This window comes from Eumetopias jubatus, unplaced genomic scaffold, assembly GCF_037043125.1.
Source record: "Eumetopias jubatus isolate StellerSeaLion01/CBP00866 unplaced genomic scaffold, mEumJub1_p1.0 scaffold_2, whole genome shotgun sequence".
NCBI lineage: Eukaryota > Metazoa > Chordata > Mammalia > Carnivora > Otariidae > Eumetopias > Eumetopias jubatus.
In genome coordinates, this window is record NW_028274808.1 from 173,638,879 (window position 1) to 173,927,236 (window position 288,358).

General features: G+C 34.3%; 1 pseudogene; it reads left to right on the plus strand.

The window, feature by feature from the left end:
• The first annotated feature begins 58,356 nt into the window (after nt 1-58,356).
• On the plus strand, nt 58,357-59,106 carry LOC114198230 (small ribosomal subunit protein uS3 pseudogene; annotated as a pseudogene).
• Nucleotides 59,107-288,358: the final 229,252 nt, after the last annotated feature.

Below are 288,358 nucleotides of genomic sequence, written 5' to 3' on the forward strand. Positions count from 1 at the left end.
TGTTTCCCAAATACCCTTCCCACTCAAGCACTCCTGCAAATAGCTGAAAAATACAGGCAGTTTTGAAGTTAAGATAAAAACTTAATAAAACACTATTCAAAATATGGAAATTATATATTACATTCCTAGATACACCACGAATAGAATCTTTTGTCTGTAACTCAAACACATGGCTGGAGGGACAGTACCAATTAGAGGCTGTCTTCCCAAGGCCTCACTGGTAAAATTCATATTTACTCTTGCTGCAGTCCATGAATGCCTCAATCATTTATGATATTGGTTCTCTTTTCTTCTCCAAATAAGGGTCAGAAAAACAGGTATATATCAGGGGATTCTTTGTTGTTGTTTTGCTTTTTTTGTCTGTTTGTTTTTGGAGGGGGGCAGAAGGAGAGAAAGAATTTTAAGGAAGCTCCACGCCCAGCATGGAGCCCAATGGGGCTCGATCTTACAACCTAAGATCAAGACCTGAGCTGAAATCAAGAGTCAGAAACTTAACCAAATAAGCTACCCAGGCGCTCCAATATATTATGTTTTTTTTTAAACCTAGAGAAGATCCATAAGGGAAGTCAGAATCAATTAGGCCAAATCAAAATTCAGATACTAGTGAGAACTACTGCAAGCAATTCCAAATCACTAAATGTGAGATTATTGTCAGAGTCATAGAGCCAAGCATTTGAAAATTAGCTCAAAAGAAAAAAAAAAAAAAAAAAGAAAGATGAAGGTAAAAAGTTGAAATAAGGGCAGGGGTGGGGCATCCTTGAAAAATTCAACATCAGTAGATCTTTATGGTTAAACTTCTAGGGTCAATTACTGTGTCAATATTAGAATTTGGCAGATTAAAACAGATCGCAGCACAGGCTCTAGGGGAGTTTAGAGCAGCATAGAATCAAGAAAGATGGAAAGGATTTGTATTTCAAGGCAATAGAAGTTAGGAGGCAGTGGATTTGATTAACTTAATGATTTTTGACCAGCCCTAGCAAACAATCTTTCAATTTTCATCAGAAGCTTGTAGTATGGGGGCGCCTGGGTGGCTCAGTCATTAAGCATCTGCCTTCAGCTCAGGTCATGGTCCCAGGGTTCTGGGATCAACCCCCGCATGGGGCTCCCTGCTCTGCGGGAAGCCTGCTTCTCCCTCTCCCACTTCCCCTGCTTGTGTTTCCTCTCTCGTTGTGTCTCTCTCTGTCAAATAAATAAAATCTTTAAAAAAAAAAAGAAGAAGCTTGTAGTATGAATGTGTCAGATGGAAGGCCAGGTGGCATTTAGAAATCACATTTTATCTCTGAGAATTCAATTTCTATCAACATATAATAGGTAACTTTCTTGACATATTGTAAGGTATCCTATTGCACTTTGTGTTTCCCATTCTCACTCAGTATCATCTGGGTACGGATTTAACATTGATGTTTTCTTGCAATCTTGTTGCAAAGTGGCAGGATAGAAGGTACATTTATTGCAGGGTGATGTTTTAAAAGTAAAAGTATATGCAGTGAAATGCTATAGAAAAAAATTGTCATGGCCAGGAAGGTATGGGGTTGGTAGTTTTCAGTTTCATTCTAATAGAGTTGTAATAGTGTAGACATTTTCCCAAGGTCCACTTGATATTTCTATATAGCAACTGGACTATGAGTAATGGTTAATGGATAGGCAGCTACAGAGAGGGAGAGTCTTGAATAATATTTTTCAATATCATAGGACAACCTACATTGAGTGTTGATAAAATAGTTTTTAGAAACAGAAAACTTCTTTGATAAAATGAGAAAAATTTGCTGAGGTGAACCAAAGAAATGATGGGGATACTTCTAAACAGGACACAACCTAATGGAAATTATGAGTGAGGTTAGGTTGATTATAAATTTCACTGTGAGAAGTCATAGAGCACTCAGGATGTCAGTGAATGGTAACTTTTGAAGCTATCTATGTCTAGGGCACATGTAAGTCATGACTTATATAAATAATTTCATATGCAGAGTCATTAGAGGCATTGTGAAGCACATTTAACATTTTTAATATATTATGATGACCTCAGAAATGCAGTCACGGAAAATGTATAGCTCTTGTAAATCAGTGTCATACCTATATGTAACAGGCTATGAATAAGCCCATTCTTAACCCAAGGGCTGATCTGTGTATTTTTTTTTTTATTTTGGCTACATCTTGTCTTCAGTTGTGACTAAAAACACCTATATGTTTTCAAGTGTGATGTACTCTCTATGTTCTTGAATTGACATTCTACTTGAATGAAAAGACATTTGTTCAATGGTCCTCATTTTGTGGTCCCTACATCATAAAAAGCATAAAAAACCTTACCAGTTGATAAGTCTGAGATTTCCCCTTTGCTTATGTTGTCTCCAGCTTGGGTATTCAGATTTTAAGGAAATGAGATACTGGGCTCTCATTAAGTAAAGTTACCCCGTATTAAATCAGACATTGATGTAAATTGGTCTGGTCCCACCATGTAACTGACTTCTGGTATGAACAACATGCTTAAGTAGTCATAGGGTCATTGGATATCATATGTGCTAGAGTCATCTTATGAGGACTGCTGATCTTTGTGTTTGAGCACGTATCAGGGAAAAGTGTAGTAGTATTATAACACACTAGAATTAAGACAGATAAACAGGTCATGAGTTCTGTGGGTTAGGCTCTTGAAAAGCAGCAAAGATTCATTCTTGATGTATGGTTTCACATGGGGGAAGTTTTTTGACTGATATTTGTTGTCTTGTCATTGAATATAAGCTCCTCTCACTGAGTCACCATCCAGATGGTTTAATCACAAATTGTTCATGAAACAATCATTGCCACATATTGCCAATGAAGATCCAGTGTATAGAGTGGCCGGACTTTGTTATTGTTTTTCTTTTTATTTCTTCAGGGGAGGGGGTTAGGCTGGTTTCAAAATAGGACCCAACTAGTTCTTTCTTAATTGGAAGTCTCAAGGTTCTCAATAATGGCTCTGATGATTTTGAAGCTGAATTCCCATGAGCGAAATTCTACTAGTCTAACAGTAATGAGGAACAGAAGCATGCAGTCACTACATCGTGGATTAATAAAAACACAAAACAAAACAAAACAAAAAACAGAGTATCTTAGCCAAAATCTCCATAAGCTAGGCTTCTCTGGAAAAACAGAAACAGAACTGACTGTGTGTGTGTGTGTGTGTGTGTGTGTGTGTGTGTGTGTGTGTGTATGTGCATGTGCGCACGCAAGCGAACATGTTTTGTGGAGGGAAAGAGAGAGAGATTTATTTTTAGGAATTGGCTTCAGGGGATTGTGGGGGCTGGCAAGTCCAAAATTCACAGAGCAGGCCAGCCAGCTTGAGATTACCGGGAGAGTTGATGTTAGAGCTGGAGTCCAACGTCCGTCTTCACTATATCCCTATAACCAGAACTATTTGTCATATCCGAACAAGTTCCAGGAATTCATTCATCCATTCTGTAAAAATTTTCTCAGTGCCAACTCTGTAGCAGAAACTGTTCTAGATGCTAAGGAGACTGCAGTGAATAAAATAGACAAGATTCTGCCTCCATGAGAGTGTATTCAAGTGTGATGGTGCTGGGAGCAGGAATGAAATTTATGTAGATATTGTATGGAGTATGGAGTGTTCATATATGCTATAGGGAAAAATAAAGCAGGGGATGGAGAAAGGGGTAATCTGTTATAATCTATTATAATCTCCCCTGAAGAATCCTGCTATTTTCTCAGTAGGGCTTTTAAACTTGCTGGCAGCCTAGTCAAACAAAATTCTAGAAATATAATTTCTGATGTTTTTCCACAAAATAACAGCTTATAACACCTGGAAAAGACTAAATATTTTAGAGGGTTATCTTTTTTTATTTTCTTTCCTAGAGAATAGAGAAAGGTTGTATATAGAGATGACAAGAAGTTCAATTTAACCTCAATTTTGATCATGGCTTCCAAAAGTAGAGACCAATCTTCAGAAACCTGTATTTCCATTTCACTTGTCACATTTCTAGTCCAGTGGATAAAGAGTTGTTACCACTTTCCTCTTGTCAGGTAGGGCAAAATAATAGATTGGCTGCAGGTTATTTAAATATGCCCCTCATCTGGAAGATTGAGGGTAACTCAGAAGGGCTGTGGAACAAAAGGTTGAAGGGTTGGGTTTGAGTTCCATAATGCCCAGATGAGGGTCGAGTTTTCTTTAAACGAGGAAGTTGTACAGTGCAGATATGCAGCATTAGCAAGAATACATTAAAATATAATAGAAGACTAAAAGGAGGGGGTGAGAAGATGAATATAAATAGGAAATGCAAAAGACAAGATTTCTACTGTTAGTGAAAATTGAATTAAATGCAGAACGGATAAGGAATAGGTAGATTAGGCAGTTCCTGGGCATAGTGTCAGATTAATGTATAAAACCAGTGGGGCTCTTATGATATAAGGGTATCAATTTGTTTTAAAGAATAAAGGAATAGTGGGCAAAATCAGGTAATTTCCATTTTTAATCAAAAGGGGAAGAATCTCTCATCTTTCTCTCTATTGTAAACGTTCTTGAGTCTTTCTTATGATGCTCCTCTCAAAATCTTTTTTATCTTGTCATTCTCTCTGTTATGTCAAGTTTTCCTTAGTACCTTTTTTCCAAATCATTCACTTACCTGACTCTTTTTATAACATTTCTGTGACATCTAGCTAAACTGTCAACCTCAGTCTTACAGAACAGCTTAATTATAGAATATGACCCTTTAACGTTTACTTAGATATTGAAATGACTAATGATTTTCTTGGGTAAATAGGAAATTACAAATATTATTGCTAACCTTATTAAATGTATAAATAAAGCAAAATGAGAAACTATAGTATTTCAAGCTAAGAAAAAAATACACACTTTTCGGCTATGGAGAAATGGACAAGGCAAGGGGACTTTACATCATTATATAAGAAACAAAGCAGCTGTGAGTCTTAAAACTAAGGCATAAAGTAGGATACCAAGGATATACAAATTGTTTATAGAAAGCATGTAAACATTAGGACAAGTAATACAATTTGCCACATGGCCAACGCTCTGTTCTAAAGCAAGTTTAATTAATAGGACAGTGAAACACCCATGAAGAGGTTATTTTTCGTAGGAAAATTCCACACTTGCCTCACACAGAGGGTAAATCAACTCAATAAAAGGAATGAAGCAGTCTGTATATGCCACACGTTCTGACCCCATTAGATTGTGGTATAGGAAAAGTGGCTAAAGACATATTTCCAGATTTTTCATTAAACTCATTACAGTCATATGAGGACAATTGTTAAAGCAGAAAGTGAAGTTACCAATGAATTTAATGCTTATTTCAGTTAGAATTAACACTGTGTTGTTAAGTGTAGAGTCCTGATAATCATGACATTGGGCATTAACTTTCCAAATTTTTATCAGAAGAATATTTTTAAATTGGTTGAAATAAGGTCAGGAAATCACCAACCCTGACTGCTCAGCATTTTTCTCGTTCCCTCTGGTGATTCTTAAGTCACTTCTGTGGAGCCTAAAGTTGAGTGAGGCTCAGTTTGGAAACCACTTATCTGGAGGATCAAGATGATAGCATTTAATGAGTTATGATGATAATGGTCATTTGGGAACTGACAGCTTTAAGAAGAATATTATCATACAATGCTATTACAACACCATTAACTATATCCCCTATGCTAATGTAACACTGGGTGTCAGCCATACTCAAAAAAATAAAAAGGCCTCGATCCTTCATAATAAAATATTGGCCCCCATCACCCCTCCCAAAAGGAATAATATTATCAGCTTCTCATTTAAATTAGTGAGAAGGATATGGAATAATGTAACATTTAAACTGGCCACTTATAATCAGACTGCACCTTGTCAGAATATGCTACAACATTAACAAATGAAGATAGAATATTTAAAAATCTATAATCTGACTTAAAATGGAAAATCCTATAACTCTGTGCCTGCAGTACTTCCAGGCAACAATGAACTGAATTTAAGCATTGTTTGTCTTTATGGATCGAGCATGCACTCTTTATTTTTTCTTTTAAGTTTTTATTTAAATGCCAGTTAGTTAACGTACAGTGTAATATTTCAGGTGTACAATATAGTGATTCAGCATTTCCATACATGACCCAGTGCTCATCAGTACAAGTGCCCTCCTTAATCCCCTTCACCTATTTAAGCCATCCCCCATCCACCTCCCCTCTGGTAACCATCAGTTTATTCTCTGTAGTCAAGAGTCTGTTTCTTGGTTTGCCTCTCTCTTTTTTTCCCTTTGCTTTTTGGTTTGTTTCTTAAATGCCACTCTTGCCAACTTCTTCAACTTCCTGTTTTCATACACATCGATTTACTGTTACCTGACACCTGTAGGAGTTTGCAACATGTACAGAAGAAAGAGTAAAGGTATATAAGTCCGAACTTATGTGATTCATCATTCCTAACAGTAACTGTTAACGATACTCAGACTCTTGGAGCCCTATTCTGTGCAATGAGGATAAAACAAATAATGTGTCAAAGATTTGTATGAGAATTAAAAATTTACTACATTCTGAGGAAATCATACTTAGAAGATCAAAGTGGAGAGGACCACTTTATAACAAACCAAAACGACTAAACTAAACATGTATATTTGCTAATATAAATTAAGCATTAAAATTTGCCTATTCATCACTGTTTGATTCTTCATTTTCCAGTCACAACACCTTGGAAAGTGTTATAAACCTAACATAAAAATCATAAGGAAAAGTATATGTGGCACTCTCCAGTTTGGGTAAATGCAGCTGGATTTTCATGCAATTACATCACCATCAATAGTTTCATTGAGCTACTGACTGGGGAAGCATTGCTGTGCCCAGAAACATGTTCTTAATTTGAGGTTATGCTAATCCTGTAACCTTGACCAAAGAACTTTAAAATTGAAAATCAGATAACTTATAAGATGGAATTAGCTACTTTGAGTACTCAACAGCCAATTAACTTGGTGACCTTCTAGGCATGACATGGGGAGATTATGTAAAAGAATGTAGAGAGAAGAGAATATTGGGCTGGTGCCCTTTAGGATTAAAGAAAATTCTAATGATGAGCATAATGAAGAGAATTTCATTAGCAGATAATTCATGCATTTGATATATACCAATTAGTTGACTGGAATAATTACTTGGCTCTGACTTTTTCTTTTTAACTTGATTCTCTTCTTTTACATAGCTCTTAAGAGCACAATTATTACTAAGATCCCTGAACTCTAGTTTACATTATTTATATGGGTTTAATTAGACACTGTAGGCAATATATAAAAAGGGACAGCCTAAGGACCATTTATTGTATATTAAATTGTTTTAGTCTCATAATTAAAAATAATAATCACATTAATTAGATTTCTGTTTATTAATATATTCACAAGTATCAAATAAACTTCTATTAGGTGGTAGATACTACATATATACATATATGTATGTATGTTCTACATGCTGGGATACAGTAAACTAAAACACAGAAGAAATGCAGTCATCTTGACAAAGACATCCAGTAAGAAAGAGAGTAAATAAACAAATAAGTAAAACATGCAATATTTTAGATAGTTAAGTAGCAGGAAGAAGAAGTAAGTTGGAGAGAAATGGAATTACTAGCCAGGAGGCAGTTAAGTTTCAAATAGAGTATTAATCTGCAATTAAAGTGACATAAGCACAATGACTTGAATGTAGTGAGGGAGTAAATTGTGATATTTATGTTAGCAAGAACAATCAAGGTAGACAGAATATTTCTGAGCTATAAATCACTTGGGATATTTCAGAACCAGCAAAACGATTGAATAGCTGAAAAGGAATCATGGAAGGTGGGAAGAAGGCCAAGAGATAACAAAGGTACAGTTCACATAGGACATTTTAGACCACTGCAAGGACTTCGGACTTGATTGTGAGATGGGAAGCCATTGACATGGAGTGGAAAAATCATATGACTTTGCTCATATGTTAAAAGGATTACTTTGGCCGCCATGCTATGGATGGGTTGTGAATGACAAAGGTAGAAGCAGAAATACCATGTTGAAATCTATATGATGGTGGATGGTGGATGGTGGATGGTGGCAAGGTGATAGTGCTAAATGTGGAAACAAGTAATTACATCTTAGATAAATTTTGAGTAGCATTAAGAGGAGCTAAAGTTTGAACATGGGGATTGAAAACAAACAAAAAAAAACAAAAACAGAGAGATCAAAGATGATTCCCAGTGTTTTACCCTGAGCAACTAGGTCAGGAATGAAAGTATCAATTACTAATCAAATGAAATAACAATCTTAAAATAGAGTTTAAAATTTACATTATAACTATATCCAGTTGCTAAGCTCTACAGGAAAAAAGTCAAAGAATAAACTATGCCTTATAGAAGACAGATTTAGAAATTTGTTAAGAGTCAGAAGAAGAGAATATACTACAATGTTCTCTGTAATAATTCTTGATTGTATTAAATAAATTCTTAATTTAGTAATGTTGCTAAATCTTAGCTCTATATATCTAATTAATAGGATATTTTGACCTTATAATCTATTTTTAAAAATTCCCCTTGTATCTCATACTCAGTTGGATTGTGGGTTTATGGCAAATTAGCTTCTTGAGCTAAATAAAAGACACCAATCCTCTCACCTACCTGCTTCATTTAAGAACTTAATCTAATTTAAGGGCATAAAGGAATAATTAGGCAATGCCTCATTTGTTTTACTATACTTACCTCTACAGATGTGACAAAACTCTTTCCATACATTTTTGTAAATTTAAAATAACTCAGAGATCCGAAGATAGTTCAGAGAGAAGAAAAAGTAAAATATTTATATAATTTATCAGTGGAGAAAACACAAAGAAATTTCTGGTCCTTTTATTGGTCTAAAAACACTTGAAATGATATAGCTTCAAATCTACAATTTGTAGCATTTTCCTTCTTGCTTCTTCCTGATATTCAACTGATTAGATTAATGGAGAAAGCTGCCATTTTGAGAATAATCATTCATTGTAAAGAGCTTGTTTTAGATTCTGTATTCTAATATGGTATTCTCAGAGGAAATAAGCAACATATTTTATGACTGCAAATGAGTTTATGAATTTAAATTTCAGGAAACTACATCTATTACTTTGAATCACTTTAATAAACATTTACTTACACATCTAGAAAATGTCTTTAAAGGTTCAACATTTGTTATTGGTATATCAGTTAGATCTCTTTCACTGGGAAATGACTGAAAACATACTCATTCTGGTCTATACAATAATGGGAAATTATTGACTCAGATAGCTCAGCAGGCTTGGGTTCCAGAGACTTGTTAGACAAACTTCTCAGGCAACACTGTTTATTTAGTTAGCTCATGGGAGTAAATCTACCTATATATGTCAGTGGATCTGCATTTCTAATGAAAATTCCAGGAGTGGGGCGCCTGGGTAAGCACCTACCTTTAGCTCAGGTCTTGATCCCAGGTCCCAGGATTGAGACCTGCATTGGAGTCTGCTTCTCCCTCTACCCCTCACCCTGCTCATGCTCTCTCCCTCTCTCTCAAATAAATAAATAAAATCTTAAAAAAAAAAAGAAAAGAAAACTAGGAGAAAAATAGGGTATATTAACCTGTTTGTATTTTTAAGAGACTCTATTCTTTGAAAAAACTGGATATCCTTGAATGAGGGGCAGAGCAGATATTAAAAAAAAAAGTTAGAAAGAAGAAAAGTAAATCCATAAGGTTATCAATGTTAAATAGTTTCTTCATAATGGAAAGACATGGTAGTCTTTTTTTTTCCCATATTGTTACCATAACTACAGAATCATCTCACATCTACAGACATCAGTCTTATGAAAAGGGATAAAAAATGTTATCAGGGAGTAACTGTTCTATTTTGCATTCCCAGTGACAATATATGAGTTCTCTAGGTGCTTATCTGCACTTGATACTGTTACTGTTGTGATTTCAGCCATTTTAATAGGTATATAGTGGTATCATTATAGTTTTATTTGCATTTCACTAATGACTAATGTGTGTATCTTAACTGGTGAAATGTCTGCTTGAATCTTATGTCTATTTGATTATTGGGTTGTTTGTCTTCTTATGACTAGGTTGTAAGTGTGCTGGATAGCAGCCCTTTATCAGATATGCTTTTTGCAAATATTTCTCCCAGTCTGTGGCTTACCTTTTGGTTTTCTGAATAGTGTCTTTTGAAGAGCAGAAGTTTTTCATTTTGATGTTATTCAATTTATCAATTTATTCCTTAATGTTTTGTGCTTACTATTCTCTATCAAAAACCAAAAGAAACCCACACACTTCATGCTTCAATTTTAACTATATATATATATATTTTTTTTTAAAGATTTTATTTATTTATTTGATAGAGACACAGCGAGAGAGGGAACACAAGCAGGGGGAGTGGGAAAGGGAGAGGCAAGCTCCCCATGGAGCAGGGAGCCCAATGTGGGGCTGGATCCCAAGACCCTGGGATCATGACCCGAGCCGAAGGCAGACGCTTAATTGACTGAGCCACCCAGGGGCCCCTTTAACTATATTTTTGCAGAGCAGTTTCATTTTGTCAGGTCTTACTTTGAGGTCCAATCATCCACTTCAAATTAATTTTTATATAGGATAATGATTAATGTATTGTCTTTCTTCTATTGTCTCTCTTTCAATCTCTCCCCTTAGACCCACCTTTCTATTTCTTTGAATAAGGATATCAATGCTTATTTTCAACAATTACTTGAAAAACCTATGCATTTCCCACTGAATTACCTATACAGCTTTATCCAAAATCAAATTGCATATATGAGTGAACCTATTTCTGAACATTCTATTTTGATTCTTTTGTGTGTATTTATTCTTATACAAGTACTGAAGTGTCTTGATTATTGAAGTTTTAAATAAGTGTTGACATCTGATAGCATAAGTCCTACTACTTTATTCTTCCCTTTTGAATTGTTGGCTATTCCATGAGTTCTGTGTTTCCATATAATTTATTTAAACTCAAGAATTTTGGAAATAACCATAAATTCACATAGCATTATAAAAAATAACAGGAATATCTCATGTACACTTTACCAGCCTCTCTCCCAATGATTACATCTTGCATAATGCTAATACCTCACAACTGATAAGTTGACTTTGAAAAAAGACACCAGTATTATTCTGATGTTTGAATCAGTTTTGCATGCTAATGTATATGTGTGGGGGGATGGATGGGTGTGGTGTTTGTCTTTAGTACTATAAGATTTCATCACATACAGAAATTAGTGTAATCATCACTACAAATACAAAACAGGCTCATAACCCCCTAGAATTCCTTGTGCTGATCCTTCAAACTAATGTTATTTTCTTACAACAGTTTTGTACTTAAAGAAAAATTGTGAAGATTGTATAAAGAGTTTCTATATACCTTCCACTCAGTTTCCTCTATAATTAATATCTTACCTTAATATGGTAACTTTCTTATAGTTAATGAACCGTATTGTTATGTATTACTATTAATTAAAGTTTATACTTTATTCATATTACCTTAATTTTAACCTAGTAATTTTTTCCTGTCCCAGGATTCCATCTAGAATACCACGTTACATTTTTTTGGTCTATTCCTTATTTTTTTTTTTAGCTGTGGCCAGTTTGCTTTTGATCAAACACCTTGACAGTTTTGAGTTCTAGTCAGGTGTTTTGAGTATGCTCATCCATAGGACTTAGGCTGAAATTTTCTCATGATTTGATGGGAGTTAGAAGTTTTAGAGAGAAAGATGACAGATGTTAAATGTCATTTCCATCAGAATATATCAAGTGTACCTACAATCAACATAACTTATCATTGTTGATGTTGACCTTGATTACATTGCTAAAGTAGTGTTTGTCAGGTTTCTCAACTATAAAGTTATTCTTCCTCCCTTCAGGCTTCATACTGTATACTTTGGAAGTAAGTGACTATGGGCATCCTGCACTCAAGAAGTGGGAAGTTATACTCCAACTTTTTGAGGTCAGATAAACTACATATGAGTGTTTCTGATCCACTGGCCTCCAGTCAGTAACAGAAATTATCCCACCAAACTCATTAACTACATACAATTCTTAATACTATTAAGTTATTTTTTAGTCTCAATGTTCCCCTCTCCATTACTTAATAGTGTTACTTGGGTGGAAAAACCACAAGCTTAATTTGATTTTTGATGGCAAAGTGAGTCTTAATGGGCCTTTAGTCTCACAAACTTTTCAATATGATTTCCTATTATTTGGAATCTAGAAGCAGAAACTTTTCTAAATCTGTAAGCTTCCATCTTTAAGTGCTATAGTTTTTTTCTTCCATTTCTCTTTTCAAACCATCTATCCTTCATGAGCTCATCTCTTTCTTCTTATACCTTACTAAATATAGACAATAGTGATCAAACACATACTTCTCTGACTCTCTTTTCCAATCTCTTTTTCTATATAGTCATAGGCTCAATGGACATGGATTCTACCTTTCCGGATTTCAGGATTAAGTACCAGATTTCTAGCTTGAGGACCTGGGTATCCGACAGTGCCCTTTATTATGTGAAGGAGCAAGGGGGTGGGGGGTGGGGTGGGGGTGTGAATCAACTGTTAGGGGAGTGAACATGAATTAGATATGTTTTTATTGACTATAAAGTGTCACTGAGATGTTTAGGAAATCTGTGTAAAGGCAATGGTAAATATGACATTATATACAAAGAGATATCAGGGTTGAAGATGTGTAATGTGATGCAGCTATGTTTACTTGACCTAGCACAAAGCATTAAGTTAAGAAGGCAGATGTTTAGGTTCACTCAGATTTGTTCTTTTGCTAGGGAAGTAAAAAAAAAAAAATAGAAAGGACAGTGTGTCAAAGGAATATAAATTATATTTGTATATTTCTATATTATATATTATACACTATATTATTATATTTATTATACTTATATTTATTATATTATATAATATTATATAAATATAATATATATATATATAGTGGTAGGCAAGAATCTAAGATGGCCCCCAAGAGTCCCACCCCTGGTGTTGCTGTGATTAGTTTGCCGTTATGTGGCAAAGATTAAGATTAAGATTAAGGGGTTTTACAGCTATAATTAAGGCCCTAATCAGCTTGACTCTGAGTTAAAGGTAGATTAACCTGGATAGGATTTAAGCAAGTTCTACTTGCTTAATCTGTGGATCTCTGTAAAAAATAAATAAATAAATAAAAGGTTTAGGTTTCCTTAAATTCAAAGAATGCTTTGCTAATGGCATTGAAGAAGGAAGCTACTTGGTGACTTCTATTGGTGCAAAGAAATGAATTCTGCTGAGAGCTTGGAAGGGGACCAGGCTACAGATGAGGTCACAGAACTGGTGAAAACTTTGCAGCCTTGTGACAGTCTGGGCAGAGGAACCACATAACCCATGGCCATGGTGAGATGATCAATGTGTTTTGTGTTTAAGTTTCTAAGTTTGTGGTCATTTATTATACAACAATAGAAAATGAAAGTAGCTTTGTAGGTGTTATTAAATGATTAAACTTTGAGTGGAATAAGAAGAAAGGAAAGGCAGGAGCAGGCTGACAAGATGTAGCTGGAAGTCTCAAGGTACTGTTGGTTCTGATGAGGTTGAAGAAGCATTTACTTAAGTACACAAATTGAGGACATTTTGGTTAAAAACAGTGATTTTTTTTTGCAGCGAATTTCTGTAGTTAACATTGACCTGAATGAAAGTGTACAAGCAATTAAATTAGATTGAATATCCCAGCACTAAATAGCTGCGTTCTCCGCTTAGGATCTCAAAAAGCTGAAATTAAGGGAGTCCAGGGTCCTCATTTAAGCCCACATGGTGCTGTAACTATTTCGTTTCCTATAGGTGTGAGACTGAGGTCCCCATTCTCATGCTAGCTGTTGGTTGGGGACTGCTTTCATCTTCCAAAGGCTGCCCTCAGTTCTTCACCATGTAGCTCTCATAAGGAGTTCACAGCATGCCTTCTTGTTTTTTTCTGTGCCAGGGGATCCTTTCTCTCTGACTTCTCCCCCCACCCTGCAATCAGCTCCAACAGTCTTCTCCAGCATCATGTAATCAAAGGAATGACTATTCCATCACCATTCACCACATAACATAAACTAATCAAAATAACCACTATGCCGTCACAGTCAGGTTCCCTTGGCATTCAAGTGCTGGGGTTATACAAAAGGTACACGCCAGGGAGCAGGATTGTTCTGAGCCATTTTAGAATTTTGTCTATGATAGACAGTGATTACTAGAGATTAAAAACAAACTGGATTATAAATTGATAAAAAAAATTTTTCTAGAAATAAAATTTGCATCAAAATTCTTGCATTTTTGATATCATTTGGTTAGTAATTCTATATTTTAAGATTCATTCTGAAGAAACAATCTGCTATGGTACTTATTGAAGTGTTTTATGAAATATAAAATAAGATCAATAAATCACCTGTTCAAGGAAATATGAGTGATTATATAGATTTTAAGTACCACGCAGTAATGATAATCATGTGTTTAATATTTTAAGTAATAGGCACACACTAACTGACAAAAAATGAGAGTAAGTAATATACGTGTTATACAAGGGAAAATGTTAGTAAATGGTTGTTCTATGTGGTCGTATTAATGGACATTTGTTTAAATCTTCTGGTTATTTTCTAAATTTAATTTTTTTAAATACTATAGTATTATAACATTATTTGTTTAGGTTGTTTTAATAAAATAATTTGGGTATATTGCACAAAATACAATTAATACACACTATATTTCTAAGTGAATATAAAATATAATTTGTTTAAAGATTATTGATTGAAAGACACCTAGGTGGCTCAGTTAGTTACGCATCGCTTTTGGCTCAGGTCATGATCCTGGGGTCCTGTCCCACATCGGGTTCTTTGCTCAGCAGGGACCCTGCTTCTCTCTCTGCCCGCTTTGTCTGCTCTGCCTGACGCTCTCCCTGCTTGTGTTCTCTCTCTCTCTCTCTTTTTCTCTGGCAAATAAATAAAATCTTTAAAAAATTATTGATTGACAAACACAGGACATTGTCTTTTCACATTGTATAATATACAAACTCTAAAATACAAATTGCCACAAACTAAAATTTTAAGTTGTGGAGTAAAATAAGAGTAAATTCTTGGCAAATCATTATCAATCCCTTCCTAACACTTAGGGAAAGCTGTTAATATCACATCCTTCATGAATGTCTTTCTATTATCCAAGTTTTAAAGATTCATATTAACAAATAGGAGATTTTTGCATGAAATACATTTGTCTATATTTTACTATATTTGTCTATACTGTCTGTATTGTAAGAATTATCTTAGTACATAGATTTCTGTATCAGCGGACCATCCTGTTGACTTACACTCCATGTATAAACACTGTTTTGTAATTTTAAAATTATTTTGTCATTGGTATAAGAAATTAATTCATTCTAAATCAATGTCTCAATTAAGAACACTTAAATATGAAAAAGCAGCAACTCTTTTCAGTTTTTGGCTTTCTGAAATAATAACATAGAGTATTAATACAGACTTAAAATTCAGTTTATGACTTTGGTTATTAGGTATATTTTGGGTTTGTGTTGACCAGATGGATTATAATACTCATTAAACTGCTGAACAAAAAAAAATAAGAATGTGCCTTCATGATAATGCTTTGTATCATGCCCAACATCTGCATTTCTAATTTGTCTAAATTATGTACATATACAATTTGGTCAATGTTTTGCATTTAAAAAATCCTTTCTAATTTAAATGTATTTGATAGTTCATATGAGCAATTATGTAATTAAATGAGACAATCATTGTCTAATTGACACATTTCAGTTTCCACTGAGATGTGCCAATTAAATAGAATCCATTGTAGACCATAATATCTCCAACAGAGGATTTACAGACTATCAAGTAAACACAGTGGTTTTGAAGCCGCATATCCGAAGGTTCATTTGCTAAAATGACTTTCACCAAGTGGGGTGTGCTCAAATGCATAAATTGCACTTAAACTAACACATATATCATCAATGGCAGTACTTTGTTCACTTGTAGGTTCAATGTCTTCCTGTCTTATACAGGCAAATGTAATGGACTTAGGGTGTTGGAATGATATTCAATCCATCATATTTGTATTTAATGAATCAAGATCACTGCACTAACTTCTGAAGGTACCTGAGAAGCAATACAACATACTATCTTAACCTTCTATAAAATGTTCAAATTGGCGAACTGGTGATGAGTCTATCTATCATCTATCTATCTATCGTCTATCTATCTATCTATCTATCATCTATCTATCTATCTATCTATCTATCTATCATCTATCTATCTATCAATCATCTATCTATCTATTTATCATCTATCTATCTATCATCTATCTATCCATCTATCTACTATTTACCTACCTACCTGCCTACCTACATAGCTATCATCTATCTATGCTTTCTTCTATATATGGCAGTTTTGACAAACTGTAAGGATGCCTTAAAGAGGATATTCGTGATATTAGATTTTGGGTAAGGTTGTCATATGTTTTTCTCTCTTAAGATAGGGTCATTGAGATGTCCATTTAAACCAGTAAAAAATACCAAATTTACAAGTATAAAGTCAAGGGCATTTAGAATTTAATATAAAAGTAGAGTCTCGGGGCACCTGGTTGGTACAGTCGGTTGGGACTCTGACTCTTGGTTTTGGCTCAGGTTGTGATCTCAAGGTCATGAGATCAAGCCCTATGCACTCAGCGTGGAGTCCACTTCAGGTTCTCTCTCCCCTTCTGCCTCTCCCCCTTATGCACATGCTCTCTCTCTCTCTTTCCATCCAAAATGAATAAATAAATCTTTTTTAAAAAAGTAAAGTCTTACTACTTGCAGCATGAGACAGGATCTCCTTCCTTTTTAAGGTTGAATAATATTCTATCATATATGTATACTGTATTTTGTGCTAAGTGTAATAAGCCAGTCATAAAAAGACAAACACCATAGAATTTCATTTATATGTGGTATCCAAATTAATCAAATTCATAGAAACAGGGGGCACCTGGGTGGCTCAGTCGTTAAGCGTCTGCCTTCTGCTCAGGTCATGATCTCATGGTCCTGGGATTGAGCCCCGCATTGGGCTCCCTGCTCGGCGGGAAGCCTGCCTCTCCCTCTCTCACTCCCCCTGCTTGTGTTCCCTCTCTCACTATGTCTCTCTCTGTCAAATAAATAAATAAAATTTAAAAAAAAATTCATAGAAACAGAAAGAATGGTGGTCACCAGGGACTGGAGTGGAGGGGTGAGGAAGGGGTATTGTTTAAAAGGTGTAGTGTTTCAGTTTTTCAAAATGGAAAATTTCTGGAAATGTTTCACAACAATATGACTATATTAACACTACTGAACTCTATGCTTTAAAGTGGCTGGGTAGGTAAATTTTATGTTATGTGTTTTTTAACACAATAAATAAACACAAAAAAAGTAAAGGCTTACTAAATTTTCCTGGAAGTCTGGGGATTTTAATCTGCATTTCACCAAGGATAATCATGTTTGCTCATATAGATTCATAAAATGCATCCATTATCAGTGTTCACTGTCAGATTTTGGAAATTCTTAATCTGTTTTTTTTCCCCTACATGTTTCACTTTTTTTTCTTTTCAATGTATAATATTACCTTCATTTTTGTTTCATTTTGTAAGGGCAATTTGGACATTTTCTCATTTGAAATAGATGGATAGTTTCAAAAATCTTCTTGATAAATTGGCCCAAATTTAACTTTATACAAGAATATTATCTCATTGGGGACATACACCCATCTTTTATGTTATTGTGGTTGCTTCTCTTTCATTTTTAACACACTGAAATTTTTTTCCAAAAATATCTTACAAAATACTGATTTATATAAATGATGCTCTCATGCGTGGAAACTGAAATTCAATTTGGAATTCAATTTGGAATTTTGTTCCTTTAACCTTACATTTTAGATTATAATAATATGACTTTGTTCAATTTGATAGTGATGATTTATGTCTAGCATTATGACCTCATTCTAATGAATTGCAACTATTAGTATAAAAGCAAAACATGTTAATTTCTGAATTCCAGTACCAGCAAGGCTCAATCTGTACTCTTGGAGTGGATCCAAGTAATTTAGATATGAAAAACACTGGATGTCAATGATTTAAGAGCTATGCTCTGAGAAATTCTGACCTATTCATATATAGGTATCAAAGAACCATAAAACTATAATCAGCATTGACATATTTATGGATGCAGCATGATATAAATTAAGCATTCAATAAAAATGCATTATTCTCAGTTAATCTGGATCTTCTTCAAGTTGAGAATAAGAAAACATGCTTCCCTTAAATATATATCTCATCTGTAGTTTCCACTCCAACCCTTCCGTCTAGACCCTCTTCTGCGAATCTACAGGAAACTATGCAACCAGACACAAGGTGACTCTAAGAGCATTTCTAGGTACAGGCCATGTGACTTAGAAAACCATAAACACAGGATAAGAAAACAATTAAGAAAATTCATACCGCAGAAATCATACACTTAAAGTATAACTACAAAGCAGCTTCTTTCACAAAGAAAAAAAATAGTATAAACACCTTAAGAGTGTCCTGGAAGAAGGACCATCAAAAGATGAATTTGATATACTCTAAAATCTTTCTAATATTTTTGACTCTCTATATGTCTGGATTCTACATTTAATTTTTACTCCATAAATCCAAATCCTAGCTCAAATTTCTTACTTCCAAGATACTCTTAGGTGTTTATGCTATATTTTCCTTCTTCATTCATGCTTTCCCAGCAAGCAAATCCTGTAATTATATCTCTAAGTTGAAGGGTAGTATCTTTGTTTCTTTCTGCCTCTCCTTCTTTTTCTCCCTTCCTCTCCTTCCTTCCCTTCCTTCCTCTCACAATCAGTTCTCTCTCTCTCTCTCTCTATTTACATTATACTTGAAATTGAGAAACCTGAGGTCTACTATCAGCTTGGCAACCTTCTAGAATACTAGGCCTTGCTTTATTTATCCTCTCTCCTCTATTAGTTTTTTACAGCTGAGTTCATTGAACTGTGCAACCAATAGAGATGGTTTCATTTAACCAATAGTGTTGGTTCGGTTCTGACTGGAACTGTCTGGGTCTTCCCTAATGTCTTTGCTATTTAGAAATAAATTATTACTTATCTTAAACTTAGAATTTTCTAAGATCTATTATGTCTATTATGTAGTTACAATATTTTTGATGTATATGCACTGTAAAATTCAATACAATTTGCCTTTAACTGATAATTTTTTTATTTAATACTTTATAAAATTAGTTCATTGTGTCTCTAGGTGGTAAAACTAGTAATGGTATATAAATTTAAAGTTTTGTGAGCAACATCTTATTTAAATCTTGACATTCTGTAACCATATATGTAAAACTCATTTATATATAACTGATGAGTTTGAGACCTTTTCAGATGTGCAGCATTGGTCACATTACTCACCTGACCCCAAGCTCTGATTGGCCCAGAGTTAGGCTAATAATGTTGTGACTCATCTCTTCTCCCACTAATCAGCAGTGATGTCATCTTTATCTATTCTTCAGGATACAGTTTACATCTTGTGTGGGACAGTTCTTCCAAAAAAAGAGTGGTCCATCTCTGTTCTCAAAAATTAGTCTTTTGTGTGTGAAACAAAGTATCATAGATTTTACTTTGTCTATGGAAATCTTGTTCTATGGAAAATCTACTTGGTTCTTGGTTCAAATTCAGGGACATAGCCACTCAGATTCAACAGGTTTGAGGCACAGTCATAAGGTAGACCATGGGTATTTTGGGAAATAAGGCTTCTCCAAAACTACACAACTGGAAATAGTGATATTTTGTGGGCATGTGAGCAATGACTCTACTCTTTCTTCTAATGAACTCATAGCCTTGCTAGTGAAGATTATCTGAGGAATCAAGAGAGCCCAATATGTGGAAAAAAGTCCTTCATACTGAAGTAAATAAATTGTTAGTATATACTATATACATATAAAATAGTATACAAAATGCTGATATATGAAATGGTAAAATATTTTGTTCAGCAATTCTTGAGGGAAGACTGGATATATTTCTTTTAATATTGTTTGACAAATATTTCTTTATTGATAGCTTATTTCTTGAATCTTTTTAACTCACTATTGGAGATACCACAGCAAATTTTAGGAATACTTTGGGAAAACCCATAAAAATTTATCTTACCTTTTAATTATAAGAATGTTATGGTGCCTTCTGGATCTATTCTGTACATGCTTCATTCTATTCCATACCTACATATATTTGGTGCTGGTTGTCAAAGGATATGTTTTTATTGTGACACATCATGAACTGTCACGTAACAGTGAGGGGATACCAGTAGTTTTGGTGAGGAGTATTCCTGGAAGTCATTTCTACATCAGACACCTAGCAGTGATATAAATGGTGACAAAGGCGACTAAAGCCTCATAAATACATCCAAGATACAGACATATTGAATTCCCAACTCAACTTGCCATTAACTGGATCCCCCAAATGCCCTCAGCACTTCTGATGCAATTAGCACAATGGTAAATGAGGAAAACCAAAGGTTAATTTGGAGTGTTGTTTTAATCAACTGCAATACAAAAATCTTAATTTTGCCTATTTTACACAAAAGTGAGGCTATGTAAACACATTGCTAGGGTCCCTCCAAGGTGTTTGGAAGTCATCCAAAAAGTGAGAAACCCTGATACTTAAGCTTCTTAGGCTTTGTGGTGAATCTGTCTCTGGCTCTGTGTATAAAAGATCTGTGGTATATTAAGAATTTGTTGCTTTTCTCATTATAGCAGAACTCTGCTGGTACATATATACCCACCAGGGTATCTTTTTGGCCTTACTTTAATTTTTTTAAAAATTCATTTATTTAGGAACTGAAAACAAGTGTGTCTGTGTATATGTGTATGTGTATTCCTTCTAGTTTGTAGCCTACCTGAAATGCCATGGGCTTTAATTAGGGACTTCACTGAATGACCTGTCTGTTTTCTCAGTATTTTCTAAGAACTGTGATTCTGCCTTTGTTTCACCAATACTCATTGGGACACTAAGGCTCTGATTTAAAATGCATCCTACTTTCTTAAGAATTGAGAAAATACCTGCCATTCTGCCTATGATTTCATATTCTGCCTGGCTGTACCCAATGTTGAGACTCCCAAGTTCGGTTCCCCTAAATAGTATGATTTTGTATATCTGATTGAATAGTGTCTAAAAACTACCAAGTTTTATTCTTATATGGATTACCTTCCCAGAAGAACATCTAATAATTTTCTTAAAGATGGAATAACTCCTGAAATTTATAGTCCATATTTATTGGTAAATCAAGTTTCAGGTCTGTTGGCCTTATTTGACTCTAAGAAAGTTGTGTCAGTGTTAGCAAATTAGAAGACAAAATACAAAATGGCAGTATAATAGCTTTTGTTTGTAAATGCCAAGCATGTCCTAATCTTTCAAGTAACAGATCCAATGCATCTGTAATATAGATAGGCATGTCATTTAAGATGGGCCAGTCATTGTGTTACATATCTGTGGCTACAGTGATAAGACCAAATCTGTGAAGGTGATATTAACAGGACAAATTAATTTGTTCATCAACAATATTTATTGATGTCTACTATTTTGCAGATGCTGTGCTAGACACTGTAGTTAGAATGGTCCCTAAAACAGATATAGTGTTTGCTCTCATAAGACTTATGAAGATCAATAGTACATATTAAGGAGATTTCGCCAAATAAAGGAGGTCCGGAAAAGTTTCTATCAAAAGTATGAAAAGTAGTCAGCAGAGTAGACAGAATAATGCTCCCCCAAAGGTGGCCATTTCTTAATCCCTGGCGTCTATGAATATAGTAACTTACATGGCAAAAGAGACCTAGCAGATATCCTTAAGTTAAGGATTTTGAGATGGAGAGATTATTCTGGATCATTCTGGTATGCCTGATATAATTGCAAAAGTCCTCATAAGAATCAACAGGAGAATGAGTCAGAGAAGTCAATGTGATAACAGAAGCAGAGGGCCAGAGTCAGAGAGAAATATTTGAAGATGTAATCTTGCTGGCTTTGGAAATGGAGAAGGAGCCATGAGCCAAGGAATGGAGGCTTCCTCTAGAAATCAGAGAAGGCAATGAAACGGATTCTTCCCTAGAGCCTTCAGAAAGAACCAACTCTGCCAACATCTTGACATTAGCCCTGTGAGATTGATTTGGACTTCTTCCCTCCAAAACTGTAAGATAATTACTTTTGTTGTTTTAGGCCACTACATTTGTGGTAATGTTAAATAGCAATAGGAAACAAATACATTTAGCTAAGATCTAAAACCTAATCAGGATTGACTTGTCAAAGAGAAGAGTGAAGAAAAGTTTATGGGCCAGGGGGAAGATCCTTTAGCAAAGAGACAGTGTCCATTTAAGAGAAAGGAAAGTCACTGCTTTGTAAAGAAAGATAAAGGAAAAATGCTGAAAGAAGAAAGTAGGGGGAGGAAGTGGCCATATAGTAAAGGGCTCTGCAGGCCAAGTTCAGGATTCTGGGAAGCCATGGATGCATCTTAACAGGAGACTATGAAATGGGACATAATCAAATTTGTAATTTGAAAATACTTCTCTAACTTTATTGTGGAGAGTGATCTGTGTGTGTGTGTGTGTGTGTGTGTGTGTGTGTGTGTGTGTGTTTGGGGGGGGACTTAGGGGTTAATTCACGTCTAGTGAATCCTCCAGGAATGGAAGGTAGGTGGTAGGAGATGCTTTAGATCCACCACTTAGAAACTGTTGCCGAAATTCAGGCAAGGAATGACAGCAGCTGGAAGGGGTGAGGGGAGAGAAGGAGAAAGAGAGAGAAACTGAGATAGGTCATTCTAGACTCTGAATCCAGAGGTCCCTGAAACAGATTCCACCTAGGCACTTCTATTTGGGTGAACCAAAAAAGTTCCCTTTATAGGCACTTTCATTTTTTTGGCTTAGGTTTCTACAACTAGCTCTTGAAAACACTAAAGCAATATAGACTCAAAATTTCCAAATGTAAATGTCTTTAGAGGGAACACGCTTGATAGAAACTATTTTCTATTGGATGCTGGCATTATGTGTAAGCTCCTGGCTAAACTGTAATCTTGTAAAGAGAAGATTTGACATTCTGCTTAAAGAGTGAAGTGGAAACAGTATGGAGGTTCCTCAAAAAGTTGAAAATAGAGCTACCCTATGACCCAGCAATTTCACTACTGGATATTTACCCCAAAGATACAAATGTAGTGATCTGGAAGGGGTACGTGCACCCCAATGTTTATAGCAGCAATGTCCACAATAGCCAAACTATGGAAAGAGCCAAGATGTCCATCAACAGATGAATGGATAAAGAAGATGTGGTGTATATATATATATATATATACAATGGAATATTATGCAGCCATCAAAAAAACCCGAAATCTTACCATTTGCAATGATGTGGATGGAACTAGAGGGTATTATGCTAAGTCAAATAAGTCAATCAGAGCAAGACATGTATCATATGATCTCACTGATATGAGGAATTCTTAATCTCAGGAAACAAACTGAGGGTTCCTGGAGTGGTGGAGGGTGGGAGGGATGGGGTGGCTGGGTGATAGACATTGGGGAGGGTATGTGCTATGGTGAAAGCTGTGAATTGTATAAGACTGAGGAACCACAGACCTGTACCTCTGAAACAAATAATACATTATCTGTTAAAGTAAAAAGGAAAAGAAGATAGTGGGAAAGGAAAAAAATGAACGGGGGGAAATCACGTGGGGAGATGAACCATGAGAGACTATGGGCCCCGAGAAACAAACTGAGGGTTTTAGAGGGGAGGGGCATAGGGGGATGGGTTAGCCCAATGATGGGTATTAAGAAGGGCACTTATTTCATGGAGCACTGGGTGTTATACACAAACAATGAATCATGGAACACTACATCAAAAACTAATGATGTAATGTATGGTCATTAACATAACATAAAATAAAATTAAAAAAAAAAGAGTGAAGTGGAAGACAGTACTGCTTCTCTGGAGGGGCTGATGTGCCTGCACACTTTCTTAACTGTTGAACTCCTGCCACCAGACATGTTTTACAGGTTCAGTTGATTCACAATAAATGATAAATGATGTAATTCCATTAGATTTCCTTTAATGCAAGTATTTTTAGGTGTTACCTCCATTAATATATTCAGAACTACAGGCTGCCAGTTACCTAGAATTTTCCTGTCAGCAATTTGATAATTCTGTAGACATGAATAGCTTCCCTTAGGCTCTCATGGCTATAATATGAGGGTGGATGGTAAGAACAAAAAAGGAACATGCAATGGGCCTATTTTGTGACTCTAACAAAAACTCTTGGGAGCCATAGCACTTGGCAATCATAAAGTAATGCTTAATAATATGACTAAATTCTCAAATACACAGCATTTATCTTATTAGAAAAATAAATCCAGGGCTCCAATCCCAAAATGAGCCACAGATAACATTTGGTGTACATACTATAGTTTGGATCATAATGGATATTACATTACTTTTACTAAAGAAGGTTCATACATGTGTATTGGTATATAATCTGCCTTTCACTAAATTATGTATTTTCAATATTTTCTCCTTCATTAAAATTATCCTATCATATCCCTTTATATTTTGCACTTTTTGTACTAATTTTCAGATAACATGTTAAGTTTTGAAAAACTAGAAAACCATAGTGCCTTTTTAGCACAGGAGGTAAAGTGTTAGTCTCATAATATGAAAAGATAGAAAATCTTGATTATCAAAATTCCACTAGAGATAACAACTGCTTTTAACATTGGGTATATTTCTTTCTAGACACATCAATGCATGTGCACACATGTTATATTGCACACATGTATTGCAAAATTTGGATCATCTTGCACATAGTGTTTTGTACTTTTTTTCACTCAAAGATTATTATAGCCTAAATATATTTCTATTCCAACACATCTACATTAACAGCTTCATTTCTATGGGTAATATTCCATTTTCCAATGTGCTATAATTTATTCAATTAGCTGCCTGTTATTGATCATTTAAGTTTCTTTACATTTTTGCTACTATAAACAGTGCTATAGTGAACATCCAGATAACTCTTATCTTTGTGCTTATATTCACATAAGTGTAAATTTTAGATCAAAATTTGTAAAAAACTATGTTCGGCTTTGATCTCAAATTTTATTTTGAAATCAGTTATAGTCTCTTCCTTTCTTCTACTCTTATTAAAGTGTATTTTGTTTAGGGGCCCCTGGATGGCTCAGTTGGTTCAGTGGCTGTCTCTTGATTTCAGCTCAGGTCCTGATCTCAGGGTCCTAGGATGGAGCCCTTCTTCAGGGTCTGCCCTCAGCGGGGAGTCTGCTTGAGGCTTCTCTCTCTCTCTCCCTCCTCTTCTGCCCCTCCCCACACTTGCACACATGTTCACTCTCACTCAAATAAATAAATAAATCTTTAAAAATAAAGGTAAGTATTTTGCTTAGAGGATTTTATAGTTTTATGTGTTTTTTTCTCATTATAATATCTGAATGATTCTTAAAAGTTATATCTTCATCTGAAGCTGATGTCAACATTGAAAGCAACATTGAAAGAGTATTAGACCCCAGAATGTCACTTAAATGTCACGAGTTTGGGTTTTTTATTATTAGTTTTAAAGAAATAACATTGCTTTTTAAAAATTTCTTAGCATTACTTTTGCCCTAAATACACGCTTAGAAATACATTTCTATTAGAATCAATTGAGGCATCAGCCTTCCAATTCAGTAACTTCAACAACAGAACAATACGTATTTTTAACTTTGGTTGATATATATTATTTATGTATTTTTTCACATGCTCCTGGTACAATATAATACTAAATATGATAGTGTGATATTAAATAAATAAATATATATATATATATATTTAAATACACTTTCCAACATCACCACTATTGATAGTTGGTCGAAGCATAGACTGAAAACTGTTCCTTAGTCATCATAATCTCTTCTTTTATAGTATAACGTACTTACCTGTACCTATGGCCACTCAGAATAAGTACCGTAATTTCCAGCCTCTTTTTGGGGACATGATCAAGCACAAGTTTAAACTGTGACAAGAAAGATGTCAGTGGAAACTATAAATGAAAACTGTAGGATGTATCTTAGCAAGAATGCGCCTTTCTTTCTGTTTTGTCTTCTTGTCAACATCAACTGGAATTTTAGTAACTGTAAAAAAACATTTTGAGCCACTTGTGAAAGGAGGCTGCACACAAAGGCAAAATGACATAGAAAGAATGTGAGTCACTGACACCAGAGCCACACACAAGCTCTGGACTATTTATCCGGACTTTTACATGGAAGAGAGGTAAACATCTGTCTTGGGCTTCTGTCATTATTAAACATATCCATATGTAGGGAAAATACAAAATGTTTATTTTCAATATCTAAATTAGCCAAGAATTTTTATCATTTTCAAAAATGTATGCACATTTTTATAAAGTGAACATATACATATATGCATATATATGTGTACTTTTTGGAAGGTATACGTGTGTGTGTATATATATATATATACTATGTGTGTATATGATTTTATTACTTAAAATAAAAAAATATAGGGGTAAATAACTGTAAAATTCCCACATAATTTAATTCTAAATAAAAGATATAAAGACATGATATACATTTATATATAATGCAACTGTGAGATGCTAGCATAACTTTAAGGAAAGATATTTTTAATCTATATGGTTGCCATTTTAATATTATAAACTGGTGCATAAATGTGACTGATTGGCATGAATGATATAGTTTTCTGTAGACATTAGGTTTTATTTTTATTTTTAGACAATGAAAATGCTCTGGTGCTATCACATTCTTTATGCAGAGGTAATAGTCAAAAGATTAAAATAAAAATATAGATTCAAGTCTTTCAAACTTTAAAATTCTCCTTGAGTTTCTAAAAGGGGCTTTTAAGAACTGACTTGGGAGATGCTGTAGATGCCTTCTGAAACATAAACATTCCGTTTCATTTTATTTTCTGAGGCAGGAATCCTGCTATAAAAGAATTTCAAATTTACCCCAGTGGACATGTCAGTGAATGTAGAATAAAGCCTTTTCTTACCTGCTACTGTTTACTTAGTTATTGCCTATTTAAAATCATTCACTGCTATAATTCCCGTGAATGAGACACCATTTCTATGTTATTAGAAAACATTCAAGGGCAACTCAATATAGTTAAAATGGAACTCTGCTAAGAATTTGGCTTTCTGCAGAGTTAAACCTTCTAATTCACATATTCAGTTGAAGGAGAAATATAATGAAAATTATTTTTCAGGTAGAAAATTAGGATTCTATAAATTTGCAGAAAAATGGAGTTCTGCCCTTGATGATTAAACCTTGCTTATTTCCAAAGTAGTGTGTATCCACAACATGGCTATTCTTTCCTGTATTATGATTAGTGGCTGAGAACATCTCTGCCAGACTCCTTCTAGATCTAGCCTCCCCCACCTCCATTAAGATGAATGTACTTGTCAGAATTTGCACTTTCATGCTTAGAGATGAATCAAGTTCAGTAATAGTTAGTTCAGGGTAAAATTTTTTAAAATGTCATTTTTATTGTTATCCTGAACTTCAGATACCAAAATTCTGTTTTGGGGGCTAGGTTTTGTTTCTTAGTGTTCTTTTCTTAGTCCTTTCTATTTTTGCTTGTTTTTTTCAAGTAAATCTTTGCTTACTTACATGTGTTTTTCCTGACAACTTCTCCTTTCCTTAGCTGGATTCTGTGATTTTTCATTCTGATTTGCCTGAATTACTATGACTCATGGTTCTTTTGACAGCTGTTCCCTGATTTTGGTCTTTCCTTACTGGGCAATTACTACTCAGGTTCTGATATTAGACACAGGGATACGTTAGGCTTTCTTATTTTTCTTTTTAAGTGGGAAATATTTTAGACATATCAATTCTGACTCCTAGTTCTACACTTTTATTACTTTCCAAATTTCCTTAGAAAATGTTTTAGCGGGTGCCTGGGTGGCTCAGTTGGTTAAGCGACTGCCTTCAGCTCAAGTCATGATCCTGGAGTCCCAGGATCAAGTCCCACATTGGGCTCCCTGCTCGGCAGGGAGTCTGCTTCTCCCTCTGACCCTCTTCCCTTTCGTGCTCTCTACCTCTCATTCTCTCTCTCAAATAAATAAATAAATAAAATCTTTAAAAAACTGTTTTAGCATATTCTTAAAAATAACTAAGAAATGGTCTCTAATCTGAAAAACCACAAGAATGGATTAATCTGTATGAACAGAGATTCTCTTGTGCCTGAGGAAAGGCAAGAATGTGTAGATTATTTCAATAAAAAGATTAGCACTTATACAGAAAACAGAATGGCTAAAATTTTAAAAGATTAGTCATAGTCCATGTTAAAGTTATGCAGCAATTAGAATCTTCATACAGTTCTCTAGGTAGTATCAATTGACATCATTGCTTTGGAGCACTTTTGAGTAATGGATACTAAAGTTGACCCTATACATAGCATGTGTCCCAGAATATCCACTCTTAGTATATACCCAATAATATACCCAGATATAGTAACCAAAATACATATTTAAGAATGTTTATAGAAGAAATACCGGTAATGTCCAAAAACTGAGAAACAATCTAAATGTCCAACAACAGCTTAATTAAAAATAACTTCTGGTACATTTACACAATATAATAATATGCAACATGAAAATGAAGAAATACTATTAAACACAAAGAGATAATGAATGTCACAAATATAATATTGAGAGACAGAAGCCAGATATTGAAAATCAAAAACTAATATAGGCATTATAAAATCAGGATAATTTCTCTCTTTGGAGGAGACATTAGTGGTTGGGAAAATGACAAAGAGCAGCTTATAGGATATTGGTAGTACCTGATTTCCAGATCTTGGTAATGATTCCATGGTTGTGTTGACTCTGAAGCAATTGATGAACATGTACACCTATGATTATGAGTTTTTTTGTATTACATTTTACTTCTAAAATGTTTAATGAAAGCTCAAATCAATGTCAGATGATTTACTCATACTTAAAATGTCTCTTTGCCACAAATCTTCAGCTATAATGATCATTAATCACTGAATAAGGCATTGGGTTTTCCAGAAACATTTTCTTGAAAAGTTTTAGTACTTGGAGTACTGTTATGCTTGCTAAGCCAGAGAAGTTGGGCTATTTACATCTGCATAGTTTACAGCAATGAAGAGTTTATAGAAATTCACTCTCCTGAGCTGCAGAATTAAATTCATAGCCTCTACAAAGAAGTACAACTTCTCTCTTTATACCTCATAAACCATCAACTAGAGCAGCCAATACATTATTTCTGAAGTGCTGTTTATGCTCCTCTGGCTGTTGAAGCAATTCAGTGAATATTTATTGAGTACCTACCATATCTAAGTCACTCTACTCATCTTTCAGGAATTACATACACATAGTAAGGCACAATGACTCTTAACCAGTGTAGAGAAAATGAGAAACAAAATAATAACTTTGCTTTATACATATAGTTTGTAAATAAGTTCTTTCCTGTTTTGGGGGAGATTAATAACACTGATGAAAGGGAGGGTTCACTTACACAGCAAGAATAAAAGAAGACACAACAATCAGATACACATCAAAATTATGATGAATTAGTTCCAATTACAATTAATGAATAATTGGTACTATGAGACATCTAAAATAAATAATTCAATTTACTTAATGGACTTCTTTAATGATCATGAGACAACTGACAGCTGGCTACATATCTAAACTCTTATTGCGAGTGTTTAAAAAAGTATCTATGCACTTCTATCAGTGTGTATATTGAAATGATGTAACTAATGGCAATAAATGATTTAAATATTTTTAAATAGCTGTACTAATAATAGTACTTATACACTTTCATGGGTGTGTTCTTCTTTACACTGTATCCTGAGAGTTCTCACAAATCAATAAAACACTGTTATTTACACATAGCAAAGCATCAGAGAAACATCTGCTTAATTAAACATTTTCTTTCCTATAGAAACACTGTAGCCTTAAAACAGAAAGTTAAATCATAAAGGCCATATAGGAAAAACCCGCAGCTAATATCATCCTCAATGGGGAAAAACTGAGAGCTTTTCCTCTACAGTCAGGTAAAAGACAAGGATGTCCACTCTCACCAGTTATTTAACATCCTGGAAATCCTATTCTCAGCAATCAGACAACAAAAGGAAATAACAGGCATCCAAATCAACAAGGAAGAAGTAAAACTTGCACTATTTGCAGATGACATGATACTCTAATAGAAAACCAAAAAGACTCCACCAAAAAAATGCTAGAATATATAAATTCAGTAAAGCTGCATGCTACAAAACCAATATACAGAAATATGTTGCATTTCTATACACCAATAATGAAGCAGCAGAAAAAGAAATCAAGAAATCAATCCCATTTACAATAGCACCAAAAAATCGTAAGATACCTAGGAATAAACCTAACCACAGAAGTAAAAGATCTGTACTCTGAAAACTACAGAACACTGATGAAAGAAGTTAAAGATGACAAAGAAAAATGGGAAAATATTCCATTATCATGGATTAGAAGAACAAATACTGTTAAAGCACTACTTAAAGAATTTAATGTAATCCCTATCAAAATACCACCAGCATTTTTCACAGAACTAGAACAAACAATCCTAAAATTTGTATGGAACCACAAAAGACCCCAAACAGCAAAGCAATCTTGAAAAAGAAAAAGAAAGCTGGAGGCATCACAATTCTGGGCCTCAAGTTATGTTACGAGCCTGCAGTGATCAAGACAGTATGGTACTGGCACAAAAACAGACACATAGATAAATGGAACAGAATAGAAAACCCAGAAATGAACCCACAACTATATGGTCAATTAATCTTCCACAAAACAGGGAAGGATATCCAATGGGAAAAAGAAAGTCTTTTCAACAAATGGTGTTGGGAAAACTGGACAGCAACATGCAAAAGAATGAAACTGGGGCACTTTCTTACATCATACACAAAAATAATAAATTAAAGACCTGAATGTGAGACCTGAAAACATGAAAATCCTAGAGGAGTCACAGTCAATAACCTCGCTGACATCAGCCATAGCAACTTCTTCCTAGATATGTCTCCTAAGGCAAGAGAACAAAAGCAAAGATGAAATATTGAGACTTCATCAAGATAAAATCTTCTGCACAGCCAAGGAAACGATCAACAAAACTCAAAGCCGACCTTTGGAATGGCATAAAGGATTTGCAAATGGCGTATCTGATAAAACGTTAGTATCCAAAATCGAGAAAGAACTGATAAAACTCAACACCCAAATAATGAATAATCCAGTGAAAAATGGGCAGAACACATGAAAAGATGTTCAACATCACTGATCAGCAGGGAAATACAAATCAAAACTACAATGAGATATCACCTCACACCTGTAAGAATGGCTAAAATTAACGACACAAGAAACAACAGGTGTTGGCAAGGATGCAGAGAAAGGGGAACCCTTTGACAGTGTTGGTGGGAATGAAAACTGGTGCAGTGACTCTGGAAAACAGTCTGGAGTTTCCTCAAAAAGTTAAAGATAGAACTGCCCTATGATTAAGCAATTGCACTAAGTATTTACCCAAAGGTTATATAAATACTGATTCGAAGGGATACATGCACCCCGATGTTTATAGCAGCATTATCAACAATAGCTAGATTATGGAAAGAGCCCAAATGTCCATCAACTGACTAATGGATAAAGAAGAGGTGGTATATATGTACACACACACACACACACACACACACACACACACACACACAATGGAATGTTACTCTCCATAAAAAAGAATGAAGTCTTGCCATTTGCAAAGACATGGATGGAGCTAGAGAGTATTATGCTAAGCAAAATAAGTCAGTCAGACAAAAACAAGCACTATATGATTTCACTCATGTGTTGAATTTAAGAAACAAAATAAACAAACATGGGGGAAAAAGAGAGGCAAATCAAGAAACAGACTCATAACTATAGAAAACAAACTGATGGTTACCAGAGGGGAGGTAGGTGAGGAAGTGAGTTAAATAGGTGATGGGGATTAAGGAGGGCACTTGTGATGAGCAACAGGTGTTGAATGGAAGTGTTGAATCACTAAATTCTATACTGAACCTAGTATTACACTGTATGTTAACTAACTAGAATTTAAATAAAAACTCAGAAGAAAAAGAAGTGCAGAGTGCTGGGTTCTATATAGAACACAAGAAGTCTAAAGTGGGCAATTGCTTTTCTTCATTGTTTCCATAAAGGAATGCGAGACCTACATTGATAAGTGAACAAATTTTTAAGAGGAATCAGAAATCTGTAGTTGACATGCAGCGTTCTGACAAAAAGTAGGCTAATAATTAAAAGCAGCCAAAATAAGAAATGCCAACACAAACCCATTCTGAGTCAAACAAAATGTATCTGTGAAAAAAGTCATTATACTAGAATATGTAAACTTCCAAAATAACTCTGAGATTTCTCTAAAAATAATATAATCCAGACAATGAAATAATTGGCAGTGAACATTTCCTAAGATGGTTGGTAGTAGAGTTCAAACCTGAATAGAAAACCTACAGTATAGGGGCACCTGAGTGGCTCAGTTGTTAAGCGTCTGCCTTTGGCTCAGGTTATGATCCCCGCCCCCGCATTGGGGTCCCTGCTCCACAGGAAGCCTGCTTCTCCCCCTCCCACTCCCCCTGATTTTGTTTCCTCTCTCGCTGTGTCTCGGTCAAGTAAATAAAATCTTTAAAAAAGAAAGAAAGAAAGAAAGAAAGAAAGAAAGAAAGAAAGGAAAGGAAAGGAAAGGAAAGGAAAGGAAAGGAAAGGAAAGGAAAGGAAAGGAAAGGAAAGGAAAGGAAAGGAAAGGAAAGGAAAGGAAAGGAAAGGAAAGGAAAAGAAAACCTACAATATAGATAAAGTAGCATTTCCAGATAATATATATGGGAACAGCTTTTGGTAAAGTCTAACAGGAAAAATTTGGGGACCCTCATTGGAGTTAAGTCTAGTGTCTATGGTCAGAAACTGAATGAATGGTGGTAGATCAAACTGAGGGCCCTCTGGGCAGTGTGCTTACAATGAAGCAGATGACAAGTGTAAGAGCATGGATCAGAATCGGACGGCACAGAAAGGAGACTGCTGCTAGGAAGAGAGACCCACATATGGAAATGATCAGCAGAAAGAAAGTGGCAACTAGAAACTACAATTTCTTCTGTTTGCACAACTCAGTTTTCCCATCTCACTCATGATTAATACTCCAAACCCTGCATCCTCTTAGTGGAACAGTGTCATACCCTCAGTTCAACATTTTCCCGCTCTGCTCAGATTATGGCATGGGTATTCACATTACTATTTTAAAATCAGGAGTTCTGAGCTGATGGATGGTATGGTCTGAGCTTTGTGCTCTGCCAGTATGCATGGGAAGGTCGTGCCAGCAAGGGTCTGAGAAGAAACGAGCAGCACACTCTACAGTGTGATGAGTAATAACACTACATATGTAGTGGGTCAGAGGACAGTCCACAAAGTTGATTGGAAGCCAGAGATTTGTTCTCAGTGAACATGAGAGCTGGAGATGTTCAGAGAGAATCGAGGTCAGAAATCTATCAGCATGTTAGCAGAGGACCAAGAGGGGTAATCCAGTGTCGTAAGTATCCCTCAGTGATGGAAGGACAGGTGTTGCCTTCTCGGGCGGGAAGCAGTGTCATTCGATTTGATTCACCCAAAGAAAATCCGTATTTTTCTACCTGGGAAAACTACACATTTTGGGGAGTAGTTCATGTTTTATTTTGTTTTCTGGACATTTTCTTTTAACAAACGAGTCATTTTTCTTTTCAAATGTCTAATCAATTCTATTTTGAGCCTACAAAGAAGTTGTTTAAAACTGGTAGACATTACATATTGAAGTAGTTTCCTCAAAAATATGGCTGGATGATGAGGATCATATCAAATGAGTATATAAAGAGGTAAAATAAATATATTTTTTCAAAGCTAGCCCAATAAACCACACTGATAAATACTAAGCTTTAAAACATTAATAAATCAATGGCAAAAGTCTGTTGCATACTTATAAAGGGAAAGATTTCACAAGACAGGGAATATCTATACCCCCATGGAGGCAAAACATAGATCTGGAAATCAAGCATTACTAACACTACCCCCCTTCATTGTTTTGACGGAGTCTATCTACTCCTGCTATTTCCCCTTAAAAACCTAGTCTCTGTGGACTCTTCTAGAGTTTTGTCTTTTCTTCTTTGTTTCATTAATTCTATACTTTTTGTATCATTTCAATTTCTTCCTTTCACTTCCTTCTTCCTCTCAACCTGTAAACTTCATACCTTGTCCTTTAAAAACAAAGAAACAAACAAATCCCTGGCCCTTGTATCTTCCTTACTTACTATCAAATTTCTTTTCCTACTTCCAAGTAAAGAATAGTCTGTACCTAGTGTCAGCACACTTTTTTTCAGTAAAGAGCCAGAAAATAATTATTTTAGGCTTTGCAGTGCACACACCACCGTCACAACTATTCAAGCCTTGTGTTGTAACACAAAAGCAACCATAGACAATGTGTAAATGAACCAACCTGGCTTTGTTCCGTTAACACTTATTTAGAAAACTAGGTGGTAGGCTGGTTTGACATATAGGCTCTAGTTTGTCAATCCCTGGTCTACATACCCACTGAATTCACTTCCTTCCATCAGCATATGTATCCTCACACTTTACTGTGATTTCCCATTTAAAACTATTTCTGCTATGAAAACCAAATGCAGTATGTGTGATCCTTTGAAAAATCAGACACTCCACTTGATTGTAGATTCCTGTCTTTGACTTTCTCAAAGACATTCATCCAATAATTCTCACTGACTCGGTGAAACCAACCCCCATCGACATTCCAGATCACCTTTACCAAGTTTTACTTTTTTCTACTTTCAATGTCCTTGAATAGAATTGAAGTCTTCATGTAACATTAATTTTTCATCCCACTGCAGTCTGAATATAGTCTTCTGTCTCCTTGAAAATATAATCCCTGGGGTTGCTTTTCAGCTGCCATTTTTCAGATCTCAATTTAAATGCCATTTACTCAGAGAAGACTCTCTTAACTTTCAAATATAAATTAGGGAACTCCTGTTATTCTCTGTCTCCTCTCCTCATTTTCTACTTAGCACTCATCATGATTTAGGGTACTACTTTTTTCTTTTATGATTTTCTTCCCCACTAGACTATAATCTCCATGATGAAAAAGAGTATGTCTGTTTTGTTCACCTGTGTTCATTGTGCATAGCACATAGTAGATTTTCAGTATCTACTTACCAAAGGAGTAAATGTCAAATCCCAAGGATATTTTTAGGTCTTAATTTTCTGTTTCATTTGACACCTTTGGCTCACTCCTTCTTTTTGAGACCCACTACTTTCCTTGTTTATAATATATTCTAATTGTTTTTCTAACTAAATCTTCTTTGTTGGCTATATTTGCTATGTTTTGACCCACCTCTTGTGTTTCTGTTTTACAGAATGCCATTCAAAGCCAAATGATTATTTATTCTATCATTTCTCCAAGTAATGTCAACTAAATCCGTGCCATGGATTTAGATCTAATAACTATGTGCTAATATTTTGCAAATTTTATCCCCCCCCCCAGATCACCTCCATGGAACTTTCTCCATGAGAGGACAAGCTTTTACTTGTCCTCTAAGTTCAAGATTTTACTATATTTGTTTCCTTTCCACAAAGTTAAAATTATGAATCAGCACAATATTTAAACAACAATTTGCTTCAGGTACTGAATAGCAAAGACATTATTTCAGGGGCTCATTAGATATTGTTTTATATCAAATTTGGAATTGAAATACACAATTAACATGTGATGGAACTCTTTAAAAAAGAAGAAAAAGAAAAGCAGTTCTGTTCAAGATAAATATCCCAAGTGATTCAGAAGAGTTAACTTTGGCTAAAGTAATTTTCTGCAGCCATAGGGTGTAATAGACTTCTTCAAAGTGTGAATATATGTTGAGGTAATCCATTTAAAATCCCATATTTAAACATTTTAAGATCTTCAAAAATGACAATCACTTTTTCCGTGGAAGTAAACAACATCAGTCTTAAATTTTATACCTATCTGCTCCATTTATCAACTTTTTATGAAACAAGACACAGAGAAAAGCTAATCAGCATAATATACTATACTGCCAACAATGAGTGCTACTGGAAAGTATAATTTTAATAGTGTAAAAGCAAGAGTAAGTATTACTTTTGTTTCTCTTTCTCTATATAGACATACTAACACACACACACACACACACACACACACACACACACACACACACACACCGTGCATTGGAATTTAGATGGAAATGACTTTTTTTCTCACTATTTTCAGGGTTATATCTGAAGCAACTCTATAATAGTTCCCAGAACATTAATAAAGCAACTCTCAGAGTAGACTGAGGAATGGGTATCAGATTCAACTGGCATCACCTATGCAGTAATACCCAAATCCTGCTCGTGGGTCAGCCTGCCTAGGAGAGAACGTCTGAAGCAAGTCATATCATTGGCTAGCTTCCCTGGGATTTTCAGAATTGGAAATGAGAGGCTCTTTTTGGTGTCTGGAATGGAAGAACAAATGATTGAGAGTTACCTGCAACCAAGTGTCCTCAACACAGACCAGAAAAGCAAAGGAAGCTTGGATAGTGCAGTGATGCATAAAGTTCTTAACATGGGACCAGGGCCAAGCACAAATTAAGCACACCAGAGCTGATAACTATTATTTATTGTTTTTATTATTGTTTTCTGTGTAAAGGAGTGTTCTGCCTTCCTTCCATCCTTCTTTCCTTCCTTCCTTCCTTCCTCCCTTCCCTCCTTCTTCCTTCTTCCTTCCCTCCTTCCCTCCTTCCTTCCCTCCTTCCCTCCTTCCTTCCTTCCTTCCTTCTTCCTTCTTCCTTCCTTCCTTCCTTCTTTCCTTCGTTCCTTCCTTCCTTCCTTCCTTCTTCCTTCTTCCTTCCTTCCTTCTTTCCTTCGTTCCTTCGTTCCTTCGTTCCTTCCTTCCTTCCTTCCTTCCTTCTTCCTTCCTCCCTCCCTTACTCCTCTTCCTCCTTTTTCCTTTTCATCCCCCTCCTCCTTCTCCTTCTTCTTTTCATTTTAATTCTCCCAACTCTTCTCTGAATCTCCCCTCTGGGTCAGAATGCATGTGTTGTCAAATATTTCTGCAACTTTAATGCAGACTGATTCAGAAAATAAGTTAAAAATAAAGGTCAAAAACTTCTTAGACAACCTATTTTATTTAACTGATAGACTAATGACAAACACTCTTGTGATATAGAAATCTTTATAATGTGGTAAAAGAGGTGCAATTCAAACTAATTAAGGTGAAAACCTATGTCAATGAACAAACAAGATTTATAAATATTTCTAAAACCAATTAAACTGCATTTTTTCTACCTCATAAAATATTTGGCCAAAAACACTCCCTCTGACTTCTCAAGAAGGCACTTTTGGTGAACAGCATGACTCAAAAATATGGCCATGAAGATGCAAAGTGATTTGCTCTGGGCACAGCAAGCCTGAAACAATAGCCTGAGTCTCAGACATCTCTGTAGAGTTGGATTAAGTGCATAGGAACTAAGAAGCTGATCAAGATTTAAGGTTTTTAAAAAATAACCCAAGACATCTGAAAATTTTTAAGTGTTTATTTGAGCAAAAATCAATTGGAATCGGAAATAGGAGGACTAGACCAACAGGAATCAGGGAGAGACTATTATAGAGAAAAGGTGGAAGAAAAGTTAGGAAATTATTGCTTAAAGCCTAGCTGGGTATTTGTGATTACTTGTTCTTAGGTTTCAATTTCATAATCTTGAGGAATTTGCAGGCTGAGATTGTGGTTTACTTAGAAGGCTGCCAAGATCTTAGAGCCACTTCAGTCTAATGGCCCCCTTGTTTGACTAATTTAACTGAGTTTCTACTATTTTCATGCTTTGTTTGTAAGCATGCTATAAGTTGGTGAGAGGTTTTGACTTTGTTTTGTGAAAAATGGCCCATGGGAAAAATGATTAACATTGACAATGTAAAATTTTGTTAGACTGAGTTCTATACTCCTGGAAATAGCCAAAGTTAACAAAACGAACCAAAAACAAAAACAAAAAAAATCCTTTCCTTTGTTCCAGGAATTGGCTTACTGAAAAGAACTTAGGTAAGACTTATGGATATTCTCCTTGTTTATGTATGACGAGACCAGGCAGAGACCCTCCAAATTCCCATTCTTTGCCTCATAAAAAAGCTATCTTAATTGTTGATCCTTACTGATTAACTGGGGGGGAAAGTGTCATTAATGGACTTGAGCAAATGTTAATTAAACGCTTCTCTCCTTACTCCCAAGTCTTGAATTTTGACCCACCCTCATCATACAACTCCTCTTTAATGGCACCTCCAGAGAATCTGTGGACCACAAGGAAAAATTCCCTGAAGAACTATCTTCCAATCATGCTACCAATTCCCTAAAGCCCATTCTTTCTAGCCTTACTTGCCCTTCCCTGTAACAATCTTTTTTCTTCTGTCCTTTGAGATTCTTATCAATTTCCTTATTTCAGTAATTCCTCCACATTGCTATAGTCCCTTCCCTTACTGAAATAATCCTTTGAATAGTCTCTCTTCACCTAAATCCAGATTTAATTTTATTTAACAACATCTAAGTTTTAAATTATTGAATTTTGTTAATGTATACATTTTGCTTGAGAAAAGGGATGCTTCTATGTTCTATTTTCTCTAATGTAAGGGATATAATTTTCTGAGGTCTAACAAGGAACCCTGCTGTTTAAACACTAATTGATGCAATTACAATTGTTTTCTCTTTCTTTACATATGCCTTTAAAACACTATTTTTTTATTAAACTTTCAGAAAAATCTTAAAAATGAACATGAATTTCCTAAAGATCAATTAAGGATAAGCAATACACTTTTCTGTAACACTGAACTCCTTAACTTGAACATAACTCTTAATTATACTATAAAAAATATGCTACATGTATGAGTACATAATCTAGAAGGATGAATGCCCTATAGAATATTTTAATGTTCCACTTTCAATAACCATTTTCTTCCAAGTCAAATTTAAAATTGTCCTTTCCTTCAAGGTCATCCCATTATTCCACAGGAGGCTACATTATCAGAAAGTTCCTCCTGCTCTCCTTCTCCTACACTTGACACAATTAATTTCTACATATTATTTAGCTGCCTGTGTGGCAGAGCATAAAGAGTTTTTGATATGGGATCATGTAAGCTTGGGTTTGAGTACAGGCTCTGCCATTCACTTTTAGTTTGAACTTGGGCAAATAATATAGCCTGTCTATTTATAAAATGGAGATGATAAATTTTCCTTGAAAGATTGGTGAGAAGATTGCTAAAATAAAGATGCAGGACTTTGCAAAAACTGATTCATCCTTAATATACAATTATCCCTGTTTCTTCCCTGGAGTGATCAGCCAACAACTTTATAGAATCACTCAGGAAGTGCTTGGTTCATGAAGTCTGGATAGAAAGTCTTAGATATTGTTAAAATGTAGAATAGCAAATACAGTTCTTACTGCTTTCTGTGTGAGAGCACTTAGTTAATTCTCCATTTTCCTCTAGAAGAGGACATAGAACTTTTAGCCTAACTGTGGAAAAATATTCCAACTTACTTTCTTCCAACTTCTTACCACCATTATTTATTCCCTCTGCATTTTATAAATATTTAACATAAGGAGTTTATTTTTCACTGTCTACATCATGTACAGTTCCACTAATTATTGAACTCAGCAAAATTAATACTACTATGTAAAAAGAAAAAGAACGCAACAGGCATTGCAACTAGATAACATGCTTCCCAAGTATTACAAGTTCTCTGCATGATTCCTCACTCTTTGTTTGGTGTTGTAATTTGTTTTGTTTCTGTTTTTTCAGATTATGTGCATCTACAAGAATTAAAAGTACATGATCATTGTATGGTGACATGGTAACTATACATGTGGTGAACATAGAATAATGTATAAACTGGTTGAATTATGATGTTATACATCTTAAACTAATGTAACATTGTGTGGCAACTATATTTCAATAAAAAAATTAAAGAACTCTCAAAAAATAAACATCCCTATAGATAAAAATGAAGTACATGATTATTAAATGATATGGGATGATAATAAATGTCATGTATTAGGCATTTAAAACAAAGCTTGAAATGTGAAGTGACTTCTATTCATTCATTCATTCATTCATTCAACATCTACTGTTTTCCAGACTATCTATCTACTTATCTATCTGTCTATCTATCTATCATGTCCATTAATGGATGAATGGATACAGAAATATATATACATATATATTTACTTTTTTAACTAAAATTTTTAAATAAAAATTGTATATATGTAAGGTGTACAACATGATGATTTTATATAGTGAAATTATTACTACAGTCAAGCTAATCAACAACACATCTCTTCACACAGTTATCATTTTGTGTTATTGTATTATTATGTGTATAATGAGAGCACCTGAAGTTTACTCTCCTAGCAAATTTCCAATGTTCAATATAGTATTATTAACTATAGTCATTACCCTGTACATTAAAGCTCTAAAGCTATTCATCCTACGTAACTGCCATTTTCTACCGACTGACCAGTCTCTCCCCATTTCTCCCACCTCATTGCCCCTGATAACCACCATTCTATTCTCTGCTTTTATGTATATGACTTTTTATCATTCCATATATAAGTGAGATCATACAGTATTTTTCTTTCTGTATCTGGTTTATTTTACTCATCATAATATCCTCCAGGTTCATCAGATTGTTTCAAATGGCATGATCTTTTTATAAGGCTGAAAAATATTCCATAGATAGATAGATAGATATAGATATCTCTTTGAGGTACTGATTTTATTTCCTTTTGCTATGCAACTAGAAGAGTGATTTCTGAATCACATGGCAGTTCTATTTTTAATTTTTTGAGGAATTTACATATTATTTTCCATAATGGCTATACCAATTTACATTCCCACTAACAGTATACAAGAGTTCTCTTTTCTCCACATCCTCATCAACACTTACCTTTTATCTTTTTGATAATAGCCATCGTAACAAATTTGAAGTGATATCTCATTGTGGTTTTGATTTGCATCTCTCCAATGATGAAGAGCGTTGAGCACCTTTTCAGATACCTATTGGCTTTTTGCATGTCTTCTTTGTAAAAATATTTTAGTTCTCTGCCCATTTTTCAATTGAGTTGTTTGGTTGTCAAGATATATGCGTTTCTTATATATTTTGGATATTAATCCCTTATCAGATATACAGTTTGCAAATGTCTTACCTTTTCATTTTGTTGATGGTTTTCTTTGCTGTGCAGATGTTTTTCAGTTTGATGTAGTCCCACTTGTTTATTTTTGCTTTTGTTCCCTGAGCTATTAGAGGAATGCCTAACAGTGCTCCAAAGTCGTTGTTCCATTAAATACTTTCATCAGTAATGTGAAAGTTCCAGTACCTTCACAAACTCATAAGACTAGGAATTGTCAGTTTCTAATAAGAACCATTCTGGTGGGTGGATAGTAATATCATTGTATGTTTTAATATGAAATATGACTTTAATATGAACTGTGAAAATGTTTAACATCTTTTCAAATACTTAGAAGCCATTTGAATATCCTTTTTTTGTGAAATGTCTGTCATGTACTTTATATATGTTTTTATTCCTATTTCAGCCTTACTTTAAAATATTGATTAATAGGAGTCCTTTATATATTATGAATATGAGAACATTTTAGTTAATATGTGTTGGAATTATGTCCCCTTCTGGTGCTTGCTTTTCATTCTTCTGATTAAAGGAAATTTTTAATTCTAATGTAATCTAATTTATCAGTCTTTTCTTTTATAAATATTTGTATATGTATGTGTTTGTGTTTGTACTGTTCCAGAAATGTTTGCTTACACAAGTTTATGAAATATTTCCTCTGACACTTTCAGAAGCTTTATTGCACCATCTTTACAATGTTTGTAAACATTAAACCTGGAATTGATTTGTGTATGTTGTAGAATAAATGTCAAATATCATTTTTTCTACATGTAATATTTATTGATATGTATTATATGACCATTTCCTCACTATGGTACCATATCATTTTTTTTAAAGATTTTATTTATTTATTTGAGAGAGAGAGAGAGAATGAGAGAGAGAAAGCACATGAGAGGGGGGAGGGTCAGAGGGAGAAGCAGACTCCCTGCTGGGCAGGGACCCTGATGCGGGACTCGATCCAAGGACTCCAGGATCATAACCTGAGTCGAAGGCAGTCGCTTAACCAACTGAGCCACCCAGGCGCCCTGTACCATATCATTTTAATAAAAAATCATGTCTCTTCATATATATCAGTTTGTTTCTGAACACTCTGTTCTCTGCCATTAATCTATTTTTCTATTGGACTACCCATAAAACAGTATTTTAATTAGTATGGCTTTCTAATAAATACTTATATTTAAAAGAGTAAAATAATCTCACCCCCTTCTTATTTCTCTTTAAGACTGTCCTAACTATTCCTTGCTCTTTGAATCACCATACAAATTTCAGAATAAGCTTGCCAATATCATAACAGAAAAAAAAATCTTGAAATTTTTTTTGGCATTGTACTGAATCATTTATTTGGGGAGAGTGTTATCTCTCTAATATCGAGCCTATAAATCCATATAGTATATCTTTACATTTATTTAGGGTTTTTTTAATCATTTAATGGCACTTTTTATTTTTCTGAGTAGATTTATTTCTATTATCTGATGTTTTTAATGTTATTTTAAATGTTTTTGTTTTCCTATTTTATTTTCTAATTGTTTGTTAAGCGTCCATAGAATGGAAAGTTTTGTACATTGATCTTGTATCAGGCAATTGTCATAAATTCACTAACTTACAAAAGTTGTAATAATATATTTGTAGATTTTTCTAGATTTCCTGCTTTCATAATCATGTAACTTGAGAATATAGCTTTATCTTTTTTTCCATTTCTTATACACTCTTCTTCCTTTACCTGAGTCCAGAACTTCCAGCAAACTGTTGAATAGAAGCAGAAATAAATAAGCATTCTTATCTAATTTGTGATCTCCAAGAGTGAGTTCTAGCATATCACCATTAAGTATGTTGTTTTCTGGGTTTTTATCTTTTCTTTTTTTCCATAGATATCCTTTATTAAATCTGGCAAATTCTTTTCTCTTTCTAATTTGATGTGTTTTCATCAGGAACAGGAGTGGAATGTTTTGCTTCATACTATTTGTTTTGCTGTCTATGTCTTCTTCAGTTTTGGAAAGTGATTGTCAACTGTTATGGAGTATAAAATGTAAATATTTAACAACTTTCTTTAGGATTCTACTTTAATGCTGGCAAATGCCCATGTCCGTAATCCAGAGTAAATTTTTTAGGTTGCATGAATGGAATTGTGAAATTAAAAAAAAAATCAGTTTATGAATTAGTACATATGTAGTATTTTAATAATAGATTTCTCAAGAAAACTTTTGGTATTGTGGTGGAATGAAGTGATAATGTGAACTTTCCTGTGTATATCAGTTATTAAGATGGTTTTATGACTTTTCATGGTCCTTCTGCCGAAATACAACATTCAGCCATCTGACTTTATCCTCTGCAAAGCTGACACTCCTTCTTGCTTCCTCTGTTTTATATTTCTCCTTAACAATGTTTAACAGTGCTTTTTCCTAGCATATTATATTTTTCTTAATCATTTATTTCTTTTTTTTCTCTTTTTTCCACTAAAAGCTAAGAGCCAAGAGAATATGTTTGTCTATTTTATCAGTGTAGTACCCTGGCATTCAGAACAAGTGTTTATAATAGCAAGAGGGAAAACTAGAGCAGCGTCAAGATTTCTAGCTTAAGTAGCATAGAATTACTAGGATAACTAACTTTGGTCAAAAGATACAGGGGAATGTCGCTTCTTTTTTTTATCAGTGGTAATAATAAGAGAACTTGAATGTTGGGGTTAATGTGGTGCATGAAATCATCCATAATACCTGGCTTTCTAAAATCTAACACGGAGGATGCTGAGGGCAGGGAAGGTTTCTGAGAAGGGTGTAGGCCTTTGGGAATGCCGAGGCCTGCGTGACCACTCTGCAGTAAGAATGAGGCGGGGAGTTGCCTTCCCTGAAGCTCTCTTCGCCCAAACAGCCGCCCTGTGACCTAAGAGATGTGTGCATTGTCCCTTAGGCTATGTTTAGTAGAACATGCATATTAGCATATCTTATCTTTCCCATAATCAGACCCTCCTAGTTCCTGTAAGACCCCTTGTCACACATCATTTGCTTGAGAAACAAGAGTGATAAAGATTATCCTGCAGCAGGAATAAAGATGAGAGCAAAGAAGAGCAAAGAGTCTTCATCTCTGAGCGTTGACCCCCTTGCCTTCTCCTCTCTCATAGCAAAGTCTGGAGTAATCTCTCATCCGTTGGTACAGGGATTGCTGGCCATTCCAGGCACTTGGAGGGACTTAAGGTGTAGAGTGAACTGATCATACGGTGTTTTTTTTTTTTTTTAAAGATTTTATTTATTTATTTGACAGAGAGAGACAGTGAGTGAGAACTCAAGCAGGGGGAGTGGGAGAGGGAGAAGCAGGCTCCCCACTGTGCAGGAAACCCAATGTGGGGCTCGATCCCAGGACCCCAGGATCATGACCTGAGCCAAAGGCAGATGCCTAACGACTGAGCCACCCAGGCGCCCAGATCATATGGTGTTTTAGACTGACTCTGCTACTATGATTAATAATTTGTATTATTTTTCATAATCATTACCTTATTTTGTAATAACAATTGATCAGTTAGGCAAAGTAACTGTTACTCTATAATTTACACTGTTACTACTCTGTTGGGCAGTATTATTAATTCTATTTTAAAACCAGGAAACTATAGTTTAGAGAGATTACAAAACACACAAGTTATATGGTGGATGAACCGGGTTTCAAATAATAGTAACTGTTATTATTATTTAAGAACATAAATTTAATTACAGTTGAATGCTGATGTAACTTGTAACACAGCTGATATTTTAATCACAAATTTTTCCTTATACTTTTTATTTATAACATTTTTACAATAAGCATATATTATTTGTAAAGGGGAGAATCCACACTGTTTTCAAGGGAGGGAGAAAATAATCTGGATTACTAAAATACAAACTTTGCATTCCAACTCTATTCCAGATTTAGGTTGATTGACATCCTGAAAAATGAGTCTGTTACCTGTTTAATTGTGGGTTAGTTTGTTTTAAACTGATGGGATTTTTTATTTTATTATTTTATTATTTATTTATTTAATTTTTTAAATGAGTTTTTTAAAAAAAATCATTTCCCAGCATCTATATCATATGATTCTGATATTAAAAGTCTGGAATGGGGGATGGGGTGGCTGGGTGATAGACATTGAGGAGGGTATGTGCTATGGTGAGTGCTGTGAATTGTGTAAGACTGTTGAATCACAGACCTGTACCTCTGGAACAAATAATACATTATATGTTAAAATAAAAAAAAAAAGATAGCAGGAAGGGAAAAATGAAGGGGGGGAATCGGAGGGGGAGATGAACCATGAGAGACTATGGACTCTGAGAAACAAACTGGGAGGGTTCTAGAGGAGTAGGGGGTGGGGGGATGGGTTAGTCTGGTGATGGGTATTAAAGAGGGCACGTTCTGCGTGGAGCACTGGGTGTTATATGCAAACAATGAATCATGGAACACTACATCAAAAACTAAGGATGTATTACATTTATCTATATTTTTCTATATAGATTTTCCATTTATCTATATTTTTCAACAATTTGCCTAAGTGATCCTATGAAAAACCTTATTTGGAAGCAGGAACATATTTAGTGGTATATCTTTTCAACACTTGGTTTAGGCTAATTAGAGAGAAAATTATTTTAGTGGTGCAACTGAGTCAAAACAACAGAAAAAGGTGAAAAGGTAGCCATGACAGATCAAGAAGCTGTAGATGATAGAACTTAATAGAATGAGATGTTTACTTTTAGTGAGTTATTCTGGGTTCTTTAGCAAAGCGTGGACACTGTAGATAGAATGAATATACAATCGTGGAGGAGCCAGAAAATAAAGATCTGAAAAGGGAGTTAGAAAGATCCCAGGGAAGTCTGTAACAAGCCCTGGCATAGGTGATAAAGTAAGGGTTTCCAGGAAAATCTAAGAACTAGGTACACCTCCCAGTTAGAGAAGAACTGTGACAGTGACATGGGGTACACATCTGTGGCAGGACGTCACAGCTACTCCCTCCTAGAGTTTGATGAGGATCAGACTCTTATTTCACATAAAGTCCCTGCCCAAATGTGCTTGTTAATATACTTAAAAAAAAAATGAAGAAATAGTAATGCTAAGAAAGTAGGCAACATAATGGGGAAAAACAAAGTAAGATAAATGTACTCCCAGTGAAATAAATTTATATACAATCTGCTGGAGCATTATTAGTGAAAATTTCCCCTCAAGATTAATATTTCCAGCTTCTCCTGCCTGGTTTTGTGTGAGGAATCCAACATAATTGTGTCTTCATTCCTAACTAATGTAGTAGGTTTCTGTTGTTTCTAAAAATGGTTATTATTTTTAGGGCACTCTATTCTTTCAATTATCTCTGTTTTAATTTTATTGATCATGGGTTTGTGTTTGTCTCTTATGGTTAATGCCTCCCTGAGTTTGAAAAAAACAAAAACAAAACACTAGTTTTGAGCCAAGGGTGATATATCAGCAGGGCCAGCCATTAGAAAGGAGAGTTCTTCCCGATGCGCAAAAGAGCAAGATCTGGACCCACAAGCACAGCTGTACTTGTCTCTCATTTTCTCTGATCAACAACAACCTTCTGAGTAAAATGGCTGCTGCTTTATATTTATCTCCTAAATATTGAATATTTTCACTTTTGTCCAACTCTGTTTACAAATGAGAACCCGGGGAACATAAATGCCAATAACTTAATTGATGCTAGAACAGTACAGCACATATAGTAAGGAAAAGTCAGATTTAGATAATGACATATAGGGTAATGGGGCAAAATTTTAAGGAATAAGAACACTGCATTAAAGAAGTTGTTCCAATTTAGGGTATGGGTTGAGAATAAATTTAATGCATTTTCTTTTCGTAATCCTATCTCCAGTCTTATATCCTGTTTAATATTTATTCAGGACATTTAATAAGAATGGAAGTAACTGCAAAGCTAGAAAGTAATAGCAATATTTAAGCTTGCTATTATCTATACTGTCTTGTATTGTATCGGGATGACAAAATTTTCTTCCATGACCTGCTGGTGTTACGTAACTAAAAAATGCTTTCTTATTACTTTTCCAACTCTTCTATATTACATCTTCTCTCCTAATACACAATTGAGCAGTTCTCTGACTTTTACCATGAGACATGACCTAATTTCCACTTTTTGTGACATTCTCATTTATTTTCTTCTCTGTGGTACTGCGAATGTAGTCAATTTTATATCTCCCTAGTGCATCTATGCTTTTCATTCAGTTATCAAAAAACTTTTTTTTTAACATCAGTGGTTTTTAATTTAAAGAGTATAAATTGTCTTTCACACATTGTCTTTTACATTTCCTCCTTATTGAGCTAAGCTTTTGGATATCTATTTTGCTCATATGAATTTTAATTATAGTATTATATTTTTCAGAAACTTCTTTTTAAATATAATATTTCCAAGTTTCCATTCATTCTTACTTATTCAACTATTTGTTCTGACTTGCCTCAAGGATATTTTTTCTCTGTTTTCTGTAATCTAACAAAGGCATGAAAGTTGAAATGTAGGAGCTGACATTGAAATCAAGCAATGAAAATTAGGGTTGATAACAGATATAAGTTCAAAAAGAGATAGTTGCTATCAGAAATTAGGCAAAAACCAGGAATTAAAATCAGCCTATATTCCTTGAGTACTTTTAAAATATATAGGCCATAGGAATTAGGATAAAACTATTCAGAAACACTGACTTTTGAAATCAATTTGTTCTCTAGTAATAGAAAATGCTAAGTAATGATCAGAATTGATTAGTAAGATCAAGTTTGAAAGTGAATATGAATATGTGATTATCCAAGAATCTACATGCTGGTCTGTGGTATCATATGTGTCTGCTTTTCTCATTAGAACAAAAGTTCTTTTGCATGGAGAGCTTGTGTCATTTATTAACCTGTCACCTCTGCCAAGAAGCAATCACAAGGATTTGAAGCAATTATTATTATTTTTTTAAGATTTTATTTATTTATTTGACCTGAGCCGAAGGCAGACGCTTAACCGACTGAGCCACCCAGGCGCCCCAGATTTGAAGCAATTATTGTTTAATAACTCACAAATAAATACATAACTTTAAATAGTAGCTAAAATACTTCAAATGCCACAAAAAGAGCACAGCCAAGGTTAGAACATTTAAAAAAAAAACAAATAGAATCCAAAATGATGCCTTTCATAGTCAAAGGAGTTACTAATGCTTCAAAGTTTCTATGTTAATTTTCATCAAACTTTCAGTATGTTCCCATACACTTCTTTGATTTTATGGCAATACATCTATTTTCTCTCATGCTTTATGCTTCCAAATGAAGATGAAAAATCAATTACTTCTGAATTGAAAATACTGAATCCAGTTGAAATGTGATTCTCATATTAATGTAACCTTTAATGTAATTCTAAGAGGGGATCAAATTTAACATGTATGTATTTTATGGAAAATTAAGATGAGTCATGCTAACACTGAGTTATTGCTGTGATGTTTCATCTTAAGCACATTAAGCAGGAAATTCTCACCATAAGCCTGCCACTGTATATCTGTATTAATAAAACTTGTTGCTATTCTTTAAAACATGGATATATCCTAACACTATTAAAGATTAATATGGGTGGCAGTGACTAAAAGTGTTAGAACACTTCAGAGAAGAAAGAGGTAAGAGTCATTTGGACAAGACTTTCTTAAAGGGATAAAATGAGCTAGCCACAAAAATATTTGAATACAAAATTCCCACGGCAGGATCTTAATGGTTGCTAATACAGCTCTTTTACTTATTTACATTTTCTCATAAATATCATAAAGAATGCTCCTTCTGAAAACAATTATAAAACTAATTTCTTAAAATATCATTCTTGAAGAGTTTTTCTAGATATAATGTTACATTTTTTTTGTAAGTTTCCAGAACTATTACCTTGTGAGCGAAAGTTCAATTATCTAGAAATATCTATGTGTAAATTTTAAAAGTTCCCATTCATTAAATTCTTCATTTATTCTTTTAACTACTAGCTTTTGGCCCTCTATTTTGTGTCAGGCAGTGTTCTAGGAACCAAGGATAAAAGGGATATATTTTCCGATAAATCCTGGAGTCTATGAAAAAATAGAGCATATGCAAAATAAGTAAGTAAAATACAGACAGTTTCTTAACCTTGGTATTTTTGATATTGGGGCAGATAATTCTTTGTTGTGGGGGTCTATCCTGTGTGCTCTAGGATTTTTTAGCAGCAACATCCCTGGTTTTACATGCTTGATGCCAGCATGTCTCCTTCCCTTGTCATGGAAAACAAAAATGTTGCCAGATATTATCCAATGTCCCCTAAGGAACAGAATAGCTTCTGCCTGAAAACCACACATATAGAGTATATTAGAAGCAAAGTGCTTTGGAGAACAATAAAACTGCACAGATGGTTTTCCTTGACATAGTTATTAGGAATCACAGTCTTCTGGGGCGCCTGGGTGGCTCAGTTGGTTAAGCTTCTGCCTTTGACTCTGGTCGTGATCCCAGGGTCCTGGGATCGAGCCCTGCATTGGGCTCCCTGCTCAGCAGGGAGTCTGCTTCTCCCTCTCCCACTCCCCATGCTTGTACATGCTCTCTCTCTCTCTATGTCAAATAAATAAATAAAATCTTAAAAAAAAAAAGGAATCACAGTCTTCTTCTATTTGTGGCTCAACTCAGAGCTCACCTTCCACTTGAGAATCTAGAAGAAAAGCTGTTGGAAAACAGCTCCTAACTGAACAGCTGTTTCCAAAGAACTCCATGGAATGCAAGGATTAATTTTTTATGGTAAGTTAGTTGTCCCTCCCTTAACTGACAAGGGCAGGAACAGGTGGGAAGACTAATGTAATATCCAGAAAATATGTTAGAAGTTTTTAATGTTGGGTTATTCCATTGTCTCCCAGTTTTGCATTTCTCATATTCTGCAACACTTTCTATTAGGCTTCCTTCTTTTATTATTTTTTTCTCTCTTTCATTTACTAATAATGTCTAAAACAATGACATAGTCTGAATAATTTGTCTAGTTATCTATAATGATTAATCTTCTTTCTCTCTTGAGGCCTCTCAGAAATAAGAAATAGATTCATAAGGCATAGGGCCATGTTGAATGATAGAATACATGCTGAGACTAAAGTACACAAACATCAAATTCAAAGCCCTTTTCCATTAAACACATTGCTTCTTGAAATTAATTGGCTTTAAATCATCACCTCTGTAAGACAGAAGTCTTACTAAGATATCAATGTGTTTCACAGCTGAGCAAAAATGTAAAAATAAATAAATAAACAAAGCATACATATTTAAATACATACATATATTCATGAAAATTAAAATATAGGAAGGAATCTTCTATTGATAATTACAGCTTTTGCTTTTATTGTTTCTTTCCTAAAATAGGTAATATTTTGTTATCACTGTGGAAACATTTAAACAATTCTTTCTTTCATACTACATTGCAATCACCTGAATATGAAACGTCTAATGCAATATTGACTGATAACCACCATGATAGCATGGATTAAAATCCCTATCCCAACTAATAAGGATAGGTAAGTAATAAATTGGTTATTTTTTTTAATTGGTTATTTTCTAATAGATTTTCCTCACTCTGCTCTTCACAAATATGTCAAATTTTTATGTTTTATTAAGTCCACGAAGGTGTTTACGTCCATAGTTATTAAGCAATTCAGAATAGTTTCCATCTAGGTAAAATATTAAAAAAACTACCCACCTTCAAAAGTACATTTTAAGAAACAATAAATGAGAGAGGCCTATTGCACTCAATTCTCTAAAATTAATACTAAATCTATATAAGCAGGGAGGATGTATATGTGGACTTTTTACTATTCTAGTTATTCTCTGTCATCACAACCTACTCAACACACACAAAATGAAAATGAACTATTATTTAGTTGCACAACAGTGTGGGAATATGTCCCTCTCAAAGTGGTATAAGAAACAGACCTGAAAAATTGTTATTTGATCCACTAATAAGAAATATTATTGAGGCTGGTGTTAATTATACTATAGAGATTGAGTTTTATGGGTACTCACTGGTAAAAAATGTCTGATAGAAAGTCTCTAAAATAACTGTCCCATTGATATTATAAGGTTAAGATATTTTCAATTAACCTGAATTATTTTCACTGATGGATTTCATGGAATGATAAAAACAAAATTTGTGTCCTAAACATCACCCATACATAGATTTGTATTGTTTTGTATTATCTTCATTGCTAATGACATGATATGGCTCTACCCTAATATTATTCATCCTTGTTATTTCAATTTATGTTATGTTATATTCTATGTGTCTCTATATTCAGCCCTACATCTTTTTGAACCAACAATATATATAAATAATATAAATAAACTGTTCTAAAAACCTAAGACATAAACATGTATTAATTTATATAGATAACAAACTTTTTTTCCTCCACACATAAGGTTTAACTAAATATTCATCTATCACTTGAAATTTAAACTGTTTATATAAAAAATCATTGACTAAACAATACCAACAAAAGCAATAAAAACAATAAGTATTCTCTAAATTTCTACAGAATCATATGTCCCAACTTGGCAACTCACTACCAGCTCAACAGGACTCACAAATCTTCGCTATGGCCACAATCCTTCTTCACATTGCTCCAGTATGGGGTTCAATTTTCACCTTGTTAGATTCCACCCTGTGTGAGGCTGCCTGATACCTCCTTTTAAAATGACTCTTTAAAAAATTTACCATAAAAGCAAAGCATATTTGAACAAAAAAATCTAAAAAAAATATATAGATAAACGCAAAGAACTTCTTATATGTGTGTATTAACATTTCCAAACTCTTCTACAAACATCTCTGCTATGACTAGGTAGAAATACATATATTTCATAGAAATTATAAAATCATTGCAGCCATATTTTGTAATTCTCTCCTTTCATTCACTATCCTTTTTTCAACCTCATTAAGCACCCTCCCTCATATCTTTTTAATGACCACAAATCAATCTACCTAATGGACTTACCATAATACGTTTAGGAACTTTCATTATTAGGTGAGTTAAATGATTCAGCAATATAAGCAATGTTTTCACTACACTGAACAGTTTAAATTGCAAGCAGATGAATTCCAAAGAATAAGTCCTTTGAAGTAGAATTGCTGAGGCAAAAATCAAGCCAAATACCAAAATTTTGACTTAAAATGTTAAATTGTTTCAAAAGCTGCAAAAAATTTTTACTACATTTGCACCAGATTGTTCTTGTTACACTGACATATTTATCATATTGCCACCAGCTTAAGAATAATTACTGATTATATGAAGTCAAACCTAGACTCTTTAGCTTGCCATTCGAAAACATTTTGTACAGACTCATTTTGTACTGATTTCTCATTTTAAACTAAATGTTTAAAACAGGAAAGCTAATTTTTATGGATAGCTTCCTTTTTGTTTGTGTTCTGCCCATCATTCACTTTGTCACTCCACTTGTACCTCACAAATACTACCAAATAAAATTATGTATTCACTTGAAGCTTCATGTTGAATATAACACACAATCAATTTTAAATGGAAAATATATCAGGTCTTATAAAAGAAAGGGGTATGACCTCCAATTTTATAAAATAGACCTAGAAAACCTATGCTATTAATAATTACTATAGGAATTATAATACAAGTTATATTTAGTGGGTGCTTAGTATATGGTAGGCACTGTGCAAAGTGGTTAGTAAAGACCAACTCAAAACTTCTCTAGGTAAAGCATCCATTGATTGACTGATTGATTGATATCTATTTATTTATTCAATGATGTTTATTCAACACTTATATGCAAGGCTATGATTTAGGTCTGGACTGCAGTATTGAATAAAACAAAGTACCTCTCACTTAGATTTTGCATACTAGAGAAGATAATTTAGTTTATTATCCACACACTCTAGGCAAAGAAACAGAGGTTTAGGATGGTTTGATAACATTTAATGCTGAAGGTCTATTGCACTCTATCCATTTATTTGAAATGTTGCCCTCACTCATCTATTTTCAGCTGGTGCTCCAGGAGTTTGAACACGTGAATATCACTTTCATTCACATATCCACTTCAGAATTATTATGTTACAAAATTATTCTTATCTCTTTCTCTTTTTGAAGAATAGTAACTTATCAAAATGATATGAACATAACTGGCTAGTTGATGTATCTATATCTATCTATCTTCCTGCCATCTGTCTATATGCATCCATCTACAAATATACACCAATAGCCCTTCCTGTGTGTGTATAACATAGATGTGAACCATTTCATATAGCCATTCGATATATACTGTATGCATGCACATTTATTTTCCATGTATATGAGAATCAGTTTTCATCTCAGTATTACTTTAAAGGGATGTGAATAGAGGATTTTAGTATTCAAGCTATGAGTGATTTTTTTCTGAGTGCAAAAGAATTTGCACACTTGAGATAAACCACTTATCATTTGACTCAAGACTGCTGAAGGCTCTTCTCCCCCTCATTTTTATGCTCATTATCTTTTTTCTTTCTTTAAAAAACAACCCAAACCCTAAACTTCGTATGGTAAAAATGAAAACACTCAAATAAAAAATGCAATGTTTATTTTTGAGAAATAATTGATGTTGCTTTTAAAATACCATCTCTCATTTCAATTATCTCTATTAATCATTTATGTTGACTACCTTACAATTAAAATTTTGAACTACATTTCTACAAAGGAAATAAAAATTTTGTTTAAACATTTTTTTTACAGTATATTTAAAATCAGGGAGCATCAACTAGACTAATAGCATCACTAGAATCATAGGGCAGGAACAGTGTCTACAGACTCTTTTTTGACTAAACGGTTTCTAGCACAGCATTTGACTACATGAAACATTTTAAGGTTACTTTCCAGGAAATCAGGTCTTCTTTGTATTTTGCTTTGTGTTATTTGTATGCTTATCTAATATAAGAACTGGAAACCGGGGGCACCTGGGTGGATCAGTCGATTAAGTGTCTGCCTTCAGCTCAGGTCATGATACCAAGGTCCTGGGATGGAGCCCCGAATCAGGCTCCCTGCTCAGCAAGGAGCCTGCTTCTCCCTCTCCTTCTGCCATTCCCCCTGCTTGTACTCTCTCTCTCTGTCTCACTCTTTCTCTCTCTCTAAAAACAAACAAACAAAAAAAGAACTGGAAACCAGAATAAATAGTGAAAAACTAGGTTCAAATGACTAGTTGTCGCTTATACTAGACCAAAAATAAACATTTGGAAGGTGATTTAAGAAATAATTAGCTCCAGACAATAAGGAAAGGAAAACCAAAGAAACTTTCCTTTTAACACTAATGTAAGAAAATGATATAGATGTTAGTTACTTGGGCAGTTCCTTTAAATCCAATAGATCTTATTGAAATAAGATCATAGAGAAAAATACTATAATTAGAAAGGACATCTGTATGCAGTGTTGTCATTCAATGCAACTCGTTTCTGTGCAGAATTATTTCTTAAGCCCAAAATCTATTTAAATTAATTCAGAAATACTTTGGAAATAGATTTATTTTCAAAAATACTATAAAATGTGAAAATATATTCTGCTTTGATAAGAGATTTTATTAAAAGCTAGAGAAAAAAGACATGCCAAATAATTTAGGTTAGCAAATATTTTTTCATAGTCCTAGCCTAATAAAACACATTTACTTTATTATTCCTACAAACATGCCACTTTGATCTGCAAAAGAGTTTTGTAACTATATTCATAGTCACACAATAGCTAAAAGTATCTAATTTGCCAAAGATCTACCAAGCATTAAATTTTAATACTGGAATCAAAGTGTCATTATGTAAGGTATGTGTATAATTAGAAGAAAATATTGTATTTGGAAGGAAGTTGATTAATGATGTAATAACTAGAATGTGTCCTTGTATTTGGTCATCTTGGCTATCCACCATTTTTGTAAACAACTATTCAATAAATAAATCTGTTAAGTTGTAGGAAAAAAATCAAAAGACAGATTTATACCAACCCATTTCAATAGTTTCTTATATATAAAATACAGGTATAGTTCATGTGAGAGATATAACTTGAGCCTATATTAAAATACATAGAAAACAAATGATATTGGTATTATTTAGTGTAAAAACAGTATCAAACACCCATCTTTGGTGAGATAATTAATTTATATGCTATTTGTAAGATAATTACTTATTGTAAACAAAAAAGATAAAATATTATTTTAACATTATAAAATGGAGAAATGCATAAAATAAATTATATTTATTCATAATTTCTTCACCCAGAAATTTATAAAAATAATGTAAGTTTTGGGCTTTATCTTTCTAATTTTCTATTTCCATAATATAGGTTACATATAGGGTATATTTCATAAATTTAACTTAAATTTTGTTATATGTCATATATACAAAGATCATCTATATTGTTAAAATTTTCCATTTTTTCCTATGTGTTTTTAAAAAGATATGAAAGGATCCATACCAAAAAAAAAATCCCTTTTGTTCTGGCCAATAATCCATTTCCTCTCTGTCCAACCCAAAATTTTTTTTAAGATTTTATTTATTTATTTGACAGAGAGATTTAAGCGACAGCAGGAACACAAGCAGGGGGAGTGGGAAAGGGAGAAGCAGACTCCCTGCTGAGCAGGGAGCCAGATGAGGGGCTTGATCCCAGGACCCTGGGATCATGACCTGAGCCAGAGGCAGACACTTAACTGACTGAACCACCCAGGTGCCCCACCTCCCCCGTGCAACCCAACATTTAGCAGAATCCTTAATTTAATGATACATCTAATATTGTTACTGTATTTGCCACACATGTAAATTATAAAAATATACTGTATTGTCTTCTCAAAATTTCCCTTAATGCTATCATCTGAATGTATCTTTGTGTACATTGCCCTTTTTACTAAATTCATTTTTTAAGTATCAGTCCAAGTTTATATACATTTAGTCATTAATTTTTACTGCTACATAGTACAAATACACACATACACACACAACCTATTTCCATTGTTCTACCAGTGTAAAGGCAAGAGGTTCCAGTTCTCCTTATACCCATGCCATAGCAAAATTTTGCATGTTTCCTTGTGCAACTGTGAAGGTTTTCTTCATATTTCATGTCCACCATAGATTATGTGTGTCTTTCATTGTGTTAATTATTGCTGAAGACCTTTTCCAAAGTGTTCTATTTACATCTCACCAGCAAAAATGCAAGTATGCCATTTTCCATTTCCTCCTATTATGTCCATAGCATACACTACAAATAATGCTTAAAAGTGTTTTGTATAATTTCGTTAAACCTGAAAATGTTTTTCATTTTCTCTGAATTTGTATCCTCTAGGTTATTCGTAGGGCAAAAAGTCATTTAACATTTTTGTTGGCCATTTGAGTCACCCTCTTTGGAAATTGACTGCCCATCATTTCTCCCACTTTTTTCTGTTGAATTATCTTTTGTTAACAGATTTTAGACATTGTTTAAATATTATTGATGCCAGAATCTTTCAAATAATTTCTTTCATTTTGTTTTCTCAACTTTCTTTAAGTATCTTTGGTCATATGAAATGATAATATTAGCAATTTTATCAAGCTCCAGTTTATTTTTTGAATCGTCTTATTGAAGGATTTTTTTTGCATAACAAAAATATTTCTGTATTTTTTGACAATGTTAAAGTTGTATTTCATTTTTCTCTTTAATATATTAGAAAATATTGGTGTGAAGTATGAGGTCAAGAACTAATTTCATACTTTTCCTCCTGCATGTGATGAATTAATTATTTTTAAAAGAATTTATCATATAGTCAAGGTTTTCCTGATTTATAAAGCAAACTCTTGTCACAGATATATATGGTCTTTTTCTGCCAATTTGTCTATATGTATGCCAATTCCATACTGTTTTAATTAGTATTGCTGTATTTTCCAGGATTTGATCAGGACAACAGAAACCATGCCAGACAGTTCAATGCAGTGAATTTAATTGCAAATTATCTGTAAAGTTCACAGAGCTAAAAGAGCAAAAAGGACATGGTGAGACAATGCAAAGTTTAGCAACAGCCAAAAGGCATTACCATCTGTAGGGCTGGAGAGAGCCATGGGAGAGCTGGTGTTTGTGAGATCTTATGGTTATGACGGCAAGGGAGTGTTTGATCTGGGTAGGGGCAGAAACTTGGAGGAGATGCAACCACAGCCAGAGATGCTGCAGTGAAGAAGAGAGAAAGGAGCAGAAATACTCCATTTTTCCCCAACTTTCACTCTTTATTCTTCAGAATACCATCCATTAGCCTAAGGCCAGTAGGTATGGTGGCCTGGGAAATGTGGTTTTATTTATCAGTGTAGATAAATAATGGACAAATTAAGTGTATAATAAATCCCAATATTAGGTAAAGTTTTGCCAGCATCCATTCTTTTTTTTTAAAGATTTTATTTATTTATTCATGAGAGAGGGGGGCGAGAGAGAGAGAGAGAAGCAGAGGGAGAAGCAGGCTTCCCGCGGAGCAGGGAGCCCGATGCAGGACTCGATCCCAGGATACCGGGATCATGACCTGAGCCAAAGGCTGACGCTTAACCATCTGAGCCACCCAGGCACCCGCCAGCACCCATTTTAATCTTACATAAATTGCCTTTGCTTTTTAATTTATCTTGATTTCTTTATGTGAAATATCGAAGTCAATGGTCAAATTCACTAGATAAATGGGAAAAAAAGAAAAGGAAAAGATGAGTTTGTATTACAATTAATTAATATATAAGCTTCTTTGGGAAATTCTTGGCATATTTATATGGAGGTGGTATGGTGTGCTAATTAAGATCATGAGGACTAGTGAACATATCTGCAATTCTACTCCTTACTAGCTGTGTGAACAACAGATCTCTGCATCAGCTTTCTCATTTGTAAGAGGAGTATAATAACAGTATGTAAAGTAAATTTGTGATTTTTAAATCAAGACATAGAAAGCACTTAGAACAAGACCTGGTGCATAGCAGGCACTCAGTAACGTTGTCATTGTTTGTTTGTGTCATTACTGTTATCATTAAGGATTTTGTTGTTGTTTTTTTTTTTTTTTTAGTTTTCCCATCAATCATTATATTATTTCACTTCCTCAATTCTTTGTAATTAAATAACATTCAGCCTTTTCTTTCCGGGGCGCGGGGCAGCAAAATGGCAGTGCAAATTTCCAAGAAGAGGAAGTTTGTCGCTGATGGCATCTTCAAAGCTGAACTGAATGAGTTCCTCACTTGGGACCTGGCTGAAGATGGCTACTCCGGAGTTGAGGTCCGAGTTACACCAACCAGGACAGAAATCATTGTCTTGGACACCAGGACGCAGAATGTTCTTGGTGAGAAGGGCGGGCGGATCCGGGAATTGACTGCTGTGGTTCAGAAGAGGTTTTGTTTCCCTGAGGGCAGTGTAGAGCTTTATGCCGAAAAGGTGGCCACAAGAGGTCTGTGTGTTATTGCCCAGGCAGAATCTCTGCATTACAAACTCCTAGGAGGCCTTGCTGTGCGAAGGGCCTGCTATGGTGTGCTGCGGTTCATCATGGAGAGTGGGGCCAAAGGCTGTGAGGTCGTGGTATATGGGAAACTCCGGGGACAGAGGGCTAAATCCATGAAGTTTGTGGATGGCCTGATGATTCACAGTGGGGACCCTGTTAACTACTACATTGACACTGCTGCGCGCCATGTTCTGCTCAGACAGGGTGTGCTGGGCATCAAAGTGAAGATCATGCTTCCCTGGGACCCAAGTAGTAAGATTGGCTCTAAGAAGCCCCTGCCGGATCATGTGAGCATCGTGGAACCCAAAGATGAGATACTGCCCACCACCCCCCTCTCGGAACAGAAGGGTGGGAAGCCAGAGACACCTGCTATGCCGCAACCAGTACCCACAACATAACAGGGTCTTTTTGGCACCTGGATCTGGAGACTGGATTTTAATCTGTAAAGACCTTTAATAAAATCTTTGAGAAAGAAAAAAATAAATAAATAACATTTGCAGTTTTCTCTGTAGAAGTCTTGTATATCTTCTAAAATTTTTTTATCCTAACTTTATTGCCTTCTGGTTAAATACCATAGTATTCACTCCCAATTCACTAAGTCTCTTTTGAATACTGTCCAACCTATAATTTTTGCATACACTAAATTTTACAAATTTCAATATCTATGCTTTTTCATTTCATGATTAGCTGATTTTTTCCCCTTAATACATACTTTATATTTGTTTCTTATCCATGGTTCTTGTTTGGAAGGTTAGATATGAACAGGTATGTTGATGACATATTGCTGTAGTATTTATATTTCACTGAGAGTCAGTTTGCCTTTTATGTGTGTACACAAGTGTACATACTGTCTTTTTTAGTATCAATGTTCCTTTTCTATCTTTTTATGTTATAGGCTCATTTTGAGTGGGAGTGGTGTGTTCTCTAACTGTATCTTGTCATACTCTGGTTTCTCTTCAGATCGCATAAATCTTTCACCTTTTTTTAACTTTATCTTGTCTGTTGTTTCCCCTAATCCCTCCATACAGTGACTTATATTGGCAGTGGTCCTGTGCAGTAATACAGAGACATCAAAGACCCAGCCCTTGAGCCAGTAATTTCAGTTCAGTCATGGTACAAATTCTGATTGACATTCCGTATCTGTTTCTTTCTGCTTCTCTTAATAATCAGATTGTGGGGGGAAAAAGAGCACAGGAATAACTCACCTTTTCCCCCCCAGCCCCATTTTATGGTTGAAGAAGCTCTAGCCCATACCTTGATGTCATATAGTGGGATGAGATCCGGCTCCTAGTTGCACATAAATTCCCTGTATAGATATGCTTATAAATAAAATTCAAAAAAAACAGGAAAGAAAAACTATCTAAGAAAATAATCCATCATAATAACAAAGTGAGATAAATGTATTCCTTAAAATAAATTAATACTGTAACCCATTAGAGCATTGTTAGTCAAAATTTTCCCTCAAGATAAAAGCCTCTAAGTTATCTTGCCTGTTTTTGTATGAAGAGTTCATTATACCTGTAACTTCACTCCTGATTAACATTTTAGGTTTCTGTTGTATATCTAAAGATACTTATAATTGTTAGTGCACTGTGTTCTTTCAATTATCATCATTTTTAAATTTATTGATCATGGCCTTGTGTTTAAGATGGAGAGTTATCTTAAAATATGAAATTATAAATCTGGTCACAAAGCCTCTGCGTAAGTTACATATGACATTTCTAATCCTCCTAGGAAACATTACAAGGTAGGTATGAAATCATGGAGCAGGTGCCTAACATAGGATTTGAAGGTTATTTTGTTTGACTTCAAAACTCATTTCTCCTTCCATTAATCACCAGTTGTAGTGACAAGTAAATTTATTTTCATGACTTCTTTGATTTTGTGGAGCTGGTAAAGCACAGTGAATGTGGCACATAGAGGGAATGCAATCAAATGAATTTGTGGCCAAAATACAAAGAATCCAAGTAGAAAATGTGTGGAACCTAAGTGATGGCTTGTTGGCAGAGACTATCACCACTCTCAAGTCTTTAGATTGGGATGGGTTAACATCGGTGAATGAGGATCATGGATATACAGTGTTCATAGCTTTCTACTACCAATTGAAAGCATCACAGAGAGACTATCCCTGAGGCAAACCACATATGCCTAGCACCTGAAGGGTCTGTTTAATGTTTGGTAGAGATAATTGCAGGTTATTTTGAACATTAGTTCCAACAATATGAATAACACATGTTCACCGACATGGGAGTATGCAACATAGAAGTTGTATTCTCTAGCAAATTGATAAATAGTACAGAACTTGATCGTGGGGCTCTTCTAAGCAGTATCTATATTAAATAGCAACATTATTAATTGTATAGCCTCCTGATGTAACCATTTAAAAAAGGGGTACTAAAGTAATAGTCTAAATTCTATCACATTAGTTGAAAAATTAGTATTTGTTATAATTTGCATATGTTCACATTTTATAGAATTTTTAACTAAGTTATTATTTTTTTATAATGAGGTTAAGGTTCTGAGAGACAATAGCCAAGTATTGCAAAAGTGACTTACCTACATCTATGATGACCCATTATCCCAAAAGAAAAGCCACCATTAAAAATGTATATAGTTTCTGCTGTTTGCAATTTTTCTTTTTTTAAGATTTTATTTACCTATTTGAGAGAGAAAGAGAGAAGGCACAAAGAGGGGGAGGGGCAGAGGGACAAGCAGACTCCTCACTGAGTGGGGAGCCTGAGGTGGGGCTCCATCCCAGGATTCTGAGATCATGACCTGAGCAGAAGTCAGACGCTTAATCAAATGAGCCACCCAGCCCCCCTATTGTTTGCAATTTTTCATTGTGACTGCAAACTAAATGTCATTCTGTTTCTCTTTCAGTTTATTAAGACATATGGCATCAAGTATGAGATTGTAATTGAAAATAGAAAGCATATTATTTTTGGTTTGGGGAAAGAATAACCAATTCTTATGAAACGTGCTAGAGAACTATAGGAATTCCTTTTTATCCTTCTATAATGCCATGTTGCCCCGGACAAGGTTGAAATGCATCTACTATTATTTCAGGAATATGTACACACTAGTGTGCCAGTTATAGTTCGTCTTTCCTATTCAAATTTCCCTACTCTCTTCAAGATTAATTTTGCACACATCGGCATACTGCTCTTTTCATTATTACCGTGACATTCAGTTTTGCCAATGAGTTCTTAGATAGATGGAGTAAGTTATCTACGCTAATTAATGATAGTAAAATGCTCTTAAATGTTAAATCATGTTCTCGGTGTATTTAAGACAAAAGCCTTTCCAAGGTGCTCTTGAGTTTTTTTTCTCCCCCAATTATCACCTCAGCTCCCCTAAATTAATGTATCTGGCATTTCTGTATCAGAATGCTAATTTATTGAGTGAGAGAGAAGAAAATTATGGCAAATAAGCACTCTTCTGCTCATTCTTGGGAAAATGTCAAGATTCAGGATACAAATCCTCCTTCCTTCCCATTCATCTTTTCTCCCACCTTTTTTTTTCTTTCCTTTATTCCTTTTTCTCTTCCTTTCTCTTTCTTCTCCATATTTTGTCTTCAGCCAGTCAAGTTATACATTAAAAAAAATGTGTTGAGAGATATGCCATTTATCTGTTCCATAGCAACAAACCAGCAAAATTTAATGGCTAAAATATCAACCATTTATTTACCTCATAATTCTGCAGGTTGGCACTGGTCTGGACTCAGCTGAGTGGTTCTTCTAGTCTGGGTCAGACTCAACTGGTATCATTCATGTTTCTGTAGTCAGTTGACAGATTGGCAGGAGGCTATTTAGTCCCAGGTGACCTTGCACACATTTCTGGCTACTGTCTGGCTGTCAGTCTAAAAGATGGAAATTAGTGGGTGATTTCTTTCTCATCATTCAACTTGTGAGCCCAAGATAGTTTATGTGGAGGCTTCAGGATTCACAGAAAAGTAAGAGAAAACAAATTCCAATGGGCAAGCTGTTAAAATGTCTCCTCTTATTCATGTGTTATTATTTCCCATTGGCCAAAGCAAGTCACATGATAAAGTGTCTAATTAAAAGCATTCATGCAAAATCTTCCACAAGAGCCTATTTTGCTAGGTACCTCTGTTGTTACTGGAAACCAAATTCATACAATAATGGGGAGCAAATTAGGCAGACTGAGTGACTTAAGAGAATAGGGAATTTACCAGTTTTTTTTAAAGAGTTTATTTATTTATTTGAGAGAGAGAGAGAGCACAGAGGGAGAGTGAGGGGGAGAAGCAGACTCTCCGCTGAGCGGAGAGGCTGATGCAGGGCTCCATCCCAGGACCCTGAGATCATGACCTGAGCCAAAGGCAGACACTTAACCCACTGAGCCACCCAGGTGCCCCAGGGAAATTACGTTTTGAAATGCTTGTTATGTCTGTGGACTTTGCATACCTTATCTTATTTAATATAACAAATAAGGGTAAGATGTGTTATGTTGCTTATGATGCCAGTGAAGAAACAAGTTGAGATTCTCTTGCTCATTATTAGAGACAAGGTGTTCAGCAGAGCCAGGATCTTTACGGAAGTATGCCTGATGCCAAAAATTGTGTTTTTCCTTTGTCGCATGCTGCAATAAGTAATAAGACCCTTTCAATGACACGGAATAGTCAAACTTCATTGAAATTATAGAGGGATCATCCAACAAACCAAGTGCCAACTTCTGCCTAAAGGAAACAGCTTAACTCCTGCATTGTTCTCAATGGTTTAACAACTCTCAGGAGCCACCTCAGGGATAGGCTAAATTAAACAAAGTAAAAACTAAAAATAAAATCATTGTGCAAACTTTATAAGTACATAAGCTGAAGGCTATACTTATTGCTGTTCTAAGATCATTGACTTCAGGATTTTTCCTCTTCAAAATCTTGGTTGGATATTCAAGCCCTGAAGCTACCTGGTAAAGTGAGGTTGTTGTTGTTGTTGTTTTCGCTTCTTCTTGTATAAAAGTCTGTCTGTTATTATTTCTCAAATCTTGGTGCTTATTTGTCTAATGCTTTAGCTTTAGGCTTGCCAGCAGAGTTGCTCCTTTTAAATCTGCTGATCCATCTCCTTCTTTGCAGATGCCATGGTTCAAAGTGGACACCTCCAGCTGCCTCACCACTTTTCTAACCAACCACAGCCACAGGTGTTCCAAGCAAGGAGTAAGTGAACTCTGAAAGTTTTAACAGCTGTTTTGATTTTGTATTGTTTTGTTTTGTTTTCTGATTTTTGATCCAGACAGTTTTGAAATACTCATTCTGCTTCCACGGAGATACAAATAATATCATGGGGAAAAAATGTACTTTCTTTAGCTAGGAAAAAATGACTGGATTAAAAAAAAAAAAACAGAAAACAACAACAACAAAGAAAAAATCCTTCTACTTATTAGTCTTAATCTTTGGGAGATATTTATGGTAGCAATTGACTATGTATAATATGTGCTGGATAATGTGTTAATTATAGTAATATCTATAAGTAAAATCATACCTGCCCACAAAGAATTAATATTTCAGTGGGAACAAATATGTCAAACAAATGCAATATTGCATGGAAAGGAAAACATGAAAAATGTGTACAAGATGGACTTGGCATAAATAAGGAAGCAATTCACATTTTAGAGTCTATTTGAAGAATTAAATAATTTCTGAACTCACTCAAACAAGAATGAAACTCCATTGGAAGTAAAAAGAATGAAGAAGCATATTCAAGTATACGATATCAGAAAAAAAATGAGCATGATTTCAAGATATTATATATACCATTCCATATTTCATAAAGACAAAAGTTGAATAACTTTCAAGGTTCTATCCCTACTCCTTCCTGTCCCTGCATTCAATTTTAGCAATTGATGAGTTGATAAGTATTTTATTTTTTTTTTAAGATTTTATTTATTTGACAGATAGACACAGCGAGAGGGGGAACACAAGCAGGGGGAGTGGGAGAGGAAGAAGCAGGCTTCCCACCGAGCAGGGAGCCCAATGTGGGACTTAATCCCAGGAGCCTGGGATCATGACCTGAGCCGAAGGCAGACGCTTAATGACTGAGCCACCCAGGCGCCTCTTGATAAGTATTTTAAAACTCACTAAATTTGTCTTTGTTCAGAAGCTATTTTACATATACACATATTATGTGCGTATATATGTGTATATACATATATATTTATGTATATCATGCATGTATACACATATGTACATATATGCGTATACTTATATAATATACATGCACACTTTTATATATACACATACATACAGAAATATACATGCATACCTATTTAAATCCTGTGACTACAATTTTACTTTATTATTTAAAGAAATTTTAAGATTCTCAAATTTGATGAAAACTTTAATAGTCCCAATGATAGAAAAATAACCCTGGTAAAGTTCATTTTAGTTTCTTTGACTCATTCCTACTCATTTTCTGTCAGTAGGAGCAGAATTCATCAACTTATGTTGTCACAAGCATAATATGTAAACTGTTAAACTGTCCACTTTTAATGGCTATATATAGACTAAAAAATTTAAAGACCTGGAACTGAAAAAAGGTTCTAAGTGACAAAACAGACCAAAATGAAAATTTGTGTAGGTGTAAAGCTAAGTAGACTCATGTCATGTAATTAAAGATTGGGGTAATGGTTTCAAACTCTGGTTCTTTCCATGATAAATGGACAAATGGAAGCATCAATTAACTTGATCTTGGGTTACACTAGTTCCCAGAAAAAATAGTGGCATTTATTTTTCCTAATAATATTCTAATACTTTATATTGAAACAAAATTAAGGTATAATTAAAAGAAAAAAGGTAAAAGCATTCTTCTCATACAAATATAATAAAATACATATTAAAGATAATATTGAAATAATCAACTAACAAGGGCTCCAGTAAGATGATAAAACTAGTTTAAAAGACAATTCAATATGGCAGAAATCCCAAGAAGACATAGGTGGCACCATTCTCTCTCCAAAGTTTAACTTCCATTTCTACTGAGTTCTGAAATAGATCAAACCAATGAAATGCATAGATTCCTACAGAATAAGACAGCCCTTAAGGGTATACTAGACAATGTACACATTTCACAGATACACCTCCCATTGATTTTTTTTGCCTATTTTATTCTTTTATATTTTTAAAATATGCCTTCATATTTTTGAGAGAGTTGTATTTAAATCTTTACTGAAATGATAACAATTTTTTTTCTCCCATTAGGACAAAATAACTTGTATTACTCTTCCAGGTTTTTGTTGTTGCTGTTGTTTGTTCCACCAAAGGCAAAGGGACATCTCAGGATTTATTTATTTTCTTGATTAAAATAAATATCAGAAAATATCTAACAAGAAACACAATCTGTATATCACAAAAGATAGAATATATATTTTAAGTACAAGAGGCATGAATTTGGTGCATTTGCTGACAACTTAAGAAGGAGCCCTGCAAAAATCTCAAAAGTGATTAAATCTTTTTTTCTCCATTATTTTACATGAATAAGAATAATATGGAAAGGAAGTATTGTCTTAACAAAATCGCCTACATTTAACAATCCTCCCTCCTGATATAACTAAACACATCATTGATGGAGAAAAACTGATCTGCTACGTACAAGAAATTCAGTAACTTGAAATCTAAAACTTACTTTCTGATAGGGTAGTAAGAGTAAGAAATTTCTTTGGGTGGTAATCATTTTACAGATTAAATCATCACATTTTATACCTTAAATTTACACAATGTTATAGGTCATTTATATCTCAATAAAACTGGGAGAAAAAGGCCAATTTTTTAAAATTGTCCCAATTTGGGAATGGAAAAGAATAGAACTGCTCTAATTGGTACAACATATATATAAAATTTATGATTCTTATAGTTGATCACTCTTTGGCTTCTTATTACTGCTTAGCAAATATTACCTTCTTCCTTCCTTACATCCTTTCTTCCATCCTTCCTTCCTTCCTTCCTCCCTCCCTCTCTTCCTTCCTTCTGTTCTTCTCACTCATTAAAAAAGTTCTTAACTCTTTATGCTCCACCTACCATGATTTCATAACATTTATTTCCATTCTTATCCCCGGACCTTCTCATATTTCCCTCTATTTTTAGACATTTCTACCTTATGCACATGGCTAACACTGTTTACTATTCAATATTCAATTCAAATATGTTTTGCTCAGGGAGAATTTTCCTTGGATTCTTTCAGCAATGATGGGAACTTTTAAAGGGTCCTATACTACTTCAAGTTAATTCTTTGGAAATTTGTATCGTATCTGTAATTTTAAAAATTCAATATGCATGATATAAAAACAAGCATGTGGATTAAAATGACTAAGGCAAAGTAGCTTGCTTTTACCATTCACTTCTTCACCTCCATGCAAAATGAACACGTATGCTTTCTTTAACTCTATAACTTACAGAGTTCTGTATTTTGGTTTTTCCTGGGACACCATTCAGTGCTTACACACTGTACTTTATATTTATTTATTTATTTATTTATTTATTTATTTATTTATTTATCACACCATACTTTTAAAAACATTGCTTAGTTCATTGATGTAGCTTCCCCCCAACTACCAAAGCAACACTTCTGCCTACAGTCTTACACAATTCATAGCACTCACTATAGCACATACCCTCCCCAATGTCTATCACCCAGCCACCCCATCCCTCCCACCCCCCACCACTTCAGCAACCCTCAGTTTGTTTTCTGAGATTAAGAATTCCTCATATCAGTGAGAACATATGATACATGTCTTGCTCTGATTGACTTATTTCACTCAGCATAATACCCTCTAGTTCCATCCACATCATTGCAAATGGCAAGATTTCATTTTTTGATGGTTGCATAATATTCCATTGTGTGTGTCTGTGTATATATATATATATATATATACCACATCTTCTTTATCCATTCATCTGTTGTTGGACATCTTGGCTCTTTCCATAGTTTGGCTATTGTGGACATTGCTGATATAAACATCAGGGTGCACGTACCCCTTCAGATCCCTACATTTGTATCTTTGGGGTAAATACCCAGTAGTGCAATTGCTGGGTCATATGGTAGCTCTATTTTCAACTTTCTGAGGAACCTCCATACTGTCTTCCAGAGTGGCTGCACCACCTTGCATTCCCACCAACAGTGTAGGAGGGTTCCCCTTTCTCCGCATCCTCGCCAACATCTGTCGTTTCCTGACTTGTTAATTTTAGCCATTCTGACTGGTATGAGGTACCTCTGAAACAAATAATACATTACATGTTAGAAAAAAAAAAGAAGATAGTAGGAAGGGAAAAATGAAGGGGGGAATCAGAGGGGGAGATGAACCATGAGAGACTATGGACTCTGAGAAACAAACTGAGGGTTCTAGAGGGGAGGGGGGTGGGGGGATGGGTTAGCCCGGTGATGGGTATTAAGGAGGGCATGTATTGAATGGCGCACTGGGTGTTATACACAAACAACGAATCATGGAACACTACATCCAAAACTAATGATGTAGTGTATGGTAATTAACATAACATAGTAAAATAAAATAAAAATTAAAAAATGCTTTTTTATTCATTTGGGAAAGAGAGGGAGCGCGCACACACATGAGTAGGGGGAAGGATAGAGGCAGAGGGAGAGGGAGAAGCAGACTACGCTCTGAGCAGGGAGCTCTTGATGTTGGGCTCGATCCCAGGACCCTGGGATCATGACCTGAGCTGAAGCTTGATGCTTTACCAACTGAGCCACCCAGGCTCCCCTTCTTGGCCAAAATTTATTCAGAGGATACACTTGTCCATATGAGAACTTTGGAAAAGCTAGTCTTTAATTGCAGTGTCAATAAGAATTGAGTCTTTTTGCTCAGAAGGAAGAGTAGACAATTATATCTACTAAAGAACATGTTATTGTTCCCAAGATGTCTTTTGTTCATTGCATTTTGCTATTATCATGAAAATAATAGCTTCATTTAACTCCAAGGATTCTGAAGATATGCATGATATATCTGTTTTAAAACTTTTCTTTTCCCTAGAATGTCTCTTCAACAAATAGTTTTGGGAAAAGTGGACAGCAACATGCAAAAGAATGAAACTGGACCATTTTCTTGCAACATAAACAAAAACAAATTCAAAACGGATTAAAGACCTAAATGCGAGACCTGAAACCACAAAAATCTTAGAAGAGAGCACAGGCAGTAACTTCTTTAACATCAACCATAGCAACTTCTTTCTAGATATTTATATATATATTTTATAATTGAAACTAATATTACACTCTATATTAACTAACTGGAATTGAAATAAAAAGTTAAAAAATTATTTTTCCTGAATCATCATTTTTCCTATAAGTTTGTTTTATTGTTTTGGTCTGTTTTTTATGTTGGATATGTTCTTTATATATTAAGTGAACCTATGCTGTTACTCATAATTAAGTGTTGAACACACACACAAATGCTAATGAGAATCTATATAAGGTGGGGGAAACTTGTAAACCGGCTAACCTCAATATAGTGGCTCATTTGCTGTGTGAGTTTTGGGGGGAAAACTCCAACTATCAGAAAAACTAAATTTCTGTGCTCCTAAATTTCTCAAAAAAATAATCTGTTTTGTAATCTACTAGACATGAACATTGATCTCAGACTTCAGTGGGGAAAGAAAGGCAAGTGTTTACTGTATATGTATTACTTAAATTCATTATTCTGATTTGGGTAGCTCAGCCCTCCCCTAGATTATATGACTCAAGTTTCCAGAGTACCTTGGATGCTTCCTTTCTAATTAATCCTAACTACTTCCAGGGAGATTCTTTCTCCCTGACTATCTGCCATGGTAAAGAGGACCTCAGGAGCCAATTTCTAATTGATGCATTTTAATAACGAATGTCACATGAGCAAAGGTATATTTTACCTCTCTGGAGGTGGTGGGAAGTATAGACAGGATGGAGATAACCTCAAGAAAGGGAATGTTAGCAAGTGATTGCCATGGCCCAGTTAGCAAGTGATAATGGCCTGCAATTAAGGTAGAGACAGTGAGAAGGAAGATAATTTCTTTCCACTCTCCTTCAAATGGATATTGAAGTAATTGGGTCCCTGTAAAAGCAAATTGCTATTAGGTTTCTAATATATACAGTAAAATATCCCATTGTGAGGAGTGTAGGGACAACTGACAACCAAACTCTAAATTTCTTTCTGTTACATGAAACTTTCATTGTGTTTGTTCTCCACAACAATCATTCACCCTCTGGATTTATCCACTAAAATAGACAGTTTGACACCATGCACATTGTGGCTTTGACAATGTAGTCAACTGCAAAAGAGCATTCAATTCTAAATAAGCCCAGAGTACTTTGGAAAAAAAAGTCTCTCAAATTTATTCTGCACTTTATTTTATACATATTCATTAGGACAGATGACATTTTAGCAAAGCTTCAGCTAGGGGTTTCAAACAAATTTGTATTAATGAATACAAATTGAAACAATTAAACATGGCATCTAACAGTTAATTTTCTTTAGTAAAGAAGGAAAACTATATAGAGTGATAAGGATGAGATTTGAAAAATTCCTTTTTAATCATTTAATCTAAACTACAAATCTTAACTCTTTCCAGTTCAGTAAGATGAAAAAAAAATGTATTAAACACTGTAGGTAATTTTTAGTAGAAAATTGCTAAATTCATGGGCAATTATAACACTTGTAGGTAATGCTCTCTAATCTCAGTAGAATTACATTTCATGCTTCATAGGAAAATGTAGTCACTACAGATGTAAAGAAAAGACTATCTCCTTAGAAAGCAAGATGGGGTAAACTAGGTATCATAGTAGATGTGTTTATCTTTGTGCAAGACTTTCAAAGTTCAGACACTTCAGTGCTACGGTCAGAGGATCACTTATTTACTATATTATTGTGAAGAACAGATATCCCCAGTTAATAGCTGCTAAATATAATGCTTCATTAAAATCAAGTTTAAAAGCATTATTTCTGCCTCTGAACACCTCTGTCATCTTCTTCTTTCAATTTTTCTCCTGATTGCAGCTAGGTAGAATTCTGAATGCTCCTGTTCACTAAAATATATAAATCTGGCTAAAAGAAAGAAATGTTTACTTATTTTATTTTAACCTATATATCATTAGGGCAACAGACAAAAAAAAGAATATGATATATAGTACTTTTGTCACAAAACTGTGATTGTGTGATATTAGTTTAACTTTTGAAGGACAAGTTAGTAACTGAAACATGTAGTTAGGATTTAACTCATATTGTCCTGATTTCTGATCTTCTGAATTTCATAGTTTAGTAAAGCAGTGCATGGCAAAGTGCTATGATAACCTATACTGACAATGAATAGAATGGAAAGCTCAAGCACTTTGAAGGGAAAAAAATATATTCTGACTGAACTAAGAACTTTAGATAAATCTACTCTGAGATTTTAATTTAATAATGCTTTCTGGGAGAGAGTGCTGATATTTCCCTTTTTTGTGGGGAGTTAAATAATGACATAGATTATTAAATGTTATAATAATCTATTTTTAATTTATTAAATTTACTAATTAATGTATTGAAGAATTTAATTAAATTTATTAAAATTAATACTGTATAATATAATTATATATACTATACAAGCTATAAATATAAAATGCATTTAAATAAAATAATGACTTATTTAAAATAGATTAACATCTAATTAATTTATTAAAATAAACACCTTTTTATTTTAAAGATTTATTTATTTTAGAGATAGAGAGAGTGCATGAGTTGGGGAAAAGGGGCAGACAGAGGGAGAGAATCTCCATCAGACTCCCCACTGATCAAGGAGCCAGATACAGGGCTCGATCCCACAACCCTGAGATCATGACCTGAGCTGAAATCAAGAGTCATTAACTTAACCAACTGAGCCACCCAGGTGCCTTGATAAACACCTTTTTAATAACTCAGTGTCTGTGATGCTCCTGATCATATATAAACACCTGAGTTATAGTTTTTGTCTGTTTGTTTTAGTTTTTACTCATTTATTAGGTATATTTTTGAACTGTACCATATACCAGCAACATTTAGTATCAGTAAGTGTAAAAGCTTACTGTTGATCATTTATCATGAACATCTGAATATATACCAATCTCTAAATCATCCTTATAATTTTGCTTACTGTGACATTAAATAAAAGTTATAATGGCAGGAGAAGAGTAAAATGGAAGGGCAAAAAGAATTGTGCATCATATTCTCTTTTTTAAAAAAAAGATGTTATTTATGTATTTGAGAGATAAAGAGAGCAGAGAGAGAAAGCACAAGTAGGCAGAGAGGAAGGCAGAGGGAGAAGGAGAAGCAGACTCTCCGCTGAGCAGGGAGCCCTAACCGGGGCTAGAACCCAGGACCGCAGGATCATGACCTGAGCCAAAGGCAGATGTTTGACTGACTGAGCCATCTAGGTGCCCCTATGCACCATATTCTGTGTTAATCACCTCCTAGACGATTGCAAAGGAAATGATATCACAGTGACGTACCACCAACTGTATTCTATATATGCCTGATTATCTCAGAATCTGCAAAGAGCATTGGTTGAAAGCGGGTTTATGGGGTGCCTGGGTGGTTCAGTCACTTAGGCAGCTGCCTTCAGCTCAGATCATGATCCCAGAGTCCTGGGATCAAGCCGAGCATCAGGCTCCCTGCTCAATGGGCAGCTGCTTCTCCCTCTCCACCACTCGTGCTCTCTCATGCGTGTGCTCTTGCTCTCTCTCAAATAAATAAATAAATAAAAATAAATAAAATCTTAAAAAAAAAGAAAGTAAACAAGGGGCACCTGGGTGACTCAGTCAGTTAGTGTCCAACTCTTGATTTCGGCTCAGGTCATGATCTCGGGTCATGATCTCAGGGTCCTGAGATGGAGCTCTGTGTCAGGCTCTACATTCAGTGGGGATTCTGCTTCTCTTCCTTTCCCTCTGCCTTTCCCCCCGTCATGTGCGTGTGTGCTCTCTCTCTCTAAAATAAATAAACGTTAAAAAAAGAAAGAGTAAACAAGGCCATTTGAAGAATATTAGCTTAACACAAGAAATTAAAAAAAAAAAAAGTTTGCCATAGGAAGGTGAAAAAGGTAGGGGTCTAAATGCTAGGACCTGAGTATTGATTGTTCTTTAAAATATAGAAAATTCTGACCTAATTTTGGTTATCTGGAAGTTTTGCCAATAATTAATTTTTAAGAATGTAAATGGTTAAAAAGTAGTTGAGGAAATAGAAAAGCTAATCCTCAAATTCATAAGGAATTGCATGGAGCCTTAGATAGATAAAACAATCTTGAAAAAGAACAAAGTTGGAGGACCCATATTCTTGTTCTCAAAAGTAACCACAAAACTACTGTAATCAAAATAGTGTGGTATTGACATAAGAACAGATATATAAGACAGTGAAATTGAATTAGGATCCAGAAATAAATTCAGACATCTATGGCCAACTGATTGTTAATAGGGGTGCCACATCTATTTAATGGAGAAAGAAAAATCCCTGCAACACATGGATCGTCTCATGCAAAAAAATCAAGTTAAACCTCTAACTCACAACATGTACAAATTTAACTTAAAATACAGCATTGGCCTAGTTTAAATAGCTGAAATAATAAACTTTTAGAAGAAAACATAGGGGTAAATTTCATGACCTTGGAACTGGAGATTCTTAAACATGACCCCTAAAACATGAATAAAAACAAACCAAAACATTGGACTTTTAAACAACAAAAACTTTTGTGAATCAAAGAAAATTGAGAATGGAAAATAAATCTATAGAATGGAAGAAAATATTTGCAAAATGTACATTTGACAAGTGTTTAATATACCAAGTATATAAAGAACTTCTATGACTCAACAACAAAAAACAATCTAACTTTAAAACTGGGCAAAGAATTTGAACAGACATTTCTCCAGAGAAGAACAGACATTTGAACAGACATTTCTCCATATATATATATATATATATATATATATATATATATATATATATATATATGGTTAGTGAGAACAAGAAAAGATATATAATGTCACTAATCAGTAGGGAAATGCCAATCAAAACCACAGACACACTTCATATTCATCAGGATGGTTATAATATATAGTACATTTTTAGATTAAAAAAAAGGTGTTGGCAAGGACATGGGAAATGTGAAACTCTCATGTATTACTGGTGAGAATATAAAAACGACAGAGGTGCAGCCTCTGTGGAAAACAGTTTGATGGTCCTCAAAAAGTTAAACACAGAATTACCATATGACCCAACAATTCTACTCCTAAATATATACCCAAAAGAAATAGACAGAGGGACTAGTTGTATTCCAATTATTCATCAAAGTCAAAAGGTGGAAGCAACAAGGTGTCCACCAACAGATGAATAAACAAAACCTGTAGTATATATGTACAATGAAATAATACTCAGTTTTGAGAAGTAATGTAGTTTTGACACTTCCTGTGAAATGGATAACCCTTGAATGTTAAGTGACATAAGCCATACACTGAAAGAAAAATATTGTATGATTCTACTTACATGCAAAACCTATCATAAGCAAATTCATAGAGACAGACGGTTGGTTGAAGATTGCCAGAGCTGGGGTGAAGGGAGAATGGGGAATTATAATGGTTACAAAACCTCCCTTTAGGATGTTAGAAAAGTTTTAAATAGATTGTAGTGATGATTGCATGACATTGTGAATGTAATTAATGTGACTGAATTGTGTGTGTTGAAATATTTAAAATGGCACATCATTTATGATATATATATTTACCATAATAAAAATTTTAAAAATAAAAAGAACAGTTCAAATAAATACAGGAGAAAGATCTTTAGAGGTAAAAGAAATCACATAAACTCATTATTTCCTGTCGTTTTCTATAAAAAAATGCTATTGAAAAAGGGAGAACACATATTCTCAGTAGAAAAAATCAAGTGGCTCATTGTAGAGTTCACCCTGGTCAAGAGGCCCGTATCATTGAGGTATCTCAAAAGTGGTTCCACTCTATTTTTTTTTCCTGGCACTTTCCCTTAAAGAATAATATATTCCTGATAATCTGATTGTGTATTTCTCTGCTACCAAATGGCTTTTGACATCCTGCGACTTATTAATGAGTTTTGAGGCACCACAGTATAAGTTACTGGGAAATTACTAAAAGAGAAAATGACACATTCATTAGACTATAATGATTTCTAAAATTTCAATATTATTAACTGATCCATCATAAATCTCCAGAGTGTAATGCCATGGAATGTTGTTCTACCCATTTATTAAAATATTTATTTTAGCTTCTGCTCATAGTCAATGGTCAATAAATGTTTGTTGAAAAAAAAGTAATTTAAACATGAAATATCACCTATAAGAGGAGAAATTCTTGTCCAAAGGACATATCATAAGCAATGTGAATGTTAGTTCTGGAGTTTAAAAAGACCTTTAATGCTTTAATATTTTAGTTATTTCACTGATAGGCAGCTGAGAGACAGTAAACTAATAATTTTAGCTTAATATGGAAAGATTTCTATGGTGCATAAATGATATAATTCTAGCCAATTGTTTATTTCTTGAGACTACACTTCAATAGATACTTTTTTAAAATTTTGTAAATCATAATAAATGCTTAAGCTGATGGAATTTGTTAGATGAATCTTGTCAACAGTGATGAGCAGAACTATTTTAAGTTTCAAGACCATAAAGAAAATTATGCTTAGTTATATTTAATAGGAAAATTATTTCCAGTATTCTATCCCATATATTTAAAATTATAATTACAAATAAAGAAATAAATAATACAGATAGAAGAAAGAAGAAAGGGAAAGAAAGAAAGAAAGAAGAAAAAGAAAAGAAAGAAAGAAAGAAAGAAAGAAAGAAAGAAAGAAAGAAAGAAAGAAAGAAAGAAAGAAAGAAAGAAAGAAAGAAAGAGGAAGGAAGGAAGGAAGGAAGGAATTCCTTTGGCTCATCCCCTACTCTGATGGCAAAGAAGTGCTCATGTTGACATGGATAATCTCTAAGAGTAAAACAGGCTGGGTGGCTGAGCCATCCATGAAGGACTGCTGCTCTGGAAGGGCACCTTGAACGGCAGTGGCGTAATGACTATTGATTGGCTGTATACATACACACTTACATGCTGGCACATGAGTATGGCCGTGGGTATGAATTAAGGCATGGATTGAGTTGGGATTGTTTAGTCCTAGCTACACAGTCTAGCTGACACACATACAAAGAAATTTTTTTTCTATTTCTGATTGTTTTCAAATGATTTGTGTACTTACTAAATTATGATAAAAATATTATTTTATGTTCCAGTGTCCTAGACCTTGTTCCAAAAGTGCCAAATATGTGAATTTGGGAAATGAGAGCAGCTATGGATGGTCTTTATCATGTACATATGCATTTAATGGATAATTTAGAACAAATCCCCAATATGTTGGGTTATATTTACATGCTTTCATCTTGTGCAAGTAGATATTGAACAGTCTCTGACCTGCCTCTCTTGTAGGAGCTGATATGCAGACACAAGCCTTGGATTTACTTCCTCTCATGTTCCTTTCTGGACGTCATGCCCAGATCTGAGCATTAATTGCACTAATCCTCTGAACATACAGTTCCTCATTTTGAGGTTCCAACCTCTTCCCACATTTCATCATAACTTTTTTCCTATCCTTAATTTGTTGCTAATTTGCATATGCATATGAACAAGCATGTTTTACATGTGTTTGTGTCTGTTAAAAGGTTTGAATTTTATAAACCACCCTGATGACCTTGGAAAAAAAAACAAAATGTAACACATCATTTGTCAAAGCAAAGTTATTGTTTGAACTTTTATTTTGATGTAATGCCTATAAAATTTATAAAATTGATTGAGAAAATAGCTTTGAATGTCTCTGGATGACTGTTAAAGAGATAGAAAGAGCATGTTTAAGGGAATATGGAAATGATTACTCATTGGAAAATTCAAGAATTCAGTATTTACACACTGTATTACATTGAAAAAAACACATAGAAATTCCTAAATTAAGAATAGCATATCAAATATTTTAAATAGCAAACCATTTGCTTTATATACATTTGATTACCAGGAAAAAATGAATTCTGAGAGGATTCTGACAAATACTTAGATAGTTAATACTGTCAATATTTTAGAATATAGTGAAAACCATCTTTGTGTGAGAGTTACATTTCTTAAATTGTAGGAGTTTTAAAGTCTCTATTTTTTAAATAAGCAATCACAAAAACTGATACTTTCTAATTACATCTAACTAGTTACTGCTAGTTTCTAATTACAGCTAAATTTCCTTGGGGACGAGTAAAAACAGCTATGGAACAATAGAATCTGACTTTGGAAGCCTTTGTATACATTCTTGCTTCTTTGAAGCATTCTTGGCTATTTAGCAAAAGGTCTTGTGAATGAACCACAGAAAAAAGTGAATGAAAACAAAACAGAAAATCTATGTTTTTTTCAATGTCATCTAAATTTAGATTGAAGGCAGTCTCACAAATATTTTCACTACTGAACTATGAATAGCACAATTATGGCTGGAAAACCAGGAGTCTATGAAAAACATCCACCAACTATATGTTAACTAACTAGAATTTAAATAAAAATTAAAAAAAAAAAACCAAACAAACAGTAACATTCACCAGTTAAAATTAGGCACTCAGCCTTGACTCCTCTGCCCTCCTTTGTACCCATGTAGGAATACAGGCTCCCCAAAAAGGTTTAAAGATGGTGGAGGTGAATATCCATTGACTCAATGTATATAGCACTTTTTGCTAGTCATTACTGTCACCTCTGATTGGATTCCCTATTAATGTCCACTTCTAGTCTCCTCATTTATTATATCCTCTACATATGCTCTGCAGATGCTCTGGAGCAAGATGTATCTCCTTAGTAGATATCCTCATTGTACTGATTTTCAACTTGCCAAGTTGCGCAAAGTCCTAACAAGTTTCTTTGCCACCTGGATCTTAATAAGTGTAGACCAAGAATATAGTCTCAAAAGCATTGTTGACAGTATATGTGCTAACAAACTAATAGTGTATGGGTAAAGGGAAAACCATATCCCCATCCATTCCTCCACTGAATATTTTTGTCGTCTTTGTCTTTCTTTTCTCTCATGGAGTATTGTTTGTTCTTATTTTTATTGTATAAGAAAGGATCAGTGGTCTTAATATTTGGGTTCCAACTGTGGAGAAACAAGACCAAATGTCCATATCGATTCCCTTCTTTTTCTCATGGGTGTTATAAACCATGAATTTCAATTTTAATATCAACTGTATTTTTCTGAATTTAGATGAGAATATTCAATGTTCTTATATTTGAGGATTTCACTGTACCAACATAAAGACTAATCAAATAAAACTGGCTAATTTTGATGTTAACTTGGTAATTATTCAATTAAGTGTAGACAAAAAAATCAAAGTGAAAAAAGAATATATATACATTTACATGTATTACGTGTGGCTGTATATATCACTGGAATAGTATATATATTTATTTGAATAATAATATGTGGAAAAGAAAAATATTTAAACCTGGGTTTTATTCTTTACTTCAGTCTGCATTCTTGAATAAGAAGACTTAACCAACAATAAGATGAAATTTTAAAATCCACTATTTTTTTTAATTTCATTTAAGGAGGGCATGTGATGTGATGAGCATTGGGTATTACACGCAACTGATGAATTATTGAACACTACCTATGAAACTAATGATGTACTATATGTTGGCTAATTGAATTTAAATAAAAAAATATTTCACTTATTGGAAATAAATGTTTCACTCCAGAGATCATCATATAGGACTGTTTGAATGAACTTTAGTGCATGCACACAATGATAAGGCTGTAAAAAGGAATAAGGAACATTTATGTAGACTATTATGAGTTGAATGCCAGGATATATAATTTGGCAAAACAAACAAATAAATAAAATGCACTATTTTAAAATCAAATTCCTAGAGCTACAAAACACACCAGAGCTGTTGGGACTAGGTATGGTGTTTTGTTTGTGTTACAAAATTTGGTAAGAGATTGACTGTTTCTATTGACCTGGTTCACTAAACAATAATTAAATTTTCAACCTATTGAATCTGACTAGACAAGCAAGTAGTACTTGTTAAGGTATTCGATGAGCCTCTGACCTTATTGTTTATTTGGAAATTATAATGGAGAATTGAGTCATGCCTTAAGACAAAAAAAATCAGATCCCAAGCCCTCAAAAAAAGAAAAAAAAAAGGATTTAAAAATAAAGCAAAAGAAAGGTCAACAAATGAACTCTTTATTGCTGTTGTTATGGATGAGTAAAATGCATTGCCTGTGACATATATTGACAATATCAGATAAAGTAAAAGGCCAGATTTACAAGGGAATTGAGTGCATTTACAAAGGTACTTGTAACAGAAACCTCTGATTATAGTGAAATGCTTTAGCTTTTAAAGGACATTCCTCAAGCAGGGAAATCTGTAATTGCCTTGTAGAGCACTTCAAACCGCTGAGGCAGCATTGTGAATTCAGTATAAAATTGGACAATACTTTATGGAATCAAACAGTACAGAATTGATTGTTAACACAAACTGGCCTCAGAAATAACATAATACAAAAATTCTAAAAACTGTGATGCCCATAGCAAATGATAAGGGAAATAATTTTCAAATGTATTTATGTTCTCATATAAAAATCTGTTTAAAAAATTGGGAGATATCCATAAATATATGTTATTTCTAAATAGCAGCAATCTAATTCATTGGTTCTTACGTTCTAATGTGCATAAAGTCATTCTGGGGAGCCTGATAAAATTCAGATTTCACTCCCAGAAATGTGGATTAGCAGGTCTGGGATGGAACCAAATATCTGCATTTTTACCAAGCACACCATGTAAACTTTAGATGTCACTTTAAAATCTCTGCTAATCATTGTAACATGGAGCAGTGAAAGAGAAAACAAAATCAAAAATCAACAAAATAGTTTTTTTTCCCTAAAATGCATAGATATGAGTTGTTCTAAAGCTTACAGAAGAGGGAAAAAATGGACTCATCACAGAAATGGTCTTTGGAGAAATTAATGAAGTTTGATTCTTGAGTCAGGTATCTATTCTCTACCTAAATCATTATGAAGAATGTTCTAATGTTAAAATATCAAGAGATAATTCTAAAACTGAATTTCAATGGCCAATAATACAAATCACAAAATAATCTAATAGAAATAGCAATGGGAATGACATACCATCTTACCCATGTACTGTAATTGCAGGCATATGGTATTTTATTATAGGATTTTTATTTAAAGATTTTATTCATTTATTAGAGAGAGAGTGCAATAGGGGGAGGGGCAGAGGGAATAGGAGTAGCAGATTCTCTGCTGAGTAGGGAGGCTTGGGGGGGAGCTCTATCCCAGGACCCTGAGATCATGACCTGAGCTGAAGGCAGATGCTTAACTGAATCTGAATGAGCCACCAGAGCACCTCAAGGATTTTTTAATTAGTTTTATTTTACTTGATTTCTGGAAAGGGTCTATGATTTAACTAAGAATAAATAATAAGGGATATTGCTTTTTTCTAGGTTGTCTTGAAGAAAACACATTTTCACTTGACATTTTTGACACTCATGCTGTGTTGACAAATCTCAGAAAATTTTGCCAACATCTTCCCCCATGTCCACTTTGCAATTATGGTGATAGAGTCATAAATCACATATTTTTCTTCCTATCCTACATACAGAAATAAAAAATTACTATTTCTACCTTCACTTCTTTTTCATCCCAAATAATAATTCACCTTAAAATAATAGTGATAGTAGCAATCCATAAGCATGGCTGAGCACTTACTATGTGGACAATTACTGTGCTGCATGAATCAACTTGTTTAATCTTCATGACAGCTTTTGAAAATAGGGACACTCATTATGAGCATAATACAGATAAAGAAACTGAGTCTTAGATGAGATAAGAAATTTCCCTAAAGTCACAGAGTTCTTAACCATGTAGGAAGAGCAGCGGGTTGAACTTGAAGTAGAAAGAGCGTCAGAATATGAGATGTGAAGGCCCACCTTGTCTTCCTACCTCAATTTGGTTCAAGTAAGGAATAGTTTTCTTTAAAAGACCTAGTATTTTAAGGGAGGAGTTTTGATGGTATGGGCTGGAGGGGATAGAAACATTAAGAGGACATAGTCTCTTCCTTTCATGAACTCAGTGTCCAGCATGAGAAAAAAGACATATAAACAATTCTGAATTCTAAATACAAGTAAAATTAATATGATGTGTGGCTTCTGTAACAAAAATACATTGTGCTGGCTTGGGAGGAACAAGACATATTCTGTGTATTACAGGCATGTAATTTGGTTTTTATATAATGGAAAAATTGTTTTAGAAAATGGTAGAAGTGTTTTGGGCTGAAGGAAAAACAAAGGCAACTAAAAATGACAGGTACTTTTACCAATCACATAATGAGTGTCAAACACAGTGTTAAAAGCCATGTATTATCTCATTTAATTCTGTAAGGTTGATCTTATTTTCCTAGGAATTTGAAAGTTAAGAAGTTGAAATATGAAGAGATTAAATTATTTACCAAATGTCCCCACCAAAACAGTGATTAGCACTAGGGACTGAACCTAAGGAAATCTGATTTCAGTATTCAGGCTCTAAACAACAGCACAACAATTATTCCCACCTGAAAACTTGGTTGGCAATTTGGGGACCAGCAGAAAGTATAATTAGACTGCAGTAATTTTGAAGGACATAATGTGAAATGAGGCTGAAGAGTGAGATTAGGAACAGATTGTGGATGGCCTAGAATGTCTTACTGGAGAGTTTGAATTCACTCTATAAACAATACTCAGTGACTGTTAAATACGGATAGAGGATGTGTAATGATCAGACACACGTATTAAGAAATTAACCACAGAGGTATTATAGAATCAGAATAGGAAAATATTTTATGCAGGCTGAGAACTGTGAAAAGCATTAAAATAGTTTACATGTGAGTTGAAAGAAAGGAATCAAGGCAGTAGGGATAAACTTCAAGAAGCAAGAATGAATTTGAGTGGCATTATAATGACAGAATTGACAGAATTTCCTAGTCTATTTAATGTGTAGAAAATGGTCCAAGGATGGTTAATTACATTAACAAAAGCTTTTAAGAGTTTACTACATTGCAGGACTTGTCTTACAAACACTCAGCCAATTAATCCTCATAAAACTCCAAGAGGAATGTACCATTATTATCCATTATACAAGTGAAAAACTGAGGGAAAGAATAGCCAAATATTTTGCCCAAATCCTCCCTCTAGAGCAAGATTTGAACCCAATTAATATGTTTCATTAGAAGGGTTTATTAGAAGCGTTTTATTGAAGTAATGCAACAAATTCAACTGGTATTTGCAAAACAGGACAAGAGATATGTTATTATGTTTTGGAGAGTATAATTCAAAATGGAATATTCTGCAACATAATTATGAGACACACATTACCAGTGGGATACTGGCAGGTTGCCCAAAGTGATCCTCACCAGATGGCTTTAATCTGTATGATTTTGCCAAGTCTAGTTTTAACCTTCAATCTTTAAGGCACATAAATGTGATATTAGCTGTCTCTCCAAAATAATCAAATTTAAGAAATCTAATTCATAATAACGAATCTTATAAGGAAAGGATAAATAATGTCACAATGTCAATTCAATTTTTATAAGGAGAAAAATAGTTCTTAGAATCAGATCAATTTTACCATCACTTTCATTCTATCAACAGGCTTTATGGGAAGTCATATTATAATTGGAATTTTTCTTGGTGAAAATGGAAATGGTACAAATTGATTTAGCTATATCACACATGAGCAATATCATACTTTGGTAACCTAACATCTTAGTGTCCATAATTGAGATTTGCCTACCAGGGCAATCAGGTATCTAAATTAACCATGAGAGAAACTGCTTCCCAGTGGGAGTCTTTGGATAAGTGAGGTATGTCCATATGTGTATAGATGCCTCTCCTAGTCTTTATTTGTTGAGCAACACCATCCACAATGACTCATACATGCATATAATTGTATAACTGCATACTTAAATATTATTCTGTATAGTACATGAACTACCTATATGTACTACAATACATTCTAACACAGTCACTCACATTACAAAGTGGTATTTTCATCTATCTCCATTCTTTTCCATTATATGTAATAATTTAGAGTGTAGAGTCAAGTTCTCAGTCTTATTCCTTCATTTGCAAAAGCTTACTGGGTGAAGGCACATTTTCTCCTAGGAAGTACCACACGATTAAGTTCCCTTCAGAGATGTTGACACCAAATTACTAATGAGTTATCCATCTGGGAGGAGTCAAGCAGGAATTCTGGAATTTAAAAATGGAGCCCAAGACAAAAGATTGAAAAGAAAGGGTGCCTGGGTGGCTCGGTTGGTTAGTGTCCACTCTTGGTTTCGACTAGGTCTTGATTTCAGAGTCATGAGATCAAGTCCCATGTTGGGCTCTGTGCTCATTACGGAGTCTGCTTGAGATTCTCTCTCCCTCTCCCTCTGTCCCTCCTGTTCGAGCTCCCTCTTTCTCTCTCTCTCTCTCTCTCAAATAAATAAATATATCTTTTAAAAAATTGAAAGGAAAAACAAACAAACAAACAAAAAAGGCTTCCCAGGCAAGTTTTGCCTTATTGACAGAGAGGGAGAAATAAGAGTCTGTTAATTTGCTCTCACAGTCTCCTTGGGGAGATACAACCAAATGTGATGCCGGCAGTTGTCCTTTTAATGAAGATGGTGCTCTATAGAGAGGACATGGCAATGCCTCAGAATCAGGAGACTCATATGTTATCTACATTTTTAAATAAGTGAAAAATACATCTTATGATGGAATTAAAGCTTTATACTTGGCAAGGCCCAGGATTCTGGCTAATTCCTTATAGAGCATGGTAATATCTAATGCATTCTAATTTCAAAAGTTTACTTAGCAGTGCTATTTTACCGTAGCAAATGTATTGTATAACTTATAATGGAAGTCAGTTACCCAATTATGTGTGGTTTAAGATTAAACTCATCATTCCACTAAACACATGAGTAGGCAGATCATTTAGGCTGTTAGAAGGAAAGATGAAGCCAAGGCAAGATAACCATAGATAAATGTTTCTCTTTCAACAAATGTCAGTTTTATAATTTTCATCATCAGCCCACTTCTCTCCCATTTATGAATCATAATTTAGTTAGTGTTAAGAAAAGAATGAATAGCCAACACTTACATATTATAAAAGTGTCATGTACATACTCAGTGCCAGACTTCTTGAACCAGAAGCTTCCTAAAAAGATGAAAAACAGTTATAATTGACTGTTGAAGGTTGGAATGGTTTGATTCATTGAAAACAATTTCATAGGAATTATTACCATTTTATTTTGTATAGTATAACCAATTATTTGCATGATAAGTGGTCAGATCAATTCACACTCAAGATCTAGTCTCGAGATAATATCAGATGGTTCTTTTAAGTTGATTTATTGGCACATAATTTAGTATGTGATCATTTGTATCATGTCACCTATTTAGATGAGGCGAACAAATGGTAACTCAACTCCTATGCATACTTGAAAATTTATATTCTGAGTTGTGCATGTCAGTGAATGGCTTGAGAAATACTTGCATTCAAAAAGCATTTGCCATTATCTTGTTAATAGGCCCTTTGCTTTAAATCTACAAGGAATGCAAATAACTGATAATTCTGCACTCATTAAGGAAATCTTCAGTGACTTACTTCAGTTAAATGTTCCAACAGGCATGTTTAGCACTTCCTTTGGAATTGGTAAAGTTCCAAAAGTCTGTAAATTAAAGTTCTGCAGAGTACTATCAAATATGCATAATGGAGCCCTAGATGTAAATTAAGAAGATTTATATGGCTGCATTCTGCTTACGTTATTCAATAGCAATGCCTCACAGGTTTTTATGAACCAAATAAAGTGTTCTTTTTCTTGAATTCCATTTTAAATGGTCACTATGGATTCATTTTTACCTTACTTGGTTCACCCATTATAGAATGAATTGTTTTAAATCTATATTTCATCCTAAAGGTTTATCACACAACACAGTCAGATTACATGGTATTTCATGCATACCACTGCAAAGAAGTTGTCTAAAGATAAATGAACAACTCAAGCAAATTCAAAGATAAATTCACGCCATTTATATTAATGGCCTTTCAAAACATTATCCAGGAATTATGATGTGGCAGTCGAGCAATTACCTCATCTTCTTAGACTTAGAGATGCTAGTCTTGCCATAATAACTCTGAAATTTGAAGAATGTTATTACAAGTTTGATGAGAAATGTTAAGATCTGTTAAGAGGAATATATGAATTTTATGTACATACAGAAAATTTACCACTATATATAATTCTGTTGATGCAGTAGGCATATATCCTATCGGAAGTGTAAGCCTAATTCTTGAAGACATCCATTGTTTTATATAACAGTTGAACAACAAAAAAATAGTATCTAAGCCTTCAGAATATATTCTGCAGTTAGATAAAAGCCCTTAAAAAGAAGAACAGGGACAAATAGGAGAATTTGGCATTCCATTTGAAGTTCTTCTGAAAGCTTAGGACTAAAAAGTACAGGGAAAAGATGCCAAGCAGAATTAAGAACTAATGTTAAAGGTGAAAAAAAAGTAGTTTAACAAGCTTAGAGCTATATATATCTTTGAATGTTTATGTAGGTATCCATCAGGAAAGAAATGCCATGTTCAACCTAAGAAGATTGGATCATTTTCTAAGCAAAAATTAATTTTTACTGGCACAAATTAGAAATCAATTTTCTCTTAGTATCTGTTTATTTTTACTATACTTTTTAAGATTTTATTTATTTATTTATTTGACAGAAAGAGAGAGAGCACAAATAGAGGGAGGGGCAGAGGGAGAGAGAGAAGCAGGTTCCCTGCTAAGCATGGAGCCTGATGCGGGGCTCGATCCCAGGACCCCGAGATCATGACCTGAGCCAAAAGCAGCCACTTAACCAACTGAGCCATCCAGGTGCCCTGTTTATTTTCACTATATTTCAGGGCATGGATAGCATCTCAAAAATAATTTCATATTGAGTACTTTAAACAAAAAGAGATATATGAAGCAGATGGAAAAATTTTACAAATTTACTAATATCAAAGTGTCCACATGCTCCAAATGTTAACATACATACTTTTCATTTAAATTTTTCCTCTTACACAGAAAATATTGTCTCCTCAATTCACTGTAAATATTTTATTGGCCTGCTCCTATTTTGAAGGAAGGTTTTCATCAGTGTGACAAAAAAGAATGACTGGGAAAGTTTATTGTAACCTTCTTTTTGTCTACTCCATCTGAATGACACTATCTTAGGAAGATCATTGCTCATTTCATGATATAATGTTTATAATTAAAAAAAAGAATAGGTGCCTTTTCATACATAAAAACATTTATTTTAAATTAAAATTTACATGATTAACAAAGTAGGAGTAATATAGCTTAGGCTTTTTGTTGTGTACCTCCCTCATTCTAGCATCAGATTCTAATGTTTATATTTAGACATCTGTTCCAGATGCAGTGTCATAAGACTTTGCATCCTCATAGACACAATTATTTGTTACAGTGGTTAGACTATGTCAATCCAAAGATTCTGAAGACATTTGGTAGAAGAACTAGAAAAAAAAAACACACTCATTTTCTTATAATTCTTCAACTTGTTAAGAGAGGTAGGAATTCCTGTACCCATTGAGGAAAGAGAGATAGAGAGAGATAAGGATAGAGAAGTACAGAGAGATAGAGAACGAGAGAGAAAGAAAGAGAGGCAAAAAGGTGGGAAAAAAAAGGGATCATTTTTGCAATGGTTAATTTTATGCATCAACTTGGCTAGGCCATGGTGCCCAGATATTGGTTAAACACTATTCTGAATGTTTCTGTGAAAGTGTTTTTTTAACTAGTAACATTTAAATCAGATCTTGAGGGTACAAAAATACTGATTCAAAGGGGCACATGCACCCCGATGTTTATAACAGCATTAACATTAATCAAATTATGGAAAGAGACCAAATGTCCATCAACTGATGAATAGATAAAGAAGATGTGGTATATATAAACAATGGAATATAACCCAGCCATCAAAAAAATTGAAATCTTACCAATTGCAACAAGATGAATGGTGCTAGAGTGTTTTGGGCTAAGTGAAATAAGTCAGTCAGAGAAAGATAAATACCATATGATTTCACTCATATGTGGAATTTAAGGAACAAAACAAATGAACATAGGGGAAGGGAAAAAAGAGAGACAAACCATAAGAGACTCTTTTTTAAAAAAAAATATATATATATTTATTTATTTATTTGTCAGAGAGAGAGAGAGAGAGAGAGAGAGCATGCACAAGCAGGGGAGAATGGCAGGCACAGGGAGAAGCAGTCAGAGGGAGAAGCAGGCTCCCTGCTGAGCAAGGGGCCCAATGTGGGACTTGATCCGAGGACCCTGGGATCATGACCTGAGCCCAAGGCAGACGCTTAACCAACTGAGCCACCCAGGTGTCCCAAGAGACTCTTAATTATAGAAAACAAACTGAGGGTTGATGGAGGGGAGGTGGGTGGAGATGGGCCAAATTGATGATGGATATTAAGGAGGGTACCTGTGGTGAGCACTGGGTATAAACGTAAGTGATGAATCACTAAATTCAACTCCTGAAACCAATATTACACTCTATGTTAACTAACTAGAATTTAAATAAAAACTTGAAACAAAAGTAAATAAATACACATCAGATTTTGAGCATTCACAATGTGGTGGGAGGGGCTCATCCAATCAGATGAAGGCCATAATAGAACAAGGACTGAGCAAGAAGGACTATGCTAGAAAACTTCCTTTGGACTTGAGTATCAATACTACCCTGGGTCTTCACCATCTTTTTGGTTGTGTTTCTCTCAAGAATCTGACTAATACATCATTATACATTCTTTTTTGGAGTATCAAGGCCTAAAGCCATATCTACTTCTGATCTCAGTTACTTAAGGCCACTATACCTCCTTTTTGTTAAAATAATTTGGCTTGATTTTTAAATCATTTATAGTAGAAGGGATCCTGATACAGTCTCTATACCTTTAAAGAAGCTGGGGGAGAAGAGAAGGAATAAGTCCTTAAATGATAAATGCCAAGAGATATCTGTAAAATGTCAAAGTAAAATAATTTCACTCTCTGTACCTTGTTTTTTCATGTGCAAAGTGAATGTAATTATAAAGAGTTCTCTTGAGATGTAAAAAGAATATGTGCAGTAGCGTTTTTTAAATGTCATAAAATACAAGGTATTATGTAACCAATTTCAAGGGATTTTGCTTACTTTTTATTAAAAAAGGATTTCAAATTATTATTTATTTTATGATTCTTTATAATTACCATAGTTTAAACAGGAATTTGATAGAAAAATATTTAGAAATATTGTAAGAGATGTTTAACATAAAATAAATCGTTGGTTGAATAAGACTTGTAAGTCTTTGTGGTATGTGATTAAGTTATTAATTGGATTTTCACATAATGATGAAAAAGTTAAGCCACGCAGCCTGTAGGCTTTATTTTTATAGTAGTATAGTTTTCTTTTTCCTAAGATGCATTCCAGTATTGAATACCAGCCTCCAGAGATTTTCGGCAGATAAATAAAGCCTGCACAGATATATAAAGCTTATCAGTATACTTTATGAGATAGCTTTTCTGTGAAGTCTTCCAATTATAAAAATCTGCTTAGGAGTGTCAAACCCAGCGTGTTCCAAATTTAAATGACCAAGAACATTTTAATTCACATGATATATTTTATCATGCTCTTGACTTATACAGAAAACACACTGGAAACCAATATCTAGTAGTAGGTCTATGTTCATACTATACACTTGAATTTAGTGGAAAATCTAGAACCAGAGTATTCTGTACCATTACAAATTTCTATAGCATTTTACAGATTAGAGGCTGCTCTCATGTATCCAGTAAGTCCTATATTAAATGTAAACTCAGGGAATGAAGGGAAAAGTTGAAGGGATAGATACAGTTATTATCAATTCTAGGATTGCTATGTGTGTGTGTGTGTATGTCTGTGTGTGTGTGCGTGTGTGTGTGTGTGTGTGTCTGTGTGTGTGTGCGTGCATGTGTGTGTGTATGTCTGTGTGTGTGTGTATGTGTGTGTGTGTGTATGTCTGTGTGTGTGCGTGTGTGTGCGTGTGTGTGTGTGTGTATGTCTGTGTGTGTGTATGTCTGTGTGTGTGTGCGTGTGTGTCTGTCTGTGTGTGTGCGTGTGTGTGTATGTCTGTGTGTGCGTGTGTGTATGTCTGTGTGTGTGTGTGTATGTCTGTGTGTGTGCGTGTGTGTGTGTGTGTGTATGTCTGTGTGTGTGTGTGTATGTCTGTGTGTGTGCGTGTGTGTGTGTGTGTGTGTGTGTATGAGATGGACAGAGACATAAAAGGAAGAAAAAATAGGTAAGTAAGTTTAAGCCCTCCTCTCCAAAAACCTAAATCATGCTTGAGAATTGTCAGTTGGGCTCAGATTTCTGGGGAAAAATAAGTAGATCTAAGTTTTCAGTTTAGAGCTTACAAAATCAGAAAATTGCTTAAGAAATATCATCTCTTCCCAGAGTACATAAAAAAACATAAATAAAAACATCGATAGTAAAAACCAATTGCTTATATTGTATACAGAAACCTCTTCTCAAATTATTTATTACCATTCAGTTTTATTATCAAAATTTTTTCAAATTTTTAAATATTTAATATCAAAACATTTTCAATAATATGGTTTTAATATCTTAAGATATTTATGTGTATGTATGTGCACTTGTATGGGACTTACATAAATTTTTTTGTTGAATCATGCTTCTAGATTTTATTTTATTTCTTTTTTTCTATCTAAGAAAATAAAATGAGTTTAATTCTCTCTTTTGGTAATGATAACCTACAAATAAGTCGACATTGTTGTTGTATTAGTTACTTCATTATTCATATTCAATAAAATGATCTCACACACCTAGCCAGTAGCATATTACACATGCACACAAACATACACACACACACACGCACACACACACGCACACACACAATATGCCCAAGGAATCTAAACATTCAGTTTAAGAGGTCACCATGTTGACAAGCATTTTTTTTTTCAGATATGCAAGAGATATATTAGAAGTAACCCTTACAAAAATAAAATAGGGAGGAATCAGAATGGGCAGAGACCACTTCAGACAGTGATACAGATTTAACAAAGTCTTAGTGGACAGTCATTTTATTTAAATGTCAGTGCCTAGTCTCACAGGTAAGGTGAAAAGAGATTACCAAAAGAAATAGTATCCCATTTATACCTTGAACTTCTAGCTATTACGGCAAAACTATCTCCAACATGATCAAGAATTGATATTTTCAATATACAAAAAAATGGATATATTGTTAACTTGGAAAGGATTTCTCATGTGCTTCTCAAATTAGTTGTAAAATGAGAAACAGTCACCTTCTTAATAAGTGGTACTGAGTGAAGTGTGAGGGGAGGGAATTTCAGAGATTAATTATTAAACAAATTCAGAATATAAATCAAATGGAAAATCACAAAAAACAAAAAATCATATATTTGGGAATCAGATATGATTGTAGATATGTAAGTGCTTTGTGAATTAAGTCGCCATGAAATTAAGATGGTGTTTCATTTGAATAGTATGTTTAGGATTAATGATATAGCCATGATAGTTGCTTCATAGACTAAAATGTATGAGATGTGTGTCTATGTATATTTTAACTGAGTGCATTCATACAATTTGTCAGCACTTTTAAATATAGTAACTGATACTTCAGCTTCAGTCCTTACTGTGCCTCTGACACTGCCTATGACCTAGTGTAAAATTATTAAATTGCCTGACCCTCAGCTGCCTAATATGTAAAGAGGAGATTAACAACTAAATTGTGGTTGAGTAATTTGGAGATGACATAACCTAAGAAAATTGACTAATACCTATTGGATTACCTAGTAGTTACATAATAACCATTTTTTTCAATGAATATTTGGACACATATTCACCTAGATACTGTTGGCACATAAATGGCAAGTACTTTTTAGACTAGAAAATATGTGGTTTTTCTGAGTATCAATATTGTTTCTAATACTAATCAGTACTATTAGACTATTACTTTTTTTTTAAATAGACTAGAAAATATGTGGTTTTTCCGAGTATCAATATTTGTTCTAATACCAGTCAGTACTATTACTTTTTTTTTTTTTACTTTATTGTCTGTATCTCCTGCTTTATTTCCTCTGCTCCAGCCCAAATTTGCCTTCTTGATGCACTAGGAACACACCAAGCACACTCCTGTCTCAAGGCTTCACTTCAACTCTTCTTTTACTTAGACAAACGTCCACAGATTTGTCTGTAAAATACCAGGTAATAATTTTGTTTCTGGTTTGGTGGGCCATATGGTCTTTGTAGCAATTCTGTCCCTAGAAGCATTAGGTAATATGTAACAATAGATGGAACTGTGTTCTGATAAAATTTGATTCACAGAATAGGCTGGGGGCTGAGGGGGTGGTGGTCTGCATTATATCCAGACATATGTGAACCCCTGGCTTAGACTGCTCACCTTTCAATTTCTACAAGACTTACTTCTTCACCTCCTTTAAGTCTTTCTTCGAATTCCACCTTCTTAAGTCTAACCAGAGCACTATATTTACAATTGTAAATGACTCTATGCCTCACCAATACTAACATTTACCCTTGACTAATTAAATATCCTTCATAGCAATTATCACCTTCTAATAGACTATATGCTTTATTGATTTTATTTTAAATTATCTGTATTCCACATATTAGAATGCTCCATAAGGCCTAGGATTTTTGTTTCTATTCAATGTTGTATCTCTAATGTCAAGTATAATACCTAACTCATAGTGCGTACTCGATGAATATACAACCCACTATTCAGAACTGATGTGAGACCAATTAACACACAGAGAATATATTGAGAGAGAGAGGAGAGAGAGGGAGAAGTGCAGGTAGAGGGCAATGATTTGTTATCTGCGACTTTTGGGTTGCTGCAATTGGAATTGGGATGCGTTTTGGCCCGTGCTTTGGCTGCCAGATTCAGTGATGCATATTACTGTACTGTAAGTTGAATTTTCTTACCTATTGAATGATAACACCCAGTGAAAACCTCCAATTCATTCAGTAACAAACGTGTTAAACAACCTAACTTTCTTCCCTGCTGATATGTCAGATCTTTTCTCAGGATTTTGCTGGACAGAAAAATCCATGCACTGAGAAGGCAGTGCCTTTTCAAAGATTATAAGATGTCAAGAACTGAGAAATAAAATGTAAAAAGAGCCCTTTCTGAAAAACATCTCTGATGTCAGGACAAAGGTCACAGTGGCATGCTCTTTTGCTCTTTTCTTCTGGTAACAATATCCCTTTACAGGTCCCACAGTTTGGCATGGGTTGATATAGTGTGGGAAAACTCTGGATTTGAGATGTGTGATGTAGAAAGTCTTTTTCCTCTTGTGTAGGAGGTCAGTTTTGATGTGGATTGGCATCAACCAAATACAGTTTCTGAAGATTCCTGTGACTGATAACCACCATAAGATCCTCCACTCTGCTGGAATCTCACGTGCGAGAGAGGACTGTGGTGCTAAGCACACAACAGAAAGGATTCATTTGTAAACAGTTGGGGTGATCTATCAGTTCCATTTTTTAATAAGCCACCTGACAAATATGGTTCTTTTCTCAGAGTAATGAAAATAAACTCACATTAATTATGACTAGTGTATACTCAAAGTGGAAAATCTTTTGCAGATATTAAACTGCTGCTTTGTTTTATGAAGAAGTAACAGCATTGTGATATGTAATTAAAAAAAACATTATTATTTGAGCCAAAATTCATACATAATGTGCTATTTGTTAAAGTCTAAATATGGTGTTATGTTTTAAAATAAAGTATTGGATTCAAAACAAATTGGACATTAATTCTAGCAGGAAAGATAAAAATAATAAAAGTGAGAAGAATTGCATATTTGAAACATTCATTATTTAGTTTTTATTATTTACAAAAGAAGGACAAAAGTAAAGAGATTGTGTTACTTGACCTTAAAGATCCTGTCTTGCTCTATTATTCCTTGCAGTAATCCAACACTATGCCTTTTTGAGTTTTTATTTTAAGTGTTTAACTAAAATAGAAATATTGGTCATCCCCTTTTTTCACATAATTCTATTTTAAAGGATAAAATAAAACTTAAAAAAGACTTTTCCACTGACTGAACTCAGAACACATTCACATTTCAGATAGCTAAGTAGTAATGAGAGTTATAGTGTAGCAAAAAATAGAAGTTGTGGCTCAAGGAGGGGTAGATAATAAACATAGTTTTAAACCAAAACCTACAGGAAGACATTCTGGCAATGTCCATACCAATCAACACAGCTGAACTGAATATCAGGATTCATGCAGAAATATAAAACCCAAATATCTAGATGAGAGGTGGAACTTTCCTTATTCATTCATGTATTTAGCATACAAATCAGTCTTTTTTTAAAATTTTTTAAAGATTTTATTTTTTTGTCAGAGAGAGAGAGAGCACAAGCGGGGGAGTGGCAGGCAGCGCAGGTAGAGTGAGCAGGCTCCCCGTTGAGCAAGGAGCCTGTTGCAGGACTCGATCCCAGGATCCTGGATCATGACCTGAGCCGAAGGCAGATGCTTAACTGACTGAGCCAACCAAGCATCCCAAATCAGTCTTGCTTTCAATATATGTTCTTTAGAACAATAATCCATCGAACCTCATCCATGTGGTTTATCTTCGCACTATGAAAGAAAAAATAACGTGAAGGCATTTAAAATTCCTTTTCTATTACATCTTGTTTTGGCTTTTGATCACAGCCATTACTTTTTTAAAAGATTTCTATCAAATAAATAAATAAAATTTTTTATTTATTTATTTGATAGAAAGGGAACACAAGCAGGGGGAGTGGGAGAGGGAGAAGCAGACTTCTCACTGAGCCAGGAGCCTGATACGGGGCTCGATCCAGGACCCTGGGATCATGACCTGAGCCAAAGGCAGACACTTAGTGACTGAGCCCCCCAGGTGCCCCAACCATTACCATTTAGTAGCTTGCAGGTACCCCACCACACACACACACACACACACACACACACACACACACACACACACACACACACGTAAAACTCTGAGCTATTAAGACAAAATGCAAATGGTCAACTTTTTGACTATAAATTCTTCTAGGCAGAGATCTTTCTTTATAAATTCTATACAACCAAATTCCTATAATCTTAAGTAAAGAATACATTTCTTTTTTAGCGTTTTATGATATGACTAAGAGTATATTCTGGTATATGACTTAGAGTTCTACTACTCATATTGGTTCATCTGAAGGGCAGAATTATAATCTACTTCTTGCTAAAAAGTGATGTTAATCTAATGCTTTTATAAGGACAGAACTAGCAGAACTAAATTTAAATTGAAATTTTTATTAGAAAGGGATTTTTACATTGTCACATCAAGAATCCATTCAATTTACGCTAGTGACAGATTTGTATTTTTTTCTCATTTATTTTGAGAATGTGCCTTTTCTTAAGGATAATTTTCAACTTTATGATAATAATAATGTAATATTTTAATTTCATTGGCACTGGTAAATATTGTGAATAGCTAGATATATTTTTGGTGCTGCAGTTATAGTGCACATTTACTCAATAATAACCAGCAAATTTCACTTACTGGATTTAAATTTCAGTCATGATTATGTATCTATTTGGAAGAAGAAAGAATCAAGTGGCCATGCCCAGAATATTTAAGTGAAAAATGTATACATTTGCTATGACTCATTGACCTCTTTCTAATAAATCCAACTTAATTTTAAACATTCCTTTTGGTGTGTCATGGAAAATTTGAAATGCAAAGAGCTATTACAAAGTATGGCTAAATACTTAATATGAGGTTTGTCTGTTCTGGAAAAAGAACACTATTCCAACAATAACAAAATGATTTGTAAGTTTGTGTTATATTTGGGAACACTTTCACTAATATAAAGACAATCTGTTAGAATATATCCAATGGCTCTCTCTTAAATGCTAAATGCCTGACAAGAGTTTTGCAAATTTTAGCTATAGAAGAAATGAATTCCTGCCTAATAGACTTAGAGGATTAAATAAGAGAATGGGAAATAATGATATAAAAACCATATGAAAGATTCACTTGCCTTATTTGTGTCTTTTTTCTCAAAGGCTTTAATTTACTAAGAATAAAGATAAAAATTAGACTATTTGCCCTGGCTTCACATGGCTGAAAGAGATGGTAAAAGAGTTTTCCTTTCTTATGGGCTGAAAAAAGAAACCACCAACTGTAGTGCAAGATATCTCTAATATATATAACCCTCAAAAGGCTTCTTCTCTTCTTTCCCTAATACATAAAGCATTCCTATAAATCAATAAGAGATAGAAAAGTGAATAGAAAATGAGCAAAAATCATGCAGTAACTTTATGAAAGAGGTGTTCTAAGTGAAGGATAAACATAGGTAAATGTATTAAACATCATTTATCTAATCTAATCTTATCTAATCATTTTATATATATGCACTTTTATGATATGTGCAAAAAATATCTCCTTAATCATAACTTACAAGAGTAAGTTATTTCTTACTTATTATTATTATTACTTATTTCTTACTTTCTTTCTTATTTATTGCCCTTCTATTACCTCTACGTGTATACAAGCTGAGATGCTTCAGGTCTGCTAATTTCATTAAGACCGGGTTGTCTTTCAGTTAGGGTGTGTGACCCAAAGTATAAAACTTTTCAAGGAACGGAGGGTATGGATTGTTTAGGCAATGAGTTTCTAGATTGTCCATTCCAAGCTATATTCTACCTAAAATGCACACACCTGAGAATATGGATGTAGTTGAGGAATAATGCAAAATCTCCTTTCTCACCTTGCCTTTTGCTACCATCTTATCCCACTATGTAGAAGAAAGATCCATAATTAAATGAATTTTACTGTGATGTGTTGCCCTGTTTCTTAATGCCCCAAACTAGGAAGCAATTTAAAAGTACAATATGAATGTAGGCAAAGACTCTTTCAATAAAAAACCATGTAAAATCTGAAGGGCTTTACATCTTTTTTCATTTCTTTTTTCTTTTTTTTCTTTTATTATGTTAATCACCATACATTACATCATTAGTTTTTGATGTAGTGTTCCATGATTCATTGTTTGCATATAACACCCAGTGCTCCATTCAGTACAGACTAAGCCTCTATTAAAATCAAAACATATTGGCCCATAAAGAAGAATTATTATTTAGGTGTTATATTTATGACCATTATTCCTAGAATTAGAATTCAAAAATATAATGTGTGTAAAAAAAAAGTAAAATCTGTCATAAAGATGAATATTAAAATATTTGTTTAAATTAATAATGAAATCAAATATTTTTAGTGGAAAGTAAGTAAGCTATATTTTTTCGCTTGTTTGTTTGCTTTGTTTACAAGTGGATTTTATGCAGAAATATCAATGAATTGAATGAGCTAAATGCAACCACAGTACTTCAAATAAATTATATTGAAAGTACAAAATAAGATAAAGACATTTTACCAAAAAATCTATATTGACAATACAGTACTTAAAATAATATTTTAATTTTCACAGCATTTTTTAGGTCAAACAAGATGTCTCTAATTTAAAGGATAACTCTTCTAAAAAATAAAAATAAAATAAAGGATAACTGGTCTAATAATCAGCCATGAGATAAAGATTTACTATATCTCCTCTTACATATACTGTCAAAACATGAGAAATAAATGACTTTGTACCAATGCCTTGATAATGAAGTATTTTAAAACTTAGAGAATACATAATTTGTGGCTTCAACAAAATTTAAACAAGATCATTAAAATACTTTATATTTGACATCATTTTTGGCATATAACAGGAAGATATAAAAGAATAAAGTGATAAACACCATAAGAAGACACTTTAATTCCAATCTACTTATGTGAACGAGATTTCTTAGTGTTTGTACCCAAAATTAATGAATATAACTGATGACTAACCTTTCTTTATTCTGATAATATTATTCATTCACATGTATGAGATAAACTGAGAATAAATACAATACTCTCATTTCTCTGATTATTTAATGCATTCAAAAGTATTTACTTTGATAGTTATATATCAAAAATAATTCACTGTAATTAATCAGTTGTGCACTGCTAAATGTCCACTAAAATAATTACACTTTGAAGGATAGAAATTGTAATATAATTTGTCTTGTGTACTTTTTCATGGATAATGATGGAGACAAAGTGCTGTGGCATGTAGATTCCACTGCATGCTTTTAAACAGAAGATATACATATTAATTTCAAAATGTCAATATTTGCTTTTAATTCTAGTATGGCTGAGTAAATACCAATTGGATCCAACCCTTCCATATATAACAACTATAAATTCTTGAGAAATTCCAAAAAATTGAGCAACTTTTGACACTTTAGAATAACAAAAGCAGGCAGATTCTGGAGACTAACTAAAACTTGGAATAAAAGAGATAAACAATAAAGAAAATTCATAAAGCCAAAAGTGGACCCTGAAAAGATTAAAATAATGATTAAAAATAAACAAACAACAACAAAAGAAACCAAAACCTCTAGGTAGAAAGACCAGAAAGAAAAAAAAAAGAGTGTAGAATTTGCCAATATCAGAAATTCAAGAGATGTGCATATAAAGATGTATTTCATGAGTCTGCTAGACATTAGGATAATAAAGTTCTATTATGAACCACTTTATGCCAACAAATTCAACAAGTTAGATGACATACCCATTAAAAAACACAATTTAGTAAAAATGACACAGGATGAAACAGAAAATATAGCATGATGTCTACTATAAAAACATTAAAATTTTATTTTAAAACTCTTTCCACCAAATAAAACCCCAGGCACAGAATGGTTTCACAGGTGAATTCTATTTAATACATAAAAACTAAAGAACAAATTAATGAAACTCTTACATAATCTCTATTGAGAAATAAAGAAAGAACATTTTCTAACTCTGCCTGAATCTAGTGGGCCATTAATACCAAATCCTGAAAGGACATGGTACCAAAAAAAAAAAAAAAAAAAAAATTAAAGCAAGAAGGATGATAGATGATATATACAGTAATTTTATTTCTGAATATATACCATACAATCCAATGAGGAAAGGAATGTATTTTTCAATAAATAGTGCTGGATTAAGTGGATATTCACATGGAAAAAAAATTAGCCCCATATCACATCATACACAAAAATTAATTTTAATGCATCATAAGCCTCAAAAGTTTAAACTATTTAAGTTTTGGAAGAAAATATAGATGAATGTTTCCAGGGCTTGGGATAGCAAAAGTTTTTTTAGAACATAGAAAGCAAAAATCCATGAAAAAATTGATAAATTAGACTTTTACATATTTTATATATGTAAATATATATATTAAAAAGTAGGGAAACACTTTGAACAGGCATATCACAAAAGAAGATAGACAAAAGTCTACTAAGCACATTAAAAAATGCTGACTGTCATTAGTCATAAGAAAAATGAAAAGTTCAATGAGATTCCATGACAAACCCATATCTAAAATTTAAAACCTGTGACAGCTCCAAATAAAGTTTGCAAAGTTATGGAGTAACTGAAATTGCTGGTGGGATATAAGATGTCTGGGAATTTCTTATTAAATTAAATATACACATATCTCATGACTCCATACTTCCACTTTTAAGTATTTACCCAAGGGAAATGAAATTAATGTTCACTAAATGATTTGTATAGAATGTTCATAAAATACTTATGCATAATACACAAATACAGGACAACCAAACTATTCATCAAATGAATGGCTAAACAGAGTGTAGTATAGTGATATAATGGAACACTACCAGCAATAAAAAGCAAGGAATTATAGATACACACAACAATATAGATGAATCTCAGAAACATTATTCTGTGTAGAAGCAGCATTCCAGAAAATAATTCAACTGGATAACAACTATATAATTATGTTTATATGATATTTGAGAATAGGCAAATTTAATAAACAAAGGAAAACAATCTGAACAATGTTGCCTCTAGGAAATGAGAGCAAACTGATCAGGAAGTGATATTGGGCACCTTTCTGCACTGACAACGTCATTTATCTTGACAAATGTTTGGATATCGAAGGTGTTAAGAATAGTCATTTGTCAAAACTAGCAGAATATACATTTAAGATTTATTCATTTCATTGTATATAAATTTTACATTAAAATTATGAACAAATATTAATATCTAGTTAATGATAACATGCTTAAATTATTTAGGGGAAATTATACGTTTTCTGCCAATTTCCTAGAAGTACATAAAACATTCTATGGATTAATGGATGGATGGATCAAGGAATGGATAGACATAATGTAAGCATAGTAAAATGTTAATAGTAGAATCTGGTTGGAAGGCATATAAGTATTTAGAATAAAATTCTGTCAACTTTAATGTATGTTTGAAAAATGTCAAAATTATGAAAAAATGTCATTATTTACAATATGCCAGAAAATACACTTTACAACTATTTACTTATGATGAAAAATATTAGATGTCACCTTAAAACCTATGTTTTCTATAAACATATAGAATGTGCAAGCAAAGGTCTTTAAAACCTAGTGAAATTGACAATATGATGATGCTATTACAAGGTTTTTTTAATATTAATAACTCATATTTTTCTTAATGAACTGGTTTATGGTAGATTTTCTCCATTGCACTATTTATACAGGTTCTATTGTTTAAGCACTAAGCATTTTCTTCCCTTGCTAAAAAAAAATCAATATATAACAACTACTTTTTTATAGTATAAAAATGTCTGAATTAGTGTAGAAAATTTAAATTTTTTCTCTTTTATTCTCTTTTATTTTAAATTTTTCTAATTCATTGGCTAATGTAAAAGGCATCTTAAATATGTAGTGTATAGCTTAGGGGCTCTTCCTTGACTTTAATGTATCTCTCCTCTTGAGATATTAAGATTTTAAATCAAAATAAGCTTTGAGTTGAAATTGTAAGCCTTGATATAATTTTATACTGTTTTTGACCAAACAATGTACTGCTATGTGCATGACGATCACTAAATAAATGTTCCTTTGTATTTTGAAAATTTCCAAAAACAACTACTCCTATTCTATGATTCTCTCAGTGTATCTCCAGAGCTATGCCACCAAAGAGAATTTTATTTCTCTGATCAGAAGGACTAGCAGAATCTTTCAATGAAGGGAGAAATGTGATTATGATTTTTAGGTTTTTTTTTCTTTCATTTTGTCACACATTATAATTGAATTGTAAACTGCAGAATTCAGATATATCTTTTCTAGGTTTTGGACTAATCAAATTAACCCTTAGTATTTGTTTGGACTATGTAACAGAGATGGAAGATCTGAGTCTTATTCTAACAGTATGCTTGTCCTTGGGTGATTGTGTTGATATACACATGTATATGGACTTTATCTAGACTATATTAGTATCTCCTAAAAAAAATCTAAATTTCTGAAAGAAAAATACACGGATATATACATTTATAAAATAATGCTTTATATATATATATATTCCTATATATTTTGATTATTTATTTTTTTATTTAATTATAGTTGGAACACTATGTTACATTGGTTTCTGGTGTACCACATAGTGATTTGACAAGTTTATATGTTATGCTGTGCTCACCACAAGTGTGTAGCTACCATCTGTCACTATACAATGCTATTATAATATCATTGACTATATATTCCCCATGCTTTCATTCCCATAACTAAAAGCCTGTATCTCCCACTCCCCTTCAGCCCATATTTGTATTTTGCTACAAAGAAACTAATAATGCACTTAAGGCATATAAGAAAAAGTAAGGAATATCTATACGGAAATGTTTAAATGATTGATAGTGAGAAACACCTAATGATTCAGATCTTACATTATTATATTTAATAATGTTAGTCCACTCAAAAAAAAATTTTTTTAAAGATTTTATTTATTTATTTGAGAGAGAGAGAGCACATCAGAGGGGATAGGGTCAGAGGGAGAAGCAGACTCCCTGCCGAGCAGGGAGCCCGATGCGGGACTCGATCCTGGGACTCCAGGATCATGACCTGAGCCGAAGGCAGTCGCTTAACCAACTGAGCCACCCAGGCGCCCCAAAAAAATTTTTAAATAAACATCTAGAAGTCCTGAAGTAATGGAAAAATAGTACTAATCCCAGAAATTAATGAAGTATAAAGTAGAGACATTCAGTCAAAATAAATTCAATTATCTTTAAAACTCTAATTAAAACTAAGATGGAACACAAACACGAAAAACTATATAACTGATTTTTGTGAAAATAGCATTATGCTTGTAGAAAAATAAAATAAAAATAATACAATAAGGAAATATAAAGAGTCATTATTTATTAAATTCTGTCACAAGGATCCTAAATACATTTTAGGATGTAAACATAAATAACTTCTCATATGTATAATCCATCACAATTCAGTAACATAGAAATGATTCAGAATTGGACTATTATTTATTAATATGTAAAATAATGAAAGGTTATACATTGATATTAACAAATAGATTTGGTTAATTCTAAAAATATTTGAAGATTATTTCCCAATAAAGTTTAAAATTATATAATACTAAATCAAAATTCATAGAACATTAAGAGTAGAGTTATATGTATATATTGAGATTATTATATTTTTGGAAATTTCTAACTAAAATTTTAAAACAGAAAACTTATACAAGACCTTAGTCATTAGAAAGAAAAAAATCATTATTAATAAAAAATAATTTTATAAATAATGACATACATAGAAAAAAAAATTAGAAGTTAGGGGAAAAAAGGCATGTGAAAACCAAAAGAGGACAATATGGCAGTGAAAATGCCATGAAGTAAGAATTGACATTCTGTGTTCATGAATAGGAGAAGTGCTATTCTCACCATATGTCAAAGTTAAATACTATTGACATGATTTACCATTGCTAATATTAACTTTGATCTTTTGGCTGAGGTCATGTTTTTAGGTTTCTCCACTAAAGTTATTTTTTTTCTCAATTTCCATATTGCATCCTTTGAAAGCAAGTCAATGTATGTTCCGCATTTGAAGAGTGGGGAGTTCCACTTTACCTGCCTAAGGGTGTAGGTAATTTTTTGGAATTCTTTTGCATTAAAAATTAATCTACCCTCCCCCATTTATTTATTAATTCAATCATTTATTTATATAAATGTGGGCACATGGATATTTATTTTATATTTTGGGTTATAATTCAATACTCTTATTTATTCTGTGGCCCAAATTAATCGAAGTTTCACCATTAAGACCTCTTTCAGTTGACTCATGTGTCACTTTGACATACACCCCATCACTCTTTTTTTTAATAGTCCTTATTTTCTGACACGACAAGATGCTCGAGGCTCATCTTGTATATTTTCTGACCAAGTCCTAGTCTGAGGCATTTGTTAAGGAGCTCTGGTCCTTTTTTTTTTTTTTTAAGATTTTATTTATTTGATGAGAGAGAGAGAGAGACCACAGGCAGGGGAAGCAGCAGAGGGAGAGGGAGAGGGAGAAGCAGGCTCTCCACTGAGTAGGGAACCTGATGTGGGGCTCGATCCCAGGACTCCAGGATAATGACCAGAGATGAAGGCAGATGCTTAACACACTGAGCTACCCAGGAGCCCCGCTCTGGTTCTTTTTATTGAAAATGGTATTAAAACCAACTTTTGGACACTAGGTGTTTGTTGCTAGTGGGGAGTCATTGTGTCTAAGCCCTCCAAGGGGAAAAAGCTATGTATTTAGGTATGTTATCTGAATTCTTATGTATTTTTTAAGTTTATATTCTTGGGGCACCTGGGTGGCTCAGTCAGTTGAACGTTTGCCTTTGGCTCAGGTCATGATCTCAGGGTCCTGGGATTGAGCTCCGTGTCAGGCTCCCTGCTTAGCAAGGAGTCGATTTCTCCCTCTCCCTCTGCCTCCCCCCCCCCACTCCCACTGCTCATGCTCTTTCTCAAATAAATACATTTTTTTAAAAAATTATATTCTCTTAAAATTAGCTCTCAATGGTAGCATTTTGGGAGTAATTATTTTTTAGTATATTAGGGAGTCTGATCACACCTTCAGGTTAAAATATTTGCTATTTATTTTTGCCCTTACATTGTAAATTAATCTTTATTTTCTTAACTCATTTTTTGCTGGGAATGGCCAGCAATCCCTGTACCAACCGATGAAAGATGACCCAAATTTTGCTGTGAAAGAGAAGAGAAGGCAAGGGGGTCAACGCTCAGAGACAAAAACCCTTTGCTCTCCTTGCTCCCACTTTTATTGGTCCTTCAGGATAATCACAAATCCTTATCACTGTTTCTCATTCCCCGGATGTGTGACAAAGGGTCTTATTGAAACTGAGAGGATTTACAGGAAAGATAAGATATGCTAATCTGCATGTTCTACTAAACATAGCCTAAGGGACAATGCACACATCTCTTAGACCCCAGGGAGGCTGTTTGGGCTAAGAGAGCTTCCGGGAAGGCAACTCCCGGTGGCATTCCAACCTCAGAGTGGTCAAGCAGGCCTCTGCATTCCAAAGGCCCATGCCCTTCTCTGAAACCTTCCTTGCCCTCAGCGACCTCTGAGTTACATTTTAGCAAGCCAGGTATTATGGCCGATTTCATGCTCTACATTAACCCCAACAATTTGTTTCATGGTGCACGTATTGTTCACCTATGAGGTTTGGTCTTTAGCACTAATTTTCCTTAGCCCATTTTTAGTATTTAACCAAACATCGACTTAACTTGTTCCAGTTGTTTGTATTTATAACTAAACTGCACTATGTATATTGTAAGCACCGTGAAGATGTACCCTACATTCCATTTAGTTTCAGCCGCTAGCACATACAACTTTGAACTTCTAGAGAGAGTAAGTTCCTATTGAGTGCACCTTTTTGTCTTTTGGCAAGTAAGAATCCATCTACAGTATCACTTTTTTTATCTAGAGGTGTCTCATACGCATATATATGTGTAAATATACGTATTTATGTGTGTGTCTCATATGTGTATATATATATAAATATATTTAATACCAGTATTTAAATGTTATATATTTGTATATTACATATATCATATATTTGTTATATTACATATAACAAAATCAGAATTTTAGGAAATTTAAATCGATTGTGTTTTCTCTTTATCTGTGTCATATAGAGGTAACAGCCATGTGAGAGCCAACAATTATGTGGTTATCATATTTAGAAAAATGTTAGTTATTTTGAATCCCTAGTGCCTAGAACTGAGCTCAGTCCTTAGTAGCATTTCAATGAAGATTTGACACTTGACAAGTGGCCCTTGGCACATCATCATTCTGACCAATGCCAACACATAAAACTATGTTCACATTTCTTGTATCGAGTTTCAGTAGTCGTGTTTTTGGTAAGATTTGTTCATGGCCTTTGGCAAAGAGCTGACACTGATGAACTGTCTTACTCAAACTTACATCTGCCAAGCAGAGCAAAACGTGCTCTATGCTTTTGGCAAGATGGACAATCCTGAGAAACATAAGCAGCCTCAGGGGTACCCAGAAAAATATTTTGAAACTATTGCTTACATGACTCACTCCATGAACCTGATTTGCCATCTCTAAAGCCTATGCCAAAATTTTTTCCTATTATAGCATTTCATTCCTCCCTGGCAATAACTCACATCTACTACCTAAAGAACTGTAGATATTTTCACAATCTTAAAGTATCATTGGGTGTTTCTGTATCTGGGTTTGGATTGCCATACTACATCAAAATCAGTCTATTAGATTAGACTTTTTCTCTTTGAGAATCATTTTCTCATATGGAAGAATGGTTCAAGATATCCACACATAACCCTTCTCAGTCAATAAAATGAGACTCTCATTAAAGAAAATTTGATTTTTTTCTTGGGAATTTCAAGTTTCTAATGTAAAAAGTCAAAAGCAAAATGTAATGTAAGGATGCTCTGGCTTGGATGGTGTCAGAATAGCTGACACTTGATGGTGGACTCCCTCCTATTCTCATAGACAAATTTTGTTTCTTTTTTTTTAAAGATTTTTATTTATTTGAGAGACAGTGTGTCTGCTCAAGGGGGGGGGTGGTGCAGAGGAATAAGCACTCAGCAGGGAGCCGAGTGGAGGGCTCCATCCCAGGACACTGGGATCACGACCTAAGCTGAAGGCAGACCTTTAACTGACTGAGCCACCCAGGAGCCCCCTCAACAAATTTCACTTCAATAAGAAAATGTTAGCAAATTGTGCAATCCCCAATTGCTCAGCTGTCCTTCCATAGACACTTTCAAGATTGTGGATGCAGGAAGTTGGAGTCCAAGAATATCATTATCTTTCATTATCTTTCAGGAACATTGGAAAAATATGATTAATAGTAATTCCTTGAAATATTATTTTCTTGAAATATTATTTATTTGGATTATGAATTATTACCCTTCATTGCCATTAATTTCCATTAAGATTAAAATTGATTCCAAGGGGATGCCTGGGTGGCTCAGTCAGTTAAGTGTGCAACTCTTGGTTTTGGCTCAGGTCATGATCTCAGGGTCGTGAGGCTGAACCCTGCATTGGGCTCTGCACTCAACACAGAGTCTGCTTCAGATTCTCTCTCCCTCTCCCTCTGCCCCTCCCACTCATGCTCTTTTTCTAAAATGAATGAATAAATGTAAAAAAGAAAAAGATTTAAAGAGATTCTAAATGTCTTAAAGGTCACAAATTCCTCCATGACCTAGCATATGTGTAGCATTTCAAACTGATTTTCTAATACTGTCTACCTTCTTCTCTACTTTCTGTCCACACTGGCTTTCTTGCTGTTCATGGAATATGCTAAGCACATAACCATTATCAAAGCTTTCATACTTGTGTTTTCCTCTTCTTAAAATGTTTTTTTCTCAAATAGCCCCATATATAAATTGATAGTATCTCATATCAATTCAAGAGATACTTAGATATTATCCCCACTCTGAGGCCTTCTCTGACAATCCTATATATGTTAGCCATCTTTTATTGTGATGATTCTATCTCCATTCTTAATTTTTATTCATAACACTACAGAGATTTATAGCCTATATTTATTTGTAGTTAAGTTATTGCCTATTTCTTACTCTAGGTTGAAAATTTTATGAAAGCAAGAAGATTGCTTGATTTACTATTGTGTATAGTTTATGAAACACTGATAAATCTAAGCACAGAATTACCATCCTCATCTATGAGAACTGTGCCATGGCAACTCCATTGACTACTCTCAATGGGACACTGTTGAGTCATGTAAGGCACAGACTACATTTTGTATATGTCTATTCTAACTGCATCCCTGAAATCTATAGAAATGATTCATATGAGAAGCTCCATAAATATTTTAGGATGATTATTTTGTAACCTTGAAAGGGCTTCACTGAAACACTTGGTTCCAGTGCCACTGAGACTCTTCACTTATCTTGTCTCTTCTCAACGAGGTTTAGCTACTCTTGGAGCATGGAGCTGTGTTGGGACATTTGTCAGTTTAAGGTCCCAAAGGCCCTTTGCATTTCTTAGGGTATACTAAATTACTATCAAAACCAAACCAGAAATGAATAAAACTCAAAGACAGTAGATGTTTTTTCCTTGCTTACCTGCCAATCTACGGTAGATGCTCCTAACTGGTGGATGACTGTCTTCCATGTAATCATTCAAAAATGCAGCCGTTTTCTGTCCTGTGGCACTTGTACCTTGAGAATCTCATTGTCCTTTGTATCCAGATGTTGGAAAGGAAAGAGAGTATGGAGAAAGATGCCTATCAGTCAATAATCTTTTACCACAAGTGGCAAAATAATTCTACTCATTTTTCATTAACAAACTGTTTACAAGATTAAAACAAAGTACAAAGAACACTGGGAAAGGTGGTGCCTGGGGCTGCAGCTTCATCCTAGCTACTACTGTACACCATAAAGGAGAGAAAGGGGCTTTAGTAAAACCCAGCACATGAAATATCTGTGCAAACATTTATTTCCACAGGTAGAATACACTCATTCCACACCTACTACAAGGTCAGTGGTGAGCAAGGGCAGGAAGAACTTTGTCTAGATAGTATAAGACACTCCACCCAATTCTTTTAACATAATAAGTAGATTAGAATAATGAACATGCTACAGGCTTTCCCTGTGTATAAGTGTGTTAGCAAACTAAAAGGACATGGTTTTGTTTTTTAATGAAAAAAGAAAGTAATGGCTAACAAAAAGAACCTTAATGAAGGTCAAAACCTTAGTGTAGTTAGCAAAAGAACTATGTCAAAGGTGGGAAGGGGTGAATTTTATCAGGTTTCATTAGACTTCCTACAATTTGAGTCTGCAAAGAAGAAATAAAATGTGTTAAACTTTTGACAGTGTTTGCTTAGTTCTAACAGTTCCATAATATTGTTAAAAATAACTTATAAATCTTTGCTGACAAATACCATAAATAATGTATATCAAGAATATGTTTAACCCTCAAGATGACAAATAAGTCTTGGAGAATTCAGTTGTCCTTAGCAAGAGTTAATAAAATGTTTTTCTTTACCTTCTGTGTCATTTGCTCAGATCAAAGAAATTCTGGGTTTTAACGGAATAACACTGTAGTTTATGTTGAATGTCTTATGCCCTTGATTATCTTTTTATAATAAACAAGAAAGTAACCACCTTTTAAAAGTGTGAAGTACTAACAATTGCATTTTCTATGTATAATTTTAAATATTGTTTTGTCAGTTTGATTACAGAATAGCAAAGCTTCGTGCATTAATTGTTTTCAGAAACCTGTTGTCCTTTTTTTTTTTTAAGATTTAATTTATTTGACAGAGAGACACAGTGAGAGAGGGAACACAAGCAGGGGGAGTGGGAGAGGGAGAAGCAGGCTTCCCACCTAGCAGGGAGCCCAATGCAGGGCTCAATCCCAGGACCCTGGGATCATGACCTGAGCCAAAGGCAGATGCTTAAAACTGAGCCATCCAGGTGCCCAGAAACCTATTGTCCTTTTAATCAAGTGGATGAACATCTCTAAGATTTTAAGCTTCCAAATTTCAGATCTTAAACAGAGAACAAATAATTTCCAAGAAGTTTTAAACCTCAACTCTCTTGGGGTTTCCCAAAAATTCCCAGGACAATCACAATTTTTTCTTTTTCTTCATATAAAAAGGAATCCCCAAAACATAAAAGCTGCTTGACATTATCTTTAATTCTGGCCAAATTATTGCAAAATGGATTAGGATTTCACTAATTCAGAAAATTATTTAATTGAAAAATTTTCAATACCTTTTGGTAAATTGGTAAATAGTATTAGCTATTCTCACTACTTGCACTATTTATATTCTCTAAAGAAAAATATTTGGAAGATTTTTGTTGTTTTTATAGGATGTGACAAAATGAGGCCTTTGGGAATGAAAATCCAGATGAGAAATTATTTTAAGCAAATAACATACCATGAGATTTTTGTATAAATCCATGTACCAAAGCCTCATACTTGTAAAGTTATATGATGAGGCTTTAGTTTGAGTTTATTATGACAACCTGAGTTCCAAGGATGTGTTATTCTATACACAGAGAGTCTCCCTATGTAAAAATTTGGTTTTCATATCAGATGATGATCTCAAGATCGTAAATCTAATACATTTTAAGATGCTACATTTTCATTTGTTTTCAGGTTTTTGCCATTAAAGAACCACCATTACAGGTATCTATACAAAAGTACAATTTCCTTAAATCTTTATGATGTAAAAGAAGAATTAAATTTGTGCATTTCTGTATAATTCATTCTTGGATAATTTATTGGAAAGCAATATTTAGTAAAAAAAACCTTACTTAATTGACATTTTGTGTGCCCCCTCATTAACTAATTAATAAATTTTAAGGGCTACAAGGATATTCAATTTATATTCACAACAGAGTAACTTGACTAAAAACAAATGTTAAATTACTGAAGTTAAAAATAGCTTCCTTCCACCTGCTTGTGCTTTCTCTCTCTCTCTTTCTCTGTCAAATAAATAAATAAAATCTTAAAAAAAAATAAAAATAGCTTCCTGGTAATTATTTTACAGTATAATAATCAAAATAATAAAAATTACTTTATGACTAGTAGTGCAGCATTTGTTTCTACTTCAGAAAAATGTCATCATTGATTGAAATATTTTATATAAGCAATTTTACTTAGATCAAAAATGCATACAATTTTAGGAACAAAGTAAATAATGTAGTATTGGATTATAGCCCAAATTATAAAATAAATATCCATAAGTCCATAATGATAGAAATAAATTATTGAGAGAAAATAGGAAAACTACCATATAGGATTCCAAATAATCTACATGGATAGTGCCCCCTCAAGAAGATAGAACATAACTCCCCATCACTTAAGTGTAGACCTTTTATAGTTACCCCTCCCAAAGAGAACAGTACAGAAAGGGGAACAAAAAGTAACTGTACCAAACTGTACCTGACAAATACTACTTCAGCCAGGTGATTAAGGCTAATATTAACAGTGATAAGTCATGATGATAAGTCATGTCCCCTTAATATGATGTGATGAGAATGGCACTTTACTTCCGTGGTCATCCTCCCCAAAACTCATATGTCCTGTCTAACTAGGAGAAATCCAAATTGAGTAACATTCTACAAAACACCTGAGCACTAATCCTCAAACCTGTCAAGGTCATCAAAAACAAAGAAAGTCTGAGAAACTGTCACAGCAGAGGAGCATAAGGAGACATGATGACCAAATGTAATGTGGTAACTGGAAAGATCCAGGGACAGAAAAAGGAACTTTGGGTTAAAAACTACCAAAATATGAATAAAGCATTGACCTTAGTTAATGATAGTGTATGTAACAATTACATACATTATATACACATTAGTTGTGAAAAATGCATCTTTCAAATATAAAATGTTAACCATAAAAGAAACTCAGTACACAGTACAAAGGAATGATCTGTGCTATCTTTGCAACTCTTTTGTGAATCTGAAATTGTTCTAAAATAAAAATTTACTTTAAAAGAAAAAAAATGCATTCACACTATAATTGTTATGGTAATAAATGATAGAAATAAAATAGTTGTTAGATTTGAATTTTCACAGGACATCTGTTTATGGCTATAATAGAACAGCAAGAACCAGACTAACGCTCCCATTGTAAACAACTAAAAAACTTTAAAAAGTAATAAAATATATGAAGCGACTGTTTTCAGAGAATGGACAACAGGCAGCAACATTCTCAACAACATGCAGCAACATTAAACTGATCTTTCAGAGAAAAAAAAAATACAACTCAAGAGGTGAGCACTAAAACCAGCTAGCTCTTTGCCTGAAAACCATCCTCCGACCAGAACACAGTGTCTACCTATAATTAAAGGCACAGAGCGAGAAGAGAATAATATTAAGGCAGAAAGAAATAATTGAAGAATTAATGGAGAACAATTTCACAATTAAGTTAGAGCTCAAAAAATATGAACCAACTCCAAGCAATTTGTTTTTATGTATATGTGTGTATCTGTGTTTATGTAACTTTGTAATCAAACTGCTAAAAAATATATGACAGATAAACATGATTCCAGCCAGAGGGGGCAAACTAAAGAAAATAATAATAATAATAAATTATAGAGGTATAAGAGTCATATCAATCATTATGCAAATTATTAATGAAATAAACACTCCAGTTAATAATTAAAGCTTATCAGAATAGATTTAAAAAAGCAAGATTCAACTATGTGCTGCCAAAAAAGACACATTTCAAGTATAAAAATTCAGGAAGCTTAAAAGTAAAAATAAGATACACTCTGTGAACTATACACAAAGGAAGGCTGAGGTACCTGTGTCCAGATCATATAAAACAGATTTCAAAATAAAAGTATATCAGAAACAAAAGAGACATTTATTAATAATAAAAGTTTCAATTCATCAGGAAAATGAATCATTTTATATTTTTTTGCTCTTAAGAAACTGGATTCACAAAATACAAAGCAAATGTTGGTAGAGACTATTAAAGGGAAAATTAAACAATACCACAAACATAATAGGAATTTTAACACAATGTTCTCAGCAACTGATAGGACAATTAGACAAAAATAAATGTATAAAGACATAGATGATCTTATCAACTCTATGAAGCAAAATGAACAAATAGGTATTTATGGGACATCATACCTGGCAACTGCAGAATATACATTCTTTTTAAGTGCACATTATACATTCACCAAAGCAGATAATACACAGGGTCATAATATAAGTCCCAATACTCTTAAAAGGATTGAATTCATACAGAGACTGCATGCTAACCAAAATAGTTTTAACTGAGAAATCAATAACAATCAGATGTCTAAGAAAATCCCAAATAACAAATGTGCATTTAAATAATGTTTGGGTAAAAAATGAATGACATGGGGAATTAAAAATATTTTGAACTGAATGATAATGGAAGAGTACAAATCAAAATTTTTGTTTTGTTTGTTTTTTTGCAAATCAAAATTTTTAAGATGTAGCTAACACAGTGCACAGTGCTCTGAGATTAATTTATAAGTTGAATGCTTATGTTGGAAAAGGATAATATAAACCTAAGGATAAAAATATAATGTAAGAAACTAGAAAGAAAGAGAATCCAAAGTAGAATAAAAAAAAAATCAACATGAAAGCAGAAATTTCAAAACAAATCTGAAAATAAACAATAGAAAAAGTTAATGTAGTCAAAAAGAAATTATTTGTAAAAACAAACAATACCAAAGCATATAAATAGAATGATTACAGAGGGGGGTATCTAAAGAGAGAGTAAACAAATCACCAAGAACAAGAATAAAACAAAGGGCTTAAACTAGAAATCCTACAGATATTAAAGGGAAACTAGAAAATTATTTTGGACATCTTGGATAGATAAATTCATTTAAACATACAATTGTCGGGGCACCTGGGGGGCTCAGTTGGTTAAGCCACTGCCTTCAGCTCAGGTGATCCTGGAGTCCCGGGATTGAGTCCCACATTGGGCTCCCCGCTGAGCAGGGAGTCTGCTTCTCCCTCTGACCCTCCCCACTCTCATGCTCTCTCTCTCTCTTTCATTCTCTCTCTCAAATAAATAAATAAAATTTAAAAAATAAAATTAAAAAAAATGAACATACAATTGTCAAACTGACACAAGATGAAACTGAAAATCATAATAGCTCTATATCCACTGAAGATATTTTGTTTGTAAATAAAACTCTGGACAACATCAACACCAAAACAAACAAGAAAAAAGACAGGCCCAGTTGTTTCATAAATTGTATAAAATAGTCAAAATGAAATAAAACCAATTTTATACTAGTTTTTCAGAAAATAGAGGATGAACCACTTCCCATCGCATTTCATGAGACTTAGATTGTCCTAATTTCAAAATCTGACAAAGATATTACAAAAAAAGAAAGAAATATATACACATATATATCATTGAAATCAAAGAAATATATATTGATATGTATATATATCAATATTTCAATATTTTGAAATCAAATATATATATATATATCTTTCATGAATACAAACATAAAAGTCCTTAACAAAATATTAGGGAATCAAATCCATTAATATATAACAAAGAGCCTCATGATCAAGAAGAATCTGAGGCATTCAAAATTATTTAGATATGTAATATTTGGATACACTCTGCCCCCTTTTTATATTTAGTTTTCCTTAAAAACTGATCATTTCACATTCAGTTTTTATACTTCCTTGATATATAATGCTAATTTGGAAACCTCAACGAAACTATCAAAATGTTATCTCAGTAAGGTACTTGTAATTAAAATATTTTATGGGGTCTACAGTCACTAATTCTATTGAATTAATTATAAAGAGATAAACTTTGATAAGCACATGGATCATATAAAAACTTGGAGAATGACTCTATACCATTACTTATGTCCTATTTAGTTGTTATCTTATTATTTAGCTTTGGGAAATAATGAGTCATATCAATCATTATATTTGGGATATATATATTCCCAAATATATATATTTGGGAAATAATGATTTACATGTGTGTTTTTTTTCTTGCATTTATTAAATGTTTGCCGTGGGATAATGTTTACATAGTTAGAAATTGGCAAAGTAGACTAGGACTTAATAAAAACTTTGAAAACTTCAGACACATTTGCCAAGTAATCACCATATTGACAGAATAAAGGGGAGAATGATATTATTTTAAAATGATGCAGAAAAAACATTAGGGCAAATCAATGACTCATGCTTAAAGTTTGCAGAAAACTAGAAATACAAGAGCAATTCCACAATATATTAAGGATATCTGTAGCTAATATCAGTTAGTAAAATTGACTGATAAGATCAGAAACAATGCGAGAAAGATGGCTTTTTTCACCTCTATCCAGCATTGTGCTAAAGATCTGAGCCATTGCAATAAGAAAAGTAATAAAAGTAATAGAAATTAAAAATGAAAAATGAAAGCTCTCTCATTTTGCAGTTGACATCTTGTGCATGTAGAAAGTACTATAAAACCTATACAATAATGAGAACTTAAAATTAGAAGGAAGAAAACATAAATTGTCAATTTAAAAATCAATTGTATTCTTACATATAACTAACAAACAATTGAGAAAATAAAATTTTTAATTGAATTTAATACTCTTTAAAAATAAACTATTTAGAAATTTTTTAAAAAAAATATAAGATCTTCATAATGAAAACTATACAATGTTACTGAGAAAGGCTAAAGATTTAAGTATATATATATATATAAAGATCTAACTATATATATATGTCATTTGCATATTAGAAAACAATATTAAGATGTCAGTTGTCCACAATTTGATCCATAGATTTGATATTCTTGCTTAGAAATTGACAAACTGATTATAAAATTTATTTATTTATTTATTTATTTTTAGATTTTATTTATTTATTTGACAGAGAGAGAGAGAGACAGCAAGAGAGGGAACACAGCAGGGGGAATGGGAGAGGGAGAAGTAGGCTTCCAGTAGAGCAGGGAGCCCGATGTGGGGCTCAATCCCAGAACCCTGGGATAATGACCTGAGCCAAAGGCAGATGCTTTAACGACTGAGCCACCCAGGCGCCCCCTAATTATAAAATTTATATGAGGATGCAAACAAACTAGAATCAGCAAAACATTTTGAAAAAAAGGGCAAAAAGGTGAAGAACTTATACTGTCTTTTTATAAATAGTACTATAAATCTTCATTAATTAAGACAGAGTAGTAATGCTCAAAACACAAGCATACAGAACAATAGTATAGAATAAAGTGCAGAAAGAGATTAACACATATATGTTCAGTTAATTTTTTTTACAAAAGTAGGAAAAAACACAATAAGAAAATAAATGTATTTTCATCGAATTGCTCTGAAACAACTATATATATATATATATATATGAGAAAAAAAAAGTTAACACTGACTTCTGTCTCACATTAACACAGAAAATAATTAATAGTAGATCATAGACTTAAACAGGAGAGGCACAACTATAAAATATCTGGAAAAAATAAAACTTGGTAATTTAGGAGAAGAAACAAAGATTTTTTAATTAGATCACAAAGGGAAATGAAGAAAAAAATATTAATAATTTGTACTTGGTCAAAATTTAAAACTTCTGTTTTCAAAAGATTTCATTAAGGTATTTAACAAACCAAACACAGAATGCAATAAAATATACAATTTTTTTCTATATTTGACAAAGGACCTGAATCTAGCATATGTAAAGAATGCTTACAACTCAATTAAAAAAATAAAAAGATAAGCAAAAATTTGGTCAAAGTTTTGAAAAATTATTTCACAAAATAAAACATGAGTAGTATATAAGCACACGAAATGATATTCAATATAATTAGTCATCAGGCAATACAAACTAAAACCACAATAAGATAAAAGTATAGAAAATCTTAATTCCAAATTTTGTGACCGTGTAGAGAAAAAGGGGGTAGGGAAGTCAAAGGTTTACCTTGACCCTCTTAGGGTCATTGGCTGGGTCTGAAAATTAAACCAACATAGACTAACAGGAGAAAAGCATATAAACTTATTTAATGTAAGTTTTACATGACACTGAAACCATCACAAGGAAATGAAGACCCAAACAAACAGCTAGACCTATGTACTTTTACGTTAGGTTTGATGGAGTGGACAGTCATGAAGGAATATTGTAGGTTAAGGAGAATGAAGTAATTGTAATAACCTGGGAGAAAGTTAGCAAGACGTGTTTGTCGAGATTCTTCTTGACATCTCTTTATCTTGAGATAAGGATGCTCCTTTTCTGTCTGTCTAGGGAGGGTTCCTCTCAAAGGGTTGTATGGTCAGTTTCAGGGAAGAAGGGAAATGGGTGAAGTATAGTCAAATTGACTTTACTGACCATTTTTTCAAACTCCTATCTTAAAATATTCAGTACAAGAAGGTGCCATATTTGGGGATGTGTCCTGAAACCCATCAAGAATCTTACATATGCTGCTGCTGAGCAAACAGAATCAATCATAAAACTACTTTGGAAAACCGTTTAGTAGTCTCAAAAATATTTAAATAGACAACTCCCACATGACTCAGCAATTCTACTTCTAAGTGTTTACCTGAGTGACATGTAAAGGTATTTCACTCAAAGATTTGCATGCAAATGTCAATCACAGCTTCTTTCACACTACTCAAAAACTGGCAGCAATACAAGCTTTCAGGGTAAGTGAATGAATAAACAATATGTATGTGCATATAATGCAAAACTACTAATTAATGGAAAGTTAGTATTGATTGACACAAGAACATCGATCGATCTTAATATCATTATGTTAAATAAAGGATGCCCCCAAAAATCTGTATACTTTTATTAATATACATGTCTAAAACCTGCAAACAAATTTGTAGTGACCCTTAGCAGATTGGGGTTACCTGGAGCCGGGAGTAGAGGGAGTGATGGACTGCACAGTAGCACAAAGAAAATTTTGGACGATGGAAATGTTCTGTATTTTGATTATGGTAGTATTTTTGTGGGTGTATACATATGTCAAAACTCATGAAATATATTTATATATATTATTTATATATTGTATATATTATGTATGTATAATATATTGATACAGTTAATTATACCTTGATGGATTTGATAAAAACAAGTATAAACACATAGATTGAATGTAAAATAATAAGATATATTAATACCACAAAGACAGTAAGCATAAAAAAGGTAGCATAGCCACATTTTCAATACACAATTAGACTTGAAGATTTAGTTTTACAAGAGATTAAAAAAGGATATTACATAACAGTAATAGCATGAATTCATCATAACACTCAAAAATATGTATGCATTTAAAAACAGAGCATCAAAATCTGAATAGTCTTAAAGGTAGAAATAGAAAAATCCACTTCTCAGTAACTGTAGAAGTGATAGACAAAAATGCTTAAAGAATACAGGGGGAGACAAACCATGAGAGACTATGGACTCTGAGAAACAAACTGAGGGTTCTAGAGAGGAGGGGGGTGGGGGGATGGGTTAGCCCGGTGTTGGGTATTAAAGAGGGCACGTTCTGCATGGAGCACTGGGTGTTATACAACAAACAATGAATCATGGAACACTACATCAAAAACTAATGATGTAATGATGGTGATTAACATAACATAATAAAATAAAATTTAAAAATATTTTAAAAAGAAAGAATACAGAAGATTTAAACAACATTATTAACCAACTAAACCTAATTGACATTAAGAGAAAAATAAATAATATACATCCTTATTATGTTATTTATTTTTAAAAAATGGCAATAAGCTGTTCAGAAAATCCCACACTACTTTGGACAGTACACTTTTAAATAACCCCAAGACACCAAAATTTGAAAGAGAGATTAAAAAATATATTTAACTGGACTATAATAAAAATACATTCTATCTGCTAAACTGGTTTAATAATCAGCTAAACGTGTAGGCCTTGATTTTTTTCCACCACTGGTGAATTCTATCAAATAGCATAGAAGTTATATCAATTTGTTCAAACTCTTTTGTAAAGATAAGAATCTGCTATATTTATAATCTTACATTGGTGGTATTTTGGCTAATGAGTAGAATGTTAACTAATGTTAAGCTATATTCATTTTTCTACTCCTTTGAAGCTAGTGTGTTGACATAGAATGCTAAAAACTTTAAACAGTCATTGGAGCACAACCTGAGACTAATAGACTAATAGAAAAATAAGCCAAGAATTAAACCTGTACTCACAGTATCAGGTACAAACACACTATATAGAAAAGTAACTTCAGGCTTGGTAGTCTCAGAAACTGGTCAAAAGACAGTATCTACTCGTTTTTTATCTTCCCAAGTATAATATAGGAAGGGGACTAATACAAAAGAATAGTTCATATTTAGAACGTATCAGCTCTTATTGATGAAAAAATAGTTTTGTACATTTCTCCTTCTTAGTCATGTACTAATTGTAAATTTAGGAGAAGAACAATAATGCATTTAATTTTGAATTGACTCAATAAATATACACTGAGGTTCTGCTTTCTTCCAAGCATTTTTGAAATACTAAGAATACAGAAGTTGGCAACACAGACAAATCCATGCTTCCATGAAGCCTACATTCCTGTAGAAGTGTACAGTTCTTAATCAAATGTAATTTTGAACTGGAAGTCAAAGAAAGGATTCTGGATAGAATTTGAGTGGAGACCACAATAATTGAGCATTCCACTTTTTTGTTCAAATGAATCACTGAAGTGTTTGATGCATTACAGTTGACCCTTGAACAATGTGAAGGGTAGAAATGGTGAACCCCCCATGCAGTCAAAATGTGTGTATAACTTTGAGCCCCCAAAAACTTAACTACTAATAGCCATCTGTTAACTGGAAGCCTTACTGATAGATAAAGTTGATTAACACATATTTTTTTATTTTATAGGTATGATATACTGTTTTCTTAAAATACGGTAACCTAAAGAAAAGGTTATGAAGAAAATCATTAGGAAGAGAAAATATATTTATAGTACTGTACTGTATTTATAAAAAAATAATTCATATATAAGTGGACCAGTACAGTTCAAATCCATATTGTTCAAAGGCTAACTATATTTTATTTTAATCATTTTAAATCATGTTAAATTTTTAAATGCTGAATAAAAATATATACTTGGTAATTTAACACTTTAATGAGTTTAATAAGCTTTCAGGATACCATAATTAGGTGATACTGTACAAAGAATTCAAAATATTTTTTATAAAATATAAAATCTCATAATATTAAACTTATTCCCTATATTATTTTTATGTAAACCAAATCTTTAGAAACCAACTCTTAAAATGTCCTATGCATCAGTTCTGATCTCCCTTATCTAATATTATTTTATAAAATTATCTATAGTATTTGTTAATTCCCTAAGCATCCAAATAGCCAAAGCATTTGTATTTGGTGTTAAATTATCCTTTGGTTACCAGTAATGATCATCTCATAAATTTATGAATGGGAGACAGCCAATGGGGAGAGTTATGTAATCTTTTTCTCATTTCTCTTTTTTTAGTAATGGAAGTATAAAGATTCTGTAAGAGCCTGGAACTAGAGTATCTAATTAGGAATAATGTTGGTGAGAATACTTGCAGTTAGTAAACATGACCATTTTAAGAATTTAGTGTTTCTAAATTGAAGACCAGTGGGGGAAAGAATATTCTGAGCCAGCCATAGGAATCTTTCTCTTCTATCTTGCACTAAAGCTTTCATTTCTCAAATAAAAGATCGAATATTTCAAAGTCAAATACGGGAGGTTCTGAATTCTACATATATAATCACATATCTATGCACAGTAGTTCTTTCAAAACCTTTAATCATGAATTCTATATAATTTGGAGAACACTAGGAAATCATTCAGTGAGAAAACTTGACTATTCAGTGAAGAATATATGAAGAGGACTTGTAAGAATTAGATTTTGTTCTAGTTAAACTGAATGTGTACAATCTCAGGAAAGCATTATTGGTGGTAAAAATAGTTGATAACCTATAGCCCTCATAGAAAAAATGCTTATTAAAAATTTATGTTATTAATAATGATAACAAAATTTTTAATATTACATGGAATATTTTTCTTGATGAATTCCTAAGGCAAATTATGACTTTTTAGTATGTACAACTCTGCTGCTTATCAACTGAGTAGCCCATAACTGTCAGATATAATTTTATATTAATATTTCCCCAGGCTGCTTTGTCATGAATAAAAACATTGTGTAAATTTTGGCAAAAAATGTTACATAAACAATAAAACATTGGAATACAATCAGGAAGTCTAGTTGGCTTTCTCCCAACAGGATTCACAAGGCACCATTGACCTGCTAATCTTGCGATACTCTGCAAACTCCTTATTCTCAAAGGTTCCAAATACTGATTTCCTGAGAAATTCACAGTATATTCATCCCCTGGAGAAAGATTCACATTCCTGTTAAGTATTGAACAGTTTGTTTTTTTCTGGAATGTTAGCTCTAAGTAGGCCTATTCTTTTTTTTTTTTTTTTTAAGGGAGAGGTTACAAATTCTATAACCCTTTCCCCCACCTAGACTTTAACTCTGAAAGAAGAGCCTATCCTTTCTATGATCACTCATCTGAATGAAGAGACTTTACCCTCTTCCTAGACTTAAGGGACAGAAGGCTTCTCATATTCACATCAGTGCTTTGGTTATTTTACATACACAGAATGTGAAGATGAATAAATTGAGCTCTTTGGTATATATCAAGATAATTTGGTTTCTATTTCAGTATTCATTAGTATTACCCAAAATATGCCTCTTCGCATTCTATGTTCTTTTATCAACTCTCATAGCCTGGTACACTGCCTGGTATATATGTGTTTAATAATCATTTGTCAAATGGAAGAAAATGCCAAATTTCTCTCTTTTCCTCCTAGTCTTCACACAGTGTATCCTATTTTTGTGGAACATGCTTTCTCTCTTTAAGACAAAATGGGGGTGGGCATCATACATGAATGTCCTTCAGATTGCACCGTGAACATCATTTAACAAGGAAATCTTCCTTGGTCTAAATGTAGTATCATTCCCTCATTTTAAGCTGATTTTATATGCAGAACATTCTCTACAATTTGGTGGAAGCAACTGCCAAATCGTCTCTTTTCTGATTAGAGTATAGCCTCAGGGTAGCTGTTTTTCTCATTCTATGGATCCAGAGCCATGAATACAGTAAGGAGTCAATAAATGCTTGTGGAATGAATGAATAAAATTTCAGAGGTAGCCAATAATCACTCAGAGAGTTGTGGGGGTTTTAACAGCCTGTAATTCTGTCCATCTTCCCATGCCAAATTCTTTTAACCAAGCATTCTGTCATGTATCTAATGTATTATGCTCTCCCTGTTTCATACAAAATTAAATATGCCTTTGGCTTCAAATGTTAACATAAACACACACACACACACAAAGCTTAAGCAATTTGGGATGTAATACTGCAAACATTTTTTAAGATTTTATTTATTTATTTTGACAGAGAGAGGGAACACAAGCAGCGTGAGTAGGAGGGGGAGAGGCAGGCTTCTCCCCCTGCTCTGCAGGGACCCCGATGTGAGGCTCGATCCCAGGACCCTGGGATCATGACCCAAGCCGAAGGCAGACGCTTAATGACTGAGCCACCCAGGCGCCCCTGCAGATTAACGTTATTTACAGACATAATGATGTCTTGAGCCATAATAACTTTTCTACTCAATTAAGCTATTATAGTAGTACTGATACACTTACCAAATATTTATTCATCTGAGTCTCAAAAAATTATTCTGTGCAAAACAAATTAATTAAAACTATTTCAGTCCAAAATATATTTTCATAATATTTTTTTCTTAAGGACTAATTTTTCTTGCTTTGAATTATTTAAAATGAGTTTTGATGTTTTGGGCTTGGAATGTGAAGAGAACTCAACAGGATCTATACCTAACATCTATTAAGCTAAATCTTGTATCTGTCAGCAAAAGTCATTAGTAATTTTCTGTTAGGAACTTAAGTATTTGTTTAAGTTCCTATTTCTGCAAAATAAGAGTTTTTGCAACATTATCACTAAGTCCTACTGAGCTCTAAAATCTTGGGTACTATGGTGAGAAAACAGCCTCTATGATAACTTACTATTTTTTTTAAATAAATATATTGTCCAGAGTACACGGATGCAAGAAAACACTGGGTGGATAGAAACGGTCTTAGTCTTCACTATCAATGTGGGCATCTTAGTTTTATTTTAAAGTAGGCTTCACAGTGTTAAAAAATACACAGAAAATAAGGAAAAGACCTATGCAATGTCTATTTCAGTGTTTATTATAATTATTATTATTGTTGTTGTTTATTAAGATTAATAAAGAGAATCCTTGTGTGCTATTAGTGAGAATGCAAATTGGTGCACCCTCTATGGAAAACAGTATGGAGTTTCCTAAAGAATTAAAAATAGAGCTACCGTGTGATATAGCAATTCTACTTCTGGGTATTTATTCCAAAGAAAATGTAAAAATCTCCAAAGAAAATGAGAACACTAACTTGAAAAACCATATGCACCCTCATGTTTATTGCAACATTATTTATAATAGTCAAGATATGGAAACAAAGTGTCCATCAATAGATGAATGGATATACATATGCTATGGGATATTATTCAGCCATTTGTGACAACATGAATAGACCTCGAAGGCATATGCTAGGGAAAGTAAGTCAGAGGGATAAAGACAAATACCAAAAGATCCACTTATTTGTTGAATCTTAAAATACGACTCATAGAGAATATATTGGTAGTTGCCAAGTTGAGGTGGAGGTGAAAGAGTGAAATGGGCGAAGAAGGTCAAAAGGTACACACTTCCAGTTATAAAAAAATAAGACAGTAAGTATAGCATTGTGACTATAGTTAATAATGATGTATTATATAATTTTATATTTGTATACTCTATATTGTGTATTTGAAAGTTGCTAAGGGAATAGATCTTAAAAGTTCTCAAAAAATTGTAACTATTTGTAACTATATGTGGTGATGGATGCTAACTAGATTTACTGTGGTGATCATTTTGCAATACAAAAAAATATCAACATTGATATTTTTCTGTACATCTAAAGCTAATATAATGTTATGTAATTTATATCAATAAAAAATAGCTATAGGGAGAAAAAAGTAGTTAAATATGTATATATGATATTTAATTAAAATATGTAATAAATAATTTATATTTATGTAAATATAGGTACATGTAACAATATTAAAATAAACTATAATGTGATTCAATTGGAAATGCAAAATTTATACATAAAATGTATATACTAAAGAATTTGTATAGCAAAAGATAAAGAGGACACACATTAGATTTTGTGCCCATACAACATAGGTTCTCATTAACAATAACATTAGCAAAAATGTACCAATTGACAAAACTGCATAAACTTAATATTTAGGGATTCCACTGAATTTAAACACAGTGCCCCCTATAATCTTTAAAAATAAATAAATATAAAATAGGGAAAAATATACAGGCCTTACTTTACTGTAGCCTTATCAACATTTCCCATAGTCACAATACCCATTGCTTTAAAATATTCCATATTGAGTATAGATGCTCTAACACAATGAATAACAAATGAAAATTAAAGTAAGTTTTTGACACTAACAAACTGGCTTGATAAATGGAACCCCATGGACCCCCCGAGTTATTACAGTACAAAGTAAATTAAAATAGGGCCTTTGACGATTAAAACTTAGTGTATGAAATCTAATTAATATAGTGATTATCTCCATTGCTTTCCCATTCAATAGCCCAGTTTTGCCTCTTCTTAAATCCAGGAAAAATACAGGGTACTTTATGGTGGATTACTATAACTTTAACATTGTATTCCCCCTCCACACCCCAAAAAACAATATTATTAAAATTACTGATTCTATTCAATCAATAACAGGTAAATATTTTGCCCCTGTAGATTTAGCTAATATATTCTATTCAGTGCCTATTTCAACAGGATTTCAACTTCAGTTTGCCTCTACTTCTGGAGGGACACAACACACCCATTCAGAACTACCCACGGTATACCTCGGTAGCTTTGCCATCAGAGTCTTTGCAGACAAGATTTTGACTACTTCCATCTTTCTTTAAAAACATAAGTATAACATTACATTGAAAACATCCTCCCCTAAAGAGGTCCACTTGACATAATTACTAATGACATATAAATGTAACATCTTGGAGTGCCTGGGTGGCTCAATCAGTTGAGCCTATAACACTTGATTTCGGCTCAGGTCGTGATCTCAGGGTTGTGAGATTCTTTCTCTCCCGCTCCCTCTGCCAATCCCTCTGCTCATGTGCTCTCTCAATAAATAAATATTTTTTTAAAAATAATTTTTTTAAATGTAACATCTTTTAGTCCTTTGTGAGTTCTGGTGGCCACATACTCTTCATTTATAAATTTTACTTACAAATTAAGATCATCAAGTATATATGTTGGGTTATGAAAATAGCACACCACAAGCTCAGCACAGCTACCAAGGCTTCCTTCAGACAGGATGGAGCCAAACCTGGGATTTCTGATATATTCCACTTTCCAGAGAGGGTGGCTTCTCCTATCCTTAGTCCATTGCTAGCCAGATTCCCTAGGTCACCCCTTCCCTAGATCCCTTGTCTACCCGGATACTACTTGGGATTATCTAAGTGAATAGTAATGGGCATTGGTGGACTATATAAATAGCACTGGTAACCATCACATGTGATGGAGCTCTGCAGAATGTTGCTGCTTCCATTCCCTTAACCAGAATGTCCCTGATAAAGGATGGTACCCAAGAAACAATTTACCTAGCCAAACTTCAGGCAATCATCTCAGCACTGGATGCCTAGGCAAACAGTGGCCCTATATTAACATTTAATATAAGCTTCCTCTAATATTAGGGATCCTATTATGTTTTTGAATTCACTATCTTCTTAGCCTGTGATCTTTGTTTTTTTTTTTTTTTTTTTTTCTCTCTGTTAAAATGTACATCCCTAGAAAATGACAATCTGGTAGAGGTTAGCAAAATCAATGGAGATTATTGCTTTCCTAAGGAGGCACCTGCTTCCATATAGTGAACTCCTTGACTCCGTGAGGAGATCACCCACTTACTAATGCCTTTTCTTACTATCTTTCCCAGTTTTCCAACACCATTTCCTAGCTGCATCTCCAACCATGACTACTGTAACCATTCTTTCCCCTTAGTTAAACAGAACACCACGTTCTCTCAGGTACATTATGCTATGAATAATGATACTGTTGGGTTCTATTCTGGTCCAAATTGACAGGCACATAACCTTATATATGCTTTCTTGCCAATTACCAGTGTTTACCCTAATGAAACCATACTCCAGTGTTCAGTGGTTACTCTAGGGATTCCCAAACTTCTTTATTCAACAGATATATCCCTCTTTCCATCAATCCAAGGATGCCAGGTAAAAAGAACATTTATTTCTATTTTAATAGGACTTCCATTGCCACAGGATCCATCAGCATTGACCCCAGTACAACAGGCTTTGTCAAACAAAATCAAATTATAACTGCCAACCAAACTCTTCCAGTTGCCCTTGAGATCATATTCGAAGGGTATGTGAAATGTTGTCCTTTATTCAACTAGCCCATGAGTCTCTGGCCCAAATGGAAAAGGATGACATGCTGGCTCTTGCCTACTTACTAGTTAGGAAAGAAGGGGTTTGTGCCATTCAGGGTACATCCTGCTACATGTGCATTTTTAACTCTGAAAAAGTACAGGCAAAACTACAAGAAATAGGCTAAGAGCTAAAACTCTTTCATAACCTAACTAAAATCTTCCATTAGATTCCCTAAAATTAGAGATGACTGACCTATTCTCTTGGCTATTGCCCACAAAGTGGTATCCTTGGTTGTGGATCATATGTCCAATATGACTCTTCTTTGTTGTCACCTTTGTCATAGTTTGCCTTCCACAGCCAAGTCAAACTTCTTTTTAACATCTTCACAATCATGGGGACAAGTGTTATGTGTCAGAATTAGTATTAATGATGTTGAGTTACCATAGAGTCCTCACTCTCTCAGCGGCTCACCTTCTTTGTTGAGCCCCCTCCCTTGATACTCCTCTATATGATACCCTGAATGGCATGCCATTCCTCTTCCAGGACCTGTAAGTATAATAAGTCTATTTCACTTTCAAACACCTCTCCATGATATTATTCTCTCCCTGGACCTGACTGATCATGACCCCCTCCCCCAAAAAATCAATTTTTAAGTAACATAATTACTCTGTGTAACATAGGATAATAAGCAAAACTGTCACTGGGAGAGAAGCGATAATATTGCTTGGGGTTAAAATCATTTACTGATACAAAGAGAACATCTACTACTTATGGAAGAGGGAAGAAGATCCCAAATTTATAAAAGGTAGAGTTTGGCTAATATAAGGAGTAGTGGGAAGAAATGCTGAGAAAACCCCAACCCAGCCCAGGTATTCAGGGGCTAACTAAAACCTAAACTAGAGCAAGAGCCAAGACAGCCTTCCTGCATCTATCATGACCCTTGCATTCTATTACTAGGGGGCAGCAAAAACATGGAGAGAGACCTTGCTGGCATAGGAATGAATGACCTGCTGAAAGCTAAGAGTAGAACAAGAACACTGAGAAAAATTCTCTGGAAGTCCCAATCTGAAACTAAGTGCCACGTCTACCACTGAAGGAATGTGAAGTCTGTAAAACGGGGAATGTAGTTATACCAAGCAAATCAACCCAAACCAACTTCACTACTTACTAGAATGACCTAATTTCTCTCATTAATGGCTTGATCCAAAATAAGGCATGCCTATTGCTGTGTATAAATATTATTTATTCCAGGCTTTTCTGTTATTCTATATATGATTTCATTCATAAATTATAATGCACACTAAACAAAAAAGAACCCCACCCCCCCAAAAAAAAAACTGCTAAGAGATAAAGTAGTCCATAGAAACAAACCTGATAGTGGGCCAGATGTTAACTTTCTGAGACTTAAAAATAACTAGGATTACTATGCTAAAAGATGTATGGAAAGGAGAACAAAATGCATTAACAGAGCATTTAAGCAGAGGAATGGAAACTGGAAGACATAGTCAAATATAAATGCTAAAATTAAAACATTACATAAGAGATGAAGAATTTCTTTAATGACTTTACAAGCAGATCAAACAGAAGAGGAAAAGTGAGGGAAGATGATTCTAAGTTGAGAGAAGTGATCAAAACTAAAATAAAAAAGAAAATAAGTAAAAATATTTAATAAAAGACCCATTACCTTTGAGATGCCATAGATACTAATATAAATGTAATTGGAAACTCAGAAGGAGAAGAGAGAAAAATAAAGTAGAAGAAATACTTGAAAAAATAATGACTCATTGGGGTGCCGGGGTGGCTCATTTGGTTAAGTGTCGGACTTTTGATTTTGACTCAGGTCATGATCTCAGAGTCATGAGATCAAGCCCCAAGTCAGGCTATCTGTTGGGTGTGGAATCTGCTCAAGATTTTCTCTCTCTCTCCCCCACCCTCTGCCTCTCGCCTCCCTCAAAAAATATAAAATAATGACTCATTATTTTCTCAAATTAATAAATGATGGCAGACCACAAATTTGAGAAATTCAGAAGACCTGAAAAAACAACAAACATAAATTTAAAACACATCTGGGACCATCATAGTCAACCCAATGAAAACTAAGAAAAAGGAAGTTATCTTGAAATTAACCCAAAGGAAAAATGATGAGAATTTCAGCAGAATTTTTGTTGTAAACAATAATAGTCAGAAGACTATGAAGTAACATCTATAGAGTATTAAAATAAAAACAAAAACAAAACTCAGAAAACAAAACCCTGTCAAACAAGAATTCTGTAGCCCAGGAAACAATTTTCAAAAATTTTAGATAAAATATCAAATAAACCTAAACTAAAAGAATTAATTATCACTACAACTTCCTTACAAGAAATATTTTTAAAAAGTTTTTTCAGGGTTAAGGAGTATATTACTGTCTGAATATTTAGGTATAAAAAAGAAATAAAGAACAATGGAGGCAAAAATAAATTTTTTCCCTAGTTTTCTGGTTGTTTGTTTTACTTTAAAAGATAACAGTATATGTAAAGAAAAAATATATATACATATATAGTAAGGAGTATAACATACATAAAATAAAAATTGTATGACTATGCCAGTACAAAAAGTTAGAGATATAAAATGGAAGTATGCTGTTGGAAGGTTATTACATGTAGTGATATAATGTTTACAAGGTGAATTGTGATTAGTTAGAATGTATATGTAAATTCTGTCATGGCATAATGACTAAAAAATGGGAAAAACTATTAAGATAAGAGTAAAGATAAAATGGAATTATAAAAAATAATCCAAACAAAGATAGGGAAAAGACTGAGGAAAAAGAATCAAGATATAGAAACAGCAGAAAAATAAGAGCAAGATAGAAAATTTAAATCTAAACATAGCAACAAATTATATTAAAAGTAATCTAATGATTCCCATTGAAAACAGATTATCAAAATAGAAAAAACAACAACACAAGACTGCACTATATATCTACAGAAACCTCATGAAATAAAAAGAAAAGAACTAAAAAGAAAAAATATAATAAAAATTAAAATTAAAAATGAACAGATAGGGGCTCCTGGATGGCTCAGTTGGTTAAGCATCTGAGGTCATGATCTCAGGGTCCTGGGACCGAGTCCTACATCGGGCTCCCTGCTCAGTGAGGAGTCTGCTTCTCCCTCTCCCTCTGCTGCTCTCCCTGCTCATTCTCATTCTCTCTCAAGTAAATAAATAAAATCTTTTTAAAAAAGGTGAACAGGTAGATTATATATCATTAAATTTTCATCAAAAGAAAGCTTGAATGACTATATTTATATTAGACAAATAGATTTAGAAAAAGGGAACATTGCCAGGAATAAGGATGGACATTTACTAATAAATTATATTAGTAATTTAAGATATAAACAATATTAATATTAAGAAATAAGTCGTGAGGGGCGCCGGGGTGGTACAGTTGGTTAAGTGACAGACTCTTGGCTGTAGCTCAGTTCATGATCTTGGGGTCGTGAGGTTGAGCACAGAGTCAGTCTCCCCACTCAGCGTGGAGTCTACTTGGGAGTCTCTCTCCTTCTCCCTCTGCCCCTCCCACTTATGCCCTCTCTCTGTATCTCTCTCTGTCTCTCTCTCTTTCTCTCTAAAATAAATAAAGTTTAATAAAAAAAAGAATTAAGAGGGAATATTTTTTAAATTGTTTATGAAATCAAAACTATAATTATATAAAAGATTGCTATGATATTACAAGAAATAGAATGAAAGACTAACAAATCATAAATATTAATTCAACATCCTTAATAAAATATTAGCAAATGAAATTCAGCAATACATATATAATTATATGGAGTTTATTCCCAAAATATAAGATGGGTTTCACATCCAAAAATAAATCAATGTCATCCACTCCAGTAGTTTATTAAAAGTTAAAAGTTACTCATTAATAGATGTGGAAAAGCACAATAAAATTCAGCATTCATTCATTATTAAAAACTCTCTATAACTAGGGGTAAGTAGGATTTTCTCAAACGGACAAGGTGATAAAACCTACAGCTAGCAGGATTGTAAGAGACAAGCCATATGGTGAGTCTCACTGATCCCCACCTATGGGTGTGTATGCTTTTGCGTAGTCCCCATCCACTGAGTATGGGAAGAAGATGAGACTTTATTATAATCATCAGAATATGGTAAAGGTGACGTAATGTTATTTCCATTAGAGTGTACTATATATAATATACCATATTATCACTCTGAAGACAGAGACTATCCTTGCATGCTTAATGTAATAAACAGACATGATAGAGAAGCTCACCTGACTCAGAACTACATCTAGCCTCAAGGCTAAAGATAGTCTCCAGCCAACAGCCAAAAGCATCTGGGGCCTCAGTCTTGTATTCACAAGGAAATTAATACTGCCAACAACTTGAATGAAATTAGAAGTAGATTCTTCCCCTTTGGTTCTTCCAGATGAGAATATAGCAAGGCTGACAAGTTGATCAGACTGACCCTGACCAGAAGAACCACTCACCCACGTCCAGATTCACAACCAAAGTGTAAGATAATAAAAAGTGTATTGATTTAACCCAGTAAATTCTCAATAACTTGTTGCACAGTAGAAAACTAACAAAATCATATCTAATGGTGAAAGAACAACCATGTCCCCTCTAAGACTAAGGATACAGCAAGAATGTGTAGATCCTAAACATTACAAATGGCCAGAAAAAGAAGTAGAAATTATACATGCAAGAAAGAACAAAATAAAACAGTGTCTATTTATATACAACATGTTTATATGTGTATAGAATCCTAGGCAACCAGCTTTTATCATTATATTGTGGTCAACAGAAATTTCTTAGTTTCGTTTTAAATGAATTAAACGTGCTCATTGAGCAATTATAGCTTTAAATGGAGAGTATATATGTAACAAAAATTAACTCCTTATTGGATACCATACATGTTCTCAATTTTTAAATATTTATAACTTTATTATCATAATTATTATGTGTTGGGCTTAGATAATTTTAAAAACAAAGAAATACCTGAAGAATATATACTTGAGAAATCAAGTTTATTTTGTATTTAAGATTGTCAAACAAATAAAATAAATTAATACAGATTTTAATAAAGTACATACATTTTAAGAATCCTTACAAGTTACAGAATTTGAATTTAACTTTATTCTTAAGAAACTTTCAAGTTTTGGACACAGTTTAAACTTTAACCAAATGACTTATCCATTCTAAAAAGTAATTCTAAATCTCCAACTGAGAAACCCATGGAAGTCTACTAGGAAATATCTAACTTTTCTGCTAGAGGGTTGACTAAATATATAAGAAAAAACTTCACTTGGAACATCTTACTATTTTGAGTTCTTTTTTAACAATCTGATTTTCACCACTTCTTTTGGAAAATTATTTCTTCATTCTAGTCCTGATTTCCTTTGGCATTTGTGAACATGCTAATTTTGGTTGACAGGTTTTCTCCAAATTTCATTTTACTCAGCTTTGTCACTAAGCATAATGATAGAATTGTTAACAAATTGAAATAATAATAAAGATGATAATAAAAATCTTAGGTAATTTAAGTTTGGTGTTTAATTCTTTCTATGCTTTTCATGTAATACCAATGCTAAAGAGTAACGATGGTCAAAGAACCATAACATCAACTAAATTAAAAATCAGCTACTAAATAATCAAGGGCAGATGCTAGTATGGTTAAAATGCTACAATCGCAGTATGATATTTGCTTTGCAAATTAAGCTTCACATTATATTTTTAGTGTTCTTATTAAATTTTGCACATTCATTTCAGTATAAATTTGCCTATAGCCATAAAAAATAAATATTTCTTTTTGTGCCAAACACTTATCATAAGCTCCACAACCCAGAAAAATATTGACTGTATAGAAGGTTCACAGGCATAAGCAGATAAGAAGTAATATTTAGTTTTTCTAAAAACTTTACTTTTTAACAGACTTCAATCAAGATCTCTTTTGTAATGTCTTTTGTGCTTTGCATCCAAAATGCACACTAAAATGAGATTCATTTTTCATTATATCATTGTCATTTCAGAGCATAAAAATGCAGAATTAGCATCAGCATTAGTTCCACAAAGTATTTTCTTCAGATTAAAAGTCAGCAAATTATTGTAAACAACATGATTTAATTCATTGGCAGTGATATTTTTGGCAGCTCAGTCACTGTAGAGTTATGTTAGAATTACTTTTTTATTAGCAGGCATGATGTAAGTGATGTGAGAAACAACTGTGAAATTATAATCTGCATAATAGTTCTGAAACAGTTATTTTTCCTGTTTCCATGTGCTTTTGAGAATGTGAAAATAAATTTAACTTCCAACCATTCTTCATATGTTTTTCTGTACTAACTAGGAATACTAAATATTCATTTGTGATAGCAATACAACTCAAGAACAAACATAATCCTGGGATTTATATAAGCAGAATAGATTGCATAATAAAATATTGTTATTATATAGGAGCTCAGCTGCTTTTTGAGTAAACTTTTTGGGTACTTAACAATCTGGACAGACTTTCTCTCAGCACTGAAGGTTTTGGGTTGTGGTAGATAATTTGACTATTCACTATAATTACCCTTTGAAATGTATAGGTTATGTGTTTCAAAAACTCTCTAATTTTGATTTTTTCTAAGTAGGATCCCATTAAAATTATATACTCCATAGATGAACAGATGAAGTATCAAAAATATTAATAAAATCAAAAAGATATCCGTTAGGAGCAATAAAGTGCTCTTGTAGAAATAAAAACATATTTGATGTTTAAACATTTAAATAATTTGCGTATTAACAGAAGTATATAGAATGAAAAATGGAAAGTTGTAAACAGATGCATATTATACTTTAAATAATATGGGAAACATGATTTCTAAACATTTAAGCTAAGTGGAAGATACTTAGTGTTGTTAAAATATATTTACACTAGGGAGTCTCTTTTGACAGAAATAAATTGCATTGAAATTCACTTGAAAGTAAATCCATCAAAAATCATGCAAGTATTTATTGAATCCATACAATGGAAAAGAAGACTTCTTCCATGCAGGTACTTAAAATCTAAGTGATAGGGTGACAGAAAGGAATAATTAAAGGTGTTACATACAGGACATAATGTATCCTTTATCATGAGTGTAAGTCTTCCAGAAAGATAGGAATATAGAAACTGAAATATTGTCAGAGACATGACACCACTAATTGTCCTTCCTTCCTTCAGCAGATAATATGACTAGACGTTTCTTTTTTTTTTAAACTTTTATTTATTTATTTTTATTTTTTAAAGATTTCATTTATTTATTTGACAGAGAGAGACACAGTGAGAGCAGGAATACAAGCAGGGGGAGTGGGAGAGGGAGAGGGAGAGGGAGAAGCAGGCTTCCCGCGGAGCAGGGAGCCCGATGCGGGGCTCGATCCCAGGACCCTGGCATCAGGACCTGAGCTGAAGGCAGATGCTTAAAGACTGAGCCACCAGGCACCCCTGACTAGACATTTCTTAAAACTCAGTACGTATTTTCCAATATTCTTTTAAAAGGAAGCCCATAGATTGTCATTGGAAATTCTTCTAAAAAGATAATATGATTTTTGAGTATCAAAGTGCAGTATTAAGTCAATAATTAAAGCTTGCCAATTTATTGAATTAACCTTTTTCATTTTTTTAAATGAGTCTTTTTTAAGATTTTATTTATTTATTTGATAGAGAGAGTGAGAGAGCACAAACAGGGGGAGCAGCAGAGGGAAAGGGAGAAGCAGGCTCCCCGCTAAGCAGGGAGACCAATGATGCAGGGCTCCCTCTCAGGACCCTGGGATCATGACCTGAGCCGAAGGCAGACGCTTAACTGAGTAAGCCACCCAGGCACTCTGAATTTATATTTGTCAGATAATGCCACTATCATCTGGCTTCTAAGCTACTTTATTCTATCATTTCAGTCTCTTCTGCTCTTAAGATCACGTCCTTTCAATAAGATCTTATAAACTTGGCTTATTAGGTTAGAAATTTTATGTAAACCTATTGTACATTCTTGTGTGTGTGTGTGTGTGTGTCTTCGTGTATGTTTGTGTTCAGGTTCACTAATGCATATCTCATCTGAAATGTTATAATCACAGAATGAAAAAAAAATTGAAATAATAGAAAGAACTACTTCATCTCTTTTTACTGGGAGATGAACTACTTTGTGACTTCTTGATGTATAAAAAAAAAACAACAGAAAGAAAACAGGATCTGAGCAAGTACTTGAACTACACAGTAGTTTCCATATGTTGATATTCTTAGTGTGACAAGAAAGATATAAATAATCTTTAGTTTAATCCTTAAAACTTTCTGAAAGAAGCATTATTATCTTCATTTTATGTTGGAGAAACTGAGGCCAAAAACATTAGCGATATATAAAACATCACATACTTGGTCACTGAGAGACAGTAGATTCAGTTGGATATCAACTAGCTTTATAGCTGATGTCTTTTTTAAAGAAAAAATGGATCATCATATATAATTCCTCTGCCCTTAATATCACCCTGTTATAAAAATTTATATTTACATTTTGCATAATATTTCTATTATACCAAAGGACTTATCAATTAAATTAAAACAAATCAGTGAACATATTATCAAAGTAAGTGTTTGATTGAATAAGCAAAACAAGAATGAGCAAAGTAACACATTTCAACAAGTTGTAACAGTGTATAAATCCACCCAAAGATAGTAATTTAAAGTATAAATTATTTAAATATAGTGTCATTTAAATAAATACCACAAACATGCAATTTTCTAGATACAACATTATAAACAGCAATGTCACTCTTCAAATTGGGCTTTTCTGTTGTGTTACCTTAACTTGTAAATGATAATGGGTTTTCTCTGATGCTGCCAGAGTAGAAACAGATAATCAAACGCCTATAAAACAGCTTATACTTAAACTAGTATACCACTCAGATGATATTCTTTCATTCTATACCTTTAATATATTTGTGCTTCACCTAATTACTATATTCTTTAGATATTTTATTAACTTTATGGAGATAAGAAAAGGTAAAGGAAGAATATAAATAGAATATAAAAGAAGGAAAAAGGAAGGACTAAAGATTAATTGTTTTAAATGCATTCCATTATATTTTTAAGGATATCATACATTTAAGTCTATATTTTCTCTAAGACAGTAATATATTATTGAAAGTGTGTCTGTGCATATAAGAATGTATATATGTGTGTGGACATGGGCTTGTATGTATATTACACATACATATACCATATTGTGATTAAATGGTATAAATACCCACCAATACATAAATGTCCTATAGTATCCTATAGGATACTATGTCCTATAGTGTCTTATAGTATCCATCCTATAGGAAAGATGGCACCGAGAATTGACAGGTAAATAATACACAGGATATGAGAAATGGAATAAATCAAATGGTCTGATATATAGGGAATCAGAGGTCCTTATATCCGAAGAAGAGAGAATGGGGCATAGAAAATATTTGAAGGGATAAAGGAATAATGACCCATATTTTTCCAAAATTAAGAAAAGACAGTTCTAAGAAGCTCTGTGAAACTCAAATATGTGTGTGTGTGTGTGTGTGTGTGTGTGTGTGTACGTACACCTAGGCAATTCACAGTCGAGTTATGAAAACCAAAGTAAAGAGATATTTAAAACTTAGGCAGCTGGAGAAAATAAATAAAATACAAAGGAGAATATGAATAAGAAATATGGATGACTTATAAGATTCAAGGGAGATCAGAGACAATGGAATGCTTTTTTAAATGTTGAGAAAAGCCATCTTACAGTTCTACATCTACTGAAAACATTCTTCAAAAATAAAAGATAAATAAGAATATTCAAATACAGTTAAGAGCTGAGACAATTCATTTGAAGGGAGATGATGTCATAATCAAACTATGAAGCCCAGGCTACTACTTTCTGGTTCCCATCACCACTAATTTTGTTAGTTTTGCCTATTCCTAGAACTCATTTATGTGCATCAACTTTCAAGCAACTTAACACTTGAGATTCATCTATTTTCTTTTATACATTAGTAGTTTATTCCTTTTCATTATTTAACAGTACTCCATTGTATGAATATATAACAATATGTTTTCCAGTTCTTGATGAAATTTGAGGTTTTCCAATTTCCTATGTATTATGAACAAGGCTACTCTAAACATCATTGTACAAATATTTTTGCAGGCGTATATTTTCATTTCTCTTGTATTATTACCCAGGAGTGCTAAGTATATGTTTCATTTTTAAATAAACTATCACGTTGTCCAAAATAACTGGAACTTTGCCAGTGTGTGTGTATGTGTGTGTGCCTCTGTGAGACACAGACAGGATGCAGGGCAGGGTGGGGGAGAAGAGAGAGAGATGGTACTAAATTATGGTCCTGATTTACATTCCCTAATAAATATTGATATTGAAGATATTTTCCTATGTTTATTGGCTATTTGTATATCTTCTTTTATGAAGTACTTGATTAAGTATTTTACCCATTTTTATTTTTAATACATAGGAAATCTTTATATATATTCTTGACATGAGTTTTTTTGTCAGAAAAAATATAATTTTGGAATTGTTTTCTCCAATTATGTTTCTTGCCTAATAATTTTTCTTAATGATTTCTTTTGACTAGAAGTTGTTTAAAATGTTATGCCTAATTTATTTTTTCTTTTTATATGTGTGCATAATAGATTTTCTCTAATTATCTTGGCCTATCTGATAACCACAAAAATATTATCCTGTGTTTTCTTCCAAAAATTTTATACTTATGCTTTTACATTTAGGCATATAATTTTTTTCATTAATTTACATACAGAGAGTGGTATAGGTAAAAATTCATTTTTTTAATACAGATAGATATTCAGATGTTCCAGTTCCATTTGTTAAAAAGATTTTGTGTCTCAGTGGACTGACTAGGTGCCTTGGTATCATAATTCAATCGTTTATATATGTACGGATCCAAATCTAAACTTTCAGTCTGTTACAAGGATCTATTTATCTTATATTGTCCCACATATACATCTGATCAGGATTCCTTGGATCCACCAGGCCGTATTCTTGAACATCCTCTTCGAACAGGATTTAAGTTACCCCAGAAGAATACTCTCATTCATGTGGTCCACAACTTTCCCACAGAAAACACAGAAGAAAAAGAGTCCCAATAAACTCTAAGAGTATAGGCCACCCACAATACAGTAACTAATTATTGAGGCAAAATTCACATGCAATAAACTGGATGTAAAGTACACAGTTCTATAAGTTTTGACAGATGTATATACCCGGGACTAACACAATCTAGATAATTAACATACCCACCAACTCCAAAAGTTTGTTTCTGCCCTGGTAATTCCTTCAGACATATCTCATTTCAGCAACCTCTGATTTGATTCATGTCACCAGAGATTAGTTTGAATTTTTCAGAATTTTCTTTAAATGGATACCTTCAATATGCATTCTTTTTTTTTCTTTTTGGAGGTGAAGAAGCTGTCTCTTTTACTCACTATAATTATTTTGATAACAAGATTTCCCAAACAGATGAAGAAAAAGAATCTGACAAAATCCATAACTATTATGATAACATTCTCAACAAGCTATTAGAAAATCCCCAAAAATCTGCAAAAAATTCCCTGTTCTAATAAATGATCATAGAATGGTCAAATGCAAAAGTCAGTGATTTTCATATATACCAGCAATAAAAAATTGGAATTTGAGATTAAAAGCCATTTATAATAGCCATATGTTATATGACCTATGCTATATGCCATTTATAATAACACCAAAAAATGAAATACATAAGGGCATATTTTATAAAACATGTACAAGACCTATGTGTGAAAACTATGAAACTCTGAGGCAATGAATCAAAGATTACATATACATGGATTAGAAGAGTCAATATTGTAAAGAAGAATGAAATCTTGCAATTTGCAACAACACAGATGGAGTTAGAGAGTATAATGCTAAGTGAAGTAAGTCAGAGAAAGGAAAATACCATAGGATTTCACTCATATGTGGAATTTAAGAAACAAAACAAACGAACAACGAAAAAAGAGATAAACCAAGAAACAGACTCTTAACTATAGAGAAGGAACCGAAACAATGGTTACCAGAGGGGAGATAGGTGGGGGGGGGGTGAAATAGGTGATGGGGATTAAAGAGCACACTGACCATGAGGAGCACTGAGTAATATATAGAATTGCTGAATCATTATATTGTACCCCTGAAACTAATATAATACTATATGTTAATTATACCATTTTTTTAAAAAACAATAAATGCAAAATCAATGCAAACCCACTTAAAAGAGTGAATTTTATGGTATGTAAATCATACCTCAATAAAGCTGTTGAAATAAATAGATACGATTTTTAAACATTAAAAAAAGAGTCAATATTGTTAAAATGTACTTCCTTCCCAATTTATCTACAGACTTAAACTACCCAATCAAATCCCAGCAATATAATTCGCATCAATCATCAAGCCGATGGAAAGACAACCAAAAGTAGTCAAAACAATATGAAAGAAGGAGAACAAAGTTGGCAGACTCATACTTCTCAATTTCAAGATTACTATAAAGCTATAGGACATCATAGTATTGACAAAAAAATAGATGCCACATATAAATCAAACATAATATAGAGGGCGGAAAGATAACCACACAAACTGACCTTTGACAGGAGCTAAAGACAATTCAATGTAGAAATAATAGTCTTTTCAACACATGGTGCTGGAAAAATTAGATGTCCACATCTTCATTTTTTTTTAAAGATTTTATATATTTACTTGAGAGAGAGAGAGAAGGAGAGAACACAAGCAGGAGGAGGAGCAGAGGGAGAGGGAGAAGCAGGCTTCCCGGCTGAGCAGGGAGCCAGATGCGGAACTCGATCCCAGGACCCTGGGATCATGACCTGAGCTGAAGGCAGACACTTAACCGAATAAGCCACCTAGCTGCCCCAAGATGTCCATATCTTTAAATAAAAGAATCTAGACACAGACTAACAGACTTTACATCCTTCACAAAAAATTAACTCAAATTAACTTAAATGTTACATAAAAAAAAACCTTCTAGAGGAAACACTAGAGATCTATGTAACCTTGGTTTTGTGATGTGTTTTGAAATAAAACATCAAAAACTTGATCCATGAAATAAAATACTGGCAAGCTGGACTTTATTAAAATTAAAAACTTTTGCTCTGCAAAAGCAAAGGTTAAAAGAACAAAACACAAGTCACAGACAGGGATGAAATATTTGCAAAACACATATCTGATAAAGGAGTGCACCCCAAATATCCAAGAGTACTTAATTCTTGCCCATAAGAAAACTCACAACCCATTTAAAACTCAATTAAAAAACAAGAAACAGATCTGAGTAGACATTTCACCAAAAAAGATAAACAGATGGCAAATAAACATATGAAAAGATGCTCAGCATTATTTGTCATAGAGAATTGTGAAGTAAAACAGAAATGAGATATCACTATGCAGTCATTGGAATGGCTAAAGTCCAAAAAGCTGACAATACCAAATGCAGATGAAGATACAGAACTACTGAAACTCTTTGCTGGTATAAATATGCAAAATGGTACAGCATCTTTGAAGTTTTGGTAGTTTCTTATAAAACTAAACATAATCTTTCCATTTAATCAAGCAATTGGGCTCTTAAATATTTATCTAACTGATTTAAAAATTTATGTCCACACAAAAACTTTATGCAAAGATTTATATCAGCTTAACACATAATTGCAAAAAACTTCTAGCAAACAAGATAACCTTCAATCTGTAAATAGATAAATTCTGTACTTCCATATAAAGGAATATCATTTTGTGATATAAAGAAATAGGTGCTGGGGATTAAGGAGGGCACCTATTGTGATGATCACACAGCATTGTATAGAAGTGTTGAATCACTGTATTGTATACCTGAAACTAATATTGCACTGTTTGTTAACTAACTGGAATTTAAATACAAACTTGATAAAAGATAAAGAAATAAGATGTCAAGCCATGAAATACAGGGAGGAAAAGTCTACATGCTCTATTTTCCCATTAATAGGATATTCTGGGGAAAGCACAACTATAAAAAGATCAGTGAGTGCCAAGAGGTCAGAAGGACGGGGAAGGGCTGGATTGGTGGAACATGGAGAAATTTTTAGGGTAGTGAAACTATTCTGTATGACACTGTAATGGTGGATATGTGGCATAATGCATTTGTCAAAACCCACCAAAATTTACAGAATAAATAGTAAACCTTAATGTATGCAAATTAAAGAATATCCCTCAGGAGTTTGGTAAATTCCAATGTAAAATACACATGACAAAAGAATCTAACTGAATTACAATTATATGAAATAGCCACTCTGAAGATGGTGGGCAGAAAAGATGCTAAACCATGCAATTTGGAAATTGTAGTGGAATCCTAAAAGAAAGAGGAAAAAAAGCCAAAACAAAACTGGCAGGTATTTTTACTCTAATAGGGTGGTCAGAGAATATATATATCTGAGTAGGGACATTTAAGCTAAAACTTATGATAAGAAAGTACTAGAAATCTTGATTAAACTGATGATTTTATGGGAGTCTAAATATGTCAAAACCTATCAAATTATACACTTTAAATGCATTATTTACTGCACGTCAATTATACCTCAGCAAAACTGTAAAAAAAAAAAAAGGGTTTGATCTGCAAAGTTTCCTAGACCTATTCAAAGATATTTGTCTCAGGACAAGATAACCTGGGTCTGTGGGCTCATAGCTGTTAGAAAAGCTCCATCTAATAGCATCTGTAAATTTGTTTTTGTGTGTGTTCATGTTTCCCTTGGGTCATTCCTGGCTTTGATTAAAATACTGCTAAGTGTGAAGCCACTATCATTATAGGCAATTAATAGGCGGTTCTATGTCTACAATTGGGTCTAAGAAATTAGGGAAAAAAGCAACTGAAGAGAAACTATCCTATGGAAATCAGAGAGTATGTTTCAGAAAAGTGAGAAGTAGCCTCTGGGAGAGAAATAGCGGTGGTCATGAGTCGGGCAGCTGGATGAGCCAACAAACCTATGGGCCAGATTTGGGAAACAGGAAGCATTTACTAGGATAAATACACAGAATGAAAATTTGTGAAGCAATTTGAGCATCTGCAGCCTATAGCAGCTCCAAGAGATCTATATCAAAAAGGCCAACATCTATTATACAGTTGGAAGAAGTATCTCAGTACTGGGTTTTTCCTTGTTGCATTTAAAATGCAAGCACAGTGTTTTTGGTTAAATGGTATGTTTTCTTTGGGTGGCTTCCAGAATCCCACGGAGATCTTGGCAAATGGTAAAGTCTCCAGGGGGTTTGCAGTTTTATTCATAAAGCTAAGACACAGGTATTTGATTAATTAGTTAAATCTATATTTATTTTGCATGTATGTGGGTAACCACACACACGCCAAGATACACAGATTGCGCTAGGAACTGATCTAGGCACCAGGAAAACAGAACAAAAGTAAACCAACTTCATCTCTGACATTTAATACAGAAGTGACAACATTGATAAACAACTAACTGAGACAATTTCAGACGTAAGTGTGAGCAGAGATATAAAACCAGGGATTGGTCTAGAGGAAATCACGGGGAAGAGGCAAAAATACAAGGATCAGGAAAAGCCTCTCTAAAAATTGTCTGCTTGAGCTAAGACCTGAATGACTCTATAAAGTCAGACACGGTCAGTTCCAAGAGCATTAATTCCACACAAAGGGAGCAACGTATGCCAAGCCCTGAGCCAATAATGAGCTTGGCATATTTGAGGAATAAGAAGCAAACTGGTGAGTATAGTAATGGAGCCAGTGGTAGAAAATGAGGTTCTAGACACAGGCAATGGCAAATGTATGTAGGACCATGAGGATGTGCTAAGAGTCTCTAGGAATTTGGAAAGCATTCTAATAACATGGGGAAACATTGAAAGATTGCAAGCAGAGGAATAATTTGAACTTCAAAAACTAATGTGCTTTGTCTTAGACACTAGCTAATAAGCCCAGAATCTATTCATTATATTCACATGCTGGACTAATGGGCTGAAGGAGAGGTGTTGAAATCAAGTTTAAAAAAAAAAAAAGAATAAAAATCGTCTTCTTACTTGGAATTGAATTAGTGAATTCATGGCTTAAGGAGATAACTGAGCTTAGAAAAAACATACTGTATCCTTCTGGAAAGTACAGCTCATGGGCCTTACTTTTCTCCATGTGTAGAGGTTCTGAAAGGGGTATTGAGAGATTATAATATTAAATAGGCTTAATCAATTGAATTCTACTGGCTGAATGGGGACATCAGCAAGTTTTGCCCTTAGATAATTTTTTCCCCCATTTCTGCCTATTTACAGCCAACTTCTGTATTCTCAACCATTCTGTTTCTTTCTGTTCTATTGCTACATATGCACTTCTCTAACCCTGGACCTCTGGCTTCTAATCTGTGACTTCTGCTTCAGAGAGTGTCCATTCTCTCTCAGTGTGTCCCTCTTGAACATTATGTCTTCTTCCTACTTCAGGATTTCTTTGCAAGTTTAGCCCCTCAAGCCAAACAGTCTCAATCCAAACTCACTGACATTGTCCCTATTACTTGATACTGGCATCAGAAATGATAAGATAGGGACTACGCACGATACCAAAATGTGTAAAGAGACTACTGCTAGTTTAGAGTTTGCAATTTTAGTGCATCAGTTTGTGGCAGGGAACAATAATATTAAGGAGGAAGTTAGAGTAAACTTTCATAGGTTGTACATAGATTGTACATAACTTTTTGCCCTGGGGAATTTTGCTGAATTTCTCTTGAATTTATCAAATTTTTCAAAAGAAATGAGACATTTGCTGGATATATATTTCTGTTTGGCTGTCTAGCTTTTAATGATACATACAGTGAGACTTTTGTCTTTGGTACCAGACATTTTATTAGGAAGTTTCCCCTTGGGAGAGGTTTGTACTCTCTGAGAAATACATTCTGCCAAGAATCAAATACAGGAGGTAGACTTTTATTCCAAGAACAGTACTAATAACAAAATAATTTTTGTAGACAATACCATATATCATGATCAGAGAATGACATGGTGATATTTTGATTATGCATATTTTGGCAGAAATAATTAGCAGACCACTCCATTTCATTAAGTGACCCAGACATTTTTAAATGTTGCATCATAGCACCTGTAGTAATGGGCCAAAGGAATTTAACTTAATATATATTTACTGATTTCCCCTCACATGTTCGACATTTGTGTGTGTGGTTGTTACAAACTTGACATCACCATCATTCCTTTCAAAGGTTGCTTCTGCATTGCAGAAGAGAGTCTTGGTGGGTGCCTGGGTGGCTCAGTTGGTTAGGCAGCTGTCTTCGGCTCAGGTCATAATCCTGGAGTCCCGGGATCAAGTCCCACATTGGGCTCCCTGCTCAGTGGGGAGTCTGCTTCTCCCTCTGACCCTCTTCCCTCTCGTGCTCTCTTATCTCTCATTCTCTCTCTCAAATAAATAAATAAAATCTTTAAAAAAAAAAAAAAAGAAGAGAGTCTTGGATTTATATTTCTCCAAAACCCATTTTCTGTATAGCTGTACATTAATTCCCAAGAACTACACATCTTTTGAGAGGATGTAAAAATACTCTCTGTAGTGTCGTAGGGTCAGATCTTCAGATTTGGTTTCGTCCACCTCCAGCACCTGCATCCCTGTCCTTCAGTATTCAGCTCTTCCAAATTTATGTAATTCTATAATTCCTATACTAAATCCTCTATACTCAGAACATATTAACTGACCTCTGTTTGTCTAAACCCAGATAGTCTGGGGCACTGAAAGTGGTCTCAAGGGAACAGAACCTTAAACCTGGGGGTGTGGAATAATGTATTGGATTTGATTAGAATCAAAGATAGTGATGATCTCATTAATAATGTTAAATGAGATCCTGGTAGATAACGCCCAAAATAGTTACATAAATTTCATTTGCATGTTTTGAAGGACCTAAAAAAGGGTGAGATTTGAGGTGTCATATTGTAATAATAATAGAATATTATGGATGAAAATAAAAGTAGAAGATTATAATATGAAATGACCCCTGACTATACTGGAAAACTCAGAGAAATACAGCATTAAGCTCATGGCTTTAAATGCTGAGAAAAAGAAATAAACAGAGAAACAAATCTTACAGTATGGTTGTGATGGTTAGTTTTATGTGTCAACTCAGCTGGGTCACCATGCCCAGATAGTTGATCAAATGTTCTGGATGTTGCTACAGAGGTGATTTTTTGAATGAGATTAATATTTATATTTGTGAACTTCAAGTATATCAGTGACCATAATATGGATGGGCTTCATCCATGAGTTGAAGGTCTTTTTATTTTTTAAGATTTTATTTATTTATTTGAGAGAGAGAGAATGAGAAATAGAGAGCACGAGAGGAAAGAAGGTCAGAGGGAGAGGCAGACTCCCCGCTGAGCAGGGAGCCTGTTGCGGGACTCGAACCCGGGATTCCAGGATCATGACCTGAGCCAAAGGCAGTTGCCCAACAACTGAGCCACCCAGGGACTGAGTTGAAGGTCTTAACAGAACAAAGACTGACTTCTCCTGAGCAAGAAGAAATTCTGCTAGCCAGAAGCTACTCCAACTGCAGCTTTTCCTGAGTCTCCAGCCTACTGACCTATCCTGCAGATTTTCAACAACTGCATGAGCCAATTCCTTAAAAGAAATTTCTCTGTGTGTGTCTCTCTCTCTCCACACAAGTCCTGTTGGTTGATATTGCTGAGCAAAAACCCAAAGTTTGATCCTCTAGGTGGATGCATTATAATGCAAACAGAATTCACAGCCACACCTATTTGTTATAATCAAATTAGGGCATTGATTAAGTAAAAGTGAGACTCAGAGCAATATTCAGTGTGATTTTTAGATTCTTTGTCATTTCAAGGGAGATGTTCAAATGAGCTTCCTTTGTCTTGGTTGGCAATTTTCTGAACTTTCCACAAGTTCTTATGACTTTTACCCCAATCTCCAGCTTTCCTAAAAGCCACTTAAGCTGTAGTTCCTATATTAAACCTTTTATAATGAGAATGCTTAGAGTAGATTCTGTTCTCCTGGCCTGGCTTATAAACTATGCTAACAACCAGAGAAAATAACAAAAATGTGAGCAAAAAAAAAAGTTTTTCTTTGTTGTTGTTTTTTTTTTAAAGATTTTATTTATTTATTTGACAGAGAGAGACACAGCAAGAGAGGGAACATAAGCAGGGTGGGGTGGGAGAGGGAGAAACAGGCTTCCTGCTGAGCTGGGAGTCCGATGCGGGGCTCGATCCCAGGATCCTGACCTGAGCCGAAGGCAGACGCATACTAACTATCGAGTGACCCAGGCGCCCCATTTTTTTTTTTTTGCCAAAATAAGATTTTATTTTGAAAGTCATTTGAAGGAGACCTAGGACTCAGCAGATGTAGATTCTGATGTGCATTCTTTGCTGCCCCCATGGTGGTGTTTGTCAGGCCGACAAGTTGCTTGCTTTGGTGATGAGAGAGTAAGAAAAAGAGATATAAATAGAAATAACTTTTGCCTTCATAAACTCAAATTTTACATTGAAAGAAAAAAGTTTCAGTAAAATATCACAGGTGACATCAAAATATAAAATAATTATTAATAGAGTCAGTAAGTTTTCAGATGAAGTTGATCTTTCAAATATTTATGAATATATCAAAAAACCAAGGTAAATTCTGAAATTGGACCAAAAACTCAAGGGTAATTATAGTAAATAATGCTTGCATTAAGAAAATGACAGTATGATGCTAATTCGATTTGTCTTTCTGGAAGCTTTTACTAATACAAACAAATTCTGTTATTTTATCATCACTATACCCAACATTTTAAAAAACATGGGTTCAATATTATATATTTTCACTAGATTTATTTGTTAAATAATTATTATTTATGCCTCTAAATCTTTCAGACTAGCCTATAAAAGAGTTCATAAAATGTGATGAAAATTAACAAACATAATTTAGAAGATATAAAAAACAGGGTTGAGAATAATTAGAAGCAAAAATGAGAATGAAACAATGATTTCAAAGTTAGACACAGTTTTCAAATTTCCATGTATCAAATACAACCTTGCCTCTATAGATTTTAAAAGATTATTCAGAGTGGTACCTGGGTGATGTAGTTGTTTAGGCATCCAACCTTTGGTTTTGGCTCAGGTTATGATCTCAGGGTCATGGGGTCGTAAGATTGAGTCCCATCTTGAGCCCCACCCAGAGCCCTGCATAGGGCTCCAGGTTTAGTATGAAGTTTGCTTAGGACTCTCTCACCCTCTCCCCCTGTCCTTCCCTACCGCTCTCCCTCTCCCCCTCTCTCCCTAAAATAAATATTTTTTTGAAAAAATTACTCACAAAGAAAATCTTATGTTTAAAATATCCACAAAAATATATTAAAAAAAAATTGATCCACCAGGATTTAACATCATTCAGGAATGATCCAACAGAGCCTTTATTAAGCAAAGATGACTATTCATGGGACTTAATGGAAAGGAAGCCTGGAATACAGGTAGAAAACAGCAGTAATTTATAGGAACCCAAATATCAGTTGATATGATTAAATCTTGCTATCTTTTAACACAGGTAAGACGATATTATGGTTTTTTTCCCAACAATTCAACTTATTTTCTCAGCTGAACTCTTGATAAAGAATTGAAATGGATGTAATTAAAATTGTACTCCCTGTCAAATCTGGTGGAGCAGTAGGTCTATTCCATTTGTTGAATGCAGCTATGTAACTGCAAGAGTTAGTTTTGTATAAACAGATGAGCCTAATAAATACAAGTGCCTAAAAAAAAAAAAAAAGCACACCTTTAAGTAGGAAGCAATTCTCTGTGATGAACTGATAGAATAGTGTGGATTTGCCTTCAATATTATAAATTTTCTCTAGGACAAACAAATGACCAATTAGTATTCCTAGTGTCATCTCCCAATGATATAATAGAACGTGGTTGTTTTAATTTCCTATTCCTGCCATGACGAATTATTACAAACCTAGTGACCTAAAACAACACAAATTTATTTTGTTACATATCTGGAGGTCAGAAGGCCAAAATAGTAAACATTTCTGCATTTCTTCTAGAGATTGTAGGGGAGAATCTGTTTCCTTGCCTTTTCTATTTTCCACAGACTTAGAGATGGAAAATAAGCATACGAAAAGACCTTCACACCATATGCTATTACAGAATTAAAAATTAAAATAACAAGATAGCATACCTATTATGATGGCCAAAACCCAGAACACTGACAACACCAAATGCTGGTGTGGAAATTGTTCAGCAAAAAAACATTTATTCATTGCTGGTGGGAATGTACAATTTTATAGTCACTTTGGAAAAGAATTTGGCAGTTCCTTACAAAACTAAGCATAATTTTACCAAATGATTCAGCAATTGTGCTCCTTGGTATTTACCCAAATGAATTGAAAACTTATGTCTATACAAAAACATGTATACAATGTTTCTAACTGTTTTATACATAATCAAAAACTTGGAAGCAACCAAGATATCCTCCAGTAGGTGAATGGATAAACTATGGTCCTTCCAGACAAGGGAGTATTATTACTCAATGCTAGAAAGAAATGAGCTAGCAAGTTATGAATACATATGGAGGAACTATAAATATATATTAATAAGTGAAAGAAGTCAATCTGAAAAGGATACATACTATGTGATTCCAACGATATGACATTCGGGGGGAAAAGCAAAACTATGGAAATAGAAGATTAGTAGTTGCCAGGATTGGGGGTGGAAGAAATGATTAAACAAAGCACAAATTTTTAGAATAGTGAAACTAATATGTATGTTGTTACAATGGTGGACTCATGTGTTTATACATTTGTCAAAACCTTTAGACTGTACAACACCAAAAAGGAACCCTAAGGTAAACTTATAGACTTTGGGTGATGATGTATCAGTGTAGGTTCATTGCTTGTAACAAATGTATCACTCTGGTACAGGATGTTGACAGTGACAGAAGCTGTGCATGTGGGTGGGTGCAGGGAGCATATGGGAAATCTTTGTACCTCGAAAAAAATTGATACATCTACCAAGAATATACATAACAAAAATTAGTTGGTAGCATGTACCATGTGTTCATGACATCCTACTTATGTTAAGATGATTAGGAAATATTTTTAAGATTTATTTATTCATTTTAGAGAGAGAGAGCTGGGGGTGAGGGGTGGAAGGAGAAGGAGAGAGAAATTTAAGCAGACTCCATGCTAAGCACAGAACCTGATGCAGGGCTCCATCTCACAACCCTGAGATGATGACCTGAGCTGAAATCAAGAGTCTGAGGCTTAACTGACTTTGCCACCCAGGTGCCCCAAGATGACTAGGAAATTTTTAAAGAGAGGTGTTGCCACATCTGCCACATAACTCCTACTTGTGAAAACATGTTACTACTTCCATTGGTCTGACACTGGAAGTCCTATTGGTATACTTTCCATATAAATATCTATAATTAGGAAAGTAATCTACTCAACAGATACATTTGTTTATGACATATTGATTAGAACCACGAATAAACTAATATTATTTCTAGTAGATTTGCAATTTTTTTCTCTGGTGTAATAATAACAGAAAACATGCTTAAGCAAACTAGAATTGTATTTTATAAAGGAAAAAATCCAAAATTAAATTTAGGTGGAATATCTCATAAAGTGTTAAACTTCTATTTTGAGGCTATTACAGGTTTGATTCATTGGATGATGAGCAAAATAAATTCTTGGTCCAATGGCATGGGGCTACAGTTATGAAATTAGTATAAGTAAGTAATCTAAATCTGCTATTGTAATACCAATACATATCTAGAGGCAACAGACTTCCCATAGAAACTATGTTGCATAATTTTTGAGGATGGGTATTTTTACTTATTTTTATTTTACTGATTTTTTAATGAGCAGTAGAGTATGACATAACTTCCTTGAAAATTCCTTGAAATATTTTTTCTGGAAAGAAAAAGAAAAACAAATGTTATAATGATTTACATAATTAGTTAGCAAAAGGATCATTGCATTCTATTTATTTAGTAATGTTTAGCCTTTATTATAGCCCAGGAAATAAACTCTATGCTTTGATAATTTTTTTATTTGATCCTAACCAAGAATATACTGTTCATGTATATGTATTAGAAGTAGCCAAAAATTATACTACGATTCTCACAATGCATCACTTTCCAGCAAGTAAATGTGTCACACCATTAAAAAAAAAATGGAACACAAATTATTTTATCTCTCAAAATGAATTATGCTTCAGAAGTCATAAACAAAAAGAAAACTTACAAAGTCAGAATAAGGGCGCCTGGGTGGCACAGTTGGTTAAGCGACTGCCTTCAGCTCAGATCATGATCCTGGAGTCCCAGGATCGAGTCCCACATCAGGCTCCTTGCTCAGCAAGGAGTCTGCTTCTCCCTCTGACCCTCTTCCCTCTCGTGCTATCTCTCATTCTCTCTCTCTCAAATAAATAAATAAAATCTTTAAAAAAAAAGTCAGAATAAAAAAAAGGTTTTGAAAATCATGTTTTGTTTCCCCCACCTTTTTTTTTTAATATATAACTTCAGAGTAGATTCAGCCTGAATTAAGGCACTTCAAAGACTTTTCATAAATGATGTCAAGTAATTTCAATTGAATTGAAGCTGCCAAGTTCAAGAGAGATATTGAAGGTATTAGAACCCTAAGGATACTAGAAACTTCACTAGTTTCAAATTAATTTAGAGTATATTAACATCAAATACTAGGAATGCCGGTTAGTGATAGAGTTAGAGAAAGACTTTGGGGCTACTATTCTTGGCTTTCTTTTTGCGTTGTTATTTATATTTGTAAAGCTACATATAGCCTGTGTTAATGTATTTTCTACCTTCCAGAAACCCAGATTCTATTTTTCTTGGAAATTAAATTCTTGAATGGTTAGGGTTTAGTTAGCCTGTTTAGATATATTTACTTCTGTGAGAAATTATCTACTTATTAATGCATCAACATAGAAGGTAAAGTTTGTGTATTTTTATGCTGCTCCAAAATTCCAGTTAACTTACAACAAAATGAGTCAAATCTCCCTGTAGAATTATACTTTTACAACTATTTGCTTTTATGCAATAGGAGAAATGGAATTGTAGTTTTGCAACTTTACATCCCAATCTGGAAATTAGATTCCATGTTTTAAGTGAAATTCTTGATGCCAGGATATCTAATCTTTATCAATACAAGTGAAGGCAAAACTGGCCAAATAATATTTGCAACTAGAAAAAGATTTTTAATGGAAGAAAGAAAATCTTAAGTGACACTTTTGAAGAAATTGCTGTCACTTCCCCTTTTCCACACCTTCGCTTATATTAGGAACAGCATCCTCTGAACATATTTTAACAGATATTTAGAAGTGATTCCTAGACTGATGTTCACATATTTTATAAAATCCAGTAAGTACAAGAACAACAAATACATGAGTGTGTTTCCAGAGTTTAAGAAAAACTTTAGAGAGATAGCTCTGACAAAGCCTATATTAATTAACCATGGATTTGAAGGTTTCCCCTGGAGAGCCATGCAAGCGACAGGAAAAAAGCTTTTAAACCTTCTCTATTTTGCTTTAAACCTGTTCTGTTTCGAAACTTCCTCCATCTAGCTAATTCAGAACCTGCAAGCTACTGTAGCAAGAAGAAATTATTTTTATGTTTTATTAAATTATCCATCCTTACTATAATACAAGTCTTTATATCCAATAGGATCAGAAACCATAGGTGGTAGATTAATAAAAAAAAAAGGTGAATATAGCATAAGAAATCATGAAGAATATGTATACTTTTTTTCTTACATTTCGATTTTAAGAGTGCATTCACACTTGCCAAACACTTCACATAAGTCAAAGAATATTTTATGTGTTGTTTTTCCATTGAATCTGTTTTACTGATTGTCCTTTGATAGATTTTAATTTTAACTTAATTTTGTTTTATTTGTTTTTTTGTTTTGTTTTGTTTTTTGAGAGAGAGTGAGAGCAGGTGGGGGAAAGGCAGAGGGAGAGAGAGAATACTATGAGGTCTCCCTGCTGAGCTCGAGCCCCACGCAGGGCCTGATCCCATGACCATGAGATAATGATCTGAGCCGAAATCAAAAGCTGGGTGCCCAAACAACTGAGCCATCCAGGAGCCCTTAGATTTTTATATTAACATAACCATGACTCATTTATCATTTCCAGTTTACGTTTCCTTTCAAGAGTTAGATCTTAAAGACATTTAAAAACACACTGACAGAAGAACTAATTTCAGTTTTATTACTTTATTTATGGATTTTATTTCACAATTATTCTCCCACATGTAATTTCACAGCATGTTTATTAGCAACTTAACTGTCTTGAATTTCCCTCAACATTTAGTTTAGTTTTAATTGCAATGATTCTCTGTCTTTTCAGGCTCTCATTCCAACTATTCATCAAATATTTTATTAAAATATGCAATTAAAATTTAAAATCCAACTTATGCAACCATAGTTGGCAGCAAACATAAATGATGTTCAGTAAGCTTTCAACTCAATTGGTGGGAGTAGCTCAGAGCACAGTGAAAAGTCCATTTTTTTCTGAGGCAAAGGGAAAGGTTGCTGGCTACCTGTCAGTTAAGTGGAGTTTATTTAAGAAATCCTATGCATACCATCAATCTTATTCCAAAATACAATCTCTTCTGTACTCTATTGTTCCTCAGTGGAAGTTATAGTATTGTTAAATCAAGAAATGTTCTAATCCAATATTTTGTTAGATACACTTTGTACATATTTTAAAATGTTTTTATTTAAAGCAGTTTAAAATGTGTGTAAGGACAAAAGAAATTGAATACTGAAAACATAAATTCCATTTTATAAAAATTATTATATTTGATTCTAGAAAATATTTCTAGAAGAAAAAAAGAGTTTAAAGGCCCTCAATAAAAGGGGACATTTCATTTCTTAAAAAAAACAGAACTACAGGGAAAAGTGTCCTTAAGAGGGAAATCAGTTAAGACTTGAAATGTTACTTCTTTCAGAAGTAGACACACTGAAAGAAAAGCTTTGAACATGGTTGTATAAAGAGATAAAACAGTGACATCCCTTGACAATAACTTTGAGAAGATGTAAAATCATACATATATATTCCAAAATATGTCAAGTGGAGAGCATAGAACATAAAACTTCAATGAGTGGGCCAAGTAGAAAACAGGGTAAAACAGTAAATTTATATACAAATATACCATGAATTTATATTAAATATAAACAGGAATAGATACTCTGATGAAAACACAGATATAAGATGAAATTTAAAAGTTAAAGCCATGTATATGAGCTTACAGGAAATGCAAGCAAAATATAAGGACATAGAAAGTTTGAAATCAAAAGATTTCATCATGCAAACAATAACCAATATAAATCTAGAAGAATTATTGTAAGATTGTTCAGAATAACTTTAAAGAAGAGAACATTGCCAAGAATAAAGAGGGATGTCTCTTTATGACAACATAACCAATCTTCTAGGAATAAAACACCTTCCATAAATTTGAATATAACCAATAATATTACTCCATAAAATTGACATCATTAAAGGAAGAAATAGTAGGAGATTTAAAAACAATTCTCTCAATGGATAATTTTTAAAAAGAAGAAAAAAAAACCTTAAAAGAAGAAAAAAACTCAATATTGTTACAGAAGATCTGGAAATTTAAAAATGGCTTAGTTGAATACAACTAATACAAAACATGGCATCTGACAATAACAAAACTTAAATATTTTTAAGATAATATCAAAACTTGGGGCACCTGGGTGGCTCAGATGGTTAAGCGTCTGCCTTCAGCTCAGGTCATGATCCCAGGGTTCTGGGATCGAGCCCCACATCGGGCTCCTGGCTCAGCAGGGAGCCTGCTTCTCCCTCTGCCTCTCTCCCTGCTCATGCTCTCTCTCTCTCTCTCTGTATCTCTGTGTCTCAAATGAATAAATAAAAAAAATCTTTAAAAAAAAAGATAATATCAAAACTTTATCTTATTCTCAGCCATGGAAACAGCTTATATCAATTTCAAAGGATTAAAACAATTTAAAGTATTTCTGGTCACAGCAGAATTAAACTGTAAAATAGTAACCAAAATAAAATGGGAAAAATTTAAAAAATGGCTGAAAATGAATGAATATGCTTCTTAACAATCTATTGGTCCAAAAAAACTTGAATAATAACATATTTTGAGCTGAATAATGATGATATGACCAAAAAATGTGCATGACAGTTGAAATAGTGCTTAAAATAAATTGATAGCCTTAAATGCATATATTAGAAGAGCATACAGGCTGAAATTCAGTGACCTAAGCTACCTTAAAAAGCAAGAAAATGGGGGCACCTGGTAGCACATTCAGTTAAACATCTAACTCTTGTTTCTGGCTGGGGTTGTGATCTCAGGGTCATGATTTCAGGGTTGTGAGAGCACCACCTCTACCCCCCTCCTCAGCCCCACATCGGGCTCCATGCTCTGTGTGGAGTCTGCTGAGGATTCTCTCTGCTTCTCCCTCTGCCCCTTCCCACTTGTGCTCTTTCTCAATCTCCCCCAAATAAGTAAATAAATCTAAAAAAAGAAAGAAAATGAATAGCAAAATAATAGATGGAAGAAACTAACAGAGGTAAAAACAAACACAAACAAAATAGAAAGCAAATATAGAATTGACATAATCAACAAAGACAAAAAGTTGATTTTTTTGAAACTATTAAACTAATTTGCAAAATCCTAACTAATGGACTGATGGACAGAGAAAGAGAACAAAATACTAATATTGATGATTAAGTCAGGGGCATACTATAGATCAAGAAGACATTAAATAAAACAAAAAGATAATAGAAACAATTTTACAGCAATGAACTTGACAATTTTGATTAAATGGTTTTTCAAAAAATCGACTTTAAATTGAGAGAAATAATCTGAAATATCTAATGTCTATTTAAATAACTTAATCTGCTACTAAAACTTGTTTCAAAAACAAAATCCTTGGCCCATATGGACTGGTTAATTCTCCAAAATAACCTCCAATATCTCCAATATATGGAAATAATAACACTAATCTACTACATGCTCTTTCAGAGAAAAACAACAAGGGAAAGTTTCCAAACGCATGTTATTAAGTCTTAAAACCATGTAACCTAAAAGTGATAAGAATATTACAGGAGAGAAAACTACAGACACAACACTGTGTTACACACACAATGATATGTTAGCAAATTAAAGTCATCAATATGAAAAAGTGGAGTTTATTCCAGGAATGCAAGTGCTAACATGTGACAATCTATAATTAATCACTACAAGATGTCAGCATCAGAGTAAAAAAGAGAATCACATGATCCTCTCTAAACATTCAAAAAAGTATTTGACAGATTTAAACACACCATCATAATTAAAATTCTTTTTGAATTAGAAAGACGAGAGCCTTCTCAATCAGATAGAAATGTTAACATTAAACAAATAGCAAGAAGAATAAAATATTTAAAGCATTCCATTGAAGTTGGAATCCCCATATTTATTCAACATTCATTCGAGGTCCTGGAAAAGCACACTAAAAAAAAAAAAATCAATATTTGCAGACTTCATGACAATTAGCATAGTAAATACAGAAAAATCTACAGAAAAACTGTTAGAATTAATAATTCTACCCAGTAAAGTCCCTGGATATGTGGGAAAATATCATTAATAATGAATGCATCTATCAATTGGTCGATCAATCAATCGATCTTCCCACGTACCTATGTTGTGTGTATGTTTGTATGCATGTATTTCTGTAGGTGAGCAACAAAGAATTTGGAAATAAAATTAAAATGATATTCACTATAGCATCCAAAGTTGTCATGTTTTAAAGCCACCACACGTTTTCTCTGATACTTAAAGGTAACTCATATTCTGCTGAAAATACCTAGATTTTTATCTGGCCACATTGGTAGCTAAGAAGAATACTCTTATGGACATGTACTGCACAGAGAAATAAAATTAGTCTCAAATGCCCAAACAAGTAAGAAGATTTAGCCACATAATGCAACGCCAGATTTCCTGAGTCAGTAAGGTAAGATTAATACATGTTCTGAATTGTGAAGAATCAGCACACTCATCTATTAAGAAGGGAGAGTCTCTTTTCTACTCCTAACCAACATTTATACCCATCTAAACCCTTTTTCATTAGAAGAGTTAGATCTGAAATGATGAATAGATTGTATTCTAAGAATTTTATTACAACCAATAGATTTGTCATTTTGATTCATTTTTATTAAAAAACATAATTTGAAAATAAAAAGTACAAATTCTCATCAACAGATAGATACAGAATATTAGCCTTTATAAATAGATGCTAGTTTTCTTTACATGTCATGAAAATTAATGCATTTATACAATTTTTCAATAAAATAATCATACCTAGACAGCCATCAATTGTACATTTAAAGTAAATTCAAATGAGTTAGAAATATACCTTTGAAAGAGAGGTTTTTGAACAGAAATAGCAAGTGAACTTTAACTGGAATGGTTCTAGTAAGAACAGCTCTAATTGTTTGGAAAAATGAAAAAAAAATTGCTCTTGTGATTTCTCTGTGACATTCACCCATTGGTTAAAAATGAAATGATACTATGTGATTCATTTTTGGAAATTGGCTACCAGGTGAATACAAGTCAAGAGAAAGTTAGCTTAAAATGTTTATGGCAATAACTAAACTTAAATTCAAAAAATAAAAGGAAGTTGTACATGGATTACAACAATCTTAAAACTTCCTTGTATTTCTTTCTTCCCCCAGCTTTCCTGAAGGATAATTGACAGATATAATTTTACATATTTTGAGTGTAGAACGTGATGATTTGATATACATATACATTGTAAAATGGTTACCAAGATCAAGATAATGAACATATTTATCAATTCACATAGTTAACTGTGTGTGTGTGTCTGTGTGTGTGTGTGTGTGTCTGTGTGTAGGGAGAATGTTTATCTATGCTCAGCAAATTTCCAGTATATAATACCTTATTATTAACTATAGTTACCATGCTGCACATTAGAACCTTAGAACGTGTTCATCCTATAACTGACAGTTTGTACCCTTTGACTTACATCTCCCCATTTCCGCTTCTTCCAAGCCCCTGACAACTACTATTCCATTCTCTGTATCTATAAAACCAGCTTTTTTTTTTTTCAGATTCAACATGTAAGTGATACCATATAGTATTTGTCTTTCTATATCTGGTATATTTCACCTAATATAATGGACCTCTAGGCTTATCATGTTGTCCCAAATAATAGCAGAATTTATTTTTTTTATGGCTGAATAATATCTAGTGTGTGTGTGTGCGCAACATTTTCTTTATCCACTCATCCATCAATAGACACTTTGGTTGTTTCCATATCTTGGCTATTGTGAATAATGCTGTAATGAACATGAATAGATTTAATACTGATTAATTATACTGATTTAATTTCTGATTTATATACTGATATAAATATATATCAGTATATAATATATATAATATATATATTATATATTTCTGATATATATACTGATATACTGAATACTGATTTAATTTTGTTTGGATAAATATCCACTGTGGGATTGCTGGATCATACAGCAATTCTATTTTTAAGTTTTGAGGAACCTCCATACCATTTTCTATAGTGTTTTCCAATTTATATTTCCAACCAAAAGTGAACAAGTGCTTTCTTTTCTCCACATCCTCACTTTTCTCCACATCCTCACAGTCTTTTATTGGAGCTACTGCTTAACCTAACCTAGACCACATCTGGAACCCTACTCTTGTGTCAAGGAAGACTGAGAAGCATTGTTTTACTGAATACAAGGTCAAAGGGGAGTAGAATAGATGTTGAGTAAGCTAATCCATAGAATCACTTTACCACTTGAGCACTCAACATCTATGTACATAGCCACCATATAAAATATAATAGCAACAACACTATGCCCTTGTCTAACAAAACACAATTTTACTTCATAAAAATAAAACCCAATTGCTCTTCTGCCTAAAGTCATAGAGGTAATTCTTCAACAGTCACTATATCAGTCTCTGACTAATATTCAATTCTCCCCAAGTTCAGTTGCAATCCTGTAACACTGTAAATGAGGACTAAATTATATATTTAGAAACAATCTGCATACCTTGAAAATTTATAGAGGAAAGAGAGGAGGGAAGGACAATTGATTAATGAATATAAATATGACATAACAAATGACAGAACACACTTGGCTAGCACCTACATTTCTCCTTTCCGAAATAAATCCCAAGGCAAAAAAAAATAATATTTATAATTTTCTCCTTACTTACTCCTCCATTTGTCTTCATCCAGTAACTCTAATGGTCAGGATGCTGTACTCGTAGGACTGGTTCAAACAGATATTCTTATGACGTCTCAGTAGTCTAACCTATATGGATTAGGTATAATTTCGACTGTATTTTATTAATAGATATGCAGTTTGATGTGATTTCCCAGAGGATACTTTGAACTTTAGGTTTCTGTTGGTTTGCACATAGGCCCCTGTACACAGAGGCCAAGAAGAGACTGAAGAATGAGGCAGACTACTCCAGACTGATAGGTAGCAGTTTTAAAAAGCAAAGGAAATCACATAGAAAGCTTGTCGTGGGCAGCCACAAGATCAGCCGATCTCTACCACCTGCCTGCCAGAATCTTAAAAATTTATACAGAGGCTTTAACCAGGCTCAATGACGTATACCATCCAGATGATCTCAACACCACACTATTATCTTAAGGCTGTGCTCTTGGACAAGGCAGCTTGTAGCTGAGGGAAGGTAAGTAAAATGCACATTCCAAGGACAGGGCAAAGAGTGAGGAGCCTCTGATTGTCTGCATCCAGTTCACAGGTCAACAAGGAGTCAAGTCCTTTCTATGCCAACTGGCATCAGCTTCAGTGAATCTACTCTGTGGTTACAATGCTATTTTCTCTTGATAATTAGGATCAAGGACCCCAGCCAAAACATTAATCACTTTATTTTTCTGCTTTTTTTTTATTTTTGAATGAGAAGTTAAAATTGCTATGTTGAGCTGTTCTATATTCTTCTAAACAGAACCACTGTAGACATTTTCAGTGGAAGCAACACTGTTGGATATTAAGCCCTCTGAATCAGCAGAACGAGTATCTGTAGGGATGAGAATCAAATATTTTCAAGCAGACCTTTTGGGTATATTAATGAATTGTTCCACTCCTATTTATGTTCTTCATATTAGTACCTTAATAATGTGCTTTTGAGATTTGAGATTATATAATGGTGACTTCTTCAAAAAATATATCTTATTCTGTAAGCCAGCATCCTAAGCTTGAAAGATGGAGATCTTACAGAATTAGAGCTTTATCCTCAATGCCAGTTCAACAATTTATAAGTAAGGCTGTCAGAGAAGTTACTTAGCACTCATTAATGGAGATAATACTTCAAATAAAACCCAGACAACTGGACCTTTAGACATTTTACTATGATCCATGGGTTACCTTCTGTATTATTCTTTTATTTCTGAGAAACAAATTGCCAAAAATATAGCTACTTGGCACAACACAGACTTATCACCTCACAGTTCTATAGGTCAGAAGTTTGGCAGTCTTGAGTGAATACTTCCTTTTAGGGTCTCACAATGTGAAAATAAGGGATCTATAGGCCTGGACACTTATCTGAAACCCTGCAGGAATGTTTATTTCCACACTCATTCATTCCTGGTAAAATTTACTTCCATGTGAACATAGTACTTCCATGTGAACATAGTTGCTTCCATGTGAACATAGCTGAGTCCTGGTTCTCAGCAGTCATTGTTCTCAACTTCTAGAGGATTCCTACATTTTATGGCTCATAGTCCCCCATATTGCCTCAAAGTCATCAGTGGTAGGTTGAGTCCTTCTCACATTTTAAATTTTAAATTTCTCTGGCCACCACTTCTGTTCATCTCCCTTGTCACCAGCCAGAGAAGGATCTACATTTTAAGGGTTCATATGATTAGATTGACCCTATAGCTGTCAGGGTTCTCCAAAGAAACAGAGATAATAAAATGCACATACTCATATGAAATCATGTTACTTATATGTGTATAAAATTATCTATTATATACAATTATATATTATCTATTACATACACTTATGTGTATATACATATATGAGAGAAAGTGATTGATTTACATTAAGGAATTGGCTGACACAATTGTGGAGGCTGTCAAGTTCAAAATCTGCATGGTAGACCAGCAGGCTGGAAACCTAGGGAAGAGTTAATATTATAGCCTGAGACTTCAGGGAGTTTGCTGACAGAGTCCCCTCCTCCTTGAGGGATGTTAATCTTTTTCTTAAGCTTTTCAAATGATTGGCTGAGTCTCACCCACGTTATGGAAGTTAATTTGCTTTACTCAAAGTTTACTGATTTAAATGTTATTCTCATTCAAAAAAACACCTTCCCAGAAACAGCCAGACATGTTTGGTCAATTATCTGAGTACAATGGCCCGGCCAGGTTGACACATAAAATTAACCATCACAAGTCCACTCCTTGTCTACTTGGCAACTATACACATTTACATTAAACAATATTTAATCTCCAAATAAAGACAAAAGCATAAATGTGCTTTTGTTGTATACTATCATGTTGTATACTATCCTGCAAACTATGAAAATACACTACCTCTTCCCCAGAAGAGGATACAAAAACCCTGGATAATGGCCACTTTTCTTCTTAATATCCTGTAATAAATACTATTTTATAAACTTAACAGTACTTAAATACTATGATATAAAATCAATACATTTTATTTTATGTAATAGAGGATCAGAGAGGGAAAAAACAAAGATAAAAAAACAAACATTTTCATAATTCAATAAGGAAGAAATATAACTTACAGTGTTCATTTCTGTAACTTGTTTCATGGTTGTAGCTGGTATTTGTAACTACTTTCTTCCACTGCCAATTCTGTATACTTTTTGCTCTTAGCTAGCACCTCAGCTGATCATGGTTCTTTACCCAAACCTACATTCCTAGAGTCTGGGTCATTAGTCATCTTGCCTGAATTGGGTTTTTATAGTTTTTCCATTGGAATTAATCACAGGGCAAGGTAATAGTAAGAGACATCTAGGGGAATTCCTCCATTCTAGACACAATCTTATCTCCATTGTGTAGTAGCAGCTCAATTTTCTCCTGGGAGTAAGGCTCAATTACTGTAGCCAGTATAATAATGCTTTTTTCTTGTCTGTTGATTCAGAGGCATGAGGCATGTCACATTGCTATGTGACAATCTTAACTTCCAGTTCAATGGAATCTATTGTATCTCCTAAAAGATGCCTCCCTCTCTGTGAAACTAAGACCCCTAGTCCAGTACAGCATAAAATCATAGGAATAAGAAGCAAAAATTTTACTAGGGGATCAGTAGGGGTAAGAATGAGTATTGTCCCTCCCATTGCCAGCCCCTGATTTCTAAGCCTTTGAATACTGGCAGCACTGACTTAAAGTATACAACCTCCAGGAGGATATGGCCCTGGTCCTAAAAGGTGCTGCCATATACTTGGTGGTAAAACTAAGTATTCAAAGGTTGTTTCACCATTCTATTAATCCAGTTACTTCAGAATGGTAGGGAACATGGTAAAACCAGTGAATTCCATGAGTTTGGGTCCATTGTGACGTTTTATTTGTTGTGAAGTGAGTTCCTTGCTTAGAAACAATGTTGTGTGGATTACGGATGGATGGGTCTGAACTTTCACAGATGTCCAAGTTGGAGATGCAAGGTTTGGGTACTAACATAATAAAATACAAGATGGAAGGTTTGGGCATTAAAATGATAAATTTTAGGAACTGACATTTCTCTAAAGCACTACTAGCCCCAGTTAACACCTCCTCACTATGGAATCAAAACTAGCTGGCTGTGCCCCATCAACCCCCTCAGCATTTGGGCCTTCTCCCTGCTTTCTACGGAATCAAAACTAGCTGGCTGTGCCCCATCAACCCCCTCAGCATTTGGGCCTTCTCCCTGCTTTCTACCATGGTAAGGAATGATGGCCTTTCTAAGCAATTACAACAAAAAGCATTACTTACTCTTCCAAATTTGTCTACAGTAGAGTAGCCCTCTGACATCCAAACCTCTCTAGGATGAGGAAATTTCTGCCACATCTCTGCAGAACTGTGCAAGACCATCTCCCAGAATATCAATCACTGTGGAATGCCGTCCTTCTGTATCCCTCTCACAGGACAAGTCTAATAATGCTGAGATAACGGGAAAAAATCATGATACCCATAGAATGATCATCATCGCTAAACCGCTATTAACCACCCACAATGCATGAGCCCTTTTTGAAATGTAGATTTGGATGAAGTACCTGCCCAGACTTAATTATATGCTACAATCAATGAATATATGATTCTTAAACATCATACAAAAATGATGCCTCATCTGGATCACATTCTTAGCTCCTAAGAGTTATCCACTCACTCATTAATTTATTCACCAAATAGTGATCAATCAGGGTACCAAAATAAGTCATTGTCCAAAACGGCACAAGGAAATTGACCAGTGGAAGTGTAACCTTGGTCCAAGACAACACACAATGAGAGACATGAGCCATGGCAACGAAAATGCTATGGACTTCACAAACCAGCCTCCATTTCAGAGGTTACCAGAGTCTGAAATTCATAGACACTTACAATTTAAATAGGAACAAAAACTTTCCTTTTGTGCAAGTAAGAAATTTAAAAAAAATCATAATTGCTATAATTTTATGAAAGGATATTTTTAACAGAAAAAGAAAAAAAAAGGTCAGGAAAGTTATTTCAAAACAAAGGACAATTTTTCAACTAAATTACTTATGTATATGAAAACTTCCTGTACACATTACTTCCTTTTCTTCTTTCTTTGAAGACCAGTAAAAAGATTTTAAAATGGATTAAAACTAGTCAGAAGACGGGTACTGAGAAACTGTGTTCTGGTAGCTTAGAAACCTGTCTTTGAGACTTGTTGTGGGTCCATGCATCATTCCATGGGCATTTAGTGAATGCTAATTCAGGCGGCCTCCATATGTAATGCAATAGACTTGGGCAAAAGACAGTCCAAAACAAGTCCTGTGCATAGCCCTAGCTTCCTATCCCTCCTACCGGCTGGCTAGAGATAAACTACTGGAGCTGATGTGAGCTGGGCAACAGCAGTCACCCACCCTGACTCCAGAGGTACCTGACCTGGCTCTACCTTTAACAACCTGGGGAGAAGGCTAAAAATACTGAATCTAAGGCTCCCTCTCAGAATTTTGATTTGTTGGGTGCAGGGTTGCCTTGACAATATCATTTTATTCTTTTTTTAAAAAAGATTTTATTTATTTATTCATGAGAGACAGAGAGAGAGAGAGAGAGAGAGAGGCAGAGGGAGAAGCAGGCTCCCAAGGAGCAGGGAGCCCGATGCGGGACTCGATCCCAGGACCCTGGGATCATGACCTGAGCCGAAGGCAGATGCTTAACCATCTGAGCCACCCAGGCGCCCTCATTTTATTCTTTATGACAGTCATAAGATACACATGGTTTAAAAACCCAACTAGTTATAAGAGGCTTAGAATAAAAATAACTGTCACCTGGCCCTGCCCCCCATCTCTGGCTCCACCTTCCTTTAAAGTGAATTTTTCTGGTATTTACCTCTATAATTCTTGATAGTATGCTTGAAAAGCTAGATCTTAATTTATCCATTGAGCACACTGAGTACCTTATCTCTCATGGTGGCAGAATAATGTTCCCTCAAATATGTCTACAGTCTATTTCTCAGAACCTATAAAAATGCCACTTTACATAATAAAAGGAACTTTGCAGGTGTGTTGAAGTAAAGGCTCTTGAAATAGGGAAGATTATTCTGGATTATTCAGGTTGGTCCAATATAATCACAGGGTCTTATAAGAGGGAGAGAGGGGGCACCTGGGTGGCTCAGTCGGTTAAGTGTCTGCCTTCAGCTCAGGTCATGATCCCAGGGTCCTGGGATCGAGCCCTGCATTGGGCTCCCTGCTCAGTGGGGAGCCTGTTTCTCACTCTCCCTCTGGTGCTCCCCCTGCTTGTGCTCACTTGCTCCTTCTCACTCTCTCTCTCTCTGTCAAATAAATAAATAAAATCTGAAAAAATAACAAAGTAAAGAAAGAAAAAAAGGAGAGAGGTGGGTAGAATCAGAAAAAGGAGATGTGAGCCTGGAGGTGGAGTTTGGCCTTTGTACTTTGAGGGACATTTTTAGGGGGTTTCAGGAGGAACAGAGCTGAACTTGTATGCTTCATCCACCTTGTTTAAAAGGACATTTTTCTGTGCCAGTATTCCCTGAGGGATAGATGTAAAATCTTTTGAGAAGGCTCATCTATGGAGGTGTACAGAACAGACCCAGGAGATTCTTCTCTTGCCTCTCACAGCCAATCAGCAAATCCTGCCATCTCTCTTTCATAATATGACAGACACTAAGTATATCTTCTCATCTTACTACCTGGTCCAAACCACCTATTCTGTCTGGGATTCCTGCAGTTGCCTCTGACTGGATATTATGAATCCAGAAAGACTCCCAAACCAGGACTTCTCAAACTTTAATGTGCACACGAACCAGAAAGAATACTAGTAATTGCTTCTGACACTGAAATGTGCAAATCCACTTCCAGATTCTGATTTAGCAGGTGTAAGACAAGGCCTGAGATCCTGCACCTCTAATATGTGTCCAGGTGCTGTTGTCTCCCAGCCCACTTTCAGCAGCAATATCGACTGAGGTTGAAGATACGGTCTACCTTGTCCCAGACATGCAGGCTAGAGGCTGGACCCTCACCTTTCATTTCCTTAGCTGTGGGCAATTATTCTACCAGCCAGAGGGTGGTTCCCTTCTCTGGCCCCAGAGATCTAATGGCATAAAAGCTGAGGTACCTGGGAGTACTGTCCTTTGGGTGAATCAGTGGGTGGACTGAGATGATTGCTCAAAAGACATGACTCTTTTGGGCAAGCACCACTGTCTTTTCCAACCTTCTCTTAAACTCTCTATCCCCAAAAGATATTTAGGTACAACAGCAATCTCTTTAAATCTCTTCAAGGATACACTCTCCCCGGACAGGCAATCATGTAAGATACAGTTTGTTTTCTGTAACACTCTCAGTCTAATAAACCTTTATTATCACCAGTAGTTTTAATGATGACAGTATCTACCCTTAGTTGACACTCTTTTATCTGCTTAGCACTATTCTAGACATTTCACATTCAGTTTGGTTTAATCCTCACACCTATGCCATGGGACAACTATCACTGCCCTCTTTAAAGACGAGGAAATGGAAATGCAGAGACAATAACTTGCTCAAATCACAAAGCCCGAAAATGACAAGAGTCAGGATCCCAGGGCACCTGTCTGACTCCTGAGGTCATGTTCTCCCTTAAGCAAAATCATGTCAGGCCTTGAGCTCCAGGAAGTGAAGGAAGAAGAGAAAAAAACAAAGCCAACAATAACAACAAAAAAAAGCAAACAAAACAAAACCCAAAAAACAAAACACGGAGTCTTTTGTTCTTCATGATCTTAACTTCCCAGCAGAGTTAAGGACAGCCACACCATTTGCAGGCACAAGCAGGGCACCCTGCACATGCACGCACAGGCGCATCTCACATGGGGCAGCTCAGTGTGATACCCCAGGGGACTGTCAGTGCCCTGCACAGTAATGAGCCTGAGTAAGCTGAGAAAGCAAAGAGAACCCTAAGAAGAAACGAAATGTTTGTGTGTGTGTGTGTGTGTGTGTGTGTGTGTGTGTGTGTGCGCGCGCGCGCGCTGAGATCTGAAGAATGGGAAGGTTGAGGTAGGTGGAGGATGTAGGTGGCATTTCTGACTGGAGAACTGAAGAAACAAGAAGGAATAGTTCACACTTAGGAGACAGTGAGGGGGCAGATTAGTGGGGGATGTTGTATGATCTGAATGATCAAACCCTAACCTGGATACATCTAAATTGTTTAAGAAGTTACAAAATAGTATAGACTTGTTTCAACAAAAGCAAATTTTTAAAAAGAAGGAAGGGAAGGGTGGAGCAGGCTCCTCTCTATTTCTTCTTTCAATTTCATTCCCTTCAAGGGTTGGGGAGGTGGGATGCCTGGGTGGCTCAGTTGGTTAAACTTAAACCTGGAACTCTGGATCTCAGGGTCAGGTCATGATCTCAGGGGGATAAGCTTGAGCCCTGTTTAGGGCTTCACGATGGGCATGAAGGGGAGGAGACTCCCTTTTGAGAAATTTCATTAGAATCCTCTCCTTATAGGTTGTTTTGTAACTGGCTATTTCCCTCAACAAAAATATTCTGGGCTCTTTGTGGACCAATAGCTTCGGTTCGAAGTGTGTAACATTCTCAAAATGACAAAGTTACAGATGATAGAGATGGAAAACAGATCAGCGGTTGCCAAGGGTTAGTAATGGTGGGAGGGGATAAGGAGGTAACATGTGGGAAGGTTTTTAATTTTTTTTTTATAGAATAGGTGTGTATCTTGACTGCACATGATCATATGTAACTGAATGCCATAGAACTATACACACATGTTGTACCAATGTTTCTGGTTTGGGTATTATACTATAATTATGAGAGATGTAACCACAGGGAGAAACCGGGTAAAGAGTACACTGGGCCTTCCTAGTAACACCTTTGCAACTTCCTGTGAATCTATAATTATTTCATAATAAAGACTAAAACATTATAAAACTTGGAACTAAAGAAATGACCATAGAATAGTTTCTCAGGCCTATTGAACTTTTCATGAACTAACTCAGGACTGGGAATTACAACCAGAGCCATTTAAGGAGATTCAAATAGTGTCCAGAGTTAGAGGACTCCCCCCACCCCATGCCCCATTCCAGTTAAATAAATCAAAGGTAATCTTAGTGAGATTTGGTAATCCTATGCCAGGAATGGCCAGCAATCCCCGTACTGACAGATGAGAGATTACTCCAGACTTCGCTGTGAAAGAGAGGAGAAGGCAAGGGGGTCAAATCTCAGAGAAGAAGACCCTTTGCTCTTTGCTCTCACCTTTATTTGTGCTTCAGGATAATCATAAATCTTTACTACTCTGTTTCTCAAGCAAGTGACGTGTGGCAAGGGGTCTTACAGAAAATAGAAGAGTCTGGTTACGGGAAAGATACAACGTGCTGATCAGCTTGTTCTACAAGTTCTGCTAAACGTAGCTTTAGGGGACAATGCACACATCTTTTAGATCACAGGGAGGCTGTTTGGGCTAAGAGAGCTTCGGGGAAGGTAACTCTCCGCAGCATTCCTATGACAGAGTGGTCACACAGGCGTTGGCATTCCAAAGGCCTATGCCATTCTCTGAAACCTTCCATCACCCCGGCGGCCTCCGTGTTACATTTTAGCAAGCCAGGTATTATGGATGATTTCATGCTCTACATTAACCCCAACATCCATAGGCATTATATCATCAGTTGGCCAGCACCATGATTCCTGAAGTTTACATTCTGATTACTAATACACCTGTATTGACTGTTAAATTAATCAAGAGTGACTAAGACAGCATTGCCTTGGCAATTTTGTGTTACCATTTTGTTTCCGCCACTCCAGGAATCCATCAAGCAAATCTAAATAGAGAATCTACTTCAGTGGTAGCATTTCCTATGTAACAAATAGAATAGTTTCACAGAATCCCACAGTTGATAGTCTACTCATCAATAGATTTATTGGTGCTTTAAAAAACAGTTTTCTCTAGATTCTCTCAGGGACATAGTTAGGGAATGAATGTTGCATGATCCAACAGTTCCAACATTTCAATTTACTCAGTGTTTGAATATCTTCCTTTATGTTTTATCTTGGAGTTTCTGGAATTTCAACTTCATATGGAATGAGCCATTGATTTCCAGATAACATTAACAGAATGAACCAGCCATTAAAACCACTTCTAATTTCTCAAGCTGGCACATTGATTCAAGAATTTTTGGCAGATGTTCCACATTAATAAATTTGGACTAATGTGCAATTATATTATTCCTTTCTTCATCTAGAAGCCTCCAAATCTCCACACACAACTCCTGGATTACAGGCCCTAATACACGAGCCAACTCTTACAATTATGTTGGTGTATAAACCATTTTATACAAAATTTTGGCTTTGTAATTTCTCCCTTGGAACATCTTGGATGTGTTTATTATAGGTCTGGTGACAATTAAGGAAAACAAGAGAGGAGTAAGGGGAGGATTTGCATTCTTTTCAAGATTATTCCCTCATATAGATCCGTTATATTTATTTCAAAAAGACAGGAAGAGTCTTATATTTTGGTGGAGGGTTTAGGAGGGGTTTGGGAATCCTATCCATGTCACTGGAATCCTATCAAATTATATCTTTCTAAATTTCACCATCCCACTTTCTCTTAGTAAATGTCCTAATTTAACAAAATAGCTGAAAAAGCTATATATTTAGCGTATACTCATTATGAGTTGATTTGTATCCTTCAAAAAATATATGTTGAAGCCCTAACTCCCACCTCAGAATGGGAATTTTTTGGAAATAAGTTCTTTGCAGAAGTAATAAAGTGAGGTTATTAGGATGGACCATACACCAGTGTGACTGGTGTCCTTATAAGAAGGGGAAATGTGGACATGGCCAGATGTACAGAGGGAAGGCATTATGAAGGCACACAGGGAGAAGGTGGTCATGTGACTGGAGGATGTGTACAAGCCAACAAATGCCAAGGATTACTGTCAAATAACAGAAACTAGAGGAGGCAAGGAAGGATTCTGTGCTATAGCTGTCAGAGCAAGACTCTGTGACACCTTAATTTTGAACTTCAAATATCCAAAACAGGGAGACAATAAATGTCAGTTGTTTTTAAGCTATCTACTTTTTAGGACTTTCTTAAGGTAGCTTTAGAAAACCAATAGAATGCCTTAATTTGCCAAACCGAAGGGTCAGATTTTATTTTTAAACTTATATATATGTAAACCATGCAGCTAAAAAGATAAATGATTACTTTGTTGGGGAAGAAAAGATCCCTGTGTTCTCAGCGGGCTTTGAGTTGAAAATTTAAATCATGAGTTGGTCATTATCTTTGGAGGATAGTCAGAAACTGCCCAACCCTCCATCCTCAATCCTACTGGCCTGTGTAAACCCGTCATGATCACCAATCATAATACCACCAAATCTGTTAAAGCCTAGCTCTCAATAGGCAATTAATTCTGGGAGACCATAAGTAATATTTTAAGTAAATATTTTGCCACTGCATGCCATGGATTACGAGTGTCTTATCCTTTTGTGTTGATTGGGTCCTCACAGACTTAATCTCAACCTTGTGAAATCACTAATCCTAGATTTCATTGACAGTGTCTTTTCTGAAAGCACATTTGAACCAATTACTATATTGCTTACATTTCCCAGTTTCAGTCAATAATATACAAGCTAATTAATGATGAAAGGGCCATCTTAAATATATCTTAGAATCTCCCAAATAGCCACAGTTTTGATAATGCATAGCTAGGAACAATAGCAGCCAAGGTAAACAACCACACTATGATAATCCTAAAAATTCTTCCAGAAATCTCACTAATGCACTGACACTTTACTCAGTGTCTGAAATTCTAGGGATACTAGGAAAAATAATGAAAAAGTAACATAGCATCGTGAGTGAGGGCATGGACTCTGGAGCAAGCCTAGCTAAATTCACATCTTCATTAACCCTGGGACCTTAGCCTCATTAAGGAATGAGGTGTGCTTCAGTTCTCTCCATCTCTAAAATGAGAATGGTAACAGACTATCCTTTAAAGTTATAAGGATTAAATGAGTGATAGTAAAAATATCTGGAGCTTCTTAGCACAAGATAAATTTGGAATAGGGGATAAATAAATAGGAACCAGGCAATAAAATGTCTGCCTGATTGTCCCAGATAAAACTACACATCTGCAAACATGCTAGCAAGATAAATCAATTTATTGTAAGCATTTCTATTGTTTACTTTCCAGTCTTCTGTGTGTGCCTTCTTCCATAAATCTAGAATCCTGGTTTCAAACAAGTTTGAGAAATACGATTTTAGATTTAGAGTGTCTATTGAAAATGCACAAGTCAATTAATATTATGCATGGTACCCGGTCACAACAACTTTTCCCCCTGCAGACTTCATTGTATTTGGATATCAGAGAGCATGCAATGCTCTTTTTTATTTGGAAACTGTAAGGGAAACCCCATAATTTCAAAAGGCTAAATCTCTTAGAGAAGAATTTCTAAAACATATTAAATAATAAAGATATCACAAGATCAGAATTTAGGAAAACTTTCCACAGTTTTCTATAAACAGTAATAGAACTAAATTATACTTTAATTTATAAAGTCTGAAGAGAATTAGAAGATACAATCTGAAATAATTTTCAGATTATTCTAAATGATTTCATCTACTCTAAATGATGCTTAATGCCATCTAATTTTCACTGGGCTAGTATTTTAATCTTTGGTCACCGAAGACAATACTTTTGGGGGAGAAGTGTTTGGAAGTTAATTTGAACTGAATGGTAACTTAGACCTTTGTAGATTTATTAATATTTGAGAATTTACATCTATGAGTAGAGATAACTACAGGATTAAAAAGGTAACCTATTTAGAGTAATCCATATATATCAAGAGTAATCTACCAATCTGATAAATCCATGGGATGAATTTTAGGACCTAGAGATTTATTGTTCTGCAATAAATACTGATTGCTAGCCTATCTTATCACTGCAGATTCACCCAGCAAATTTGTCAAAGCTATGCATCCAAGACATATTTAATCTTATAATGCTATTTCCTTTAGGGGTACAGACAGCTAAAAGAGGTCCATGTTCTTTTATCTAAAATCCTTGGCTTCAAGTGGCATTTACAGTATATCCCTAGATGGTTCTCTGGTAGTACTTCATAATCATATAAACTTTTGCAGGTAAAGACACGAATATGATACGGGAAGACTATACATAATGGTAGCTTTTATTTACTGCTTTTTTATATTGTAATTCCTAAAGAAAATGAGATAAAGGTGGCAAATATTCTTAAGATGTAAAACAATAAATGTGAAAAAGTCAAATGAAACTAAATGCTGTGCATATATCATGCAGTAAAATGAAGTGCTTATTCTGTCAGTTGGAGCAAAGATTTTGAAGAGAGTACATCAATTTACTCAATAAATTGAAGAGAACACCAAATAGTAGGCCTTAAGCAGGTTTCTCAAGTGACAGACTATTTTTAATAGACTTCTTCCAGTATCTTTTGACTCTTTTAACATCACTTTTGTCTAAGTAGCTTTTTAAATGAGCACTAACACATGTACCTTGTTCAATATTCTACGGTAATATTTTTAGCCTCATTCTCAATACTATGATTATAATCATCATCTTTGTCACTGACGCTCATCTACTTCTTGGGTATTTTACATATTTAACTCCAATTTATTATAAAATAGTCAATCTCCAAGATTAATTTTTTGCAGCTTCTTCAAATTCAAGTATGTATTTGGCTAAAAAGTTTTGTTGGAAATAATACAACTTGATATCATCTCAGTATGGCAAGATCCTCTAAGGCCTTTGAATTCAGATTCTTCCTTAAACATCATTATAAACCAAAAGCTCTTTCCCAGCTTGGAGCGGGATGAGTGACATCCTCAAGATCAAATTCCAGCCCTCTGCTAAACACAGAAAGGAGCAGTTCCATGGACATGTTTTTGTTGTTGTTGTTTTGTTTTGTTTTTAAAGATTTTATTTATTTGAGTGGGGGGCAGGAGCATGGGGGAAGGGAAGAGGAAGAGAGAAGCAGGCTCCTCGCAGAGTGCGGAAGCCAGTGCTGAGACTGTTGTGGGGCTCCATCCCAGATTCCCTAGATCATGACCCGAGCTGAAGTCAGACACTTAACTGAGCCACCCAGACGTCCCTCTAAGGACACGTTTATAGTGACTCCCCTGGGGACATAAATGTCCTTGGTCACATAACTGTTTTATAGATGCCAAGTGTGGGGAAAAGAAAATTTTGAAAACATTTTTTACTTGAAGTTCAGTCTCACCAGCCTATGGTGGACTTGCACTATTGGTACAAAGTGGCTATTGACCCAGCTAAAATTTTTTCCAGTGTTTTTCATGCTTTCAGCCACATGTAATAATATACAGAAAGTTGTTGCAATGTTTCAAGCATTGGCTTTTTTTCAATTACGGACATCTTTTCCTTGTGTGGGCCTGGGGCCAGAAACAGTCAATATGGTCTTAGCACCCTTACAATCTGATGATGTTCTCTGCTCAGCCATGTTAGCACTTTGTTAAGGGAGCCCTAGGAAACTAATACAATAACATAATTCATCAAACTGAAGGGTTAGGTTTTACTTTTTTATTAAGAAGTTTTAATTTTAATTTTTTATTTGAGTATAGTTGACCTACGGTCACATTAGTATCCGGTGTACAACATAGTGATTCAATATCTCTATACATTATGCTCACCACAAGCATAGCCATAAGCCTTCACCATACAATGCTATTAAGACAGCATGGAATATATCCCCTGTGCTGTACCTTTTATTCACATGACTTAATTATTCCATAACTAGAAGCCAATATCTCCTATTCCCCTTCACCCATTTTGCCCATCCCCCAGATTTTATTTTTAAATTTATATCTATGTGAAACCTTGTAGCTAAAAAGTTTCATTCATTCATTTTACCAGAATATGGCACCAGTAGAAGGCTGTGTCATTAGCACTGAAAATTATTTAGAGTTAAAACTTTCATCAGACATTACTGAAGCAAATTTTCAGTGTAATTTCTGGCTACCTCATGGTGAGAAGATTTTTACACCATGTTTTCACTAATTTCACTGTCTCTATAAAACTTCAACAACTTGCATTTGTTTTGTTTTTTTTTTTTATTAAATACAGTACTAGTTTCTGACCACTTCAATAACACATTCAAGCTTCTGTAATTATTTTTCTGTCCTATAAAAAGAGAGGCTTCCTTTTCTTTTTGTTGTGATCTTTAGCTCATTTTGACATTTTCACACAGTATTGAAACTCAGAATCTTGGACATTCGCCTACACACACACACACACACACACACACACACACACACACACAGTGTGGTATCCAAACTACAGTGTGATATATGACTTACTGGTGGGAGTAATGAGACACACTGACATGGGTTCAAGTCAAGTGAAGTTTCCAAATAAATGTGGACAGAAATCTCAAGTGATTTCAATGATTTTTTTTATTATGTTATAATACATTACATCATTAGTTTTTGATGTAGTGATCCATGATTCTCTGTTTGCGTATAACACCCAGTGCTCCATTCAATACATGCCCTCTTTAATACCCATCACTAGGCTAACCCATCCCCCCACCCCACTCCCCTCTAGAAACCTCAGTTTGTTTCTCAGAGTCCATAGTTTCTCATGTTTCGTCTCCCCCTACGGTTTCCCCTGCTTCATTCTTCCCCTCCTGCTATCTTCTTCTTCCTCTTCTTTTTTTTTAACATATAATATATTATTTGTTTCAGAGGTACAGGTCTGTGATTCAACAGTCTTACACAATTCAGAGCGTTCACCGTAGCGCATACCCTCCCCAATGTCTATCACCTGTTTTTTTATGTAGGAAATGTACCTGTAACACTACAGATCTGTATTAAGTAAGTGAAATGGGCTAATTTTTTTCCTTAAATTTTTTATTGTTATGTTAATCACCATACATTACATCATTAGTTTTTGATGTAGTGTTCCATGATTCATTGTTTGTGCATAACACCCAGTGCTCCATGCAGAATGTGCCCTCTTTAATACCCATCACCAGGTTAACCCATCCCCCCACCCCACTCCCCTCTAGAAGCCTCAGTTTGTTTTTTCAGTCCATCATCTCTCATGGTCCATCTCCCCCTCCAGTTTCCCCCCTTCATTCTTCCCCTCCTGCTATCTTCTTTTTTTTTTCTTAACATATATTGCATTTGTTTCAGAGGTACAGATCTGTGATTCAACACTCCTACACAATTCACAGTGTTCACCATAGCACATACACTCCCCAATGTCTATCACCCAACCACCCCATCCCTCCCACCCCCCACCACTCCATCAACCCTCAGTTTGTTTTCTAAGATTAAGAATTCCTCATATTAGTGAGGTCATATGATACATGTCTTTCTCTGATTGATTTATTCCACTCAGCATAACACCCTCCAGTTCCATCCACATCCTTGCAAATGGCAAGATCTCATTCCTTTTGATGGCTGTATAATATTACATCGTGTATATATATGCCACATCTTCTTTTTGTTTTTTTTTTTTAATACCACATCTCCTTTATCCATTCATCTGTCGATGGACATCTTGGCTCTTTCCACAGTTTGGCTATTGTGGACATTGCTACTATAAACATTGGGATGCACGTACCCCTTTGGGTCCCTACATTTGTATCTTTGGGGTAAATACCTAGTAGTGCAATTGCTGGGTCGTATGGTAGCTCTATTTTCAACTTTTTGAGGAACACCCATACTGTTTTCCAGAGTGGCTGCACCAGCTTGCATTCCCACCAAAAGTGTAGGAGGGTTCCCCTTTCTCCGCATCCCCGCCCACATCTGTCATCTCCTGACTTGTTAGTTTTAGCCATTCTGACTGGTGTGAGGGTTTATCTATTTGAGGTTTTTGATTTGGATTTCCCTGATGCTAAGCGATGTTGAGCACTTTTTCATGAGTCTGTTGGCCATTTGGATGTCTTTTTTGCAGAAATGTCTGTTCATTTCTTCTGCCCATATCTTGATTGGATTATTTGTTCTTTGGGTGTTGAGTTTGAGAAGTTCTTTATAGATTTTGGATACTAGCCCTTTATCTGACATGTCATTTGCAAATATCTTCGCCCATTCTGTCAGTTGTCCTTTGGTTTTGTGGACTGTTTCTTTTGCTGTGCAAAAGCTTTTTATCTTGATGAAATCCCAGTAGTTCATTTTTGCCCTTGCTTCCCTTGCCCTTGGCGATGTTTCTAGGAAGAAGTTGCTGCGGCTGGGGTCGAAGAGGTTGCTGCCTATGTTCTCCTTTAGGATTTTGATGGACTCCTGTCTCACGTTTAGGTCTTTCAACCATTTTGAGTCTATTATTGTGTGTGGTGTAAGGCAATGGTCCAGTTTCATTCTTCTGCATGTGGCTGTCCAATTTTCCCAACACCATTTGTTGAAGAGACTGTCTTTTTGCCATTGGACATTCTTTCCTGCTTTGTCAAAGATTAGTTGACCATAGAGTTGAGGGTCCATTTCTGGGCTCTCTATTCTGTTCCATTGATCTATGTGTCTGTTTTTGTGCCAGTACCATACTGTCTTGATGATGACAGCTTTGTAATAGAACTGGAAGTCCAGAATTGTGATGCCGCCAGCTTTGCTTTTCTTTTCAACCTTCTTCTGGCTATTCTGGGTCTTTTCTGGTACCATACAAATTTTAGGATTATTTGTTCCATTTCTTTGAAAAAAATGGATGGATTTTGATGGGGATTGCATTGAATGTGTAGATTGTTCTAGGTAGCATTGACATCTTCACAATATTTGTTCTTCCAATCCATGAGCATGGAACATTTTCCATTTCTTTGTGTCTTCCTCAATTTCTTTCATGAGTATTTTATAGTTTTCTGAGTACAGATCCTTTACCTCTTTGGTTAAATTTATTCCTAGGTATCTTATGGTTTTGGGTGCAATTGTAAATGGAATTGACTCCTTAATTTCTCTCTCTTCTGTCTTGTTGTTGGTGTATAGGAATGCCACTGATTTCTGTGCATTGATTTTTGTATCCTGCTACTTGACTGAATTCCTGTATGAGTTCTAGCAGTTTTGGGGTGGAGTCTTTTGGGTTTTCCACATAAAGTATCATATCATCTGCAAAGAGTGAGAGTTTCACTTTTCTCTGCTGATTTGGATGCCTTTGATTTCTTTTTGTTATCTGATTGCTGTGCTAGGACTTCTAACACTATGTTGAATAGCAGTGGTGATAGTGGACATCCCTGCCACGTTCCTGACCTTAGAGGGAAAGCTCTCAGTTTTCCCCCATTGAGAATGATATTCGCTGTGGGTTTTTCATAGATGGCTTTTATGATATTGAGGTATGTGCCCTCTATCCCTATACATGAAGAGTTTTGATCAAGAAAGGATGCTGTACTTCGTCAAATGCTTTTTCTGCATCTATTGAGAGGATCATATGATTCTTGTTCTTTCTTTTGTTAATGTATTGTATCATGTTGATTGATTTGCAGATGTTGAACCAACGTTGCAGCCCAGGGATAAGTCCCACTCGGTCGTGGTGAATAATCCTTTTAATGGACTGTTGGATCCTACTGGCTAGTATTTTGGTGAGAATTTTTGCATCCATGTTCATCAAGGATATTGGTCTGTAATTCTCCTTTTTGATGGGGTCTTTGTCTGGTTTGGGATCAAGGTAATGGTGGCCTCATGAAACGAGTTTGGAAGTTTTCCTTCCATTTCTATTTTTTGGAACAGTTTCAGGAGAATAGGTATTAATTGTTCTTTAAATATTTGGTAGAATTCCCCTGGGAAGCCATCTGGCCCTGGGCTTTTGTTTGTTGGGAGATTTTTGATGACTGCTTCAATTTCCTTAGTGGTTATAGGTCTGTTCAGGTTTTCTATTTCTTCCTGGTTCAGTTTTGGTAGTTGATACATCTCTAGGAATGCATCCATTTCTTCCAGGGTATCTAATTTGCTGGCATAGAGTTGCTCATAATATGTTCTCATAATTGTTTGTATTTCTTTGGTGTTGGTTGTGATCTCTCCTCTTTCATTCATGATTTTGTTGATTTGGGTCATTTCTCTTTTCTTTTTGATAAGTCTGGCCAGGGGTTTATCAATCTTGTTAATTCTTTCAAAGACCCAGCTCCTAGTTACGTTGATCTGTTCTACTGTTCTTTTGGTTTCTATTTCATTGATTTCTGCTCTGACCTTTATTATTTCTCTTCTCCTGCTGGATTTAGACTTTATTTGCTCTTTTTTCTCTAGCTCCTTTAGGTGTAGGGTTAAGTTGTGTATTTGAGACCTTTCTTGTTTCTTGAGAAAGGCTTGTATTGCTATATACTTTCCTCTCAGGACTGCCTTTGCTGCATCCCAAAGATTTTGAACAGTTGTGTTTTCATTTTCATTGGTTTCCATGAATTTTTTTAATTCTTCCTTAATTTCCTGGTTGACCCATTCATTCTTTAGTTGGATGCTCTTTAGCCTCCATGTAGTTGAGTTCTTTCCAACTTTCCTCTTGTGATTGAGTTCTAGTTTCAACGCATTGAGGTCTGCAAATATGCAGGGAATAATCGCAATCTTTTGGTACTGTTTGAGACCTGATTTGTGAACTAGGATGTGATCTATTCTGGAGAATGTTCCATGGGCACTAGAGAAGAATGTGTATTCCGGTGCTTTGGGATGGAATATTCTGAATATGTCTGTGAAGTCCATTTGGTCCAGTGTGTCAATTAAAGTCTTTATTTCCTTGTTGATCTTTTGCTTAGATGATCTGTCCATTTCAGTCAGGGGGTGTTAAAGTCCCCCACTATTACTGTATTGTTGTCAATGTGTTTCTTTGCTTTTTTATTAACTGCCTTATATAATTGGCTGCTCCCATGTTAAGGAGCAATTTACAATTGCTAGTTCTAACAATTTACAATTGTTAGATCTTCTTGTTGGGCAGACCCTTTAAGTAGGATGTAGTGTCTTTCCTCATCTCTTATTCCAGTCTTTGGTTTAAAATCTAATTTGTCTGATATAAGGATTGCCACCCCAGGTTTCTTTTGGTGTCCATTAGCATGGTAAATTGTTTTCCACCCTCTCACTTTCAATGTGGGGGTGTCTTTGGGTCTGAAATGAGTCTCTTGCAGACAGCATATCAATGGGTCTTGTTTTTGAATCCAATCTGATAGCCTGTGTCTTTTGATTGGGGCATTTAGCCCATTTACATTCAGGGTAACTGTTGAAAGATATGAATTTAGTTCCATTCTATATCCTGTAAGGTGACTGTTACTGTATATCGTCTGTACTCCTTTCTGGTCTATTTTGCTTTTAGGCTCTCTCTTTGCTTCGAGGACCCCTTTCAATAAGAAATGGGCTAATTTGATGTGCATCAGATTCAGAGATATAAAAGCATTTTTATTGATGTAAGTTAAATAAATGTATTTCTAAATTCCATGTCTTAGTTCTGTATACATTTTTTGATGCATTTTTGTTTTTAAACTTACTTTCTCAAAGCAAACAGGTGAAAATTAATATATGAACTAATTTTTTTAGCTAAAAATAAAAATGTATGTGACACCTCCTCTATGGCAGGCACTATTATAAATGCTTTAGAAATATTAATTTATTTCCTTTTCATATTGAGAAAGAGAAAAGTAGCCCCTAACTTTCAGTAGCTACATGGCAATAGCTTGGTCTCAGTATTCTTAGCAGTAGTGTCAATATGTGAACCTGGATCATGGTTCTTGGTATGGAACACTCCATATTTTTGACAGATGACAATAGATAACTGTAAAATCTTATGATAGAAAACATTATCTCTCACCATTCATGTATTACTTTAAATTATTTACACAATTGTAATTATGGGGTTACTGTCTACACCGAGATGGACTATAGGTTATATTCAGAAATTGAATTTCATTCAGCTATAGCTGAAAGTGGGACTTTACTTGGTATTTAAAACATGTTCTTCTCTATATAAAGATATTACCATAACTATGTAATAACAATTCATGAGATGAATATTGTTGTCTATGTGTATATAAGGCAGTAGCTGAAGTGGATAATTATTACAATCAAAGGGATGAATAATTCCTTTGGTAGAGACATGGGGATATAACTCCCTTGATAGAAATCCCTGCAATTCTTATTAAGACTAATAGAAATTCTTCATATGAATAAAAACAAGGGTATACTCCAAAGAGTCAAATAGCGAAATTTAAATCCTTAGAAAATAGCAAAGTAGTTTAGTTGATCACAAAACAATGAAATAAAAAACTTGGGTATAAAGACTACAATTAGTGAAGGTGTAGAAATACAAATATCCTGTTATATAACTTCTTGGACAATGTAGTTTAATTAAATTACAGTTTTTGAAACTTTTCATAGTAATTAAGGACTAGTCATGCAGAAAATTTAACATTATTGAAGTTTAACAGTTTTGCCCTAAACACCACAGGTAACTTCAAAAGTATAAATTTTATCCTAATGAGGTTTAGGGTCAAATATCACTTCATAATAAAATATCATGCCATTATTCACAAATGCATTTTGTGACTTCTATAGAGAGGGAGAAAGTTTTAGCTGTTTTTCCCAATAGCTTTTAAAGTGACTTTAATTAACCTTAACCAGAGCTATTAAATATTTCTTTTTTTTTAAGATTTTACTTATTTGTTTGTCAGCGAGAGAGAGAGCACAAGCAGGGGGAGCAGCAGAGGGAGAAGCAGGCTTCCCGCCAAGCAAGGAGCCCGATGCAGGGCTTGATCCCAGCACCCTGAGATCATGACCTGAGCTGAAGGCAGACACTGAACCGACTGAGCCACCCAGGCATCCCTATTAAATATTTCTATATTGGAACTTTTCTCAGCAATTTAAGATTTCCATAAATAAATTCAGAAACAAATCTAAAGCAAAGCCATTATTTTCATAGGTGATTAAGTTATTTAAATTAATAGCATTATCACTTATTACATTCTTATAAAATGGCAATCACAATTAGATGCGTTTATTATGATATAATTAAATTACCCATTAGACAAAAAAATAACTTTCAAACATTAAATAAAACCTCAAAACTTACAAAAAAGAATTAATGAAGTTGTATTGATATGTAAGTCCACTAATAAATAGTGTTATTTCTCTGTTAAAATAACAGTTTTGATACAGTAAAGTAAAATAGAGATTTCCTCGATATATCAAAGAGAAGAAAATGGCTTTGAAGTCTATTTTTGTGAAATCCTATATCAAGGATAACAAACTGAAATGATGGTAACATATTTAGGTTTTATGCAAATATAAGAGAATTGTATAAAAAAATAAAGTGAAGTGACTGTGAAAACAAATATGGAGAGTTTTTATGGTCATGTATGTTAATTACTCCTAAGATTTATTTTGAATTATTTGAGGCATTATCAACCCCCCCAAAAATCTCTTTTAATACAAGAATATTCCTTATTTGTGCAATTTTTCCTGCTGTTAGCATGGTAGGCGAGCAAGTAATACTTGAAATTTCCCCCAGTCAGGGTCATCCTTATTTGCAGACCCACCTTCTGCCTCTCATGTTTACATTTACCTTATGGACCAACTGTAATTGCCCAGATCAATAAAGCTAATCTGAGCATAAAGTGAGGCAACAGAATCCTTTCTACCTCACTATTGACAGTCATTTTGTTTTTCTTCCTTTTTAAAATTTCTTTGGAAGTATGGTCAACCCTTGAACAACAGAGGGGTTAGCAACACCAACCCTCTGCACAGTGGAAAATCCATGTATAACTTTGGACTCCCCCAAAATGTAACCACTAAAACCACTGTTGACCAGAAGCCTTATGGGTAACATAGTGGATTTACACATATTTTGTATATGTATTTTGTATATACTATGTATATATAGTATTCTTACAATAAAATAAGCTTGAGAAAAGACTGTTTTTAAGGAAATCATAGCGATAATACATTTACAGTACTGTACAGAATTTATTAAAAAAAGAAGAAAAAATCCACATATTAGTGGACTTGTGCTGTTCAAACCTTTGTTGTGTAAGGGTCATCTGTTACCTTTGTTTTTTTTTCAGTGTGGGAAACAATCCAGCTTAACAGAAAGTAATTGGAAATCTGAGTGATGAGAAGTTGTTTCTGTTTTATATGAAGTTGGTGCTATCTTATGTATTTGAAAAACGGGCCAACTTTCAATCTGAAAGTTTTCAAAACCATCACAACCATGATTGTGATCTGCATTTCAGGAGTTCTGGTGATGGGAACTTGCCCTCCTCATATTCCCTCCATCTTCATTAATGGGAAGACTGGAGCTCCAGTGTCTTCAGGCTGTTTGGGAAAGACAAGGAGTATATAATGCTATTGTTTGAACATCTTATTACACAAGTGAATTGTAGTGCTTTCTAGATAATGTGTGCTTAGCAATATGTGCCATTTGTTTCTAAAGTCTCAGAATATCTCATAGAATCCTTTAACTTTCTGTAAAGCTCCATACACATAAATATGTATCAGTATTTAAAAACGACTTCAAGGGTACCTGGGTGGCTCAGTTGGTTAAGCGACTGCCTTCGGCTCAGGTCATGATCCTGGAGTCCTAGGATCGAGTCCCACATCGGGCTCCCTGCTCAGCAGGGAGTCTGCTTCTCCCTCTGACCCTCCTCCCTCTCGTGCTCTCTATCTCTCATTCTCTCTCTCTCAAATAAATAAATAAAATCTTTAAAAAAATTAAAAATGACTTCAAAACAACATGAGCTTCTGTATTATTGCCTCCAGAAGTATTTATGTTTTAAAACACGAGTGGTTTAATTATACACTGAATACCATGACCATTAAATACACAAGTATCATCTAAATATTTAAACAATTTCTTTCCAAATCTTAAATAAGCAAACAAAAATTTTAAAAAAGGGGATGCATTCCTTAAAATCTCAAGAAAAGAAGTGTAGAGTTGCCAGATAAAATAAAGGACACCAGCTAAATTTGAATTTAAGATAAATAATGGATTATTTTTAGTGTAAGTATGTATTATGGAGATACTTATACTAAAACATTATGCCTTATGTATCTGAATTTCAAATTTAACTTGGTTCCTGTATTTTATTTTCTAAATATAGCAGCCCTGTCTCAGAGAAAAATCCTCTTTATATCCATCAATTTTATACAAAGTCCTACTATTAAAAATCTGTGACTAAAAATTAAAATAGAATGTGTTGAAAGTAGGTAAGTTTTGGTAGGTAAGAACAGGAGAGTGAGAGAAACTTTAAGGAATTGGCTTCCACAAGTAAAGAGGTTGGCATTCAAAAATCTACAGGGAAAGCCAACAGGTTGGAAATTCAGGTAGAAAATGTTGCAATCTTGTAAGACAGGCCAATAGGCTAAAAGCTCAGGCAGGATTTCTATGTTGCAGTCTTGAGGCAGAATTTCTTTTGAGAGTTAACTTCAGTCTTTGTTTATAAGGCCTTGAAATGGCTGAATGAGGTTCATTCACATCAATGGGGGTAATCTGCTTTACTTGAAGTTATGATTATCAAAGTTAATTACATCTAAATAACACCTTCACAGCCACATCTAGACAAGTACTTGAACAGCTGGGCATCAAAACTGAATCAAGTAGACACATAAAATTCATCATCACCCTAACCTCGGCACTGCCATGTACGGATTTTGAAGGTGTAATTAACACTCCAAATCATCTGATCCTAAGATAGAGGCAATATTGGGATGAGCCTGATGTGATTATAGGAGCCCATTAAATCTGGGTTTAGCAGTTCAGAAAAGAGGAAATAAGATCTATTTGAACCATAAGTGGGAGTTGAGCCATGAGAAATTTTCCATTGCTGGCTTTGAAGATAAAATTGTGCACATGGCAAGAATGCAAATGGCCTCTAGGAACAGAGTGTTCTAGCTGACAGCCGGAAAATGGAGAACTAAGTCCTACAACCATGAGGAAATAAATTCTGCCAACAATTTCAATGAGCCTTTAAGGAGAATCTTCCTCAAAGCCTCAAGACAAGAATTCAGCCTGGCTGACACCTCAGTGTGGCAAAATAGACACTGACTTGTGATAACTTGAGCAGAAAACTAAGTACTACCATCCAAGACTCTGACCCTCAGAACTGTAAGCTAATAAATAGGTGTTGTTTTAAGCTACAGAGGCTGTGATAATTTGTTAGGCAGCAATAGCAAACTAACACATGCTATTGATAGTTTATTATATTTAGATTATTTTGAATTCCTCTAGATTCTCTGGGAATTGTCTCTGTAATGAAATATATATGTAAATGTGATACAATATATTGTATATTATGTAATACATATGTAATGTATGTTATATGTATCTCCCTGTTTTGTTTTTTGGGGTTTTTTTGATAACTGAATATACTCATGTATTTTTCTGTAATTTGACTTAGTTATCTTCCTAATACAGATATAATGCCTTCTTAAGTCACAGAATTCTATGCACTGTAAAGTGGTTACCCGAATGGCATGTGGAAGCCAGTCAGATTCAAATCCCAGCTCTGAGCACTTTCATGCTGTGAAACTTTAGGCAAGTTAATTTTTCTAGCAGCATTTTTTTTTCTTTTGAAACAGAAGGACAATAAGGTTGTTGTGTGTAGGTTTTCATAGGTCTGTGAGACAAGACCTATGAAAATACCCAGAATGATTCCTAGAATATAGCAACCTCTCAGAAATGTTAGCAAATAGTGCTATTCTTTTTAATTTTTTAAAATTGTACAAATAATATACAAATACATTCTCCTGTCCTAAAAAGGAATATTGACACATATAAGGATAAAGAATGAAAATATTCTCTTCACTATGCACAATCATGTTCTTACCTGCATCAGTAGCGTCCTCTCTGAATTTTTAGAGCTTTAAAGTTGGCTGTTACTTCACATAAGTCCTCCTTCGTATTTCGTTGATATTCTACTATATTTTCAAGTATAAAGATATTAGTTGATACGCTTCAATATGTGGTTAGCTTTCTAATTCCATTAAATATCCCATTGAAAGCTTATTTTTAATTCCATTGATTTATTAGATTAATTTGGACAGAAAAGTCATTTAAACATAGTGATACTTTTCCAACAATTTTAATTTCTATATTTTATTGTATTGAGCAGAACCTCAAGGGAAAGCAAATAGAGTAAATAAATTAATAATGAGCTAAGAGTTGACATTTTCAAATGCCCCCCCCAAAAAACTAGATTTGGGAAATAATTCATAATGACATTTGTGCTGATCTTTTGTAGTTACTAAGAAATCTATGTGATATATAGGTGTTAAAATCAACAGTCAACACCTTGAATTATACCTGTAAAGCATTGGGAAATTAAGTGTTAGAAAACTAACTGTGCATGTAGATTACTGAACAATTTATTTCTAATTAGAAAAAGAAAAAAGATTGTAAACAATTGTTTTTATTTTGTTTTGTTTTTTAAGACTTTAAATGTTGGAGCAATTCTAGGTTTGCAGCAAAATTACAGGACATTTTATATACCTCCTGCCCCCACACATGCATAGCTTCCTTTTTTATCAATATCACCCCACTACAGTGGTATGTTTGTTAGAATGAAGGAACTTATATTGACACATCATTATCACCCAGAGTTTACAGTATACATTAGGGTTCACCTTTGAGATTGTACTTCATTCTGTGGCTTTTGACAAATGTACAGCGAAATGCATCCATTATTTTAATATCATACAGAATATTTTTACTACCCTAAATATCCTCTGTGTTTGGCTATTTAACCTCCTGCTGCTCCAACCCCTGGAAACCTCTGTGATCTTTTTCTTGTCTCCATACTTTTGCCTTCTCTAGAATGCCATATGTTGGATCATACAGTATCCACAGTTTTCAGACTGTGCCCCATAAGTTCTGTGTCTAGAATAATTTTCTTGCATGTTGAATGCCCAGTTGTTTCAGTACTATTTTTTGAAGAAACTAACTTTCTCCACTATATTGCCCTGCTCCTTTATGAGAGATCAGTTGACTATATTTATGTGGTCTTTTTCTGTCCCATTGATCTATTTATTTTAATACTGTACTGTTTTGATTTCTGTATCTTTATAGTAAGTCTTGAAGTCAAGTAGTGTCAGTCTTCTAACTTTTTCTTTTAATGTGTTGGCTATTCTTGGTCTTTGCCTCTCGATATAAACTTTAGAATCAGCTTGTCAAAAGTCCAACAAATAACTTGCTTGGATTTTTATTGGGATTACATTGAATCTATATATCAAGTTGGAAATAACTGACCTCTTGATAATATTTAATCTTCTCATCATGAACATGGAATATCTATTTATTTAGTTCATGATTTTGTTCAGAGTTTTATATTTTCCTCATATAGGTCTTACAGATATTTTGTTAGATTTATACCTAAATATTTCATTTTTAGGGGTACAAAAATAAATGGTACTTTTTTATTGAAGTATAGTTGACATACAATGTTATATTAGTTTCAGGTGAAATTTCACTTGGTTATGATATATATATATTTTTATACAATGCCGGATTTGATTTGCTAATATTTCACTGAGGATTTTTACATTATGTTCTTGAGAAATACTGATGTGTAGTTTTCTTGTAATGTCTTTGTCTGGCTTTAGTATAGAGATAATCCAGGTTTCTTGACTGAGTTAGGAAGTATTTCCTCTGTTTTTATCCTTTTGAAAGCGATCTTTGATAATTGATACAATTTCTTTCTTAAATATTTGGTTGCATTCACCAGAAAACTGTTCTGGACCTGGTACTTACTATTTAGGAAGGATATTGATTATTGATTCAATTTCTTTAATAAATATAGGTATATTCAGATGATCTGTTTCTTCTTATGTAAGGCTTGGCAGATTGTCTCTTTCAAGGAATGGTCCATTTCATCCAAGTTATCAAATCTGTGGACCTAGAGTTGTTCATAGTATTCCTTCTTTATCAATTTAATATTCATAGGATCTGTAGTGATGTCCCTTCTTTCATTTCTGATACTAGTAATTTGTATCTTCTCTCTTTTTTTCTTAGTTACCCTGGCTAAAGGTGATTCAATTTTACTGCTCTTTTAAAGAACCTACTTAGGTTTTGTTAATTTTCCCTATTGATTTCTGTTTTCAATTTGACTTATATCTTCTCTAAATGTTATGATTTCTTTTCTTCAGCTTACTTTGGACTTAATTTGCTCTCCTTTTTTTACTTTCTTAAAGTGGAAACTTAGATTATTGATTTTAGATCTTTCTGCTCGAATATAAGCATTCAATGCAGTATGTTTCCCCCTAAGTGTTGCTTTCCTGCATCCTGCGAATTTTGATTATTTGTGTTTTTACATTGGTTTTGTTCAAAATACTTTAAAACGACTCTTGATTTCTTCTTTGATCAATATGTTATTTAAACATGTGTTGGTTGTTTAATATTTATATATTTTGGGATTTTCCAGTTATCTTTGTTATTAATATCTTGTTTAATTCCATAATGATCTGAGAGCAGACATTGAATTATATCCATTCTTTTAAATGTGTTAAGTGTGATTTTTGGCCCAAGATGTATTCTGTTTTAGTGAATATTCCTTGTGAGCTTGAGTAGAACATGTATTTTACTGATGTTGGATTAAGTAGTCCATAGAAGTCAATTAAATCCAGTTGATTTATATTGTTGCTGAATTCCTCTATGTCTTTATAGATTTTCTACCTACAAGATCATCCAATTGTGTTATAGGGGTGTCAGTCTCCAACAATGATTCCGGATTCATCTATTTCTCCTTGCAATTCTGTGAGTTTGATTAGGATTAGCATGGTATATTTTCTCCATCTATTCTTTTTTTTTATTATGTTATGTTAATCACCATACATTACATCATTAGTTTTTGATGCAGTGTTCTATGATTCATCGTTTGCATATAACACCCAGTGCTCCATGCAGTACGTGCCCTCTTTAATACCTATCACCAGGCTAACCCATCCTCCCAACCCCCTCCCCTCCAGAACCTTCAGTTTGTTTCTCAGAGTCCTTAATTGTTATGTGTGTTTATGTTTAAAGTTGGCTTCTTGTAGACACATATAGTTAGGTCTTGTTTTTTGATATGCTCTGACAAACTCTCTTTTAATTGGTACATTTAGACCTTCAATGTTCAAAATGATTATCGATGTAGTTTGATTAATATCTACCATATTGATACTGTGTTCTGTTTACTGTCCTTAGTCTTTGTTCCTATTTTTCCTTCCACTCTTTCTGCCCTTTTTATTTTAATCTAGCATTTTATATGATTCCATTTTATCTCCTTTCTTGGTAAATCTCCTTTCTTGGCAAATCAAGTTATACCTTATTACTTTTTTAGTTATTTCCTTAGAGTTTGCAATATACATTTACAACTAACCCAAGTTCACTTTCAAATAACACTCCAACATTTCACAGGTAGTGGGAATACCTTATAATAACAAAATAATCCCAATTCCTTTCTCCCATCCCTTATCTTGTTGCTGTAACTCATTCACTTATATAAGCACATATAGAATATATGCTTTTGCATATATAATTGGATACATTGTTGCTGTTATTATTTTGAACAATATCTTATCTGTTAGATCAATTAAGAGTTTCTGACCAATATCATTTTCCTTTCCTCTAAACAATTGTCACATTTCTTGCAAGATGGGACTATTGCCAACAAATTCCCTCAATTTTTGTCTGAGAAGGTCTTTATTTGTCCTTCATTTTTGAAGGATAATTTCTCAGAGTACAGAATTCTGGATTGGTATTTTTTTTTTCTCTCAATACTACTTCACTCCATTCTCTTTTCTATGTAATCCTTATAGTTCTTGTTTTTTGTTTGTTTGTTTGTTTGTTTTTCCTACAATGTTTAGGTGGAAGATGATGGCTCAAGCAGGTTGGAGTATTGGATATTTCCCTGACCTGTGTCAGTTAGGCTCTGAAGATACCCGAGCAGTTCAGTTTCACCTGAGGGCAGGCCTTATTAAGATCAATGAGTGCTCTGGTGGTTTTCAGTGGCAGTGTTGTAGCCAATGAGGTTTATCCAAGGCATGATTATTGCTAATCAAAATGGTTCCTTTTCCCCTCTCCTTGCAGGAAACAGGAGGCGATTTTTCTGCGATATTTACTGTGAGAATTAGGCCAAACTTTTTTCCTGAAATTTCTCTTAGTGTTGTCCACACTAAGCCTTCAGAAAAATCATCAATTACAGTTCCAGTTTTCCTACCCAGCCCTGATTCCTGTGACAGTTTCAGCTCTTGAGTCTCTGCTCTGGTAAGTCATGAGTTCTTATGTCTACCTGTCTGTCTCTCCAATATTAGGGGCAGAGTTTTACTCTGTGTCCTCTCCTCTTTTATGGATCCAAGAAGACCTGCTGATTTTTCAGTCTTTTCCTTTTTTTTTTTTTAACTTGTTAGGATGGAGTGTTGACTTCTGAGCTCTCTACAGTTGAAAGCCAGAAGTCCCCAATATTTTTTAAAATTTATTTTTAGAATGGTTAAACTTGAATATGTCAATTGTAGCACAACCAATAAACATAGTAGATACATTATAAAATGCTCTAAAATATGAAGGGCTTTCATTTGAAGTTAAATGAACGTGATTACATAATGTGCCTGTTAATTGGACAGAGCTTAAGCAGAACCAAAATTATAAATTTGGAATCCTTTAAATTTAGCATTCTCTGGTTAGGAAAATTTTCCAGTATTTTAGTAATATATCATCTCGTATATAAGGAAATAACTCCTTTGACATGTATCTTTTCTCTCACCATGTTGGTATTATCACAACAAGGCAGTGAGAAAAGTTACCTGCAAAACAAATACTATTAACATTTTTATAGTTTCACAATGAAAAAGTAAAATGTGACACAGACACCTGTCTAATATGAGTGCTAATGAGTGGTGCCGTGGACTTTGACAAGCTGGTAGGCTTCTTGCTAACAATTTCAGTCAATTGATGACATAATGGGACATCTGATACCTTGACTTTTTGTAATAAAGGGAATAGCTGTTTCATAGATAATTCCATATAGGACTTAATATATGCAAAATATCCAGCACATAGTAAAGACCACTCAATGGAATTAACTAGTATCATTTGAATAATGCTAACATGAGCCTGATTTGGAGGCAACTGGAAGGTAAATGTGACTTTATTCTGGATAAGAAAAAAACAATTTTTGAAGTTTTATTTATAAAATAGTCAACCACCAATGTCACCAGAACAATAATTTCCTTTAATTTATTTTCTAATGCTTAATTCTTACACCTGCTTTTTTTAAAAAGCTCCTCCAAATGATATAAAGCAATATATTTTGATGAAAAATTAACATTTTAAAATTTGATTGATAGAAAATAACACCAGCTAAAATTGTGTTCACGTATTGTAGCACAAAAATTTGAAGACTTAAGTGTGCTATTAGTTGTGTTAAATTCCAAACAGTATTTTGGGGAAAGCCTGTCTCCGACTGTTGTACCTGTCAAGCTCCTGCAAGTAGTAGGTAGTGTGTGGCTTTATAATTAGGAAGGGGGTATGTTAAATTTTTCTATCATCCTAAGAGGCACATGTAATACAGTGAGAAATATTTGGTAAATAAGAATAAAAGGAATGAATAATAAATAAGGCCCCAACCCAGGTGATCAAGCATGTGGATCTGTACATAACTATCAATATTCATTTACATTTCAAGAAAGGGCTAAATAGGGTTGCTTCTATTGTGATGTTTTGTCTTCTAATTTCTCACTTTAGCTATAAATTGTCTAATCAGTGATTTTAAAATTTCATTATAACTTTCCAATAACGCATCAATCTTTAATCAGAGATTAAAGGAGAACCCAATTATTAAAATACAAACACAGATATTTTTCCTAGCAACATAAAATACTGATTGTGAAAGCACTAAACACCATTTCTCCTACATAATCCCTTTCTCTGTTTCTTTCAATTAAACCTTAAGCAAATAGATTTTCATAGGGGAATAAAAACACTTATAGTGATATTTTTAAAACTTTGTCCATAGACAGGATTTTCTTTCAGACACAAAACATCAAATAGGTGAAATAAGACAACACGGTAAATGCTTTGGGGGGGAAAAAAGAAGTCATCTGGGAATAGAGTGATTTGCAATCTATTATAAATGTAGTCAAAAACAATAAAGAGTTTATCTCATTTATTTGAAAATCATAGAAATTTTCGCACTAATTCTGATATTTAAATTCAACCACTTCTTAATAAATGAGGTAAGATCTAAATATAATCAGTTTTTATTCTTAGCTTTTTAAGTTAAGATAAACTCCTCATGAATTAAAATGAATAAATTATAAGCATATAGATCACTGGATTTTTAAAAGTGAACATTCCTGTGGAACTATCAAATATATCAAGATATAGCATATTACCAACATTTAGAATATTCCTTTATGCCTCTACTCAATTATTAGCCCTTTGAGAAATGTAATCACACTTCTGACATCTGTTAGCAAAAAAGGCCCTGCTTATTTTCTAACGTTATCAGTGCAACTATTCTATATATGGATTTTTCTTTACTAAACATCTAGGTTGTTGTATATAGTTGTAGTTTGTTTTTATTACCGTATAATAGTCCATTGTAGTAAAAGTTCTAACTTTATTTTTTCATTTTACTACATCTGTTTTACTGTTGTGATAATTTTGGTCATTTCTAGTTTGGGGATTCAATGAAAAATACTTCCTTCAATATTCTTATACTTATTTTTGGTGACATATATGCAGGTTTCTGCTGATTATATATAAATTCCTAGGATATCTAAGAATTTAATTGATAATTCATATTTACATATTTTCACCTTTGGTAAATACTGCTAAACAGTTTCAAAGAGTTTATAACAATGTACACTTTGACAAGTGTGTGAGTTCCTGTTACTCTATATTCCTACTAAAGCTTGGTATTGACATTTTTTTATTTAATTGTAGCCATTCTAATACTTTTATAATATTTTATTATAGTTTTATGTTTTGCTAATAAGTATGTTGAGCATATTTTTATAAGTTTATTTTTGGATAACATCTTAAGTGCCTGTTCAATTCATTTGCTTATTTTTATTTTAAATTTAGTGGCCTACATTTTCATTATTGATTGATTTCATGATATTGATTTCATTATTGATTGATCAAATCAATATGAAAAATCAATATGAAAAATCAAATCAATATGAAAAAATCAACTAAGATTTTTGAATCTTAGTTGATTACTTGAATTGCAAATAGCTCTTCCAAATCTGTGGATTGCCATTCACTCTTTCAAAATTGTCTTTTGATGAACGGAATTTAATTTCACTAAAGTTGAATTTATCAGTCTTTTCCTTCATAGTAAATAATTATTCTATTCTATTGAGGAAATAGTAACCTATTCAAATGTCACCCTTTGTAATATTGCAGAAAATTTATTATTTCAGCTTTCATATTTGGATTTATGATCCATCTAGCACTGATCTTGTACATGGCATGAATTAGAAATTCTCTTTTCTTTCATATCATAAAATTATTACAGTAAGATTTATTAAGAAAACCATCATTTTCTCTTGCATTGAAGCTATTTGTTAATGTAGTTCAAGTGATTTGGCATTTTAAAGTTGTAGATTTTTTTTAATCCCATGTATTTCATATTACAGAGCCTGAGCAGAGTGTGGCTCCACCACACTCCTCTTTCTTTCTATTTTCTCATAATTTAAAAATTATAGGTATTTTAGTTGTATCTCACTTATATTTGGTCTTTCTGTGCCTTTCCCCACAAACCCCCTCCCGCCCATCTTCTTTGCTAGCATGCTTGGTAAAAAATTTTGGTTTCTCTATGTGAATGGTTGTGACATCTCTGGATAATATTATCTTCCTCCAGAGAAGATTTTATTTTTTCTCTATAAGCAGATAGCACACACTTAAATTACCTTGCTCCACCAATTACTATGAATGCTTGCAGCTTTAAGTTTTTGAAGGTTATTCTATTTATGTGCCCTTTCCCTTAGAGCATAACCCTATAGGAGGATGAACCATAATCTGGGGTGATTGCAGGGCCTGACTTCCTTTTTAGGACTTCAGATGTATCAATTTTTGCCCCAGAACTCTGAGACTGCCAAAATATTGGCATAGCTTTTGTCCCACAGCACTGTTTCCTTTGTTCTTCTGATCTTTTACTCCAGGCATATTCAATTTAGGAACAGGTAAATGTCTTTGTAGGAATTGTATGCAGAAGGCCTGGATCAACTTCCATGGTTCCTTTTCTCTGCCATTCTGGACTTTTAACTCTGGGTTGCTCTGGTATCCATGAATTTCAATATCTATTATACCAGCTCAGTGGAAATGACACAAACCTCAGATCTTACTCAAATCAGGCTAAGCAGCCTGATGATAAAGCCAGCAAATAGCCTTAGGGGGAAGAAAACCTGATGATAAAGCCAGCAAATAGCCTTAGGGTTTTGAATACAACTTTGATGCACTTCATAGGATCTTTACTCTTGCGTTCTGGTACTTTAGTTTCTTTCTGATGCTTTCAGTCAGTATTTTTTACTCACTTGTTAGTCTCATAACATAAATGTTTTGCAGTTGTTTTCAGTGAGTGATTATGATGGGGTTGTTCATCATAGCTAAGGATGGAACTCAAGATTAATTTTTACCAAGTTTTATGTATGGTGATAAAGAAGTAGACAAGTAATAATAATAAATAAAATGCCTATCATTTGATTCCCCAACTCTCTTAAGTGGTAGATTTGCAGAAGTTTCTCGGTAGCAAATTTTTAACAAGTCAACAAGTTCCTCTGACATGGTGCCGTATCAAATTTTCGACCAGTGAGGGACCCTGGTTCCATCTGCAAAAGGATCTGAAACTTGTCCCCTGAAGGTTGAGATGGAGGGTTGGGTTTTAAGAAGTTTTTATATCTTCTGTTCTTTCATTCTGTAACTTCCTACTTACTCCCATTCCCTTATACTGATTCACTGTTATCATTAAGTATATTTATTTTATATATTTAATATATAATATATTAACTTTCCCTGTTCAAATTACTCTGTGATTTCTGTCTCCTCATTGGACCCTGACTGATGAAAATTCACATAAATAAGAGTTATGAGGAAGATTTAGACATAAGTAGCAAGGACATAGCTACTCTAAATATAAAGTTCTCCTGGCTCTGAAAAGACTGGTACACAGAGAAGAGAACAAAATACATATCAGATAGAAATTCAGAACAGGAGTATCAATAATGCAGTCTTGATTCTAAGCCAATGGGATACATGCGCACTTATATTCAGAGTTCTTAGAACTACTCAGAGTTCATCAAATGATACCATAGTTAGGGGTTAAGGTTTATGCAACTTTGTATAGGTTAATTAACTGCAGGATTAGGAAGCTGAGTATAAAAAAATAGAATAAAAATCAATGGAATAAAATAAATTTTTGTGGATGTTGTGGAGGCATGCTCTTATGGTAGCTAAGAACTCTAGATTTAGAGAAAAGTAGGATTTGAAACCAGAAACTACTCATTAATGATGGAAATTTGGCAATTTTTAAAGCCTCCTGGCCCTAAGTTTTTTGATGTGAAACTGGAGAACAAATTTAAGTCACTTTAGTCATAGGTGTGTAGGATGTGTATGCCTTTGTTCACTGATATATGAGAAAAATGGAAGGGAAATAGGCAGAAATAACAAAAGCCAAGGTGGTGGGTTTTTATTATCATTAGCATCAACTGCACCAGAAGCAACATCAGTATCATCAAATTAATGATAAAAATCAGTGAAAGCAGAAAAAAAAACTATTTCTGAAAGAATTCTGTTCCCAGGGAATATATAATCTCTTGATCTTCCAATTACTTTAGAGTCTGAAAAGTCTGAGCAGAGTTTTTTATTTAGTAGGAATCCACCTGGGAAGATGGGAGGGAGGGCAGACAAGATTTTAAGAAATATTGCTATGATAAATATTTTTCTCAGTATAGTGATCAGAAAAACAAGTGAAAACTTTTTAATTTTTAAAAATGTTTTTAAGGTTTTTTTCTTGTTGAAATGTACTTCTCAAATATGACATTGGTCAAAAACTGAGTTATTTAAATCATGAATTATAAGTATCCCAGAGCCAGTACTTTTAACAATAATATGTGTATTTCCTTTTGCTAATACCATGCATAATTCAAAGCATTTTGGTAATTACATTTAGCACGCCACTTACTCATGAAAATGTGTTTGATAGGCACATAGGCAATTTGTTTTTTTTTTTAGTCATTTTTGAAATACTTTAAATTGATAGGTTGACATTCTGGATTAAAGATTGGTATATTGGTGTTTCACGCATTTTGTGAATATGAATCAGTTTCTTTGTTTTCATTCTACTCTGTGATGCTGAAGAAATCAAGATCCAAAGTCATCAGGACTTAAAATCAAACTCATGATAATGATGAATTCACCAAGACTGGTATGACCTTAGGACTTGATCTATTTGGGTAACCACTTAGCTTTCCTAATTTTTTAAAAAGATTTTAGTTATTTCTTTATTTAGAGAGAACAGGAGTAGGGGGAAGGAGGGGCAGAGGGAGAGGAAGAAAGAAAGAGAATCTCAAGGCTACTGTGCTGAGGACCCTGAGATCATGACCTGAGCTGAAATCAATAGTCTGATGCTTAACTGACTGAGCCACCCAGGTTCTCCCCTAATTTTTCACTGGAAACATTCTCAGTATAGATTCTCATGGTGAAAATTCTTCACTGGTAAAATATATTCAGTCCATTTTATTATGCGCTCTTTATAGGGTACCTCAAATCAGATATTAGAGATAGCCACTCCTACAAGTTAGAAAGCTAAAATAATATATAAATATATATAATAAGATAAATTCAGTGAATAGGACTTATGAACAGTAAAGTGCCATGTCAATTCATGTAATATTCGAGAAAAATGTAAAATATAACCTTTACTCATACTTAAAAAAAACACATATTTACCCAATATGATGAATAATCCACTTATAATTGTGTTTATATATTATAGTCCACAATATAAATATAACTGTTACACAGTTGTTGCTGGGAATGAAAATCTCATGCATTTTAATATTAACCTGGAAAAGAAGGCTTAGAGGATTACCCTATTTTTTTTCAATTATAATGTTGTCACTTTCTATTAATAGGAGATAATTATGTGATGAGTGAATAACTCTACTCTTGGGAGCTATTTTTAATGTTTTTATAGTTTACCATTATTACTGCTTTTGTAACAATGATTTGGGTCTCTGAAGATCCCCAAACTGTATTTATTAAGGCAATTCATTATTATAGAATCCAAGAATGTAGTAACATTAAATAACATGTAATTTTTTATATAACTGTACAAGGTTTAGTTTTAAAATGTGAGAACTTGGCACAACAAATAATTACAAAGAAAAACAAATGTAAATTGAACGAAAGATTTCACTTGGTCCATTAAAAGTAAATTAAGACATTAGCAGATGATTATCTGAGCTACGCTCCTACTCAGCTCAATCCAGCTGCATCTGTGACTCAGACTATTTCAACTGCTTTTAATTAGAAGTTTTTGTGAATATCTCAGAGGTTGCAAATTAAAGAGAACATTGACTAGCAGATTCTATACTGCTTAAAAAGGAAATATCCTAGGGAGAACTCCAAATAGTGATAAAGAATCTCAGTAGTAATGGAAAGCAATGATAGGGCATGTATCAGGAAATTAAAGAAAAACAAAAATGAGTACTACTAAAGTCTCAGACTTAATGCTATAAAAATAAGATTGCAAAGACATTAGATGAATTCGTCTCCTATGATTAATGGAAATTTGAAAAAAACAAATCTACCATCTCACAAGAAACAGTTTAAACTGTGGTAGTGATTATAGAGAGGTATTCTGATTAGTCTAATTTTTGACGTATGATATAGGTTTTTAAAATGTATCAAGTTTAGAGCAGATGATATTTTCATGATTTTAGTTTTATTCTTCCCCATATTATGTGATAAATCCTATAGTTCAAACTATTTTTGGTAGTATGAAAAATAAAAACCTGTATTTTTAGAAATTTATGTCATCGAAATTCAGAAGTGGTTCAAGATTTTTTTTTTAATTTTCATTTAAAAAAGACTTTATTTTTAGAGCAGTTTTAGGTTCACAGCAGAATTGAGAGGAAAGTACAGATATTTCCCATATAACTCCTGCTCCCACACATGAATACCCTCCCCCATTATCAATAACCCCTACCAGAGTGGTACATCTGTTACAAATGATAAACCTACATTGGCACAATATTATCATCCGAAGCCTCATAGTTTACCTTAGAGTTCATTCTTGGTGTTTTGCATTCTATAGGTTTACACAAATGTATAATGACATGTATCTACCATTATAGGATCATACAGAGCAGTTTCAGTGCCCTAAAGATCTTCTGTGCTTCACATGTTTTACCTAATCCTTGGATAGTCAGGGTATCTTGAATTCTGGAAATTTTGTTGTTGTTGTTGTTGATAGTATAAGCAATAACTAAGATGATGTTCTGAAACAATAGCAGAGTGTCCAACAGCACACACTAGAGACACTCCCTGAAGTGCCAGGCCTTGGGCACTACAGGAGGTTTTTTTCATAAGGTCATTACATTCAGGAGGAAGAGATATAACTGGCTTCTCTAACATACAGAAGGCAGAGACAGACAAACAGGAGAAAAAAGAGGAATTTTCCCAAATTAGAGAACAAGATATTACCACAGCCAGAGATCTAAGCAAAACAGATATAAGTAACATGACTGATGAAGAATTTAAAGCAATTATAAAGATACTCTCTGGACTTGAGAAAAAACTAGAAGACCTCAGTGAGACCCTTACCACAGAGATAAAAAAAAAAAAAGTTAAAAAATAATCAGAGATGAAGAGTGCAATAAACGAGACCATTTCTCTTTCACCATGCATAAAAATAAACTCAAAATAGATTAAAGACCTAAATGTGAGATGTGAAACCATATAAGTCCTTGAAGAAAGCACAAGCAGTAATTCCTCTGACATCGACCTCCCTTAGCATCTTGTCTTTTTAGACAGGTCTGCTGAGGCAAGGGAAACAAAGGCAAAAAATAAATTATTGGGACTACTTCAAAACAGAAAGCTTCTGCACAGCAGAAGGAAACAATCAATAAAACTAAAAGGCAGCTACTGCAGATAGAAGATATTCACAGATGACATGTCTGATAAATGGTTAGTATCCAAAATATATGAAGAACTTATAAAACAACACCCAAAAAGTGAATAATCCAAACAAAAAATGGGTGGATGATATGAATAGACATTTTTTCAAAGAATATATACAGATGGCCAACAGACACATGAAAAGATGCTTAACACCACTAATCATCAGGGAAGTGCAAATGAAAACTAGAAAGAGATATCACCTCACACCTTTCAGAATGGCTAAAATCAACAACACACAAAAACAAGAGGTGTTGGGACTAGGAAAGATGGCTGAGGAGTAGAGGACCCTATTTCAACTGGTCCCCGGAATTGAGCTGGATATCTACCAGACCACTCTGAGCACCCACGAAACCAGTTTGAGATGTAAGAAGATCTGGATCTCTACAAACAGAATATCGCAGGTTGGTTTCGAGGTACTAAGTGGGGAGCCCTGATTCTGCGGGCAGATATTGGAGATTAAACGGCAGCGGGAGGGTGCCTGGCTGTGGGGATCCTACACCGCCAGTGAGCGACAGCCTTGCACGCTGGGGACGGGGCACAGACTCGCAGACCAGTAGCGGTGGGGAAAGGACTTTAGGGCAGCCCCCAGGGCAGAAACCCGGATCGGCGTGTTCGCAGGTACGATCTGGGGGCAGCTGGCAGTTTTAGAAGCACATAGGGCAGAGACGTTCCCCAACCTGGAGGCAGGACTGGGAGCACTGTGGAGGGGTGCACAACCCAGGCTGCTGCAGTTTATAGCAGCACGGACAGAAACAGACAGTGTGGCCTGGAGAGTTCAATGAAGAACAGACTGTGGTCTCTCTGCTCTGAGGCAGAGGGTTGGAAATGGTCTCTTCTACTCTGACTCGTGGAGGAGACACAGAAAGCCACCAGGGAAAGCCGCCAGAGAACAAAAGCCCCCAAAACTGATTCCCGTGGAGCCCATCCCCTGCCACAGGGGGACTGGGCAGTTCCACCCAAATAGGGTTGCCTGAGCAACAGCGCAGCAGGCCCCTCCCCCAGAAGACAGGCTGGGAAAACAAGAGGCCAGCAACCCTAAGGTCCCATGAAAACAGGTGCATCTTGCTTGGGTTCTGGTCAATAATTTGGACTCTATACATTCCCTCAACCACCCATCAACAGAATGACTAGGAGGAGGAGCCCCCAAAATAGAAAAGACTCAGAGATTATGACTTATGCTGCAGATTTACAAATGGATGTAGATATAACCAACATGTTGGAGATGGAATTCAGGCTAGCAATTGTGAAGACAATGGCTAGAATGGAGAAATCAATTAATGGCAACATAGAGTCTCTAAGGGCAGAAATGAAAGCTGAATTGGCAGAACTTAAAAATGCTATCAAATGAGATCCAATCCAATTTAGATAATCTAACAGCTAGGGTACCTGAGCCAGAAGAACAAATAAGTGACCTGGAAGAAAATATAATAGATAAAAAGGGAAAAGAGGAGGCCTGGGAAAAACAACTCAGAATCCATGAAAATAGAATCAGAGAAATAAGTGACACCATGAAGCATTCCAATGTCAGAATAATTAGAATCCCGGAGGGAGTGGAGAAAGAGAGAGGACTAGAAGATGTATTTGAACAAATCGTAGCTGAGAACTTCCCTAATCTGGGGAATGAAACAAACATCCGTGTCCTAGAGGCAGAGAGGACCCCTCCCAAGATCAAGGAAAACAGGCCAACACCCTGGCATGTAATAGTAAAACTTGCAAATCTTAGAACCAAGGAAACCATCTTAAGGGCAGTTAGGGGGAAGAGATTCCTTACATACAGAGGGAGGAACATCAGAATAACATCAGACCTATCCACAGAGACCTGGCAAGCCAGAAAGACCTGGCAAGACATATTCAGGGTACTAAATGAGAACAACATGCAGCCAAGAATACTTTATCCAGCAAGGCTTTCATTTAGAATGGTTGGAGAGATGCAGAGCTTCCACAACCGGCAGAAACTGAAAGAATATGTGACCACTAAGCTGGCGCTCCAAGAAATATTAAGGGGGGTTCTATAAAAGGAGAAAGACCCCAAGAATGATATACAACAGAAATTTACAAGGACAATCTATAAAAACAACGTCTTCACAAGCAACATGACAATTAATTCATATCTTTCAATAATCACTCTCAACATGAATGGCCTAAATGCTCCCATAAAATGGCACAGGGTCGCAGATTGGATAAAAAGACAGGACGCATCCATATGCTGCCTACAAGAGACTCATTTTGAACCTAAAGACACATCCAGACGGAAAGTGAAGGGATGGAGATCCATCTTCCATGCCAGCAGACCTCAAAAGAAAGCTGGGGTAGCAATTCTTATATCAGACAAATTAGATTTTAAACTAAAGTCTGTAATTAGAGACACAGAAGGATACTATATCATTCTTAAAGGGTCTAGCCAACAAAATCTAACAATTGTAAATATCTATGCCCCCGACATGGGAGCAGCCATCTACATAAGCCGACTGTTAACCAAAAATAAAGAGTCATATTGATAACAATACGTTAATTGTAGGAGACCTCAATCCTCCACTCTCAGCAATGGACAGATTATCTAAGAAGAAAATCAACAAGGAAACAAGAGCTTTGAATGACACACTGGACCAGATGGACCTCATAGATATTTGCAGAACATTCCACCCTAAAACAACAGAATACTCATTCTTCTTTAGCACACATGGAACTTTCTCCAAAATAGACCACATACTGGGTCACAAATCAGGTCTCAACAGATACCAAAAGATTGAGATTATCCCCTGCATATTCTCAGACCACAATACTTTAAAACTGGAACTCAATCACAAGAAAAAATTAGGCAGAAATTCAAACATTTGGAAGCTAAAGACCACTCTGCTCAAGAATGTTTGGGTCAACCAGGAAATCAAAGAAGAACTTAAACAATTCATGGAAATCAATGAGAATGAGAACACATCCGCCCAAAACCTATGTGATACTGCAAAGGCGGTCCTACGGAGGAAATGCATAGCCATCCAAGCCTCACTCAAAAAAATAGAAAAATCCCGAATTCACCAACTAACTCTACACTTTAAAGAACTAGAGAAAAAGCAACAAATGATGCCTAAGCCATGCATTAGAAGAGAAATAATTAAAATTAGAGCAGAGATCAATGAATTAGAAACCAGAAACACAGTAGATCAGATCAACAGAACTAGAAGTTGGTTCTTTGAAAGAATTAATAAGATCGATAAACCACTGGCCAGACTTATCCAAAAGAAAAGAGAAAGAACCCAAATTAATACAATTATGAATGCAAGGGGAGAGATCATGACTAACACCAAGGGAATAGAAACAATTATGAGAAATTATTATCAGCAACTATATGCCAATAAACTGAGCAAAATGGATGAAATGGAGGCCTTCCTGGAAACCTATAAGCTGCCAAGACTGAAACAGGAAGAAATTGACAATCTGAATAGGCCAATAACCAGTAACGAGATTGAAGCAGTGATCAAAACCTCCCAAAAAACAAGAGCCCAGGGCCTAATGGATTCCGTGGGGAATTCTACCAAATATTCAAAGAAGAAATAATACCTATTCTACTGAAGCTGTTTCAAAAAATTGACACAGAAGGAAAACTTCCAAATTCATCCTATGAGGCCAGCATTACCTTAATCCCCAAACCAGGCAAAGACCCCATCAAAAAGGAGAATTTCAGACCAATATCCCTGATGAATATGGATTCCAAAATCCTCAACAAAATCCTAGCTAATAGGATCCAACAATACATTAAAAGGATCATCCACCACGACCAAGTGGGATTTATCCCCAGGATGCAAGGGTGGTTCAACATTCGCAAATCAATCAATGTGATAGAACACATTAATAAGAGGAGGGAGAAGAACCCTATGGTCCTCTCAATTGATGCAGAAAAAGTATTTGACAAAATACAACATCCTTTCCTGATTAAAACTCTGCAGAGTATAGGGATAGAGGGAACATTCCTCAAGTTCATAAAATCCATCTATGAAAAACCCACAGCAAATATCATCCTCAATGGGGAAAAGCTGAGAGCCTTTTCCTTAAGATCAGGAACACGTCAAGGATGCCCACTCTCACCACTATTGTTCAACATAGTCCTAGAAGTCCTAGCAACAGCAATCAGACAACAAAAAGAAATAAAATGTATTCAAATTGCCAAAGAAGAAGTCAAACTCTCTCTTTTCGCAGATGACATGACACTTTATGTGGGAAACCCAAAAGACTCCACCCCCAAATTACTAGAACTCATACAGCAATTCAATAATGTGGCAGGATACAAAATCAATGCACAGAAATCTGTTCGTTTCTTATACACTAACAACGCAACTGTAGAAAGAGAAATTAGAGAAACGATTTCATTTACAATAACACCAAAAACCATAAGATACCTTGGAATAAACCTAACCAAAGAGGTAAAGGATCTATACTCTAGGAACTACAGAACACTCATGAAAGAAATTGAAGAAGACACAAAAAGATGGAAAAATATTCCATGCTCATGGATCGGAAGAATAAACATTGTTAAAATGTCTATGCTATCCAGAGCAATCTTTACCTTTAATTTCATCCTGATCAAAATTCCAATGACATTTTTCAAAGTGCTGGAATAAACAATCCTAGAATTTGTATGGAATCAGAAAAGACCCCGAATCGCCAAGGAAATGTTGAAAAAGAAAAACAAAGCTGGGGTCATCCGTTGCCCGATTTCAAGCTATATTACAAAGCTGTGATCACCAAGACAGCATGGTACTGGTGCAAAAACAGACATATAGACCAATGGAATAGAATAGAGACTCCAGATATGGACCCTCAACTCTATGGTCAAATAATCTTTGACAAAGCAGGAAAAAACATGCAATGGAAAAAAGACAGTTTCTTCAATAAATGGTGCTGGGAAAATTGGACAGCCACATGCAGAAGAATGAAACTCGACCATTCTCTAACATCATTCACAAAGATAAACTCAAAGTGGATGAAAGATCTCAATGTGACAGGAATCCACCAAAATCCTAGAGGGGAACATAGGCAGTAACCTGTTTGACATCACCCACAGCAACTTCTTTCAAGATACATCTCCAAAAGCTAGTGAAACAAAAGCCAAAACGAACTTTTGGGACTTCATCAAGATAAAAAGCTTCTGCACAGCAAAGGAAACAGTCAACAAAACAAAGATGCAATCCACAGAATGGGAGAAGATATTTGCAAATGACACTACAGATAAAGGGCTGGTATCCAAGATCTACAAAGAACTTCTCAAACTCAACACCCAAAAAAACAAATAATCAAGTCAAAAAGTGGGTAGAAGATATGAAAAGACACTTCTCTGAAGAAGACACACAAATGGCTAACAGATACATGAAAAAATGTTCATCATCGTTAGCCATCAGGGAAATTCAAATCAAAACCACATTGAGATAACACCTTACCTCAGTTAGAATGGCAAAAATGGACAGAGAAAGAAACAACAAATGTTGGAGAGGTTGTGGAGAAAGGGGAACCCTTTTACACTGTTGGTGGGAATGCAAGTTGGTACAGCCACTTTGTAAAACAGTGTGGAGTTTCCTCAAAAAGTTAAAAATAGAGCTACACTATGACCCAGCAATTGCACTCCTGGGTATTTACCCCAAAGACACAGATGTAGTGAAAGAAGGGCCATATGCACCCCAATGTTCATAGCAGCAATGTTCGCAATAGCCAAACTGCGGGAAGAGCTGAGATGCCCTTCAACAGATGAATGGATAAAGAAGATGTGGTCCATATACACAATGGAATATTACTCAGCCATCAGAAAGGATGAATACCCAACTTTTACATCAACATGGTAGGGACTGGAGGAGATTATGCTCAATGAAATAAGTCAAGCAGAGAAAGTCAATTATCATATGGTTTCACTTATCTGTGGAACATAAGGGATAGCATGGAGGACATTAGGAGAAGGAAGGGAAAAATGAAGGGAGGGAAATCGGAGGGAGAGATGAACCATGAGAGACTATGGACTCTGAGAAACAAACTGAAGGTTTTAGAGAGGAGGGGGTTGGGGAGATGGGTTAAGCCAGTGATGGGTATTAAGGAGGGCATGTACTGCATGGAGCACTGGGTGTATATGAAAACAATGGATCGTGGATCACCACATCAAAAACTAATGATGTATTGTATGATGACTAATATAACATAATAAAATTAAAAAAAAAACAGTTGTTGGCTAGGATGTGGAGAAAGGAGAACCCTCTTGCATTGTTGGTGAAAATGCAAACTGGTGCAGCCTCTATGCAAAACAGTATGGGGGATCCTCAAAAATTTAAAAATAGAATTACCCTATAATCCAACAGTCACACTCCTGGGAATTTATCCAAAGTACAAAAATATTAATTCAAAGGGATACATGCACCCTGATGCTTACAGCAGCATTATTTTCACAGCCAGATTATGAAAACAGGTCAAGTATCCATGGAGTGATGAATGGATAAAGAAGAGGTGGTATATCCATATGATTTCACTCATATGTGGAATTTAAGAAATAAAAGGAACAGAGAGGAAAAAAAAAAGAATGAGGCAAACCAAGAAACAGACTCTTGACTATAGAGAACAAACTGATGGTTACCAGAGGGGAAGGATGAGGGGGGATGGATTAAATAGGTGATGGGGATTAAGGAGGACACTTGAGATGAGCACAGGGTGATGTATGGAATTTTTGTATCACTGTACTGTACACCTGAAACTAGTATTACAATGTATGTTAACTAACTGGAATTTAAATAAAAACTTAAAAAAAGAATAAAATGTAAAAAGTTAACAAATAGAGAAAAATCAGGACTTTCATAAACCATATGTTAACAGTAAATAAATGTATAAACATGTAACAGCTGAGCCATTTTTGAACAATTCCAAAAAGAAAAGTTAATAAAACCTGGGATAATTTTCTTTTTTTTTTTCTATATGCCAATTTGTAAAGCCAAATTAGTTTTACCTCATTATTGAAAACCATGCTGGCTCAACATATATCCTTATATATCTCTCAAATATTAGCTATGCTCAAATATCATGCTAGACATTGACTATAGAAGATAAAGATGACCTGTTTTCACACTTAAAGGTCATGTGGTTTATAGACAATCTTATATAATTCTGTTATTATGTCTTAGAAGGCATAAGTCATATGTGCTTATTGTTACAATAAAGATTTTTTATTCACCTTTAATGCACATATAAATTTCATTAGTATTCAACAACATAAATTAAACCTCAAAGTTATGCTAATGTTATCTAAGACAGTGCTATTTTTTATTTTTTAATTAATTTAATTTTTTAAAGATTTTATTTATTTATTTGTCAGAGAGCACAACCAGGGGGAGCAGCAGGCTGAGAGAGAAGCAAGCTGCCTTCTGAGCAAGGAGACCAATGCAGGACTCGATCTCAGGACCCCGGGATCATGACCTGAGTTGAAGGTAGATGCTTAACTGACTGAGCCAGGCGTGCCAACAGTGCTACCTTTTTTAAAACAATCTACAATGTATAATAAATACATATAATAAATATTGAAAATACCATATGAGAAAAATAATGGTTCCACCCAAATTGCCTAATTTATCTTTAAGGAAGAGCATAGGGCTCTGATGGTTCTAATGACTTATCTTGCATTAAAAAATATGAAAAGGGAAAGTTTAAAAAAATTATTCAAAATTGAAACACACAGTTTACCCATTTTTCCCATCCTGCACCCTCTACCTCTGGCAACCTCCCAACCACCAATCTGTTCTATCTATGAGCTTGGTGCTTCGTTTTTTAGATTCCACATATAAGAGAGGTCATATAGTATTAGAGTTACTCTGATTTATTTCACTTACCATAATGACCTCATGGCCTCAAGGTGCATTCATGTTGTTGCAAACTGCAAGATGTATTCTTTTTCAGTGGCTGAATTATATTCCCTTGTGTTTGTGTATATATCACATACGCATATGTGTGTGTGTGTGTATATATATCCTGAGTATGTGTATGCACCATGTGTATATGAACCATGTGTATATTTATGAACTGTGTGTATATATGCACCATGTATATGTATATATACTGTGTGTGTGTATATATATCATATAAAATCATGGTGTGTTTACATACACATGTATATGTAAACACACCATGATTTTATAATCCATCCATTGATGGATACTAAGGTTGTTTACATATCATGGTATTGTAAATAGTGCTGCAATGAACAGAGAGGTACATATATCTTTTCTAATTAGTGTTTTCATTTTCTTTGTGTAAATACCCAGAAGTGGAATTAATTGGATCATTTGGTAGTTCAATTTTTTTAACTGAAGTATAATTAACCTACAGTGTTATATTAGTTTCATGTTTACAATATAATGATTCAACAATTCTCTACATTTCTCAGTGCTCATCAAGATAAATGTACTCTTGATCTCTTTTATTTCCAAGGTGATTATCTTTCTCATTCAAACTTGCCCTAGCTCTTGGTTTTCTTTCAAATCTTTCTTTCTGCCTAAATTGCCTTATTTTTCCTTGATGTGTCCCCATTGTTGAGAATATGCCAAGACCTGTTAGTGATCCAAGGGGAGGAATCTCATTCAGCCCCTAGATTCAAGCTGACTGGAAGCCAGACCTTCAGGCATCAGCTTTTTAAAAGTATGCAAATATATACAGGGAGTGCAAGTGTAAGTCCCTTTGGCCACCAATGCCAGGCAATCTGGAGGTTCCTGCCTGGGTGGTGGTAACAAAAATCTGGGCTCTAGATGAGTGTATAAGTTCTTTTCTGGTGATATTGTTGAGGAAGAACAAGGCAGAGGGAGAGTGCTAAGGCAGCATCTTTAGCCTTTGCTCCTTGAGAGTGGCTCTATGGGCCATTAAATGTGTGCCAAACCTGAAGCTTACCTATCAGGCCAAAGCTCAAGGACAAGCAAAGAGGTCTCTTTCATAGAAAGTCTTGGGAGCATGCCAGTCTATTCTCTGTACAGTGCCCTTAGGGTGATAACATGCTAAGAATTCTACTTGCCATCACCGCAGTCCATTGGGGACCCAGGAATGCAAGCCTCCCTGGCTACAGTTCCAGGAGATCAGGGGGTGTCCCATGGGTAGCAGCTACCGAAACCAGGGCACTGAAGGTATGTAATGCTCCGTCCTAGAGACACTGGCACTCTGGAACATAGCAGAGAGTGAGCATGTGGATAATGCCTGACTTCCAAGTTCTCTGGAAAGGATTATAGTCTGCCCCTTAGGCTGCAATCATGATTCAGTCAAAAGGCTAATAGGCCTTTTCTACAGAAAGATTGAGCACCTGGGCCTGTTGCCTCTTGTTGTGCCCTGAGGGTGGTAGTTATTTAAGAACTCTTTCTCCATTGTTACAGTCCTCTGGGACCCACTTGCATAAGCCCCACTGCCACCAGAGGCAGGCAATGTAGAGGTGTCTCCTGGCAGCAGTTGCAAAACTTGGCAGTGCAAAACTCAGGCAGTGGTCTGAGCTCCTTCCTGGGTGACACGGATTATCACAGTCTCATGAAACCAGGAATGCTAGCTCACTTGGCCATTGGAACCAAGAGGACTCCTCTTGATCACCTTTTGGTGCCACAAAAGTCAGGGCATCCAATGAGTGTAAAAGCTCCCTCCAGGAGCTACTGGTGCTCTGGAGCATGGCAAAGGGAGAGCATGAAGATGGTGCCTGCCAGTCTTTGTCCTGGGGGATTGTTCCAGCAGGCTCTGAGATGTGTCTGTTAAATTAGATGCCTGCTACTCAGACCAATGCTTTAATGTAAGCAGGTGAGTTTCTTTCACTTTAAGTCTGGGTGTAAATGGTTGCCTCCAAGCTGGACCATGGGATGGGTGAGTTCAAGCGTGTGAGCCTTTTAAAAGCAGTTTCTTACATTGCTACAGTCTGGTGGGTCTCAGGTTGTGAGCCTCATTGGTTTTCAAAGTTAGATGTTGGGATTCAAACTCTTTGTTCTAGAGTGAAACTCATGGTTTTGAGTTAACTGCCAGTTATTGGGTCTATGGCAAGATTGTATCACCACCCCTCCTACCTACTTTGACATAGTTTTCTTCTCATTTACCTGATGTAGAGTAGTCATTCAGCCACTCTTCAGGTTTTTTAAAGAGGAAACTGTTCAATATTTAGCTATACATAGCTATAGACTCATTACAGAAGGAGATGAGTTCAGGATCTTCCTACACACCCATCTTGAACTGGAAATTCCTTAACCCAAATGCGCAGTTTGCTCTTTGTGGTAATTTAAGGCAAAGTGAGAGAAAAGTCTGGTTGATTATTTTCTCACTGAAAATTTTCAGATATACCTTTGAACTCTATTCATGCTGTATGCCCAGTTCCCTTTAGTCTAGTTATCTACTCATTCATTCAACAGATATTTATTATTTATTATTAAAAATATTATATATATGGCAAAATATTCTTCCCTTGTGAACAAGCATATTAGAAAAGGGAGGTACATAATGATTAGTTTTTATAGTGTGTTGTTAAGTCATAAATGCTACAATGTTAGAATGGTGAGGGAGGGGCGCCTGGGTGGCTCAGTCAGTTAAGCGGCTGCCTTCGGCTCAGGTCATGATCCTGGAGTCCTCAGATCAAGCCCCGCATCAGGCTCCTTGCTCAGCGGGGAGTCTGCTACTCCCTCTCCCTCTGCCTGCCACTCTGCCTACTTGTGCTCTCTCTCTCTCTGTCAAATAAATAAATAAAATCTTAAAAAAAAAAAGAATGGGGAGAGGGAGTAGATGTGGGAGAAAGGGCAGAAAGTAGTTCTTAAAAATAGTCATACTAATACTTACCTACTCAGAGCAACGAGAGGGAAAGAAGAGAGGTCAGAAGTATTGGTGGTAGTGGGCAGAACAGGTAGTTCTTTGTAGATCATTATAAAGGCTATAATAAAAAAAAAATAAAATGGAGAGTCCTTGGAGGATGGCAGCAAAGAAGTGATACAATTCAAATTTAATGTGAAAGTGTCTCTATGTTGAGAATAGATGGAGGTAAGAGTATTAGCACCAAGACCAGTTAAGAAGCAATTTAGTACTCCAGTGAAGGAAGATGAGAAGTTGGACAAAGTGGTGAGAAGTGACCAGGTTCTGGATACATGTTGAATTCAAGAATTCCTATGGATTGGATGCCAGTGTGAGAGATATGGATCTATCAGGTCTGGATAGGAACATCAGATGCTTTATTTTGCACAAGTTAGGTTTAGATAACTATAAAATATCCAAGTGGAAATAGTCAGATGAAAGTACCTGTTTGGAGTAGAAGGGAAATGTCCAGATCGGAAGATTCCAGTGTGAGAGATATGGATCTATCAGGTCTGGATAGGAACATCAGATGCTTTATTTTGCACAAGTTAGGTTTAGATAACTATAAAATATCCAAGTGGAAATAGTCAGATGAAAGTACCTGTTTGGAGTAGAGGGGAAATGTCCAGATCGGAAGATTCCCAAGAATTTTGGGAGTGATTAACAGATGTCTTACATATGTTCATGAAGAACTCCAGTCAGTCACGAGATTGTGCTTAAAATTCCCTATTCTTCTCTTGCTCTTACTCACACTTGCACTTACGGGGTATCACTAGTATTTCTCCTAGGTTTTGCTGTCCTGGTAGGCACTGTTGTTTCCGAAGAGTAGTGCTTTTCTGAGGGGCACTATCTATCTATCATTTTAACTGCTAAGTGCAAACCTCTATGATAGTCATGAAGTATAATCTTCTATGCAAAGTGAGGGAATGACACTTTCTCTTTTGTGTGTGTGTGTGTGTGTGAGATGATTTTACATAAAATATTTCTTTAACAATGAAAATGTATTCCATTCAACTTAGGAATAAAATATTTAATACATTTATATCAAACTATAAAGATTGACTGCCAGCAATCAAATCTCCTAAAGGGGATTAAAATGAGATGTTTCACATAAGATTTTGGTGGGAAAGAAGTGTTTGACAGACAAAATCACAATAAATATATTAGTATTCCTATTTTCTTCATTACTGAAATAATTTGACCTGCTAAATAACCAAAGATATTCTAAGATGGGCACAGTATTTTCTTATCCTCAACAAATTTAAATTCTGTACTAATTCATTAATATAACTATAATGCTTGTAATACAAATGTAATAAAATATTATTTAAAATAAATGCAATGTAATAAAAGATTGTTTAAAATAAATACAATGGATATAAAAGAATGCTGAGTAGATGTTGATGGATAACCAATAGTCTTCTTGAACTTACTGAACTGATTCAAATATGGACTAAGAGGAACAAGAAACTGGCAGATGTCAGGATATGCTCCCCATCCTTTTCTGTTTCTAAGCCCATATTTGGTCCACTTTAAAGGACATTGACCTGTTTTAGAAGTCTTAGATCCTCTGCTTACTGCTTTAGGACTTCCTTATTTGCAAAATAGGGATTAATAGCTCTTTTAGGGCTTTAATGAGAATGAAATAATTACATATGGTATTTAGAATAATGTGTGCCATGTACTGAAATATTGCTAGAACTGTTTTACCTTCCTTGTGATATAGACATTCAAATTGATTTTATTCATTTCTTATAAGATTAAATGAACTAATTCAGGTTAATTATTATTAAAGATACTTAGAAATGCTTTTTTAAATAGGTATCAAATCTTTTGTGGGCATTTAAAACTGTATTTGTAACAGAATATAATTGATTTAACCATGTAAATAGATTTAAGGATAAAATAAGTTTATATATAAATTATAAAAATAATAAAATATAAAATATAATTTATGTATTAAAATAAAATATATAATATAAATAAATATATGTATAAATTAAACATATACTTTATATATATTTATAATATATAATTAAGATATATAATATATTCCAAATTATGTAAATATAGAATATAAATTATATATATTTAAAATGGAGATGATATTTTGTTAGTTTTTTAAATTAACTCTATATTTGTAGGTTAATGTGTTTGTGTATTTTCTTTGTAGTTTGAAATAACTTCAAGCTTACAGGATAGTGAGAATTTTAAAAGGAACATTTATTTTTAAGATTTTAATTTATTTATTTGAGAAAGAATGAGAGCAAGAGAGATCACAGAGGAGACGGAGAGGAAGAAGCAGACTTGCTATTGAGCAGGGAGCCAGATCCAGGGCTGAATCCCAGGACTCTGACATCATGACCTGAGCTGAAGGCAGATGCTTAACTGACTGAGCCACCCAGGTGCCCATAAAAGTAAGTTTTTATTTTCCTTAACCATTTGGGAATAAGTTGCTGACCTATGGCCAGCTAAAGTAATGAAAAATAACATTCATAACTAAATTAATATCAAATACTTAAACTTCATCAAGTTTTGCTGACTGTCCCAATAAAGTCCTTTAGGCAAAAAGGATTCAATCAAGGATAGCATGTTGAATTTATTTTTCATGTCTCATTAGTCACAGGTTACTAAAAAAAAAAAAATAGTGAATATGTCCCTTTATGTATATAAAATATACTTGAGTTATTATTTATAGGAGTTGCTATTAGGTTCTAGGAACTGAAAAATACAGATTAACAAAGCAGCAAGGACATATTCTCTGACAAATCCATATGTTGAAATAAAATTGGGTATTCATTAATATTAGTATTAATGTTCAGAGTACTATGAAATACCAGTGGTTGAGGGGACAAAGTGAAATAGAGAAGCATTTAATAATAATAATACAAAGAAAAATACTTAAGTAGTATTCATCTAATTTTCAAAAGTAGGTGAATACTAATTTTGAAAATTGAGTTAGATTTATAAAAAAATAATAACTACTAAAAAGTGCAAAATTGCTTCCTCAAATTTCACTGTGAATCTGGGGAATATGAGAATGCTAAGAAACAGTAATTTTCCAGTGATTTTGGAGGATTTTTACTGCTTCAAATGACTGATTGTTATATAAGCAATATTTTAGAACATGTGAAATCTAAGTCATTGATATCATTTTCATCTGATATTTTTTTACTGTATAGAAATAACCTTAATGTACTTTCCATTACCTATGGATGAATCATGAATCCAAATGTATTAGATAAGTGAATGTAGCAAAAACTGGAAGATTTTTGAATCTCCAGGGTTTCTCATTTGTACAGTCTACTATTGGAGGATCTAAGCAAAACCATCCCTTTCTTAGAAATGGTATAGTTTCTGTACTAAAACAGACTTGATGACCTAATACAGACAGGTTCATGTACTTTAACTGTATGAATATGTGTTTGAACAAAACATCAACCAAATTAGTTAATGAATTTAGTTTTATTTGGGAAATTAAGCTAAAGTTTATCTTCCAATATTTTCCAGATCTTTTTTTTTATTTTTTTATTGTTATGTTAATCACCATATATTACATCATTTGTTTTGGTGTAGTGTTCCATGATTCATTGTTTGTTCATAACACCCAGTGCTCCATGCAGAATGTGCCCTCTTTAATACCCATCACCAGGCTAACCCATCCCCCTACCCTCCTCCCCTCTAGAAACCTCAGTTTGTTTTTCAGAGTCCATCATCTCTCCTGGTTCGTCTCCCCCTCTGACTTACTCCCCTTCATTCTTCCTCTCCTGCTATCTTCTTTTTCTTTTTTCTTAAAATATGTTGCGTTATTTGTTTCAGAAGTACAGATCTGTGATTCAACAGTCTTACACAATTCACAGTGCTCACTGGAGCACATACCCTCCCCCAATATTTTCCAGATCTTAATTATTATTTTGAAGTGTCAACTGTTTATAATTTAGACAATGTTTATAATATAAGGCATATAGCATTTTCTCCTCAAATTCTAGTAGGACTATTTTGTTCATAAAATGAAAGGAAAGTTTATTAAATTACTATATTTCAGGTACAGTATTGGCTTTTCTCTGTATTAGCTTCTTTATTAAAAATGTAATGGGGGGGCGCCTGGGTGGCTCAGTCTTTAAGCGTCTGCCTTCAGCTCAGGTCATGATCCCAGGGTCCTGGGATCGAGCCCCACATCGGGCTCCCTGCTCGGCAGGAAGCCTGCTTCTCCCTCTCCCACTCCCCCTGCTTGTGTTCCCTCTCTCGCTGTGTCTCTCTCTGTCAAATAAATAAATAAAATCTTAAAAAAAAAAAAAAGTAATCTGGGGGCGCCTAGGTGGCTCAGTTGGTTGAGCGTCTGCCTTTGGCTCAGGTCAGGATCCCAGGGTCCTGCTAGGACCAAGCCCTAATTCGGAGCCTTTTTCTCCCTCCCCTCTGCCTGCCACTCCCCCTGCTTGTGCGTGCTCGCTCTCTCTCTCTCTCTCTCTCTCTGTCAAATAGATAAATAAAATCTTTATTTAAAAAAGTAGTCTGTTGAAAGATAAATTGTGGCATATAAAATTTTTTAAGAATTTATTTGGAAAAAAAACTATAACTGGGCAGTGGTTTGAAACCTGAAGTTTCAGGTTGGGAGCACTCCATCAATAGGAGTTAAGGGGAAGACGTATAGAGAGAAAATGCCAAATCAAAGAAAGACATTTTTGACTGACTGGCTTAAAGCCTAATTTGTTATTTGTGATTGGTTGTCCTTAGTGTTTTGATTTCATAACCTTGAGGCATATAAGACTTGAGGTATATAGACTTAGATTTAGTTTGCTTACATAGGCTACCATGACAGGAAACCCACTTTAGTCTAATTAGTCTCCTGGTTTAATTAATTTAACAAGTCTAATATTTTAGTCACCTTGGCATTCAGCATTCAGTGTAATAAATTATGGATCTAAGAGTTATTCATTTAGAGAATTTGACTTTTAGAGGGTTTTGACAACTATCCATATAGCAAACTGAAATTCATGCTAATTCTTCTTCCCTGTTCAAAATAAGTAATACCAGACCAGTTTTTGTTTGTTTGTTTGTTTCCATATGATGAGATACCAGGGTTTACATTACTGGTTTTCCCTGAAATCTGAAGAATAAGAAATGCCTTATAGTTTAAATACTGTTGCTACTGGGTAGATGAAATTGTACATGAGGTAAAAATAAAAGAATTTTGCTTTATTATTATAAATTAATAATAAAAAATTTGTTATAAATAACAAATTAATTAAAATTTGTTTGTAAAATAGGTATACCAACACAATTATTCATTTGCTATATCCTGAAATACAAGAATAAAAAAAAAGACTGAATGTTAATATCATTATTAATGATATTAACTGCTAACAATATTTTTGTAGTTCTTTCTTATGGTATATACCAAAAAGATATGCAACCAAATTACTATATTTTGAAATCACGCTACTTTCTCTCCATATGATTATGCCACCAACTAACCACACAGATTTTTTTTATATTTTGTTTTTAGAGATTGCTTTGATATTTAATTTGTATAATTATAAAAATTTACATGGTTCTAAACTCCAGTCTACAAAACAAGATTTCCGTGAACATCTTCCTTTGTAGATTTACCAGTATTTCTTTGGGACAGAGGCCTGGAGGTAACATTTGTGGATCGCATGGTGTAATTCATGTAATTTTGGATAGATATTGCAAAATCTTCCTCCATAGGTTTGTAACACTTTTCATTCTCATCAGCAATGTATAACATGGCCGGATCCCCAAAGGCCTTGTCGGTAGAGTATACTTTCACATAATTGTATTGTATTGATAGAGGAAAAAATGGTAATTTGTATCCTAGTGATTTTGGCTGATATAACAGAGTACAATAGACTGGGTGGCTTAAACAAAAGAACAACAACAAACTTCTCTCATAGTTCCAGAGATTGAGAAATCTAAGATCAAGGTATCAGACCATTGGGTTGCTCGTGAGAGCCTCTCTTCCTGCTTTGCAGAGGGATACCTCCTGCATCCTCACCTAGTGGAAATAGGAAAGTCTTTCTCATCCTCTTTTTTATAAAGACATTAATCCCATCAAGAAGATCCACTCTCATGACGTAATCTAACCCTAATTACCTCCCAAAGGCCCACCTACTAATATAGGTGGGAATCTCATGAAGGATCATGTTTCAACATATGAATTTGGGGGGACACACACAGACCTTCAGTGTAGTTTTAATTTGCAATGTTCTTATTATGAGAGGGCATGAACATTTTTTCTAGGGCTTATTGATATTGCTTTTGTCCTATGAATTATCTAGGTTAATTTTATATCATTCAATTGGTCTTTCCCCCTTTAGTTTTGAAAATGTTTATATTTTTATGGGTATTAACCTTTTGTGAAATAAGTTGAAATTATTTTTCTGGTTTGTCATTTGTCATTTACTTATGGTATTTTATTTTGCCACATTTTTTATTACTTTTTAAGCCAACATAAAGATAAAATGGCTTGGTGTGCCTGACTGGCACAAGTGGTTGGGCAGCTGATTCTTGGTTTCTGTGCAGGTGTCAAGATCATGGGATCGGCCCAGCATTGGGCTCCAAGGTCAGTGCAGAATCTGCTTAAAAGACTGTCCCTTGGCCCCTCCCCCCAACCCAAATAAAAATAAATAAATCTTTTTAAAAAGTAAAATAAAATGGCTTAATCCTCACCAATGTAAACCACAAAATTACTATATTTTCTAATTTTATTTCAATGGTTTTCAATACGAACAGAAAGCTTTTAAGTCAACGGTCAGGTAATAACTACTCTAATTCTAGTTGGAAAAGCCTCATTGCATGATAGACTTTCTCACTGGTGCCCATGGGAAATTAAGTTAGCAGATACTCTTCAAAAATAGGCCTAGGTTGGATTGTTCAGATGAAACTCTTTGCCCAAATATCTCTCCCAAGGGTTTGAATAAAATACCCTCACTAGTATTTGTGAAGACTCTCACACTGTCACCTAGGAGAGGAGACAAGGAACTGAAAGAACAGTGGGGTAGTATAAGGAAGAATCACTTAAAAAAAAAACAGTTTATTTTTTAATACTCTAAAAGAAAAGATGACACTTGATACTTATTTCAGACTCAGTGCTTTCATAGTCACATAATGTCCTTTTTATCATCTGAAATTTAAAATGGGACTTTTAAAGTGAATGTGCTTCTAATGAAGCATGACAGGTGTCATACTAGTGAATTCTATGATGTGTCTTGATGATTTCACTAAGTTGAAAATGACAACTTTTAAGTTCAAGGATATGCACCAACCCTCCATGTTTTAAAATACTTTTATCTTTATTATTTTGCAACTAATTGTAAAATTTGACATTTTTGAATTGACACATTTTGAGCATGAATTTGATACAAAATCTGTATAATAGCATGAGAAATGGTTGACTTTTATTGAATTCTAGTCACTATGTTAACCATATTAAGCATACTGCTTAATTGCATCCTTACAGAAATAATGTGTGGCAGGTATAATTAATGATCCCCATTTTATACATGGGAAAACTAAGGTTATTAAGAGGTAAAGTTCTCAGTATTACATAACTAATGAATGACCCTTTGAAAATGAAACAAGCTGTCCATAAGGGTCATGCTCTGAACTCTTAAATTTCATTTGTTTCTATTTTATTTGGAAAGGTAAATGATGAGTTTAATAATAAGGCAGGGCCTACTACCCTGATATTGACTCAATGATATCTCTTCTTAATTTCATCACAGTCTGACTCAGTAGGGTCCTCTATACCAGGAGTAATAAAAAAAGACAGTGGTTTGACAGACGTGGACAGACAAGGACTGAGAAACTTTCCTTGCTTCTGAAAAGGGCCAGGTGTCAGGGGGCCTGCCCCAGTTACAGGTAACAAGAGAAATTTGAGGCAGGGATATTGAGCTTGTCACACAACAGAAAAAAAACAAAACAAGCAACTAGAAAATTGACCGAAGCATTATGACATATTCTCCAGAAGAAATTATTTCAGACTATATAAATATATATTTACATAGAGATATTTTATAAGTAATTAATTTGCTGAATTACAAATAATTTATATTGATATATTTTGCATCACATAAATATTAATAAATGTATAATTTCATCAATCAGAAGACTGTGATTCAGATTTATAAGGGAATTTTTTAATAGTTTGGAGGAAATATAAGCCAGCCTCTCAGAACATGGATAAACTATGAATTCAAGCATTGCAAGAAATGCTATGCCTCAGACATGAAGATCAGGTTGTATGAAAGGAAGAAGGGCATTAATTATGGAGCTAAAGCACTGTTCCAGCAACAGGTTTACAATGAAAATCTTGCTGAGTCCATATTTTAAAAGAACTGAAGAACATAATGGGTTTGACCATAGAAAAAGTCAACATCTGAGTTATAATACCATGGTGGCAACTTTGACACAAGATAAGCAAGGGGGTTGACTGATACTCAAACTGATAAGGGCAAAAATATGCCTGCCTTTTTTTTTTCCCCTCAAATTCTCAAATTATAACACTACATCTGGCTCAGAATACACCATCTGCAAATATTATTGAATAAATTATTGTCTCAGCTGGACACATCTTTCACCAAGGGCTATGGTGAATTAAAAGAGAGAATATAGCTATGAAACCAAAAGAATCAGTTCAAGGCAGATACGAATATTTACCTAATTCAGAGTGGTCAAAAAATTTTATTTTGAGTGAAGAAGCTTCGATATATAATAATACTTACCTTGCATTGCTCTGAGGATTGAATGGAAAAACCTTAAGAGAATACATAATTACAAAAATATCAATTCCTCTTTGAGTCATCAAAAAAAAAAACCCTCTATTTTTATATTCAGGTACTGAAGTCAGAGCTTCTTTTGGCCTCTTTAACATCACTGGTCTTTTGTCCCTATTTGTCATGCTCTTTTATGTTTTCTTTTTTCTGGGATAAAAATGTGTTAATCTGAAATATTCTGTTTCCACTTCATTGACCCTAAATTCTTTAGAAAACATTTTAAGTTAAATATAAAGAACTTCTTTTATTAGAATGAATAAAATATCTTGAATAATGTGTTACTTGTGACATTACTGAAATTATCATATTCTTTATCATATCAATGATGTGATTTTTGAAAATATGGACAATTTATTGTTGGTTTAGATTGGTACTATGGTGTCATAGTACCATAGTGGGGGTGGTGTCCCCCACAAGATTCAGGTTGAAATCCTAGCCTCCAGAGGTGATGGCATTAGTAGATGGGGCCTTTGGGAGATGATTAGGCCAAGAGTGTAGAGCCCTTATGAATTTTAGTGGTCTTGTAAAAGAGATCCCACAGAGCTCCCTAGGCTTTTCCGCCATGTTAAGGATATAAAAAGTCTGCAGCATGGGAGAGGGCCCTCACCTGACCATGCTAGCACACGGATGTCAGATTTCTCAGCCCCCAGAACCTGTGAGAAATACATTTCTGTTGTTTGAAAGCTACTCAATCTGTGGTGTTTTGTTATTGCATCCCAGACAGATTAAGATAACTAGTAATTCCAATTATCCTAATATTTGGCACTTAAGGTGATAAATGTTAGAAAAGGCCCTAGCTTCCTCCTTATTGCTCTCTAAAAAATTAAAATAAAAATATAGGGGGTGCCTGGGTGGTTCAGTATGTTAAGTATCTGACTTGGCTCAGGTCATGATTTCAGGGTCCTTGGATCCAGCCTCTTGAGATGGGCTGCCCACTCAGCAGAGAGTCTGCTTGTCTCTTTCCCTCTTTCTGCCCTTAACCCTGCTCCTGTGTGCTCTCTCTCTTTCTCTCTCTCAAATAAACAAAAAACATAGTAATGGAAAGCCTTGAAATTGTCAATTTGATTTGGTCATTTGACTTTAGCTTACTTAGATCCACAACTTTAATTGAATAAAATGCCACTGCATAATTTAGACTGTTCTTCTACTAAATAACAAATGTATTACATTTTTAAGGAATTTATAATTGGATAAATGCATCTCTTCAATTAACACTATAATTTTTCCCTATCTTACGATTCAGCATCCATTCAAGACAGAATAATGAAAGATTCTTATTCCAAAATGCATTGTCATTTTGGATTTTTGCTTAAAATTGAGTAAAATGTAAAGTGTTCTCATTTTTAATCACTATAGTGCCTGTAAACATTAATAAAGACTAGAATTTTCACCTATTTGCATTTTTAATTATCTAATGTTTCATTTCTGCTGAGGACTATATTGTTTTATAACTTATGTGCTACTTTTATAGAATTCAGTTTTCAAACTTCATTGATTTGCATATATTTCCATAACTTGAATAATTTATCATAATCTATATTTTTCTGTTCCTTTTTTGCTAGTTGTACATAATATCAAATGTTGAGTTAAGCACTTCTACCTAAATAATAATTCTTGTTTAAGAATAGCATTACAGGGCGCCTGGGTGGCTCAGTTGGTTAAGCGACTGCCTTCGGCTCAGGTCATGATCCTGGAGTCCCGGGATCGAGTCCCACATCAGGCTCCCTGCTCGTCAGGGAGTCTGCTTCTCCCTTTGACCCTCTTCCCTCTCGTGCTCTCTCTCTCATTCTTTCTCTCTCAAATAAATAAATAAAATCTTTTTAAAAAAAGAATAGTATTACGATTTATATTTGTGTGAATTATCTATAATTTGTGATGGGTTCCATGATAAATGAAAATTAAATAGTTTTGTATTCATGATTTACTAGGCTTTCTGTCATCTAGACTGTGATATTACACACTTTGGTTATGGCAATAACGATAGTTCTTAAAATGACTTAACATTCTCTTATTGTGCTCAGCTGTTTTAGCGGCAATTAGCCCATTCATTTATTTCCTATTCCGACTTCCCAGAAGTGAAAATCTTCTTTCAATCTTAATTTAAAAATATAGGTCTTTACAAAATGGGACTTTAAATGTTAACACTGCAAGTGACAGAATTCTGAAATACAAAATTGCTTAAGTAACAGAATTCTGAAACACAAAATTGCTTCTCACAGGAGAAATTGACAGTCATGGTGAGTGCCAGGTATGGTGCAACATAGTTTCTTCTTTTTCTTCATAGGTATTTCCTTCATCCAAATAGTCCATGCTTGTGCAGCTCTGAGTGGCATTTATCAACAACAACCACCATATAACCACTTAGTCTGTCAGTGATTCTTTTTGGAACCTTAAAATGTTAAACATTTCAGATATATCCATCTCTCTGTTTGATAGAACTTTCAGATATTGATTGAGAGAAGATGCCAGCCACGTGTGGTTTTTGCCCTTTTTATAAAAGAAAGTGGGATATTCTGCTTTTAGGATTGATATGAAGGTAGTAGTGGTTTATTAATGATTCTACCCATTCATAAGAAATTTTATCTCTACCTCTTTGTAGGACCTTTTATGTTGCTAAATAATGGTTGATTAATAATTTTGATTAATTTTCTGTGATAATTTTATATAATCTCTTAAGATTACATTTTTAAAAATATTTTATTTATTTATTTATTTATTTATTTATTTATTTATTTATTTAAGCCAGAGAATGAGATAGCGAGAGCATGAGAGGGGGGAGGGTCAGAGGGAGAAGCAGACTTCCTGCTCATCAGGGAGCCGATGTGGGACTCGATCTTAGGACTCCAGGATCATGACCTGAGAGGAAGGCAGTCGCTTAACCAACTGAGCCACCCAGGCACCCAAGATTACGTTTTAAAATACACTGTTTTTTCTATTATAATTTTTCCTATTACAAAGTATTAAACATTCAGCTATGTGGATGGATCTTAATTTATTATACTAGTACTCTGTGGATTAATATTAAAGTTGTTTTCAATATTATTAGAAACCATGATCCAATTAATAGTTGTGTATGTGTGTCAGATTCCGTTCTACAAGTTCTGGGAAGTAAAACTACTGAGTCAAAGGATATACGTTATAAAAAATCTAAATGGATCTGCCCACTTCTCAATGTAAATCACATTAGTTACATGTTAATGAATAATCATAAGATGGCCTGTTTCCCCCTTAATTTTATGAATGAAATGTGCTACGAAAATTTGTCCATGTGATAAGTGCGAAAGATGTCATAGGAGAATATTAAATTGCATTTTTCTATTATAAGCTGTTTTTTCATAGCTTTTAAGTCATTTCAGTATCTTTTTCTATATGTTCATATTCTCCAATCATCCTTCTACTCTTTTTTCTTTATTAATTTCTAAGAGTGTAGGGTTTTACCCTTTTCCAAATATATAAACTGTGAATCTTAATTTATAGTTTTTAATAGTATATAAAAGTTTAAAAATTAAACATATCACATATTATACACACTTCTCATTCTTTTGCAATGGAATATTTTTAGTATTAAAAGTAAACTTATCTTTTATACCTTCTATTACTAGAAAGATTTTCTCCCCAGCTATAAAAAAATAGTCATTATTTACATTTTGTTTAAACATAATTCATCTTAAGTTAGTCATGGAATTTGGTATGAGTAATCTACTTTTTCCGAGAGTCTTCCGAATTGACACAATTTATTGAATAATTTAGATGTTACACAGTGGTTTGAGATGTAACCTTTATCAATACTGAATTACAACATATATTTGGTTCTGTGTCTAGACTTCTGTATAATTACAGTACCACAATGTTTTAGAACTTGAAATTAAACTTTACTCTGTATATATTCCTGTTAATTTTAGTTAATACTGTAGTTCTTATTTTTAAGACATTTCCTGATTATTATTGATTTTTGTTTTCCCCACATAAACTTAGATAAACTGTGTCCAGTTCAAAACAGAAAACAAAAGCCTGTTAGTAGGACATTAAAACTAAAATTTAATTGAAAGAAAACTAACATCTTTATGAAACTGAAAATGGTATGCATTTTCTTTTGCCTGAATTTATTTCTCTTAGCCAGAAGTATATTTTTGTTTCCTTCACGCTGGTCTTAGTTTTTTGTTTTTTTTTTAATCAGCAGCTAGTGTAGCATAGCAGCCAAAAGCATGTGATCACAGCCAGATTGCCCCCTTCAAGTTTTGTTTCTATCATATTCCCATTATAGAATATTGGACTCCACTCTTCTCTCCTCTATGGGGATTAGCACTAAGAATAAACATACATCTTTAGGGAGGAAGAGAGATAGAGGGTCTTCACACCTCTGCACGCTTCCTTACTTACTCTCTAGGATATGGCCTCTGGATTTGTTTTACTCAACAGTTCTCCAATTCCTTTAACTCTGTATTTTGTTTGATTGGTTGGTTTTCTAACTTTTCCAATTGTGATTGTTGTGGCTTATTGCAAGCTACTCCATAAGAACTAAACTCTATTTCCCTTAAATACATTTTTAATATAGACTGACTTGCAGTGACAATATGTACTGAAAGTTGCTATATCATGCCCAGCAGTAATGATGGTGGGATAGTCTTGTTCATCTTTTCTTTTAATGGAATTTCAACGGAATTCCATTGTAGCACCCAATATTAGCTTTGATCGAAATAAGTTCAAATGAATGCACCTTTCACACAATTTATCTAAAATAAACTGAGAACATGCTGTTAACATGAAAGACTTTGTAAGGAATTAAAGGATGACTTTTTTTTTTCAGAGATGATTTTGGGGGGATGTCCTGCCTTATATTAATGTACATATGTTATACTTTAATTATGAATAGATTTATGTTCTCACCTAAGCAAATAAAAAAAACTTTTGCCCTATAATGTTCATCTGATAAAATTTTTAAACAATAACAAACTCACAAATGTGAGCAAATTTAATTCTAGATTTCATACTACATTCACATATCTGTAAAACTAAAAGTAAAATTTCACTAAGAAACATTCTCATGAGAAGACGATTCAATAGTATAGTACTGAAAACTGAAATAAGGTCCCATCTAATGAGGAGAAGACATTTCAAGTCTAACTTATCAAAATCATTTTGGGAACTAAAAGAAATTCTCAGAAGAGACTTGACAGAACAGTATATGCTTTCATGAAAGATTAACTTTAAAATCTTTGCTTGCTAAGACAATGCAAAATATTATATGGGTAATTTAATTTCTTATTGATCATAGGATCAGATTTTAGCAAAATTTTTTCATCATAAAGGCAAAGGTTCTCCCCAACAGAAAAGTTAGTAACCCTCTCATTCAATTAAGTAATCTGTTTTAGAATTTGGAAACTATGGCTATTTAAATCTGGGATAAATGGAAGTGTTTTTCATTGATTCCCTGGTTACAAAGTAGGCTAAAATTTAAGCATCCAAGTTAAATTTGTACTCATCAGTGTGATCTCTCTGGGAGATTAAATATCTGCTCATTTGATAGTAAAACACAAAGTAGATTTGAAATTTCTTATTTGGGGGAAAAATCTTCCCAAATTACCCTCAAAGTATCTGACACATTGTGGAATTTTCTTAGTTTTTTTTTTTAATTAATGAGAATTGTTAAGAATATCTCCATTTTTAGAAAGATTGATCTTCGAAGTATACTTGAATTTTTGTAGATTTTTGTTTGTTTGTTTTTTAGCAGACAAAACTAATCTAAGGCCAAGTTCAATGAATTAAGTGAATGACTATGGATATTTGGAACTTTGATCAAAGTGACATAGTCTTATAAATTTACAATTTATTTTCTTGCTTTCATAAAAAGAGTCTTGGCCAGATTATTTATCCTAAGAGCTATTGGTGAATTTACTAAGAAAAGAGTTACAGTATTTCATTAAATACTTCTTAAATGTCTAAAATATATTTTACTTTCATATATAACCAAATTTTGAAAAATATAGAAGAAATGGGTGTTCATATCTCTTTTTAATGATGGCCAATAAAAAGTAAATAAATGGCCATTTATTAAGAATTATAGACTTTATATATCACTGCAGTGTCCTCTCCTTCTACTGAAGGTAATGATGTTTGGTTAGCTTACCTTCTATTCAATACATTGAAACGTATAAAAAAGACTTCTATTCTCACTATTGAAAGAAAGAATTACACCCAGTGATATAGATTTCTTATAGGACCTATTTCTTTTCAGGAGTAAGTGCTCTCCTTAGCTCTATAGAAAAACCACAAGAAATGATGGAAAGAGAGTAATGTCTCTGTAGCATGTATTGTGCTGAAGTTAATAACTATCCATGGACAAAGACCTGCATTCTTAGAACTAACTACTTTTTCTCTTACAAAGTTCCCTGGCTTTTAACTGGCTAGTTGGTTTGTTTAGTCAACACTCCTAGAATCTCAGTTCTTAACTATGGAACCTGAGCAAGGTCAAGGTGAGGTGAATGTTTCAATATAACAGGAGAGTTTAGTTCTCCAAAATTAGATAAATGGAGGGTTAGCAGGTTACAAGAGTGTCAGATTCCTCTGCTTCCTCCCACAGAATTTCTCAAGTTTAGAGGACCCCTGATGGGAGCAAATAAGCACTTTGGTCTTGGAAACGCTAGTAATTGTTTAGTGACTTGGCATGGAGGTCATAACTGTCATGGGCTAAAGAACCACCAGTTTCAAGTAGATCATAAAATTTAGGCAAGAGCAGCAACATTTTAATTTTTCCCTGGAGATATTTACCACTGGTAATGAAGTTGGAAGGAGAAGTTAAGAGATTTAATTTTCTTGAAACTGATTTTGTGTAGTGAACAAACAAAAATATGTTTTAGGTTGTTTTTTGGGGTGGTTATAGGGATTTTGGGGAGACTAAAATCCAATCAAGCCACATTTCAATAAAGCCACTGTTGGACAATGTCTTAAAATTGTCCATAGTAAAATGGAGATCAAAGTTCTTTATCCAATTCCCTTGGTTTGTTTATTCTTTTATTTTCTCCATCCCCTCTCCTCCTCTCCCCTACCTTTCTTTTTCTTCTTCTTGTCATGGAGAAGAACCTCCTATGTCACAATGGATGAGGTTATATAGCTTATTAATATTAGCAGGTAGCCATTGATTAGATCAAATTTAGTTTATAAATATAACAAAATGTGACATTTTTTAATGCTTACGTGTATTGAAGAAATCCATATGGGCAGATGCTTAAGTTGAATTCATCCATTTGTTCAAATTTTTAAGTTCTAGAAACAAATCCCATAAGAGATTGTTTTTATATCCTGGTCACTAAATTAAAAAAAAAATATCTAAACCTTTTTTAAAAATATTTATTTATTTTAGAGAGATTGGGAGCTCATGTTGGGGGGGTGGGGCAGAGGGAGATGGAGAGAAGCAGACTCCCCGCTGAACTCAGAGCCCTGACGTGGGGCTCAATCCCAGGACCCTGAGATCATGACCTGAGACAAAATCAAGAGTTGGTCACTTAAACGACTGATCCACCAAGGTGCCCCATCTAAAACTTTCTAATACCTAATCTGTACAATTGAGTGAAAAAGTTTAAAACAAAAGTATATAGAAAAAATAAGGTCATGTTTTAGGTGATTTAAAAAAATCAACTAAGAATTCCATCAATATTCCACTCTTCTAGCCATTTACCTACCTACTCATACAGGCTCAAATTTCAAAGGCTCTGAAAACTCTCCCTCTGTGTTTATATAAATTTTTGTAAACAATCAAGTTAATTATGGAAATAAGATGTTTCTTTTCAGAAAGAATTTGCACTTGACTTTGATTCCGTTTTCAAATCTTCTTCAGTGTACTTTCAAGTGCAGTGAGAAAATGGATTTGGGTCTAAAACACCCAGGTGAAAATTGAATTAGGGATTTTATATTCAATTGTAGCTCACTTATGCTCAAAGGTAAGCTAACACTCTGAATTAATTTGTGCCTCAGGTTTTGGAAGAGCAAATCCCTTCTATGCAAACATCCAGCATTTAATCCAACTAATTTACATTTAAAGTTGACCTCTTCTAATATATCAAAATTAAAGTTTATACAAACATACTTTTTAAAGTCAGGAAGAAAAGTTAAGTATATATCTGGACAACATCTTATGTGAAAACCTAGAAAAATATCAGTTTCATATCTAAGAGGATATAGAGTAAAACACATAATTTTCCATTATCAAACAAACCAGGAGCAGAAATTTAAATTTAATATTAAAATAAAATATTAGGAAATACTCTTAGCCATCTCAAAGAACACTGGAGATAAAAATGTGGCTAGGAGGCAGAAACACAAAATCTTAGGGGACATTGAAAGAATAGTTCAGATATGCTGAATGCACATAAATGTTGTAGAGTTATAGTATTAGGTGCAGTTTTGAGAAAATGCTTAGTTGGGCCTCTTTGTAGAGGGTAAAAAAGACTATGGGAAAAGCATAAATTATAACCCTTTTAACTGAAAGACAATGTATGTGCATGTGTGTGTATGTACCCATTAATATATATTATATATACATATATATACACAATTATAATGTATATATAATTGGTGTGTTTTATATATACATTTTGTTAATGTTTATTGTATATATACAAATATCCAAGCAAGTCATTAACAGAAATCCTATGCTTTGCTGCATTCATCTTATGTTTATTATTATAGGTTTTTACTTTTGTTTTACAGGAAGTTATAGGTACCATTTTCATTGTTAGTTACTCAAAACAGTAGGTTTAAAAAGCAAAACAACTTCTGTTTTTCCATTAAATTACTGTGAAGTCAGTGGCCATCAGGCCATTGCCATTAATTATAACTTATATTTTCCAAATATTAATTTGTTGGTAAAATCCCCATAGATTCTATAAGCATTATTTGATCATATTCATTTGGTTTTGTTTGGATGTATTCTATGCGGGTAACATGCCACAGGGGACTGGAAGATAAATGGCTGCCCACGGTTAAGTGTTTGTAGAAAATGAGGCAGGAAAGCGAAAGGTCAGCAGATTACATTAGTACATGTCTGAACTGGAAAGCCAGATTCAATCATAACATTCAAAGTCCAGTTGAGAGCCAGAGGCTGAGCTTGCTTGAAGTCACTTTCTGAAGGAAATCTGAGGAAGAAACATCTCTGTCCAAATGAGCTGGAAAAAGTGCTGGCTGAATATACCCTCCGTTTGACTTTTTCAAGAACAGAAAACAGCAACATTACACATAACAAACAGCACTTGTCTCGCTCACAGAAAGTAAAGGTTGGCAGGCAGCCAAAGGCAGTCTTGCTGTGCAAATAGATTAAAGAAAACCAAATACAGAATTGTTACATAGTGAGGAAAGAAAAGAGGAAGAGAAAGAAAGTGAGAAGACAAAAGGGAAAGCAAGTAGAGAGGGAATGACAACAGAATGGGTGAAAAATGAATGAATAGCTTAGCTGAAACGACCTAATTCTATTGGTCTTGCATTTATTTGCAGACGTATAAAGGGATTTTATTAAGGACTTATGTAAGCAGAGGAAAGAATGCAGGATTCACAAACCTCTAAATTAGTCTTGGTTCTGTTATGTAGCTGAGACCTCTGTTTCATCTTATCTCTCTGGGCTTAAGTGTGCTTATTTATAAACAATAAACCAACAGAAGGGATGATTTCAGGAAGATGAGCCATAGGGACCCTTGCAAATTAGAGACCCGAGAGATAGTGAATGTTTGGTCCATGATTTTTATAAGTTGTGGTTGTTTAGTTACCAATGTACTTCATCAAAATCTAAAGGTAATACACTTCTTTGCTTTATACTAATACAATTTATAGTATCAGTATGATTTTATGTAATTTAGTTATTAGTGAACAGAGAGCAAGGTACATATACTGCCCCTTACCCTTGCCCCCCCCGCCAAAAGCAATTGACCAAAACAAAACAAACAAGCAAAAACTTGACCAGTGGATTTTTTTGGAGACTACTAACTTTTTGTTCGATGTCATTACCACAAACAGAAACTAGTATATAGTTATCGGTAGTTCACAAATTTCTTCTTCCTTTAAAAACATACCAGTTACTTATTTACAACTAAATGGTTAGAATGGTAAATTTTATGTATATTTTACCACAATAAAAAAGTACACAAAATATATATATTGGTTATTTTAAGAAACAATATGTTAAGGTAAGCACTGAAGGTAAGTTATTCACTTAACTGAGTGAGGTAGGATAAGGTCGTGGGAGAGCACACTAGTTTTCTCCAAAATACTGTTTTTACAGGTTAAGTATAGTCACTAAATCTAAAACATTTCTTTGAGCAACCCTCAGTGGAGCAGTATTGCTTAGTAACCTTTAAAAAATATAGGTGCCCAGACATCAACCTCAAGGGTTCGTTTCAGTTGCTCTGAAACAGGATTGTTCAATTTTAATGTGCAGCCGGGGTTGAGAGACAGGCACTGCATTTGCCGTGTTCACAACTGTTTCTCTAGTATATTGTCTGGCCACCTAAATATCTGTGGGCTGAATGAGGAATTGAAAAAACAAATGATCTCTTAGTGTATTTTACCTGTATATTTACCCTATATTAGATTCAATTTGAAGCTGGAAGAGCAATGCAGATTACATCAAATCAGCCAGAAAACATAAAAGTAAATTAAACAAACAAAAAGTCAATTATTTATTTATTTTTTTATAAAGATTTTATTTATTTGACAGAGAGAGACACAAGCAAGAGAGGGAACGCAAGCAGAGGGAGTGGGAGAGGGAGAAGCAGGCTTCCCACTGAGCAGGGAGCCCGATGCGGGACTTGATCCCAGGACCCTGGGATCATGACCCGAGCTGAAGGCAGACACTTAATGACTCAGCCTCCAGGCGCCCTCTAGATATTTTAATCAGTAATGTTGTCATAACACCTATCCATAAATCAAAATTTAAAATTCTCTAAAGCTATTTGTTATTAGCTATTTTAATAGCAGAATAAAATTACTATAAGCACATTATCAGCATTTGAAAAATTCTTAAAACACCTTAATCATGTACTATATAAAATTAAGATTCTGGAAACTCTTTCTTGTTATCCAGAACATAAGCACTGTGTCAAAAACAAACCTCTTAGTAGTTTTATACTCAAATATCTTGAATATCTAAGTTGAAACCAACATCATGTTGTGATTTCTTATTTTCATTTATTCTTTATGTATTTATATATATAAATTCAGATATTTGTAAAGTAATGCCACATATTCTTTATTAATTTCCTATGTTCTCTTAAAAATGAATATTTTAGGGTATCAGTTTATTAAAATTATTAAAGTATATTTAATAAGAAAAATTCACAAATCAAAAGCATATATGATTCATTTTCAAAAACTGAGCATGCCTATGTGACTAGCAACCAGATCAAGAAACAAAACAATACCATAACCCCAGAATGCCGCCATACCCTTTCTTCTAGACAACACTTACCAAAGGTAGTCACAATCTTGAGTTCCAGAATCATGCATTAGTTTTGACTTTTGTTTTTTAGTTTTTTAAATTTATTTTAGGGAGAGAGAGAGTGAGTGTGTGTGTGTGGGGAGAGCAGAAGGGGAGGAACATGGAAGGGGAAAGAAGCTCAAGCAGACTCCCTACTAAGAACAGAGCCTGAGGCAGGTCTCCTTCTTACCAACTGAGGTCTCAGCCTGAGCTGAAACCAAGAGTTGGCGGCTTGACTGAGCCACCCAGGTGTTCCAGTTTTGACTTTTTTGAACACTGTATGAGTAAAATCACATAAAATGTGTCTTTTGCATCAGATTTCTTTTACTTCTTATATTTGTGAGAATAATCCATTTTATTGTGTTATTGATAAAAATAATTAACTTTTAATAGAATCCAATTTTCTCATTTTTAGAGATTTTCCATCCTGTTTAGAAGTAATAAACTTACATGATCAAATCATAAGATTATAATTCATTTATTTTTTAAACTTTATTTTTTAATCATACACAGTTAGCTCTATAATCCATATGAAATTTATTTTTGCTAGAGTGTGACATAGGGACAAGAATTCCTTTTGATCCTTTTTTTAAAAATTCTATTTTATTTATTCATGAGAGACAGAGAGAGAGAGAGAGAGAGGCAGAGGGAGAAGCAGGCTCCCAGGGAGCAGAGAGCCCGATGCAGGACTCGATCCCAGGACCCTGGGATCATGACCTGAGCCGAAGGCAGACACTTAACCATCTGAGCCCACCCATGTGCCCCTTTTTGATCCTTTTTGATCCAGTTGATCTGGCACCATATATTGAAAAATTCATCTATCTCTTGCTGCAATGAAGTGTTATCTTTGTCATGTAAGACTCTTTATGTATGTGTTTCTTTGTGGACTGTCTCTTCTGTTATATTGACATAGTTGTTCTACTTGCTTTAATTTTATGCTGTATGAATAATAATAGTTTTATAATAAGTATTGATATCTGATAGGGTCTGTCTACAAAAAGCAACTTTTAATATTTTAACAATTGTTTATGCAATTTATTCTATTAGGTTCCTCAAGGTTGCATCTAGCCTCCTATACTTTGGTTAATCCACTTAAAGTATTACATTTATCTACCCATCAATCCTTACATGATATAGATACTATTGTTAGCTCTATATATAGATCAAATGGTTTACATCAGTGGCTCTTAGACTTTTTCTTTTTCCTTCAGTAATTCTTTATACTCTTAAGGACCCCAAAAAAGTTTGTTTATGTTTGCTCATCAATTTATGCTTAATCTATTAAAAGCTAAAATTGACAAATTTTCATAATACTTATTAAACAGTAGCTTAAAACACAAATTATGTTTAGGCAAAATATATTTTTTACAAAGCAAAAACAATATTGAAAAGAGTGGCATTGTTTTGACATTTTCAAATCTCTTTAATATCTGGTTCTGGTCTATGGCCATACCACCCTGAACAGGTCTGAGCTCTTCTGACCTGGAAAATTATACAGGGTCAAGCCTGGTTAATACTTGGATGGAAGACCACCTGGAAATACTGGGTGCTGTAAGCTTTAGAGAAAAAAAAAATCTGGCTAAAAAAGAAGATAGATGTATTCTTCTATCTGCTTCATCATTCAATCTGTTATAGGTAGTTTTTGTTGAGTACATGAAGAAAAATGACCTCATGATACAGATGAGGTTAAAAAGGGACAAGTGTGGGGGCGGAGCAAGATGGCGGAGGAGTAGGAGACCTAGATTTCGTCTGGTCTCAGGAATTCAGCTGAATAGGGATCAAACCATTCTGAACACCTACGAACTCAACAGGAGATCAAACAGGAGAGTAGCAACAACTCTCTGAACAGAGAAGCGACCACTTACTGGAAGGTAGGGCGTGCGGAGAAGTGAATCCGAGGCGATATTCAGGAGGATAAACGGCGGGGGAAGGGCCTCCACCGGCCGCTTCTGGCAAGTGCTAGAGCCGCGGAGCACAAAATTGGACCTTTTAGAAGTTGGCTCGGTGGAGGGACGTCACTGCAGTGGCTAAGCGGAGGGTGGAACCCTCCCGGGACAGTGTGGTCTCAGGACCCTTGGGGTCACAGAGAGACCGGGGGTGCCTGAGTGCGCCAGAGCTCCCAGGTATCAGAGCGGGGAAGCCGGCTGCAGAGACGGAGCAGAGTCGCGGGCTCTCAGCTCGGGGTTGCCATAAACTGTGATCTGCGGCCCAGTCGGAGCACGGCTCCCCCAGCAGGGACCCAACAAGCAGCAGATCCGGGGAGACTCCCCTTCCTTCCCGGGGAGGAGCGGTGCGGGAACGCACTGCAGGGATCTGCTGGGTTTGGAGACTCCATGCGGGGTCGGGTGCCAGAGATAGCAACGCTTGATCACAGGCCGGGTGAGCACGGAGTGCGGCCGGAGACCAGGGACATGGGAGTGACTGCTTTTCTCTGGGGGCGCACTGAGGAGCGGGGCCCCGAGTTCTCAGCTCCTCCGGGTGGAGATTGAGAGGCCACCATTTATGCCCTGGTCCTCCAAAGCTGTACCGAGAGCTTGCAGGGAACAAAAGCTCCTGAGAGCAAACCGGAGCAGCTTCCTTAGCCCGGACCGACAAGGGCGGGGCAATTCCGCCTCCGGCAAAGACATTTGGAAACCACAGCAACAGGCCCCTCCCCCAGAAGATCAGCACAAACAGCCAGCAAGCCAAGACCAAGTTGATCGATCAAGGAGAATGGGAGAACTCCAGCGCTAGGGGAATACTGCACATAGATTCATGGCTTTTTTTTTTTTTTCTTTTACCATGATCCATTATTTCATCAAAGTTAATTTTTGTTGACTGTTTTTTTTATTTTTCTTTTTCCCTTTTTCAACCAACATCTTATCAATCCCTTTTTTAAAAAAAAAACAAAACATTTTTTATTTTTCATTTTTAGAGTCATATTTTATCCCTTCATAGTAGTTACCCTTATTTTTGGCATATATATATAAGTTGTTCTCTCTTTAAAATTTTGAGGTACAGTTTCTTCTAACAGATCAAAATATACCCTAAATCACTAGTGTATGGCTTTGTTCTAGTCTCCTGCCTGATCACATTCTCTCCCTTTTTCCTTTTTTTTTTTTTCGTAAATCTTCTTTCTTTTTTCAAACAACTTATCTTACCAAGTCCTTTTATAAAATCTTTTATAATTTTCATCTTTACAGTCATCTTCCATCCCTTCATTGTATCAACCTTTATTTTGTACATATATGTCTTTCTTCCTTTAAAATTTTAGGAGGCACTTTTTTCTAACAGACCAAAATACGCCCAAAATCTAGTGTGTGGAACTGATCTATGCACTAGCCTGATCATATTTGATCATATTCTGCTTTTTTTGTATTGTTTTGTTTTTGTTTTTAGCTTTTTTTCTTTTTTTTTTCTTTTTCTCTTTCTTTTTTCTTTCTTTCCCTTTCTTTTCCCCTGGTTTCAGGTCTTTTCTGATTTGTATACAGTATATTTGCTGGGGACGTTGTAAACCTGTTAGCATTTTGTTCTCTCATTCATCTATTCTCCTCTGGACAAAATGACAAGACGAAAGAAATCACCTCAACAAAAAGAACAAGAGGTAGTACCGTCAGCCAGGGACCTACTCAATACGGACATTAGTACGATGTCGGACCTAGAGTTCAGAATCATGACTTTAAAGATACTAGCTGGGCTTGAAAAAAGCGTGGAAGTTATTAGAGAAACGCTTTCTGGAGAAATAAAAGAACTAAAATCTAACCAAATCGAAATCCAAAAGGCTATTGATGAGGTGCAATCAAAAATGGGGGCACTAAATGCTAGGATAAATGAGGCAGAAGAGAGAATCAGCGATATAGAAGACCAAATGATGGAAAATAAAGAAGCTGAGAAAAAGAGAGAGAAACAACTACAGGATCACGAGGGCAGAATTCGAGAGATAAGTGATACGATAAGACGAAACAACATTAGAATAATTGGGATCCCAGAAGAAGAAGAGAGAGAGAGAGGGGCAGAAGGTATATTGGAGCAAATAATAGCAGAGAACTTCCCTAATGTGAGGAAGGAAACAGGCATTAAAATCCAGGAGGCACAGAGAACCCCTCTCAAAATCAATAATAATAGGTCAACACCCTGACATCTAATAGTAAAACTTACGAGTCTCACAGACAAAGAGAAAATCCTGAAAGCAGCTCGGGAGAAGAGATATGTAACCTACAATGGTAGAAACATTAGATTGGCAACAGACCTATCCACAGAGACCTGGCAGGCCAGAAAGGACTGGCAAGATATCTTCAGAGCACTAAACGAGAAAAATATGCAGCCAAGAATACTATATCCAGCTAGGCTATCATTGAAAATAGAAGGAGAGATAAAAAGCTTCCAGAACAAACAAAAACTAAAGGAATTTGCAAACACGAAACCAGCCCTCCAAGAAATATTGAGAGGGGTCCTCTAAGCAAACAGAGAACCTAAAAGCAGCAAAGAGCAGAAACGAACACAGACAACAGACAGTTAACAGTCACCTTACAGGTAATACAATGGCACTAAATTCATATCTTTCAATGGTTACCCTGAATGTAAATGGGCTCAATGCCCCAATCAAAAGACACAGGCTATCAGATTGGATTAAAAAACAAGACCCATCAATATGCTGTCTGCAAGAGACTCATTTTAGACCCAAAGACACCCCCAGATTGAAAGTGAGGGGGTGGAAAACCATTTACCATGCTAATGGACACCAAAAGAAAGCTGGGGTGGCAATCCTTATATCAGACAAACTAGATTTTAAAACAAAGTCTGTAATAAGAGATGAGGAAGGACACTATATCCTACTTAAAGGGTCTATCCAACAAGAAGATCTAACAATTGTAAATATCTATGCCCCGAACATGGGAGCAGCCAATTATATAAGGCAATTAATAACAAAAGCAAAGAAACACATTGAAAACAATACAATAATAGTGGGGGACTTTAACACCCCCCTGACTGAAATGGACAGATCATCTAAGCAAAAGATCAACAAGGAAATAAAGACTTTAAATGACACACTGGACCAAATGGACTTCACAGACATATTCAGAACATTCCATCCCAAAGCAACGGAATACACATTCTTCTCTAGTGCCCATGGAACATTCTCCAGAATTGATCACATCCTAGGTCACAAATCAGGTCTCAATTGGTACCAAAAGATTGGGATCATTCCCTGCATATTTTCAGACCACAATGCTTTGAAACTAGAACTCAACCACAAGAGGAAAGTCGGAAAGAACTCAAATACATGGAGGCCAAAGAACATCCTACTAAAGAATGAATGGGTCAACCAGGAAATTAAAGAAGAATTAAAAAAATTCATGGAAACCAATGAAAATGAAAACACAACTGTTCAAAATCTTTGGGATACAGCAAAGGCAGTCCTGAGAGGAAAGTATATAGCAATACAAGCCTTTCTCAAGAAACAAGAAAGGTCTCAAATACACAACCTAACCCTACACCTAAAAGAGCTGGAGAAAGAACAGCAAATAAAGCCTAAACCCAGCAGGAGAAGAGAAATCATAAAGATCAGAGCAGAAATCAATGAACTAGAAACCAAAAGAACAGTAGAACAGATCAACGAAACTAGGAGCTGGTTCTTTGAAAGAATTAACAAGATTGATAAACCCCTGGCCAGACTGATCAAAAAGAAAAGAGAAATGACCCAAATCAACAAAATCATGAATGAAAGAGGAGAGATCACAACCAACACCAAAGAAATACAAACAATTATAAGAACATATTATGAGCAACTCTATGCCAGCAAATTAGATAACCTGGAAGAAATGGGTGCATTCCTAGAGATGTATCAACTACCAAAATTGAACCAGGAAGAAATAGAAAACCTGAACAGACCTATAACCACTAAGGAAATTGAAACAGTCATCAAAAATATCTCAAGAAACAAAAGCCCAGGGCCAGATGGCTTCCCAGAGGAATTCTATCAGACATTTCAAGAAGAATTAATACCTATTCTCCTGAAACTGTTCCAAAAAATAGAAATGGAAGGGAAACTTCCAAACTCATTTTATGAGGCCAGCATTACCTTGATCCCAAAACCAGACAAAGACCCCATCAAAAAGAGAAAGACATGTATCACATGACCTCACTGATATGAGGAATTCTTAATCTCAGGAAACAAACTGAGTGTTACTGGAGTGGTTGGGGGTGGGAGGGATGGGGTGGCTGGGTGATAGACATTGGGGAGGGTAGGTGCTACAGTGAGCGTGGTGAATTGTGCAAGACTGTTGAATCACAGATCTGTACTTCTGAAACAAATAATGCAACATATTTTAAGAAAAAAGAAAAAGAAGATAACAGGAGAGGAAGAAAAGGGGAGTATGTCAGAGGGGGAGACGAACCATGAGAGATGATGGACCCTGAAAAAGAAACTGAGGGTTCTAGAGGGGAGGGGGTTAGGGGGATGGCTTAGCCTGGTGATGGGTATTGAGGAGGGCACGTTCTGCATGGAGCACTGGGTGTTATGAACAAACAATGAATCATGGAACACTGCACCAAAAACTAATGATGTAATATATGGTGATTAACATAACAATAAAAAATTAAAAAAAAAAACTTTTATAAACTCCAAAAAAAAAAAAAAAGGGACAAGTGTGGGGTGCCTGGGTGGCTCAGTCATTAAGCGTCTGCCTTCAGCTCAGGTCATGATCCCACGGTCCTGGGATCGAGCCCCGCATCGGGCTCCCTGATCTGTGGGAAGCCTGCTTCTCCCTCTCCCACTCCCCCTGCTTGTGTTCCCTCTCTCACTGTGTCTGTCTGTCAAATAAATAAATAAAATCTTTTAAAAAAATAAATAAATAAATAAAAAATTAAAAGGGACAAGTGTATTGTTAGCTTTTCAAGATAGTTTTGTATATTCTTCTTTGATACTGTGGTAGAACTCAGCAAATGCTAGTTTCTAAAATGCTGGTTAGTTGCAATGTAGAAGATAAAGCATATCAATGAAATTTCTATACTGCTTTATTTTAAAATCCGTGTTTTGTACTTTCAGTGAATCTTTTACCCATGTCTGGTATCGTATCCTATGCTTTGGTCATTTGAAAAATATTGAATCACTAAGTTATATAGATCTTCCAATACTCAACTTCTTTTGTTATGTTTTCTTTTTTATAGACCGATTTTGTTAATATCACCACCAATCTCATCAGTAAATCTTCAAATGTTGGAAAGCTGTCAAGTGCATAGTGGCATATAAAAGTTTTCCAAAATTCTAATTTTTATGAGAAAGCTCAGATTTTACCATTGACAACAACTAGTTTTCTCTTGTTTTACTTGAAGACACAGAGTCACTTCATTGAATCTGAGAATCTGTTTGCTCAGCAGTCTAGTGTAAGTATTCATAGATTATCTGTTACATCATTTTTCCAAGTAAAAATGGTTTTCTTTGAAAAAAGTTATTCAACTCACAAATCAAATTATCACATAAGTGGTTTTCCTTGAGGAGTTATCATACTTTGGTGTATACAAGAAATTTCTTAATGTACACTTCCCATTTTGTCACACAGAATATTAAAGACATGTGCTCAAGGATGAGAAAGTTGTCAAGGATTGAAAGGTTATTAGGCGTCCCCAAGGTCTGTGGATCACACTTTGGGAACAGTAGGTATAGATGAAGAAAAGAATCTGTTCTGGAAGTCTGGCTCCAGAGCCTGTATTCTTCATCAGTATTACACTGTATCTTTAATTAGTCTACCTTTAAGAATTTAATTGCAGCACCTTCGCATCTCATCATTAATATTCAGGTTAGGAGTTCAGTGACTAGCTATTTATCTTTGACCAAAATTTCAGGAAAATCTCCTTTACTTCAGAGATAACCTGAGGGCACCTGGAGGGTGCAGTTGGTTAAGATTCTGACTCTTGTTTCAGGTCAGGTCTGATCTCAGGGTCTTGAGATCGAGCTACGTGTGGGCTCTGTGCTCAGCACAGAATCTGCTTGAGTTTTTCTTTCCCTCTTCCTCTTCCTCTGCCCCTCCTCCTGTGCACTCTTTTCTCTCTCTCCAATAAATAAATACATCTTTAAGAAAAATAATCTGGAAATATTTTTGTATATGTCATTAAACTTTTTGGATGCTCTACTGACAAAAATTGCAAACTCAATAGATTTACATCAGATTAAAAAGGGAGAGTGCCTTTTTTATAATAATACTTATTAACCCCAATTAAATCATCTTAATCTAAACTAATAAATATACACAGTAAAGGTAGTTATTTACAAGACTGATCACCTTCCTGACTACCAAATAGAAAATATACACAATAATTGAGAGAGACTAAATTCCTTAAAGGAACAATTTTGGAATTGCACTTATGCATTTGAAGGGATAATACAAGTTCAATCAAAATTACTTTTTTGAGAGGATCTTAAGAAATTATGTTAAAGATTATATAGATCTTTAAGAAAATCTATTATCTTTAAGAAATCATTTCAAAAGGAAAAGGGGAAGATTGTGTACTTGCCCTGTAACATATAAAAATTAATAGTGCCATGTGGTAACGGGTTAGAAATAAATAGGATTACCAGTGGAAATGCAGATATTGTTCAGGAAGAGACCTTTTTATATATTAAACATTTATTAAAGCATAAAGATACCACTGGAAATAATAAAAAGTAATGAGGATAACAGATTATTTTGAAAAAAATAGATCCTAATCCCACATTATAGAAGAAAATAAACTTCAAATATTTTACTTAAATGGATTAAATAATTAAGTGAAAAATTCAGTTAAAAATGGAAGATAACCATACTGTTATTTTCAAATTCTAGATTGGGGAATAGTTTACTAACTTAAAATGGGTAAAATTTTCTTTAACTTAGTTAAGTGATACAATGAATAGATTTGAATATGAACATGTATACTATACTCAGACTTCACAGAAATGTAAACTAAAGAATTAAATGCAAAGAAAATATTCAAGAGAATTTTAAGTGCACAGAACATGAAAATTATTTGTTATAATAAATTTGTTATAACACTTGTTATAACATAGTTATAAAAATTGATTATATTACTCCACAGTCCATTGGATGAATGGGTAAGTGAGGTAATAGGTGACAAAGGATAAAATACAAATGGGGGAGAACAAGTGAATATGTTCTTATACCAATAAATTGAGAAATAAAAGTTAAAAATTCTATAATATTTTACAGTACCCAATTAACCACTCTATTAAAAATAAGTGCAATCCTTCCTATTGGGAGAACAGTGAATTGAGCACTTATATATGTTATAGTTGATAATCTAAATTGGTATATTGTTTTGGAAAGCACTTTGAGAAGTACATTCCAAAATCATATAAATACTTAAGGTCTTTGTCTCCATAAACAAATTACTGATAAATTTTATAATAATTTACTATGACTATCTAATCTACTATTTTAGAAATAGGAAATTAACCAATAAGAGGTCTCACAGAATATATACTTAATTTATGACATATTAAACATATCTCTCTGCCTATACATCTCCATGATGACTTGTGGTATAAATACAGAAATTGATGGATAGCCAAAAGAATATGATATGTGATGACACGAATGGTTAAAAAATCATCTTAAAAATCATTTAATGTGCAATGCTAATAGAAAATTGTATGAGTAAGAGATGAAGACAAGTAAAAAGATAGTCAACAGGGGTGCCTGGGTGGCTCAGTCAGTTAAGCATCTGTCTTCAGCTCAGGTCAGGATCTCAGGGTCCTGCTCAGCAGGGAGTCTGCTCCTCCCTCTCCCTCTGTGCATGCACTCTCTCTTGCTCCTCCTCTCAAATAAATAAATAAAATCTTTAAATAAAAAAATAAAGTCTCAACAGTGAAGTTTGGAAATACTGCAGTAATTGTTAACACTATGTCATGGGAAGTGAGGGGGACCTATACAGACTGGGTACAGGGGTTGAAAAAAAGTCATATAAGCAGAGTAGGGAAGGACAAAGATGATTTGGGGAGGGGGTGAGAAGGGGACTGGGTGGGAAAAGGGTTCTAGGCAGCAGGAGCAACCTCTTAAGTAAGATCCAGTGATTAGAGTAAGTTTCTTAGCAACCACATATTTCACTACATAATTATAAATTCTAACGTGGTGGAATGAGGGCTGAAACTTAAGGTGTTGTGTATATATGGTTTGATAGAGAAGAAAATGGTGCTGGTAGCAAGAGATGATACAGAGAAGTAAATGTAGGGCAGAGGCTTAGAAACTGGAAGATTTATAACCTTAGGGGCAACTAGTTTAAAATGTAAGCAGTAAGTTAAGCTTTAAGAAGGAGTTTAAGGAGGGGACAGACATCCAATTTTGTCTGTATGAAAACGACCCTAGCTGCTGTATGGAGATTGGAATACTGGAGTTTAGACTAGAAAATAGAAAATCGATTAAAATCCTGTCACAATAATCTAGGCCAAAGAAGATACTGGTGGGAACTGGGATGGGGCAATGCAAGTGAAGGAAGATTCCAAAGCTCTTAGTAGGGGCACCGAACCCTCACACAGTCAGCAATCTTCATATAACTTTGACTCTCCAAAATCTTAACCACTGATAGCCTACTGATAACATAAACAGCCGATTAACTCATATTTTGTTTGCTTTGTATACTGTTTTCTTACAGTAAAGTAAGCTAGACAAAAGAAAATGATAAGAAAATTATAAGAAAAATGCATTTGTAATACTGTCCTGTATTTATTGAAAAAAAAAATCTGCATCTAAGTGGATCTGAGCAGTTCAAACCTGCTATTCAAGAGTCAGCTGTAGATTTGTTCCAGTTTTGCATCTACTGTGAGCAGATTTAGAGCAAACAGTCAAGGATGACACATAGGATTATGGCACAAAAATTGAGGATATGAAAGGAAAAATGACTCTGGGAAAGTGTTGATGGATTATTTTCTGTATAGGTTAACTTTAGCATGTCTTTGAGCCATCCAAGCTCTTAGGCCTACTAATTAGCTGAAAACGAAAATGTGTCTGAAGCCAGGAGATCGACCTGGCTGAAAAAAATTCAGAGACCAGAAAGAGGTTTCCTAATAGTTGGGAAGTAGAGGGGGTAGATGAGAGAAACCGGTTAAATTATGTAAAAGAAGAAAAGTCAGAGATAAAGAATGCTAGCAGGTGAAATTATTAAAATTTATTTGAGAGAGAAGAAAAAAAAACCCACAAGAATTATTGGTGTAAACTATGTGTCAGGAGACTGATACCTAGAAAAACACACACCAGCCCCACTCACATGGGATGCAAAGAGCTTAAATCACACTGGGTGATGGGTATGAAGGAGGGCACTTGTTGTGATGAGCACTGGTTATTATATGTAAGTAATGAATCACTAAATTCTAGTGCCCACACCAATATTACACTTTGTATCAACTAACTAGAATTTAAGTAAAAACTTGAAACAAAAAAGTATTATTTTTAATGCCATGTTCAAAAACAAACAAAAACTCACAAACCCTCTTAAAGGAAAATAAGAAAAAGAAAAAAGAAAGACAAAAGAGGTAGAAGTTGAACAGAACATTTAAAAAAAAATCCTACACAAACCTAGATGAGAACTTCACGTCTTTCTAGAGAGTGAAATCGGATCTTCTCTGTATTATATTTACAGTTTACATATGGAAATAAGTCCTTTATTATTAAACAGAATTGCATATATAGTCCTCTTTTCATAATGTGAATTGAGTGAGCAAAAACTGCATTATAATAAAACCTGTTATACAGGCACCATACATATAAAGACTCTGGCAATTTCATTTAAGATTTGGGGTTTCAGATTATACAGACTTGTTAATTCTTAAAATGCTATTCAAATGAGCCTTATTTCTGTTATAAGTGTGACAGTTTCATACATTGTTTCACTTAATTCCAAAAAAAAACTTTAAGAAGTTATTGTAATATAATAACTAACAACTCTGTAGTTCTATTCCATGCCTTTTTGCGGGTGATTCTGGCATACATTAAAGAAAATTAGATCATTGATAAGAAATACACTGGGGCAGGCTGAAAAGACTCTCTTTCTTCCATTACTCACAAATGGAGCAATTTGTCTCATCTTTCGTTATGATATGAGGTTTGGAGAAATAAAATTGCACCATAATGGAACGTTTTCTTTAAATACATTCAGGATTATTGCTACGGGCAGTTGTCTTTATAACTTCTTGTAACCTTGGTGACAGATAAAGATATCCTTGGTGTTCTTAAGTTTTCAAAATGTTTCCTCTTATACATTATGTAGTTCTTTGTTCTGTGTTTGTATTTACATAAGGACTCACAAATGCATCATAAATATATAGAAATGGAAACATAAAATCTTGTCCCCAGATTGCAAACGATGGTTTCATGCCCTACCACTTCCTCCCATACCTGGAGAGAATCAGGAGGCTTCTGTTATGTATGGACATGGTTTCAGAATCCTTTTCTAAACTACATTCAGGCATCAAATATGTTCAACTGTGTTGGTATGAGAGGTGAAAACTTAAATCATAATTCTTACTTTGTTACAATTTTCTCTGGAAATATAATTGACATATATTTGTTTCAGGTATATGGCATAATGATTCAACATTTATATATATTTCAAAATGATCACCATTAAAAGTCTGGTAAACATCAATCACCACACAGTTATAAATTTCTTTTTCTTGTGATGAGAACTTTTGAGATACACTCTCTTAGCCACTTTCAAATATATGACACAGGATTATTAACTAAAGTCCCCCACCATGTTCTAGATTATATCCTCAATTCTTAATTATAGATATTAAGAAACAGAAGTAGATGAAGTAGATGAAATGATTCAAACTTAGCTTGATAGGAAAAAGAAGATTCAATTCCATGTTCGCCCATGTATTTTCTCAGGAAAAGAAAAGTACTATTTGGTGAACTTAAGTGATTTGTATAAGGTCATTAGATACCATTGGCTCATCTAGATACCTGGTTCAGAGCTGCTTCCTCTAGAACAAAGCTTTTGTTGAAATCCTTTCTTTTAATTTGCAATTTCAGAACCTCTCCATTGTTCTTTGTTTGCTAGTATGCTGTACAGATTCCTAGTGATTAATGCTAAACAGTAACAAGTAAACTGATGGACTCTTCTGGCCTCAGAGCTTGCTTCTTTTATGTTGTTCCCTTAGCTTGACGAATGCCACCAGCATTGGCACTGCTGTAAATGCCCGAATCCTGGCTGCCATCTTTGACTCTATTCCTCATGCCTCACCCCTTTTGTCACTAAATTCTGAGGGTTTTTTCTCCTGGTTATCTCACAAATCTGTTTTATTAATCTAATTCCAATGTCTTTAGCCTTCATTTTTCTCCCTGTCTACTATGAGAGCCTCTTAAAACTGATCTTCATTCATTTTCTCTTTCTCAACACTTCCAAGCCATTCACTATCTGCTGCCAGAGTAAAGTAGAAGACTGTGTATGTCCCCATGCTAATTAAACTATATTATGATTTCCCATTTCTCTTAGAGTCTAAAGTACTTGTTAATACTTACAGTTCCCTATAATAAAACTCATTCTCTCTTTTTTCCTTTTCTTATTACTTCTTGTCCTAGACATTTTTGTTTGTTTGTAATAAACGATTTTTTAGAGCTGTTTTAGAGTCACAGTAAAATTGAGTGGAACATACAGAGATTTCCCATGTAGCCCTGCTCCTGCACACGCATAGCCTTCCTAATTGTTAACATCCTCACCAGAGTGGCTACATTTGTTAACAAGTGATGAACCTATATTGATGCATCATTATCACACAAAAGTTTGTAGCTTACTTTAGGGTTCCCTCTTGGTCTTGTACATTCTATGGGTTTGGACAAATGTGTAATGACATATGTCCACCATTGTAACATCATACAGAGTAGTTTCATTGCTCTAAAAATCCTTGTACTCTGTATATTCACCTCCCCAACCCCTAGCAACCACTGATGTTTTAACTGTCTCCATACTTTTCCCTTTTCCAGAGTATATTATAGTTTGAATTACATAGTATATAACCTCTGCCTGCTCTTTTACTCTAAATATAAAAAAAATTATCTTACCTCTTTGGATAGGCCCAATGCTCTACTTTATTTTTCTACATATGCTATTGTCTCAACCTATAAACTATTTCTTTTAGTCCCCTATATAATTTTATATTTCAGTTCTCAATTGAAATGCTCCTTCCTTTGGGAAACTTCATAAAAATTTCCCAGAATAAGTTTACTTTCTTAGGTACACCTCCATGGCATGTAGTATATCTATCTTGCTAATATTTAATTTCAAAAGTAGGTGATTATTCTTAATTATATGTGTTATACCCCTTTGTCCTGTATATTTTAAGCTTCATTATGACAAGTGTTATATCAATCATTTACACTGTTGTATCTTCAACTAGTGTGGAAATTACTATAAAATGTTTACAAAATATATTGAATGACTGAATAGAGTAATGCCCGTATAACATGAGGATGGGACCAGGGTGGATGAAACTTTGTAGTAAATGATATTAAATAAACACACAGATAATGAAAACTGCATTTGAAAGTTCATATGGAGAAACTAGCCTAATACATACTTGATAATAATCTCTGTATTATATATGCTGTTAGGGAATCATCAATTTAAGAAATGATTAACCCAGTCTAAATAACAATGCTAGGAAATATTAGGATATATATATGATTCACAACAGTCCGTTTAAGTTACATATATATTGAGACGCCTGGGTGACTCAGTCGGTTAAGCAGCTGCCTTTGGCTTGGGTCATGTTCCCAGGGTCCTGGGATGGAGTTCCACATCGGGCTCCTTGCTCAGCGGGGAGCCTGCTTCTCCCTCTGCCTGCCTCTCCCCCTGCTTGTGCTCTGTCTCTCTCTCTGACAATTAAATAAAATAAAGTCTTAAAAAAAAAGTCACATATATATGAAAATATGTCAGTAGATAAAGAAGTTTGCTTTTTTTTTCCCCCTAGAAGCCATAGAAGAATGTCTTACAAGGATAGCTATTCTTAAACATGGGTACTTACTTTCATGGTTTGAAAGAGAAGTATTTATTCTTCATTATGAACTTTCGTGTAATTGATTTATGTATTCTCCTAAAGAAAAGAAATCTTTCCTCCTTTCTTCCTTTTATCTTCCTAATACTTTTGGATAATATTCTTTCATGTTCTTTTGGGGAACTCTATATAGATTTAAAAAGTAGGCAAATCACAGTAGTATCTTTTTATCTTAAGCAACGTTCTCTGGCTCAAGTATGGAAGACAGAAATAGAAATGAGGTTGCTGACTATGGATTTCTGTTGAGCAAACAGTATCACTTGTTTTAAACATACCAGTGCCCAGAAATGAGCCAGACAAGCAGATGGAGAATGTATAAAATAAAGCTGTGTCAGCTCCTTTGAGGATGGAAGTATATATATAAACTTTTATATATATAAGGTTTATATATATATATAAACTTTTGTTTTCTCTTATAGAAATCTCTTCCTAGTGAAGGTTCTTTCACAAAATTTATAACTCAGGTGTTCGTATAAGGAGCAAGAGAGAAAATATAGGGTAATATTCTAAGATTTTTTTGATGTTTTAAATGAGTTTTTGCCTTTCACACAGGAAATCAATGGGCTTTCAGGAATCAGCTTCACATAGATATTAACAATGCTCTATAAAAATATATTTGGCTGGATACTTCTTTCATTGAAATTTCACTAAATTTGGGGTGCCTGGGTGGCTCAGTCATTAAGCGTCTGCCTTCAGCTGGGGTCATGACCCCGGGGTCCTGGGATCGAGCCTTGCATCGGGCTCCCCGCTTGGCAGGAAGCCTGCTTCTCCCTCTCCCACTCCCCCTGCTTGTGTTCCCTCTCTTGCTGAGTTTCTCTCTGTCAGATAGATAAATAAAATTTTTTAATAAAAAAGTATTTAAATTTCACTAAATTTTTAAAGATCAATTTTATTTCTATTTTTTAAAGATTTTATTTATTTATTTGAGAGAGAGACAGAGATAGAAAAAGAGATAGTGAAAGCGATAGTGAGAGAGAGCAGAAGCAGGGAGGAGAAGGAGAAGCTGAGCAGGGAGCCCATCTCGGGGCTCAGTCCCAGGACCCCAGGATCATAACCTAAGCCGAAGGCAGACGCTTAACCAACTGAGCCACCCAGGTGCCCCAAGAAGATCAATTTTCTTTTCTTTTCTTTCTTTCTTTCTTTCTTTCTTTCTTTCTTTCTTTCTTTCTTTCTTTCTTTCTTTCTTTCTTTCTTTCTTTTCTTTCTTTCTTCTTTCTTTCTTTCGATTTTATTTATTTATTTGTCAGAGAGAGAGAGCACAAGCAGGGGGAGTGGCAGGCAGAGGGAGAAGCAGGCTTCCTGCTGAGCAAGGAGCCCGATGCGGGACTTGATCCCAGGACCAACTGAGCCACCCAGGCAACTCTTTTACTCTAAATAAACAAAACAAACAAACAAAAAAGTTATCTTACCTCTTTGGATAGGCCTCATGATGGTCTGTAGTATTTAACTGTAATAGGTCCCTTAATTTCTGATTTTATCTTCTACTACTCCCTCTTTTAATTATCAGTTCACTTACATCTTCTTGAAGTGCTTCAACATTCCAGGTATGTCTCTGCCATAAAGCCCTTGCACTGGATGTCCTCTCTACCTGGACAGAACTTTCCTCAGATACTCCTATAGCCACCAACTTCTCCTCTTTCAAGTCTTTACACAAATGTCACCTTCTCAAAGAGGCCCCACCTTAAACATCCTATTTGAAGTTGTGACCTTTCCCCATTCCCTCACAGATTGGTGTGTATGATTCAACTTACCCGTCTCCGTATCATTCCCTTCAGCGACACTTCTAGTTTGCTATGCAATTTATTGTTTATTATGCTGTTTATATAAGCTCTGCAGGGCAAGATTCTTTTTAATCTGTTTGTTCAATGATGCGTTTCAAGTGCCCAGAACAGTGACTCTAATGTGGTAGACATCCTGTAAGTATCCAAGAGAATGAATGAAAGGATGATAACCCAACATCTGCATCTTGATTGCCTGCTGAACATGAGATTTTTTTTTTTTTTTTTGTGGTGGCTCTTGATAGCAGAGGGCAAAGCAGATGGTCAGAATGTTCACTAACTGCGATGAGGCATTTTATAGTATATCTTGTTAGACTAAGGTACAAATTGATGGTTGCGCTTTGCATTTTTCTGGGACAGGCTGTATTCTGGAATCCAAATAATGAGTTAACTTATAATAATATATATTTTCCTTAACATTTCTCATTAATGATTCATAGGCTTTTATACAATAGTAAATTTAGGAACTGGGCAAAATATGAAAATATTTTAAGCATTTTATATGTTAATACTCATGACAAAACTTCTAGAATTTGGATAATGATAAATTATTTGATAAAAATTAAAGCAGTAGTGTAATGGAATTAAAAATAATACCCTTTATATTAGGTGATATCAAGAAACCATACTACACACATATGTACACCCAAATTGTAGCTGCATTTCGGGACCATAAAATATCTGAAGAAATCTTAAAAATAAGTAAAACATCTGAATTGTACCATTTAAGTGATTTGAAGCTAAGTTTTACTATAACAGTTCTTATATTATAATACTTGAAAATTTTCCTTTGGAAATAGAAATGAGCTTTAACACTGGATGTTTTCTGATACTTCATAGTTTCAAATTACCCAATAGAATAAACAAGATCTGTATTTGAGACTTGATATATAGAAAGCACAGAAGCACAGGGAGTTTTTATTTTATTTTTATTTTTTTTAAGATTTTATTTATTTATTTGACAGAGAGAGAGAGAGACAGCAAGAGAGGGAACACAAGCAGGGAACACAAGGGGAGTGGGAGAGGGAGAAGCAGGCTTCCCGCGGAGCAGAAAGCCTGATGCGGGGCTCTTTCCCAGGACCCTGGGATCATGACCTGAGCCTGAAGCAGATGCTTAATGACTGAGTCACCCAGGCGCCCCAACACAGGGAGTTTTTAAAATCTTTAACAAAGAGGAATAATTTTATGTCTTCTCACCTTAGCTAAATTAAAAATAAAAGCCCATATGCTTTCAAGTACATTAGCAGTGGATACTGACCCTTGATTTTGCTAATAATTATTTATTTGCCTTTTCAAGTAGTTGGATAGTAACAGCAACAGTAGTATCAAGAGCAGAAACAGCAATAAAATTGCAATTGAGTGTTTACTATGTGCCAGTCATTATGTTAAAATTCATTTGTGAGAAATTCTTTGCCATCTATATCTCCATAATAGATGTATATGTAGATATGTAATAGATACATAGCTCAATCTGGCCACTGATCAGTGTCGCCCAGAAAATCAAAAATATATAAGAAAAATTTGGCATTAAAACTTAGTGAATACTAATAAGGATGTCTAAGGTTTTGTTACATACATTTAACAAATGTCATTTTGAGAGACAATGACTCTAAAACAATTATGCCCATATGACAAGTTTCAGGGAAGGAAGAATTCTAATGACGTGATAACATGTGAATTTTGTTATTTATGGTTTGTATTAGAACTCAATCATGCTGGATTATTAGAATTTTATTATATAGAAATGGTTTTAAAAGTATATGCTAAGGTTAATTTTATAATAAGAAAAGTAAAATACTTATCAAAATCAAGCAAGCAAATTGATATCAAACTGTCTGGTGAAGGTACCCTTAATCATAGCATGTTCATTTTGTACTAGAGCCAATCCACAGGGCTATTTTAATACTGAGCAAGGCAGTTTGAGGGTTGCTTCAAGATTTCTATTTACTCTGCATAGACTAAAGCAATCAACATGTGGATTTGTTCTTTATTTCAAATTAGTTACATTGAAAGATCTCAAATTTCAAAGTCATTCTAAAAGCCTACTCATTGAGGTTACTTTCTGCAAAATAATGTAGAGGTTAGAAAGAAAAATATATTAAGATTCATTTAGACAAAATTAATTCATATAACTACTCCTGGATTATAGGAGCTAATTGTAATAAAGGACGACCTGCTTTAAATGGAAGGAAGGGGCGCTAATCTGGACATTTTACATAAGCCTGTGTAATAGTTTGTATTTCTGTTCTAAGATTCCTTGTCTATTATGGAGACTGCATCAAATTTTGCATAAAACATTTTTTTCTAAAAGAGATTTGATATCTAAGAAACAATCTCTTATTCATACTTTAAAAAATTGCCTGCAATCAAACTAATTATGCCTATGCTATTTGGTATCATGGGATTGTATTGAATAGTGGTTAGTGCACAGAATCAGAAGCAGACAGCCTAGTTTGATATACAGTTTCGCCTAGTATTCTAGGAGATCTTGACCAATATCTGCAACCTTTCTGCACCTCAGTATTCTGTATAAAATGTACGAAGATGATAGTAGCTCCCTACCATGTAAGATGGGTGAAAATAAAATTTAAAAAAATGTGAAGTGTTTACAACAGCACTGGCACATATTAGGGATATAAGATTTAGCAAAGATTTATACTGAATATCATATAAGACAAAGATCTAAACTGTCATAATTAATATATACTACATGATTATATAATATGTAACACATGATACAAAAATGTATATGTCACACATATTTAATCTATATAAATATATCTCACAATAGGGAAAACTGAAAAATAAATATAGAAGTATAAGACATTTTTTAGCACAACAGAGTTTAATACTGAATTAAAACAACACAAAATACATGTATATAATATATAATATGGCTGAATACATTTATTTTTACAACTTTGATATCCTCAATGAAATGTATGGAAGTTTATATTCAGATATTTGTTATGATTGTAACTTCAACATTTTGTGGTTGCTTATAGTTAATTACTAACTTACAAATATAATTGCTTTGATAAAATAATAAAGGACAGTTTATAAGCAGTTCCTGATGTGTATTTATCTTACAAATAAACTATATAGGATCACCCTAAGATCTGTTATGTCTATGTTACTCCCCCTTTAGGCCATTGCTTTGTGCTCCCTAAGGCGGAGCTTGAAAAGACTTAGAACTTCTTAGAAAATGTGCACTCAGGAAGGAAGGAGCAAAGTTGACCCACTTTCTAAAAGAAATCACCTTTAGAGTAACAGTGGCTTGATAGACTCCCAATTATGGCCAGCTTGAAATTTGTAACCTCCCTCCACCCCCAAAATTCACCATTACAGCATACCGATTAACTTCATTTAACTTTGTTAAACTGTCAAATTTTTATGAATTACAGATCCATTTGGTTTTATCAAATAGTCTACTTAGAAGAAAAATAAAAATGTATGTCTCAAAGTTTCAGCCTTAGCAAATATGGACTATACCATTAGTATGCACTCGTTCTATAGAATTAATTTTTACCAAATACCTAAGGATATTTTCTGAAAGACTTAAAGTGTTGCTCAGTGAAAAAGAAATTGAAGATAATTTGTGACAGAGACTAGGTCAAAAAATGACTTACTCATCTCCAATTTAAAGTTATTTGCAGGAGGACATAGACATCTGGGGAGAAAGGATCTAAGAGTGAAAAAGGAAGAAAGAGAAATAATATGTTACTTAATATACTTATTTTAGTGTGTTATACAATATATTACAAGTAGTTTGTCCAGAACCCTTTATGACATTTACTGACATACCATTGTTTCTGTTAAGAAAAGGCATTTTTAGTTTTATACAACCAGAATACAAACATAGTTATGAAAGTAATCTGTGCACAGGTTAGGGGAAACTTGTATGTAAAATTAGCAGTATTTGGTTCCCCATGGGTGAGAGTCTAAAATTCTATAGATTATTTAAAGCTTTTCTCTCATCTTTGCCAATAATAAGTTTAGAAGATTAATTTTCAGCAACAACAGTGTTGTTGCTTTTTTTTCTTCAGATATTTCAATGATGTTTTGGTTTACTTCTGTAAGCAAGAAAATAAAGCAGAAAACAGCAGCAGAATGAAACTTTGAGGCATTCTCATGCCAAAAATCAGCTTTATGATCAAATAAGAGGGTGTTTTTTGACACTGGACTTCTCTGGTCTTGTGCAGAATTAGATTCAATATGAGTCATAAGTTCCTCAATAAGGAATTTACCACTCGGGAAAGAAAAAAAGAAATGCCTCAAACATAAGATCTAGACTGGACTTGGCTTTGGGGATATCATTATCATTCAGGATGTTTACCTTCCACCAAAACACAACTCTGTAGGGCAGCTTTTTGTCTACTTTTCGATAAAATATTAAATTCATCTCAAACAACCTAAATGAAAGATGTCTAATAACCAAAAAGATGAACTCATTCATTAATTTATTCATTCATTTATTCAACCATGCAATGAACATTTATTGCATTCTCCATTGCATTATGTATTAGGGATGTAAAGGAGAAAAGAGATATATTCTATGCTCAAAGAGTCCACAATTGTGGGTGGAACAGAAATGAGAAGAAAAACTGAATAAAACATGGTGTAGAATATGAAATTATATCATTTAAGTTAAAGAACAGAGAGTATGACTAATCCTGTTGCAGTTATCAAGGAGAGTTTTATTGCACATTGAATCATTGATGAAGTAAATATGACCCATTAGGTAATAAAATATATATCTAAGCTCTGCCTCATTTAATCAACCTATGAAAATATGTTAATCTTAATTTTAAAGTCTATATTATTTTTAATATTTATATTATTAAATTAAACATGTTCATTATCAAGATTAGGAACATTTCAATGTGATTTACATTCTCTGAAAAACCTAATGTTCTTAGTGGATAGGGAGATTTTGTTGAATCTAGTAAAAAAAAAATACAGAGAATTTGTACCTTTACCTGTTGAAGAAATAAAATTTATTTAATTGGTTATTTTCTTTGAATCCCCATGTAATCTGTACCAGCTAAATATAAGGAAAAAAAGAAGGTTAAAGGAATTTTTAACAGGGGACTAGGTCACTTCTCTTTAAGAAGATTGAAGGAGCCGTCAGAAAGGATGAATACCCAATTTTTACATCAACTGGATGGGACTGGAGGAGATGATGCTAAGTGAAGTAAGTCAAGCAGAGAAAGTCAATTATCTTATGGTTTCACTTATTTGTGGAACATAAGGAATAGAATGGAGGACATTAGGAGAAGGAAGGGAATAATGAAGGGGGGGGATCAGAGGGAGAGACAAACCATGAGAGACTATGGACTCTGAGAAACCGAGCATTTTAGAGAGGAGAGGGTGGGGGATGGGTTAGCCTGGTGAGGGGCATTAAAGAGGTCATGTATTTAAGGGAGCACTGGGTGTTATATACAAGCAATGAATCATGGAACACTACCTCAAAAACTAATGACGTATTGTATGGTGACTAACATAACGTAATAAAATAAAATTAAAAAAAAAGATCAAGAGGTAAGATAAAAGTTATTCTGAGAATAAAACTTCCATGAAAACAATCTAGTAAAAACAGCAATAATTTTTTTTAAGATTTTATTTATTTATTTGAGAGAGACTGAGAGAGAGCACAAATGGAGGGCGGCAGAGGGAGAGGGAAAAGCAGACTCCCTGCTGAGCAGGGAGCCCAGTGCAGGGCTGGATCCCCAGGACCCCAGGGTCATGACCTGAGCTGAAGGCAGACGCTTAACTGACTGAGCCACCCAGGTGCCCAAAAACAACAATAATTTTGTAAATGTCAGAAGAGTTATGATTCATAAGTTGAATGGCAAATGGAGATTCTTTCATGTGTGGCCATAGAGTTAAGAAGAGACATTTAACTATGTAATTACATCAAAATGTCCCATCACTGGAAATAAAACTGGTTTCAGTACACACATATGACTAAACATGTTGTATGTCATACATGTTATTCTTTGTTTTACCTGTTAAAGAAATTAGCCAAGTAGTCAGAGTACTTTTTAAATTTGTTGATTGCTATCAAATTTTTGTAATTAACACATTATTAAGAAAATAAATGTAGTGTTCAAAGTGACAGCCACATGGGTGTTGCTTGCTGGTTGGTGGACTTCGATTAAAATTCAGAACATGGAAAGTATAGAGAAAATAAAAAAACTAAAAAGTGAATAGTTAAAAGTAAAGAAACTCTACTGTTAACATTTATTGGAAATAGTTTTAAATATTTGCATGAATACATTAAAATGTTCATTGTGAAGAATGGAGACATTTCAACATGATTTATATTCTCTGAAAATTTACTTAGTGTTTAAGGGTACAATATTATTAAAGAATCCAATAAAAAAGTGGTATAAATGGATGTTTCCCTGTAGAAGAAACAGGGCTTGTTATTTTCTTTGAACCCACCTATAATAATAGGTGTCTTATTATTCTGAGAACCTGAATAATCCTTAGAATTCCATATTACTTTACTAATTCCCACCGAGTAATGATGATGTCAGTTACAGTACTTGGTCTGCTGTGCCAAATTGCAGGTAGAAATAAAGGCCACCAGTCACTGCAGAGTTATGCTTTGTTGCACAGTACTTTTCCCTATTTCTTAAGTTTATTATTTACCCAGGAGTCATACCCATGATGTGTGTTTTGTTGCAAAAAAGTTTTCCCTGTTTGTGAAGATTATTCTTTACCCAGGAGTCACACTTATGGAAAAAGATCAAGTACTAGCACATTCTGCCAAAAAATGATGAGAGCTAATACACTTGCAGATACACCCCAAGAGGAATTCTGGATTGAGATCAACTATGAGCAAACAGCTATTACTATTAATCAGTCTAAAGAGCACACTGTTAGAGAGGAAGAAAATACTCTAGAGAGAGAAATAATATGGAGATAGATTGAATCCTGGTGTCTTGGGTAAAAATTATTTTGATTTCTATGAGAAAATAGATTTCAGGAAACTTCTCTACATTTCTAAAAATATTCATTTATTGGTAGCTACCAGAATTGTACTATAAAAACTAGACAGTCATTCATAGTACTACTCCCATAATTTCAATGTTTTAAAAAAATATATATAATAGGGCGCCTGGGTGGCTCAGTTGGTTAAGCGACTGCCTTCGGCTCAGGTCATGATCCTGGAGTCCCGGGATCGAGTCCCACATCGGGCTTCCTGCTTAGCAGGGAGTCTGCTTCTCCCTCTGACCCTCTTCCCTCTCGTGCTTTCTATCTCTCATTCTCTCTCTCTCTCAAACAAATAAATAAAATCTTTAAAAAATATATATATATATATAATAGATTTGGCTTATGAGTAAGCTTAGTGAAGTCAGGGGTCTGCCTTAACCCATCAATATATCTTTAAGGCTTTAAACTATACTTGTCACAGAATGAATGAATAAAAATATCAGATAAATAGATTTCAGTGTAGGTTTATTTAACTGTAGATTTCAAATGTAGTTTTATTTTAAATAAACTGGAGAATTTACACTACTCCTTTGATTAATTCTATCTGAATGCTTTTCCTTTTTTAATCTATGGATTTCTTTGTGACATAAAATTATGCAAAAAACTCAGGAGATATTGAATCAAGTAAAGCAAACACAAGAGCCTTCTTTAAATGTTTTCATACTTGTAGAAATATTTTCTTCCTCTGGTTCATAAGGCTTATTTAATTATATGTAATTTCCTGAAGTAATAACAACAAACACCTAATAATACTCCTAGGTAGATTTATTAGATTTTTTTTAATTATTATATTTCCTCTTCATCTTATTCTGTAAATAAATATCTATGGCATTTGATGTTAAGATGCCATTATTATTTATTTAGCTGTAGAGTAGTTGGTTAGATATTTGTTAAAATATTTAAATTTGCCCAGATTAAGATTCCAAATCTGTAAAATGAGGATTAAATTATTAAAACACACCACAGCAGTTTTGTGACAATTTAATAAAACATAAATGAGTATGACAAGCATATTGCTCCTTTGCTTTACTTTGTCAAGACTGTCAGTCATATGTTGACTATAAGCTATCTGTGGGCAGTAATTGTGTTTTGAATGTATTTGATAAAGTGCACTTTTTTGGGGGGGATTTTTTTTTTTATTATGTTATGTTAATCACCATACATTACATCATTAGTTTTTGATGTAGTGTTCCATGATTCATTGTTTGCATATACCCAGTGCTCCATTCAGTATGTGCCCTCTTTAATAATTTTTAGTATACTTTTGAGCACATACTGAGGAATCTAAAATTGAATTAATATGAAATTGACCACTAACCATATGGGGCAATGTTTACTGACCATACTTTGAGAAGCATTATACTTTTGAGTGGAGCAGGATTTTCTTCACTACTAAAAGTAAACTATTTCTGCTAAAGTCCTATAAAAATATATGCATCAATTTTCAGAATAACCTTTTAAATAAATACTAGAAAAAATATATTTCAATTGTAGCAATACAAAAATGTCCTAATTCTGTGAATTGTTCCAAATGGTCCTCAGGGTACCAAAATTTGGTCAGGGAAATGGGATGAAGAATAACATATTAGTATATGAATAGAAATTATTTTTTTATTTTTATTATTTTTTAAGATTTTATTTATTTATTTATTTGACAGAGAGAGACACAGCAAAAGAGGGAACACAACAGGGGGAATGGGAGAGGGAGAAGCAGGCTTCCCGCGGACCAGGGAGCCCGATGCAGGGCTCGATCCCAGTACCCTGGGATCATGACCTGAGCCGAAGGCAGATGCTTAACCAACTCAGCCACCCAGGCGCCCCAATAGAAATTACTTTAAAGCCTTATGTTAGCATTATTTGTTTGCTGTAAATGTCACAGCCAGATTGAATTATAAATAAAAGAAAAACTAAACATTCCTCAGGACATTAGATTTGATCTTTACATTTTCCTTATCCATTGTTCTCTCAACTTCAAATGTAGGTGTTTTTCCCTTTTGCCTAATAAAACCTTCCCATTTTTGATGCAGTGACTCTTCCGGGACTATTTACTACTCAAGATATCCTATTATATAAACTCATTTTATCTTCCCATGTATTTTACTTAGAAGATGGCACAGTGTGAGTATATGTGATATATGCATGATGTGCGTGTATGTCTGTGTCTGAGACTATGATGGGAATATGTTTTTGTTTTGAGTCACTGTTGTATCTCATTGTAATGTTTGGTACAGCATTTGACATAAAGTAGGACCTCAGTTATTTTGAATGTTATTTCGTCTATATATGAAATATTACAGAAAAGTACTATCATTGTTATTAATAGTAGTCCTTTTAAGTCTATCTATATTTTTTGTTTTCATACATATAAGTTAATTTTAAAACCTGATGAATACTTTAATAGTCCTCCCCCCACACACACTATTTTCTTCTTTTGGTCTGTTTTGACTGGTTTTGACTCATCACTTCTCAAGACCTAGCCCCCACTTTCCCTCACTTCCTAGGGAGCCTCTGGATCCAGTCATGCTTTCAAAAGCCCTTTGTTCGGGGTTTTCTAGATTTCCTCATCAAAGTTCCTTGCCTTCTCAGTTTTGTGTCTCCCTAACTCAAGCAAATCCCCATAACCAAATCCTCCCTGGGAACGGTTTTAACATGTTATCAATGAGGATCCATGTAGCCTGACATCATGTTCCTGACGCAAGTAGGACATTTCTCTCCCCCGAGAATTTCTGCTTTGTGGAACTCAGTAGGTTCCTCTAGAGAGTTACGTTCTAGATTTGTTCTACCTTTTGTGGTCTTTTTCTCATCAATTCCTTGGGTCCTAATCTCTTTTTTTATCCCTCTCTCCCTCTTTATTCACTATGTAAATGGTTACATAGCATCAATGTGTGCAGTTACTGTCATTTATTTAACTAATCTCATATGTCAAACTTTTAGCTGATTACATAGTTTTAGCTACTTAGCTGATTTTTAAAATGCATTTGTAATTGTTTCCTTGGATTAAATTCTTAGTTTCTCCTCTAGGCCTTGGTGACTGAGTTCTAAATTCTCTACAAGGGTCAATGAATACACAGTGTAAGTAATGAGGATTTATGCTTAGTTCCATGAACTATATTACTGGATGAGCCAGATGCAAAAGAAGGGATTTGGTTAAAAGAAAGAAAAAAAAGAAAGAAAGAAAGAAAGAAGAAAGAAAGAGAGAGAGAGAGAGAAAGAAAGAAAGAAAGAAAGAATGAAAGAAAGAAAGAAAGATGAAGGAGGGAAAGAAGGAAGGAAGGAAGGAAGGAAGGAAGGAAGGAAGGAAGGAAGGAAGGAAAGAAAGAAAGTAAAAGGGCATTGATTTGGCCTGTTGGGACTTAGAGAAATACTGAAGAGGGATGTGGAGTTGGAAGGAAGGAAGAGTGGAAGGGACAAAAGTGAGAGAATCCTTTCAAGGTAAGAGAGAGCAAAATGCAGAGGATAATTTAGCCAAATTAACTTTCTACTATAATTGTTTTAGAAGGGGAGGGAGTGCAAATGTAGGAACTGGAACTTCACAAAGATTTACATTAGCAAATGATAAATGTCTGAAAGAAGTGATGCTGTCAATATTCCTCTGGATTCTCCATTTACTCTGGCCTTCATGTCATTTTAAAATCGTCTATAAGATGACTTTGATTTTCAACTTCAAATTGGCCCTTTACTCTTTCCAGCTGCAGGTGTTTTGGGGTCTCATTAATGATATGATACATGTTTCTTGGATGATAATACACACCTGGAGTATGATAGTCTTTGCAGAAATCATCTTATTTTTAAAACACATCTAGAGATGCAAAATATCTTGTTAGGGTTAAATAGTAAAGTGTTATAAAGGGCTCTTCCATCAGTCTTTCAAAATGCATTCATTTATTTTTTTGAAAAAAGATATACTAAAAAAAAAGATACACTAAGGAGCCACTTTTCTTTTTTAAAGATTTTTTTTATTTATTTGACAGAGGGAAAGACAGTGAGAGAGGGAACACAAGCAGAGGGAGTGGGAGAGGGAGAAGCAGGCTTCCTGCTGAGCAGGGAACCTGACTTGGGGCTCAATCCCAGGACCCTGGGATCGTGACCTGAGCAGAAGGCAGACGCTTAACGACTGTGACACCCAGGCACCCCAGAAGCCACTTTTAAAAGCAGTTAATGCCTTTTCTAAAGCCCTAGAGATTGGAAAGCAAATGCAAGAAAATGGAATAAAGAATGTAAGGCATCTGGAAATGTATTTTTACAACTTCAATCCTGAAATGTCCTAGGAGTTTGAGCTCCTGCTCTCCAATTATTGAATTCCCAGGAGGTCCAGAGGATTTGATGTTCACATCAATTACTCGAATGCACAAAGTCCAAAGTTTACCATGAGCTTTATGAATGACAAGAGAATCTTGACTGTAACTTCCATAGATCCCATTAAAAGATGGACAATAATTTATGATTAAAATAATAATCCCTGATAGGTAATAACAGTGACTCTAGTTATATCAGTAAGATTTCAAAAGGAACGATGGTGCTGAACTGGCATTTCTTTAGGTTTAAAGAACAGTAAAAAATGATGAAATCCGGGATGCCTGGGTGGTTCAGTCAGTTAAGCGTCTGCCTTTGGCTCAGGTCATGATCCCAGGATCCTGGGATGGAGCCCCGCATCAGGTTCCCTGCTCTGTGGGAAGGCTGCTTCTCCTTCTCCCACTCCCCCTGCTTGTGCTCCCTCTCTCGCTGTGTCTCTCTCTGTCAAATAAATAAATAAAAATCTTAAAAAAAAAAAAGAAGCTTGATTGAGCTTTTTTAAAATGATGAAATCCTTGTAGTGACCTTATAACGTTACCTGTCAACACTCAGGCTGAATTCTGCCCTATGTTTAATGTGGTAATGTGCAGGCCATTTAGTTAGTATACTAGTCCACGTCCTAACGGCCTCCTGGGTATAGTAGGCATCCTGTCCCTAAGGCTATCTCATAAATCTTGTGATTATGCCTCCCCCAGGAAAGGTTGATGAGTCAGGCTGCATGGTGTACAGTTGGGCAAGAATGGCACATTTAGAGTTCCATTGTGTTTACTGCTGATACTTTTTGTTTGCTCTTGATGTGACCTTCATGATTAGAAAATAGAATCCAGTATCAAAGTGAAAGAAGGAAATTTCTAGATGTGCAAAAACCCAACGGGACTTTTGAGAGAAATGAGGAAACTGATAAAATCAGAGATACAGTCAATTCTTGTTATTCATGGTAGTTATGTTTTGTTAAGTTTTGTGGACACTGAATTAGAAAATGTGGAAATCAAGGGTTGGGTTTTTATGGAGCCTCTGTTCACAAAATTCAGTTAACCGACCCATACATAACCTTGTTTTAGGTCTGTTTCTGTTTTTTTCAATAGGTGTTTATTTCAGTAGCTAACATTTCTATTTCTGCTTAAACATACCTTATTTAATATCTATTGTTGTTCCATTAACATTTAACTCACAGCCTACAGCACTATAACTCATGCCTGAACTGTGCTTATTTGAAATGTATTTCCCCCCATAAAGCACCCCACAGTCTTTTCATGCTTGGGAAGCCTAGTGGCACTTCAGCACAATCCTTGTGGAGCATTTTTGAAAAACAAAATCCCCCCAAAAAGCAAAAAAAAAAAAGTGAAAAATTGGTACTAAATAGATTGCAAAAAGTTCGCTTATTTACATTATTAGAGCTGAAACAAGAGGGCAGAACATTGCTTACTCCACCTTGGCTGGAAAGTGCACTTTGAGGGACAAATGTTTTGTCACCTGACCTGCGTCATGTCCAAGGTGAAAGCATTATGAACCTTGATTCTATGGTTACAAATATAGAATCAAGGTTCATAACGTTTTATGAAATTTTAGTGGGTAACCAAATTCTCAAATATTAAATCTGTGAATAGTAAGGATCGACTGTATACCTCCAACGAATTAGAAAATAATTTTTTTTCACAAGTGACATAAGATGAATTGGGTACTTCAGGAAAATATTTAAGAATACAGTCTCTTCAGGGGCGCCTGGATGGCTCAGTTGGTTAAGTGACTGCTTTTGGCTCAGGTCATGATCCCAGTGTCCTGGGATCGAACCCCGCATCGGGCTCCCTGCTCCGCGGGAAGCCTGCTTCTCCCTCTCCCACTTCCCCTGCTTGTGTTCCTTCTCTCGCCATCTCTCTCTCTCTCTCTCTCTTTCTGTCAATTAAATAAATAAATAAAATCTTCAGAAAAAAAAGAATACAGTCTCTTCTAGGGCCTGATGGATGATAAGCATGTCTGAAATATTGATCTAGAATTATTTCCAAGTCCTGGAAAGATGAAAATGCCTATTTTTGCTATTATCCTTTAATATTTTACTCTTTCACTATTTGAGATGTATAAAATATCATATTTATAATTATTAGGTGTTTGATACATTTGCATTTCTTTCTTAGGGAATTATCATTTTTGTACCCCTAATTTTTATTTTTCTATTATTTTTTCCTATGATATTTAAGTACACTTTATATTTTAATCACATTAATCTTGTATCTCTTAGTAATTTACCTTGTTTTTCCAATTTTGTTATTTGCTGCTTAAATTGGATTTGTTTGTACACACCAGGCCAAAACAATTGTGTGGCCAGTGGAAAGAAGTAGTTTAGCATTTTAGCAAGTATATGATATATTTTGTCATCTGGCTCTGTTTTCTTTATTATAACTCTAAGGGGTGCCTGAATGGCTCAGTCATTAAGCATCTGCCTTCGGCTCAGGTCATGTTCCCAGGATCCTGGGATCGAGCCCCACGTCGGGCCCCCTGCTCGGTGGGAAGCCTGCTTCTCCCTCTCCCACTCCCCCTGCCTGTGTTCACTCTCTCGCTATCTCTCTCTGTGAAATAAATAAATAAAATCTTTAAAAATAATAATTTTTGAAGAGTACATTTTTTGTTAAAATCTAACTCGTATCATTCCCTTGTTTTTCTCTACTGTTGAATCTGCAAGTATGTAGTGTCAGTTAACCCTAATATTATGACCTTTGGATTGGCAAATGTGTACTTCTCCGGAATCTGGGTTCAGAAGACTTGTAGAAACTAGTTTAGGTCATCCTTTGCTCATACTAACTCCTTAAGCCTGTTTTCAAGTTTTCATTTTTTTTCCAATAAAACTTAATTAAATTTAAAAGTCAACAAATAAGTAATGTCTCTTTGTATGTAGGATTATGATTGTATATTTTATGTTTAGCAGTATGATAGATTGTGGATCATACTCTTTCATCTTTCCTCTGCCTTTTTTTTTTTAATATTGGTTGCTGTTTGTGGTTTATTCATCTCTAGTAGTGGATGAGAAACAAAGATAAAAAATGGCAAAAATAAATGAGAAAAAGGAAGATATTCCAAGAGCATAAAATATATGAAAGGAATAGAGCAGGCATCTAGAAGATCATGGTTAATCAGAGAACTTTTTACCAAAGCATAAGAACTTTGATAACCCCATGTTGTTAGAGAGATCATGAACTCACTTAGAAGTTACGTGAAGCCATGTCAGACATTAATTGCTTTGTGCATTGCTTGGATTAAGCCAAAAATAAATACAAACAGGAATACCATTGTTTGAGGAATGATCCATGGGCCTGGTTTCAGTGACTTTTTCAAAATTTAAAGGGGGAAATTCCAGATATTGGGAGTTCACAGCCGTGGAAAATCAGAACTAATGAAAAAGTCATTAATGTTCTTAGAGAAAGAGAAACCTGTATGAGTTTTCCACTAGAACACTGGTCAGTGTGATTTCTGGACCAGCAACATTGCCATTATCTGGAAACTTGTTGGAAATGCAAATTGTTGGATCCACTACATGCCTACTGAAACTGGTTTTCATGGGATAAGACTGAACGATCTGTGTTTTTAATAGAGTTTCCCAGATATTTCTTAGGTACCAAAGAATAAGGTCATTGTGTGTGTGTGTGTGTGTGTGTGTGTGTGTGTGTGTGTACACCCACGTACTACCCTGTATATAGAAGTACCAGGTAAGTAATATAGTAATTGGATCTTGTCAAATGTAATGACATCTACATGTAACAGACAGTATGAAATCTGGAGTCCAAGAGGTTGCCAAGAATTCAGGTTTTTTTTTTTTTCTCACAGCCAAGATAGAATGATGCTGGATACTGATTATGGAAAAGTGAAGATGGCTTTACTATGTTTCCTCAGAATAGGGACTCTAGAGTAGTGATTAAGCTTGTGGGCAATGAAATCATACCGCCTGAGTTGAACTTTTAACTCCCACTTACTAGCTGTATGAAATCAGACAAATTACTTAATATTGCTTTGCTTGTGTTATTGATTTATAAAATGGAAGAATCAATGATACTTATAGGTTTAATGTGGGAATTAAACAAATGAATACTTTTAAAATACCTAAAAAGTTTTAAAAAGTATAGTTAACCTTGGACCAACACAGGTTTGAACTGCATGCATCCATTTATATTCAATAAATAGGATATTGTAAATGTATGTTGTATTATGATTTTCTTCACATGTTTTCTCTAGCTTACTTTATTGTAAGAATTCAGTGTATAATACCTATGTATTAACTGTTTATGTTATTGATAATGCTTCACAATCAACAATAGGCTATTAGTAGTTAATTGTGGGGGGAGTCAAATGATATATACAGATTTTCAATTGCATGGAGGATTGATGTCCCTAACCCATTGTTGTTCAGGGTCAACTGTAGTGAAATTTTAATATTACGTTTTATTTTTATGGCTTCATTACTAGAGTTATTAGTGTATGTATCCCTGGGTACAATTACACAGAGCCCTTGTCCTACCTCTCTGTATTCTCTAAAATACCTAGGAATTCAAATTAATTTCCATAGGAACCTTTAGAGTGATAGCCAGTAAACCTTGGCATTTCATTTGAGACAGGTATTTCCTATAATCCTATAATCCACTTTTTTCTTTTGTCCGAAAGGCATTTTCCCATAGTCCATCTTTCATTGGCACAGTCTCCTAATTTAGAAGCACAGAACTTTATCTTAGCCAGACAGATGTGCTTTGCTAGTCTTTCCGAGTGTAACAATGTGCCCGACACTCCATTTTCCTGACAATTGGGTGAAATCCCTTTATGTTTTTGTCTGCAGGTTCTGTGCATCAGAGGGAGCTCTTTTACCCATTCTTTGAAGTGGGACATCCCTGTCAGTCACTGCAGCCTATTGCATTTTTCTAAGACTTGCACATTGATCCTTAATCTATGTCCCGTGAAAGGCTGCTATTTCTCACTATTTCATTTGACTTGCTAAGTTTATGGTTCCAATTAAAGGATTCTGGGTCACAGTTATAGCAGTTGCACACTGTCATCCAAAAGATCACAAATTTCATACATCTGTCTACTCAGCCTTATCCACATCCCATCAATTATAGCAGTCCTATAAGTGTCTAACAGATTTTGACATTTATGTCTTCACTGGCAATAATCTTAAGGGGCCTATCCTTATATTTGAAGCATGAAGATACTTAAAAGTTACAATCTGTGATGCTAGCTTTGGGAAACTTTGAATGCCCAAATCTCTTAGCTTCTTGAATGATCCCGTGTGCTTTATAGATGCTTTCAAGGTACCTTCAAATAATTGAGCTGGAATTAGGTGAATCCTATAGTTAAGCTATCCTGTGGACGCCAATGGGAGAGGAAATTGAAGGTCTTTCAGATTAAAAGTTCAAATTGTGATGATTGCACCTTTTAGCCTCCAAACTGGCTTTTACCTTGATCTCCCTAAGCCTGTTCAGTTCATCATATTGAAAAGATTATGACATTTTCTAAATCACCTGGGGGGGAGTATTCCATTTCAATTCAATGACTAAGTCATTCCCTGGGCCTGCAGTACTATCCTGCTGCGTTTAGTTCTTTAATGTGGAAGTAATTCTTATGTTTATAAAGTTTTGTGGCTTTTTAAATCCCACAAGGAAATCTCACACTTTAATGTGAGATAAGCTGAAAAAAAATATTCACTATACCTCAACTGGTCTAAAAGGAAAAGCTTATCAAAGGTAGGGAAATGCTAGTCACAGCCACTTTAAACATCAGTAAGGGGACACCACTGGAAAAAAAAAATCACAGAAAATAACCTTTTGATGTTGGGAATTTTGAACTGAGATGCCAAATCTGAATCTTCATTTTTTAACAATAACATTTTCATAATTTCAAAGTAATATGTATTCTTTGGAAAATATTAAAAACAAGAGAAAGAAATTGCCTTCACTTTAATACAACCATAACTCTTATACATCTTTTTTTCAGTCAGATTCTATGCATATATACATGAGTATAAATAAAATCACTTCTCTGATTTTAGCATTACCTTATAAATCACTTACCTTATAAATCTATGCCATTATATTTTTGAAATGATTTTTAATATTTCTATGGATTAATCATATCAAATTGCCATAATTTTGTTAACACTGTTCTTTTTGAATTATAAATTAATTATAAAGTTATGAAGATCCTTGTTAGCAAATCTTGGCTTATGTCTTTGATTATTGCCTTAGGCTAAATGCCTAGCAATGAGACTGATGGTTAATGAAATTAACATTTAAATATATTTCCTCCAGAAAGGTGATACTGATTTTTACCTCAACTTTGTCAACAGTGTGTCTTATGAATTGAAAATAATAAAATAAACTTTTAGCCTAAAAGAGTAAAAGTGACCTCATTCCAAATTTCATTTACTGCTTCACTGGAGAAAAAATAACCTGCTTTTCTTTTTTTCCTTTTTTGTTTTTGTTTTGTTTTTGAATTTTTGGATTTGTGTACTACTTTTCTTTAACATTTCTATTTCATTCTTGTGAATGCTAAAAAGTAGAATTCTTCTAATTCTAATAGCCGTTGTCTTTATCCAATACATAGTTTTAAAAAGTGGAATCTTTATTTAATATTTTATATCTGAAATAGAACTTCTGGTAAAACATGACAAGCATTCTCTGCTACCTCTCTGTTAATTTGTCAGAAGTTTAAAAAGACTTTTAAACCAGGATGCCTGGGTGGCTCAGTGGGTTAAACGTCTGCCTTTGGCTCAGGTCATGATCCCAGGGTCCTGGGATCAAGTCCCACAGCAGGCTCCTTGCTCTGCGGGAAACCTGCTTCTCCCTCTGCCTTCCACTCCCCCTGTTTGTACTGTCACTCTCTCTCTCTCTAGCAAATAAACAAAATCTTAAAAAAAAAAAAATACTTTTAAACCCTCTCTGCTCACAGTGAAGTTTATATCTATCAGAAAACTTTATGGAATTACAAGGCCAATAGCAAAGAAGAAATTCACTTTACTAGGTGAAGGGCAGGAGAACTTCTTGTTATTGCTTATCATGTTATAACAGTAGTTAAGCAAAATATTATTTTGACCTGTTCTCTCTTACAAATGCTTGTATGACATGCTGGTTACTTCTTTTGTTTGTTTGTTTCTTTCTTTCCCTACCCCCTATAAGAAATATCTATAAATATTACATTTTCTGGGTTTGTTTCACCCTGGTAAGCAGACCAAGACATGAATTTGTAGAAGTCAAATCTTGGAGCAGCCATCTTCAACTATTAATACTCTGAAAAAAATATTGTCTAAGCTCCTCTAAAGTATTGAATCTCTATCCACAGATAGGAAACAGGTATTTCTATCTACTTTTCTGTAGTTTGCAATTCTTAGTTTTCAGTTAACTTCATGGAAATTTCACCATATCAATTAGTATAATCCTCTAATCGGTTGTTAGTGACTGAACAATATGTAACAGTTTATATGTTCTCTTGTATTTTTTATATTTTTTATTAACAATTATTCACTTGATTAATTTTTTCTATTATAAAAAAGCGACAGTAGATACAAGTATTCTCATACATGCAAATGTAGGTACTGGTGCTTGTATCAGTATGGAATTGATTTTATGATACAATTTCTTATATTATAATGTCAAATTGACTTCCAAAAATTGTGTAATGATTCACATTCATGACACCATATGTAAGCACAAACATTTTATTTATTTGTTTTTAAAGATTTTATTTATTTATTTGACAGTGAGAGACACAGTGAGAGAGGGAACACAAGCAGGGGGAGTGGGAGAGGGAGAAGCAGGCTTCCCACGGAGCAGGGAGCGCAATGTGGGGCTTGAAGTCAGGACCCTGGGATCATGACCTGAGCCGAAGCAGACGCTTAACTACTGAGCCACCAGGCACTCCTGCACAAACATTTTATTAAGATCCCTAGTAGAAATAAATGTCTGTTTCATGTTTGCCAATGTGATGGGTAGAAAATGATATCTCATTTTGACTTTAATTTGCATTTCTCTCATTATCGCAGTTTTTAGACATTTTCATTCATGATAGTTTATTCATTTCTAATTCTATTCCGGGATCTGAATTTTCAGGTATCTTTTGCCTATGTTCTATGGGATACATTTGAGTTTTTCTTTATGACTTGAAAATGTACTTTTTAGGGGCACCTGGGTGGCTCAGACGTTAAGCATCAGATGCCTTCGGCTCAGGTCATGATCCCACAGTCCTGGGATCGAGCCCCGCATCAGGCTCCCTTCTCAGCGGGAAGCCTGCTTCTCCCTCTCCCACTCCTCCCTTGCTTGTGTTCCCTCTCTCACTGTGTCTCTCTCTGTCAAATAAATAAATAAAATCTTAAAAAAAAAGAAAAGAAAATGTACTTTTTAATGAATGCAAGGACTAGAAAATGGCCAATTAAAATTATCATCAAATATGCCAAAGTGTTCAATAAACATAATAGAAAACATTTAATGACATCTAGAATAAACTTCTGAAGTTTTCCCTTAATTAAGGGAAAAACACAAAAGTGATTGAAATGAGAGAATAGTTTTAGATATGAATAATGACTCTTACTTATGAATAATAGAAGTTCAATACAAGACAAATATTGAAAAAGACAAAGAGTTAAAAGTATTTCCTGAGTAAAAATTACATAAAAGCAAATCAAAAAGAAATTTATTCTAAGGATAAGGAAATATGCTAGAACATTCAAGTAGAAAAATGAAATGTATTATATGGGAAAATGTACTTTAGTTTTGCATATCTGAATAGATAAAAATTAATCATTAGAAATTACATAAGGTATTTAACTTTAAGAAGTAGAGTTTTGAGACCTCCATGTGATATGTGACCCAACAGAGAAGTACGTAGTAACTATAGAACATTTATGACATACAACTCAAGGAGCTATGTTTAGCTCTGAAGTCATTATGATAGCTTTAAGAGAACTTAGGAATCATTGTACAGAGATGCACTTAGTCTTTCGGAGGGTGTTCAAATCATACCCCTAAAATAAGAAACATGAAATTAGCTACACAAATTATGAAAGTGAGGAAAGGTATTCTATTACGGTATAAATTGCTGAAAATTTACACAATTGATCTGTAGTTTCTTTCCAGAAATTTGTATGAAATATAGCACATCAAAATAAACTAAACAAATTCATGAGTTTTTTTTACCACATTAGTATGTCCCAACATTGAAGCAGGATACAGTTGTCACCAAATGACCTAAGCCCATTTACTCATATACAATAACATTGTATCTCTACAATATTTCTAATCAATTCTCAGCTTTTGAACACCTAAATTCTGCCAGTGAAACAGATTTCTCACATCTAGTATACTAATGAAGTAGGCCACTCATTTCACCAATGATAGCTAATATCTCTAACATCATTAGGCTTCGATAAGACTTCATTAAGACTGCTGATGATGATCCATGAAAAAGATTAGTCTGAGAGTAGCTCTGTCTAAATTGCAGACATAGGAATAAATAAGAACAATCCTTGAAGTTTGTATAACTGATTAAATTGAATGCCCCTAACATGAAGACAAAATTAACAGAATGCATACATACACATCAATCATACCATGTGGGGGAAAAAATATAAACAAATTATCATGGCATTTCATGTCAGGAAAACAGGTTAGACTGATTCTGTCTTGATCATTTTTGCTTAATAACTAGGAGCTTCAGGACTATCATGTATGAAATGAATATAATACAGAACCCCTACAACAGTTTTATAAATATTATATAATAAGAGAATGAGCATGGTCCTGGCACTTCATAAATTGCAGTTATTCTGATTATTATATAAGAATAGTTTTCACTGGAAGATAATTCTAAAATTTACATGTGAAAAATAGCTTAATAATTGTGCACATAGCTCCTGAGACATGATTCCAAATATATATGATTTAAGATTTTGTTCCAAAGTACATAATAAAATATTCTGAAGCCCATACAATCTCCCCAAATGCATTTAATAATAAGGGATCATTCCTAAAAGTTTAGATGCAAAATCAGAGTAAATATTCATATAATGGGATATTTACATAAAATCACCCAAATAGACAAAATCTTAAAACTAGACTGAAATAGTAAAATTTTCCTCTTTGTATTTTTGTGTATTTCTTAAGTTTTTATAAGGCACATATATAATTGCCATGAGAACAAAGGAGAAACAAATAGTTATGTCCATACCGCAAATGTCTTGTTTTACTATAAAACACTGATGAAAGAAATTGAGGATGATACAAAGAAATGGAAAGACATTCCATGCTCATGGATTGGAAGAACAAATATTATTAAAATGTTTATACTACCCAAAGCAATCTACACATTAATGTAATCCTTATCAAAATACCAATAGCATTTTTCACAGAGCTAGAACAAACAATCTTAATATTTGCATGGAACACAAAAGACCGAATAGTCAAAGCAACCTTGAAAAAGAAAAACCAACCTGGACGCATCATAATTTCCAACTTTAAGTTATATTACAAAGCTGTAGTGATCAAAACAGCATGGTATTGGCACAAAAACAGGCACATAGAGAAATAGAACAAAATAGGAAACCCAGAAATGAACCTACAACTATATGGTCTATTACTCTTCAACAAAGCAGGAAAGAATATCCAATGGAAACCAAAACAAAACAAAACACTCTCCTCTACAAATAGTGTTGAGAAAATTGGATAGGAACATGCAAAAGAATGAAACTGGACCACTTGCTTACACCATACACAAAAATAAATTCAAAGTGAATTAAAGACCTAAATGTGAGACAATAAAACATAAAAATCCTAGAGAAAACAGTCAGTAACCTCTTTGCTGACAGTCATAGCAACTTCTTTCTAGGTATATCTCCTGAGGAAAGGGAAACAAAATCAAAAATAAACTATTGGGACTTCGTCAAGATAAAAAGCTTCTGCACAGCAAAGGAAATAATCAACAAAACTAAAAGGCAACCTTTGGAATGGGAGAAGATATTTGCAAATGACATATCTGATAATGGGTTAATATCCCAAATATATTTAAAAAAATTTAAAAACTCAGCACACCCCCAAAATAATCCAGTTAAAAATGGGCAGAACACATGGTTAGACATCTTTCCAAAGACTTACAGATAGCTAACAGATACATGAAAAGATGCTCAACATCACTGATCATCAGGGAAATACAAATCAAAACTACAATGAGATATTGACTTTTACAATGGCTAAAATCAACAATGCAAGAAACAGGTGTTGGCAAGGATGTAGAGAAAGAGGAACACTTTTACATTACCGGTGGGAATGCAAAGTGGTGCAGCCACCCTGGAAAATAGTGTGGAGTTTCATCAAAAAATTAAAATTAGCATCGCCTTACAATCCAACAATTGTACTACTAGGTATTTACTGAGAGAATACAAAAATACTAATTCAAAGGGATACGTGCATCTCGATGTTTATAGCAGCTTTATCTAAATAGCCAAATTATGGGAACCACTCAAGTGTCCATCAGTTGATGAATGGATAAAGAAGTGGTGTATATGTCCAATGGAATATAACTCAGCCATAAAGAATGAAATCTTGCCGTGACATGTTAGGACCTAGAGAACATTATGCTAAGCTAAATAAGTCAGAGAAAGACCAATACCATATGATTTCACTCATATGTGGAATTTAGGAATTTAAGAAACAAAACAAATGAGCAAAAGGGAGAGAGCAACAAACAAAGAAACAGACTCTAACTATAGAGAACAAACTGATGGTTACCAGAGGGGAGATGGGTAGGTGGGGGGATGGGTTAAATAGGTGATGGGTATTAAAAAGTGCACTTGTGATGAGCACTGGGCATTGTACAGAAGTGTTGAATCAGTATATTGTACACCTGAAACTAATATTACACTCTATGTTAACCAACGGGAATTTAAATAAAACAATAAAAGGCAGCCTGCTGTCTTCTTCCCCAGGACAGGTATTCTGAGTCAGGTAAAAAGAAAGAAAAAAGTCTGTATTATTATTTTTCTGTGTCCTCTAATGAGTTTGGGAATAGGCATTGGAGGAATGTATGGGAAAAACAATGTTTACAACATAAGAGAGAATTTGGAACTACCAAGGTCAATCTGGAAGGGGTGGAATAAGAGGGTAGTGGGTGGACAAAGCAGAAATGGAACTTTGGAGATGTCAGAAGGCCAAAATGTCTTCTACCTCTCTCTTTTATTACTTATAAATCTTCAGATGTCTTTGCTGAAATTCCTAAAATTCTTGGGTTAAGACTGGTATTTGTTAGCCAGGCAAGAGGATGAATTTTGAACACCTGGCCGACTTATTGGAAATGCATAGTCAACCAAGGAAGAAGAGAAAGATAGGGGAAAGTTATCCTTTAGTTATTTGACAAAATCTAGGGGAGGGTAACTTTAGAATGCTTCTTTCCTTTTTTTTTTTTAAGTTTACTTACTTATTTATTTATTTATTTATTTTTATTTGGTGCATGCACGCACACACACACACAGAGGGCACAAGCAGGGGAAGAGGCAGAGGGAGAGGGAGAAGCAGGCTCCCCACTGAGCAGGGAGCCCAACTCAGGGCTTGATTCCAGTACCCTGGGATCATGACCTGAGCCGAAGGCAGACGCTTAACCAACTGAGCCACCCCTCCACCCCTAGAATTCTTTTTTTTAAATTTCAATTTAATTAGCCAATATATAGTACATCATTGGTTTCAGATGTAGAGTTCAATAATTCATCAGTTTCATATAACACCTATTGCTCATCACATCAGGTGCCCTCCTTAATGCCCATCACCCAGTTACCCCATCCCCCGCCCACCTCCCCTGCAGCATTCCTCAGTTTGTTTCCTATTAAGAGTCTGTCATGGTTTTTCTCCTTATCTGATGACTTCCCATTCAGTGTTCCCTCCCTTCCCCTATGATCCTCTGTGCTGTTTTTTATATTCCACATATGAGTGAAATCACATGATAATTGTCTTTCTCTGATTGACTTATTTCACTCAGCATAATACCCTCCAATTCCATCCATGTTGATGTAAGTGGTAAGTATTCATCTTTTCTGATGGGTAATATTCCATTGTATGTATACATATATATATATATATGTGTGTGTGTGTATGTATACACACACACACACACACACACACACACACACACGCACCCCACATCTTCTTTATCCATTCATCTCTAGATGGACATCTCAACTCTCTCCACAGTTTGGTTGTGGACATTTCTGCTATAAACATTGGGCTGTAGGTGCCCCTTTGGATCAATACATTGTATCTTTGGGGTAAATACCTAGAAGTGCAATTACTTGGTCATAGGGTAGTTCTATTTTTAACTTCTTGAGGAACCTCCATACTGTTTGTCAGAGTGGCTGCACCAACTTTCATTCCCACCAACTGTGTGAGAGGGTTCTCCTTTGTCCACATCCTCACCAACATTTGTTGTTTCCTGACTTGTTAATTTTAGCCATTCTGACTGGTGTGAGGTGGTATCTCATTGTGGTTTTGATTTGTATTTCCATGATGCCAAGGGATGTGGAGCATTTTTTCATGTATCTGTTGGACATTTGTAAGTCTTCTTTGGAGAACTGTCTGTTCATGTCTTCTGCCTATTTCTTGACTGGATTATTTGTTCTTGGGTGTTGAGTTTGATAAGTTCTTTATAGACCTTGGATACTAGTCCTTTACCTGATAATGTCATTTGCAAAGATCTCCTCCCATTCCATAGGTTACCTTTTAGTTTTGTTGACTGTTTCCTTTGCTGTGCAAAGGCTTTTTATCTTGACGAAATCCCAATAGTTCATTTTTTGCTTTTGTTTCCCTTGCCTTTGGAGACATGTCTAGCAACAAGTTGCTGCAGCTGAGGTTGGTCAAAGAAGTTGCTGCCTGTGTTCTCCTCTAGGGTTTTGATGGATTCCAGTCTCACATTTAAGTCTTTCATACATTTTGAGTTTATCTTTGTGTGTGGTATAAGAGAATGGTACAGTGTCATTCTTCTGCATGTGGCTGTCCAATTTTTCCAACACCATTTGGTGAAGAGATTGTCATTTTTCCATTGGATATTCTTTCCTGCTTTGTCAAAGATTAGGTGACCGTAGAGTTGAGGGGCCATTTCTGTGTTTTCTATTCTGTTCTATTGATCCACGTGTCTGTTTTTGTGCCAGTATCATGCTGTCTTGATGATCACAGCTTTGTAAGATAGCTTGAAGTCTGGCATTGTGATTCACAGCTTTGATTTTCTTTTTCAACATTCCTCTGGCTATTTGGAGTCTTTCCTGGTTCCATACAAACTTTAGGATTATTTTTTCCAGCTCTGTGAAAAAATGTCAATGGTATTTTGATAGGGATTGCATTGAACGTGTAGATGGTTCTGGATGCACAGACATTTTTAACAATATTTATTCTTTCCATGTAGAATTCTGTAGGACTTGGAAAAGTAGGGAATGAAGTTTCTCCAAAGGACAAAGGGGCACTGAATGATATCTAGATTGCAATATGAAAAATAAGACATTTTATTATTTTTTTAAAACTAGAGCAAGGGGTATAGTTATAATCACTAATACTACTGCTATTTGATATTTTCCAAAACTATTTAAATGGGGCAATTTTTGATTAGAAAAATCATCATCTGTGTCTGGTTGTCTTACTGATGATTGATTTTTTTTCATTATAGGTCACATTTTTCTGCTTCTTTAAGTGTTAATTTTGGTTGGTTTCCAAATATAGTTATTTACTTCAATGGCTGTGATATACTTTTGTAATATCTTAAATATCTCTGTGCTGTGTACTAGAATGCAGTTAAATTAATTGGGACAGTTTGATGCTTTACAGGCTGGCTTGCTCTATCTATCTATCTATCTATCTATCTATCTATCTATCTATCTACTATCATCTATCATCTATCTATCTATCTATCATCTACCATCCATCAATCATCTATCTATCTATCATCTATCTCTCTGGCAAGAACAGAGCAATATTTAGGGATAATTTTTCATACAATGGAGACAAAATACCTTTTTGAATATTCTATTCAATATTTCATATATTATGAGATTTTTCCACAATTGTTAGTTAGAACACACACTATTTATTTCTAGGCCTTTATGAGCACTGGGGATTCTTCTGTTTATTCTTTTCTGGTGGATCTTCTTCCAGCACTTGTAGTTTCCTCACATGTTGAGGCTGCTCAGTTCTCATTGAAGACTTCAGTGGCTCCTTTTATATATATTTATAGCACAATCTATCTGCACCTCTCCCCCTGTGTGCAGTGCTCTCCTTTCCCGTCATTTGTCCTAACAGTTCCTAGCTACTTGGCCATTCTTCTTCCTCTCTTCTTCCTTCTTCCATCTTTCTTCTTCCTTCTTTCTTCTTCCTCCTTCTTCAAATCCTGGAGACTGCCAGGATCCATTTGGGTTTGCTCTCCCTGTCCTGTCCTCCACAAATTCTCTCCAGATAGCCAGTTAAGACAATTGTAGAACTCAATTTGTTTATTGCCCTTTTCTCAGGTATTACTGACCTGTGCTTTCTGGAGTTGAGGGTGTGAAAGTATTTCTACAGCTAAATGTCAGTATTCTACCTTGAGTAGTAGTAGAAATTTCATGAACTTTCAGTTCAATGACCCTTGAACTCTTTAGCTCCTAAAGGGTATGATATCACGTACAATAAGTAGTACAGTCAGAATTCAGACTTGCCAATAATGAAATATTTGGGTCTGAACTGTTAGTAATTTCCTGATAGTCTTATAAATAATAAAATAAATATAATATTACTGAAAATTCCCTAATTATTAAACTTTAATATTTTTCTGCACATACCACTTTTTGACAAGATTTCTTTAGATATTTACAGAATTCTAGGTTATTTTATGGAATTCTAAGAATATTGATGGATTATACACATATTAATGCTAGGCATAAAGAAAACATCAAGTCATAATTCAGACTATATAAAGTAAAAAAAACATTAGATTTGAATGAGTTGTTCCAAACCTTTATACCAGTAGAAAAAGCTTCATTAGGCTAATTGAAAATAAAGCTTCATTAGACTAATTGAAATGTCAACTGGCAAGGCTGTCATGTGGTAAAATTGTTCTTGTGTGTGCATGTTTTATATAAATCATTATTTGTGTAATTTGAAACGTTAGACATTTGTTTAGAATATTTTAAATTTAAATCTATTAAAATATATTCATTTTAGGGCACCCGGGTGGTTTAGTTGGTTAAACATCTGCCTTTGGCTCAGGTCATGATCCCAGGGTCCTAGGATCAAGTCCCGCATCGGGCTCCCTGCTCAGCGGGAAGTCTACTTCTCCTTCCACACTTCCCCCCTGCTCATGATCTCTCTCTCTTTCACACACTCTCTCTCTCAAATAAATAAATAAATAAATAAATAAATAAAATCTTTAAAAAAATAAGTAAAATATATTCACTTTAAAATTGTTTAATATCAATAATTGATTGCTATTTTTGTGCTCTTTATTACATATAACATGCTCTTTGAAATGAACATGCTTACTCAAGAACCAGAAATTTGGTGTTTGGAATAGTTGAGAGAGTTAAAAAATAATAAATCCTTCAAAACAAATTATGATATGTGGACAATAAAGAAACAAAATTCAATTCAAAATTGAATTTTGACAAACAATGTTGAATTACTCCCATTAATCCAAATTTGTTATTTTAACTTTGTAACTTCTAGGTTGTTAAGAAATTTATAGCTTTTTTAAAAGACATTTGTAAGGTATTTAAAAGGATTTATAAGGTATTAAAATGTTTAACAAATATCATTATGAGCTACTCAGAGTTCCTCTAAGATGTTACTGCCACTTATAGATTTTATAGTCAGCTCATAATCATTTCCTAATTTATTTCAACTTTATTTTCTTGACTTTAAGAGTGATTGATACTCTGAGCCTAATGTCATCTGTAAGATGGGGGAACACTTCAGGATCATTTAGGTGAAACTATTGCCATAGTAAATAATGAGAATAAAAAGAAACAAGATAAAATTTTATCAGTATGTCTTTGGACATAGAATGAAGTCTACAATAATTTCACAAGTTAAACTCTGTGTTTACAGATCATTTAGAATTTTTAATTCTGGAAATCAACAAGGTACAAAAATGAGAAGTAAATTTCAAGCAATAGAAATACTAAAATTGTTTTTCTTTGTTTTACTTTTAAATGCAGAATATATTTTTTATTCTATTCATAATGGGATGCCATCATGATCTGAAGTATAGTTTTGAGTTTGAAGAGATGATTCTTGTCTTTATGTTTGAATGTTTCTATTATGATAGATTGTAAGTATTTGAAAGTAGGTTAAATTTGAAGTGATGCACGTGTCCTTAATTTTGCTCACAGTTAATTATGAAACATATTTTTATAGGTTAAAAGACCAAGTGATTTTATACTTACATTTTTTATAAAGAGTTGCCATGAAATAAGTATTATACTGCCATGAATTACTATTAAATTTTAGAAAAAGTTTTCAAATAGTCCCCGGATTTTTTTTCTCAATTTCATGTCCTGCAACATAGACCTTTTTTTTTCTTTAGAAAGTGAGGTCTAATTTCATAAAGAGAAAAATATAATTTCAATTGCTTATTAGATCTCTGTAATAAATTATTAAAGCATGCTCTGATTTAATCAAATATTAATTTTTATGTCTTCCATTTTAGAATTTGTTTATGATTTAGGGTTCAGCTAAGATCCACTAGACCTAAATTACAGTAAAATTTCTGTTACTTATACAAACAGAACATTTAGTAAAGATTTAAATGTTTCTCTTGCCTGTAAACAAATACTAATATGTTTGACATGCTGTGTTGTTTAAACTTTTCATACTATTTTGTTTATGGCTTTTCAGTGATCATCTTAGAAAATAAATGTTCTTTGTTCAGGTGACATTAATTTTTTATGATCTTTCACTTGCTGATGCTTTGAACTTCTCCTTATGTTCACTGATTACTTAGAATATGCAAGAAATTTCAATCATTTTCTTTAACCACACCAGGGTAAGAAGATGATAATAATGCCAATGAGAAGTCTTAAAACTCCAGGGACATTTGAAAACTTCCTACTCTCATCCACTTTGCACACTTGCTCAAATGTTTTTTTTCAAAATGGTTCTTATCTTTAAAAACCTTACTTCAGCTACTTCTTGCCTATGTATATAATCCTACTTCTATATTCCATGCTCTCTGATGCTCAACAGTCCTTTATTGTCCAAACTCAATGACCTACCATACTTACAAAGTTCTACATTTTAAAACCAGCCTTTCACTTATTGTTCTTTTCATTCTGTATAACAGACTCCTTTCAAAATAAGCTCACATTTTAGAGAAAAACTTTCAGGCATAACTCATTTTGGCTGAGTCATTTATTTGACTATTTCACTTTCACACTCAATTTCTCTACATTAGTGTTTTCTTCATATTTTCCCTCCCTTCAAAACATTTGTTACGTCTTTTAAAAAATCATTTTAACCTTACTTATTTTGCTGCACAAGACAGATTTTAAAAAAGAATCAATTGAATAAGGAAATAAGGGAAAGAGAAAGGAAAGAAATAATAAACATAAACATGTGTATTTTTATATATTTCCCCAATTTCACTAATATAAAATGTGAAAATATAAAATTAGTGAAATGTGCATAATTATTTTGCTAATTTAAGTTTTAAGTATTCTGCAGTGCTTTCTCTCCAGGGATAAATAAAATTAACATGAGTAAAAGGACAAAAATAATTTTGCCAGCTTTTAAAGTCCTTCTGAAGTGACCTTCCAATAAGCTATTTCTTGTTGTTTTAGATTAAATGTAAACTTCCTTATATGCTGGCAAATGATAACTGGTTGTATGTGCCATAATTGTAGTGATTAGCAGCAAAGGTTAATGGGTTAAAGATAAATCTTGATTTCAAATACTGGTTCTGTGATCCAGGGTAAGTTCTTTCTTCTACTTGTATCTCTGCTTCCTCACTTATAAAATTGAGTATTATCTATCTCATGGTCTTACTGTCAGAGGATTACATGTAAAAAATGCATGTGAAGTGCTTACTTATGTTTGATACCCAGAAGATGTCCCCTACGTTAGCTAGTACTATTATTTTTCTTAGAAGGAAGCTGTGTCTATTTGAATATTTTGGAAACTGATTTCTCTATAAGAGAGGTGGATTTAATTCTTCAAGGGAAACCATAGGAAGCAGATATAGTTGGAAAGTTGTTTAAACTCCTTACTCTTTTTGACTCTTTCTGTCAGGGCTGAAGAATGAGGGGAGAGATCAAACAGCAGCAAGAAAGTGCGAAATGGGGTTCTTCGCTGGGGAGAGCCTGAGTTTATAATAATCTGAAGGTGAATATTGTGTTTGTCCCCTTTGTCTCTCTTTAACTCCTCGTGTTTCTGAACTCAATTTGTAGACATAATCTCTGGATTATATTTCCTTTTATGCAGAAAATGTTAGAGTAATATTTTGTGTTTTAGAATGTAATTAATTGAATTTTGTTCAATCTATTGCATGTCCGGGGGGGCATAAATAAAATATTTGTTGACTAGGGGACTAAGTGGTTTGGGGCAAATAAAATAACTGAAGAGTAATGACAGAAACAGAAGATTCTTGAAATAATTTGAAGAAGTAAAGGTGGAGATAATGCTATCTAAAGTGGATGGAAGTCAGCCCAAAATTTATTTAGTTAGAAGTAAAATATCCAAGACAGGTTATTATCAGGGAAGAGTATAATACAACTTTAAATTTAAATGGCACACATATGTAAAGTGAGAAATAGAGAATCATAGGATTAAAAACAACACATTAGAATAACCATTATTTTGAGAATTATGAAGTCAATGTTTGTGCATTTCCACACTGAAATACCTAAGCCCAAACACTATACCAACAATTACTACTTTTTTTTTTTTTTTTAGATTTTATTTATTTGACAGAGAGAGAGACACAAAGAGGTAACACAAGCAGGGGGAGAGGGAGAAGCAGGGTTCCCACAGAGCAGGGAGCCCGATGTGGGGCTCCATCCCAGGACCCTGAGATCATGACCTGAGCTGAAGGCAGACGCTTAATGACTGAGCCACCCAGGTGCCCCAACAATTACTACTTTTATTACAGCTTTAAATGAGTAAGCAGCTTGATAAAATACAATAAAAATATAAAGATTTATAATTTTCAATTTATCATACATTTACTAAATTATATATTCCATGAAGTTGAGAATTTGTTTTTAAAATGCTATATCCTTAGCACCTAACAAAATGTTAATACATAGTTGATACTCAAATATTTGTTGAATGAATGAATAAATGAATATTTCAATAAAGGTAAAAAAATCATTTAGTAACCATGTTGACTCTAACATAGAATGACATCTAAAATTAAATTAAATTGATTTGGTACTTTCACTTACAAGACAACTGATAATACCACCATGTCTGTCATGATTATTCAATGTGATACATAATGTCATCAATCTAGCTACAGAAGCTATCAAATTAATTTGGGATCTGTAAGATAAAAGCAAATAAGCCCTTGAAATCTTCATAACCTATGGGGATTTGAGAAAAAAATATTTTTATATATGTAAAATATAATATATATATATTGCTGTGTTGCTTATTTATTTAAATTGAAAATCAATTTTGTCAAAAATCTAGTATTTTTAAATTAAATGCTATTTTTTTCTTGGGTAAAGTATTAAAGATGTCTTAATGATATGAAAAAACTATTTTTTTGGTTTTTTTTTAGTCTAGGTGCTTGTTAGTTGTGAATAGATGGAATTATAAGATTAAGTTGAGGTTTTTTTCAACATTGACATTTCAATATGACCATTATGAGATACCAAAACTAAAAATTATAGTCCCTTAAAAAAAATCTTGATGAGATACAATATTAAAAATAATCTATTTAAAATCACAGTGCAAAGAAATTTATAAAAATCTTGAACATTAATGAATTATTTTTCATTTACCTCCTTTAAATCTAACTTTGTAAAAGCATATGCTCATCAATTACTTAAAAGCTGGATTTGGCATAAACATTGTTAATCATTTGGATTAAAATTCTCATATTGAGCTCTATTAAAATTCTGATACTTCACACAACAAACATAGGTTAATATGCTCTGAATTTTTAATTTCATTTCAGTTATACTTTCCTCAATGAGAGATTATCACTTGTGAATTTTTTAAAGTATCATGGACATTTGTTAATTTCTTGGATACCAAATTCTCACTGAGTAAGGAGAATGTGTGCCATCAGTATTGGCACTCTGTTGAGCGCAATAATTATAAGTAAAAAATTTGTTTTAAAACTATCTGTCCCCATTTTCAGATTAAGGCACAAACAATATGTATACTTTCACACTGTATTTGCTATATTTTTCTAAAGTGTCATAATGATTCATTTTATTGCTATTCTAATAGTGTTTACTCTTTCTGTTTCTTAGCAATCTGACTCTTAAAAAGTTTTGAAAAATACTCTGTTTCTGGAAAGTGCATAAGATATCTATCAATAGGAAAATGCATATTTAAGACAGAAATAATTCTGGAGAAAAATAATAAAATTTTGGCAACTGAGAGCTATCCTTGTCACATTAACATGCTGAACTCCTTGCTTTACCTTCCAGTGTTAACTTGCTGATCCCAGCAATGAAAAAGCTGGTAATTTCTCACAGTGACTGAAATCAGTTTTGATTTTTTTTTTCTCCTAATGGCCACTAAGGACTTCACTAAGTTTTATAACTTTTTTTAATATAAAATTCTCAAAATTATTTAAATTCTTTTTTTTTAAAGATTTTATTTATTTATTTGACAGAGAGAGACACAGCGAGAGAGGGAACACAAGCAGGGGGAGTGGGAGAGGGAGAAGCAGGCTTCCCGCAGAGCAGGGAGCCCGATGCGGGGCTCGATCCCAGGATCTTGGGATCATGACCTGCGTCTAAGGCAGACGATTAACGACTGAGCCACCCAGGTGCCCCTCAAAATGACTTAAATTCTTAATTGTACCACAACTCCTATCCTTTCAACTCAAGTTAGCCCTCAAATGTCTCTGTGTCTTTTGTGATATTTTATTTTAGTTTTGTGTAAATGCAAATGAAAGCAAGGGGGAAAAAGTGTGATTAGAACGTGTGCTGCCCATAAGATAGAGAGCTTGGAAATAATTAAATAGTAAGTATTAAAAGTGTTAAACACGAAGTGGCATGGAATTACTCATTATATTTTCATCTTTCTCTCTGAGTAAAAATAACATCTTGGAGAAACCAAAAGGAATTTAAAATGCTTTTGCTAAGGCCAAGAGTCTAGAGCAGCATTGCCCAATAAAAACATAATGCAAGCATGTGCTAAATTCTCTGAGTCACATTCAAAGAAAAAAAAAGGTAAAAGGTAAATCAATTTTAATAATAGATTTTATTTAACCTAATTCATCTAACATGCTGTCATTTCAACATGTAATTAATATAACAACTATTGACAAGATATTTTATGTTTTTATACTAAGTTTTAGAAATAAAGTTGTCTTTTATCCTTAGAACACACCCTAATTTGGGACAGCTACATATCAAGTGCTCAATAGCCACATCTGGCTAATGGCTAGTAATAAGTCAAAAATTGTGAAGGGCCTGAAATGGTACCCTACTTGCAAGCTAATGAACTAACAACTTGTATGTGTGTGTATTTAGTGGCAGGTAAAATACCTAGAACAGCTGATCCTCAGGAAGAGTACAGTACAATTTTAAATTTAAATGTGAGGTATATCTATATGTCTATATGGACATATCTCATATATATATATGTATATATATACATATATAGATATACATATATATATGGGGCAGGGGAGAGAGAGAGAGAAAGAATACTCTGGCAGGAGACAAAAGCTTTATGGATCAGACTAAACACAGTTATTACTGGGGCACCTGGGTGGCTCAGTCGGTTAAATGCCTGACTCTTGGTTTTTGCTGAGGTCATGATCTCAGTGTCATGAGATTGAGCCCTGTGTCAGGCTCTGCGCTCAGCATGGAGTCTGCAAGAAATTCTCTCACTCTCCCATTCTTCCCCCCTTCCCCTCCTCCCCCCACTCGAGCTTGCTCTTTCTCTCTAAAATAAATAAATAAAATCTTAAAAAAAATAAAACATAGTTATTATTTACAGCTTGTGTCAGTTCCCAGTTTTCCACAGGGTTATGTGAAAGAAGACATCACCTCCATATATAGGGGGATTGATTCTCAAGAAAGTAAGTCCAAAATTATGACAATTGAAGTTCATATAAGATGATTATAATATTTGTAAACTGTTTCCTCTCAGTGGGGTGTAGAGACAAAAAAAAAAACACAAGAGACAGAGACTTTTACTTTGGAATTAAAAAAAAATCTACAGTTTTACTACCATGGAATTGTAAATAGCTGTAGGGATAGAAGTCTCTGTATATCTCTAGAGTGATGCACTATCCCTAATTTCAATATATAATTGCCATTCAGTTAGGTTGCCAATGCCTTTTGCTCAGAAAGCCCAAACTATGCAGAAGCTTTAACATATTCATGGAGCAATGTCTCTCAGTACTATTGTATCGGAAGGGCATATCTAAAATGTAGTTGATAAAAATATTAAGGACTGAATGTTTAAAATTCGTAGGTTGAGATCCTAACCCCCAGTGTGATGGTATTTGGAGATGGGTCTTTGGGAGTGATTGGGACATGAGGGTGGCCCTCATTAATGGGATTAGTGACCTATATTGAGACCCCAGGACATTCTCTCACTCTTTCTGCTATATGAAGACATAAAGAGAAGTAGGCAGTCTGTAACCCAGGAAAGGGCTCTCACCAGAACCTGATCTCAGACTCCCAGCGTCCAGATCCTTGAAAAATAAATTTCTGTTGTCTATAAGCCAACCAGTCTATGGTATTTTGTTACAGCATCTAAAAATCCTAAGATGGACATAAACAGGATACTGTATGAAATATAACATATACAGACAAAAGTCATCTGCAGGCAATAGGGAAGGAAAACTCCATAATCTTCTTTAAGAAGATTTGGACATTTGAAGATATGAAGACCAAGAGCTATCTGCAAATAGTAGTAATGGATTTGATACAAGAATGCAATATCTTAACACCAAATTCTTGGGGGCAGGAACATTTTGAAGCACTGGAAGAAAAATCTTGGATATAAAGAACGTGCACTAAACAAAAAATAGAATTTTATTTTCTGCATTACAATGGTATGAGTTATTAGTTACTCAAGAGAAAGAAGAATTGGACATCAAAACACCATTATATAATATAGTTGGATATGTAATCTTATATTTGTATGCAAAACATCAATTAATTTTTCCATGTTTTTCTCTCACACTTGCCTGTCTATTTTTCTTTAAATCCAGTTCTCATTTTGGGGGTATGTGGCCATGAAGGGCAGGCTAATATATTCCTGTGCCTTCAGTTAGATAGACCTTAGGTATTTGTACATTCTTTACTTTTTTTTCTTTTCTTTTCTTTTCATTTTGTTATTGTTGTTGTTGTTTGTTTGTTTGTTGTTTTTTTTTTTGAGAGGATGATGAGTGCATGATGGAGCAAAAAACAAAGAAGAATGACTATCATTGGAGACAATCAGCCTCTCAGATGTTGCTATGAACTCAGCAAATAAAAAGTCCTATATCCACCACCATTAAAAGTAGCTTGATATAAATTTGAGATTTTCAGATATCTACCACATATAACTACTGAAAATATCCCTTATAAGCACAAACACACAAACATATATGTGTATACTCTCTCAGGTATGACTTCTGATAATACACTATTCTCCATCTCATGTCAATAGTTAGTACTTCTGTGATATTTTAAAATAGCTTTAAATGATATTAATCCAGTGTTGCCTTTTAAAGTTAATGTAAATATTTTCACATAAACAAATACACAGTGATGATTTCGATTAAAAATACTTTTAGGATTTTAGGGGATAAGATACATTATTAACAATTTTTAAGTTAATCATTATTAACTTTGGAGATGAGGAAGCCTGTATAGTTTAGATTATTGTCAGCAATTTTGGCTAAATAAAAAGTTTCAGTGTTTGTTTATAGCAGATGAGAAGTAGGTGATCAAACCTCACATAAAAGGTGTGATCACTGGGACAGCCAAGGAGTTGATGATCACTGGAATAATGAAGCTTTAGTCCAGGAGAACATGCTAACAAAGGTGAGAGCAGCAACTGTTGAAAAAGAAGAGTCAAAAATGGCAGAAATTATGCATGCAAAATTCATATAGGAAAATTATAGCCTGGAGATGTATATTGGAGGATATCTGCCTTTAGAAATGGAAATATTCTTGGGAGAGTTCATGTTGATGAAGGATAGTTGGAAGAAAGGCAGGCAGGGACAAGGGGCCCACCCTAAAAGGAAACCACCCTTGAAAGGATTTTACACCACCCTGGTAGGAGCCCTCCACCTTTAAATCCCACGTGATAGATAGATGACAAAAACCTGCTTGAGTGACAGGAGCATGGAGGGTTAATCAGATTAAAACAGCCTGCCAACAAGCCCGTAAAAACCCCTAGACTTAGAACTCTGGTGGCAACCATCTCGGGTCCCCTCCCTCTTTGGGAGCTTTGTACTCTATCATTCAGTAAACTTTACTATTGCTCAATAAACCTTGCTTTGCTGTCCATCACTCTGTCTGGTTTACCTCTTCATTCTTCGAAACAGTGTGACCAAGAACCACGGCTGGGCATCAGAAGAAAAGAAATCCTGTAACACTGTGAATATACAGAGAGACATATTTACATGTAGTTTTGATACTTTAGTTGAATATTTTGTTGGATATAAAAATGGGTACTAATCATCAAAGAAGGAAAAATAACAGGAAGGTAAAAATGAAGCAAAATCCTAAAAATTTGTACAAGATGAAGTGAAGTATGGGAAGATGTGTATAACTCTGACAGAGAAAACTACAAAGCATTGCTTATGGAAAGATAGGAGGACATGAACAAGAATCAGAAGAATCAATCAACAAGATGTCTATTCTCCCCCAAATTTAGCTATAGACTTAATGCAATTTTAGTCAAAACTAGGTGTTTTTGTTTTTCTGTAAACATTTCTATGCTCCTTCTAAAACACGTCTAAAATCACAAAACACCTTAAAGAGCATGCTTTCTGTTTTTGTAGAACAAAATTGGCAAACTCACCCTACCTGATTTCAAGTTTTATAAAAAGCTATAATAAATAAGATACTATGGTACTGACATAAGTATAAAATAATAAATCTATAGAAGAGAATGGAGAGTCCAGAAAGTGCCATAAAACAAGTGGCATATAGATATAGGTATAGATGTAGATATATAATACTTTTTTTAACCAATGTGCCAGAACATATAATGAGAAAAGGATAATCTTTTCAACAAATTATAGTAGATCGATTTACATAAAAAATATTCACACCTGCCTCACACTAAATTAATTGCCATCATGACCATAAAGAAAAATGTAAATCCAGACTTTGTACAAGAAATATAGAAGATTATTTTTGTTACCATGATAAGATGAAGAGCTCTTAGGACACACTAATAATGCAAAATTATGAATTAGATTAATCAAAATAAAGGATATCCATTTTACAAAAGGACCCCAGTATAAAAAGGTGACAAGTCATCAGTAAAAAAAATATTCACAAAATACATATTTGACAGAAGACATATCTGTATAAGGAATTCATAGAAATCAACAAAAAGTATCAACTATTCATTGTGTTCCCATTGAATGTGGCCAGATGCAAATGAAATATTCTGTCCTCTGTGATTTTTTTCAGGTGAAGAAATTCAGTTGATAATTTGCCAAATAGGTTTTGGACATTTAGAGAACTATAAAAATAGTTATAACAATAAGCAAACATATATTTAGGACATAGATTTGACATACAAAATTGCAAGCATATTATTTATATTATTTCATTTAATCTTTACAATAACCCTGAGGTCAGTTATAATACTCATTTTATAGATGATGAGACTGAGACACAGTACCTTTTTTCATATTAGATCTATTTTGTATGACACAATCAGCTTTGAAGAATAGTAAGTTATCGTGTAATTTCTAATTATTTAGAGATTTTTAAATAAAGAACAATTTTGTTTATTCAAAAACTTATCTGAGCATCTACTCTTTTAGACACTAGAGTAGCAAATTCAGCAGTGGCAAAATAGGAACGGGAGATGAATGATAAGTAATATGTGATTTCTACTTTTAGGTTTCATTTATTTATTTGAGAGAGAGAAAGCAAGAGAGAGCATAGGCAGGAGGAAGTGCAGACTGGAGAGGGAGAAGCAGACTCCTGCTGAGCGTGGAGCAAGCTGGGGTCCTGACCTGAACTGAAGGCAGACACTTAATCTAATTGAGCCACCCAGGCACCCCTCTACTTTAAGTTTTTTTTCAATATTATTTTTAAACAATTATGGTCTATACTTAGAACTCCTTCACAATACATTACCATGAAGTTTCTTTAGTAATGATAAAGATATTATGATTTGTAAATGATAGCACCCTAAGTTCACAAAGCACTGAGTTTTTTATAAGTACTGCTTTAAGGGGTGTCTGCTTAGCAGAAATTTACTTCTACTGAGCTTTGTTGTGTTTAATTAGGAAAGATTATGGAGGATGTTTTATATTCCTTTTTGGCCTTAGGGTGTGATGAGCATTAGCTGACATGACACATATTGCAAAGGATTTTCACATTGTGAGACATTTTGCAAAGCTTTGCATGAAGAATCATATTAATAAAAATAAAAGCTATTGAGCATATAATTCCCCATGTACCACTTCAAAAACTTACACCAATGGGTTCATTTTTGATTTGGCAGACTACTCAGTTGGTTACAGATTTAGTTTTTAGCAGACATGTTTTGGAAATAATAGATAATAAGCTTTTCCAGAATAGAATAGCAAAGGGGGAGCTAGTCAATGTGGTTTTCTAAATTTAAATTTTTCTTATGAACTTAGAAGTGAAATTCATGGTTGCAGTCACATGTTATCAAACCTTTGGATACACACAAAAGATGAATATTTTTAAAAATCATAATGAATTTTAACAAATTATATTATTATTTACCAAACATATCAAATACCCTCACTCATAATTCTCTAAAGATGCCTGAATAGACATATTGAAGTTTAAAATAATCCCTTTTAATTAGAAATCATTAAATGGTAATGAAAATATTGCAGAGATGCTAATAAGAAACATTAAATTCTTGTTAAAGCAAAAAAAAAGAAAAAGAAAAAAAAGAAAAAAAAAGAAAAATTTGTTTCCAAAAGGAAACAAATTAAGGGAAAAGGATTTTTTTTTCAATAGATTCCCAATGTGAACTAAGACAAAAACATACATATGCTATATTTAAAAAAGCATAGTGTTCAATACATGATTGGTAATACATTGGAAATTTATGATACCAATAAACAACTCTGGACATGCTAATAAAATGAATATATGTCATTCAGATATGCTATTGTTATTTTTATATGATATACTTTTTAAAACAATACTAATAACAACACTAATAGTAAATTTCAGAAAATATTTTTCCAGCTGTCAAGATTCTGTCAAATTCAACCAATTAGGAATCATCTAAGTAAATGAACATAAATGAAGTAGTATTTGACTGATAAATAGATATCACAATGGCAAAACTTTTCACATTTTATGTAAGTGGGGCTCAGCATAGGCTCTTACCTGTCTGTGTATATAGAATGAAAAGCACATGAAAAACACATTAAGAATAGACAATATAAGTATCAACAAGTGGCAAACTATCATCTGAAAAAAAAGTTAAAAGTAAAGTAAAGTAAAAAAAGTAAAAAAAAAAACCTGAAGTGGTATTAAAGAAATTCTAAGTAGAAAAAAGTCATGTTTAACTTGGGAGCCCTAAACTCTACTCTATACTATAATATACATACATGCTTAAGAATGCTAGTGAAAATATGATTATGAGATGTGTTGAAGGAAGAATGAATAATATTTACATTCTTTAACTGCTAATATGAGATGTATGAAATATATGTATTTCCTACATAATTCTAAGTTTGCTCGTGTGTAAGACAGAATTGCATGAGACAAGAATCTTTGGTCAGGATTTATATTTAGATATGGAAAAGTTTGAGTCCATAACAAATAGATGGTAATTCTTATTTAATATGTATACTATCCATTCAATAATCACTCATTTTAAGTATATTGTTTAACAAATTTGTTGTTTATCTAGTCATGTAACCCACATTACCCAATACAGAAGAGCTGCATCACTGTAAAACATTCCCTCATACATTTTTGCAATCACTTCCCTAAGCCCTGACCCAAAACAACTGATCTGGGCTCTACCATTATACTGTTGCCTTTACTAAAATTTCCTCTAAATGCAATCAAACAGTATATAAGTTTTCTGTGTTCAAATTCATTCATTCATTCTTCAATGTCGTTTTATATGTTAATGTTCCATTTTTTTTCAAATCACTTAGTAGTACTCTATAGTAGTGATAACCCACAATTTAGTTACCAATTGATGGATATCTGTTTTTTTTCTAGTTTGTGGCTAATATTATTACTAAGAATATTTGTGTACAAACCTTTGTGGCATACATTGTTTTTATTTCTCTTTAGTAATTCAGAGAAATGGAAGGTAGATGCCTTACAGTAGACAAACACTTAACTTTATAAATTACTGGGATAACTGTATTCTAAAGTTGCTAAACATGATTCCTACCAGAAAAATAAGACAACTCCACATCTCATTCATACTTGTGTTTGTCAATCTTTTTTAAAATATAGCTATTCAGTGAGTATGGAGGAATACTTTATTATGGTTTTAATTTCCATTTCCTTGGTGACTAGTGATACTGACCATCTTTTTATGTGCTTATTGGTCATTTGTGTATCTGTTTTTATAAACTTACTATCCAGGTTATTTTATCAGGTATTTTTTTTAATATGAGGTTTGTTTTTCTCAATGTGTATAAATGTTTATAATAAACTCTGGACACAATTATCTTGCAAATTTAACTTTATAAATATGTATTCTCTGTGACTTTCATAGTCTCTGTTTTTTGGATTTTGAGTAGAAAATTTTTAATGATGATTACATTAATTTCATTTTTTTAAGTTTTGATATCTATAACTGATAAATCTTTTCCAGATACAATGTCACAAAGATTTCTGTTTCCTTTTAGAAGCTTAATAAATTCAGGTATATGATATTTTCTGTGATTTTTGTGCGGAAGACTTATTGGCCTTATAAATGTAGGTTTAGTCCTAAAATAGGTAGTTTGTTCCATTTATATCTGTTTACTTTATTATTATTATTATTATTATGGTATGTTAATCACCATACATTACATCATTAGTTTTTGATGTAGTGTTCCATGATTCATTGTTTGCGTATAACACCCAGTGCTCCATGCAGAACATGCCCTCTTTAATACCCATCACCAGGCTAACCCATCCCCCCACCCCCTCCCCTCTAGAACCCTCTGTTTGTTTTTCAGAGTCCATCGTCTCTCATGGTTTGTCTCCCCCTCCGATTCCCCCCCAAACAGATGAATAGATAAAGAAGATGTGGTATATATGTACAATGGAATATTATGCAGCCATCAAAAGGAATGAAATCTTGCCATTTGCAATGATGTGGATGGAACTGGAGGGTGTTATGCTGAGCGAAATAAGTCAATCAGAGAAAGACATGTATCATATGACCTCACTGATATGAGGAATTCTTAATCTCAGGAAACAAACTGAGAGTTGCTGGAGTGGTGGGGGTGGGAGGGATGGGGTGGCTGGGTGATGGACATTGCGGAGGGTATGTGCTATGGTGAGTGCTGTGAATTGTGCAAGACTGTTGAATCACAGATCTGTACCTCTGAAACAAATAATACATTATATGTTAAAAAAAAAAGAAGATAGCAGGAGTGGAAGAATGAGGGGGGGGATTCGGAGGGGGAAACGAATATATCTGTTTACCTTTGTACCAGATAAACCATGCTGTCTTTATTAGTGTAACTTTATAGTAAGTCTTGAAGTTAAGTAGTGTAAGTCAATCTTGTTCATTTTCACAGCTATTTTGATTATTCTAGATCCTTTACATTGCATATATGTTTAAAGAGAAGCTTTCTGACTTTTTCAGAAACACTGGCTAAGATTTGATTTATATTTAGTTGAATCTATAGACCATTTTGTGGAGAGCTGCACTCTTAATAATACTGAGTCTTCCAATCCATTAAATCCATTAATATGCTGTGACTCTTTAGATCTTGGGTTTCCCATAGAAATGCTTTATAGTTTTTTATAGTAGGGTCAATCTTTTTTTTAAAAGATTTTATTTATGAGAGAGAGAGAGAGAGAGAGAGAACAAGTACCCATAGGGGAAGAGGGAGAGGGAAAAACAGACTCCCCACCGAGCAGGAAGCCCTATGTGGGGCTCAATACAAAGACCTTAGGATCATGACCTGAGCCTAAGGCCAACGCTTAACCATCTGAGCCACCCAGGTGCTCCTGGGAAATTTTTTTCTTTAGACATATTTTCATGGTATTAGTAAAGTTACTCCAACCTTCTTACATTTAAAACTTTAATGCTATATTTTTCCAGCAGTTTTTTCCTGACTCTAGGGCTTATATTTGAAGTAAGTCTTATAGACAGCAAAGAGTTAGAGCTTATTATTTGTATTGATTTACTGATTTTTATTGATTCTGACAATCTCTGTATTGTAATCAGATTGCTTAATCTGATAATGTTTAGTGCAGTTATGGCCATGCTTGAGTTTGAATCTAATATTTTGTTGTTTTCTACTTGTCTTTTTTTTATTGTTTGTTGTTGTTGCTTATTATGTTCCTTCCTCACTCCTTTCATCCTAATTATTGGAATACTTTTAGAATTCTATTTTAATCCTTCCTATTGTCTTTTTGCTGTATGTCTTTGAAATGATAGTGAATATTCTAATGATTACAATATACCTCCTTATCTTCACAGTATACAAGTTTATCATTAATATTGTACCACTTTATGTAAAGTAATTTGCAGACTAATAAGTTACCTCCTACCAAACTTTATAATTGTTATACAGATTGCCTCTACACATCAGATAATACTAAAACTTTTGTTTTAAAGGTTAGTTTTTAAAGAATTTAAGAAGATAAAAGCAGAGACCAAAAAAAATGGTCTTTTGTATGTATTTCGATATTTATTATTTCTGATGCACTTTGTTGTTTTCTGAGGGTCAGCATTTCCACCTAGTATGGTTTCTCTCCAGCCTGAAGAATTTTATTTAGTGTTATCTATAGAGTAAAACTACTGGTGACAAAATCATTTAGCTTTAATTTATGTGAAATTGTCTTCATTTCTCCTCTGTTTTGAAGGATGTTTATACAAGGATTCTGGGAAAATATATATTTTTTTTGTTATTTAAAAGTATTGGTACACTGGGCGCCTGGGTGGCTCAGTTGGTTAAGCGACTGCCTTGGGCTCAGGTCATGATCCCGGAGTCCCGGGATCGAGTCCCACATCAGGCTCCCGGCTCAGCGGGGAGCCTGCTTCTCCCTCTGACCTTCTCCCCTCTCATGCTGTTTCTCTCTCTCTCTCTTTCTCAAATAAATAAATAAAATCTTTAAAAAAAAAAGTATTGGTACACTCACTTCTGGAGTCCATGATATGTGATAAGAATTGAACATTAAAATACACACACACGACATAAGTGACGTACCCACGTGTGTGTATGTCATTTATGTCATTTTTCTATAGCTGTTTTCATGACTTGTTCTTTAGCTTACAGCAGCTTTGTTATGATACCCCTTTGTGTGGGCTTCTTTCTATTTACTTTTTTGTTGAGCATCTTGTATCAAAATTTCTGCTTTCCTCACATTTGGGACACTTTCAACAATTATTTTTATTCTTTCTAAATTCTCCTGGGATTCTCATCACATATATATTTGACTATTTGATATCATTTAACATGTACCTTGAGGCTTAGTTTATTTTTTCATTGTTTTTTCTATGTATTCTTCACATTGGATACTTTGTTTGTTCTATCTTAATTTACTCATTTTTCTGAAATCTTTATTCAGATATTAAGTCCATTTATTGAGTTTTTAAATCTCAGATAATGTTTTTCTTGTTCTAGAATTCCCATTGAATTATTTTTTCTGTCATTTCTAATTCATTGGTTTTCTTTATAGTTATTTTGTTTGAAGTCCCATAGACTTTCTTGAATTAATTAAGGGATACTTATTTATTTATTTATTTATTTATTTATTTATTTATTTATTTTGCTTTCCTTCATTGATTGATGATTGTTATAACAACCACTTTAAGACAAGTTTCAATATGTGTTTTCTTTGGGTGTCAGACACGGTTAATGATCTCTTCCCTTTGTTCTTATATATATCAGGTATTTTGAAATGTATTCTAAACTTTATGGTCTAACTTGTGGATATTGTGGATATGTTAGTATTCTCTGATAAGTGTTGTTGTTTTTGTTCAGTTGAACAATAATCCTTCTTGGACTTGAAGCGCAGATTCTTGTTTTTGCGTGATAGCACCTGTCTTAATTCCTAATTTTGTCTTTACAGGAGAATCTCTAATTGTGGTTCACACATGTTGTGGCTGAAATGTCATTATTTAGGTAGTCATGTTTAGTTCTTTTCATTCTGGGATCTCCATCGGCCACAGATTTATTCACATTTTTGGTTTCCATGGTAAGGAAACTGCAGGTTTTTTGTTCTTTTGTTTTGCTGCTATCCTTGTGCCTCTGCCACAAGTGTCATGCACTCAACTCTAAGCTAAAAGCTGCATAATGCAGGAAATTATTCTCTATATTTCTTCCTCAGTTCCTCCAGATATATACTTCCCACCAGAGCCATTTTTTTTTAATTTTTAGCCAGTTTCCCTATAACTTTTTTTTTTAAGATTCTTTATTTATTTATTTGACAGAGAGAGAGACAGCGAGAGAGGGAACACAAGCAGGAGGAGTGGGAGAGGGAGAAGCAGGCTTCCTGACGAGCTGGGAGCCTGATGCGGGGCTCGATCCCAGGACCCTGGGATCATGACCTGAGCCAAAGGCAGACGCTTAACCGACTGAGCCACCCAGGTGCCACCAGAGCCATTTTTTGTTATTTATCTAATTTATTTGGATAGAGAGTTGTTTCTTGTGGGAAAGTCCTCTGATATGTTCTTTATTATTATTAGAAAAGGAAAGGAAACTATTAAAATTAGAATTTCTAATAAATGAAAGTAAATATTAAATTAAAAAAAATAAAAAATAATCAGTTCTATATTTTTATTTTTAAAAAGCCCAGTTTTTTGGTGAAAAATCTTCCTTTCCACATATTTTCTCTTATTGAATGACTGTAGTTATTTTCATGACCTTGTTTGTCTTTGATTATCAATTTACCTTTGGTCTGTTTCTATTAGTTTTCAGTTATTTGTCCTTGTCTCTCATATTCATGGTGAATGGTTATTGAATGTCAAACAATGTGCCAAAGATTACCAGATAATCCATATGATGCTGCTGTCTTTCTTCATAAACATCAGATTTTCCTTCAGTCAGGAATTTAGTATGAAATTTGATCCAGTCAAGGGAAATAGGCAGTATTGTGTAAGTACTATATAAGTAAACTGGTTTTCACTTATAATAGGGTATATATCTTTAAGAATTTCAACTAGAAATATAGGAAATATGTTTCTTTTTTTGGTGGTTTTTACAATATTAATCTCCCTATCACCTGGAACCACTGAAATATATATACGTAGTGGGTGTTTTAGCCTCTTAGTAGTTGTATATGTGCCTGTTTGAATTGATAAATGTCTCAAGGGGCAATTGCAGACAGATTGGTGGATTACTTTATTTTTTGAAATTCCATAGTTTGTGGGTTCACAGCCCCTCAATTCAGGTAATTTTAGTAGTCTTTGTCTCAAATATTTGTCTCCCTCGTTGCAGGTGGAGCTGTTGTAAGCTGTAAGCTTGTTTACTGATATGTTTCTGACACTGCAAATTAACAAATGGCCTGAGGGGAAAAGTACCAATGAATGTAGGGTTCATCTCAATATAGCCCCTTGTTCCAGAGTCCTACCCATTCATTATTCCATTCAGTTATTATTGGATTTTCTCCAGTGCTTTTAAATACCTGGATT